The sequence below is a fragment of the Nematostella vectensis genome, chromosome 13, assembly GCF_932526225.1.
Source record: "Nematostella vectensis chromosome 13, jaNemVect1.1, whole genome shotgun sequence".
Classification (NCBI taxonomy): domain Eukaryota; kingdom Metazoa; phylum Cnidaria; class Anthozoa; order Actiniaria; family Edwardsiidae; genus Nematostella; species Nematostella vectensis.
The window spans coordinates 187,007-419,070 of record NC_064046.1 but is presented as its reverse complement, the minus strand read 5'-3'; the positions used below and the strand labels follow the sequence as shown (position 1 = coordinate 419,070).

The 232,064-nt window shown below is 40.5% G+C and overlaps 22 protein-coding genes and 2 long non-coding RNA genes across 35 annotated transcripts; 13 read left to right on the top strand and 11 right to left on the bottom strand.

Moving 5' to 3' along the window:
* Nucleotides 1-4,365: 4,365 nt before the first annotated feature.
* Nucleotides 4,366-13,506, bottom strand: LOC5501230 (endonuclease/exonuclease/phosphatase family domain-containing protein 1). Its single transcript, XM_048721115.1, has 9 exons — nucleotides 12,559-13,506; nucleotides 12,277-12,328; nucleotides 11,023-11,124; nucleotides 10,366-10,494; nucleotides 9,650-9,730; nucleotides 9,299-9,353; nucleotides 7,861-7,914; nucleotides 5,396-5,548; nucleotides 4,366-4,793 (listed from the first exon to the last, which is right to left on the bottom strand). Exons 1-9 carry the CDS (start codon nucleotides 13,461-13,463, stop codon nucleotides 4,615-4,617), a joined length of 1,710 nt encoding a protein of 569 aa, XP_048577072.1. The 5' UTR covers nucleotides 13,464-13,506; the 3' UTR covers nucleotides 4,366-4,614.
* Nucleotides 13,507-14,544: 1,038 nt separating this feature from the next.
* On the top strand, nucleotides 14,545-42,085 carry LOC5501234 (importin-4). 2 transcript variants are annotated; one of them, XM_032369568.2, is made up of 34 exons: nucleotides 14,545-14,699; nucleotides 14,880-14,966; nucleotides 15,339-15,593; nucleotides 15,915-15,962; nucleotides 16,350-16,438; nucleotides 16,777-16,885; nucleotides 17,508-17,609; nucleotides 19,438-19,521; nucleotides 19,803-19,955; nucleotides 28,833-28,886; nucleotides 30,046-30,155; nucleotides 30,504-30,538; nucleotides 30,785-30,858; nucleotides 31,007-31,145; nucleotides 31,773-31,840; nucleotides 32,072-32,117; nucleotides 32,263-32,321; nucleotides 32,443-32,500; nucleotides 32,973-33,052; nucleotides 33,349-33,392; nucleotides 33,522-33,633; nucleotides 33,749-33,849; nucleotides 35,157-35,234; nucleotides 35,388-35,445; nucleotides 35,692-35,797; nucleotides 36,247-36,437; nucleotides 37,074-37,250; nucleotides 37,413-37,466; nucleotides 37,613-37,767; nucleotides 38,454-38,589; nucleotides 38,834-38,938; nucleotides 39,580-39,649; nucleotides 40,754-40,918; nucleotides 41,854-42,085. In XM_032369568.2, exons 1-33 carry the CDS (start codon nucleotides 14,637-14,639, stop codon nucleotides 40,879-40,881), a joined length of 3,228 nt encoding a protein of 1,075 aa, XP_032225459.1. In that variant the 5' UTR covers nucleotides 14,545-14,636; the 3' UTR covers nucleotides 40,882-40,918; nucleotides 41,854-42,085. The 2 variants fall into 2 exon arrangements, with proteins under 2 accessions (XP_032225459.1, XP_032225458.1); XM_032369567.1 differs by lacking the exon at nucleotides 41,854-42,085 and having other exon boundaries at nucleotides 40,754-41,768.
* A 69-nt stretch (nucleotides 42,086-42,154) lies between these two features.
* LOC116601119 lies at nucleotides 42,155-46,436 on the top strand. Its single transcript, XM_001622494.3, has 4 exons — nucleotides 42,155-42,797; nucleotides 43,733-43,921; nucleotides 44,708-44,840; nucleotides 45,331-46,436. Exons 1-4 carry the CDS (start codon nucleotides 42,306-42,308, stop codon nucleotides 45,924-45,926), a joined length of 1,410 nt encoding a protein of 469 aa, XP_001622544.2. The 5' UTR covers nucleotides 42,155-42,305; the 3' UTR covers nucleotides 45,927-46,436.
* On the bottom strand, nucleotides 43,362-45,721 carry LOC116608318. Its single transcript, XR_004292613.2, has 2 exons — nucleotides 45,584-45,721; nucleotides 43,362-45,436 (listed from the first exon to the last, which is right to left on the bottom strand). It is a non-coding gene; the product is annotated as an uncharacterized LOC116608318 (long non-coding RNA).
* A 121-nt stretch (nucleotides 46,437-46,557) lies between the features above and the next one.
* On the bottom strand, nucleotides 46,558-48,438 carry LOC116608317. The gene is made up of 3 exons (XR_004292612.2): nucleotides 48,242-48,438; nucleotides 47,324-47,402; nucleotides 46,558-47,252 (listed from the first exon to the last, which is right to left on the bottom strand). It is a non-coding gene; the product is annotated as an uncharacterized LOC116608317 (long non-coding RNA).
* A 13,712-nt stretch (nucleotides 48,439-62,150) lies between these two features.
* Nucleotides 62,151-73,045, bottom strand: LOC5501231 (GDP-mannose 4,6 dehydratase). Its single transcript, XM_001622499.3, has 14 exons — nucleotides 72,887-73,045; nucleotides 71,813-71,857; nucleotides 70,639-70,726; nucleotides 69,548-69,609; nucleotides 69,280-69,327; nucleotides 69,105-69,215; nucleotides 67,711-67,792; nucleotides 67,291-67,395; nucleotides 65,218-65,285; nucleotides 64,993-65,052; nucleotides 63,953-64,071; nucleotides 63,733-63,829; nucleotides 62,795-62,863; nucleotides 62,151-62,661 (listed from the first exon to the last, which is right to left on the bottom strand). Exons 1-14 carry the CDS (start codon nucleotides 72,944-72,946, stop codon nucleotides 62,599-62,601), a joined length of 1,077 nt encoding a protein of 358 aa, XP_001622549.1. The 5' UTR covers nucleotides 72,947-73,045; the 3' UTR covers nucleotides 62,151-62,598.
* On the bottom strand, nucleotides 72,932-75,416 carry LOC125559114 (putative GPI-anchored protein pfl2). Its single transcript, XM_048721087.1, has one exon. It carries the CDS (start codon nucleotides 75,141-75,143, stop codon nucleotides 73,611-73,613), a length of 1,533 nt encoding a protein of 510 aa, XP_048577044.1. The 5' UTR covers nucleotides 75,144-75,416; the 3' UTR covers nucleotides 72,932-73,610.
* A 1,327-nt stretch (nucleotides 75,417-76,743) lies between these two features.
* Nucleotides 76,744-85,874, top strand: LOC5501235 (hatching enzyme 1.2). Its single transcript, XM_048720583.1, has 9 exons — nucleotides 76,744-76,979; nucleotides 78,822-78,860; nucleotides 79,107-79,247; nucleotides 80,510-80,627; nucleotides 81,336-81,511; nucleotides 81,934-82,191; nucleotides 84,641-84,766; nucleotides 85,359-85,515; nucleotides 85,707-85,874. Exons 1-8 carry the CDS (start codon nucleotides 76,811-76,813, stop codon nucleotides 85,481-85,483), a joined length of 1,152 nt encoding a protein of 383 aa, XP_048576540.1. The 5' UTR covers nucleotides 76,744-76,810; the 3' UTR covers nucleotides 85,484-85,515; nucleotides 85,707-85,874.
* A 382-nt stretch (nucleotides 85,875-86,256) lies between these two features.
* On the bottom strand, nucleotides 86,257-98,952 carry LOC5501232 (alanine aminotransferase 2). Of its 4 annotated transcripts, none has more exons than XM_032369576.2 (14): nucleotides 98,758-98,952; nucleotides 95,366-95,499; nucleotides 94,404-94,493; nucleotides 93,627-93,735; nucleotides 93,096-93,226; nucleotides 91,063-91,182; nucleotides 89,908-90,037; nucleotides 89,666-89,745; nucleotides 89,175-89,308; nucleotides 88,992-89,100; nucleotides 88,257-88,322; nucleotides 87,493-87,648; nucleotides 87,212-87,324; nucleotides 86,257-86,768 (listed from the first exon to the last, which is right to left on the bottom strand). In XM_032369576.2, exons 1-14 carry the CDS (start codon nucleotides 98,774-98,776, stop codon nucleotides 86,675-86,677), a joined length of 1,485 nt encoding a protein of 494 aa, XP_032225467.2. In that variant the 5' UTR covers nucleotides 98,777-98,952; the 3' UTR covers nucleotides 86,257-86,674. The 4 variants fall into 4 exon arrangements, with proteins under 4 accessions (XP_032225467.2, XP_001622550.2, XP_032225466.2 ...); XM_001622500.3 differs by lacking the exon at nucleotides 98,758-98,952 and adding an exon at nucleotides 95,649-95,794; XM_032369575.2 differs by lacking the exon at nucleotides 98,758-98,952 and having other exon boundaries at nucleotides 95,366-95,712.
* Nucleotides 98,953-99,345: 393 nt separating this feature from the next.
* On the top strand, nucleotides 99,346-114,020 carry LOC5501233 (HEAT repeat-containing protein 3). Of its 3 annotated transcripts, XM_032369572.2 has the most exons (15): nucleotides 99,347-99,572; nucleotides 102,399-102,571; nucleotides 103,139-103,226; nucleotides 103,426-103,532; nucleotides 103,831-103,940; nucleotides 107,809-108,095; nucleotides 108,501-108,576; nucleotides 109,076-109,176; nucleotides 109,318-109,383; nucleotides 109,738-109,820; nucleotides 109,893-110,029; nucleotides 110,539-110,636; nucleotides 111,067-111,210; nucleotides 112,544-112,720; nucleotides 113,118-114,020. In XM_032369572.2, the coding sequence occupies exons 1-15, from the start codon at nucleotides 99,435-99,437 to the stop codon at nucleotides 113,220-113,222; spliced, it is 1,890 nt and encodes a 629-aa protein (XP_032225463.2). In that variant the 5' UTR covers nucleotides 99,347-99,434; the 3' UTR covers nucleotides 113,223-114,020. The 3 variants fall into 3 exon arrangements, with proteins under 3 accessions (XP_032225464.2, XP_032225465.2, XP_032225463.2); XM_032369573.2 differs by lacking the exon at nucleotides 109,318-109,383 and having other exon boundaries at nucleotides 99,346-99,572; XM_032369574.2 differs by lacking the exons at nucleotides 112,544-112,720; nucleotides 113,118-114,020 and adding an exon at nucleotides 112,252-112,305 and having other exon boundaries at nucleotides 99,346-99,572.
* A 607-nt stretch (nucleotides 114,021-114,627) lies between these two features.
* LOC116608319 lies at nucleotides 114,628-120,239 on the top strand. 2 transcript variants are annotated; one of them, XM_048720921.1, is made up of 2 exons: nucleotides 114,628-116,483; nucleotides 116,544-120,239. In XM_048720921.1, the coding sequence occupies exons 1-2, from the start codon at nucleotides 114,656-114,658 to the stop codon at nucleotides 116,687-116,689; spliced, it is 1,974 nt and encodes a 657-aa protein (XP_048576878.1). In that variant the 5' UTR covers nucleotides 114,628-114,655; the 3' UTR covers nucleotides 116,690-120,239. The 2 variants fall into 2 exon arrangements, with proteins under 2 accessions (XP_048576878.1, XP_048576877.1); XM_048720920.1 differs by having other exon boundaries at nucleotides 114,628-116,496; nucleotides 116,557-120,239.
* Nucleotides 120,240-120,623: 384 nt separating this feature from the next.
* Nucleotides 120,624-130,935, top strand: LOC116615584 (dolichol-phosphate mannosyltransferase subunit 3). The gene is made up of 4 exons (XM_032377313.2): nucleotides 120,624-120,842; nucleotides 120,921-120,950; nucleotides 121,074-121,151; nucleotides 130,495-130,935. Exons 1-4 carry the CDS (start codon nucleotides 120,726-120,728, stop codon nucleotides 130,546-130,548), a joined length of 279 nt encoding a protein of 92 aa, XP_032233204.1. The 5' UTR covers nucleotides 120,624-120,725; the 3' UTR covers nucleotides 130,549-130,935.
* Nucleotides 123,567-126,755, bottom strand: LOC5508576 (5-hydroxytryptamine receptor 4). The gene has a single exon (XM_032377312.2). It carries the CDS (start codon nucleotides 126,033-126,035, stop codon nucleotides 124,962-124,964), a length of 1,074 nt encoding a protein of 357 aa, XP_032233203.1. The 5' UTR covers nucleotides 126,036-126,755; the 3' UTR covers nucleotides 123,567-124,961.
* Nucleotides 130,936-131,961: 1,026 nt separating the features above from the next.
* On the top strand, nucleotides 131,962-132,387 carry LOC5508556 (protein C19orf12 homolog). The gene has a single exon (XM_001629104.1). The coding sequence runs from the start codon at nucleotides 131,962-131,964 to the stop codon at nucleotides 132,385-132,387; it is 426 nt and encodes a 141-aa protein (XP_001629154.1).
* A 453-nt stretch (nucleotides 132,388-132,840) lies between these two features.
* Nucleotides 132,841-134,194, top strand: LOC5508555 (protein C19orf12 homolog). Its single transcript, XM_032377288.2, has one exon. The coding sequence runs from the start codon at nucleotides 133,031-133,033 to the stop codon at nucleotides 133,451-133,453; it is 423 nt and encodes a 140-aa protein (XP_032233179.1). The 5' UTR covers nucleotides 132,841-133,030; the 3' UTR covers nucleotides 133,454-134,194.
* Nucleotides 134,195-134,504: 310 nt separating this feature from the next.
* Nucleotides 134,505-140,610, bottom strand: LOC5508574 (N-acetylglucosamine-1-phosphodiester alpha-N-acetylglucosaminidase). The gene is made up of 8 exons (XM_001629070.3): nucleotides 139,693-140,610; nucleotides 139,105-139,233; nucleotides 138,417-138,613; nucleotides 137,947-137,994; nucleotides 136,084-136,212; nucleotides 135,683-135,826; nucleotides 135,367-135,457; nucleotides 134,505-134,975 (listed from the first exon to the last, which is right to left on the bottom strand). The coding sequence occupies exons 1-8, from the start codon at nucleotides 140,505-140,507 to the stop codon at nucleotides 134,801-134,803; spliced, it is 1,728 nt and encodes a 575-aa protein (XP_001629120.3). The 5' UTR covers nucleotides 140,508-140,610; the 3' UTR covers nucleotides 134,505-134,800.
* Nucleotides 140,611-143,318: 2,708 nt separating this feature from the next.
* LOC5508554 (N-acetylglucosamine-1-phosphodiester alpha-N-acetylglucosaminidase) lies at nucleotides 143,319-153,943 on the bottom strand. The gene is made up of 9 exons (XM_048720873.1): nucleotides 153,796-153,943; nucleotides 152,547-153,443; nucleotides 151,955-152,083; nucleotides 150,599-150,795; nucleotides 150,214-150,261; nucleotides 149,838-149,966; nucleotides 144,686-144,829; nucleotides 143,951-144,023; nucleotides 143,319-143,854 (listed from the first exon to the last, which is right to left on the bottom strand). The coding sequence occupies exons 2-9, from the start codon at nucleotides 153,377-153,379 to the stop codon at nucleotides 143,698-143,700; spliced, it is 1,710 nt and encodes a 569-aa protein (XP_048576830.1). The 5' UTR covers nucleotides 153,380-153,443; nucleotides 153,796-153,943; the 3' UTR covers nucleotides 143,319-143,697.
* Nucleotides 153,944-154,216: 273 nt separating this feature from the next.
* LOC5508573 (E3 ubiquitin-protein ligase TRAF7) lies at nucleotides 154,217-166,420 on the top strand. Of its 2 annotated transcripts, XM_048721107.1 has the most exons (12): nucleotides 154,217-154,760; nucleotides 155,027-155,127; nucleotides 155,558-155,679; nucleotides 158,025-158,276; nucleotides 158,789-158,930; nucleotides 159,344-159,448; nucleotides 159,959-160,036; nucleotides 160,942-161,028; nucleotides 161,568-161,703; nucleotides 162,377-162,519; nucleotides 164,100-164,219; nucleotides 164,860-166,420. In XM_048721107.1, the coding sequence occupies exons 1-12, from the start codon at nucleotides 154,307-154,309 to the stop codon at nucleotides 164,887-164,889; spliced, it is 1,770 nt and encodes a 589-aa protein (XP_048577064.1). In that variant the 5' UTR covers nucleotides 154,217-154,306; the 3' UTR covers nucleotides 164,890-166,420. The 2 variants fall into 2 exon arrangements, with proteins under 2 accessions (XP_048577064.1, XP_048577065.1); XM_048721108.1 differs by lacking the exons at nucleotides 164,100-164,219; nucleotides 164,860-166,420 and adding an exon at nucleotides 163,101-163,282 and having other exon boundaries at nucleotides 162,377-162,463.
* Nucleotides 166,421-170,526: 4,106 nt separating this feature from the next.
* Nucleotides 170,527-182,389, top strand: LOC5508572 (enoyl-CoA delta isomerase 1, peroxisomal). 2 transcript variants are annotated; one of them, XM_032377321.2, is made up of 4 exons: nucleotides 170,527-170,709; nucleotides 170,799-170,974; nucleotides 180,818-180,917; nucleotides 181,469-182,389. In XM_032377321.2, exons 1-4 carry the CDS (start codon nucleotides 170,573-170,575, stop codon nucleotides 181,731-181,733), a joined length of 678 nt encoding a protein of 225 aa, XP_032233212.1. In that variant the 5' UTR covers nucleotides 170,527-170,572; the 3' UTR covers nucleotides 181,734-182,389. The 2 variants fall into 2 exon arrangements, with proteins under 2 accessions (XP_032233212.1, XP_001629151.1); XM_001629101.3 differs by having other exon boundaries at nucleotides 180,818-180,953.
* A 2,080-nt stretch (nucleotides 182,390-184,469) lies between these two features.
* On the top strand, nucleotides 184,470-192,768 carry LOC5508553 (15-hydroxyprostaglandin dehydrogenase [NAD(+)]). Its single transcript, XM_001629100.3, has 7 exons — nucleotides 184,470-184,643; nucleotides 185,297-185,420; nucleotides 185,933-186,060; nucleotides 186,791-186,890; nucleotides 190,885-190,961; nucleotides 191,579-191,733; nucleotides 192,196-192,768. Exons 1-7 carry the CDS (start codon nucleotides 184,551-184,553, stop codon nucleotides 192,317-192,319), a joined length of 801 nt encoding a protein of 266 aa, XP_001629150.1. The 5' UTR covers nucleotides 184,470-184,550; the 3' UTR covers nucleotides 192,320-192,768.
* A 2,338-nt stretch (nucleotides 192,769-195,106) lies between these two features.
* Nucleotides 195,107-204,993, bottom strand: LOC116615574 (15-hydroxyprostaglandin dehydrogenase [NAD(+)]). Of its 3 annotated transcripts, none has more exons than XM_048720763.1 (7): nucleotides 204,804-204,993; nucleotides 201,835-201,958; nucleotides 201,302-201,348; nucleotides 200,652-200,730; nucleotides 200,040-200,119; nucleotides 198,878-199,005; nucleotides 195,107-195,645 (listed from the first exon to the last, which is right to left on the bottom strand). In XM_048720763.1, exons 1-7 carry the CDS (start codon nucleotides 204,897-204,899, stop codon nucleotides 195,522-195,524), a joined length of 678 nt encoding a protein of 225 aa, XP_048576720.1. In that variant the 5' UTR covers nucleotides 204,900-204,993; the 3' UTR covers nucleotides 195,107-195,521. The 3 variants fall into 3 exon arrangements, with proteins under 3 accessions (XP_048576720.1, XP_048576719.1, XP_048576721.1); XM_048720762.1 differs by having other exon boundaries at nucleotides 201,302-201,408; nucleotides 204,804-204,992; XM_048720764.1 differs by having other exon boundaries at nucleotides 201,302-201,408; nucleotides 204,692-204,942.
* A 415-nt stretch (nucleotides 204,994-205,408) lies between these two features.
* Nucleotides 205,409-222,120, top strand: LOC5508551 (serine/threonine-protein phosphatase 4 regulatory subunit 1). The gene is made up of 21 exons (XM_032377283.2): nucleotides 205,409-205,453; nucleotides 205,522-205,575; nucleotides 205,707-205,821; nucleotides 205,939-206,042; nucleotides 207,245-207,445; nucleotides 208,960-209,045; nucleotides 209,185-209,289; nucleotides 209,669-209,734; nucleotides 209,858-209,908; nucleotides 211,427-211,534; nucleotides 212,127-212,308; nucleotides 212,977-213,778; nucleotides 215,470-215,655; nucleotides 216,948-217,067; nucleotides 217,175-217,216; nucleotides 217,524-217,624; nucleotides 218,737-218,857; nucleotides 219,004-219,119; nucleotides 219,292-219,452; nucleotides 219,845-220,374; nucleotides 220,836-222,120. Exons 1-21 carry the CDS (start codon nucleotides 205,423-205,425, stop codon nucleotides 220,845-220,847), a joined length of 3,294 nt encoding a protein of 1,097 aa, XP_032233174.2. The 5' UTR covers nucleotides 205,409-205,422; the 3' UTR covers nucleotides 220,848-222,120.
* A 722-nt stretch (nucleotides 222,121-222,842) lies between these two features.
* Nucleotides 222,843-223,686, top strand: LOC5508571 (late histone H2B.L4). Its single transcript, XM_001629098.3, has one exon. It carries the CDS (start codon nucleotides 223,022-223,024, stop codon nucleotides 223,397-223,399), a length of 378 nt encoding a protein of 125 aa, XP_001629148.2. The 5' UTR covers nucleotides 222,843-223,021; the 3' UTR covers nucleotides 223,400-223,686.
* Nucleotides 223,687-224,787: 1,101 nt separating this feature from the next.
* On the bottom strand, nucleotides 224,788-227,482 carry LOC116615588. Its single transcript, XM_032377320.2, has 2 exons — nucleotides 227,181-227,482; nucleotides 224,788-225,244 (listed from the first exon to the last, which is right to left on the bottom strand). Exons 1-2 carry the CDS (start codon nucleotides 227,415-227,417, stop codon nucleotides 225,050-225,052), a joined length of 432 nt encoding a protein of 143 aa, XP_032233211.1. The 5' UTR covers nucleotides 227,418-227,482; the 3' UTR covers nucleotides 224,788-225,049.
* Between the last annotated feature and the right edge of the window lie 4,582 nt (nucleotides 227,483-232,064).

The following is a 232,064-nucleotide window of genomic DNA, read 5'->3' as shown; positions in this document are numbered from 1 at the left end:
GAGATTATTTATTATTACTTATGAAGAAAATCAGGGTTTTTTCGCTGTTGATGACATAGCTGTCAACCCAACTTGGACAGAAATCTTGTGAAATTTGATGAAATACAGTAAATATGTGATAAAATGCAAGAGAGCCATTGCGGGTGAATACAGAAGATGTATGAACATTCTCACAGAAATTAGGCTTGTGAACCTAATAATGAAGGTGAGTTGACAGCTATATGGATGGCTTAAGATGTGTGGAGTTCCCTTTTCGGTAAGATCTGTGCACTATATAATAACAACAACTATAGCATAATCATAATAGTTATTGTATTAAAATATTGAAATTGTCTAATAGATAATATCCAGACTGCAGAATTTTGACAAATAATGGGCTTATTTCTGAAATCTGTGAATGGCTGTTCTAAACAAAGAAAAAAAATAAAGCTCCAACTTTTAACTGATTGATCAAAGCTACAGTTTTCTCTTATGCTTTCCCTAATAAAGCTATGATATGTAACTCATCAATTGTCTTTAGTCAATACTTAAAAATTCCTACTACAATTTCAATTCTTACAGTTTCAAAGGAAAATAAAGGTTTTTTTTGCATAACTTGGAGTTAATGCAGACACCAACAGATGATGGTATATGTATATGATGATGATGATGATATGATGATGATGATGGTGTGCAGTGTGCTTGTGTACACCCCCCCCCACCCCACCCTAATTTTGACCACCAAAAAAATGTAATTTGTTTGTTGCGAGACTACACCCACCCACACACCACCTCTCCCCCATGCCTGAAATAGGCATTTTAAGATAGGTGTTTTTGGTACTATTTATTTATCCAGGCCAGCCCTCTCATCTTTTGTCACTTAAATCCAAGATGGCGGCCACAAGCTACGATTAAGGGTTTTTCTTGTCTATAAACATCATCTTAAGCCTACTGTTTATGTTTACGTTTGTTTATTTGGTATTACTGCTTATTTGTTATAAGGTATCTTTTTTATACCGCATGGAATAAAAACAGGTTATTTAAATTATTTTTATAATTATCAGGCCCTTACTCAGTGTTTGCGAGGGTGCGCCGTCATAGGTATCAAATGGAAAAATAATAGAAGATTCTTCAGTAAGAAATCACCAACTTTTTGGCCGCCAAGGGGGTTACATGCACAACACGGGTACCCCCATGTTATGTGCCTGATTATAGGTTAATATCTGTAGACAAATTCTTGGTATCCTTCATTTCCTGGACAAACCTGGTAAATGGTACTTGCACTTGATTTTGCAAAATTTCAAGTGTAAAAATATGGATCTAAGGCATATAACTGCACAAGATAACAAAACATGTTAATGTGTAAAAGAAATATTTGCAGAATATGCCTGCCAGCTTCCTGGCCTTTGGCAGGTCTCTTCTGAGACTTGTAACACCACAGAATGTAAAACCAACACACCCATGGGGGCGTGCAGGGGGTGCGAATTCCCCCCCCCCCCCCCCCCCCCCCAACAGCTGAAAGTTTACTTTCATTTCTCAATAGACCCGCTATTTGTAGACAAAACTATAAAGCATAAACTTGTATGTCATCAATCCATAAGTCAGACTTTCTTGTATCCAAATCCGACAATAAAGGTCCCAGAGATACTGCAAAGGCATAAAAAAATCCCTTTTTGTTCTTTCGGGGGTAGTCAGATTTTTCTCAGACTCCCCAGACTCACTATCAACTCACCCCCTCCCCCCCGAAAATTAGGTCTAATTTTCCCGAATTTCGCACCCCCCCCTGAAGAAAACTCCAGGGTATAGACCTGAGTGTAATAACAATAGAAAATGTTATACTAATGCATAACTATATACCAACACATTTTGTAATAACACAAAATGTAATACCAGTGCAAAATTTAACACAAAATGTAATAAATCAAGGTAATGCGAAAGGTAACCCTTTTTTCATCAATTGCCCTATGCAAAAAATCCCTTCATCTACACACGTGCTTGATATGATTGACAGCACTCCGGGCCATTTTTCCCTTGATACTCTTATAACTTTTCGATACAGCAGCCAATGAGAGGAAAGCGTTTTAGATTCGTTCACTGCGGGGGGCTGTAGCGAGGGCATTTTATCAAGTGCACAGTGCCCACCCTTTAGTCAACTCCCTTCTCCTAAAAAATACAAAAAGGTTTAGGATTGTTGAACGAATCACGCTATGTATATCAGATACTTTCTGTGATTTCACCAGCGCTTGCATCCTAGGCCTCATATCATGTCTTTCCTGAACAAAGAAAACCTGAACTTCTAACGAACGCACGTGCGTGTTGGCGTACGAGAAGCCACGCCCCTACTGAGCCCATAAACGTGATTGACACGACTCACAGCGCTCGTGCCTAGCTGTTAGCACTCGCTATAACATTTAGATACAGCCATGCCTTAGTTCTACTTAGTGCAAGCCTTATGGAGAACATTCGTTACTTTTCTGCTCGGCAACAATTTGTGATCAGAAGGCCTCAATCATCACCCCCCTCTTTTAGCAGTCATTCGAACCAGGATGCGACCATCGTGACGATTTGCAATAAAATGGTAGACAGGGTCGACGAAAAGAAAGACCGGCCCTTTCTGCTGACCCTCGTAAATATCCAATATCATGAAGGAATTCCACGTGCAAAACATTTAGGCATTGAACAGCCGTCTTAATGACAACGATATCATCTACAACAACAGCAACTACAGGGCGAAGAGCCAGTCACCAAAAACCGTTTATATTGTAAAAATGTCGTCTTATTCCTGATCGCACATCCTCCCTTAACGGAGATTCAATTTGGGGTTCCTCAAGGATCAGCTCTTGATCCATTTCTAGAAATGATCTCTCAGATGTTGTGACCTACACTAGCATTGCTATCTTTTTTTCTCTTTAATAAACAACCAATGATGTGCAAAAGCTAAAAAAAAAAGATCTTGGTCCGGCTCGAAGGATCAAAATATCACTATAGATTCAAGGCGCATAGATTCCAGATTCCAGGCGCATCCAAGATGTGCACATGGTGAGCGCACCCCTCCCCTCTGGTCGCCAAACAGTTGGTCATCTCTTACGGAAAACTAAGGTGCCTACCCAGGATTGGCTAAGGGGGGGGGGGGGGGGGGTTGGGGGTGCGCAGTCATAGGTATCTTATGGTAAATGCCTAGTTTTTGAAGATTCCTTCATAAGAAATGACCCACTTTTTTGCCGCCAAAGGGGGGGCCGCGCGCGCACCCCCCTGTGTACGCGCCTGCAGTTCGTCAATACTATCCTTTTTCCATATAACATATATCATTGGATTTATTTCCGCTCAAGAACGAACACATATTCTTGAAAAGGTTGCGTACAAGAACGAACACAAATACTTTTGGATTTAATTGCGCACAATAACGAACACATTCTTGGATTTAATAGCGTACAAGAACAAAGACGTATTCTTGGATTTAAATGCGTACGAGAACAAAGACATATTCTTTGATTTTATTGCGTACAAGAACGAAGACATATTCTTGTATTTTTTATTGCGTACAAGAAGGCGACACATACTTAACAATTATATCATTTCCATCGAGGTGCATATTTATCCAAGAATATGCGCGCGTTGTTACAACCAGATCCAAGAATATGCGCGCTTCTTACAACTAGATCCAAGAATATGCGCGCTTCTTACAAATAGATCCAAGAATATGCGCGCTTCTCACAACTAGATCCAAGAATATGCGCACGTTGTTACAACTAGATCCAAGAATATGCGCATTGTTACAACTAGATCCAAGAATATGCGCGCGTTCTTACAACTAGATCCAAGAATATGCGCGCGTTCTTACAACTAGATCCAATATATGCGCGTTGTTACAACTAGATCCAAGAATATGCGCACGTTGTTACAACTAGATCCAAGAATATGCGCATTGTTACAACTAGATCCAAGAATATGCGCGCGTTCTTACAACTAGATCCAAGAATATGCGCGCGTTCTTACAACTAGATCCAATATATGCGCGTTGTTACAACTAGATCCAAGAATATGCGCGCGTCCTAACAACTAGATCGAATAATATTACTGCTTTCTTAAAACTAGATCCAAGAATATGCGCGCGTCCGAACAACTAGACCGAATAATTTTCCTGCTTTCTTAAAACTAGATTCCTGAATATGCCTGCTTTTTACAACTAGATCCAAAAATATGCGCGCTTCTTACAACTCGATCCAATAATATGCGTGCTTTCTTACAACTAGTTAAAAAATGCACGCGTTCTTACAACTAGACCCAAGAATATGCGTGCTTTCTTGAGTGTAAATAAATAAACCATTTGCGCTTAAGATCTCACAAATATTCTTGGATTTATTGACGCCCAACAACTCGCACATATTCATGACAATCTTATTTATTTTATTCAGTGGGTGTGTCTATCAAGGTACACTGATAGATAGATGGATAGTTAATGTATTAATTCATTGTAATCATGACTATTTAAAAGAAACTTATTTACAATCTAAAATTAATTATCTACAATGAAAACCTATAAAAATGCCGTCGTCGTGCAAATTCGTCGTCGATATTGCCATAGGCCCCTAATGTTAAAATCCGTGGCATAGGGGCATTTTCACTCTGCTGCAACTACGCCTGACTATTTGAAGATTCTATAGCGATATCCTCAACTTTCTCTTCGCCGGTGCTTTTGTCCGTGTCTTGATCACAAAAAAATTCAGCCCAGACGGGGCAGTGGTCCGATACCACCCCTCCCCATTTCCATCCATCCGGGATCTTCTCATGCGTCATCCCGGATCGAAAAACACCTGTAAAACAAACGCTATCAGGGAGACGATGGAAATCACATATGAATGTGTTTCAAAGCTACGATGTTAACCCAAAACAAGGGATCGAAACACAAGGGCGTAGCCAAGGGGGCCTTTCCCCCTTTCTGGTGCAATAAGGTAATTAGGGACGGGGAGGGGGGGGGAAGGAAAAGGCAATTAGGGGGGGGGGGGGTAAGGAAAAAAAAATTCATACATGATAAAAAAAAAACATGAAAAAAAAAAATGCATGCAGCCAAAACAGACAGAAAAAAACCCATATAACAATAAAAAAATACATGCACGTCTTGGAGACAAGAAAAAAAAAAAAACATGCACGACTGAAACCTCCCCACCCCAATCCCCTTCACTATTCTAATGCCCCGTCCCTTACGTCTAAGTCTTTACGTTTCAGTTGGAAACGAATGTTCTTGACAAATCACTTTCCCCCCCCCCCCCCAAGGAAAAATCCTGGCTACGCCCCTGAAACGACAGACTTTCATTGTTTTCTTTTTAGTTGTCTGTTTGAATATGTCGTGAGTGATTGGTCGAAAAAAAAATTCACAAGCTGTAAAGGAAATTACATCGATTTGTAGATTATTTACCAGATCTGCTAGTGTATGCATGGTCTTTGCAATGTCTTGATATCCAGATATTATCATAGCACTTTGAACCATCTGGATTGGATGTGCTGATGTTTGTGTATGATGAGTGAGGAATAAGATTGGAGAGATGTGCCTCACGGAAGCAGTCAAAGTCTGGAAAGAAAAAAAATTCAATCTTTGCCAAAAGAAGTTCAAAAAAGAAAACGCTGAGAACAAGGAGTCAGGGGGGATGTAAGGGTGGGCAAGGGGTCAGGGTGGGCAAGGGGTCAGGGGGATGTAAGGGTGGGCAAGGGGTCAGGGGGATGTAAGGGTGGGCAAGGGGTCAGGGTGGGGATGTAAGGGTGGGCAAGGGGTCAGGGGGGATGTAAGGGTGGGCAAGGGGTCAGGGTGGGGATGTAAGGGTGGGCAAGGGGTCAGGGTGGGGATGTAAGGGTGGGCAAGGGGTCAGGGGGGATGTAATTGTGGGCAAGGGGTCAGGGTGGGGATGTAAGGGTGGGCAAGGGGTCAGGGTGGGGATGTAAGGGTGGGCAAAGGGTCAGGGTGGGGATGTAAGGGTGGGCAAGGGGTCAGGGGGGGATGTAAGGGTGGGCAAGGGGTCAGGGTGGGGATGTAAGGGTGGGCAAGGGGTCAGGGGGGGTGTAAGGGTGGGCAAGGGGTCAGGGGGGATGTAAGGGTGGGCAAGGGGTCAGGGGGATGTAAGGGTGGGCAAGGGGTCAGGGGGGGATGTAAGGGTGGGCAAGGGGTCAGGGGGGATGTAAGGGTGAGCAAGGGGTCAGGGTGGGGATGTAAGGGTTGGCAAGGGGTCAGGGGGGATGTAAGGGTGGGCAAGGGGTCAGGGTGGGGAAGTAAGGGTGGGCAAGGGGTCAGGGTGGGGATGTAAGGGTGGGCAAGGGGTCAGGGGGGATGTAAGGGTGGGCAAGGGGTCAGGGTGGGGATGTAAGGGTTGGCAACGGGTCAGGGTGGGGGATGTAAGGGTGGGCAAGGGGTCAGGGTGGGGGATGTAATTGTGGGCAAGGGGTCAGGGTGGGGATGTAAGGGTGGGCAAGGGGTCAGGGTGGGGGATGTAAGGGTGGGCAAGGGGTCAGGGGGGGATGTAAGAGTGGGCAAGGGGATGTAAGGGTGGGCAAGGGGTCAGGGGGGATGTAAGGGTGGGCAAGGGGTCAGGGGGGAAGTAAGGGTGGGCAAGGGGTCAGGGTGGGGATGTAAGGGTGGGCAAGGGGTCAGGGGGGGATGTAAGGGTGAGCAAGGGGTCAGGGTGGGGATGTAAAGGTGGGCAAGGGGTCAGGGGGGATGTAAGGGTGGGCAAGGGGTCAGGGTGGGGATGTAAGGGTGGGCAAGGGGTCAGGGTGGGGATGTAAGGGTGGGCAAGGGGTCAGGGGGATGTAAGGGTGGGCAAGGGGTCAGGGTGGGGATGTAAGGGTGGGCGAGGGGTCAGGGTGGGGATGTAAGGGTGGGCAAGGGGTCAGGGGGGATGTAAGGGTGGGCAAGGGGTCAGGGTGGGGATGTAAGGGTGGGCAAGGGGTCAGGGTGGGGGATGTAAGGGTGGGCAAGGGGTCAGGGGGGGATGTAAGAGTGGGCAAGGGGATGTAAGGGTGGGCAAGGGGTCAGGGGGGATGTAAGGGTGGGCAAGGGGTCAGGGGGGATATAAGGGTGGGCAAGGGGTCAGGGTGGGGATGTAAGGGTGGGCAAGGGGTCAGGGGGGGATGTAAGGGTGGGCAAGGGGTCAGGGTGGGGATGTAAGGGTGGGCAAGGGGTCAGGGGGGATGTAAGGGTGGGCGAGGGGTCAGGGTGGGGATGTAAGGGTGGGCAAGGGGTCAGGGGGGATGAAAGGGTGGGCAAGGGGTCAGGGTGGGGATGTAAGGGTGGGCAAGGGGTCAGGGGGGTGTAAGGGTGGGCAAGGGGTCAGGGTGGGGATGTAAGGGTGGGCAAGGGGTCAGGGGGGATGTAAGGGTGGGCAAGGGGTCAGGGGGGGATGTAAGGGTGGGCAAGTGGTCAGGGTGGGGATGTAAGGGTGGGCAAGGGGTCAGGGTGGGGATGTAAGGGTGGGAAAGGGGTCAGGGTGGGGATGTAAGGGTGGGCAAGGGGTCAGGGTGGGGATGTAAGGGTGGGAAAGGGGTCAGGGTGGGGGTGTAAGGGTGGGCAAGGGGTCAGGGTGGGGGTGTAAGGGTGGGCAAGGGGTCAGGGGGGATGTAAGGGTGGGCAAAGGGTCAGGGGGATGTAAGGGTGGGCAAGGGGTCAGGGGGATGTAAGGGTGGGCAAGGGGTCAGGGGGGGATGTAAGGGTGGGCAAGGGGTCAGGGTGGGGATGTCAGGGTGGGCAAGGGGTCAGGGTGGGGATGTCAGGGTGGGCGAGGGGTCAGGGTGGGGATGTAAGGGTGGGGAGAGAGTAAGAGATTCAGGGATTCAGGCTAGGAGCAAATTCCCTGCAAGCAAAAATAGATTGCTGAGCATCATTTTGTGGAGTACCTTCCTCATCTGGCTCAAGATTGAAATCACCTAATACAACCATATCCTTTTCATCTGAGAAAAAAAAGCACAAATGGTGAATATCAAAAATGTGATTGATGGAAAATAACTCATGAATTGCAGACGATGCAAATAGAGTGTATAATGTACAAGCCTCCACCAGCTATAAAGTTTGTGTGTTGTTAGTAAGCACTCCCACAAGTGTGTGTGTGTTGTTAGTAAGCACTCCAACAAGTTTGTGTGTTGTTAGTAAGCACTCCAACAAGTTTGTGTGTTGTTAGTAAGCACTCCAACAAGTTTGTGTGTTGTTAGTAAGCACTCCAACAAGTTTGTGTGTTGTTAGTAAGCACTCCAACAAGTTTGTGTGTTGTTAGTAAGCACTCCCACAAGTTTGTGTGTTGTTAGTAAGCACTCCCAGAAGTTTGTGTGTTGTTAGTAAGCACTCCCACAAGTTTGTGTGTTGTTAGTAAGCACTCCAACAAGTTTGTGTGTTGTTAGTAAGCACTCCCACAAGTTTGTGTGTTGTTAGTAAGCACTCCCACAAGTTTGTGTGTTGTTAGTAAGCACTCCCACAAGTTTGTGTGTTGTTAGTAAGCACTCCCACAAGTTTGTGTGTTGTTAGTAAGCACTCCAACAAGTTTGTGTGTTGTTAGTAAGCACTCCCACAAGTTTGTGTGTTGTTAGTAAGCACTCCCAGAAGTTTGTGTGTTGTTAGTAAGCACTCCCACAAGTTTGTGTGTTGTTAGTAAGCACTCCAACAAGTTTGTGTGTTGTTAGTAAGCACTCCCACAAGTTTGTGTGTTGTTAGTAAGCACTCCCAGAAGTTTGTGTGCTGTTAGTAAGCACTCCCACAAGTTTGTGTGTTGTTAGTAAGCACTCCCACAAGTTTGTGTGGTGTTAGTAAGCACTCCCACAAGTTTGTGTGTTGTTAGTAAGCACTCCCACAAGTTTGTGTGCTGTTAGTAAGCACTCCCACAAGTTTGTGTGTTGTTAGTAAGCACTCCAACAAGTTTGTGTGTTGTTAGTAAGCACTCCCACAAGTTTGTGTGTTGTTAGTAAGCACTCCCACAAGTTTGTGTGTTGTTAGTAAGCACTCCCACAAGTTCGTGTGTTGTTAGTAAGCACTCCCACTGCGAGAGGGTTATTGTGTCCCCAGTGATTCTTTTACATGCATTTTATTCAGGTTAGTGTAGTGCAGCTTGAAGAGAAGACTGGAAACACGGGAGAATAACACCAAATCCAGAGCCAGGATTTGTGCCTGGACCATAGTGGTGGATGGCCAAGGTGTCTACACACTACGCCAGCCTGCTTGGAATAGAGTACACTCTAGAACAGTCACATATTTTAAAAAGTTCTATGCTTGTGAAACCGTGGTCCTTTTTTTTACCACCACAGGGTTAAAAATGCAAGAACTAAGATATACTGTTTTAAACTATACCTGGGACACACTCATTCAGTGCAGTGATTATGTCTGGCATTCTTGCACGTTCTTCCTGAAACATAACATATATTGTTGCATAGATTTACACCTTGTTTTACATATAGCAAATACAGAATGGCTAAAACACTAAAAAAACAAAAGATTTTCAAAAGTATCTATACAGATATAAAAGGATCACTAAACAAGCAAAAACAACTTCAAAATTTCAAAAGTCCACAAAGATTTCATAGTCATGTGACCACTGCATGTTGCAGAATTATGTGGGTTATTGATAGAGCGCGGCCATGTGACTCCTGCATATTGCTGACTAATATGGGTTATTAATAGAGCGTGGCCATGTGATCTCACCTGAAGGCGGCCGATGTCTTCATTATCAAGCCCTGTAGCCTTGAGGTGCACACTTGTCACAAGAAAATCCAGTCCTTTAGTCTAAGACAAAACAAAATAGAAACAATGGTTGTTTACCATTTAATTGGAAATTCTGGAATGAGACATTCCCTGGGATGCTATAATGGTAAAAAAAGTTTCCTATATTCCAGAATTTCCGGGGTGACTTATGTACCATTTGCTTCTGTACCCAGAAATTCTTCTTTTAGGATCCTGGGGAATAGTGGCAGATGGGGGCTTTGGTCAAATATCCTATGGAAAACTGCAAATGGTACAGTACATGATTTTCCAGAATTTCTGGTTTCCCCTGTAAAAGTGGACTGCCCCACAAGCAATTCCACATTTTCCGGAAATTTTCCATTGGGAGGAATATGTACCATTCACAGAATAGCCTAAAATATTATATACAGTGGTAAGGGACCCTATGTACAGGTTCCTACACAGGGGGGTGCGAAGGATGCGCACAGCACCCTTGACTACCGAAGGGTGTGCCAAAATATACAATGAAAGATTACCAGGATAAGTAAACTATGGATATAGTGATTATTGATATGCACATTTACATATTCAAATGCAACATACAGTATTTATACAATTTTATATTAGTGGAGTGAATTGCGCTCTATTTTCCCCCTTATCCGAAACCATTATTCCCAATACAATTAGTGTTTCAATACCTTGAAGAATCCAAGAAATGGTCTTCTTGCAAACTGCTTCTTTCCATTTTTTGGTTTCTCTAAAAGTGATGAGCTCTTGAGTTGAATACCACAGCTAGCATCCCACAAGAAACCATTGTACTCTCTGGACTGAACATGCATTATAACAACATAGATAAGCATGGCTAGCATCCCACAAGAAACCATTGTACTCTCTGGACTGAACATGCATGATGACAACATAGATAAGCATGGCTAGCATCCCACAAGAAACCATTGTACTCTCTGGACTGAACATGCATTATAACAACATAGATAAGCATGGCTAGCATCCCACAAGAAACCATTGTACTCTCTGGACTGAACATGCATTATAACAACATAGGTAAGCATGGTTATCATCTGACGAGAAACCATTGTATTCTCTGGACTTAACATGCATTATAACAACATAGGTAAGTATGGTTAGCATCTAACAAGAAACCGTTCTATTCACTTGACTTAACATTCATCATCACAACACAGATAAGCATGGTTATCCATGGAGTAATCTCTATATTCTACCAATAAAACATATGTTCAGTGAAGAAAAAAAACTGGGAGAATTTTGTCAGCTGGTAGAGTTTGCCGTGTTGAGTTTGAATGTAAGTAGTAGCTAACTGTTTATGTTATACTCACCCTGTACATAGCCCCAGCCACATCTGATATCTGACACTCCCACTGTCCTTGGTGGCCATTTCCCGCACCTTTAAGTGTCTGATGATTCAGTTCATCTTTAATCTAAAGATTATAATTTCTTCAATATTGGTCACAAACAGGGATAAAACTTATATAGATTATTATAAGTTATAGAGTAGAACTAGGGGAATTAAGTGATTAAATGTCCCTGCAACCAAGGGATGATTAATTGAAGTCCCAACACTGTATAATACCATGATCACCAAGAAAATAAACTCAAAACTACAAGTAATATCACAGGTAGCCCAAGCTCTGTCAATGAGTAATTTTAACCAACTCATTGACAGTTTATAGACAAAACATATGGAGTTGTTACCTAATGCTAGTATTCTTCCATAAAAATGTAATAAATTCAATCCAACTTGATGTAGTACTTGTAGCGGTTTATTATTTCCACGTTTAAGAGATCAAGTACCATATCAAGTACAGTGCATGCAATAAGAAGTTGCTAATTGCTTCCATAAACAAAATACTTGACTAAAATAAGTGCTGAGAAGTAAATCAGTTCTCTTTATAAGAGGAAGAGCTTAGTTGCAAATAAGTAACTCCTCATCACCATACCTTCCATCACTGTACCCTCCATCACCATACCCTCCATCACCGTACCCTCCATCACCATACCTTCCATTACCCTACCCTCCATCACTACACCCTCCATCACTACACCCTCCATCACTACACCCTCCATCACCGTACCCTCCATCACCCCACCCTCCACCGTACCCTCCATCACCATACCTTCCATTACCCTACCCTCCATCACTACACCCTCCATCACCGTACCCTCCATCACCCCACCCTCCATCACTACACCCTCCATCACTGTTCCCTCCATCACCGTACCCTCCATCATCGTACCCTCCATCACTGTACCCTCCATCACCCTACTCTCCATCACTGTACCCTCCATCACCACACCCTCCATCACTGTACTCTCCATTACCACACCCTTCATCACCACACCCTCCATCACTCTACCCTCCATCACCCTACCTTCCATCACTGTACCCTCCATCACCGCACCATCCATCACCACACCCTCCATCACTACACCCTCCATCACAATACCCTCCATCACTGTTCCCTCCATCACCCTACCCTCCATCCCCAATTATGTTGCACTATTTTTAAAAACACTGAGTCCTGCATACCATTTACCGTCGGTCAAAGGTACCATCACAGTACACACTGTACCTTGGTGAGTGCATCTTCATCACCTATCTCTTGGATTACAACAATGTTTACCCTGTTTGAATGACAATCAATACATCATCAGTACATCATCCACAAGATTACATGTGGCATCATGTACAGCATTGTGTGTGACATGTCTGTTTGAGTTGTTTGGCATGTTTACAACTAGAAAATATGATAAGTTTAAGACCTGAAATATTGAGTTTTCAACCTTAATCCTTACATCCGAAGATTCCGCAGAACACCCTCAAGTCACCACGTTCACCACCACCCCTCACATACCCATTTTCTAAGATAGTCTTGCATATGACTTCACAGACGCCCTCATTGGATGCCTTGTCACTATTAAAGCATTGGAGATTCCAGGACATCAAACGCACCACATCCCGACCCTTGTACTTTAGTGTTCCTCCTGGTCCTATAGCATCGAGCTTGAATCTGCTTGCTTGAAAGGTTGTTTGTTTGTTTTCATCATCGCCCACTGTCAATTGCCCTTCAAGTTTACACAAAAGCTTCTGGCTAACTCCCCTTATGACAATTAGTTCTTCCACATTGCCAAATGGACCATGCTCTTCACGATGTTTAACTATGTTCTTGGACACTGCGGGACCAAACCCCTTGATCCTTTCCAGCTCCTCCTCTGTGGCAGTATTAACGTTGACCAAACACACTGGACTTTGTTGTGCACTGTCCTCCAGTTCGAACGACGGATCACTCTTGCTGCCCTTGTCAGGTGAACTGTCTTTGAGTGGTCTTCGCTTCTTGCTTGGTTCAAGACCAGATTCAGGATCTTCTTGTTCCTTTGGCTTTATCCGTCCAAAACTGAAACTGCGTTTAGTCTTCGCTTGTGCAACTATTCGCTCGATGACAACACTGTTATCGACTTTACGTACAACAAAAGCATTCAGACACTCTACTTTTAAAAGACACTCGCTACTTTCAAGTACACTAACCACTTCGCTGACAGTGTTAAGTTTACCACGAACTTGGGTTAAACGCGACGCCAATTCTTCCGTTACACCAATTGACACCAGCTCTGCAATAGAAGCTGTCATCAGATCCACGGAATTGGTGGTGTGCTTTTGGATCTTCTCTCGTTTCTCGTCCTCCTCATGTCGATTTGCACCTTCGTTTTCTTCTGGGGCTGTTGTTATTGACTTTGATTTTGAACTCGACTTGTTACCCATCGCTAGTAAAGTGCCAAAAAGTAGGTGAAAATACTTTCTGAGCCGTGTCAGCGGTTTGATTTATTCACTTTTTTTTGGGGGGGGGGGGGGGGGGGGGAAGGGGGAGGGAGGAGGAGGTAACCTGGGGCCGGTTCCTTAAAAGCCGATTTGCGCTAACCCAGGGTTAAATTAACCCTAACCCACGATTAAATTTTTACCCCCAGATTAGTTCCGTTCCCGAAACGCTGGTTAGCGCTAACCCTGGGTCAGTTTGGAGGTACAATCTAACCCTGCTCGCGAGGTGGGTTAACTCGCTAACCCACTGTTTAGTTGGCGTAACACAGGCCTCCCAAACTTTGTAGTAGAACTAAAGCTTCATAAAATAAAGTTGTCGACAAAAAAGACGTTACACAAAACAATGTAGGGATCAAATATCCTAACATTTCGCTTTATTATGTGACCTTCGTTTTGATGCTGACTCGAAAATTGTGCTGGGACAGACAGAAAGTTACATGAGATTTATACTCGAAATGAATCTGTCTCGCTAGTGTCACGCACCAACTCGAATCCTGCAAATGACATTTTTGGCAATGAAATGGAGGTAATTACAGGTAATGTAGAGGTGTTTTGGGGCTTCTCTGCGAATATAAAACCACCAAAGGTAAATTTAAGTTGCTTTCTTTTGATATACTGGGTACCCTGTGTGAATTTTACTTCTCAAACCAGTTTTTCACTCGTTTAATCCATGGTTAGTAATTCGGGGGATTACTTGGCTTTCGGGAACGGTGAGTTATCCGTCGGTTAGCTGACCTACGATTAGCGAATCTTAACCCGGGATTAGGCGCTGATCGAGGGTTAAGTTAATCGGCTTTTCAGGAACCGGCCCCTGATAGATAACCCAGAGTCGTCCCCCTGGCCTTCCGGGTAATTTTCAATATGGCGTTTAGAAAAGGGAAACAAACGAAAATCAGGTAACAGGTGTTTACGGGGATATCCCTCTCCACTGGGAAAAAGCGAGATTTTTTTTCATCAAATCGTATAACTATTTGCACATGGTATCTAAGCTACCCCCTCCCCCTTTTTTCTTGTGAATTCTCTTGATCCTATAACACCACAGGGTACCCATATAACAGAATCAAACCCACGTGGAGTAAAAAGGCCGAGGAAACCTGGTAACACGAGTTCGGACAAAAAATGGCGGAGCTTGAGTCAATCCTGCTAAAACTTCTGGTCCCTGACAACACCGTCATCCAACAGGTATTATGGACATCCAAGCTCTTTTATAAAACCCTCAAAGGAACTCACGCACGGGCACAAATGTTCTCGCCTTTGTGAAGAAAACATTGGTTTAGATGTCACTTCCATCTCCCTCAACAAGGCGACGACTTATTGATTTACCATTTAGCTTATTATTATTTTTTATGTGTGCTTTTCCAGGCTACGGTGGAGCTCAAAGAAGCATTCAAACACCCGGCCGTGATACCATCTTTGATGAGCATATTGAGTACATCACAAAACCCTCAGGTAGTGTGAGCCAAAGTGGAAATGAATTTCCCTGGGGAGAAGGTTATTTGAATATCGTGACGGAGGGGAGTGGGGGGGGGGGGGGGGGTGTTATACACTACATTACCAGCTTGTTAGTGGACAATCTACCAGCCACTGCAAACAGCAGGAAAAAGCCAAGCAGATTTAAAAAAAAAGCGAATAGTTATTTGAAACAGTTTGCATAACTTCTGATACCTATTATACAGTTTACAGAATGCAAGAATAAAGAGACTTTTCTTTCATTTAGATAGTTGCTCAATAGCTTTTAACTCAGCTTCCTTTGTAAATATCAACAAGTATTACAGCATACTGTAATAATTTTCTTGACCTTGCCTGCCGTTGTCACTTCAGGTGCGCCAATATGCGGCTGTCCTTCTCAGAAGAAGAGTAACAAAGCAATGGACAAAGCTTCCTCCAGAAAACCACCAGATGCTCAAGCAGGGCCTGTTACAAGTGCTGACCCAAGAATCTGTCCCCTTGGTCCGGCACTCAGTTGGACAGGTTGTCAGCATGATTGCAAAACACGAACTCCCTGCCGGCCAATGGCCAGAGTTACTGCTCTTCTTGCAGGAGTACGTACGTAGCCAGGAGGCTGCTAACAGGGAGGTAAGAAGAGGAAAGGAGGGTCATATATGGTTAGTCACTAGTCATGTGGATAGATGTCATACAATAATTAGAGAACACCTGTAAAAACAATTTGAGTTTTTTTTTTCCAAAACATATGTTGTATGTTGTAGTCAAGCGTGGTCAACCATTTTCCTTTCAGGAAATACATTATTATAGAACTTTATCATTATAGAGAGTAAATGTCCATGTTAATTTGTATAGAATTCATAAAATATGCCTACTTGGTCACGTACCTGCCTATCCGCCTACCTACTATGTACCTCTCTAGTTTAAACGTCATCACTTTATGTCCTATTTCAGATGGGGATGTTTGTGCTCAGCTCAGTGACAGAATCTGTTGGAGAACAAGTATGTAGTATTGTAGCCGTCAAAGCCAGATCATTGCTGTATTGTTACCGGTACCCATCGTACTTCTCTGCTGGACAAGAAATGATTAAAGTTGAAAGGCAATTCAAAGTTTTTGTTGAAATTTCTTACAAAGTTGTTGGCTCTTGTTCCATTTCGTTTTGTTAACTTGGTAAAATGTGAAGCACCCATGAGTTTTATTTTTGTGTTGGAGATGCCCTCACAATATCATCGGATCGCGAAGCATGGTCTTTCAGAGATATCTTCCCAGAATTTCTTTGTACTTCAATTGTACATTTATAATTTAAAAATATGGAACTTCAATGTTTGCTCACAGAGACACAAACATGTGTCAGCCTGAGAGTGATGGCACACATCTTTCTTTTACAGCTTCGTCCGCACTTCCCATCACTACTCTCACTTTTCTCTACCACACTCGAAGATCAAGGCAGTCAGGTCGTCCCATTCTATACCATAAAGTATGTAAACAACTGATTATTCCTTCTACACCATACACAGTACCATATAACTTATTTGTGCATTACATTTAATTTTCTGGAGACCAAGTATAACCTTAAAATACAAGATTAAGGCTATTTCCAAGGCTGTTTCCAATTCAAATGTTACTGATAATATTTCTTCTAGGTAGATAATATTGTTCCTAATACTTTCTGGTCAAAATGAGCAGTGTATAATACATATAAAATACATATAAAAACTCAGATGCTTTTCATAATTTTTCAGAAATATTATTTTTAAATTAGTGATTGTTTTTTTTATTAAAGCCTTGAGTATTTTGTTTGACCTTTTCTGTTAGAGCTTTGATGAATCTGATTGAGTATGTGGGGACTGATGAGATTGCTCTGACAAGACCTCTTATTCCTAAAGTGGTTAATGTGATCAATGCACTTTTATTTACAGACGAGGTAAGTGAGGGAGGAAGAGTGAGAGGGGAGAGAGGGAGAGTGGGAGGGGGGGACTTGGGGTGAGAGGGAACAAGAGTGGGAGGGGGGAAGTGAGAGTTGAAGGGAGGGAGTTGGAGTGGGAGGGAAAGGCAAGAGTAGGAGGGAGAGAACAAGAGTGGGAGGGAGGTAGGGGCAAGAGTGGAAGGGAGGGAGGGGCAAGAGTGGAAGTGAGGGAGGGACGGAGGGAGGGACGGAGGGGCAAGATTGGGAGGGAGGGAGGGAACAAGAGTTGAAGGGAGGGCGGGAGAGTGGGAGGGAAAAAGAGTGGAAGGGAGGTAGGGAGAGTGGTTGTTAGGGAGAGAGAGTGGCGAAAGGGAGAGTAAGAGGGAGGGATGGGGTGTAAAGTTGTTAAAAGTCTCTTTCTAGAGACCAAAGGGAGGGAGGGCTGAGTGTTCAAATTACTTTTGATGGGAGGTTGTAGATAAAGATGATAAAGAACTACTGTACACCTTTCCCATATAGGCAAAGTCATTCAAATGTATTTCTTTATTGTAGGCTAAGCGTTGGATATGTATATTGCAAATGTATTTGGGGGGGTTGGTTGAATATTACTGATAGGGTTATTTTTGAATGTTTCTTGCAGGACAGGGCCTGTGAAGCAATGGAAATATTTGATGAACTGATAGAGTCTGAAGTCAGCATAGTCACTCCACACCTTATTCCACTGGTGGAGTTCTCTCTTAAGGTACCTTATTGCACTGGTCAAGTTATCTCTTAAGGTACCTTATTCCACTGGTCAAGTTCTCTCTTAAGGTACCTTATTCCACTGGTGGAGTTCTCTCTTAAGGTACCTTATTCCACTGGTCAAGTTCTCTCTTAAGGTACCTTATTCCACTGGTCAAGTTCTCTCTTAAGATACCTTATTTCACTGGTCAAGTTCTCTCTTAAGGTACCTTATTCCACTGGTCAAGTTCTCTCTTAAGGTACCTTATTCCACTGGTGGAGTTCTCTCTTAAGGTACCTTATTCCACTGGTCAAGTTATCTCTTAAGGTACCTTATTCCACTGGTCAAGTTATCTCTTAAGGTACCTTATTCCACTGGTGGAGTTCTCTCTTAAGGTACCTTATTTCACTGGTCAAGTTCTCTCTTAAGATACCTTATTCCACTGGTCAAGTTCTCTCTTAAGGTACCTTATTCCACTGGTGGAGTTCTCTCTTAAGGTACCTTATTCCACTGGTCAAGTTCTCTCTTAAGATACCTTATTCCACTGGTCAAGTTCTCTCTTGAGGTACCTTATTCCACTGGTGGAGTTCTCTCTTAAGATACCTTATTCCACTGGTCAAGTTCTCTCTTAAGGTACCTTATTCCACTGGTCAAGTTCTCTCTTAAGGTACCTTATTCCACTGGTCAAGTTCTCTCTTAAGGTACCTTATTCCACTGGTCAAGTTCTCTCTTAAGGTACCTTATTCCACTGGTCAAGTTCTCTCTTAAGGTACCTCATTCCACTGGTCAAGTTCTCTCTTAAGGTACCTTATTCCACTGGTCAAGTTCTCTCTTGAGGTACCTTATTCCACTGGTCAAGTTCTCTCTTAAGGTACCTTATTCCACTGGTCAAGTTCTCTCTTAAGATACCTTATTCCACTGGTAAAGTTCTCTCTTAAGATACCTTATTCCACTGGTCAAGTTCTCTCTTAAGGTACCTTATTCCACTGGTCAAGTTCTCTCTTAAGGTACCTTATTCCACTGGTCAAGTTCTCTCTTAAGGTACCTTATTTCACTGGTAAAGTTCTCTCTTAAGGTAACTTATTCCACTGGTCAAGTTCTCTCTTAAGGTACCTTATTTCACTGGTCAAGTTCTCTCTTAAGGTACCTTATTTCACTGGTAAAGTTCTCTCTTAAGGTACCTTATTCCACTGGTCAAGTTCTCTCTTAAGGTACCTTATTCCACTGGTCAAGTTCTCTCTTAAGGTACCTTATTGAACTGGTCAAGTTCTCTCTTAAGGTACCTTATTCCACTGGTCAAGTTCTCTCTTAAGATACCTTATTCCACTGGTAAAGTTCTCTCTTAAGGTACCTTATTGAACTGGTCAAGTTCTCTCTTAAGGTACCTTATTTCACTGGTAAAGTTCTCTCTTAAGGTACCTTATTTCACTGGTAAAGTTCTCTCTTAAGGTACCTTATTTCACTGGTCAAGTTCTCTCTTAAGGTACCTTATTTCACTGGTAAAGTTCTCTCTTAAGGTACCTTATTGCACTGGTCAAGTTCTCTCTTAAGATACCTTATTCCACTGGTCAAGTTCTCTCTTAAGATACCTTATTCCACTGGTCAAGTTCTCTCTTAAGGTACCTTATTTTACTGGTAAAGTTCTCTCTTAAGGTACCTTATTCCACTGGTTGTATCCTCTCTAACTTACAAGAGAACCCAAAGATATCATTTTGACCTTTGAATAAAGTGGGCTTGTTTTTGCCTGTAACTGGTGTTTTGCAGGGAATATGTTGCACCCTATAAAGAATTATTTTTATGTGCCAGTTGTTGTTATTGAGGGATTAATTACTATTTGTTTTATTTCCAGCTTGCAATGAATAACACATACAGTGATAACACTAGAATAAAAGCTCTCCACTTTATTTGCTGGCTTGCACGCATCAAGCCTAAGGTAAAATACACTACAAAAGGAATTTTATATTTTTATTTGGTGGGGATTATCCTTAGAATCCTTAGAAGTCAAGCTGATCAACTCAATGGGTGAAAAAGAGATAGTGTTGATTATATTTATCTGCATTTCATGATGCTGTAAAAATGTCTGTCTTCCAAGGGAATGAAAGAAATGGGTCATTCACCAATTTAAAAAAATTAATACCTTTGTATGAAAAATGCAGAGTTCAACCACATGTTAATAATGTTTTGAAATGCAAACAAATATTTTCTCTCAAAAAGGCATTAATTAAGAACAACTTGTTGGTCCCCACACTTGCTGTGGTTTTTCCCATCATGGCCGCTCCACCATCTGAAGAGGCACTAGACGAAGAAGAGGATGACCAACTTGAGGATGGTGCAGAGGCCAGTAAACCATGTGCTGTCGCATCTCAGGTAGGCCAGTAAACCATGTGCCGTTGCATCTCAGGTAGGCCAGTAAACCATGTGCCGTTGCATCTCAGGTAGGCCAGTAAACCATGCGCCGTTGCATCTCAGGTAGGCCAGTAAACCATGTGCCGTTGCATCTCAGGTAGGCCAGTAAACCATGTGCCGTGGCATCCCCGGTAGGCCAGTAAACCATGTGCCGTCGCATCTCAGGTAGGCCAGTAAACCATGTGCCGTCGCATCTCAGGTAGGCCAGTAAACCATGTGCCGTCACATCTCAGGTAGGCCAGTAAACCATGTGCTGTTGCATCTCAAGTAGGCCAGTAAACCATGTGCCGTCGCATCCCAGGTAGGCCAGTAAACCATGTGCCGTCGCACCTCAGGTAGGCAAGTATACCATGTGCCGTCGCATCTCAGGTAGGCCAGTAAACCATGTGCCGTCGCATCTCAGGTAGGCCAGTAAACCATGCGCTGTTGCATCTCAGGTAGGCCAGTAAACCATGTGCCATTGCATCTCAGGTAGGCCAGTAAACAAAGTGTTGTATTTCAGGAATAAAGGCCAGTAAACAAAATGTTGTATGCCAACTAGGGGGTACATGTTGTATGTCAGCTAGGGCGTACATGTTGCATGTCAGCTAGGGCCTACATGTTGTATGTCAGCTAGGGCGTACATGTTGTATGTCAACTAGGGCGTACATGTTGTATGTCAGCTAGGACGTACATGTTGTATGTCAGCGAGGGCGTACATGTTGTATGGCAGCTAAGGCGTACATGTTGTATGTCAGCTTGGGCGTACATGTTGTATGTCAGCTAAGGCGTACATGTTGCATGTCAGCTAGGGCCTACATGTTGTATGTCAGCTAGGGCGTACATGTTGTATGTCATCTAAGGCGTACATGTTGTATGTCAACTAGAGCGTACATGTTGTATGTCATCTAAGGCGTACATGTTGTATGTCAGCTAGGGCCTACATGTTGTATGTCAGCTAGGGCCTACATGTTGTATGTCAACTAGAGGGTACATGTTGCATGTCAGGTAGGACGTACATGTTGTATGTCAGCTAGGGCGTACATGTTGTATGTCAGCGAGGGCCTACATGTTGTATGTCAACTAGGGCGTACATGTTGTATGTCAGCGAGGGCCTACATGTTGTATGTCAACTAGAGGGTACATGTTGTATGTCAGCGAGGGCCTACATGTTGTATGTCAACTAGAGGGTACATGTTGTATGTCAGCGAGGGCCTACATGTTGTATGTCAGCTAGGGCGTACATGTTGTATGTCAGCGAGGGCCTACATGTTGTATGTCAGCTAGGGCGTACATGTTGTATGTCAGCGAGGGCCTACATGTTGTATGTCAACTAGAGGGTACATGTTGCATGTCATCTAAGGCGTACATGTTGTATGTCAACTAGGGCGTACATGTTGTATGTCAGCGAGGGCCTACATGTTGTATGTCAGCTAGGGCGTACATGTTGTATGTCAGCTAGGGCGTACATGTTGTATGTCAGCGAGGGCCTACATGTTGTATGTCAACTAGAGGGTACATGTTGCATGTCAGGTAGGACGTACATGTTGTATGTCAACTAGGGCGTACATGTTGTATGTCAGCTAGGGCGTACATGTTGTATGTCAGCTAGGGCCTACATGTTGTATGTCAGCTAGGGCGTACATGTTGTATGTCAGCTAAGGCGTACATGTTGTATGTCAACTAGGGTGTACATGTTGTATGTCAGCTAGGGCGTACATGTTGTATGTCAGCTAGGGCCTACATGTTGTATGTCAGCTTGGGCGTACATGTTGTATGTCAACTAGAGGGTACATGTTGTATGTCAGCTTGGGCGTACATGTTGCATGTCAGCTTGGGCGTACATGTTGCATGTCAGCTAGGGCGTACATGTTGTATGTCAGCTAAGGCGTACATGTTGTATGTCAACTAGAGGGTACATGTTGCATGTCAGGTAGGACGTACATGTTGTATGTCAACTAGGGCGTACATGTTGCATGTCAGCTAGGGCCTACATGTTGTATGTCAGCTAGGGCGTACATGTTGTATGTCAACTAGGGCGTACATGTTGTATGTCAGCTAGGACGTACATGTTGTATGTCAGCGAGGGCGTACATGTTGTATGGCAGCTAGGGCGTACATGTTGTATGTCAGCTTGGGCGTACATGTTGTATGTCAGCTAAGGCGTACATGTTGCATGTCAGCTAGGGCGTACATGTTGTATGTCAGCTAGGGCGTACATGTTGTATGCCAGCTTGGGCGTACATGTTGTATGTCAGCTTGGGCGTACATGTTGTATGTCAGCTTGGGCGTACATGTTGTATGTCAGCTAGGGCGTACATGTTGTATGTCAACTAGAGGGTACATGTTGTATGTCAGCTAGGGCGTACATGTTGTATGTCAGCTAGGGCGTACATGTTGTATGTCAGCTAGGGCGTACATGTTGTATGTCAGCTAGGGCGTACATGTTGTATGTCAGCTAGGGCCTACATGTTGTATGTCAGCTAGGGCGTACATGTTGTATGTCAGCTAGGGCGTACATGTTGTATGTCAGCTAGGGCCTACATGTTGTATGCCAGCTAGGGCCTACATGTTGTATGTCAGCTTGGGCGTACATGTTGTATGTCAACTAGAGGGTACATGTTGCATGTCAGGTAGGACGTACATGTTGCATGTCAGCTTGGGCGTACATGTTGTATGTCAGCTAAGGCGTACATGTTGCATGTCAGGTAGGACGTACATGTTGTATGTCAACTAGGGCGTACATGTTGTATGTCAGCTAAGGCGTACATGTTGTATGTCAGCGAGGGCGTACATGTTGTATGTCAGCTAGGGCGTACATGTTGTATGTCAGCTAGGGCCTACATGTTGTATGCCAGCTAGGGCCTACATGTTGTATGTCAGCTTGGGCGTACATGTTGTATGTCAACTAGAGGGTACATGTTGCATGTCAGGTAGGACGTACATGTTGCATGTCAGCTTGGGCGTACATGTTGTATGTCAGCTAAGGCGTACATGTTGCATGTCAGGTAGGACGTACATGTTGTATGTCAACTAGGGGGTACATGTTGCATGTCAGCTAGGGCGTACATGTTGTATGTCAGCGAGGGCCTACATGTTGTATGTCAGCTAGAGGGTACATGTTGTATGTCAGCTAGGGCGTACATGTTGTATGTCAGGTAGGGCGTACATGTTGTATGTCAACTAGAGCGTACATGTTGTATGTCATCTAAGGCGTACATGTTGTATGTCAGCTAGGGCGTACATGTTGTATGTCAGCGAGGGCCTACATGTTGTATGTCAACTAGAGGGTACATGTTGCATGTCAGGTAGGACGTACATGTTGTATGTCAGCTAGGGCGTACATGTTGTATGTCAGCGAGGGCCTACATGTTGTATGTCAACTAGGGCGTACATGTTGTATGTCAGCGAGGGCCTACATGTTGTATGTCAACTAGAGGGTACATGTTGTATGTCAGCGAGGGCCTACATGTTGTATGTCAACTAGAGGGTACATGTTGTATGTCAGCGAGGGCCTACATGTTGTATGTCAGCTAGGGCGTACATGTTGTATGTCAACGAGGGCCTACATGTTGTATGTCAGCTAGGGCGTACATGTTGTATGTCAGCGAGGGCCTACATGTTGTATGTCAACTAGAGGGTACATGTTGCATGTCATCTAAGGCGTACATGTTGTATGTCAACTAGGGCGTACATGTTGTATGTCAGCGAGGGCCTACATGTTGTATGTCAACTAGAGGGTACATGTTGCATGTCATCTAAGGCGTACATGTTGTATGTCAGCTAGGGCGTACATGTTGTATCTCAGCGAGGGCCTACATGTTGTATGTCAGCTTGGGCGTACATGTTGTATGTCAGCTAGGGCGTACATGCTGTATGTCAGCGAGGGCCTACATGTTGTATGTCAGCGAGGGCCTACATGTTGTATGTCAACTAGAGGGTACATGTTGCATGTCATCTAAGGCGTACATGTTGTATGTCAGCTAGGGCGTACATGTTGTATGTCAGCGAGGGCCTACATGTTGTATGTCAGCTTGGGCGTACATGTTGTATGTCAGCGAGGGCCTACATGTTGCATGTCATCTAAGGCGTACATGTTGTATGTTAGCTAGGGCCTACATGTTGTATGCCAGCTAGGGCCTACATGTTGTATGTCAACTAGGGCGTACATGTTGTATGTCAACTAGGGCGTACATGCTGTATGTCAGCTAGGGCGTACATGTTGTATGTCAGCGAGGGCCTACATGTTGTATGTCAACTAGAGGGTACATGTTGCATGTCAGGTAGGACGTACATGTTGTATGTCAGCTAGGGCGTACATGTTGTATGTCAGCTAGGGCGTACATGTTGTATGTCAGCTAGGGCGTACATGTTGTATGTCAGCGAGGGCCTACATGTTGTATGTCAACTAGAGGGTACATGTTGCATGTCATCTAAGGCGTACATGTTGTATGTCAGCTAGGGCGTACATGCTGTATGTCAGCGAGGGCCTACATGTTGTATGTCAACTAGGGCGTACATGTTGTATGTCAACTAGGGCGTACATGCTGTATGTCAGCTAGGGCGTACATGTTGTATGTCAGCGAGGGCCTACATGTTGTGTGTCAACTAGAGGGTACATGTTGCATGTCAGGTAGGACGTACATGTTGTATGTCAGCTAGGGCGTACATGTTGTATGTCAGCGAGGGCCTACATGTTGTATGTCAACTAGGGCGTACATGTTGTATGTCAGCGAGGGCCTACATGTTGTATGTCAACTAGAGGGTACATGTTGTATGTCAGCGAGGTCCTACATGTTGTATGTCAACTAGAGGGTACATGTTGCATGTCATCTAAGGCGTACATGTTGTATGTCAGCTAGGGCGTACATGTTGTATGTCAGCGAGGGCCTACATGTTGTATGTCAGCTAGGGCGTACATGTTGTATGTCAGCGAGGGCCTACATGTTGTATGTCAACTAGAGGGTACATGTTGCATGTCATCTAAGGCGTACATGTTGTATGTCAGCTAGGGCGTACATGTTGTATGTCAGTGAGGGCCTACATGTTGTATGTCAGCTTGGGCGTACATGTTGTATGTCAGCTAGGGCGTACATGTTGTATGTCAGCTAGGGCGTACATGTTGTATGTCAGCGAGGGCCTACATGTTGTATGTCAACTAGAGGGTACATGTTGCATGTCAGCTAGGGCGTACATGTTGTATGTCAGCTAGGGCGTACATGTTGTATGTCAGCTAGGGCCTACATGTTGTATGTCAACTAGAGGGTACATGTTGCATGTCATCTAAGGCGTACATGTTGTATGTCAGCTAGGGCGTACATGTTGTATGTCAGCGAGGGCCTACATGTTGTATGTCAGCTTGGGCGTACATGTTGTATGTCAGCTAGGGCGTACATGTTGTATGTCAACTAGAGCGTACATGTTGTATGCCAGCTAGGGCCTACATGTTGTATGTCAGGTAGGACATACATGTTGCATGTCAGGTAATACGTACATGTTGTATGTCAGCTAGAGGGTACATGTTGCATGTCAGGTAGGACGTACATGTTGTATGTCATCTAAGGCGTACATGTTGTATGTCAGCGAGGGCCTACATGTTGTATGTCAACTAGGGCGTACATATTGTATGTCAGCTAGGGCGTACATGTTGTATGTCAACTAGAGGGTACATGTTGCATGTCATCTAAGGCGTACATGTTGTATGTCAGCTAGGGCGTACATGTTGTATGTCAGCGAGGGCCTACATGTTGTATGTCAACTAGGGCGTACATGTTGTATGTCAGCGAGGGCGTACATGTTGTATGTCAGCTAGGGCGTACATGTTGTATGTCAGCTTGGGCGTACATGTTGTATGTCAACTAGAGGGTACATGTTGCATGTCAGGTAAGACGTACATGTTGCATGTCAGCTTGGGCGTACATGTTGTATTTCAGCTAGGGCGTACATGTTGTATGTCAACTAGAGGGTACATGTTGTATGTCAGCTAGGGCGTACCTGTTGTATGTCAGCTAGGGCGTACATGTTGTATGTCAGCGAGGGCCTACATGTTGTATGTCAGCTAGGGCCTACATGTTGTATGTCAACTAGAGGGTACATGTTGCATGTCATCTAAGGCGTACATGTTGTATGTCAGCTAGGGCCTACATGTTGTATGTCAGCTAGGGCGTACATGTTGTATGTCAGCGAGGGCCTACATGTTGTATGTCAGCTAGGGCCTACATGTTGTATGTCAACTAGAGGGTACATGTTGCATGTCATCTAAGGCGTACATGTTGTATGTCAGGTAGGACGTACATGTTGCATGTCAGGTAATACGTACATGTTGTATGTCAGCTAGAGCGTACATGTTGTATGCCAGCTAGGGCCTACATGTTGTATGTCAACTAGAGGGTACATGTTGCATGTCATCTAAGGCGTACATGTTGTATGTCAGGTAGGGCCTACATGTTGTATGTCAGCTAGGGCCTACATGTTGTATGTCAGCGAGGGCCTACATGTTGTATGTCAGCTAGAGGGTACATGTTGTATGTCTTCTAAGGCGTACATGTTGTATGTCAGCTAGGGCGTACATGTTGTATGTCAACTAGAAGGGTACATGTTGCATGTCATCTAAGGCGTACATGTTGTATGTCAGCTAGGGCGTACATGTTGTATGCCAGCTAGGGCGTACATGTTGCATGTCAGGTAGGACGTACATGTTGTATGTCAGCTAGAGCGTACATGTTGTATGTCAGCGAGGGCGTACATGTTGTATGTCAGCGAGGGCCTACATGTTGTATGTCAACTAGAGGGTACATGTTGCATGTCATCTAAGGCGTACATGTTGTATGTCAGCTAGGGCGTACATGTTGTATGTCAGCGAGGGCCTACATGTTGTATGTCAGCTTGGGCGTACATGTTGTATGTCAGCTAGGGCGTACATGTTGTATGTCAACTAGAGCGTACATGTTGTATGCCAGCTAGGGCCTACATGTTGTATGTCAGGTAGGACATACATTTTGCATGTCAGGTAATACGTACATGTTGTATGTCAGCTAGAGCGTACATGTTGCATGTCAGGTAGAACGTACATGTTGTATGTCATCTAAGGCGTACATGTTGTATGTCAGCTAAGGCGTACATGTTGTATGTCAACTAGAGGGTACATGTTGCATGTCATCTAAGGCGTACATGTTCTATGTCAGCGAGGGCGTACATGTTGTATGTCAGCTAGAGGGTACATGTTGCATGTCAGGTAGGACGTACATGTTGTATGTCATCTAAGGCGTACATGTTGTATGTCAGCGAGGGCGTACATGTTGTATGTCAACTAGAGGGTACATGTTGCATGTCAGGTAGGACGTACATGTTGTATGTCATCTAAGGCGTACATGTTGTATGTCAGCGAGGGCGTACATGTTGTATGTCAACTAGAGGGTACATGTTGCATGTCATCTAAGGCGTACATGTTGTATGTCAGCTAGGGCGTACATGTTGTATGTCAGCGAGGGCGTACATGTTGTATGTCAACTAGAGGGTACATGTTGCATGTCATCTAAGGCGTACATGGTGCATGTCATCTAAGGCGTACATGTTGTATGTCAGCTAGGGCGTACATGTTGTATGTCAGCGAGGGCCTACATGTTGTATGTCAGCTAGGGCGTACATGTTGTATGTCAGCTAGGGCGTACATGTTGTATGTCAACTAGAGGGTACATGTTGCATGTCATCTAAGGCGTACATGTTGTATGTCAACTAGGGCGTACATGTTGTATGTCAGCTAGGGCGTACATGTTGTATGTCAGCTAGGGCATACATGTTGTATGTCAGCGAGGGCCTACATGTTGTATGTCAACTAGGGCGTACATGTTGTATGTCAGCGAGGGCCTACATGTTGTATGTCAACTAGGGCGTACATGTTGTATGTCAGCGAGGGCCTACATGTTGTATGTCAGCTAGGGCGTACATGTTGTATGTCAGCGAGGGCCTACATGTTGTATGTCAACTAGAGGGTACATGTTGCATGTCATCTAAGGCGTACATGTTGTATGTCAGCTAGGGCGTACATGTTGTATGTCAGCTAGGGCGTACATGTTGTATGTCAACTAGGGCCTACATGTTGTATGTCAACTAGAGGGTACATGTTGTATGTTAGCTAGGGCGTACATGTTGTATGCCAGCTAGGGCCTACATGTTGTATGTCAACTAGAGGGTACATGTTGCATGTCAGGTAGGACGTACATGCTGTATGCCAGCTAGGGCGTACATGTTGTATGTCAGCTTGGGCGTACATGTTGTATGTCAACTAGAGGGTACATGTTGCATGTCAGGTAGGACGTACATGTTGTATGTCAGCTAGGGCGTACATGTTGTATGCCAGCTAGGGCCTACATGTTGTATGTCAGCTTGGGCGTACATGTTGCATGTCAGCTAAGGCGTACATGTTGTATGTCAACTAGGGCGTACATGTTGTATGTCAGCTAGGGCCTACATGTTGTATGTCATCTAAGGCGTACATGTTGTATGTCAGCGAGGGCCTACATGTTGTATGTCAACTAGAGGGTACATGTTGTATGTCAGCTAGGGTGTACATGTTGTATGCCAGCTAGGGCCTACATGTTGTATGTCAGCTTGGGCGTACATGTTGTATGTCAGCTAGGGCGTACATGTTGTATGCCAGCTAGGGCCTACATGTTGTATGTCAGGTAGGGCGTACATGTTGTATGTCAGCTAGGGCGTACATGTTGTATGTCAGGGACCCAAGAAAAAGTAAAAATTGTGGAGCATGTGTAACACTGTGGTATTCCATAAAAAGAATGATGTTTTTAGGGCAAAGTAATATCTGTCTGTAGTGATACATTTGTTGTGGTTGTTTTGCAGGTCCTGGACATTCTCGCTCTACACCTCCCCCCAGAAACACTTATTCACCCCTTGGTGAGTCACACCTCCCCCTTAACCACTTATTTACCCCTTGGTGAGTCACACCTCCCCCTTAACCACTTATTCACCCCTTGGTGAGTCACACCTCCCCCTTAACCACTTATTCACCCCTTGGTGAGTCACACCTCCTCCTTAACCACTTATTCACCCCTTGGTGAGTCACACCTACCCGTAAGACACTTATTCACCCCTTGCTGAGTCACACCTCCCCCTTATCCACTTATTCACCCCTTGGTGAGTCACACCTTCCCGTAAGACACTTATTCACCCCTTTGTGAGTCACACCTTCCCCTTAACCAACCCTTGGTGAGTCACACCTTCCCGTAAGACACTTATTCACCCCTTGTTGAGTCACACCTCCCCCTTAACCACTTATTCACCCCTTGGTGAGTCACACCTTCCCGTAAGACACTTATTCACCCCTTGGTGAGTCACACCTTCCCCTTTACCACTTATCCAACCCTTGTGAGTCACACCTTCCCCTTAACCACTTATTCACCCCTTGTTGAGTCACACCTCCCCCTTAACCACTTATTCACCCCTTGGTGAGTCACACCTTCCCCTTAACCACTTATTCACCCCTTGTTGAGTCACACCTCCCCCTTAACCACTTATTCACCCCTTGGTGAGTCACACCTTCCCCTTAACCACTTATTCACCCCTTGTTGAGTCACACCTCCCCCTTAACCACTTATTCACCCCTTGGTGAGTCACACCTTCCCGTAAGACACTTATTCACCCCTTGGTGAGTCACACCTTCCCCTTAACCACTTATCCAACCCTTGGTGAGTCACACCTTCCCCTTAACCACTTATTCACCCCTTGGTGAGTCACACCTTCCCCTTAACCACTTATTCACCCCTTGGTGAGTCACACCTCCCCCTTAACCACTTATTCACCCCTTGGTGAGTCACACATCCCCCTTAACCACTTATTCACCCCTTGGTGAGTCACACATCCCCCTTAACCACTTATTCACCCCTTGGTGAGTCACACATCCCCCTTAACCACTTATTCACCCCTTGGTGAGTCACACCTCCCCCTTAACCACTTATTCACCCCTTGGTGAGTCACACCTCCCCCTTAACCACTTATCCAACCCTTGGTGAGTCACACATCCCCCTTCTATGTCTATTTTGTGTTTCCTTTTTAGATGCAGTTTATACAGCCAGCTCTGGCTAGTAGAAACCCATATGAAAGAAAGGCAGCATTGATCGCATTAGCCGTGATTGCAGAGGGTTGTGCAGATTTTCTAAGAAACAGGTAGATGGCCGTCAGATTTTCTAAGAAACAGGAAGATGGCTGTCACTTTACCCCAACCCCTTGTTTAAAGAAAAGACAGAAAACTAGTCATTGCTAGAAGTAACGTCTAAATTTCAAATGTATTGAATATTCGTGTCCAGCTGACAGCCCTGTAATTCAGCCTTTAGCTGCAAAAGGGTGTAATAAACCATTGATTGATTGAAAAGTCCAGTCAAACTGTGATTCCCCTAATTGTGTTTTTCCCAATTGATTACAGATAAATAAGATGAACATACTTAAGCTCCTGGTTCCCATTTAGTGTACACTAACTATGTCGCATTTTTTGTACTAACACTTTTTATCATCAAGGTACCTTGATGCAACACTCCAAACTATCTGTACAGGTAAAATGTATTAAATACTCTGTAGAATTAAATCAAAGGCTTGGCTTATCATCCCGTGGCTTGTTTTTGCAAAACACCCTATGTTCTGAAGTTGAGTGGTCTGGTGTCACAGAACCCTGATTGTAGCACACCGGACCTCATGGCAGCCAATCAAAGCATGCAATTTGATGGATACCAGGCCCTGAAAACAATTGCTTTTACTGTCCGAGAAGTGAGATTAAAATGAACATTTGTTCCACTCATCAGGTCTGCAAGACACCAACCATATAGTACAGAATGCAGCTCTGTTTGCTCTAGGACAGTACTCGGAGCACTTACAGGTAATATGAAAGTTTTTCATCCATTTAGACACCAAACATAGCTTATCATATGCAACAAATGTTTTTCTCTAAGTCAGTGTGCTATTCCTACTCTAAGACTGGCTATACTCGCCCTAGGTACGCTATAAGACTGTATTTGCCATTTCAGCCTGAAATCAGTACGTACAGCACACAGATCCTGCCTCTTCTGTTTAGCCACCTCGGCTACAGCACCAGCAATAACAAGGACCAGTCCTCTAGCACCACTAGAACCTACTACGCACTTGAAACCTTCTGTGAAAACCTTGGTGAGAAACCCAGTTCCGTATTCAGCTAATTAGTGAGATGGTAGCAAATTACTACTCACTTTAACATTCTGTAAAAACCTAGGCCAGAAACCCCGTTCCTTCAACTCATTAGTTAGATGTTAGCGAAATTACTGTGCACTTAAAACATTCTGATAAAAACCTCGTTGAGAAACCCTGTTCTTTATTCAACTCAGTAGTGAGTTGTTAGCAAAATTATAGGTTAAAAAATAGGTCTAAAGGTTGGTTTTCACTTGGACGTAAGTGCAGCAGCACACTTAATTTTCCAATTCTCACTGGAACGCAAGCACAAGAAAACACAACTGCTTGATTTTGTTGCGCTTGTGCTTGTGTTTGGCCAATTCTCACTGGTATGGCACTTTTGTTTGCACTAACGCTTGTGTCCTAGTGAGAACCAACCTTAAGGTATTTTTGGCTCCACATGTAGGAAATATATTAGAACAATCTGCTGTCATGATTGTCAGTTTGTCAGCGTCCATGGAGATGATAAAATAAAAATCCCATTTGAGGTTGTACCATTACTACTTCAAGCCTTTTTGCGACCACACACATTTATTACCTTGCCCTGCCTATTATATTTTGTCACTAAACACACCACTTCCTCCTCAGGTCAAGGGATTATTCCTTATTTACCAGCACTAATGGATAAACTCATGAGTGTTCTGTCGTCATCACAAGTAAGTCAAGAAATTATAGCTTACTAGGTGTTTTCCAGCAATTATAGATTTACTAATGAGAGTTCTCTTGTCATCACAAGTAGGTTAAGAAATTATAGCTTACTACGTGTTCACCAGCGCGTATGGATAAACTCATGTGTCATCATCACATGTATGATCCTATCCATATGTCCTTATCCAGCTGGTACAACTTGCATAGTTTTTCTTATAATTATTGATTCCTTTACACAGAATAATCATCTGAAAGAGTTGGCAATAAGCGCGTTGGGGGCAGCAGGTAAAAACTTCTTTAAAAAACATTTTTGTTGTGCCAAGATTGTTTGATTTTGAATTGTTGGATTTTAGAATGACTGCTTATAGCTGCAATGATTGAGTGAACTGTTTGCTTTTTTCTGGTTTCTAACTTTGTCTTGTCTTTTTAGCAAATGCTGCTAAAGAAAACATTATTCCATACTTTAGCAGTATTGTTGAGCTCATTAAGGTAATAGTTGCTAAGTTGCTGGTAAGTCTCTAGGTGTGAATTTTATCTTTAATTTATGCCATGCCTTTCAGACTTTGTTTGATCTTCAACATTGTTTTCTTCTTGTTTTTTGTCTCCTAAGACATATTTAACAAACCCTGGCACGACAGAAGGGAACCTTCTACAGGTTCAAGCTATAGGTAAATGTACATTTTACATCATTTAGACCCATTTACTTGCAGTCACAATTGTGCTGTCAACTAAAAAAATTTGTGTAAAGCTGTGTCACTAAAATGCCAAAGCATCTTTAACACTTTTTGGTAATACTATTGGTTTATGGCATCAAGGGCGGCCTTGTGTAAGCACATAGCATATGGGACCTCTCACCTCTGCTGAAACAGGTTCAATTTCAGGTCGAGACATGGATAGTAACTTGTTTCTTGTCCCTGAATTTGACTTGTTGAATGTATGTAGGCTTACAAAAAGCTTGTGTTTCTCAATGTAAGGATGGGACATTCTTAATACATAGGATAACTGTTAAGCCCTGAGAACATGGTTTATACAGTAAAAGTGCTATTTAAATGCTATTTTCTATTTTTTCTATTTATATCACTGTACCAGATTTGCACATTCTACCTTTAATAAACACTCCATTGTGTTTTGCTTCTGTAGATACTTTAGGTGTTTTAGCAAGGACAGTAGGTCCAGAGACTTTCCTTCCTCTGGCAGATGAGTGCATACATTTAGGCTTGGTGAGTTAAGTCATTTCCAAAAGAAAATGATTTTGAATAAGATTTATTTAATGTTAAAGATCAAATCCCAATTCAAATGATTTTTAAGATGATGTTACTGCATAAAAGTTATTTTCTCTTGTAGTTTGTGTAAATAATTGGTAAAATTTGAAAGCTGTAAAAGTTAAAAGAATGATTTTAATAGCAAAGTATGACAAGAATGAATAATAAACAATTTACTGAAACAGTTTAAAGGTTAAGTTTTGTAAAGATAAGATCCTGCAGGGAACAGCATTAGTTATTTTTGCTTTTTTCAGAAACTTTTGGAAGAAGACAGAGACCCTGACCTGAGGCGATGCACGTAAGTTACATGGTTTTGCAAATCAAGAGTAACATTCAAAGTACATACAATTGGGCCTGTGCATCATGGTTATGGACCTGTACATCAGAGCTAGGGCCCTGTGTTGATGTTTTGTTGTTTTGTTTACAGATTTGGACTCTTTGCATCTGTGTCTACGATTTTGAAAACTGGGATTTCTAAGTTTCTACCAGACATTATGAAGTATATGATAGACTCTCTTCAGTCAACTGAGGGTATAGTGGTGAGCACAAAACCAAAACCGTTTGTTTTGCATTTTCTTGTTGCATGGAATACAAATAGAGATAAGATAAGATAATCTTTGGAAGATTGACATGTGTGAATATTCTTTCCCACAGACTCATTATGCAACCGATGATGATCCATCATTTCTACTCGAAGATGAAGATTTAGATGATCACATAGATGATGATGATGATGATGATGATGACATAACAGGGTTTGTAGGGTTAATTGTAGGCTTTTTCAAGAACCAATCAAAATTATTGTGTTTTTATATAATGCTGTCAGATCATAGATCTGGTACTTATAATAATGATCTTTAGAATGTTAAGGTTCTTGCAATTCCAATCTAATGTACCTTTACCCACATAGATACCCCTTAAATAAGACACACAAAACTGTTCTTTTTAATGAGTTTACCCATGTTATAAGTTCCTTTTATAAACTACCAGAGAGGAACCTGAACATTTTCTGTTAGAAACCTGCGGTGAGTAAACCTTTGAATTTTGCATGTTATTTACAGGAAATTCAAAGGTTTTTCACAGGTTGGTTTTCACAGTTTTTTTTATAGGTTTTAAAGTTCTTAAAACCTTTCACTTATATCAATCTAGCCAAAACAAAGCATAGATAAACTTTCAAATTCTGAAAAGGGGAATTGAATTTGAATGAAATTTGAATTTTCTACAGATCTTTGAAAATTTTCCTGGCTGCGCAAAAGGAGATCGAATCGAGTGAATAATTCCAAGTTTTGGCGGGAAAATCTGAAACAACATATTTTCCTCAAATCTGATAAATGTCAGAGACGGCAATACCACAAAATATTGGTGAATTGTTTTCTGTTGCAATGCTACCCACAATGAGGCGAAGAATAATTTAAAGTCGAGAATTGTATGCGAAAAAAAAATATCGTTTTGTTTTGCTAAATTTTGCAGATTTGTTTTCTGAATTTAAATAATCATTTGACTATCGGGATGAGATATAAAGATGACAGTAAAAGTTGTAACCACACAACGTTCTTCAGCAATAACTAAAAATACATAAAGATGGGAATCTGTTTAGCACACACATATGTTTTCTCATGTAATTTGGTTGACATCTTGATCTACGTCACAAATGACTGAAGATTGACCAAAATACCTCAATATTACAGATTTGAGTTATTAGCGCCAACAAGTGTTTTTTAGGGTCCATATGAAACACATACCATTCGGAAGATGAAAATATAACGAATTGACAAAGTCTATCAACTCTGAAAGATTATATGGACTTTAAATATCAAAGGTTTCTCACTGGAAAATTGCAGGTTCATCTCCAGAAGTGCTTTCTGTCCTTCTGACCTTGACCCTGATCTTATAAAGGAGGTGCCCTTGTTAACCAGTTCATCAGTTTAATCAGTTTTGTTCTTGGTTCTGTCCACTCTTGGGAGATTTAAACCAGTTAAATTAAACCACCTTTTAACTGGTTTAAAAGTTTGTGTGAATGCATTATTAGTTAAACCTGGGCTTTGAATGTATACGTTTGCAGTTACAGCGTGGAAAACTCGTATCTCGAAGAAAAGGAAGACACTTGCAATGCACTTGGGGAGGTAGCGGAGAGTGCTGGGTACGTGGTGAAGGAAACCATTCTCATGAAATGACTTATTGGGTTTAATCAGTTATATCACCAATAGATCTAAAAGGGCAGTTGAAAATAGGTTCCATTGATAAACAATTAGGCATACTTCAGATTTCAATCATAAGTGTTGTATCTTTGCAGTGCTGAATTTTTACCTTACCTCGATGAAGCATCGAAAGAAGTGTTAAAGCTTGTTCAGGTGAGCTTTGTACTCTAAGAAATGGCTGTAGATGGAAAGTAGATCCGTATAATTCCTCAAATAATACAGAAAGCGATAACAAACATAAGATGGAAAGAATGTGAAAGTTTGAAATGTGACATACTGAGGCAGCCTCCTAAGCAGCCATCCTTGGTGTCAGTCTTGAATCACTCCCCATTTAGGAAGTGACTCTAGACTGACACTAAGGACGACTGGTCTGGAGACTGACTGCTTGCGTCTTTGTAGTTTCCTCACACAGGTGTGCGAAAGGGAGCTGTGACAGCAATGGGTCAGTTCTGTTGTGTGCTTCATAAGGCTTTGGAAGAGACAGGAGCAGAAGACAAAATGCCTTGTGAGTGAGTTCTCAAAGGGTGCAAGTGGTTATGTACCTGGTATCAGCAACATGGCATAAAAGTTTGAAATGAGCTCATTCCACATCAAATATGGCAGCAAATTATTTTAAGTAGCTAGTGAGCAATAATAACCAAGATGCTGCAAATTGTTTTTAATTTTAGTAGCTTTGACTCCAGCATTCATAAAAATTGCAAGGATAATCTTCATAATTCAGTAAAAAAAAGGCCAGAATCTTGAAAATGTGCATTTAGGCCCCTCTGCATCAAGTGTTTTAAATAGCGAAAATTCACCTGAAATAACAGCTTTCTTAGTATCTCTCTGCAGTGTGCATGTGTTAGATGTGATGTGTGATGTGTTTTTCCATTATATCTAGTTAAGGGTATGGATTACATTGTTGTTTTTGTTGTTGTTGTTCTTATTATTACTGTATTTTGTCTTTTTCACCAGTAAACCGTCTACTCACAGCCACCGTCGCTATTTACGTCACGGTCATCACCAAGGACAAGGACCGCTCTGTTGTCATGGCAACTCTACAGGCTTTAAATGAGATGCTTAAAGCGATTGGGGTCGTGGTTGTTTCTGGAGAAGGGCATCTTGAGGGGATAATTGCGGCAATCAGGGCCATTTTTATGCAACAGGTGAGTTTCACATTAAAATTGTAAACTCTAAGCCTAATAGCAAATACTTTTTAGTGATAAGAGATAACGTTAGTGATGGTCATGGCAATGCTCATGATGCCAGCGATAATGACAGCCCATATCAATCACCATACTGTTTTGTTATCATTGATGATCTTTACAATGTGAATTGTCCTCTGCCCTAGCTGATAATGCTGGTGATGCATATTTTTATTACAGTATCTCTGCACTCTTTATTGTACTATCCCCAACTTTCTTCTCTGATGACCACATAAGGAGAACACTGTCTTAAAGTGATGGAGGGGTAGCTCATTCTGTCACAATGGGTCTGCAAATGTAATGCCTTGTCAGAATAGGCATCTCTTGCAGCCAAAAGAACACTCATTTATTCCTTGCCCAGCGACTATGCAAGCTGCTGCTTGTTAAAAAAAAACAGCTTTAATGAATTTATTAGTAATTGACTTCCGTTGTTGTGGTTTAAGGATTTGGTTAAGTTATCAGTTATTTATTCATTTATTTTTTATAATTTTTTCAGAGCATCTTTTTCTTATTTCTGTGAATGTAACAAAATACATTGTATCAATGCCAATGAAATAAAAATGAAATTTAAAAGTTTGCTGTCTGTTTCTGTTGCAGACAGGCTGTCAAGAAAATGCAGATGATGAAGATGAAGATGATGATCAGCAAGCTGAGTTTGATGCCATGTTGATAGAATATGCAGGGGATGCATTACCAGCCCTTGCCACAGCCATCGGGGGGCAGAGGTTTGCACCATACTTTGCAGGCTTCCTGCCATTTCTTTTAAAGCGAACGGTAAGCTTATATACTACCAAAATAAGCTGTCTTATCTTAACCATGATAGCATATCACACATCACTTTAGAGTGAACAGTCTATTCCGTTATCTTGGCTATGATTGCACCTGATTCAACATACCTTATATAGCCATTTTAACTTGCTGTTTATTTGATTTCAGAAAAGGTCGGCCTCTACATCTGACAAATCCTTTGCTATTGGCACCATCTCAGAGGTAATGTCTCAATTGGCACCATCTCTGAGGTGTTGTTTTAGAAGTTAAGTTTGTTTGTGTTTTTGAAGCCAGGCTCTGTGCGTGCTAGTGAATCCAAAGTTTTTTTTGGGTGTAATGGCTTTCTTACAAGGTTTTTTTTTTCCTAGGTTGTGCTCGCTTTAGAGGGTGCCACAGTACCTTTTATTCAGCACCTCTACCCAGTCTTCTTTGGTGCTCTGAAAGACTCAGATGACGAGGTCCGCAGTAATGCAACATATGGACTGGGGCTACTTGCCATGAATGGTGGTGATATCATGCTTCCGTATCCACAATTAGAATGGCTAGAATATTGTGATTGAAATCCATTTTCTTTGTTATTGTTATTGTACTACTGTGGTCTCATACTTGGCCCCCTTCTTTGAGGATCTTGGGTAAACAACAAAACTATTGGCAGGAAAAAGCCTTGGTTGCAAAGCTTTTCTAGGGCAAGAGACATCCAAGAGGGGGCTAAGAGATCACTTGACCTTTTGGATGGCAAATTCAAGCTACATGTGCTGGTTTGCCAACCAAAAAGTCACATGATCTCTAAGCGCAAGTCCCCTATTTTCATGTAAGAGAATGTCTCAGCTCTTAAGCTTGTAATCACAAAGAAAACTGCTAACCATTTATGTACCTGAGACCTTTTTGGATGGCAAATTAAAACAAAATGATCAAAGAAACAAAAATCAGAAATGACTGCGCCCCTCTCACCAGAGAATGACGAAGAAATAAAATCTTTCAATGAAACTATAAACCCTTTCTAAAAAAAGAATTCTGGTTTCTTAAGTGTTGAAGTTGCTTTTTGTTGCTGTTATTTTCAGCTTAAAGCCTGAGCGCGCGCTAGTTTGCCACCCAAACAGTCACGTGATTTCTAGCGCAAGTCCGCTATTCTTTCATGACATATTGAGCCTGGTCGAACTACTGGTTAGAAGGCAGGGGATAAGTGTGTTTTACTTAACTATTGTGCAGGCATTACCCCGAGCTGCTAGATGCTCTCTTCTCTCTCATGATGGTTGGGAATCCCAATCCCAGACTTACAGATAACGTCTGTGGTGCTGTTTGCCGCATGATCATGGCCAATAGGTCAGCGATACCCTTAGATAAGGTAACACTGGAAGCAGAGTGCTCTTAGACCTCCAGATAAGTGTGATTAAAATTAACTGTAAGCAGCTTTTGTTAGTAGGGTCTCAAGTTATTTTGTGTGTTTTCTGCTTGAAATTTGAGCTAGACCTGGTAGATGTGATATCATAACCATGTGACATTTACTTTTATCACAAAAAATTATGTGATACAATACTTGCACCGTTATATTTTACTAAATACAGTGCTTGGTTTGTTTTCTTTTTCAGGTTTTTCCAATGCTTGTTCAATGTTTGCCCCTTAAGGAAGACTTTGAGGAAAACTCTACAGTTTACTCATGCGTAATAGAACTGTTTAGTGACCAACATCCACAGGTAACCCATGACATTCCCTGTGCAGTAGAGCAACACACGGGTAACCCATGACAGTCCTTATTAAGAAGCACACAGGTAAACCATGACATTCCCTAAAGTTACCCATGAAAATCCTTATTAAGAAGCACACAGGTAACCAATTACATTCCCTGTGTAGTAGAACAACACACAGGCAACCCATAACAGACTTTATAAAGAAGCACACAGGTAATCCATGACATTCATTATAAAGTTTTACACAGGTAACCCATGACACTCCTCATGAAGTAGCACACTGGTAACCCATGACACTCCTCATGAAGTAGAACACAGGTAACCCATGACACTCCTCATGAAGTAGAACACAGGTAACCCATGACACTCCTCATGAAGTAGAACACAGGTAATCCATGACACTCCTCATGAAGTAGCACACAGGTAACCCATGACACTCCTTATGAAGTAGCACACAGGTAACCCATGACACTCCTTATGAAGTAGCACAAAGGTAACCCATTCCACTCCTTATGAAGTAGCACACAGGTAACCCATTCCACTCCTTATGAAGTAGAACACAGGTAACCCAGGAACATAAACATCTTCAACCCATCATGCTTGTGGAACTTACAGGTCAGATGATTGACAAATTATTTGATTGACAGGTTATGTGTAACCTTGCCCAGTTGTTGGGAGTCTTTGCAAGAGTTCTTCCATCTCCTGACCTACAACAAGGTACTTCCAAACTATTCTTGTCAAATTAGTTTATTTACAGTAGCATGCTCCAGAGAATCAGTGGCTCTTTCTGGCCAGATTTATCCCGGCTGAAGAAAGAAACCTCTGAATCTTCAAGCATGTGAAAGTAGGTTGTTACAATATCTTTCTTAATATTCCGACTTTAACCCTATTAAGACTGGGCTATTTTGAGCCGTCTGTGACTGGGGGGCTAAAAGGGCCTCCTCCGTATATCATGAACTGCTTAGGCTATGACCATCAATGATCACAATGATCACCAGCATGCAAAGAATTGTCACACCATATTTTGGGTGTGGTCAATCAATTATGACATCACAATGATGTCATAAAATGATTTTAAGCTATTATTTCAAATATTGCCTAAATTGTCAGATGTCAGGTTGAAATCATCTTGCATCATTCAGATATGTCTGAATCAACCTCTTTACGGCTTAACAATGCAAAAAGGCCATAAAAATTCATTCATTCATTGTTCATTATCATTTTTTTTAAGAATTTCTGCCACCTTGGGTCCGCCATCTTGGATTCTTATGATTTTTGCAAAAATAAAATCTGGAATTATTACAGAAATAAGTATTTGCATGCATGTATTACTGCTCACAGCAATGATAAATACATAATCTTAGCTTTTAAAGTGTCATCTAGTAAATCTAGGGACATTTTTAACAACAGCTTTGAGACATCAAAATTTACCAACTCCTCCCCCCAAATATCCAAGGTAAAAAAATATAGCACTGTTGGGAAACTTGTCACCTAAACAAACTTATAAAGTCAAAAAAGGCATTTAAATCTGAGAAAAAGGACCAAAATCACTACTTTTTAGTTTTTGGGTTTAGGTGTGAAAAAACGGTTGCTTTGGTAACATAGAGCGTCTCCTCAACATATTTTAGGAAAAGCCTCCTAGCTGCTGTGGTTCAGAAGTTATGGAACTTAAAAAGCCCCCCCCCCTCCCCCAGTCTGAATACTGTTAACTAACCTGTGCTTTTAGAGGTCCATGGGGGACTGGTTAACATCATCAAGACAATATCTTTGTTAATGTTTCCGACTTTAATTAACCCAAAACTGTCATCCCTGTGCTTTTAGAGGTCCGTGTGGGACTGGTTACCATGATAAAGACTGTGAATCAGCAATTCCCAAAAGACTTTGAGGGTGTACTACAATCTCTTCCCATGGAGCATGCCCAAATTCTGCTAGCCGCATCACAGAGCTAGTATTGCAGAATCCTCCTTGCAACTATCGGTACTTCAAGTAAGGTCCCTACCCTAACCCTACATAAAGTACTGGCCCAGAGGTCTTACATGAAGTAGTGACCCTTGCAAAGGTTCAAAGGCAGATATAGACAGCATTGGTGTATTAATGCTGTAAAATTCCCAATGTCCATTTATATGGCATGAGACAGGCTATTCTGTGGGTTATTCAGAGAATTATAGAATTCTGTCGATGGGAGTCAAGTTTGCAGGCTCAGGGGTCTTTTATTGGCTACTATTTATTAGTGGTTGAACCACCAATTTTCCCGTCACAAATGTTCCCTGCACTGTGAAACTTTATTTTGTTAAAATCACATTAAAAAATATTATAATCTAGTTACATGCATTTTAGTGACCAATACTTTTGCGTTTTCCTTTAATGGAATTTTAATGCCCAGTTTTATAGGGTGATCCTTTTAAATGAACTACTTTCACACCACTATAAACCTCATCAATTTTTCATTAAAAAAAGGCTTGAAAAAATTATGAAAGTTTGATGTAATTTTGTTTGATAGTGCTGTTTCTTTTACCACTTTGATCACAAAAATGATAATGACCCAGAAGCATATCAAAGCTGGTTGGTCTTTTAATGCACTACAACATTGAATCAGGGACAAGGCAAAATAATAATAAATAAATAGCTAATGGTGAAGTGCAGACCTTATGTTTTTCGATCAAAAGTCTAGATTTGAAGTCTTGAAAATGGTCTTAACACCAGGAATCCTGAAAACTGACTCTGTCAAAGCCTAGCTTTTGGGCTCAAGTTCCATTATAGGTAGCTTATTGCAGTAAATATTATTGTACGAAAAACAAAAATGTGGAAAATAAAAAAAACTTTGTGAAAAGAAAAATGTAGTTTGGTATTGTGTTTATGTGTATATTTGCGCGTTCTCTGGTCGTATTGAAATGTCTTTTTTTTTTTTTTTTTTTTTTTAGAATCTTGATTTCAATCTTCACAAATTGGAGTCCAGCTATCTGTGGTTTTCTACGCATTGCCTTGAGTGAGCGTGAAGGGAGAGCCTGAGGACCTCTTGAAAAGGGTTTTAGTATAGTTTCCTGCGAATACATTAGCATTAGTCAACACTAACAAGACATTGCCAAATGTATTTGGAGTGTAGCTATCCTAGAGCCCGTGCTCTGGGTAATAATAAAAAAAATTCATGTGGGGGTGCTGTGGTGTAGCAGCCTTGCTCTAAGGCCAGGCTAACTACGCTTCCGGTTTTCCGTGTGCTTCCGCGCTAACAAACAAGTAAATTTTCATGTTTAGTCGCTCGTGAAAATATTCCTCGCCAACTATTTGCATAAAGTTTTCGAAGTAATTCGTGCTACAGCTCAGGTTGGATTTGTTGGAGTTTATAACCAGTATATGGTTGTGAAAAACAGCCGAAATGTTGTGTTTTCGTAGTTTTGCACTTGTGTTGATTGTTGCACAAACTTTGCCGTCTCCATCTTCGCAAGCACTTGACGAACCGAGACTTTTGGACAACATCGAGTTTCCACCGATTTTCGTTCCTTCCAAGGATCCTTTGGCTAGGGCAGGTCATCTCAGGCCATTTGGCTACCAAAAGCCACCAAACGGACCTGTGATTGAGTATGATTACGTACTAAGACCGCAAGAGTTCTGGGAGAAACACGTTCACGAAAACTTGCCGTTAGTATTCCGTCATGGAGTCGCCGAGTCGCCTGCCATCGCGAACTGGAAGGACGAATACCTCAAGGAAAAATACGGAGATTTAGATGTCCTTATCGAAGGGAAAAGGGAGAATAGAACGCATGGTAAAACCCAGAGAATGTTACTTGGCGATTTTATTGACAGATACCGGAAAGACGACTTGTACGTTGTTACTGTTATGCCAGACCCCATGCTAGCAGAAGTGCAGGTAGGGTGATATCGCATTTGTTTTATATATGGAATGTTTGTAGAACCAGCAATATATAGATATTGGCGCTGTATGCATCCTTTATTTCTCCTGTGACCTTCTATTATCCTTGTTGGTAGGGGGCTATACCACATAGACAAAAGACCCGGTGGGCGACTCCGATATAAACAGACGGGGGTGTTCGCCGCCAAATTTTTTTTTACCCTAAGGGAGGGCACTTGGGGCGTGGCCAACAGAAATTCTTACCCCTAAGAGATAGCAAATTGTGTGTGGTCGAAGAAATTTTAACCCTAAGAGATGGAAGAATCGAAAAACCAATTGGTCGAATTTTGTACCCTAAGAGATAACAAAATTGCAATAAAAACGTTAAACCTCCTTTTAGGAATAGCAGCTGGTCAAATGGTATACCCTCAAAGATGGCAAAATCGGAAAAATCCTTCAACACACCCTAAGTGATGGGAGTTGGTCGAAATTTAATACCCTAAGAGTGGTGACAATCACCCCTGTCTACTTTTCTGGAGAGTCCCTCCCCTGGACAAAAGATCAATGAATAAAAACTCTGTGTTATCAGTATGCCTTTTATACCAAGACTGTTGAGTTTATCAATTATTATCAAGCCAATTAAAATACCTTGATCCTCAGTCAGAGTGTAAAAAAATCTGTTGCATCATCTTTTATTTGGAATGCTGTTTATAAGAATGCATGTGCCTTTTGGTAAAAAACACAGGGTTTTATGCTGAACCTCATTATTTGTACAAGATATGTAATTAGCCATGGTGTGTTCATTTTTCCTTTGAAATAGCAAGGAAAAGAAAATTTTGTTAAATACTTATAAGTTATACTAATAAGGGAGCAAATCAATGGGTTGCATTATACACTACTTTGAGTTTTAATGACACTTTACTGGTAAAACTGACTTTTGTAAAATATTTCAGGTCCCCCCTGCTATCATGTGTGGCACGTTTGCTAAATTCCTACACGAGACTAATCTGTGGATTGGTTCTGGGGGGACACGCTCTGTTATTCACTACGATGCTGATCACAACATCCACTGCATGATGGCAGGGAGAAAAGACTTCATCATGATTCATCAGAAGTTCAAGCAGCAGCTAAAACTTGGGAAGGTGAGAATTTCAATGGAAGGGTGATTATTCAATGGCGGGGACGGCTGCTATTTTTTGAGCGTTGATTTAGGGGAGGGCCTCAAATTTTGATACAGGGTTTAGGGGAGGGCCTTTTTTTTTTTTAACAGGTATTCTGATCAATTTCCAAGCATCCTAAGAGTGTGGAATTTCAAAATTTTCGAAACTCTACACTCTACATTCTACACTCCTATTGTATTGAATTTGCTATGCCTGGTGCTCCTGTAAGAACGTGCTGTACACAGGGCATCTCAAAACAAGAGTATAATTTCAATAAAGAAACCAGTACCCTTTTTTTATTTTTTGTTTGTTTTGGTGGAGGGCCATATTATTTGGTGGCCTTTTTGGGGGAGGGTCACCATTTTTGTGGTTTAGATTGGGGGGAAGGTTGAAATTTTTTAACCAGAATAAAATTCAACTTAGCACTCCCCCCTTCCCCCACTTTTGGGACCACTTCGCCGCCCTCAAAATACAAATATGACTAGTTTATCAAATGTTTGCATTTTTGGGAGAATAAACAAGCAAGTGTCAACCTTGACAAAGGTTGGTAGCTATGTGGAATGTATGTAAAATTGGCCTGTTGGATGCCAGTCCTTTGTAAAATATGTTCTTTCTGATTGGGTAAGCTACTGTACCAAATACATACTGCTTAATGCCTAGAGGTAGTGTGAGACAAGATATTAAGGCATTGGGGATGATTTCCCACTCTCACTGCAGAGATCTCCAACACCAATGTTTTATAATTTGGTAACCAAGGGCTTTTTTCAGTTTCCACAATTTGGATCTGGTTTCTCTATGGTGAACCCTGATGAAATCAACCTGGATTTGTACCCAAACATAAGTGATGTGGAATGGACATATGCTACTATCAATGATGGCGATTGCATCTTTCTACCATCAGGTATGCTAATAGAAAGCACTCTAATTTATTGCCTTACCACAACTTCCTATATCACCCACTGTCTGTATGACTCGTCCACTTATCAGACACATAAACAGGCCCACTTGGCAGCCAAAAAGTGGGTCATTAATTATTCAAAGAGGGCAACTATGCCAACATTTTATGCTCCTGCTCATTGGCGAGTCACACAAAGCATCCATTTCCATCGGCTAATTCAAGAAAGTAACCAAGATATTTTCATTCAAATATACTTAATAATAACATATTAGACTTCATTATTAAACTGTTATTTTGAAGTTTCCTTGCGAATAAATCCGTTTTTTCAATGATAAACAAAGGAGTGGGTGATGGACATTCTTTAAAACATCGTTAAATACTATGCTTTTTTCATATGATACCTATGACTGCTCACCCCCTCCCACCAGGGGACACGCCTGTTCATCTCTATCTGGTCGATGCCTGCTAATTTCTTCTCCCCTTTTTTGTCCAGGCTACATCCATCAGGTTCGCTCGTACGGGCGCAGCATCTCCGCAACCATGCTCTTCACGGCTTCCGTTGACAACACCTTCGAGGCTGACGGGTGTGAGAACGAGACCTTTGAATACAAACCACTGAGTGAGATGCGAGTGCACTGGACATATAAGAAGGGAGACAAGGTCGTACCCATGGGATACCAGAACGTGGAAAACTTCCGCCATAACATAATAAGACAAATGGGCGAGGTGGGGGTCACTCAACTCACCGCTGATCTTTTTCAACGTTTCATCGATGAAACATTCGAGCTTGAGGAAGATGACGAGAGAAAGTTGAAGCGTGACCCGGTAAAGTTGTTCGCCAAATATCTAGATAAGGAGAAAAAGGGCTTTGTGACGGTTGAAGATATCAAGAACGTGCCATTTGACAATCTCAAAGCGATCGCTCTTCGATGCGAGCCTCCACATGGACCCATACACGGTGAGCTAAACGAACCAGACGTGCGGAGAGATGACGCAGAGGATGAAGATGAGGTCGAAGAACCATTGGATCTCAGGGAAGACCACGAGAGAAAAGGAAGAGACACTAGTGAATTTCACTATGAACTGTGAACTGATAGAAACAGGAATGAATTAATGTCTAAGGCCTAGCTTGAACACCGTTTTTTATGTAACGTCCTAAATCAGGGCCGTAGCAGCCTCCAAATATTGGAGGGGCACAATACAGAAACATTAAGAAAATATTGGGGGGGGGGCACATCCATGCCCATACTGGTCATTTTCTTTTATTTTTCCATAATATTAGGGGACACGTTCCCCCAGTGCCCCACCCCCTGCTACGACCATTTAAATGTAAATGCGTGAAAATTAAGATGAAACAAACGACTTCCTTTATTTTCATGCATTAACATTTGGAACGGTTCACGAAAACAATGGCGTCTAATATACGTGAGTTCCATTTTCTGGGCTAACAGGCTTTCAAAGGTTAAGTTCCTACTCTTTACCTAATACGTAATAGTTTCTAGTATTTTGCATTTTTAAGTTAACGTCACAATATAAATTTATAAATTGTCCTAAAAATATTTATCTTCCAAGAAAATGAATAAAAGATAAGAAACTAAATTCGAGTATATTATACAAACTTACAATCGCAAGCTTACGGCAATCGCTAGTATCGTAGTCATGCAACACTCCCGAATCAATTCTTATTGGACTTGATAAGTAATGCCTGATCTTGAGGGCTGCTTTTCATCAAAACAAATGCAATAATGATGCAATCGAGGTAGTTCTGACATCGATATTATAGATATTGCTCATTTATAGAACACAAAGTTGGTGCGAAATCCCCCCTCTCCCAGAGGGGGGATTTCGAGAAAAACAGACGGAGGTGCTCTAAAGCAAAATCCATTTTAAACCTAAGGGATTGCAATAAGCTATAGCGTGGTCAACAACAATCTAGCATGAATCGGAAAAATCCTCCTCCCCGGGCGTGGAAACCCCTTAAAGATAACAGAATCGGGAAAATCCTAAAGCACCCCCTAATAGATGTTGGTGGGATCTAGGCTTCGCAAACGCTTTGATGTGACAATAAGAGATGTCAAGACATTGCTTATTTATAGAAAAAAAGTATACATGACATGAATATTTCTAATCTTTATAAAAGGTGGCTGCCATAAAACTAAAAGACAATACAGTCCAACCCATGATTATAAATAGGGGTTATCTTCAACACACCTTCCACCTCTTTAGCTATGAACATGCTATGCTCGATGCCTAGATGTGTACTTCATGTCAGATTGACATAGCAAGACTGGAAGAATTGCATCTATAAGTACACCCATACCTGTTTCTACACTTAGCCCTCATTTACCTTCATTTGCCCTCTTTAGCTATGATATGCTATGCTCGATGCTCAGATATGTACTTCATGCCAGATTGCTATAGAATGATGGAAAGAATTGCATCTATAAGTACACCCATACTTGTGCCTACACGTAGCCCTCATTTACCTTCATTTGCCCTCTTTAGCTATGATATGCTATGCTCGATGCTTAGGTGTGTTCTTCATGCCAGATTGCTATAGAAGAACTGAAAGAATAGCATCTATAAGTACACCCGTACCTGTGCCTACACTTAGCCCTCATTCACCTTCATTTGCCCTCTTTAACTATAATATGCTATGCTATTCTAGATACTTAGATTTGTACTTAATTCCATATTGCTATAGAAGAACTGAAAGAATTACATGTAATATATGAAAAACGAGTGCGAGTGTTTCATTGGGGATTCCAAACACCGAGAGAGATGAAAGGACGAGGCCGTCTGCGGCCGAGTGCTTTTATCGTGTCGAGGGTGTTTGGAATCCCTGATGAAACACGAAGCACAAGTTTTTTATATGGCTTTTCAAAGTTTTTACCAAATAAAGTCACGATGTAATCGCAATTTTGCACAAATTGTAAAAGGCGGCATGAACGGAACGCAAAAGTGCTTTTCAAACTATTGACCAAACAATGGCGAGAAGTTTGTGTCCAATCACAACCTGCTTTTTCTCAAAGGAAATACAATAAGTACATTTTGTTATTTGTTATGCGACGCTAGATCATTCATTCGGCCAGAGAAGCTTGAGCTATGGCCGAAGGTTTAGCAGCCAACCGTTTTCGTTCTCCCAAGTGCGGAGAGGACGAAAAGACATTGGTTAAAGCCAGCATCTCAAAGTCTAAAATGTACAGGAGTACAGGTTAGCAAAGTTTCCAATCTTTTAAGGCCAGAAAGTAAAGTTTCTGAGAAGGAAGAAACGGTCAATATTTAGAGTTTAGAGTCGGAGTGTAATAAAGTAGACAAAGGCTTAAGTTCAATTTTACACTCTGCATCATTCATGTTCAAATTGTGATGTTACCATAATTGTGAACGAAAAAAGGTATGACTACCTGCTGTTTCCTAGGCTTGATTTGGTTTCCTTGATTTAACCAATTGACCAATTGTGTGATTAAAATTAAGATAAATAAAATTGTCATTGATGTTATTGTTCTATTTGGGTTACATGCATGGATCTTGATATCCAATGGGAACCCAGATGAACTTCACAAGTGGGTTGGATCACATATCCAAATCATTAGTGATGTTCATCCGGGTTTTCATTGGGTATCAAGACCCATGCATGTGACCCATATCCTCTCCACTCATTGGCTAATGCATGCATGAATAATTAATGAGTTTGAAAAGTGACGATTAGAGATTTCAAGGCATAGCCTGAAGGTCAGGGCCAATACACTGAGCGAGGAACAGGATGGAAACATTGCTTATTTATAGAAAATATTATACATGGCATGAGTTTATTTCTAATCTTTATCAAGTGTGGTTGCCTGTGCATAAAACTAAAAGACAATACAGTCCAACCCATGATTATAAATAGGGGTTATCTTCAACACACATTCCACCTCTTTAGCTATGACATGCTATGCTCGATGCCTAGTTGTGTACTTCATGTCAGATTGACAATGAAAGACTGGAAGAATTGCATCTATAAGTACACCCGTACTTGTGCCTACACGTAGCCTTCATTTACCTTTATCTGCCCTCTTTTGCTATGATATGCTATGCTCGATGCTTAGGTATGTACTTAATGCCAGATTGCTATAGAATGACTGAAAGAATTGCATCTATAAGTACACCCATACCTGTTCCTACACGTAGCCCTTCTTTACCTCCATTTGCCCTCTTTAGCTATGATATGCTATGCTCGATACTCAGATATGTACTTCATGCCAGATTGCTATAGAATGATTGAAAGAATTGCATCTATAAGTACACCCGTACTTGTGCCTACACGTAGCCTTCATTTACCTTTATCTGCCCTCTTTTGCTATGATATGCTATGCTCGATGCTTAGATATGTACTTCATGCCAGATTGCTATAGAATGATTGAAAGAATTGCATCTATAAGTACACCCGTACTTGTGCCCACACGTAGCCCTCATTTACCTTCATTTGCCCTTTTTCGCTATGACATGCTATGCTCGATGCCTAGTTGTGTACTTCATGTCAGATTGACATAGAAAGACTGGAAGAGTTGGGACCAAGAATTGCATCTATAAGTACACCCATACTTGTGCCTACACGTAGCCCTCATTTACCCTCATTTGCCCTCTTTAGCTATGATATGCTATGCTCGATGCTTAGGTGTGTTCTTCATGCCAGATTGCTATAGAAGAACTGAAAGAATAGCATCTATAAGTACACCCGTACCTGTGCCTACACTTAGCCCTCATTCACCTTCATTTGCCCTCTTTAACTATAATATGCTATGCTATTCTCGATACTTAGATTTGTACTTAATTCCATATTGCTATAGAAGAACTGAAAGAATTACATGTAATATATGAAAAACGAGTGCGAGTGTTTCATTGGGGATTCCAAACACCGAGAGAGATGAAAGGACGAGGCCGTCTGCGGCCGAGTGCTTTTATCGTGTCGAGGGTGTTTGGAATCCCTGATGAAACACGAAGCACAAGTTTTTTATATGGCTTTTCAAAGTTTTTACCAAATAAAGTCACGATGTAATCGCAATTTTGCACAAATTGTAAAAGGCGGCATGAACGGAACGCAAAAGTGCTTTTCAAACTATTGACCAAACAATGGCGAGAAGTTTGTGTCCAATCACAACCTGCTTTTTCTCAAAGGAAATACAATAAGTACATTTTGTTATTTGTTATGCGACGCAAGATCATTCATTCGGCCAGAGAAGCTTGAGCTATGGCCGAAGGTTTAGCAGCCAACCGTTTTCGTTCTCCCAAGTGCGGAGAGGACGAAAAGACATTGGTTAAAGCCAGCATCCCGAAGTCTAAAATGTACAGGAGTACAGGTTAGCAAAGTTTCCAATCTTTTAAGGCCAGAAAGTAAAGTTTCTGAGAAGGAAGAAACGGTCAATATTTAGAGTTTAGAGTCGGAGTGTAATAAAGTAGACAAAGGCTTAAGTTCAATTTTACACTCTGCATCATTCTTGTTCAAATTGTGATGTTACCATAATTGTGAACGAAAAAAGGTATGACTACCTGCTGTTTTCTAGGCTTGATTTGGTTTCCTTGATTTAACCAATTGACCAATTGTGTGTTTAAAATTAAGATAAATAAAATTGTCATTGATGTTATTGTTCTATTTGGGTTACATGTATGGATCTTGATATCCAATGGGAACCCAGATGAACTTCACAAGTGGGTTGGATCACATATCCAAATCATTAGTGATGTTCATCCGGGTTTTCATTGGGTATCAAGACCCATGCATGTGACCCATATCCTCTCCACTCATTGGCTAATGCATGCATGAATAATTAATGAGTTTGAAAAGTGACGATTAGAGATTTCAAGGCATAGCCTGAAGGTCAGGGCCAATACACTGAGCGAGGAACAGGATGGAAACATTGCTTATTTATAGAAAATATTATACATGGCATGAGTTTATTTCTAATCTTTATCAAGTGTGGCTGCCTGTGCATAAAACTAAAAGACAATACAGTCCAACCCATGATTATAAATAGGGGTTATCTTCAACACACATTCCACCTCTTTAGCTATGACATGCTATGCTCGATGCCTAGATGTGTACTTCATGTCAGATTGACATAGAAAGACTGGAAGAATTGCATCTATAAGTACACCCGTACCTGGTCCTACACTTAGCCCGCATCCACCTGCATTTGAACTCTTTAGCTATGATATGATATGCTCGATGCTTATATATGTACTTCATGCCAGATTGCTATAGAATGATTGAAAGAATTGCATCTATAAGTACACCTATACTTGGGCCTACACGTAGCCCTCATTTACCTTCATTTGCCCTTTTTAGCTATGATATGCTATGCTCTATGCTTAGATGTGTACTTTATGCCAGATTGCTATAGAATGATTGAAAGAATTGCATCTATAAGTACACCTATACTTGGGCCTACACGTAGCCCTCATTGACCTTCATTTGCCCTTTTTAGCTATGATATGCTATTCTCTATGCTTAGATGTGTACTTCATGCCAGATTGCTATAGAATGATTGAAAGAATTGCATCTATAAGTACACCCATACTTGTGCCTACACGTAGCCCTCATTTACCTTCATTTGCCCTCTTTAGCTATGATATGCTATGCTCGATGCTTAGGTGTGTACTTCATGCCAGATTGCTATAGAAGAACTGAAAGAATAGCATCTATAAGTACATCCGTACCTGTGCCTACACGTAGCCCTCATTCACCTTCATTTGCCCTCTTTAACTATAATATGCTATGCTATTCTCGATACTTAGATTTGTACTTAATTCCATATTGCTATAGAAGAACTGAAAGAATTACATGTAATATATGAAAAACTAGTGCGAGTGTTTCATTGGGGATTCCAAACACCGAGAGAGATGAAAGGACGAGGCCGTCTGCGGCCGAGTGCTTTTATCGTGTCGAGGGTGTTTGGAATCCCTGATGAAACACGAAGCACAAGTTTTTTATATGGCTTTTCAAAGTTTTTACCAAATAAAGTCACGATGTAATCGCAATTTTGCACAAATTGTAAAAGGCGGCATGAACGGAACGCAAAAGTGCTTTTCAAACTATTGACCAAACAATGGCGAGAAGTTTGTGTCCAATCACAACCTGCTTTTTCTCAAAGGAAATACAATAAGTACATTTTGTTATTTGTTATGCGACGCAAGATCATTCATTCGGCCAGAGAAGCTTGAGCTATGGCCGAAGGTTTAGCAGCCAACCGTTTTCGTTCTCCCAAGTGCGGAGAGGACGAAAAGACATTGGTTAAAGCCAGCATCTCAAAGTCTAAAATGTACAGGAGTACAGGTTAGCAAAGTTTCCAATCTTTTAAGGCCAGAAAGTAAAGTTTCTGAGAAGGAAGAAACGGTCAATATTTAGAGTTTAGAGTCGGCGTGTAATAAAGTAGACAAAGGCTTCAGTTCAATTTTACACTCTGCATCATTCTTGTTCAAATTGTGATGTTACCATAATTGTGAACGAAAAAAGGTATGACTACCTGCTGTTTTCTAGGCTTGATTTGGTTTCCTTGATTTAACCAATTGACCAATTGTGTGTTTAAAATTAAGATAAATAAAATTGTCATTGATGTTATTGTTCTATTTGGGTTACATGTATGGATCTTGATATCCAATGGGAACCCAGATGAACTTCACATGGATCACATATCCAAATCACTAGTGATGTTCATCCGGGTTTTCATTGGGTATCAAGACCCATGCATGTGACCCATATCCTCTCCACTCATTGGCTAATGCATTCATGAATAATTAATGAGTTTGAAAAGTGACGATTAGAGATTTCAAGGCATAGCCTGAAGGTCAGGGCCAATACACTGAGCGAGGAACAGGATGGAAACATTGCTTATTTATAGAAAATATTATACATGGCATGAGTTTATTTCTAATCTTTATCAAGTGTGGCTGCCTGTGCATAAAACTAAAAGACAATGCAGTCCAACCCATGATTATAAATAGGGGTTATCTTCAACACACATTCCACCTCTTTAGCTATGACATGCTATGCTCGATGCCTAGATGTGTACTTCATGTCAGATTGACATAGAAAGACTGGAAGAATTGCATCTATAAGTACAACCGTACTTGTGCCTACACGTAGCCTTCATTTACCTTTATCTGCCCTCTTTTGCTATGATATGCTATGCTCGATGCTTAGTTATGTACTTAATGCCAGATTGCTATAGAATGACTAAAAGAACTGCATCTATAAGTACACCCATACCTGTTCCTACACGTAGCCCTTCTTTACCTCCATTTGCCCTCTTTAGCTATGATATGCTATGCTCGATGCTTAGATATGTACTTCATGCCAGATTGCTATAGAATGATTGAAAGAATTGCATCTATAAGTACACCCATACTTGTGCCTACACGTAGCCCTCATTTACCTTCATTTGCCCTCTTTAGCTATGATATGCTATGCTCGATGCTTAGGTGTGTTCTTCATGCCAGATTGCTATAGAAGAACTGAAAGAATAGCATCTATAAGTACACCCGTACCTGTGCCTACACTTAGCCCTCATTCACCTTCATTTGCCCTCTTTAACTATAATATGCTATGCTATTCTCGGTACTTAGATTTGTACTTAATTCCATATTGCTATAGAAGAACTGAAAGAATTACATGTAATATATGAAAAACGAGTGCGAGTGTTTCATTGGGGATTCCAAACACCGAGAGAGATGAAAGGACGAGGCCGTCTGCGGCCGAGTGCTTTTATCGTGTCGAGGGTGTTTGGAATCCCTGATGAAACACGAAGCACAAGTTTTTTATATGGCTTTTCAAAGTTTTTACCAAATAAAGTCACGATGTAATCGCAATTTTGCACAAATTGTAAAAGGCGGCATGAACGGAACGCAAAAGTGCTTTTCAAACTATTGACCAAACAATGGCGAGAAGTTTGTGTCCAATCACAACCTGCTTTTTCTCAAAGGAAATACAATAAGTACATTTTGTTATTTGTTATGCGACGCAAGATCATTCATTCGGCCAGAGAAGCTTGAGCTATGGCCGAAGGTTTAGCAGCCAACCGTTTTCGTTCTCCCAAGTGCGGAGAGGACGAAAAGACATTGGTTAAAGCCAGCATCCCGAAGTCTAAAATGTACAGGAGTACAGGTTAGCAAAGTTTCCAATCTTTTAAGGCCAGAAAGTAAAGTTTCTGAGAAGGAAGAAACGGTCAATATTTAGATTTTAGAGTCGGAGTGTAATAAAGTAGACAAAGGCTTAAGTTCAATTTTACACTCTGCATCATTCATGTTCAAATTGTGATGTTACCATAATTGTGAACGAAAAAGGGTATGACTACCTGCTGTTTTCTAGGCTTGATTTGGTTTCCTTGATTTAACCAATTGACCAATTGTGTGTTTAAAATTAAGATAAATAAAATTGTCATTGGTGTTATTGTTCTATTTGGGTTACATGTATGGATCTTGATATCCAATGGGAACCCAGATGAACTTCACAAGTGGGTTGGATCACATATCCAAATCATTAGTGATGTTCATCCGGGTTTTCATTGGGTATCAAGACCCATGCATGCGACCCATATCCTCTCCACTCATTGGCTAATGCATGCATGAATAATTAATGAGTTTGAAAAGTGACGATTAGAGATTTCAAGGCATAGCCTGAAGGTCAGGGCCAATACACTGAGCGAGGAACAGAATGGAAACATTGCCTATTTATAGAAAATATTATACATGGCATGAGTTTATTTCTAATCTTTATCAAGTGTGGCTGCCTGTGCATAAAACTAAAAGACAATACAGTCCAACCCATGATTATAAATAGGGGTTATCTTCAACACACCTTCCACCTCTTTAGCTATGATATGCTATGCTCGATGCCTGGATGTGTACTTCATGTCAGATTGACATAGAAAGACTGGAAGAATTGCATCTATAAGTACACCCATACCTGTTCCTACCCGTTGCCCTTCTTTACCTCCATTTGCCCTCTTTAGCTATGATATGCTATGCTCTATGCTTAGATATGTACTTCATGCCAGATTGCTATAGAATGATTGAAAGAATTGCATCTATAAGTGCACCCATACTTGTGCCTACACGTAGCCCTCATTTACCTTCATTTGCCCTCTTTAGCTATGATATGCTATGCTCGATGCTTAGGTGTGTTCTTCATGCCAGGTTGCTATAGAAGAACTGAAAGAATAGCATCTATAAGTACACCCGTACCTGTGCCTACACTTAGCCCTCATTCACCTTCATTTGCCCTCTTTAACTATAATATGCTATGCTATTCTCGATACTTAGATTTGTACTTAATTCCATATTGCTATAGAAGAACTGAAAGAATTACATGTAATATATTAAAAACGAGTGCGAGTGTTTCATTGGGGATTCCAAACACCGAGAGAGATGAAAGGACAAGGCCGTCTGCGGCCGAGTGCTTTTATCGTGTCGAGGGTGTTTGGAATCCCTGATGAAACACGAAGCACAAGTTTTTTATATGGCTTTTCAAAGTTTTTACCAAATAAAGTCACGATGTAATCGCAATTTTGCACAAATTGTAAAAGGCGGCATGAACGGAACGCAAAAGTGCTTTTCAAACTATTGACCAAACAATGGCGAGAAGTTTGTGTCCAATCACAACCTGCTTTTTCTCAAAGGAAATACAATAAGTACATTTTGTTATTTGTTATGCGACGCAAGATCATTCATTCGGCCAGAGAAGCTTGAGCTATGGCCGAAGGTTTAGCAGCCAACCGTTTTCGTTCTCCCAAGTGCGGAGAGGACGAAAAGACATTGGTTAAAGCCAGCATCTCAAAGTCTAAAATGTACAGGAGTACAGGTTAGCAAAGTTTCCAATCTTTTAAGGCCAGAAAGTAAAGTTTCTGAGAAGGAAGAAACGGTCAATATTTAGATTTTAGAGTCGGAGTGTAATAAAGTAGACAAAGGCTTAAGTTCAATTTTACACTCTGCATCATTCATGTTCAAATTGTGATGTTACCATAATTGTGAACGAAAAAAGGTATGACGCCCTGCTGTTTTCTAGGCTTGATTTGGTTTCCTTGATTTAACCAATTGACCAATTGTGTGTTTAAAATTAAGATAAATAAAATTGTCATTGGTGTTATTGTTCTATTTGGGTTACATGTATGGATCTTGATATCCAATGGGAACCCAGATGAACTTCACAAGTGGGTTGGATCACATATCCAAATCATTAGTGATGTTCATCCGGGTTTTCATTGGTTATCAAGACCCATGCATGTGACCCATATCCTCTCCACTCATTGGCTAATGCATGCATGAATAATTAATGAGTTTGAAAAGTGACGATTAGAGATTTCAAGGCATAGCCTGAAGGTCAGGGCCAATACACTGAGCGAGGAACAGGATGGAAACATTGCTTATTTATAGAAAATATTATACATGGCATGAGTTTATTTCTAATCTTTATCGAGTGTGGCTGCCTGTGCATAAAACTAAAAGACAATACAGTCCAACCCATGATTATAAATAGGGGTTATCTTCAACACACATTCCACCTCTTTAGCTATGATATGCTATGCTCGATGCCTAGATGTGTACTTCATGTCAGATTGACATAGAAAGACTGGAAGAATTGCAACTATAAGTACACCTATACGTGCCTACACGTAGCCCGCATCCACCTTCATTTGAACTCTTTAGCTATGACATGCTATGCTCGATGCTTATATATGTACTTCATGCCAGATTGCTATAGAATGATTGAAAGAATTGCATCTATAAGTACACCTATACTTGGGCCTACACGTAGCCCTCATTTACCTTCATTTGCCCTTTTTAGCTATGATATGCTATGCTCTATGCTTAGATGTGTACTTCATGCCAGATTGCTATAGAAGGACTGAGAGAATTGCATCTATAACTACAACCAAACACGTGCCTACACGTAGCCCTCATTTACCTTCATTTGCCCTCTTTAGCTATGATATGCTATGCTCGATTTTTATTTCTTCGTTTTGTTGGGGTTTACTCACTGCATCATTCAAAGCAAAATGAGGATGATATCATTACACATCGCTTTTAATTGTACTTAAGAAACTTCATGGATTACAGCGGAATCTGAATAATGATGATGCCTGTTTGTGGAGTAAAGATGGCCGCAAACTATTGCAAGAAAATGAATTCCAGAGCATTCATTTAATCAGACACACACCTATCCACCATCAACACGAAATTCTTGGAAGCATGGGGGTCTGCATACGTCAGACAAGCAGACAAACGATTTCAAGACAATATTCAATGGGATAAACACAACCCACAATACAAAAAAGAGGAGAAAAAAAGTAAAACACTCGCAAGAGCAATAAAAGAAAGGAAATGCGCCTAAAAAAAATGTAGAGAGGGTGTAGGACATCTGTGTAAAAACCTTGCCTGGTTTTCTTTCGTTTCCACCGAGGATTCCAATTCCGAAACAAATAGTAGACACTGAGGGAATTTCACAGCTGATCGTTCAAAATGCGCCCAGTTTTGCTTATTTGTTACAAACTTTTGCGCTAGGCAATGGATCTGCCAGCAGGATTGTCAACAATCCAAGAGCGAGAGTGCAAGACAAAGTGTACCAGTTCCTGTACCCGCAGGAGTATACCACAAACGAAAGTGCAGGAAAAGATGGCGAGGATAGCGATAAGGATGGTGAGGATAGAAGCGATGAGGATAGCGATGAGATAGCGATGACAGAGACGTACGCAGCCTATAAGCCTGCCATCACTGGACTGCAAAAAAAATAGGCGATCTTATTTGCATAACGAGGGGGAAAAATCTAATGTTTACTAATTCATTTTTATGTACGTAGCTTTATATATATATGATGAGGATAAAAACTATTATTTTCTAAATTATGATAGTCTAGGGATGATTTCCAAACATATTGTTATGTCGTTCAGTGCCACGTGACGACTGAAGTCCTATTTCAGATCGAGGATGACAGAGGATCGTGTAATATTCTCAAAAGTTTGACGCATTGACGTCAGACCCATGACGAATTTCAAATCCAAAAGCGGGAGCTATGAAATCTTCACGGGGATGCGGGATGAGGGGACACGCCCTCATTCATCTTCTGAATGCTTTGACTGCAAAGCAGTCCTGCGTACGCCCCTGGATGATGAGGATATTGATGAGATAGCGAGAAGTGGAAGCAATAAGGATGGCGGTGAGGATGTCGATGAGGATGTCGATGAGGATGGCAAGGGGAGGCAGATGAGGATGGCGATGACAGCGATAGAGGGTTCATGAGGGCCACAGTGAAGAGTATTATGTTTGAATTGAGACAGTGCACATACACTGACGACTGTTTTAAACTTTGTTTTGTTCTATCTAAATATAACGAGCCATCAGAAAAGCTCACGCCAGATTTATTTCTCAAAAGCAAAGTCTGTCGAGTAAATAAATGTACTGTATTAGAAAAAAATTTGGTCCTAAAAATAGCTGTAATATTTCGTGTGACCCCCCTTTTTCTGTGTATTTTTTTGGATACCCCCTTTTCCCTGTATTTTTGGGGTGACCCCCCTTATTTCCACCTACCCCCCCCTCCCTGATAAAAAATGAACGGTCCCTTAGTTACTTAGTCCTGGGTGCCAATCACTTTGTGATGTTACCATGGCAAGAAAAAAAAAACTACATGATTGACACGCCAATGCTCGGCTCGTGTAACTTTTTTATTCCTTTAAAAATCGTGCAGAGGTTCCCGATAGGATAGGACGTCCTTATTAAAAGCACAAGGAGTATGGTCTTTTAAACAAATTCAATACAAAATTCCAGCAAATTAAATGTATTTATGCTATCTATAAGTACACCCATGCCTGTGCCTACACTAAGCCCTCATTAACTTCATTTTGACGAATATGAATTTTAATCAACTAGTCTCTGTGGTATCAAGGCCAATTAGTAAGACTTGTCTGGACCTTATCTTTACAAACTACCCTCAGCGAATCAGCTCGGTCGAAATGGGTGAACGCGTTGTTGAAAATTCCAAAGACATCTCAATGCATTTTTCTCAACTATCGCTGATAAACTGACAGTAAATTTGGCCAAGGTGCCCTGTCTCTCTAAACTTGTGAGCTTTGTTGAATCACTGAAAGACCCTTATGATTGTTTCTCGGTCCCTGCTATAACAAGTACACAAATAACCCGCATAGTAATGAAGATCAACCCAAACAAAGCATCTGGTATCGAAAAGATCAGTGCTCGTATATTGCGAATTCCTGCTATTTCACCGAGTATAGCCAAGCTGATTAATCTATCTCTGTCTAGTGAAACGTTCCTGCCCAAAAGATGGAAGTTAGCTAAGATTACCCCGTTGTTCAAGAAAGGAGATCGAACTGATCCAAGTTACTAAAGTCCTATCTATATTCTTTCTGTCATCAAGATTATTGAGCGGCATGTGCATGATTCTCTGCACACCTATCTCAATGACAACAGCTTTCTCTACTCGAGGCAGTCTGGTTTTCGGAAGCATCATAACACTGAAATAGCTCTAATAAAGATAGTGGATGAACTACTGTTCAACCTCGACAATGATAAGGTGTCGGGTATGGGGCTCGTGGACTACACTACTACACTAAGGCATCAGCCATGGTGGATCTTGAACTGCTACTACAAACGCTAAAGGCGTATGGGGTTGTTAACAAAGAATTACCATGGTGTCTTTCGTATTTGTCAAACAGGCGGCAAGTTGTTCACGTGCACGGTCAAGTTTCGTCTGAAATGCAAATCAATCATGGAGTCCCTCAGGATCCATATTGGGGCCGCTGTTCTTCCTTTTATTTATTAACGACTTGCCCTTGCAGGTCTCGATTGAATTAGACCTTTACGCCGATGACACCACTGTCTCTGCTCCAGCTGACGTCACCAAGCTACACCTTCTCAATGACTCTTTCAACACGTCACTGGGGGAGATTGAGTCTTTGGGCGAATGCAAACAAGCTCCTACTTAAAAATAATAAGAAGAAGGTCTTGACGATAACGGGAAAGCGTCTTGCTAAAACAACAAGCGAAGGACTGTCTGTCAAGGCGGGAAACGGTGCCACAGCTCTAGAAAATGTCCAAGTGCTATGCTACTAGGATTTGACATTGATAGCGAACTCTCGTTTAACGATCATTTAGAAAAGATTTGCCAAAAAGTGGCCTCCCGTTATAGCAATTTTAAGGAAAATAAGATCGTTTTTACCATTAGCTAAACGCAAGCAATTTTATGATTCGTTAATTCTACCAATATTCAATCATGCAAGCGCAGTATGGAGCGTGTGTAACAAAGAACTTTTATATAGAACTTTCAAGCTACAAAAGCGCGCAGCCAGAGTTATACTTTTTGCAGAACCGCGCGCACTATCTGTCGAACTTAGCTGGATTCCTGTTTACGAACATTTTAAAATTAGCAAGTGCGCTCTTGTACATAAGCGGATACACGGTAATGTACCTTCATTTTTAAGTGAGCACCTAACACTTAATAGTTTTTTACATAGTAAATCCACACGCTTTGCGGATTTTTATCTACGCTGCCCGAAATACGGTAGGAAGACAGAAGGGGGGGGGGGGGGGGAGGGGGGCGCACTTTTTCCGTTTCTGCCACCCGTCTTTGGAACAGTCTCCTTATTACGACAAGGAGAATCGATGATAGGCCTGTTCCCTTTAAATAATCTCTAAGAGATTGGGCGTCTTCGGAGCAGCGTCTTTTACATTATTGTACTATAAATTTTTTGTTATTTATTGTTAATTTTTAATATAGTTTATCTTAGTAATTTCAACATAGTTTTATTTGTACATATCTTATATTTAAGGGCCACAAGTTTATTAGCGTTGCTACTATGTGCTCCCCTCATTCTAAATAAAGTTTTTACTTACTTACTATTTGCCCTCTTTAGCTATGATATGCTATTTAGCTATGATATGCTATGTTCGATGCTTAGATAGGTACTTCATGCCAGATTGCTATAGAAGGACTGAAAGAATTGCATCTAGAAGTACACCCATACCTCCTACACGTTGCCCTTATTTACCTTCATTCGCCCTCTTTAGCTATATGCTATGCTCGACGCTTAGAAATGTACTTCATGCCAGATTGTTATAAAAGGACTGAAAGAATTGCATCTATAAGTACACCCATACCTGTGCCTACACGTAGCCCTCATTTACCTTCATTTGCCCTCTTAGCTATGATATGCTATGCTCGATGTTTATTTTTTCGTTTTGTTGGGGTTTACTCACTGCATCATTCAAAGCAAAATGAGGATGATATTGCTATACATCGCTTTTAGTTGTACTATAAAACGGCTAAGAAAGGAAGATAAATAACGTATGTCCCCCTCTATTTATTCCGCTCATACCCCAGGCTTTGCCTCTAAAATATTTTAAGGACGTTTAAATGACTTGCCATTTTGCGTCATTCAGTAATAATAACTTCGATAAAAACAGACAGGGGTGATCGTCGGCAAAATCGATTTTAACCCTAAGGGAGGGCACTTTGGGCGTGGTCAACAGAAATTCTTACCCCTAAGAGATAGGTGGGGCCGAAGGAATTTTTAACCCTAAGAGATGGAAGAATCGGAAAAAAGTCTACTTTGCTGGAGATTCCTCCCCTCCCCCCCTGGGGCATTGAGCCCTCCCGAAGGATGAAACGAATTGTAGATAGCACTGTATGTCGTATGACTTTACTTATGTTAAGACATGACTTGGTAGGTTATGTCTTATCAAGAGATAGAACTTTAAGAGCTTGACTCGAGCTTTTCCGAAAGTTGGCGAGTTGTTTTTATGCCGAGATGTGATGATTAACGGATCAGAAAACGCAGCATTTTTTTTTGCGCGCAACAAAGAATTTGGCTGTAAATCAATAGAGGGTAAAAGACATCCTATGGTAGCTACACATCCTAAAAAACTCGCCTACATACTGAATATCATGTAGTGGTGAAAAAAAAAATGAAGATGCTCCCGTAACATCTAGAAACACGGCATTTCCCAGTACACCATAGAAACGCGGCATTTCCAAGAAAATCTTACTGTAAAAACACGGCATTTCCTAGAACATCTAAGAAACAGGGCATTTCCCAGTACATCTTAGGAACACGGCATTTCCAAAAACATCTAAGAAACACTTCATTCCCAAGAACATCTAAGAAACACGGTATTTCCAAGGACATCTAAGAAACACGGCATTTCCCAGTACACCTTAGAACACGGCATTTCCAAGAACATCTAAGAAATACGGCATTTCCCAGTACACTTTAGAAACACGGCATTTCCACCAGTTGTAACGGGCCAAGGCATTAAATATACTATAGTAGAAACTTTCTTAAAACGCTTTATTCCACATCAGATAAATATTACAAACAGGTGTTTTATCACAATACTCTCAGAGCAGCGGGATATTTTAAATACCTTAAATAATGTGTGTGGATGTATGGCCCAAGAAATATATGACATGAGGACATTTCTGGGGACCCATAGCGAGGTCAAGCCGAACCTGGGATAAAAGGCAGCGCGGGCTTACTAGAGCTTTTACGGTAGTTCCTAGGCAACCAGTTATTGGTTCACGCTGCCTTTCTAAGCCAGTATTTGCATGCTAAAGATCGTCGATATCCCCATGTCCCAACAGTACGTCATATATGACCCCAAGGTTAGTACTTCATTTAGGATTAGGGAGATAGTGGGTTAATAGGGTCATATATGAAGTACTAAACAAACTTATGTATATGTGGACGATATTATTTTCTCATATTGTAGGGTGCTTTTTCTAAGCAGTTGGATTATTCTTCATCAATTGGAGATCAGATTCCACCATTTCTTTGACAAGAGCCTGTACAGAAATACTAGATGTTAATGAAGCATGTTAATGAAGGATGTGACATGGTATTAATGGAAAATAGGGTAGGGGGGGAGGAGGTTGGAAAAAATATGAAAATTTGCAGAACAAATCAAGGCCATCTAACCTCAAACTTGATCTTTGGCTTCCATCCAAGTTTTTCCTCGGCCTTTTTTGCACAACCTAACAGGAGCTCCTATAAATCGATAACAAATTATTGTAAAATTGATAAAAATAATGACCCTAGAAGCTTGGTGGAAGGATTGGAAGTTGCCTTAAAAGACCAATTAGAGCGTTTCCATGGCAGCGCAGGGCGGGGCATCTCCCCGATTTGGTTGAAACTCAGGCCCGTACCCAGGGGGGTGCAGGGGTTGCGAACGCACCCCCCCCTTCCACAACGGTCGAAAGTCCACGTTCGGTTCTCAATAGACATGCTTTTTGTAGACAAAACTATAAATCATAAGCTAGGTCACTATGTCACCATCCATAAGTCAGACTTTTTTGTAGCCAAATCCAGCAATAAACGAGATCCTGCAAAGGCATAAAAAGTCCCTTTTTGTTTTTTCAGGGGTGGTCAGATTGTTATCAGAGAACTCCCCCCCCCCCCCCCCCCGCGGGAAAAATTAGGTCCATTTTTTCGGATTTCGCCCCCCCTTCCTTTCCCAAGAAAAATCCTGGGTACGGGCCTGGAACTTGGCCAGTTTGAAGTGTTCACCCTCTAACCTGTGAAGCTAAAGCAGCCTTCTTAAATAGATTTTTTGGAGCAGGTTATTGTGAGTGAGTTTTGAGGTGGTTTGGTTTCGAAGACGCCCACTAACAAAACAAAAACAGTATATTTTCCGCCTGGACAGAGACGGTCAAACATCTAGAGAAGGCGGCTTGTTGAGCCGGCAGCCGGCCGGTTTGGAGAAGGCTGCAAAGTGATTTTGTATTCGATTCTTTCAGTGGGAGTGCTACACTACAAACTGGATTTTGAAACAAAGAGCTTAACATTTTACCTATAAAACTCCTAGGAAAATTTTGAGGTAACACATAGAGAATCGTATAAAGTAACTTTGCACGTACCACTTCTGCAGGCCTGTAGTATTTCGGATCCACACGAACCAACACCTTATTAGTAGCCTTGTCAACCCCAATCTCTTTTTCATCTTTGCCTTGCCATCTGAAACCCAATAAAAAAGTGCACTCTTAAACAACTTTATACTTTTACTACAAAGGCTTGCTATACATACTTTTACTAGGTAGGCAAAACCCATTATTACTACAAAGGTAAATTTCGACTTACACAATCTCTGTACCAACATGAGCAAAGGATTTCTCGACAAACTCGCGCACACTGTGAGTCTCGCCTGTGGCGATGACAAAATCCTCGGGCTTGTCTTGCTGAAGCATCATCCACATTGCCTATCGCCAAACAACAACAACAACAACTGCATAAGAACCCGACTAGAACCCCATAAATCAGCGAAATTAAAGAGCTTGCCTGAAATAACAGCCATAGTACAATACCAAAGTTGTTGAATCAAGAGATACAGTTGAACAAAAGGGCGGATCTAGGGGCGAACAGAGCGGGCCAATGAATCCGTCCCCCTTTTTAAAACCCTTGATTCAGACCCTGTCTTTTGAAACTCTTGGATTCACTCCTGCTCCACCTCCCCCCCCCCAAAAAAAAAAGACAAATTGATATACCACAAACTAAAAATGCAAGTTGTCTAGACATTAATTTTTTAGCCATTTGTCTATCTGAAAGCTGTCTCACCTAAGAATTTGAGTTTGAGTAATTTTTTATAGAAAAATTAACATTAGAAATATTAGAAACCATGGTGCTCTTGCAGCCCTTATCCCAAGAGGGGATTCAAGGGGTTGAGAAGGATCCTCCAACTCGACTGGAAGATCTGCCATAATGAAGGAGCCATGATTACCACTGACGGCTTGGACAAGCAAAAGAAAATGGTCCACTTAATGTGTAAAATCCCCCCCCTCCTGCTCAAATCCTGGCTACAGGCCTATCTTATGAGGTTCTAGCACAGTGCTTAAAGCCGCATTGTCTCCAGTTTACTTCCGGTCGATTACCTAAGAATCTCCGATGGTTTTTAACAGAAACCACGAAAAATATTTCAAAATACAGAAAGCAGTGTGTCTATTGGAAGTTTCTTTGAGGATGTGACTGCTAATTTAGAGCGGATGGCCTGTTAAATATTTCGGATTAGAATAGATTCTTTTGTCTTTTAACGGTTGAGGTTTCCGTCGGACCTCCGGAAGTAAACTGGTGACAATGCGGCTTTAACTGGAGTTCAGTTCGAATATGGAGGTTTATTAGTTCACCTCCACATAGTCTTTAGCATGTCCCCAGTCACGCTTTGAATCCAGGTTGCCAAGCCGCAACTGAAGAACAAAAAAATGTTTGTGACACAAGGCAGATTGTACACAAATGCATTATGACACCAAAACCACAAACAGGAAGAACAACCACAACAATTTTCACCATCATCAACAATAAATTAATAATAGAACAAGAGATAATAGACTCATGTACCAAGAGATACTCACTTCCTTCTGTAGCCCCAGATGAATTTTTGCGACAGCACGAGTGATCTTACGGGTTACAAAGGTTTCCCCTATGAATAAAAGTAGAATAAATATTTATATAAAAAAATGTGAACAAGGAAATAATCTTGCAAAAGAAACAGAACACTTGTTAATGCGCATTCATAACCCTACAAAAACCTTCAGTTGTTTGAAGAAACTTGGTAAGACATGTGGTCTTTTTTAAATTGCTCTCCAATTATCAATAAAATATAAAGCTTTCAATGCATAAATATTACTAAAACTGGATTTGATATAAATCTTACAGACTTTTGTTTAACTTATGGTGGTAAGTAATGAACACGCTCTACTGTATCGTATTCTACAACAGGCTCTACTCTTACTGTATCTGTATTGTCCAACAGGCTCTACTCATACTGTATCTGTATTGTACAACAGGCTCTACTCATACTGTATCTGTATTGTACAACAGGCTCTACTCATACTGTATCTGTATTGTACAACAGGCTCTACTCATACTGTATCTGTATTGTACAACAGGCTCTACTCATACTGTATCTGTATTGTACAACAGGCTCTACTCATACTGTATCTGTATTGTACAACAGGCTCTACTCATACTGTATCTGTATTGTACAACAGGCTCTACTCATACTGTATCTGTATTGTACAACAGGCTCTACTCATACTGTATCTGTATTGTACAACAGGCTCTACTCATACTGTATCTGTATTGTACAACAGGCTCTACTCATACTGTATCTGTATTGTCCAACAGGCTCTACTCATACTGTATCTGTATTGTACAACAGGCTCTACTCATACTGTATCTGTATTGTCCAACAGGCTCTACTCATACTGTATCTGTATTGTACAACAGGCTCTACTCATACTGTATCTGTATTGTCCAACAGGCTCTACTCATACTGTATTGTATTGTACAACAGGCTCTACTCATGCTGTATCTGTATTGTCCAACGGGCTCTACTCATACTGTATCTGTATTGTACAACAGGCTCTACTCATACTGTATCTGTATTGTACAACAGGCTCTACTCATACTGTATCTGTATTGTACAACAGGCTCTACTCATACTGTATCTGTATTGTCCAACAGGCTCTACTCATACTGTATCTGTATTGTACAACAGGCTCTACTCATACTGTATCTGTATTGTACAACAGGCTCTACTCATACTGTATCTGTATTGTACAACAGGCTCTACTCATACTGTATCTGTATTGTCCAACAGGCTCTACTCATACTGTATCTGTATTGTCCAACAGGCTCTACTCATACTGTATCTGTATTGTCCAACAGGCTCTACTCATACTGTATTGTATTGTACAACAGGCTCTACTCATACTGTATCTGTATTGTCCAACAGGCTCTACTCATACTGTATCTGTATTGTACAACAGGCTCTACTCATACTGTATCTGTATTGTCCAACAGGCTCTACTCATACTGTATCTGTATTGTACAACAGGCTCTACTCATACTGTATCGTATTGTACAACAGACTCTACTCATACTGTATCTGTATTGTACAACAGGCTCTACTCATACTGTATCGTATTGTACAACAGGCTCTACTCATACTGTATCTGTATTGTACAACAGGCTCTACTCATACTGTATCTGTATTGTACAACAGGCTCTACTCATACTGTATCTGTATTGTACAACAGGCTCTACTCATACTGTATCTGTATTGTATAACAGGCTCTACTCATACTGTATCTGTATTGTACAACAGGCTCTACTCATACTGTATCTGTATTGTACAACAGGCTCTACTCATACTGTATCTGTATTGTACAACAGGCTCTACTCATACTGTATCTGTATTGTCCAACAGGCTCTACTCATACTGTATTGTATTGTACAACAGGCTCTACTCATACTGTATCTGTATTGTGCAACAGGCTCTACTCATACTGTATCTGTATTGTCCAACAGGCTCTACTCATACTGTATCTGTATTGTCCAACAGGCTCTACTCATACTGTATTGTATTGTACAACAGGGTTCCAAACAGGAACCTATTCCTGGTCAAAAGGAAGCTTACAAACCTCGTCTTGGGCTTTCGTGGTTGAAGAGAATGCCATTGCATGCAAACATGTTGTATGCCTCCCTGTAGTTGACAACAATCCAGTACCCATAGAGTTTTGCTGCACCTAGTTTTGACAAGGAAACATTTATGAAAATGAAGAATTTAAGCCATAAGTGCTACGGGTGATATTCCTCAGGCGTTATAATTCAGAAATGGGGATATTCCTTACCATAAGAGAAACATGGATAGAAGGGTGTGGTCCAAGTCTTACCATAGGGGGAACGGGGATAGAAGGGTGTGGTCCAAGTCTTACCATAAGGGGAACATGGATAGAAGGGTGTGGTCCAAGTCTTACCATAAGGGAAATATGGATAGAAGGGTGTGGTCCAAGTCTTACCATAGGGGGAACGGGGATAGAAGGGTGTGGTCCAAGTCTTACCATAGGGGGAACGGGGATAGAAGGGTGTCTTCTCTGTCTGTGGTACTTCTTGTACAAGTCCGTACAACTCACTAGTTGAAGCCTGCAAAAAGAACCAAAACATTCACATAATGATGCATATTCTATAGAAGGGAGTAAGCTTCCCTCCATTAGGGTTAGCCCCCTCCCTTGGAGTTAGCCCACCTTACTTAGGGTTGGCAACCTCCCTTGGGGTGAGTCCCCTTCCCTTGGGGTTAGCCCCCCTCCCTTGGGGTTAGCCCCCCTCCCTTGGGGTCAGCCCCCCCTCCATTGGGGTCAGCCCCCCCTCCATTGGGGTTAGTCCCCCTCCCTTGGGGTTAGTCCCCCTCCCTTGGGGTTAGCCCCCCTTCCCTTGGGGTCAGCCCCCCCTCCATTGGGGTAAGTCCCCCTCCCTTGGGGTTAGTCCCCCTCCCTTGGGGTTAGCCCCTTCCCTTGGGGTTAGCCCCACTCCCTTGAGGTTAGCCCCCCTCCCTTGGGGTTAGCCCCCCTCCCTTGAGGTTAGCCCCCCTCCCTTGGGGTTAGCCCCCCTACCTTGGGGTTAGCCCCCCTCCCTTAGGGTTAGCCCCCTTCCCTTGGGGTTAGCCCCTTCCCTTGGGGTTAGCCCCCCTCCCTTGAGGTTAGCCCCCCTCCCTTGGGGTTAGCCCCCCCCCCTTGAGGTTAGCCCCCCTCCCTTGGGGTTAGCCCCCCTCCCTTGGGGTTAGCCCCCCTACCTTGGGGTTAGCCCCCCTCCCTTAGGGTTAGCCCCCTTCCCTTGGGGTTAGCCCCCTTCCCTTGGGGTTAGCCCCTTCCCTTGGGGTTAGCCCCCCTCCCTTGAGGTTAGCCCCCCCTCCCTTGGGGTTAGCCCCCCTTCCTTGAGGTAAGCCCCCCTCCCTTGGGGTTAGCCCCCCCCCCCTTGAGGTTAGCCCCCCTCCCTTGGGGTTAGCCCCCCTCCCTTGGGGTTAGCCCCCCTCCCTTGAGGTTAGCCCCCCTCCCTTGGGGTTAGCCCCCTCCCTTGGGGTTAGCCCCCCTTCCCTTAGGGTAAGCCCCCCTCCCACATTCTTTCAGATTTACAAGAAAGAGTCACAAGAGAAAAGACAAAAAATTTTTTTCTAAAAACAGCAAATCCCAATCAAAGACATACAGACATACTAATAAAATAATGCTTGAGGTTAATTGATTGGATTTTCATATTAGAAAGGGTGTGGCCTGTTGGTAGGAATTGCCTAGATCTACAAAATTAAGAGAAAGCATTTAAAGCTTTGATGTATAGACTTTTTAGTCAGAAAACTTGTTAAAGTTATAATGTACCCCTCTACAAATAAAGATTATTGTTGTTTATGCCATAAAATCATTTTTAGAAATGTTTGCAAGATCTGTTTAAAACACTGTTAAATTACCTGGTAAAATTTGACTTTGTTAGCAAGTCCACAAGTCTTTATAGCATCCAGAAGGCGTAATACGCCAACTGCATCTACATCAGCTGTGTATTCAGCAAGCTCAAAGGACACCTGGAAAAAAGGCCTGAATTAGTGAAAAATCCCTTCATTCATAGAGCAACTGTACAACTCCTACCTTAACATGGCTCATGGCACCGAGATTATAAATCTCTGTAGGCTGCACCTGTGGTGGAATGGATTTAAATAAGATACAAAATAGAATTTCCTTTTCTAAAACAATTTTTTTCAAGCAATGTAAATAATGTAGTCTTCACATTATCATATAGAGAGTGGACCAATGAGCAATCAGATGTAATTCATCTGGGGATTACCAAAATCTGATGTACAGTAATATAACCAAGGTGATCACAAAAAGGCCAGCTTATTATAACCGTGCTATTTACCTCTGATATAATTTTGACTAAATTGGTGCTGTCTGTAAGATCTCCATAGTGTGTCTTCATGGCTGCAGTGACAAAAAAAAACTACTTTAAAAAAAACATATAAAAACATATAACACATAGTGGGTCCACCCCTGGATAGTAGATACAAGAAATATTTAAAGACATATCCTTGGTCTAAGTTGTCATTCCTTCTAAACGTTAGGAATAGTGACCACGAAAACACAACTCCAGATAGTCCCTCACTTTAAAAAATTCCCCTGCCCCAACAAAGCGCTTCTATGTAGTCTAGTCGATCATAGAAATTTTATCATTGCCAAATATCTCTAAAATTCCACGGTTGATTGTTGAAATATTGCGGAAAATGTGTTTTTTTCAGTTTTGCGAAAAAAATGTTCTAAAATGGTAGTGTTATTTAAAATGTTACAACTTTCTTTCTATTAAACTCAGTCAAACCAAATTTGACATGAGTTATCGCTTAAATAAACACTTTTCGAACGGACTCAACTTTGCCGTCAATTTTTTGGGTCGAAATTCTAAATATATATCTAACTTTTTTTTAACAGACTATTTTTTCTAACTTTTACAGAGGCTGTATCACCACATACTGAACTGATTCTGGTAGTGTCGTCAAAAAGCTAACGCTCAATTTTGCGTCAGTCTCAAATAAGTGCAAAACATGTTAACTTTTTACTATTTTCAGGAGCGAGTTTACAAGGGACATTACCTATAAATTTCGCTCAAGGATCTTAGAATCACTAGGAGTTTTCGGGAGTGAGTATACAAGGGACATTATCTAGAAATTTCGCTTAAGGATCTTAGAATCACTAGGAGTTTTGGATGCCTCGGGATGAGTAACTAGATTTTTCGGATGGCTGTAATTTTGCCTAGCAAACAGATAGAAAATATCTAGGAAAGCTCTATATTGTATAAAAATGACTGCAAACGAATAAAGACGGTATCTCTGTCATTGGGTGCCCTTGATTCAATACGTGCTGTATTAACTATCAGATAATACTTCCTCCCATATATGTGTAACAGTTCCCATACAAATGCTTATGTAAATATGTGCTGTATTAACTATCAGATCATACCTCCTCCCATATGTGTGTAACAGTTCTCATACAAATGCTCAATCCTTCCTGTATTGAATGAGCTTGATCTTCTTGCAATGCCATGAACCTGTTTCAAGATTGACAAACAATAATTAGGAAATGCATTTAATTTTAATTATTAAAGAGCAAATTGGTTGGGTTCCTGAAAACTTGGAATTCCAATGAATCTTGAGTTGTTAAAGATTGAAAACAAAACTGATAAAAATGCCAAGAGGAACTCCCTACTAATCACCAGTTCTCTTGGTTCAAACTTCAACTTTTAAAAGACTTTACAGTTTGTAGCCGAGTACACCACTATTGTTCATGCAAACTGCAAACTTAGGTTACATTTTATACATAATCACAAGTTATTTAGTTGAGTAAGATATATAAAATAGTTGTGTAACGCAAAACTTTTTAGAAGGGTATGGCTCCAAACATCTCCACCATCCAATATTGGATAGATTGGGTTATTTATAAATTTTTAAATTCTAATTTATATATCATATTGCAAAACTAAGAATAAGCGAACACATTCTACAAATTGAAAGAGGCTGCTACTGTACAATAAAATCTATATAACACCAGAATCAAGGGTTTGACCGCGCTTTCAGACTATGGAAAACAAAGAACACTTCTTGTTAAAAGCCCAATTTACAAAGAACTTAGAAATACTCTTCACCAATAACTAAATTCCCAAACTTTACAGATTAGCCCCCAAAAAACACCATTATAGCTAAATACATTTATGACTGCTTTTTAATTAGACAATCTCATTTAGTAAGGGTTAGATAATGGACACGAGTGTTCTATGGGATTTAGGGCACAAATTGTTTTTGTTAATGAGTGTCCTAAATTCCATAGAACACGAGCGGACATTATCAAACTTTCTTAGAAAATTAATACTGCCACGAGACATTTCGAAATGCTTTCATACTAGATGTCACTGGCAAATCAACATCATTAAATGTAAAACAATTAAAATAATATCTTACTGTCGAAGGCCACTGTATGGTTGTCAACAAGTTTTCAACAGTGTTGGACAGTATTACATCATTAGGCAACATGACAGGTCAATTGTGTGCGAACTAGATTTCTCGCTCTGTTGAAATTCTAGGCACTCTAATAGAAATCTGTCTGTCTGTCTGTCTGTCTGTAGTTAAGTGGTCATTACCTGATATCCTTTGTTTAGAAGAAATTCAGCCAAATAAGAGCCATCCTAAAACATGAAAAACAGGATACAATGTTATGCATTGCCCAGATCTGTTACCACCAGGGGGGAGGGGTGAATAGGTTCGCAGATCGGAGGATTCGGCCCACAAATGCTCACGGATTACAGATTTTGATGATTATTTCAGCCGATTGGCGGATTTTGGAAATACATACGCAGCTGCCATACAACTCATATGTGACCACAGAACACAGAACCCCAGAAAAAAACCTTGAAGCCAAGCAAAAACCAACTCCGCTCATGTGTAACCACAAAACACAGAACCCCAGAAAAAAAAACCTTGGAGCCAAGCAAAAACCAACTCCGCCCATGTGTGAGCACAGAACGCAGAACACCAGAAAAAAAACCTTGGAGCCAAGCAAGAACCAACTCCGCTCATGTCGGGAATAGAGAATCAAACCCGGAACCCAGTGTGTACAGGCACTACAGAGCAACGCTCTGCCAAATGCGACACCCAAGCATATAGTGCCGTTTTAAGTAGGCATTGCTTTAGCTCCCAAGTCTACTCTCTGGAAGTTTGTAGTAAAGGCACCTGTGATTTGAAGGCCGTAGCTAGACAACTTTGTTCAGGGGGCCAAGCCTCAGATTTTTTTTTATTTGCTTCAGGGACAGACATGATTTTTTCTATACATCTTTGGTAAATTCATGCTCTTCTAAGGGGGTAGCTGAACCTTCCTTCCCCTCCCCCACCTAAAAAGCTAAATGCTAGTCTGCATTAGCATGGAGCTCGAATTATCAGGTTTCCACTGTTCCCAATATCATTATCTTCTTGGGCTTTGCAAAACCACAGGGGTGCACTCCTAGTACTTTAGCATGACTAGAAAGACGAGACCATGGAATATATACCAAACATAAAATAAATACTAATGACAACACTAATGTGGGAATGGATAAACCATTTTCAAGAAAATGAAGTATCAATTTAATAAGACTTCTATAAACCGTTAGGACGGGATAAGCATACCGTGTGGTCGATTTATGACTTTGAAAATTCGCAAATTTTACTACTTTACTGACCTGTCCTGTGATGCCGGTTATCAAAGCCACCTTTCTCTGATCTTCACTTGCTTCTGCCATAATAGTTTATTAATCTTTTGGGCTAAAAAGACTTTTTGAAAGCAAACCTAGAAAGTTCGAATGCAAATGCCTTGCCTCGGTGGCAGAAAAATCAACCAGGCGTCCCTTGTAATTCATTCGGAAGCGCGCCTTGCCTGCCGTAGTCATGGTAACACTATAGTGCAGCAGCTTTTCCAATGGATAAGAAGGAAGTTTGACAAGGATGAGTAATAGTGTTGTCACATAAAATGAGTTATAAGTGATTTGCAAATAGAGCGCAGAGAATAGACCATGAAATATCCCCCGCTAGTACAAGATCTACGGAGGGGGAGGGGGGCTGTTTGTGTCTGCTTCATTGTGTCTGTTCATAAATCGTTACGAAGGTAGTTTTGGGGTCACCCCCCTCCCCTTGGCAAAAAGCTAGATCCTCCCCTGACATGACGAGAGCTGCCCCGTACTATGACTTCGGGAGGAATCTGAGGAAAATGACAAATTGTTAATGGGCTTAACCTTCTCCGCAGGCGTCTTTAAACGTTAAAACTATCTATAAACATGAACGATAAAGAGTGAAGTCGAAATAGCTATGCGGGCTTTCTGTGGTTCTCATCCCCTTTCCGCTTGGGTTATCACCACAGGACCCCCGAGCGGTCCTCGGCAGCCTGTTTCTTTTCTCTATAGCCCTGAATTACACACTACGCGTTTCGTAGCCGAACGTCGTAGCGGAAACTATACGACTCGAGTTGTTGCGGGCAAGTGTTGAGACAGAGATGTTGCGGGCAAGTGTTGAGGAAGAGGTGTTGCGGGCAAGTGTTGAGGAAGAGATGTTGCGGGCAAGTGTTGAGGAAGAGATGTTGCGGGCAAGTGTTGGGGAAGAGATGTTGCGGGCAAGTGTTGAGGAAGAGATGTTGCGGGCAAGTGTTGAGGAAGAGATGTTGCGGGCAAGTGTTGAGGAAGAGGTGTTGCGGGCAAGTGTTGAGGAAGAGATGTTGCGGGCAAGTGTTGAGGAAGGAATGTTGCGGGCAAGTGTTGAGGAAGAGATGTTGCGGGCAAGTGTTGAGGAAGAGATGTTGCGGGCAAGTGTTGAGGAAGAGATGTTGCGGGCAAGTGTTGAGGAAGAGATGTTGCGGGCAAGTGTTGAGGAAGAGGTGTTGCGGGCAAGTGTTGAGGAAGAGGTGTTGCGGGCAAGTGTTGAGGAAGAGGTGTTGCGGGCAAGTGTTGAGACAGAGATGTTGCGGGCAAGTGTTGAGGAAGAGGTGTTGCGGGCAAGTGTTGAGGAAGAGATGTTGCGGGCAAGTGTTGAGGAAGAGATGTTGCGGGCAAGTGTTGGGGAAGAGATGTTGCGGGCAAGTGTTGAGGAAGAGATGTTGCGGGCAAGTGTTGAGGAAGAGATGTTGCGGGCAAGTGTTGAGGAAGAGGTGTTGCGGGCAAGTGTTGAGGAAGAGATGTTGCGGGCAAGTGTTGAGGAAGGAATGTTGCGGGCAAGTGTTGAGGAAGAGATGTTGCGGGCAAGTGTTGAGGAAGAGATGTTGCGGGCAAGTGTTGAGGAAGAGATGTTGCGGGCAAGTGTTGAGGAAGAGATGTTGCGGGCAAGTGTTGAGGAAGAGATGTTGCGGGCAAGTGTTGAGGAAGAGGTGTTGCGGGCAAGTGTTGAGGAAGAGGTGTTGCGGGCAAGTGTTGAGGAAGAGATGTTGCGGGCAAGTGTTGAGGAAGGAATGTTGCGGGCAAGTGTTGAGGAAGAGATGTTGCGGGCAAGTGTTGAGGAAGAGATGTTGCGGGCAAGTGTTGAGGAAGAGATGTTGCGGGCAAGTGTTGAGGAAGAGGTGTTGCGGGCAAGTGTTGAGGAAGAGTTGTTGCGGGCAAGTGTTGAGGAAGAGATGTTGCGGGCAAGTGTTGAGGAAGAGATGTTGCGGGCAAGTGTTGAGGAAGGGATGTTGCGGGCAAGTGTTGAGGAAGGAATGTTGCGGGCAAGTGTTGAGGAAGAGTTGTTGCGGGCAAGTGTTGAGGAAGAGATGTTGCGGGCAAGTGTTGAGGAAGAGATGTTGCGGGCAAGTGTTGAGGAAGAGATGTTGCGGGCAAGTGTTGAGGAAGAGGTGTTGCGGGCAAGTGTTGAGGAAGGAATGTTGCGGGCAAGTATTGAGGAAGAGATGTTGCGGGCAAGTGTTGAGGAAGAGATGTTGCGGGCAAGTGTTGAGGAAGAGGTGTTGCAGGCAAGTCGCATACGACTAAATCGAGCTGTCTAAATCGGCCTTTAGGGTGCAACGGAGCTTTGCCCGTGAAGATAACCTAGCCACTACTGCAGTTCGTTTGTAGAAACCTTGTTCTTTGAATACTACGTAATTTTATTGACTTTGGTATCTCATAATAGACAAAATTTAATTCGGCTCTTTACTTTGAATTGTTCATCGTTTTTTGAAATTCGCGCTCTGACGCACGCTGATAATTTGCATATAGTCGTCGAGTCGATTGACAAAAAGTTGTTGTCAACCGTCCTCGCAATTACGCGACAAGCCCGCATGTAAACATAGGTAAAAAAACACTAAAGCGCCTAACTGCATACACTTATTTAAAAAAACGATGTCAGTGGAAACGGCAAATGGCGAATGCATGACAAATGGCAGTTCTACGACAGAAAGGACCCATGGATCCTAAAATATTTGCTCCAAATTCAGAAAAATATAAATAAAACATACGACTATCCATTAAATATAATTGATTTATGGTTCTGACATCGCTTGAGTTTACTTACCACTTTCATTTTCACAAATAATTACTACCCATAAGCACCTTTCGGTCGTATTCGGTCGTACCCTATGTATGTCCACGGCTCATTATGTCCCACGTGTGATGCCCCTAGCTAGACATTGTTTTCATTGTCGTGATCCATTAGAGGATATCAGCTCCAACCTCAGCGCAATGCCAACGGTCGGTTTTAGATCTTATTTATTTACAATGCAATCAGTATGCAGTTTTAATACACAATAACAATCAGTTGTGGATACTTGAATAAGCATGAAACGGAACTAAGTGGTCTTACATGAATATAAATGGTAAAAATCCCAAATACTAAGGTTGCGTAAAATTAATACACGCTACTAACCTGTGTTAACCTGTGATTTGTTCCAAAATGCATGATCAAATTGTGTTAACTGAAAAAGAAACTTTAATATTATTGTTACTGATCATTTGTGTAATTTCCTTTCAAAACTCCATAAGAACGGGCTCCCAAAATAAGAACACGGCCCAGCCTCAACTGAAAATTAGACGATTTTTTTATGTTAAAAAGAGTGTATCCTGCCAACTTTTGACAAACACAAATATGCTATTTGCTTACGTGTCTCTCAAACTAAACGCTAAAGCTTTGGTTTTGCGGTCAATACAAAACAGTAAGAGAAGTAAACTAGACCCCAGAGACCTCTCAGCAAGTGGGATGAGAACGTTTAGAGAGTGCATCAGTATTTGAGCTCTCTCTTCCAAATGCTATGTAACCTAGCTCATGTTTTCCTGATAGTTATCTCTGTACATTCCTTTTCTTACACTGCGAATTATGTCTACCATGACGAGTAAATATAAGCAAAAGGAATGCGTTGCTTTTTAAAAAGAAGATTCTATTCTCACAGCATGTGCTAGAAATCAATAAGGGATTATCTCTACTCTAGCAGACAAAGCAACATGACATTTTCACTTTAAGCCATGCTGAAAAGCTTTTCATTTCAACGGCTGAAATCCCGCCAACGGAAATAGCTACCTCTATTTTAAACTAACCAATAGCGATCGTGTTTGACTCATAAGCCAGTCCCAGTAAAACACTATAAAAAAGGACAAATTTTCAGTTGGTCTTAGTTTCCGCGGGAGAGTCGAGAAGCGTAACTGTCAATCATTAAAACCATGGCAAGAGGAGCTGGAACTTTGGCATTTCTGTTGTTGGCTCAGCTAGTATTTGCAGCGCATAGTGATATCTTTGATGATCTTACGCTGGAAGAAACCGATTTGGACTTGCCACACTCAGATCTGCCTCCAGAAGGCTTTGCTGGAGACGCTAGAGAGATCAAGAATGGTAGGTGATGCGTATTTGATAATTAGATTTTCCTTAAAGTGATATTTTTGTATTGGGTTCTAGTGCAAATTATACCCATACTCATTCATCACTCGAACAGCGTTGGGATAAAAATATAAATAGAATAAAATAGAATTATCAGAATTAATCTAAAGGCAGCTTCGTATTGTTTTCGAGTTACAGCATTACATACAACCAAGAGATTTGAGGCCCTCGCGCGTCTGTCTTGGACTCAACACTCAAAGGGGGCGTTCTAATCGTTTGCCCGCGATTTCCAAACCTATACACGAAGTTTTACTAAAATCCGACTTTGTTATTGAGAGAATAACTATACATTTTTTTCGTTAAATGATTATTTGTTCTAACTGCGACGGCGACGTCTAACGGCGACGAGATGGGCCGTGTAAAAAAAAAACGGGCCTTATCACAGATGTCAACCAATCGGATCCGACCCCCCAAAATCAGCTTTGATTAAAGTCTAAAAGGTCGGAGGGAACAAGATAAAAAGCTTAGAATATGCTGGCTTGTAAAAAAAAAAACACAACAATAACAGAAATAAAACACTCTTAATTAGTCATTTGTTTATGAGATTAGGAACGTATACTTTCATACTTTCGAGTAGAAAACGGAAATGATAATAAGGTAATATGATGTTGTATTAATGATTTGATGATGAGACGGACTTCCGAGCCTATGCAAGGTCACGTTGTACGTTAGCGTAACAGGAAATGCAATTTGCGTATGCATCTGGTATGTTCTTCCTCTCGGGTGAAGGGAAAAACGGAGTAGGGGACTCCTCTTTAAAGCCAGTCACCATCAACAGGTAACCGTGTTGCATTTGTTACTGTTGAAAACGATATTTAAAAACGAAATATGAAAAGAAATCTCAAATCAACCACCATCCTTAAAAATAAAAATATCACCCCTTTTTACCTAATTCAATTGAATGCATCGCAGCACCTTCCCAAAATCAACCAATGGGAATGGATGCTTCTTCATTAGGATAACTTTGCTAGGATAACGAAATGCGGGAGCCGATGCATGACGGGAGTGGTGTATGACGGTAGTGGTGCATAACGGGAGTTGTAGATGATGGGAGTGGTTCATGACGGGAGTGGTGCATGATGGCAGTGGTGCATGACGGGAGTGATGCATGACGAGAGTGTTGCATGATAGAGTGGTGCATGACGGGAGTTGTGCATGACGAGAGTGGTGCATGACGAGAGTGGTGCATGACGGGAGTGGTGCATGACGGGAGTGGTGCATGACGGGAGTGGTGCATGACGAGAGTGGTGCATGACGGGAGTGGTGAATGACGGGAGTGGTGCATGACGGGAGTGGTGCATGACGGGAGTGGTGCATGACGGAAGTGGTGCATGACGGGAGTGGTACATGACGGGAGTGGTGCATGACGGGAGTGGTGCACGATGGGAGTGGTGCATGACGGGAGTGGTGCATGACGAGAGTGGTGCACGATGGGAGTGGTGCATGACATTACGCGTACTGTGGACTGGGTAGTGGGTACAATAGCGGACATGCGCTAGGAGATAACGTGACTGTTTGGGAGGCAAACTAGCGCGCGCTCATTCTTTAAGCGGCAAAATAACAGCAGCAAAAAGCAACTTATTCAGCGCTTACGAAAAGCCAGAATTCTTTTCTTCTGAAAAGAGTTTAGTTTCATTCAAATATTTTAGTTTTTTCGTCCTTCTCTAGCGTTACGGGCGCAGTCATTTCTAATTTTTTGGATGATTATTTTGTTTTGAATTTGCAACCCAGAAAGGTCACGTGATCTCTTAGCGCAAGTCCATATATGAAGCAAAATCTTCCTACAATCCCTTGCAGATAACGTCGACCAAGGGGAATATCCATCTGAGGAAAACAGTGAGTACCAAGCGATAGTGACATCCAGAGGGGAGGGAAGGGGGGCGCTCTACGAACAAGACCGTGGGGGAGAATTTCTAATTACGACAGTGAGAACCAGAAGAAAATAACCCCCAGGGGGTGAGGGAAGGGATGTTCTATAACATGACCGTCTGGGAGTCTGATAGGCAAAGAAAGTATAAAGACTTCACGTGATCATCGACGTCTTTTGAACTAAGGCAAATATCGTTTTTTTTTCCTTTCTAGTTAACAGAAAAGATGTTTTTGAGGGTGATATCTACCTTGATCGCAGCACTAAGGCTATTCTTGGAATGGGAAGAGATGCCATGAGCAGCCCCGCGAGACACTGGCTCAACGCGCGGGTACCCTATGTCTTCGGCTCAGTCAGTAAGTACCTAAGATGGGGGGGGGGGGACATTGATCAACAGGTTGAACCAGATTTCGAAGGGTTGATCAGAGGAAAAACGCCACTGCGTATAGACCATTGCATTTTGTGTAAAAGGGAGAGAGGGGAGGGTGAGTTCGAATGACGATGCTAGAAGGAGTGACTAGGAGGGGGGAGGGGGAGAAAAAAAGAAGAAAAAAGAAAAAAGAGACCACGTGCGTCTATTGAGAAATTACAAATAAAAGAGTTCAGTATTCACTAGCCTCCTCCGCAGGCATCTCAAAGAGCAGAAAGAGAAAAAAATAGGTTTCCTGTGGCAAAAAAACGGAAGTGACAAACCGGAAGCGCCCCATTTACTCTCTACTTCTTCTTAGTCTCCCTTCACAGCCATTTCGCCACAGGTAACCCGTTCTTTCCCTCCTTTTCTTTATGAGTTGCCTGCGGAGAAGGCTAGTATTCATACTTGTCAACCTCCGAAAAGCTCAAGGCTTGAGAATTTTTTTGGGGGAGGGGTGGGTTTAACCTTGCAGACGTTTGCCTTATACATCCTTATACATACTGTGCCGAAACGAGCGCTGAGCGTAACTAGCTCGAGCCAGAGGCGGACGAGCGCGCCGCGGCGCTTGTCTGGCGTTTAATACTCTCAGTACGCCCTGGGTCCCCGAGGGGGCGCTACGCAAGGGAATTATTGTTTCAAATATTTTAATAGAAAATAGGCAAAATGACGATTTTCTATAGAATAATTTTTCGGGAGCGATAAAAATCGCTAAAAGCGGGAGATTTTGTGCTCAACGCGGGAAAGCGGGAGAAGGGGTCTTGAGACTAATGCGGGAGAGTTGACAGGTATGAGTATTCTACTTGTTCGACTCTGGTGAGGAATTGCCATTTTTACTTGAATAAGCGGCTCCCCCGATGAATAAGCGCCCTCTTCCCCTCCCTAGGTTTTATGTAATCATACATGTAGTTCTAAGTCAAGCAGGAGCTTATAGACTCTAGACAAGAAAGAGACAAAAATTTAATAAAGTTTATTGAGAAAAGCTACTTCAAGTTGTAATAATGATATAGGGCAAATTTTTGTGCCAAATTTTCTCTTTTAAATAAGCGCCTTCCCTGAATAAGCGCCCCGTCTGAAAGTCGAAAAATTTAATAAGCCCCGGGGCGTTTATACGAGTGAATACGGCATTCGAGAGTCGAGAGCAAGGTTTTGTGATGGGATGTCAATGGGTTTGTCATAGTCTTGAACCTGCACATCTATCTTTTCCAGGTTCCGAAGTGAGAAGTGTATTTCTGGCCGCCATTAAAGAATACGAAGCCAAGACCTGTGTCCGCTTTGTTCCTCGTAGAGGCGAGCGAGACTATATCTACATCGTCAGCGAAGGCGGGTAAGTGGATGAGATTAGATATTTAACGTCTTGCCTCTTTCACCCGGAGATCAAGCAATACCAAGTGTCACTGTCAGCCATTTTGCCACCTAGTAAAGTACCAAGTGTGAGAAATCATCCATTTCCATCGGCTCATCTTTATCTTGTTTTTTAAAAGACATTGCGATATTTTCAATTTAATTTTGCAAATGGAGTAAAGGACTTTTATTAGGTTTTGAAATCCAGGCCCGTAGCCAGGATTTTGAGCGGGGAGGCTCGTTTACCCATTTAGCGGATTATTTTCCCTTAGGTAGCTCGCCCTAGCTTGCAGTGGTACTATATTTTCCTTCATTTGAGCGGACCTTCCAGTCGAGTGGGGTGGTTCTTCCGAACCCCTGGAACCCCCCCTGGCTACGGGCCTGACAACTCAATATATCATCTGTATTCCGATGATGAATGAAAACAACAACAAAGGTGTGGCTTACTACGGCTCTTTAAGACTTTAAAAGATGCACTGGAAAATCTCTATGTGATGAATGTCCTGGAATAAATATTCTGGTGCGGAGATTATCGATATGCAGCCTTGCCTTTTTTCTGGGTAGCGGTAGGGTAGGAATTGACACAAGGCTAGTGGCTTTCACCGGTCCACTGTTTTCTGCCTGGGTTTGGCGACTTGTACTACCATCATTAGCTGTGGTCAAAGATTGAAGTTTTTTGTTTGTTTTCTAGTTGTTTCTCATCTATCGGTCGTAGTGGCGGACTGCAGAAGCTCTCCCTCGGGACAGGATGCGAGCACCGCGGTACAGCTATACACGAAATGATGCACGCCATTGGCTTCTTTCACGAGCAGTCACGCCTAGACCGTGACAGTTACATCACAATCTACTGGGACAACATAAAGCCAGGTATGTCACACAACACACAGTCACGTAACACACAGTCACGCCAAGACCGTGACAGATACATCACAAACAACTGGGACAACATGAAGACAGGTATGTCACACAACACACAGTCACGCCTTGACCGTGACAGATAAATCACAATCTACTGGGGCAACATCAAGTCAGGTATGTCACACAACACACAGTCACGTAACACACAGTCACGCCAAGACCGTGACAGATACATCACAAACAACTGGGACAACATGAAGACATGTATGTCACACAACACACAGTCACGCAATAGTCATTCACGTGAATATTATACGTGCGTGAAGTGTGTGCGTGTATGGCGTTTTAATACGGACGTATTGATACGTGACGTCTCCTTGTCAATGAGCGTGAATGTGTATTCCGATGATGGAATCATGATTTTTTTTAAGGGATGGAGTACAACTTCCGTAAGTACAAACGAGGCGAGGCTGATACGCTTGGGTATGCTTACGACCTCAAGTCAATTATGCACTATCCCAAATACGCGTTCACCAAGAACCGCCAGCCCACCATCATCGCACGTAATGGCGCCAATATTGGTCAGAGAGACTCCTTCAGTGCCATCGACATTCAGCAGATCAATGCGCTGTACAAGTGTACACAGATACCTACACAGAGACCTACACAGAGACCCCCGGCGACGAAAGGTATTCAAGTGTGAATAGAGAGGGAAATAAATGTGTGACAGGGGGGGGGGGGGTAGTATCCACACAGAGACCCCCGGCGACGAAAGGTAATCTAGTGCGAATAGAGAGGAAAATAAATGTGTGACAGGGGGGGTAGTATCCACACGGAGACCCCCGGCGACGAAAGGTATTCAAGTGTGAATAGAGAGGGAAATAAATGTGTGACAGGGGGGGTAGTATCCACACGGAGACCCCCGGCGACGAAAGGTATTCTAGTGTGAATAGAGAGGGAAATAAATGTGTGACAGGGGGGGTAGTATCCACACGGAGACCCCCGGCGACGAAAGGTATTCTAATGTGAATAGAGAGGGAAATAAATGTGTGACAGGGGGGGGGGGGTTAGTATCCACACGGAGACCCCCGGCGACGAAAGGTATTCTAGTGTGAATAGAGAGGGAAATAAATGTGTGACAGGGGGGGGGGGGGTAGTATCCACACGGAGACTCCCGGCGACGAAAGGTATTCTAGTGTGAATAGAGAGGAAAATAAATGTGTGACAGGGGGGGGGTAGTATCCACACGGAGACCCCCGGCGACGAAAGGTATTCTAGTGTGAATAGAGAGGAAAATAAATGTGTGACAGGGGGGGGGGGTAGTATCCACACGGAGACCCCCGGCGACGAAAGGTATTCAAGTGTGAATAGAGAGGAAAATAAATGTGTGACAGGGGGGGGGGGGGGGGGGTAGTATCCACACGGAGACCCCCGGCGACGAAAGGTATTCAAGTGTGAATAGAGAGAGAAATAAATGTGTGACGGGGGGTAGTATCCACACGGAGACCCCCGGCGACGAAAGGTATTCAAGTGTGAATAGAGAGGGAGATAAATGTGTGACAGGGGGGGGGGGGGGTAGTATCCACACGGAGACCCCCGGCGACGAAAGGTATTCAAGTGTGAATAGAGAGAGAAATAAATGTGTGACGGGGGGTAGTATCCACACTGAGACCCCCGGCGACGAAAGGTATTCAAGTGTGAATAGAGAGGGAAATAAATGTGTGACAGGGGGGGGTAGTATCCACACAGAAACCCCCGGCGACGAAAGGTATTCTAGTGTGAATAGAGAGGAAAATAAATGTGTGACAGGGGGGTAGTATCCACACAGAGACCCCCGGCGACGAAAGGTATTCAAGTGTGAATAGAGAGGAAAATAAATGTGCGACAGGGGGGGTAGTATCCACACGGAGACCCCCGGCGACGAAAGGTATTCAAGTGTGAATAGAGAGGGAAATAAATGTGTGACAGGGGGGGTAGTATCCACACAGAGACCCCCGGCGACGAAAGGTATTCAAGTGTGAATAGAGAGGAAAATAAATGTGCGACAGGGGGGGTAGTATCCACACGGAGACCCCCGGCGACGAAAGGTATTCAAGTGTGAATAGAGAGGGAAATAAATGTGTGACAGGGGGGGTAGTATCCACACGGAGACCCCCGGCGACGAAAGGTATTCTAATGTGAATAGAGAGGGAAATAAATGTGTGACGGGGGGGGTAGTATCCACACGGAGACCCCCGGCGACGAAAGGTATTCTAGTGTGAATAGAGAGGGGAATAAATGTGTGACAGGGGGGGGGGGTTAGTATCCACACAGAGACCCCCGGCGACGAAAGGTATTCAAGTGTGAATAGACAGGAAAATAAATGTCTGACAGGAGGGGGGTAGTATCCACACGGAGACCCCCGGCGACGAAAGGTATTCTAGTGTGAATAGAGAGGGAAATAAATGTGTGGCAGGGGGGGTAGTATCCACACGGAGACCCCCGGCGACGAAAGGCATTCAAGTGTGAATAGAGAGGAAAATAAATGTGTGACAGGGGGGGGTAGTATCCACACGGAGACCCCCGGCGACGAAAGGTATTCAAGTGTGAATAGAGAGGAAAATAAATGTGTGACAGGGGGGTAGTATCCACACAGAGACCCCCGGCGACGAAAGGTATTCAAGTGTGAATAGAGAGGAAAATAAATGTGTGACAGGGGGGGGGGTATTATAAACACGGAGACCCCTCGGTGACTGAAGGTACTTGATATTTGTGAAAGGGGGGTGGTACAAAGCTAAGTCAGTCTGTTTGTGGAAATCTCCGCTTATTAAGACTCATATGGACAGAGAAGATTGTTGATATATGCGACAGGGTGGGTGGTAATGGAGTCAACCAATTGAATGTTATTATCTGACGTGTATTTTTCGACTCTTCCTTCGATCGTCTATCGATTACACAGGGCCGTAGCCAGGATGAGGCAAGTGAGGCCCTCGCCTCGGTAAAATTTTGATGTTTATTGTTTCACAATTGGGAAAAGTATGAGATAAAACACGTGCATTTGTTGGATTTATCATTCTGCGACTAGCTTTGTCTCGGTAAAATTACAGGCCTGTTACATGTCGATGGAATATTGATTAATCTTTGTCATTCCTGTGTCAGCCCCGACAATCGTCTGTGTCGATAAGAACAGGAACTGTGGTATGTGGAGACATCTTTGTACAAGCCATAGTTATAGAGATGTCATGAAGGCTTACTGCAAGAAGACGTGCGGTCTTTGCGGACCGGGTAAGTACCCGGTGATAATAATGATGGTGATAACAATGATGATGATGATTAGATAATGGTGATACATTGTGATGGTGATAATGATAATGACTATGATGATGATGACTATGATGGTGATGACTATGACGATGATGACTATGATGATGATGAATATGATGATGACTATGATTAAGATGACTATGACGACTATGATGGTGATGATGACTGATGATGACTATGATGGTGATGATGACTGATGATGACTATGATGGTGATGACTATGATGATGATGACTATGACGAAGATGACTATGATGGTGATGAATATGATGATGATGAATATGATGATGATGATGACTATGATGATGATGATGGTGATGACTATGATGATGATGACTATGATGATGATGACCATGATGATGACTATGATGATGTAGACGGTGATGGTGTGGAGGACTGATACTGGATGAGTGATGTTATTGGATTGTGATTGTAGTGGTATTTTTATGAAGACCATCAGTATTGATGATAACGATGATTAAGATTAGGAAAGTGATGAACTGGCGATGAACATTGTTAGAGTTCTAACGGCAAGTCGTTTTATCCCTGTACAGTCCCATCATGCAAAGACAGTCGCTCCTTATGTGCCCAATGGGCTCGGGCGGGCTACTGCCGGTATGGACAACGATATTACCCTTACATGAAGCGCTACTGTCCCAAGAGCTGTAGAATGTGCTGAAAGATAAAGCCTAACAAGACCGAAAAAGAGAGGTATGTTGAACGATTAAGCCTAACCAGGCCAAATTAGATAGGTATGCTGAAAGATAAGGCCTATTCATATCAATAAGAGAGTTTTGATGGAAATTTGATAAGGGGTGCGCATATCTCTCTACCTTTTCGCCTTGGCTGGGGTGAGTTCCCCTCCCTTATTCTAAGCTCTGACATCTCTTCTGCTATTTCAGATAACTCCAGTCAAGACCAATGTACAATAAACTTTTGATCGGGTCATCTACAGCACTCAAAACGTGGACAAGCTATACTACATCATGATAGTACATCCAGAAAATAATTTTCTATATCACATTTTTTGCGCTTTGTAAACCCAAATAAAAAACGCCAGATTCCATCCATCATTTTTGTTTTATTTTTCATAGAAAGTGTGACTTATTGTTTAGACAAGAATTGGTGTAACTTATTTCATCGAGACTCAATATTAGGTACGGGCCATTAGAAAAGTGAAGGGGGGAGAGGGTAAGGAACAAAACAAATTCCTACACGATAAAAAGCCTGAAAATAAATACATGCAGCCCAAACCAGACAGAAAAAATTCTTTCAACGATTAAAAAAAATTCATGCACGTCTTGGAGACAAGGAAAGAAAAACATGCACGACTGAAACCTCCCATCCCTCCCTATTCGCTTTTCTAACTGTCCGTCCATTATTAGTGACTTGCTTTCGATGATTGGTACAAATGATCAGAACGGATGGCGACAGTACCACAGGAAGCCCACATAAAAACATTCAAAACCTTTATTATACTCTCCTTTTTAAGGCTGATCTTTATGATAATTACACTCATACCCACTCTTCCCTACTTACAAAACAAACACAATAATAATATCAACAAACCTCGAAGAAACCATTCTGATTATACCTATGTATACTACACTCTACATTCCGTTGAGAAGTCTTGTGTCTAGTCCATTTTGTCGAAGAGAAGATCGGTCATCTTGAATTCGCAACATACGTTCAATTTCACGTATAAGGCTCACAGAAAGGTAAAGGATAAGAATTAGGTCGTTGGACATTTGCTTCCTTTTTGTTTGTTGACAGTTCAGTCATACTCGGGTTAACAAAGGAGAGTTTAATCTCTAAGGGCGTTCCATCTTTTTTTTAGTTTCCAGATCATCTAACAGTTCATTAAAATCATCTAGTCTTTGTACTTTGCCAGGAATTTGGAGTGGAAGTCCTTGAAGGATTCAAACAATGGCTTCAGCTTTTCGATTGGGGGGAGAATGGTAAGGCTGGAACAAAAGAGAAATGGACGAAAATAAACACAAAAACTTCTTGAAAAGAATGAAATCGTCCTGCTAATAAAGGGTTAGTCTACAGTAGTTTAAGGCAAGTTTTATGTTTGTTGTCCTCAGAATATAACCAGGCACATACTCAGTTCGGGGTGGGGAACAATATGATTGCACTCCTCTGCCCTAAATAAACCCTGGGTACGGCCTGAAAACAGTCTTGAATATGACAGATTGGTCTATCAGGATAGATGAATAGCTCTGGGCAACAATATTTTGGTGAAATGATAAATGAGTGAAAATTGGCTTATAATGGATAATTTCATTCCAAGGATGTACAAGACCAGAAGTGACTTCTTACCGGAAGTGACTTCTTACCGGAAGTGACTTCTTACCGGAAGTGACTTCTTACCGGAAGTGACTTCTTACCGGAAGTGACTTCTTACCGGAAGTGATATGTGCCATCTTTTTGTCCAAACCCGTTGCCAGGGACAACACAGAGCCCAGTTTGTTCCAAGAGTTCCATAGCATAGAAACTATCAGGATGCAAACCACGTGACTGGGGAGAGCCAATCAGAAGTTAGAAATATTCATCTAGGGAACACCACAGTGTGTGCAAAGAGTGGATACGTACTTGATTAGATGGAAATTGGTGATTTCTCACACTTGGCATTTCGCTATTATAAAAAAGGCAGCGGATAGAGAACTTTTAGAACAGACACATTACCTTGGCAGCAACGACAGCTTTATGGGGTAGCTCAAGCCTTGGGAATGAGTACATTGCTCCCATGGACTCATTGCATTGAATGCCCTCTACAGAGTTGAATGTTTTAGTGATGAGCTGAGCTCTCTCCTTGAATGATGCAAGCACTGCCTCCTTCTCCTAAAGACCAACAAGACAGATCACATTACAAGAGGAATGACCTTTTCAATAAATTTGTGGTTTTGAGCAGGGGGTGTACTCCCTAGCCTATGGGCCTGTAAAGTCTAGACTAAATTCCACATACCTTTTAATAAAACGAGCTGAAAAATTACTTTATAGGATGATGACGTTGATAATCAAAAGAAGGGAGAAGGATCGCCTATATCCTTTACCCTATTATGTTACAGTAATTTTGTCTGTTAGAAATAATAATCATCGGATAAGTCCCATGGGGAATTGTCTTACTTACACACCCATCAGTCAGGTTAAACTATCCCTGAGTATAAAAAGGATTGTAGGTATTGTCTTAAGCTATCAGCAGTAACTGTAGTCATGTTACCTTCATGTTACCTACAAACTATCCCCAGGTCAAGGAGCGTTATTGGGTATTGTTTCTTATCACTAGTAAGTCAGGTTTTCTTAACAAACTATCCCCAGGTCAAGGGGTGTTATTGGGTATCGTATCAACTCATCAACAGTAAGTCAGGTGACTGTACCTTAACAAACTATCACTAGTCAAGGGGTGTTATTGGGTATTGTATTAACTTATCACCAGTAAGTCATGTTACCTTAGTAAACTCATCATAGGATTCATCCCCAGGTCGAGGGGGGTTAACAAGGCAGTCCATCATTGCCTGCAATTAAACAAATGGAGTCTTAGATTTGTCATACGCAACTTGTACACTCAGCTGATATTTAGTCTTCTCAAACTCATTAATTATTCATGCATGTATTAGCCAATGAGTGGAGGGGATATGGGTCATATTCATGGGTCTTGATACCCAATGAAAACCCAGATGAACATCAATAGTTTGCTACAAAACTTTCGCCCATAGCTCAAGCTTCTCTCGCCAAATGAATAATCTTGCATCGCATAACAAATAACAAAATGTACTAATTAGATTTCCCTTGAGAAAAAGCAGGTTGTGATTCGACACAAACTTCTCGGCATTGTTTGGTCAATAGTTTGAAAAGCAGTTTTGTGTTCCGTTCATGCCGCCTTTTACAATTAGGGCAAAATTACGATTACATCGTGACATTCTTTGGTCAATACTTTGAGAAGCCCCATAAAAAAACTCGTGCTTCGGGTTTCATCAGGGATTCCAAACACATTGACACAATAAAATCACTCTGCTCTTATTTCTCTTGGTGTTTGGAATCCCTGATGAAACACTTGCACTTGTTTTTCATATATTATATCAAGGTGCACAGCCGTAGGCCACATGCTGCTTTATTCAGTATCTTGTAATATGGGATTGAATTCAGAAAATTAAGGGTTAAAAGCTTGTAGTTGACATCCATACCTGCCCTGTAATACATGAGCAGAGTTTCGCAGACAACATTTTGTTGAGGTGGAACTTGACCTCTGGATCAAGGCCAACAATCTCCATATACCCTCCCCTAAATCCACATCTGGAAAAGACAGTAAGACGATAAACAAAAAAAACAAACTATGAGTTTGGGAAGAATTTGGCATGTGTACATACTCTCCCAAAAACCCCTTTGATGTTGAGTGGAAGGAGGCCAGCTCCATGTCCTCGTACTCTGGCCCCATGTCACGCAGGACCTTCTTGAAAGAGTGAAACTTGGCGTCTTCAGCATACACATTGGCTTGGTAGACCTGATGGACAACATCATCAGAAGTATAAAATAGAAATGTCAGGATTTTATGCATTGTGGTTAAAGCCAAACCCCAAAACAACACTTTTTTTACTGGTAGGTTGTCTCACTCTAATACTCTAATTTCTGAGTGAAAGAGTACATATAATGTAACCTATAGGGGACTCAGGGATTCAACAAGCTCCCTCTTTCCTTAAATCATGAGGAAAGCAGCCTTTTGTATAAAAGAACTTTTCATCTGGTTAAAACTTTTACAATTGTAGTGACAATAAAAGAGATCATAATTTAAGCTATTGCCAATACCCCTAATATTACAATACTAATGAACAGAATTGGATTGCTTGCAGCATTGCATTACCTCGTCTGCCATAATGAAAAGCTTCTCCTCTTTGCAAAATCTGATAACTTGTTGGATGTTTTCATAGCTCAAAACTTGGCCTGGTAAAGAAAGGATTATAAATTAACCATTGTCATTCATGGCAAAAGGTGGTCTGGGAGGTAGTGGTTGATGCATTGACCATTGTCTTTCAACAACATAGAACCAACATGATTCCAACTTTTTTGACCTTGCAAAATAAGAAACAAAACATGCTAAATTACCTGTTGGGTTTCCAGGATTGATGACACACAAGGCCCTTGGTACACAGTGCTTCCGAGCTTCGTTAATAGCTCTACGCATCTCATCAATATCCAAGGACCAGCCATTAGCCTCGTCAAGATAGTAGTTGATCTGAAAAGACAAGGAGACAAATCTAGAACACCTCACACACTCAAAACATGACCTGACAATTTGAAAGCTAAGACATAGTCTTGTTATGAATTGGCAACTTCAACCATAAGAAAAGACAGCTTTTAGGCACTAGAGTAAAGCTCTACTGGTGTGGGGTTGTGTCATCTCTCTGCATTATCTCCTATCATGTACCTAAGATATAAAGCTTATCCAGAGTAGAGCTCTACTGGTGTGGGGTTGTGTCATCTCTGTGCATTATCTCCTATAATGTACCTAAGATATAAAGCTTATCCAGAGTAGAGCTCTACTGGTGTGGGGTTGTGTCATCTCTCTGCATTATCCCTATCATGTACCTAAGATATAAAGCTTATCCAGAGTAGAGCTCTACTGGTGTGGGGTTGTGTCATCTCTCTGCATTATCTCCTATAATGTACCTAAGATATAAAGCTTATCCAGAGTAGAGCTCTACTGGTGTGGGGTTGTGTCATCTCTCTGCATTATCTCCTATCATGCACCTAAGATATAAAGCTTATCCAGAGTAGAGCTCTACTGGTGTGGGGTTGTGTCATCTCTCTGCATTATCCCTATCATGCACCTAAGATATAAAGCTTATCCAGAGTAGAGCTCTACTGGTGTGGGGTTGTGTCATCTCTCTGCATTATCCCTATCATGTACCTAAGATATAAAGCTTATCCAGAGTAGAGCTCTACTGGTGTGGGGTTGTGTCATCTCTCTGCATTATCCCTATCATGCACCTAAGATATAAAGCTTATCCAGAGTAGAGCTCTACTGGTGTGGGGTTGTGTCATCTCTCTGCATTATCCCTATCATGTACCTAAGATATAAAGCTTATCCAGAGTAGAGCTCTACTGGTGTGGGGTTGTGTCATCTCTCTGCATTATCCCTATCATGTACCTAAGATATAAAGCTTATCCAGAGTAGAGCTCTACTCGTGTGGGGTTTGAGGTGTGCACATGTCCTGTGCCCCATCCCTTAGTTATGCGCCTGGTATATAAAACACACACCTGGTGAGAGTTAAGTTCTAGTAGCGTAGCAGAGTAGAGTGGGTACTGTGGAATAGGGATCATGACTCCGGCACGCTCGTTCCCTTCACTAACATGGGTTTGCAGAAGCTTCAATATTGACTGCAAATAGAAAATAACCTAGTAAGTTATAGACCAGGACATTAGAGATGGTCGGATAAAGTGATTAAAGGGAAGTTGGCAGGCTTAGCAGGATTGTATGGAATGCCGTTATTAGGGCAGAAAACAAGAATTTTGGTGCCACATCCATGGTGATTCATTCCAACCTGATTTAACCCAAATACAAATATTTGCAGTCTGCAATCGTATTGTCTTTGCTTTCTTCCTCCGTTGAAGCATTACTTAAGGTTATGAAACAGTTTCGTGTGGACAGAAATACCGAAAATACGATTTTTACATTAACTGAGTCTCTACATTAAATACTACTATGTTCTGGAATAATATTTACGGTAGCGATTTTATTTTAGAAAATATAATTGAAAAACGTTTTTAGGAGAATTATAAGCATGACACATTTCGCGTTATAATCTTTTAATCCTGTCATCATTACACTCGAATTTTCCCGTTACCGAGCAAAGCGCCACGAGTGTTGTGATTTGTTTCATCGGCGCTCACGCTCACACTTCGGTTACTCTGTTCTACAATTTTCGATCATTTTTAGTATTTTTAGTATATATATATATATAAAAAAACATGCCTTGCAAAAGAAGAATCCTTGGAAAGGTAGAAAAGCCAATGTATAAGCCAAGTGGCAGTTCTGGTAATATCTTATCATACACGTAGGTTTTCCTCGTTTTTGTCGGTTTTCCAAGCTCGCACGTAGATACTCTAAGAATTCCTCTCTGTTGAATCTACACAAAACACAAATAAGACGATAACGCACTATTCAAATGTGCTGATTTTGTCCTGTGAAGATCTACACTGACCCAATAGCAGCCATTTAATTTGAGAAGTTTCAGTTTTCGCTTCCTCCGGATTGAGATCCTTTGCATCTCCCTTCTTCCCGCGTGTTTGGCATTTTTCTTTGCCAATGTCTACGATTTCCTAGTTTGTTGCTTTTGTCAAAAGTGCATGTAACACTTGATAAGCGTTTGTTACCTTTAGAAACGCAACACAGCAGTGGTCAAACCCTATTGGCTAACGTGCGTGTCCCGATTAGGTGTAAAGTGTTATAATCCAGAAAAGGGATTAAGCATCAAGGAATCTTTAGAAGCGCATTACGGCAAAACAAAAACTCGACCAAAACACGCTAAACTTTCGAATTGATGTTCTATATAGATTACTCGGAATTGCATAAAATTTGGCAGATTGATAGAGCAATACCTCGCTAACAAAAGTGTGTGTACAGCCATTAAAATTCTAAATCCATCGAAAGTTATCGGAATTTGATTGCCGGATATGGCTGAAATTTGCATACTGTAACTTTGAAATATAATTACTTTTAAATGAAACTAGATATCAAAAATCGAAGACACACTATTGTTAACAAGCTCGTGCTGATTGAAATAAGACATTTGGCGTCAGTTTTCACTCACGGGGTATGGTACCTAAATTCTTCCAAAGACACCTATATCGTTTTAGGTTTTACTGCCATTTATTAAAAAAATTTTCTTTAAAGCAATAAATAACAAACATAGGTAGATTCTTTATTTTGTAATAATTAATTTGATACCTCGTTTGTATAGTTTGGATAAATTATGCGCACGTAATCATTTTTTTTCGGGACCATGTCGCGAAACTGTTCCGTAACCTTAAAGCCGCATTGTCACCAGTTTACTTCTGGTTGATTATGTAACAATCTCCAATGATTTTTAACAGAAAACGCGAAAAATATTTCAAAATATTGAAAGCAGTGTGTTTACTGGAAGTTTCTTTGAGGATGTGATTGATAGTTAAAGCGGATGGTATATTTAATATCTCGGATTTTAATAGATTCTTTAGTCTTTTAACAGTTGAGGTTTCCGTAGGACCTCCGGAAGTAAACTGGTGACAATGCAGCTTTAATTGAGCCTTACCCTAATGCCTTCACTAGCTCCATTTGTCAGGTAAATGTCCTCTATATTTGCAGGGTGGCCATCCCTTTCCTCAATGTATTTAGTGACATCTTCACGAATGGCCTCGAGTCCAACCGAATCACTGTAGGCACCTAGACGTTAAAGGTCAATTTTTAAAGGATGTAGAAAGTGGCCCATGTTAACAATATGTCAAAGAATCAAAGTCTACTTGAAGATTTCTCATATAAATCTCACTTATCAGACTAAATTGCTACATTACTTATTCAACCAATACTTGAAAAAAACTGCTATGGAAGTAAGACTATATTGCTTTTCTTATCTTCAACAGATTTATCTATAAGTGCCATAGTTTAAGTCAAAATTTGATTGGGCAAAAATGATTATCATAGCTTACTTTCTGTGCTCTAACAGGAAAACATAAACAAAATCTATTGTAAATTATGCATAAAAATGTAACAAAGATGTATTCTTTTTTTCTGTATTGTTCCTGAAAAGTAAAAATGATCCCCTTTGTCCGATAGATGAACTCACCCATGCTGAATCCGCGAGTGCTGTTCAGAATCCTTCTTGCCCGGTCCTTGGCGTCTGATGGAAAGCTTGGGTCGTCCAACAAAGCCGGGTTCACACATAATGCTAGCACCTAAATAACCAGAAAAAATTGAACAACAAAGCAGGTTATTAAATATGGCTAGCCACACAAATTACCAGGAAAATTAAACATCAAAGCTAGGTTCACACATAATGCAAGCAACTAAATGACAAAGAAAATTAAACAACAAAGCCTGGTTCACAGATAATGATAGCACATAAATTACCAGGAATTTAAACATCAAAGCCAGGTTCACTAGCACCTGAAGAACCAGAAAATTAAACAACAAATCTTGACCACACATACAATAATTCTAGCACACTAAAACAAACAACTCAATTTTGCATTCCAGTCAATAAAACCATGTGAAAATTAAAGTTCTCCAGGGTAAGGTTCCTAGAAAGCAGGTAAACGCTAACCCAGAGTTAAATAAGGTTGTTATCCAATCAAATGTCTCGATAACCATATTTATCTGTAGATAAGCGCTAACCTGCTTTCTAAAAACCAGGCCCAGGTGAACTTCAAAAACACTTTGCCAGTGGAATGTATTACTCTGGAACCCACAGAGGTGCGTGGACTAACTGAGTGGGCTCAGAATCCACGCACGGAATGTTAAAAAACTTTCAGTTTGCATTGTAAGTGTGGATTTCTTTCCACAAAGCTTTGCAGACTTTTTCTTATTGTATTTGTAATACTGTATAGGTAGTAAACTACAGTACCTGTCTTGGGAACTTCAGTGGTTTCATACCAAGGGCGTGAGCATCCCCAATATTGGCTTTAACGACCTCTTTAAACGGCTTTTCATGGCCCTGAAAAGAACACCAGGATAAATGTTACAAGAAGTCTTTCAAGATTCTAATAGTGATCTTTGTAACCATTTCAATAAATAGAAAGCTTTTTGTGTGAGTTTCTGTACTGTTATTGTTGTTCTTTTCAGGGAAAATTTTTATCCATCCAAAGGGAAAAAAAGGAAATCCTCAACTGGCAACAGACGACAGAATCTGTTAGAATCTGCACTATTTAACAGGCCATCTGCTCTAAATTATCCGTCAAATCATGAAAGAAACTTCCATTGGACCCACTGCTTTTACAATTCTGAAATATTTTTAAAAAATCATTGAAGATGATTACAGAAGTAAACTGGTGAAAATGCCAACATCTCCCCCCCCCCCCCCCCCCCTCTTATGGTGTTACAAATCCTTTCTATCAGTTTATGGCCCAGGTTAGTAGAGGAGGGGGAGGGGATAGTTAGTAGGTAATTGTCATCAAGGATAATGGTCTCATAACAACAGTGCCCCCAGGAGGATAAAGCTAGGGCTAGACCATTGACGCCATAGCTTCAGGTATTTACTTATGTACATTTGTGAAAACAATAAAAATGATCTCCTTTCATTTTGACGCCATCTTGGATATCTGCGTCAATTACTTATGGACACCTTTTAGCTTTTGCCAAAAAATCGAGTAGAGTTATTATCTAGTTCAAAATATATGTTGCCAGGAACGAAAAGAGCTGGATTGACCAAAAGATCCAAGATGGTGGCTAGTGAAAAGATAAGCGAAGCAGACATTCTAAGGTCAAGGAAAGACATTTGTTCTGCAGACGGCCATTTTTCGCAACCAACCTCGGCAAACAAAACCCATCTACCCCGAATAATCACCCGAATTAAACCCCAAAACATACCTGTTGGAGTTCCTTCTCTAGCTCGGAGGCTCGGATGACGATAGCTCCTCTTACAGCATATTCTATCTGCTTGACATAAGGGTTCATAGAACCTCCCGTAAGAACTTTGCCAGTGCTTCGGTAACCATTGCTCACTGAGAAAAATCGAACGAGTGATCGAGCCGTTAGATTTCCGCGGGAAATTCTGCTGAAACTCATGTCTTCGTCAAGTTGGCCTTCGTATCACGTGCTTGGGGAAGAATTTGTGATTATATATGCAGAGAGAACCGGTTATTTTATATACCTGTGCGCCGCTTTTTTGAGGCCATGGGATGATTTCGGCTCTGACTGGGAGATCGGCTTGGTCACACTTGCACTGTCACAAAACGAGCCTTTCCTGGGAGGGGTAGGGACACTGCGCCGCGCGCACAAGCGAAATCTCGATATAATTTGGATATATTTTCTTCTTTTTATTTGACTATTGATCCGTAACGAATTTTTCAATATTTAACTTAAAAGCCCTTTGACTTGTTGACACAGTGCCAAAGGTTCATTAAAAAAAGTTAACAAACAACTAAAGTCATTTTTGCTCTAACACTATTTTTGAATTTCGGGAAAACAATTAGCCTGCGTGCAGCCGGAAATAGTTCCATTATTACCGTAATAATAATGGAACTATTTCCGGCTGCACACAGGCTAGAAAACAATAAGTGACGAAGTTAAAAGATATGCAAGATTGAAGATCACATGATTATCTCTATCCCTATCTATTTTTCCCGAGAATTATAAGATCCTGAGGAAAGACAGAGACAACAATCGCGGCGGTGGAGTTTTCCAGGCAGTAAAGAATGACTTAATAATTACTCATCGCCCTGATTGGGATTCTGATTGCGAGATTATTTGGTCTCAATGTCAATTAACCGGAACAAGAAGTGCGAAATCCATTTATTTTGGGTCCTACTATCGACCAAATAAATCTGACATTGAAAGTCTCGACGAGCTAAATTCATCACTGTTGAAAATGGGAACTACTTTGCATAAGAACAATGTGATTCTGGCCGGAGATTTCAATGCCCCAGATATTGACTGGGTGAACCCAGAAAATCCAGATAAATTAACCTCAGCATCCAAGAGGCTCCTAGACATTACTGATGACCACGATCTTAACCAGTTTGTCAAAGAACCAACTAGAAGGAATGGAAACACACAAAACATCTTGGATCTAGTGTTATCAAATAATAAGGATATTATTAGAGGTGTCAAAGTCATCGATGGTATAAGCGAATTCTCACTGATGTACAGCATGGCTTTAGAGCTAAACGATCAACAGTAACCCAGCTAATTCTGACAATCCATGACATGGCCAAGGCCATTCAAGAAAATAAGTCTATCCATGCGGCAGTGCTAGATTTTAGCAAAGCATTTGATAAAGTTCCCCACGAGCGTCTTATCAAGAAATTACAATACTATGGCATTCATGGTCCCTTGCTGTATTGGTTTATGTCGTTCCTTAGGAACCGTACCCAGACTGTTGTCTGCGATGGTAAACGATCCTGCCCCTCACTAGTAACATCCGGGGTCCCTCAGGGGACAGTGTTAGGACCCTTGTTATTCTTATTGTATGTGAACGATCTGCCTGACAATTTGAAGTCTTCAATAAGACTCTTCGCTGACGACGCCCTGTTATACGGTGTGATTGTAAACGAAGAAGATGGTGACCAGCTTCAGGAAGATTTAAAGAGATTAGAAATGTGGCAAAGCAAATGGCAAATGGTATTTAATCCTTCCAAGTGTAAGACCATCTGCATATCCAATAAGAAGATCCCACCACAGAGGTCATATGTTTTCTGCGGGGTACACTTAGAGCAGGTCCAATCTATTACGTATCTAGGTGTCATCCTAAATGATGACTTAAAGTGGTCAAAACATGTTAAATCAACTTCAGGAAAAGCAAGTAAAGTCATGGGCATGATAAAAAGGAACTTCTGGAACTGCCCCCAAAGAGTAAAAGTTACCGCTTACACAGCAATAGTTCGTCCTATGTTAGAATATGCAAGCGCCGCCTGGGACCCTCATCTCCAGAAGGACATCGCCTCCCTCGAGAAAGTTCAGAGGAAAGCAGCACGATTCTGCCTTAGAAATTACATCCCTACTGCAAGTGTCACCAAAATGCTAGGTGATCTCCAGTGGTCTACCTTGGAGTTAAGAAGAACAATGGCACGACTTACCCTCCTTTACAAATTGAGTCGAGGCCAAATTGACATTGACACAAACATGTATCTCCGGCCACACCAAGATCTCAGAACTAGAAATAGTCATAATTTTAAATGTTATCAAGAAAAAGCTACAAAGAATAAGTATTTTTATTCTTTTTTCCCCCGAACGATAAGACATTGGAACACTTTACCTAATGAACTTGTCGAGCTAGGCTCAATCGAACATTTTAAGCGTGACCTCGAAATCTATCTTAATAATAATAAGAATTGAATTTCAATTTTATAATTTTATTTCTATATATTATTGAATTGTATTATTGAATTTTCTTTACATTATTTAATATTTTATATATTCTATATATACTTAGTACCTATCCATGTATATATGTATATATTTTTATTTACTTATCTCCTTATTTATTTATTTATATGTAAATACTTTTATTTAAGGTTGGTGTGATATCGCAAGATTTTTTACCGACTAAATAAATGTAGATGTAGATGTAGATGTCCAGAAAGGTTTATGGAGTAGTTTTTATAGAGGCTGCTTTATTATCATTTATTATGTTGTATTTTTATGATATATTTCTTTTACATCCTGTTTAGCCAATAGACTCGAGGATAAATAAATATGAATGTGTGAATGAATAGAAAATTTAGAAACATCTGTTGTTGAGCTATTTGTTGAACCACCAAATTATGAAAACATAAACATATGCGTTTTTTGCATTAATCATATAAGGCAAAGATTTCTTAACAGCAGTAAACACCCCCTCCCCCCCCAGCCTGCCAGGTTTCAATGCAAATTGCATGACATACTTACGTGACTACTGTGTTTGACGATTTGTCAAATCCTACTAGATAGTGAACCCGAAAACCGCATAAATAAACTATATTCTGCGCCTAGTAAAGGCGACAGTGAAACGGTGCACTTGAAATAAATTAAATATCAAGAAGGGAAAATATATTATTGGTGTACTAAAAGTACTTATTTTTCTAGCGCGACTGTAAGCTAGCTGTCGGCGAAGGGAGAGATGATTATAAATTGCGCTCGCATTCAAGACATTACTAATTTTACCCCACTAGGTAAAATGAAAGTTTGTACTCCAGTATACTAAATACTTGTTAGATACCCTGCAAAATAAAGCAATGTAACAATGTACGAAATGTAAAATATTACGGATGGCTGCCTCTTACCATTGTTTTTGTCGGTCATAGCAGTGGGAAAATATATCGAAGTTCCACGGGGAAATATGCTTTGTCCTTCCGAATACAAATCTCTTCTGTACTTTGGCTTTTAGTTGGTAGTACGTCTTGACAGTGAACGGCCTGTGATACAGTTTTCGTATCGACTGCTTCTGTGTCAACTGTAATACAGCCGTGTTCAAACGTTTGTTTGTAAACAATATACTTAGGGCTGTGGTCTAAGGTCAATGTGATGTTCACGTGAACGGTGCGCGATTGGTCAATTTTAGCGGCAAGCTGTCATTCTGTCATCGTTACCGCTTATATCTCGGCTAGATACTAAATGGGAATTTATGTGTGCATAACTTTTCAGGTAAATCGGGATTTTTTTTCGTAAGGGGATACAGTAGTTGAACCTAAATACAGCAAATGAAGAGATTGACGACATAGACAACTAGTCGCTAGCTAGAAAATTATTGTAGGCTATGGTTTGGGGAGCATACAGTTATTTTCATCGGATAGGCAGAATTTAAGTTCAGAATTCTATGCAATTTTGATAACTATGGGTACCCTGTGTTAATCTTCAGCGGTGTTACCTAATCGACCCACGTGCTCCTCTCTCAGTGCATCTTTCAACATGGCGGACGAAATTCTGTAATTCTAGTATTTTCTTTTTTTTTCTTTCCAAAATGGGGAAAACAAAGGGGAAAAAGCGCGGTAAACTGAGAGACAAGCCTACCGGTTTACCAAGCGTTAGAGATGCCCTCGAAGAACAAGATCAAAGCAATGGGAACTTGGGAGGAAAAACACTTCCTTTGCTGCAGAAGGTTTGTTAGGCTAAGTTCAAACCTCGTATTAGGTTTGTTAGGCTAAGTTCAAACCTCGTATTAGGTTTGTTAGACTAAGATCAAACCTCGTATTAGGTTTGTTAGGCTAAGTTCAAACCTCGTATTAGGTTTGTTAGGCTAAGTTCAAACCTCGTATTAGGTTTGTTAGGCTAAGTTCAAACCTCGTATTATCCATGAGCCGTATTCACTGCAAATGCAGGCAAATGAATCAAGTCGATTGTTTCATCTTCACTTGTGCTTATTGGCACAAATGTACTCACTGGGGTTTACTGGCTTTGAAAGAAAGGCTTATTTCAGATGATTCATTGTCTTAAATGTCAGGTAGTTGCCTATATTCAGCATCCTGTTTTGTACAGGGTCAAAGTCAAATCCCCACCCTTCCCAGGAACCATGGGGGTGGTAGGTTTCAAATGGCTAGTGCATAACCAAAACTCGACCTTTATGACCTGTTTGTCAGTTCTGCATTCTTCTTCATCCTTCTCCTCCTTCTCACCATCATCATCATCACCATCAACATCGTCATAAACATAATTTTCCTTTTCCTCCTTCTCACCATCATCATCATTACCATCAACATCTACATCGTCATTATTATCATCTTCTCCTACTTCTTATCATCATCATCAGCACCATCAACATCAACATCATCATAATCATCATCATCATAAATTTTCACACTGCACACATCACCGGCCTTATGGCACTTTTATCGAACTGAATCTGTGGTTGTGATTGGACTGTAGATTTCCGTCTATCACAATCCATCTTTATTTTGTAATTGCCTTAGGAAGTAGCCAATCTATTAGAAAGCTCCTGTTTACTGTGATTTTCCCTGGGATGTCTAGCTGAACCTTAAATGGGTGTTCTTGTGTTTTCCTTGCGCTTATTATTTTGATGATTGTTATAATTCTAGTGATTATATATTTCCTCAAGCTGTCAAGCTCTACCCTAGAGGAGTGTGTTTGTGCTCTTCTTGTGCTTATCATTTTAAAGTTTATATATTCCCTCCAGCTGTCAAGCTCTACCCTAGAGGAGTGTGTTTGTGCTCTTCTTGCGCTTATCATTTTAAAGTTTATATATTCCCTCCAGCTGTCAAGCTCTACCCTAGAGGAGTGTGTTTGTGCTCTTCTTGTGCTTATCATTTTAAAGTTTATATATTCCCTCCAGCTGTCAAGCTCTACCCTAGAGGAGTGTGTTTGTGCTCTTCTTGCGCTTATCATTTTAAAGTTTATATATTCCCTCCAGCTGTCAAGCTCTACCCTAGAGGAGTGTGTTTGTGCTCTTTTTGCGCTTATCATTTTAAAGTTTATATATTCCCTCCAGCTGTCAAGCTCTACCCTAGAGGAGTGTGTTTGTGCTCTTTTTGCGCTTATCATGTTAAAGTTTATATATTCCCTCCAGCTGTCAAGCTCTACCCTAGAGGAGTGTGTTTGTGCTCTTCTTGCGCTTATCATTTTCAAGTTTATATATTCCCTCCAGCTGTCAAGCTCTACCCTAGAGGAGTGTGTTTGTGCTCTTTTTGCGCTTATCATTTTAAAGTTTATATATTCCCTCCAGCTGTCAAGCTCTACCCTAGAGGAGTGTGTTTGTGCTCTTCTTGCGCTTATCATTTTAAAGTTTATATATTCCCTCCAGCTGTCAAGCTCTACCCTAGAGGAGTGTGTTTGTGCTCTTCTTGCGCTTATCATTTTAAAGTTTATATATTCCCTCCAGCTGTCAAGCTCTACCCTAGAGGAGTGTGTTTGTGCTCTTCTTGCGCTTATCATTTTAAAGTTTATATATTCCCTCCAGCTGTCAAGCTCTACCCTAGAGGAGTGTGTTTGTGCTCTTCTTGCGCTTATCATTTTAAAGTTTATATATTCCCTCCAGCTGTCAAGCTCTACCCTAGAGGAGTGTGTTTGTGCTCTTCTTGCGCTTATCATTTTAAAGTTTATATATTCCCTCCAGCTGTCAAGCTCTACCCTAGAGGAGTGTGTTTGTGCTCTTCTTGCGCTTATCATTTTAAAGTTTATATATTCCCTCCAGCTGTCAAGCTCTACCCTAGAGGAGTGTGTTTGTGCTCTTCTTGCACTTATCATTTTAAAGTTTATATATTCCCTCCAGCTGTCAAGCTCTACCCTAGAGGAGTGTGTTTGTGCTCTTTTTGCGCTTATCATTTTAAAGTTTATATATTCCCTCCAGCTGTCAAGCTCTACCCTAGAGGAGTGTGTTTGTGCTCTTCTTGCGCTTATCATTTTAAAGTTTATATATTCCCTCCAGCTGTCAAGCTCTACCCTAGAGGAGTGTGTTTGTGCTCTTTTTGCGCTTATCATTTTAAAGTTTATATATTCCCTCCAGCTGTCAAGCTCTACCCTAGAGGAGTGTGTTTGTGCTCTTCTTGCGCTTATCATTTTAAAGTTTATATATTCCCTCCAGCTGTCAAGCTCTACCCTAGAGGAGTGTGTTTGTGCTCTTCTTGCGCTTATCATTTTAAAGTTTATATATTCCCTCCAGCTGTCAAGCTCTACCCTAGAGGAGTGTGTTTGTGCTCTTTTTGCGCTTATCATTTTAAAGTTTATATATTCCCTCCAGCTGTCAAGCTCTACCCTAGAGGAGTGTGTTTGTGCTCTTCTTGCGCTTATCATTTTAAAGTTTATATATTCCCTCCAGCTGTCAAGCTCTACCCTAGAGGAGTGTGTTTGTGCTCTTCTTGCGCTTATCATTTTAAAGTTTATATATTCCCTCCAGCTGTCAAGCTCTACCCTAGAGGAGTGTGTTTGTGCTCTTCTTGCACTTATCATTTTAAAGTTTATATATTCCCTCCAGCTGTCAAGCTCTACTCTAGAGGAGAAGCAGTGTGCCTGCGCTGGTCTTGCTAACCTTGTGTTTGAGCCTGGTGCAGTCCCGGTCCTCCTCAACCAGGATGTGGTGAGAAGACTGGGTCCCTTGCTGATTGACAGCAACAGATCAGTCCAAGAAGCTGCTGCAGGTGCACTCAGGTTTGTAGGGGGGGAGGGGAGGGAAAGGGGGGTGATATCATGAATATATAATGACTCTTATTGCTTTGATTGGGGCTTCATTAGTATTCAAGACGGATTCCCACAAGCCATTAAGCATTCTATCTAAGTAAACTGTTATTAGTAAGTTCACAGCCTACAGCTATGTTTTTGCTGTATTTTTTTTTAAGTATATCAGTCGTTGTGTGTGGTGCTAGCTCTATTGGAAGCTGAAAAAGAAGTTTTGAATTCTCCAAAAGGCTAACTTTTTCTATCCATTGTCAATTGCTGTTTCTCTGCCATGGTCTATGCTGGCCAATGGCTAGACATTTGCTCCCAACTAAAATTCCAAAGTCAATAGAAGCCACATTTCCACTTTGATGCTACAGTAAGAATATTCTCAAATTGCACTCGTTTTCCCTGAGTCATCAAGGATGTTTTTGGAGTTATTCTCATCTAAAGGAGAAATAGGCTGTGTGAGTGGGTGTGCCGCAGCCACACCCCCTAGCCTGGGGGCCTGATGAATGGTCTTGACCCACTACTAAGAAGCTTTCTTTTGTCCCTGTAAAGGAATCTGAGCGTCAGTGGGGGGACTGATGTGTGTGTCAAGATGGTGGAACAAGACCTTATGACTCCTTTGACCTCATTCATCAAACAGGTGTTTAAATTTGGTTTTAAGCTCAATAGATTTACTTTTGAGGCCACATGGCACTAAGATTCAGTCAATTAATGGAGAATTAAAGGTTTTAGCATGCCTCCTTGTTGCTAAACAGACTCTTTTTGTAGCATACTGTATCCCCTAAAATGTTTTCCTGTGACATTGTATTGATTATATGAATGAAATATTTTTCTTGTAGTCCCTGGAGTCGTTGACGGCAGTCATGGAGCGACCAGAGAACTCTAAATTGCAGCAACAGACAGTTACTCTAGTTATACAAGCCATCAGCTTGCTATGGAATGTCTGGTATGTTATGAGGAAACATGCATGGTAAATAATTACCTAACATTCCTTTGAATCGAAGGGACCACTGGAGACCCAATAAAGTCTCCCCCTCAGTGACTTTACCAACAATACACACATGGGGGAACTTGATTTAGGCCTAGCTCTATTGTGCCATCCACACAAATAGTTATGTACCTGTCTTGCTAGTAAAAACAGTATGATTGTCTATTTGTTTGCCCCCTTTGAAGCAGTAATCTATCTGTTTCTCCCCCTTTATTAGTGAGAGCAGTATGTCTATCTGTTTCTCCCCCTTTATTAGTGAGAGTAGTGCGACAGCTGTAGAGATCTTCAATGCCCAAGGCCTGCTTCCGAACCTGGTGCTGTGTCTGAACACAGATATCTATCCAGTCTCCCTCGCCATACCAGCAGGTGGGTCTTATCAACAAATTTTGCTGAGTGGATTTTTATAAAAAAACATCGCCTTCCTAGAAAGCCTATGTTATTCAATTTCTTCATATTAAACACGAAGGCGCGGTATAAAAGGGCCTAAGCCCTGCCCCCATTTTTCAAATGATGAGAAAGTCCAACATGGCGGCCATTACTGTTACGAGCCCAGTCAATAAAGAATGCCCCCAAATCTAATAATTTGATATCCAATGAATAAATAATTTCCCAAATGAAAGAAAATATATCTTTGATTTGTACTTCAAGCCTTTCTTGGCAGCGAAAAATGCATATTTTTCTTAGAATTCATACATTTACGGCGTGATTTCAAATATCGGCCTTTCCCTTCGACGCCATTTTTGGTATGTATACCTTCCCTAGAGACTCTCCTAGCAAAGGATTTGGTGAGCTTGGGCCCGCAATGACCACAGTCATTGCTTAGCAGTCTATCCTAAGGGATTATGCGTGCAATGGGTTACAAACAGAGCTAAATTTTGCCATTCTTAGCGTGTTTAGAAAACATGTTTTGTGGAGCGATTCTGCCTCATTTCTTCACACTTTTCATGGCCAGTAGCATGATTTGTATTTCAATCAGACATTCGGGGAAATATGAAGAGCATTGTGCTATGGAAAGAAGCCCCTAAAATGGGAGGCAAGGAAGACAGGAAGAAAAAAGACATTGCAAAAAATAATATGTGTTTTAATAAGTTCTGTACTGAAAAATAGCATACAACAAAGCAGGACATTAGAACTAAACATAAGCAGCAAACATCAGGTATAAAGTCAAGATACATCATATATATATTTTATTATTCATAAGTCACTTTACAGCTGTAGTGTAAGAGGACACTTCAGTAAAACTTATTCTAGTCAAACCATTCAGGCCCGTAGCCATGATTTTGAGCGGGGGGGGGGGGGGGGGGGGGGGGTTCGTTTACCCATTTAGCGGACCATCTTATAGGTAGCTCACCCTAGCATGCAGTAGTACTCAATTTTCCTTCATTAGAGCGGACCTTCCAGTCCAGTGGGGTGGTTCTTCCGAGCCCCCCCTGGCTATGGGCCTGCCATTATTTCTACTTTCTTGTTGCTGCAACAGGTGTAAAACAAAAATGCAAAGTGTGCCTATCTGTTGTTGTACATCTGTTCAAGAATTAACCAAAAATCCATAAAGTGTTTTGACATTTACCTGAGCTGGAAGAAAATTTGGTGTGGTGGGCAGGTCAGGGGATGTTGAACCCCCAGTTGACTTCTCCCTTGACAGGAAGTCAATCTGTCTTTATTATCTTTCCACCAAATTTAATAGTTGATCAATACATGTTTACCATGATCAGGCTTAGGCAAATGACCCCAGTTTCATAAGAAAAAAAAATTCAGCGGTATCCAGGAAGTGTGCAAGTGAAACTCTGATATTACATTATCTAGGGTGGTCTTTACCTTGGGTCCTTTCTGTGCTATCCTGCTGTTAGTACCAGACTTCTTGATCCAGAACATAAGGAAAGGCTAAGGAAATTTGTTAACTTACCCTCACCATGTCTGTCATTTATAAGTATACTAAACAGAGTACTAGGTACACCTGTTTATATAGGGAGTATAGTGCAGTCAACTTGATTTGTTGTAGAGCACTTGGTCATTAGACCATTGTGCCCTCTTGCTAATTTATCAGATGTAGGGTTAAAAGTAGGGCTTAGTACCATGCCAATAAAATGCAACACTTACTATTTGTCTGTACAAAACAAGGGAGTAGTATACAATATAAAGAAAACATTTGTTTCAATTTTTTTTTCGATAGTGCATAACTGGCTCACAGAAACAGCAGATAACCCTTTGTACAATATATCAGCTTGTATACTTACACATATATGTACACCAAACCACTGAAAGGCTACTAAAGAAATGCCTGATATTTTGGCATTTTGGATCAGAATGCACCTATAGTATTTTGTTTTTATCATGCAATCTATGATGACTACAAATAATAACAAATTGAAATAATAGAAATAGAAATAATAACAATTGAATTAGCTTTTGTATCTATTTGTCCAAAACCGGTCTGGATCCTTGGTTTTATAAAGGGTTTACCCAAACATATGTTTTATACTTTATAAGTTACTTATACAAAATAGAGACATGACTTTTACTGTTTTCATTCAATGGATATCCTCCCTGTATCTACACTTGCTTTTACTGTAAGAATGAGAAGTCTTGAACTCAATGTATAAAAAAGAAAGCATTTTGGTATTCAAAAGTATAATCTATAATGCAGTTTATAAAATATGACTGGTTGCTTTATATACTTCACTAACATATCAATTAATCTTATAGCAACAAAACATGTTTCCTTTACAAAGGAATGTTTATGATTAAAAATATCATGGAAAATGTAATACTGTATATGTCTATGTATCTGCTTTTTCTTGAGGAATATATCTTGTTGGGGGGACGTTGGTGTTTGCAGTATTGCGGTATCGGCGTTATTTTTACGCGGTATTTTCAAACAGCGGTATTGCGTGATTTTTGTCGTTCTACGGTGCGCAGGATTGTTTATTTAGATTATTTAGAGATTCTTTATAGAAACTGCATAAAGATGTGTGTAATATGTAATAAAAACCACAGACATACGGCCGGACACGTTCGTCATTTCCGCCCATATTCTTTTAGAGCTTAGTAATCGGTACAGTTCGTACCATAACGCTTGTTTTACGAACGACTATTTTCTGTATGCGATATTCTTGATTTTTTGTGCGGTAATGCGGTATTTTCGGAAATTTTGTGTGGTATTGCGGTATTGAGCACCCCCCAACGTCCCCCCCCTTGTTGATTATTCAGATGTCACCATGACTTGCTTCTTGGGTATAGCTAGGATGAAATCATATAATTGATTATAAATTATATAATAGATTCAACATGCAAGTTTGGCCCCCAATTAATTCAGACAAAGATTTAATAAATTTTTTAGTTAACATTACTAGAATACAAATAATGGACTGATCCCAACGATAAAAAACACTTCCATTTATTACATATTTATACTTAAATTCCAACTTATAGTAGCTTGTAAATAGAATTAAAACTTCACACACCACAAAACAATCTTGTCCGAGCTCAAGGCGATGTAAAAATTTAAACAAACAAGAGAAAAGCAAGATTTGATCTACAAACAACATCTTTTTTTTCTATAGAAGGCCTGCATTACTTCTGTCGGCAGTAATGTGGACAAAGTCGAGATGCATTTTCTAGCAAAACAGAGTTTCCCAGCCACTTTAAGTACCTAGTAGCTTCTGATGACTAATTTAAATCCTGTTTTCTGAATTTTAAAGCTATGAAAAGTAAATTTTAGGCATAAAAAAACACCTTTTGTTGAGGTTTGAAATCGTTGTTTTCCGATCATGCGTTTGCTCCTTTTTTGCATAAATCATGTTGGTTTCGTAGCTTTACTTCTACTGAGTTTCCTGTTTTACACATTCTATCGGACTAGAAGGTAGAATTGGCATTTTTATACATCAGGAAGCGCTTTGAAACCTCTCCCCTCTGTGTTTTGTACTTGACTCGGGCTGCCATCTTGAATTTGATCCTCACTCCACGGCGGTTGATTGACAAATGCTTCCAATGGAAGCACCCTTTTATACTACGCCTTCGTGTTTAATGCACAACTATTGTAGACTCCTACATGTTACATGTCTGTAAAACAAAAAAAAGGGCCCAATGGCTGGGGATATGATTGTTCTGTTTGGCCAGGGCCCATCACTAGACCCAACACATGCTTTGCCAATGACATGCCCCAAACAGGTCACCACAAGCAAGCTAGTACAACCTGATACAGTGTCTCATGACTATGTTGTCTACTGTCATTTAGCCCAATGTCTGCACACCGTGACAGAAGACAATACCATGGCAGCCCAAGCCCTTTGCGGCAACAGTGAACTGATGAAGTGCATTGAGAAGTCCCTGATGGCCGAGGTGCCGTCAAGCAGCATGATGTTGGTAAAGGTGCTGAGTGCAGGCATCCTGTATAATGTGCGCCACTCCATTCCCGTCTGTGGATTCAGTGAGCTGGTGCAGGCCGTTGTGAAGGTGTTGTCGCAGGTGCTGGATGTCAACTGTTTTGACATCTTGGCAAAGATGCTCCCTGAGGTGAAAAAGGTGAATAATGCTGATGATTGTGAACAGTGTAGTAACTAATAATTGGAGCAATTGAGTAATGCTTGGCTTCAATTCTTCAATTGGTTGCTTGGTGTTTTTGAGAAATGCTTGGGATGTTTAAACCTGGCTCGGGCTTTGCTAAGCTGGTGGTCTTACCTCTAATTTCATTTCATTATCTTGTATTTGGGAAGGTAAAAGAACGGCTGGGAATGCTGGCCTATGGTGCCATATTCTGTGACTGTGCACTCGACAAAGTCTTGCGGGAATGACAACTTAAACAAGCTTAATGTGTTTGCAATTGCCCCCCTCCCCCCTCCCCCCTCCCCCTTCCCCCCTCCCCCCTCCCCCCTCCCCCCTCCCCCCTCAAGCTGATTTCACCCTCTTACTCATTGTTTTGCCCTTTAGGCGGATGATGTTCTGATGTTGCTGAATGCACAACAGTTATCTCTAGAAATACTTGCCAATGTTTGTTACTCTGATGGTAGGCTATCTTTACAAACCCTCACCAAAGCCAGGTAGTACAGTTGGAGGGAGAGGTTTTACTATACAATACAATGTCCTTTATTTTACAAGGCTAGCATTTTAACAATACATTTAGGAATAGATAAATAGGTAAATATTAATATCTTTTTCTAGCAGATAGCCCTCATTTCTAATACTTATGTTAAAAATAAAACTTGACTGCAGCGATGATGAGGCATGAGATGACTGAAACACAGACAGTAGGCCACAGACAATATCTATTTAGAATAGCAAATACTGTAGCAGAACTCCTCTTATCAGATAAGTCAGATTTCTAATGAGGACTAGCTTCAAGTTGAGGGAGGGGGGAACTCTGAGACCATACCTATAGGGGGTTTGGGTGTCCTTTACATAATATGGCATGTGTTAGAATTGTCTATATTTTACTGTATGTCTATTATTTATTGTCTTTATTGTCTATGGCATGTGTTGAATGCAAATACTGACATTTTTTTTAGACTCTAGTGAGGATGAATGGGAAGATGTCTCTGATGTGAAAAGCGATACATCTGACGAGGAATTTGATGAAGATGCCATGCAACAACAAGATGCCGACATGGTAACTATGTGAACATGTTATGTACCATGATAAATATACACTATTATTATGCTATTGAGGTAAAATGATCCCTGGTTATATGAGCTGAATGATGTTCTATATTATCTAAGACTGTTTCCTCATGTGTTTCTCTATTATTAGCAAAGTGCCCACACCCTAGCAGCAGAGATGGTAAATGCTTTGATAAATGTGGAAATTCCAAAAAAGGTACTCAAAATTGTGGCAAAAATTTGCAGGGCTCAGACTTTGAACAAATTTGCAGACTTTGAACATCTTTTTTTTTATTTATTTATTTTATTTGTAAAAATAATTTTGTTTTCTCCATTATGCCTTAAATGCACAATTTATGATATTTTTTGTAATTCACATGTTTTTATCTGGATGTTTGTTTTCAACCAAGATCATTTGGGCATAAATAATTTTGAAAATGAAATCACATTTTCAAGCATTTTGTCACCTACTATAAAGCACCAGACTTGTTTGCCTACAAGTGTTGTTTGACTTGGACTTGACTTGGCTAGATTCCTAGCAGTATGGTGAGTTTATGAATTTTGTTTTTAGGTTTTAGAAAAAGCACTGTTTGGTGATATCAAGATTTATGAATCGTTATCCAGCCTAGAATGTGGTAAAGAGATTCTCACAAGGTAAATGCAATAACAATTTTTCACCCTTTCCTTTTTTGCTTTCAATACTCAAAAGCCTGTTTTGTGTTGCAGTTTAAGCATGGTTCAGACAAGAGCTCTCATCTGTCTAAACAACATCACTGCTGCCATGGAAACAGAGCTCCTAGGAGGCATGGATGCTCTAGGTCAACTATGGACTTCGTTATTTGATCTGACCTACTCAAGTGACTGTAAGCTTTTCTCTGTTCTTTCAAACTACACCCTGAAAGTAGTTTTTGTGGACAAGACGCTTCCTGTGATATCTTCCAGAATGTCGATCAGCCACTTTTTGTTATTGCTTACAATTGAAAAAAGTGCAGTTTATTTGCAAGAAAACTTATCTTAACCATCCACGATTAAAGTCTGATTGTTTATTTAATTTTATTTAATTGAAAGTTTCTCAGTTACATCACCTGGTGGAAATGAATTTTTTGAGTCATGTGCGGAAGCATAAAACGGCGGCGTGATTGGCCTTTTTTAATGCTCACACTCCTCCCCTTAGCGATGTCGTTTAATTTGTGACCACAATTATCTGAGAGCTAGTTCCAATATTTGAAAAGGGCAAGGGTATTCTCCCGACGTTACTAATTAGTAGAATGATCTGTGAGGTGTCCGAGTTGCGCAATGCAGATATGATAATATCAAACAACACTGTGACATTTATCCAGTATTTCTGCAATTTGTGTCCCTGTGTTTTCAGGTAGGAGGTATGTTACTAGTGAGGAGGACTTTTTGGAAGCAGCAACAGGAGTCATGCGCTCACTCATGGACAAGTTTGCTTCAGCCAGGACACCTCAGGTATTGGCTTCCTCTCAAATCATTCCTGAAGGTATAATCACAGTAATCATCCCTGAAGGTATAATCACGGTAATCATCCCTGAAGGTATAATCACGGTAATCATCCCTGAAGGTATAATCATGGTAATCATCCCTGAAGGTATAATCACGGTAATCATCCCTGAAGGTATAATCACAGTAATCATCCCTGAAGTCAGATTTGTTTTTTTCTGAGAAGATATATGAGCAGCGCATGCCTTTGTACATATATAGCATGCACTGATTCTTTGCTAAAACTGTGACCACTCTCATGACCTCTGAAAGATTTTTTTAATTGCAACCATATGAGAGCTAAAAAAAGAGGAGCTCATTGACTCTCGGCCCAATTTAACCATTGCTTTAGGCAGTGCTTTGCTTGAGTTTATGATAATTGTACTCTCTTGTTGTGCAGTACGTCACAACAGACCAAGTCTCCATTCTGTGCCAGTGCACAACTAATGCAAGCTGTGAGGCAATTAGAGTTAAGCTGATCAGCACGCTTGGCTACATCGGGAAGCTAGCAGCAACAAGGGACGACACAGGGGATGTGCTCAAGGTACTCTCTTTTTATGGTGGCCTATAGTTTTTAAGGTCTACTCCATGAAACACAAGAAGTTCTTGTGGAATCCTTCTCAGAACTACAGAACTAGTGCTTGATCTTTTCTCTTGCCTTTAGTCCATTTCTTTCTCATAATCAAGTGTCACATTAAATCTCTAATTTCTTGTCCTTAAGGTACGGTAATACAAGCAGGAAAACCCTACAACTTTTGTGGCAGAATTGCTGCAAAAAAAAGTTTGTAAGTGACGTTGCGCGTTTTACTACCGGCGTTTGTGATTGGTTGAACGAGAGTCGCACATCAGTGTCACGCAGAAAAAAAGATGGCAGATCAACAGCAAGAACCAGTCTATCCTTTGCTGCGATAAAAGTTTGTTCGCTGGTAGTAAAATACGCAACATCGCTTTCGATTTTTTTTGCAAATGCTGCCACAAATGTTGTATGATTTTGCTGCCCATATTTCCATACCTTTAGTCTCTTGGGGTTGGGCTTGCCAGGACTGTTTGTGTCTCTGTGCATCTGTTTGCTCACCCTATTACAAAGTATTTTCTTGTTGTCGGTTCTACAGTTTGTTGTGGAATAATAATAATAATAATAATAATAATAATTGAATAACAGTAATTGAATACATGTTCTTGGTCCAGTGTTTCTTGGTGTAGTGTTGTGTGACAATTCTCTATTTCAGTCCCTAGTTGTAGTGTTGTGTGACACTTCTCTATTTCAGTCCCTAGTTGTAGTGTTGTGTGACACTTCTCTATTTCATTCCCTAGTTGTAGTGTTGCGTGACACTTCTCTATTTCAGTCCCTAGTTGTAGTGTTGTGTGACACTTCTCTATTTCAGTCCCTAGTTGTAGTGTTGTGTGACACTTCTCTATTTCGGTCCCTAGGTGTAGTGTTGCGTGACACTTATGTTTCAGTCCCTAGTTGTAGTGTTGCGTGACACTTCTATTTCAGTCCCTCGGTATATTGTTGCGTGACACTTCTATTCTCTAATTCAGTCCTAGTTGTAATGCTGCGTGACACTTCTATTCTCTAATTCAGTCCCTAGGTGTAGTGTTGCGTGACACTTCTATTATCTAATTCAGTCCCTCGGTATATTGTTGCGTGACACTTCTATTATCTAATTCAGTCCCTAGTTGTAGTGTTGTGTGACACTTCAATTCTCTAATTCAGTCCTAGTTGTAATGTTGCGTGACACTTCTATTCTCTAATTCAGTCCCTAGGCGTAGTGTTGCGTGACACTTCTCTATTTCATTCCCTAGTTGTAGTGTTGCGTGACACTTCTCTATTTCATTCCCTAGTTGTAGTGTTGCGTGACACTTCTCTATTTCAGTCCCTAGGTGTAGTGTTGCGTGACATCGCCGTCAGCCCCTCTAGCCTATGGGTGGTGGCTGAAGCACTTGATGCCATCTTTGACACGTTTGCCGACGGCCCCCTTGTCACGTCCATAGCGAGCTCCATCCATCTCCTAGTCACCCTACAGCAGCTAGTGCCAGTCCTCAAGTCCAGGGTACGTGATGGGGCGAGAGACCGTTTTCACGATGTTGCGCGCGCATCCAAAATGCCACAGACTGGCGGGCCACAGCTCGGTCTATTGCCACCGCAAAAAGCCACCGTGGTTTCTTATTGCAAATCGCTCATTACTGAAGATTGTCTATTTTTTGTAACCGCGTCCATAGTTGTTCATTTATCCGTTGATCTTACGGCCTATTTTCTCGAGCCAAACGTTTTGAAATTATGCGCAAAGGAGACACATTCAGAGAAGGGAGGAACTGGACGTTTTTTCCTTCTCAGTCACCGCTTACTTTATTTATGTTGGTGGGATTTTTTGCGGGTGCACAAGCTCTCATATCATAAGCAGTGAAAAGCAGTTTTTTTAAAATATAATTATCCTCTTGTTTCCACAGGTGAAGAGCGAACGTCGGCTACTTGGAGAGCACACCCATGTAGTGGACGCCGCGAAAACCAATCTGACGAGATTCATCAAGTACTACAAGAACAAGGGGTTCTGATGAGCTATGGAACACACAAAGAGCACTCGTTCTGCTTTAGGCTTACCTTGTCACTGAAACAAGAACATTGGATTCGTACAGCATTGGGTGACATTGCTTACCCAGGCTTAGGCATTCTTCACGAGGTGACGAGGGAATTTTGGTAGAATGCCCAAATCCACGATGTTGTAAACCTTAAAACGTTATTTTTACTGTACTCTGATACTCTTCAGATATCAGGATACCTTAAGACAAGCATAAAGTTAAAGGCGCGCGCGAGTTTACCACCCAAAAATTCACGTGATTTCTTAGAGCAAATCGCCTATTGGAGCAGGTAAACCAGTGAGGTTCCGAGGCTTGGTGGCGTAGCCTAGTGGCAGAACACCTAAACTTGGACACAGAAACATGTTCGAGAATCGAGGGCATCCCAAGAACGACAAAGAAACATGTCAGAGAATCGAGGGCATCCCAAGAACGACAAAGAAACATGTCAGAGAATCGAGGGCATCCCAAGAACGACAAAGAAAAGCAAATACATTCTAAAATAAAGGAAAAGCGGGTACACTCTAGGGAAAGTGGTTGTCTAGTAGGTGGGAGGTGGTGGGCTGATGGGTTCGGCCTTTGCCAATATATGGAGCATTGCACATCAAGCAAGCCTGTGTATTTTATGCTTTCTGGGCGATTTTAACTATTTGGACGGGCTTTCCCAGATCATGCTCGCTTATCCCCTAAAACTCTTCAAATGGGCTACAATATTGTAAGTATTATAATAACTGCCAATAAAAAAAACTCTCAGTTTTATTGAGAAATTTACCAGAATGCTGACCATTGTTCCGATTATTGGTAACGGAGTTAAAATGGATAAGTTTCAACAGCGTAAGCTCGCAAACTACTCACCCAGATAATATAGAATTTCATCCAGACTACATAGAAGAAACAACAATCAAGTACAAATATTGTTTAGATTTTATTTCAAAGTAGAATGAACGGTTCATTTGAATTATATTTACTACTAACTATAGTGTTCACACACTGTAATCTTGGGATACCTGTGTTTCTTAGGGCCCTCGCATGGGTCCAACCTCCCAATAATTTTCTCGGTGGATAAAATAAATAGGGGAGGGGAGGGAGGTCGGCGATAAAACAAAAAATTTGTGTTGATCCCCTCCCCCCAATATTCTCTTGCTTTTGCCGCCCATGAGGTCCGCTAAGCTTGTTTCTTGTTGTTTGTGGCGAAAAAAAAAAAATGATTAGCTAACGGAAATCATTTGTTGATTGAGAATATGATGAAATAGGTGCAACAAAATACTACTAAGGTAAATCTATATAAAACTAAAAAATCGACGATTTAGGGTTAAAAATTCTGAGGCTGTGCCGAGGCGTTGAAATATATGCCCCCCCCCCCCCCCCCCCCCCACATGCGGGAATTCACATTAGCCACGGTCCTGTGGCTAATGGCGGCCAACGGCCAACGGCTAATGGCGTCGGAAGCGGCTTCAGAACACTCTGAACTTACTAAGCTCCTAATTTACCTACCATCCAAGAAACAATTCAAATGGAATTCGAATGCAAAGTCACTTTTGGAATTTTGCATTAAAGAACTGCAGGATGGAGATCAAGACGCTTTGATAAGTCATTCTTCAAAAGAAAACTTCGAAGTTTACCGATTCGAAAATATAACGGTGAACTTTTATCCGTCTACGAAGACCGTACAACTGCAAGGTACTGGTAAAGATTATCTCATCAAGAAACTGATGTCTTTACTTGATTACTCTGGACAGACAAATCAGACAACTGATTGTGATACTATCGAACAGGAATCTATTGTAACTGAGCAAGAAACAACGGATCCAGTCGAACTCTCTGAACCGTGTAGTTCAAAGGTCGCCTTAAAGGACAGCTCAGATCAAAAAGGTCATGATGACCGATATCAAGAATTTCTCGATTTCAAAGAAATGATGAAAGGCTTCATTGAAAAGTTTGACAAGAAATTATCCGATCTTAGTATGGATATGAACGAGCAACTAATTCTAATCAAAGATCTGGAATGCCAACAGAAGAATAGCCGGAAAGAATTAATTATGGAAATGGATCGGAAGCTAGACGAAACAAAGCAAGATAAAGTCCTTGCTGATCTGAAAGGTTTGCAGAGCTCACATTCCAAACTTGGAAATAAAATTCGCGAGACTAAATTAGACCTCGAAAAATGTGAGCAGCGATTGACATTCATAGAAACCAAAATCGAAATGGACGCTGAAGAATCCAGCGACGATGACTCAGAGGACGAAGAGAGCGGCGAGCCATCGGATTCTGAACAAGTGGAACAGGTGGAACGACAAATTAATACACAAACAACACTGCGGACGACAGTGGCTAGCAGCTCTAGTATCGTAAACTCTCCAAACACGAACGATTTGCCGCAGCTTGCTTCTAGCGGTAATATTGAATCACCAATTAATGGAAATCAACAACAAATAGTCGACTCCTCTCGCACAACCAGAGGCGAAACTGAACCTAGACCAGCCCAGACAGCAACAGAGAATACGACAAGAGGAAATGCTACGCTCGCAGAAACCTCCGGAAATATCCTGATGCTCTCTGATTCTATCTTTGGAGGAATTATTCAAAGCCGGTTCGCGAGAGGTAGATATGTAAACAAACAATATGTACAAGGAGGCACGATTGAGATGCTGGACCACTTGAGCACAATGGGATGCGAGGCTGGCAATAAGTACGAATACGTCATATTGCATACAGGAACAAACGACATACGTGAACTTCCCACAGAACAAATCTGCTCTAATATCGAGAATATTGTGGAAGAGTGCATTAAATTATGGCCCCAAAGCAAAATAGTTGTATCTGGTTTAACGTTTCACTTGAGAGATCATGCTAAAAATGACATAATAGACGTTGTTAACAGTGCATCTGAGCGATTGTCTTCTAGGTGTGCAAAGGTGTATTTTGCAGACAATAGAGGTGTTTGCTTATCACGTAATGGAGATATCGACGAAAGTGTATACAGAGATAATGTACACTTAAATAACCAAACGGGAACGAAAAAACTAGTCGCAAGCTTAAAAAGTCAAATTCCAGGGCTCAGAAGACAAAGGGATCCCGCTGTAACTCGGAAATTCCCAGTCAACAACCGTTTCCAGCAAAGAAGACAAGGCGCTCCTAGCGGATCCACAGGTATCCCACAAGCAAGATATCAGGCCCCCACAGGCAACCCACAAGCGTACTGTCCACCAACAAACAACCCGATGTTTCGCCCATTCCCAGGTAACCCACAGGGGTATCAGCAACCACCAACAAACAACCCGATGTTTCGCCCATTTCCAGGTAACCCACAGGGGTATCAGCAACCCACAACTAATCAACTTCCCACAGGTAGACAGCAGTATCCAATGAACTCTCAGCAGCAACAATTAGAACAAGCCCTAAAAATTATTTCTGAATGTGTAAGGTTAGCCTATAGAAATGGATAAAAAACATCTCAAATCACTGAAAATGTCAACATGCCAGGTTCACTAACTTCTCGTAATTGGGATTTTGGGAGGTCTTTAAGAATTGGTACGTGGAATATCCACGGTCATAAAAGCAAAGAGCTCGGTAATAAAACAAAATTAGCAGAGGTAGTTGATATCATTCAACAACATGATATCTTCGGAATTGTGGAAACTCATGCTAGTCAAAATACAGATTTAGCTGTCGAAAAATTCAAGCATTTCATAAAAACAAGACCAAAATCTGGTAAAAAAATTTCTGGAGGGATCGCACTCTATATAAGCAACAAAGTAGCAGAAGGAGTCGAGTACTTACCTTCGGAAAACCGGAATATTATATGGTGCAAATTAAAACGAAATTACTTCGAAACGGAAAAGGATATCTTCCTAGGTACCGTCTATTTTAGTCCTCAAAATTATGAACAAACAAATGATGAGGATTATATGTCTGATCTGGAAGAGGATATTATAAAATATCTCGGCCAAGGGGACGTCATTCTGCAAGGGGACTTCAATGCTAGAACTAGTGAACTAACTGAACATATTAATTTTGATGAAGATAGATTTTTAAGCCTTCCTGACGATTATGAACTCGATGTACCATCGCCAAGGTACTCTGAGGACCACTATACTGATAGCAGAGGAAGATCACTGATTGAGCTTTGTAGTGAAAGTAATTTACGAATCGCAAATGGAAGGATAATTGGCGATTTAACAGGGAAAAAGACATGTTATCAATACAACGGTACCAGCTTAGTCGACTACGTGATAAGTAGCAATAGAGTACAGCAGAAATTTCAATTTCTTAAAATTCACCCATTGCTTCCACATATTTCTGATCATTGCCATATAACATATAATATAAAGATTGTAAACAAAATTACGGTAACACAATCAAAAAGCTTTGCTAAACACGCACGAATATTCTGCCACGGTACAAATGTAAAAGAAAATGTGGACTCTATTCTTCGCTCTGATATCTATCGGTCTAAACTGGATAACCTAGTCAGTCACTGCGATACCAATTGCCCAGACACAGCAAGTAATATCACATCAAGTTTTACAAAGCTGCTAGTTGAGATCAGTGAGAAAGCGGGTTTTAAATACGGAGACAAGCAGAAATGTCAAAAAACAAACGCACCATGGTTCGACGAGGAATGTCGATCAGAGAAGGCAAACCTTAAACGGTGTGGAAGGAAGATATGTAACTCACCCAATGACAGTGAGCTAAGGCGGGAGCTATTTTGGAAGAAGAAAAAATTCAAGAAATTATGTAAACGTAAGAAATATCAATACAGAGCAAGCGGTATCAAAAATTTGGATTTCAAAGATAGCAAAAAACTTTGGCGATCACTCAAGAATCTATTCAGCGTAGGGAAAGACAAAAAACAACAAGAATGTGATTTAGAAATAGAAAGCTTACACTCACACTTCATGGACTTAAACAAAACTACAACTACAAATTTATCCATCCCTAAATGTAGAGACCAGACGGGTCCTTTAGACTCAGAGATACGGCTAGAGGAGGTAAAATTAGCTATAGAAAACCTTAAAAACAACAAAGCTCCCGGTCACGATAATATACTAAACGAGCTACTAAAATATGGTAAAGATACTTTACTACCCTACCTAACTAGGTTATTCAACATCATTTTTAGGTCAGGAGTGTTTCCACAAGAATGGAATCTGGGTTTTATTATTCCAATTTTCAAAAAAGGCGATCGCTCTGACGTCAACAATTATAGAGGAATAACACTTTTATCATGCCTCAGTAAGTTATTTACATCTATACTTAATTCAAGACTCTATGACTACCTTGTGCAGAAAGGATATCTAAAGAAGGAACAAGGGGGGTTTAGGAAAAAACACTCAACAGTAGACAGTATATTTATTCTGAAAACCGTTATCGACAGAGTAGTAAAAAGCAAACCCAAGAAGAAAAACAATATGCTTTTCACTTGCTTCATAGACTTCCGAAAGGCCTTTGACAGCATTCCTAGAGATAAACTATTTGCGAAAATACAACAAGCTGGTATTTCTGGAAACTTTTACGAAGTTCTAAGATCAATGTACTCCAATGATATATCGTGTGGGAAGATAGGGGATTCAATTAGTGAAAGTTTTAGATGCATGGTTGGGGTAAAACAAGGATGCATGTTGAGTCCAACTCTTTTTAATCTGTTCCTTAGCGATTTACCTGATACCTTAGCGAAATCTTCAAGTGCCCACATCTTAGGCAACACAAAATTAAATTGTCTTCTGTATGCAGACGACTTAGTACTTTTCTCGGAAACAAGTAGTGGTCTGCAAGACCTTTTAAATAGACTTTCTATCTACTCAGAAGAAAATAGTCTAAAAGTCAATACTTCAAAAACTAAGGTGATGATTTTTAATAACATAGGCAAAGTAATGAATAACTATCAATTCCTTTTGAACAGGGAACAATTGGAAAATGTCAAATCTTATAAGTACCTAGGGCTAGTATTCAGCGCGGTAGGAAACTTTAACTTAGCAAAAGAGGAGCTTAAAAAAACCGCACTCAAAGCTTTATTTAAGTTAAGGAAAGATCTCGGTATTCACTTTAGATCAGACATTAATCTTACATTAAAACTGTTTGATGCACTGATCAAACCAATTTTATTGTATGGCAGCGAAGTATGGGGTGCCGATAATAAAAGCTGTGTTGATGATAGAGATCCGCTTGAATCAGTACATCTTAAATTCTGTAAAATGTTACTAGGAACTGGAAAAACGGCTGTGAACAATGCGTGCAGAGGGGAACTAGGCAGATATCCTCTTTGTATAAATGCAACATATAGGAACATAAAATACTGGACCAACCTTCGGTCAAAAGAAGAGGCCCTCTCAAAAGTAGTTTATACAGAATGTGTAAATAACCCTCACGTGTCCTACTGGACCCACAAAACAAAAGAAATAATTTTCAAAGCGGGTTTTGGGTTTATGTGGCTCTATCAAAATGAAACCGACCCTACATTGTTCCTTGATATTTTCTCTAAACGACTTAATGATATGTATTTTCAGAAATGGCATGGGGAAATTTTCAATGACCAAAGGAAAAACAGTAATGAAATGAACAAACTAAGAACTTATAGAACTTTTAAAGACAAATATGAATTAGAGAATTACCTTGTAGCCATCCCTAATGTGAAACATAGAGTTGCGCTAACAAAACTAAGAATAAGTAATCACCAATTGCAAATTGAGAAAGGCAGACATACGAGGCCTTACACAAAGGAAAAAGATCGGATTTGCCCAACATGCAAAAATGACGTGGAAAATGAATTTCACTTTCTAGTACAATGCCAAACATACAAAGAGCTACGAAATTCAGTTATCCAAAATTTGCAGCGCAATCAAATTACACAAAAACGCCTTTTCAATTTACTAATAAATCCGCCAACTTAATTAGCAGGGATAGCGGCAAGGTACATTTCCGAATGTTTCAAGCTAAGGGAAACGCTAATATGAAAAATTAAACCTAAAGCACAATAGAAATCTGAAGTAAGCAGAGCAAAAAAAAAAAAAAAAAAAAAAAAAAAAAAAAAAAAAAAAAAATACAAATACAAATAAAAATAAAAAAAAGGAAAGGGGAAAAAAGGGAAGAAAAAAAGAAAAAAGAAAATACAATGTAAAACTAAGTAGTAATTAAAAACAATCAGAAAAGATTTAGAAAAAGAAAAAAATGAAAGAAAGGAAATACAATGTAAACTAAAACTAAGAACAATCACATAATAGCTGTTGTACGTCTTATATACGTACTATTTTACCTTTTTTTAAAATTTTTTGGTCACTAACCGATGTAACTTTACTGTTTCAAGGGACCAATAAATAAATCTGTCTGTCTGTCTGTCTGTCTAAGTAAAAAACGAGACTGCAATTTTGGACTACCTGTGTGTTTTCATGAGAAGCCCGCTGACCATTGACCAGAAGTTTCCGTAAATGAATACTACAAGCTTTCGATAAGTTATTTCTAGATTTCTTCCAAATAGCTACCGATATGACAAAACTGCTACAGTGGTTATCGTTTGGGGGACTTGCCTTTACTCTCTGGATATCATTATTGCTTGGATTTCCCTTAAAACTCTCGCACCAAATGAGAGAAGTTGTTTTACCGGTGAGTGCCGATGGCGATCGGGAATGAAATTTGTTCTTTGAAATATCTTTTTAATTATGGTTTTTATCTTGAATCTAGCTACCAGTTTATGCTGTTATTGTATTTGGGGTAAGTCACGCCTTATATTTTTTTTCTCATTTGATAACTAATCTTGTAATCGTACCCGTGTAAGGATATTATAAGTTAAGTAACTTTTAATATGTTGTGAGAGATATCGCGTTTTTTTTTCAGTGCTATTCTCTGGCTGTGGTGGGTTATCGCGTTGCCACGTTTAATGATTGCGTCGAAGCCTCGGATTCACTGCAAAAGGTCAGTATACCATGACTTGTGATTGGATTCTTACAGACTACTTCCGGTTTCCATGGTGTACCCTGTTGGAAAACCAGTTACTTTGTTAGTCATGTGATTTTCAGTGTGACAAGACATCAATCATAGGGATTGGCGATTTTTTTGGGAATCAAAAGGAATATGCCACACTGATGGGGTATTAGCCACAACCGAGAAGCTATAGCAAACAATTTAATCAAACTACCTTATTTGTCTCTTTAATTTCGCGACATTTAAGCCCCCCGAAATCCTATACCTATATCCTATACTTTAATATTGCAAAATTCAATACCCTTTCCGTTTCCCTTTTTTTTAATGACGACCAAGACCAAGACGATTAAGAACTTATGATTCTTATCTATAGTCTCACAGCTTGTTGTGAGATGTTGGCAGATGTTTGTAAATTTATTTGAAAATAGCATCAAGCACAATATGATTTCTACAGTTTTGTTTTGTTGTAATGTTTAATGATAAACTTGGAGAATTGTGCTTTTGACATTTTTGCTTTGCACCCAAATCGCAACATCTCGCGAAATTAAGTGCCCTCAAAATATAGTAACAATATGGTAACCAATAGTAACTAAAACGGCGCAAAAAGAAAGAGAGTTCATTCTTCAGTGTTTTTCTGATTCACAATTTTCATCAGTATGCTATCTTAATGATTAGAAATATGATTTTGAGGTGAAAGATCGTGACTCAAAATTAACGAGTATAGGGAACGGCATTTGCCACAGTGGCGAACTTTGTTAGCAATAGAATTCGCCACATGGGTGTCAAGCGCTAGCACGCACAGAGATACAAAAGTACTGTATTTTCTACATTTTCACATTATGATGGTAAAATGCATTATTGTGTATCCAGCTATTATTTCTGTGTAGTTAGGTTAATATCATTTTGTTGCCCTATTATCTTTCCTCAAATCTTGGTATTTTACTCTTAAAAATCCATGGCTGATTAGCAGTGAAGAGGAAAGCTAATATGAAAGGTTTTAAACTTTGCTGTTTAAGCAACATGATTGAGACGGCTTTTATTTCTGTATGCAAATGATTTACATAAAAATTCCTATTTCATAATGTTTAGATGAAGATATATGTTTAATGAATATGGCTTTTTTTCCTAGTAAACCTTGTGAATAAACTGAACTCAAGAGACTTTATGTTGGTAGGGATCACGGTTAGGAATGAGGATAACTGCGAAATGAGAGCTTTTTAGTTTTATCCATAATTTGTTTGAGCTTACACAACTGCATTGCAGATAGAAAATCAAATCAGTAACTTGGCTGTGAAATCTACCCTTAACAAAGGCTGAGAGTTGAAACAATTTCTTTCAAGAAATGTTTGCTCCTCCCAAGTGTCTACAGTGTTGATATTTGGAATGGGTTTCATTTTTATAGAAAAAAATGTTTCTTTATCTAAAATAAGGGAGATTTTGCTGTTTTATTTTCAAAGGGACAAGCGGAAGTGCAGTTGTGAGCTATTGCCTGAATGCACAGTTTTTGGATATGTGTATGAATTGTGTTTTGTTTATATTGTCTTTAATATTTGCGCATTATCTTGCGGACATACCACAGGATTTGTCATCATCTCAATCTTTGCATATTTACTTGAAGCAAAAGGTACAAAAAGTCTTCTCGAAATCTGGTTCTCAACCTTTCCTAATAAAAAAATTTTCTACCCTCTACAAAAGCACACTGAGAATAACAAGGATTGTTGGGCTTTGAAGGTAAAGTTCTGAATTTTTGTTTATCAGCGCATGCTTCAAGCACCAGTTTTAAGTGCTCACGTTACACTAGAAAAATATGCTAGAAAAATATGCTAGAAAAATTTGCTAGAAAAATATGCAATTAAAATACGCAAGAAAAATATGCAAGAAAAATTAGCTAGAAAAATATGCCATTTTAGATAAGCGAATGCTGTATTTTATTCTTTAAAATGCTGTTTTCGTTGTTTGTGTTGTAGAGAACAAATCCCCAATAGTCCAAAGCAGGCACAGGGATGATGAAAATACATGGGGCACAGCCGTTACTTGTCATCTCCACGTGCATGTGCACATGTCCCTTTGGACTAGTTCAATAATGTAGGGGAACTCTGGGGGTGTTGGGCAAACGCTAAGGAATTGCCAGAGGGGGAGGGGGTAAAATGCCCTTTGTCCTTAACAGTTTCTGTATTATTTTTCTAGGGGGTTGGAAATTCCAGATGGGTGGGGGGATCGTACCTCCAGGGGGGGTATGGACATTTTCTGGAACTACATAATTCACTTCTATTTGTTTATGAGGTGTAGCGTAATTTTGGAGTGTTCACATGAAATGTTTTTTTAGAAATATGATCGCTTGAGTGTTTTAAAACATCCTTAAAAGCATCACATCTTTGTTCTGGATTCGATGAAAATAGGCGTTGCTAATTATACAACAGACTTTATTCCTGTACCTCAGTTCTCTCCTGCATTCTCACTTAACAACCACCTTCTTCACTAAGAGGTGCCTTTGTGGCTCTTTAAAATATCCCTTGCAAGGTGACAGAGCAAAAAAAAAGCATGAGATTCTCCAATTCTCAATATACAAGCTCAAGATTCCACATACAAGGGGTTCCTCTGACCATAAGCTTAATTCCAAATTTTAAAGAAATTTTGAAGATATGAAGATAGTAGCGAGCAAAGTTGGCTTCATTTCTGATCAGAGCCCGACTTCTCCCTTAAACGAGGAGAATTCATACTTTTAATTTGAAAATTGCAATTCAAGCCTCATATCTCGAAGAAGAATCCATTAGAAAAGAAACCCTTTTTGATATGCTGGTTTACATAACATAAGAAACCTTTATGCAAAAATTCAAGGTTACCGAAGTTAACCAGACCTTATTTTTGGAAAACTTACCATTTTTTTGCTCTGTCTTGCAAGGTCCTTTTGGCTTCAGATTTTTCATCATACATATATTTTTTAATTTCTAGCTATTCAAAAAAGCTAGAAGGCAGATTTTCTTAGGTTTTCATCTATGAGTCCAGCCGAGCTACTTAACTTTAGAGGGGTTTTATCATACAAACACTTCCTTACACTTCTCTCGATGAGAACTGCATCATAGCAAATAGTAGTCCGGATCCATGCTGAGTACTGCCTGGAGCTGTAATTCTGCTTAACGGCAGCCCAAGTGCCCCTTCCTTCCCTCCCTTTCCTCCCTTTCCTCCCTTTCCTCCCTTTTTCAGTTTTTATTTACCTTCCTTTTCCAGTTTTTATTTACCTTCCTTTTCCAGTTTTTATTTACCTTCCTTTTCCAGTTTTTATTTACCTTCCTTTTCCAGTTTTTATTTACCTTCATTTTCCAGTTTTTATTTACCTTCCTTTTCCGATGAAATGCCCGGAGAAAGGCATTTAGTTGATGATCAGAAGTTTCTTTTTGAGTGAGCGAGTTTAAGTTAATTGTTTCCGTGTCGTTATCCGTGTAGCTCTTTGCTCATGAGCCGCTCTTAGCTTTACTCACATAGCCCTAGGTCTAAGGACTTTTTTAACTTCAAACTAACAAAGTGATCTGATCTGATCTGATATTGGAGTTCGCTTTAAGGGAGGAAAAGGGAGGAAAAGCAAAAAGTGAGGGATTCAAAATAGCACGTGAAAATGCGCTCGCTTCTTTGCTATTTTTCACACGCAAAGGCAATGAAAAATTTCTCAGTTTAAGAGAGTTTTTTTCGCATATGACCTAAAATTTAAGTAAGATGAACTCATTGAGCTTGTAGCAAATGCATTATTAATTGAATAGCTTTATTTATCGGCCATCTAGTGCTTGTCTTTGTTGTCGTGCTTGCCTAGTCCCTATTTTGAACCCCAGATGTAGCTCGATTCATGGAGTGTTCTCGTTGTTGTTCCTCTACGTTAACTCTCCCGCAAGTCACATACTGTACCGCCTGACAGAACAGCTTTGCGAAGGCTCGTCTAAAGTCCTTCCTAAACAAGCCATAAGCAAGAGGGTTCGCTGCAGCGCTGAGAAAGGAGAATACCGTGGCAAAGGTGTCGGCCCCTGCTGGCACGGCCTCGTGGTTCCATAGAAAGATCTTTATAAGTCGTGTCACGCTAAAAGGGGCCCAGGAAAGGAGAAATAAAATAACGATGAGTACAATCGTGCGGTAGCCCTTGTACGCCGTGTTCACATTCCAGAGAGTTCGTCTTCTTGGCCTGTTATTTGATTGCTGGTGCTGGAGTTGTTGTTGGTGCTGCAGCTGCTGTTGTGTAGCTACGCGTTTATTCTGGTGCCGCACCGCTGCAAATATCCTGACATACGAATACAACAGCAAGAGAAAAGGCACAACGATGCATGTGATGATTGTAATGATGGAATATGTGATAACGGCGGTTTTCCATTTCTCGCCGGTGCCGTCGAATGTATAGGTGCAAAGCGACTCATATTGGCCGAATCTAAACCAGCCCATGAAGATGCAAGGGGTGGTAAAAACTATAGCCCATACCCACGATAGCATGATCACCGGAATGAGTCTTTTTGTAGTAACGGCACTACGGTATTGAAGCGGGCGACAGATGGCGTAGAAACGATCAAGCGAGATGAACGCCAGCGATTCCAGAGAAACAATAGCAAATGTATAGTACAAAAAAGCCGTTGTTTGGCACCAAAAGTGGCCGAAAACCCAGTCCTCCCGTTGAATGGCGGAGACGCAAAATGGAACCACAAGAGTTACCGTCAGAAGGTCAGTTAGTGCTAGGTTGAAGATTAAAGCGTTTGGTATCTGCTGGCGTAAATGGTGGTCTTTGCAGATGGCAACGCACACGGCTATGTTGCCGAAGAACCCGAAGATTAAAATCAAAATAAGCAATGTAGTGAACGCCGCCTCTTCACCAGCAGTAAGCAAGTCTACCCTCGACTGCATTTTCGAAGACGGTTCAAGCCGAGTAGTAGGTTCTCACATCTATTGAATAGCTTTCCAACACTCCGGCTCGATTTAAATTTTACCCTTTTTGCTCTTTATTTGTATTTTTGTCTTGGCGCCAGGTTTTATCCAACTTCCACCAGCGCTCACTTTTCGCTTTCCGCCGGGCGTCGAAAGGCGCAAATCAAAAAGCTCTCGTTTGTCTCTGAGAACTTCCCGCAAGAGGAAAGACTCAATGAATGATGTGTTCTCTTACCAACGTACCCAGAATTTCACCGTTCTCGCTCCGAATTGTCATTTATCTTGCCTCTGACTTGTTTATCGTTTTAGGGCGACCGTTTCCATCAGTGGACATTAGCGGTTTCTTCCGAGTCGTTAGTGAAATGCCCAAAACACACGCTCTTCCCACGCAAACAATAAGTGTACTCTACCTCCCCCGGGAGACACTTCACTGATCTAGCTTCGCCACACATATAACTTTTGACGCAGTTTCTCAGGTTAGATAATCAACCGAAATGGAAAGATCTAACAGGATTTGGAACGGCTGATCACAGCTGGATCAAGTGCGAGTTTGATGCGATAACCTCGCATATGCATACATTGTTTGAATGTCGTTGATCTGTCGGAAAAATAATACTCCCCGACGATAGCAAAGAAAATCCCCTTTCTTATTTAAATCATTGCTTCTCGCAGGGCTTAGTTAGATGAGCGCTTGTATGTTTTTTTTGCGCACGACAACTACGATCCTGCGGTTATGACATTTTACTAACAATTTCCTAATTTCCCTTTTATTGCAAAACATTTCACCAAGTGGAACGCCTAAAGGTTTTCCAGCCAACGGGACATTTATTAATTGCATTATTTAGTAATATTTGAATTGGTTGTGTAAATAATAGTTTGTAATACACTAGCCAGGTAAACTTAATATTTTTTCAAGAGCATTCGTGAAAAGAACCCCAAAAATGTGTATGCAAATAATATTTTAAACGCCGCGAAAAGCAACAAGAACACAACACGCCGTAGACGAAGGTTCCGGATAGGAAGCGAGAGCCCTGGCTCATTAAAAAGAACTTTATTATTGTCTGTTGAATGTTATAATGCTTGCAAAGATCTGCTTGTGAAGGCGGGACATGTTTACAGACCGACAGAAGGAATAATTGCTTGGGATTTTAATCGGCTTTTTACCGAAGAGGAAAACCGCACGAGTTTCGTTCATTTCGTTGTTTCCCATCTATGCCATTGGACCAGAGAAGGTTTATCAAATTAAAGGGACAATATTTTTTGATAACTGTAAAACAAAAGTGACACACTAGATTAGTATTTTCACACATTTGGAGAGGGTTTTTTTCTTCATTAGTATTATTTTTTCTCAATGCTTGGATATGAATTAACCGATAATTTCTTAAGCCATCTCTCCCTCACGTTTCGTGAACGCGCTCACTTGTAATTTAGAGTACCTTTAATGACTTTTTATCAAAAAAAATATTTGTAATTTTATTTTGCTGCCATTCCCTCGTAAGCATCCGGCGAAACCTCGATAGATATCGCTAAAAAAATACACTTCGTCAAGTACCCATATAATTTCTTTGCCTTCCTCTCAAAAAGAAGTATTTTATACCCAAAGTACTGTCGCGTCTATATCTTGCTAACCGTAATCCCGTAATGTATCGATGAAGAGCCAGAAGGCGACTTTTCATCGGCTTATTAGAAGGTGCAACTCTTTATTGCTTTATATTTGGGGAGAATTATATTGTACACGCTGCCTTCGATTGCTCATAGCACATTATTCATAACAAGCACAATAATAGTCGAAATAAAGTCGAATAATTATGCTTGCAAGAAATTTTTCAATATGTCTTTTTCCCTAATGACTCGCATGGAAAATAGAATTAATTGTACATGTTTTTTAGTTGACGTTATTCATTATTTACAAACGAAAATCCATTAATACGAGTGGAGTTGCTTGTCAGAAAACATTCATGACTTCGGTAAACATTGAACTGGGTTTTTACCGGGCGTTTTCAGTTCCAGAAATTGTGCTGATTAATGGATTATTCGGACGTCGCTGACAAGTGTAAGCTAGAACGAAAAAGCCTAAATATTTTGATTTTGGCAGTGATAGACGAGTTCCTTAAATGATAAAACAGCGCCAATGATCTTTCAGTTTGGGCTAGATTGCGTTTCGAAACTTGCCCTCGACACCTCTACAACTCTAGTCGCAGATTGTAAATCAGCCTATGACTCCGCTAAGATGTTCTACTACGAAAGTCGTAGTGTGTAATTCAAGGCTAAGACATGTCGTAGGCAGGTCGCATACCACTAAATCGTGCGGTCTAAAAAAGTAGACATAAAAACTTTATTTTTCGTTATGTCAGTTTTCCTTATGTCGTTATGTCGCGACGTTGTTTTATCGATATGTTGTTATGTCGATGTTTTGGTATATCGATATGTTGTTATATCGGTATGTTGGTATATCGATATGTTGTTATATCGTTATGTCGATATGTTGTTATGTCGATATGTTTTTATGTCGTCATGTTGTTATGTAGTTATGTTGTTATGTCGTTGTGCCGCCATTTGTACTACGCTTTAAGATGAGCGCCAACGTGTAGTCGTGTCAGGAAGATACTCATGGATTGACGGAACACGTCATTAGCGGGAGTATTTTCAAGTCGCTACTCTCAAAGCTCTGATAATATCAGAAGACGTTCGTAATTGATGAGAATATCAAGAGCTACTAAAGTCATCTTGCATTTATTACACTCCAGCGGACCATAGATTAGATTAAAAGACGTAAAAATTCATGAGTGTATAGTTAAGAGTCATGTAATCGCATTGCGATTGAAATAGTTGTCTATAGATAGGACTTCTCATCATACAGACGACGTTTTGAAATCATTAAAACAAATGTTAAGTTTCATTTTAGCGGCGTCTTTCACCTCGGGAATGAGTTTGTAACTTCTCTAATAATGACATTTATTCAGTACAAAATAAATTATACAAATCGTTTATTAACATTGTAAATAAAAAATGTCCTTAGACCTTGAAGCACGCGGATTTTGCAGTAGTTCTTTTCACCAGTTAATATTTTTTACCAGAAGCTCCGCCTCTCATTTAGATAGCGGCTTTCTTTTCTGTTGACTGGGTGATGGAGCTCTAAAATATTTCGGAAGGCTGCTGTTTATGTATGATACGCGTATACAATTTATTTCATTCTCTTTATTAATTTAAGTTATTAAAGTTATTATTATTTTAACGTGTTATGAAGGAATTGTCAATCCCCTCTTGAAACGTGCTCGCAATATTTTTCATCATTTCAGAAAAAAGAGAAAAAAACTTGGCCTAGAATCGTTCACTTTTATATTAAATGAGAATAGTTCAAAGCAATGATGTATATATTGTTTAGAATCTCTAGGGGTCCAAGGTGCTTTGTTAATCGAGAAATAGTTTGGAAAAAGGGGCGCATTTAGCTTTTCGCTAAAGGGGGGATTTGGCTCAGTGGCAAAGGGGGTATGGCGTAATTTTTTTTACATATGACTTTCTGGCAGCCCATTGGGGGGGTGGGGGGGGGGGGGTTAAACCCCCTAAACCCTCCCCCCTAGATCCGCTACTGGGAAAAATAACCTAAACAGGGGATTTGTTTCCTCTTTCCCATGCCTGTCGCGCTGTCGAGTCTCGATGTCCCTGCGCAAATTATATCGTGTTGTTGTCATTTTTCCAGCACCTGCTTAGTAGTGTTCGAAGTTGATTGAGTAATTTCCCCGAATGTGAATTGAAAACAATTCAAGAGTAATAGTTTGACGGGAAAGAGCTAATGAAGACGTTTAAAGTGCAATTCGTGGTTTTAAGAATAACATTAGCATTTATTGCTCATGCCAGTTGTTTTTTATGCAAGCTGTTTCTCATTGTTGTTTTGTTCGCTGAAAAAGCAAGGCAAGTTAGTTAACCATTTTCGTATTTTTTTCACTAAAGTGGTTGTTTCTGCCCTTGTGTGTTTCTCTTATTATTGTGATGTTAATGCATTTTTGGTGTTTTCCGTTCGTTGTCTGGTGTCTTTTTCGGTTGTGTCTGTTGTTTTTGTTACATCATTGTCACTGTATTGCTGTAAGTGTTGCTTTCGATGTCGTTGTTTGCCATTGTCGATGATGCTGTTTGTTGTTGGTAGTGATGATAAAAATAACACCCATTGTTTGTGTTAATTATGATAACGATGAGATGATGATTATGATGATACGATATTTTGGATTTTGATGATGAGGATTATTAAGAATAATGTCCATAATGATCAATATAATGATGATCATCATGGGTTTTTTACGTGTCAATTTTCCGCTGTTCGTAAGTACGTAAATACGTTTAACGTCCACAATTGTACCAGTAAAACTGTGTATAACTCACAATTTAATTTTTTGTGTGTTTTTATATTCTCATCTTATTTTCATCCCTTTATTTTCTATAGGAAATCTTAGAAGCAAGGGAGGACTTAGAAAGCAAAGGATTCAAATTCGACTAAGCGACAGAATGAAGAAATCATTAACTCTCTCGAACTTTTATACAGCCTGCAGGAAAATGTGTGTGATGTTGGAATGGAAAAAATATTATTCTTGGCCAGTACAAATGCCTAAAGGGAGAGACTGAAACACAATTAAACACGAGAAAGTCAAGAAGGACCACACAAGCACACGATGCCTGCCTGCCTACTACAGAATCTCATTTAAAAAAAAGTTAGCTTTGCAATTCTGGTTGCTCTTCTGCTTTTTATATATTATTATATATCCCTGTGTAGCTGGAATTATTTATGTTCAGACGTACGTGTAAGTAAATGATTATTTTTTCCCCATTCTATTGAAGGTGCGCTTTCTCAGAAATTAGTAGTAATAAAAAAAACGCTTTACAAAGACTACTAGTTTTTCATTTTTGTTTCAGTTCTAGGTCACAAAACTACTTAGATCAAGCTTGAAGGCCTACACGGGCGTTTACGCTCAAGATTGATTTTGATAACCATTTATCGCCCTTGCGAATGAAAAGACAATAATTTGTTTCAATGTTAGTGCTCTTACAAGGATATAAACATCCGAACATCATTCTATGGGTATAGATCAATACATATCCGGTCTGCAGGTATTGATCAATATATCATTGGCCTTTGGGTCTAGATCAATACATCCCCGGTCTATGGGTCTAAATCAATACATCCCCGGTCTATGGGTCTAAATCAATACATCCTCGGCCTATGGGTCTAAAGCAATACATCCTCGGTGTATGGGTCTAAATCAATGCATCCTCGGCCTATCGGTCTAAATCAATACATCCTCGGCCTATGTGTCTTAATCAATACATCCTCGGCCTATGGGTCTAAATCAATACAACCTCGGCCTATGGGTCTAAATCAATACAACCTCGGTGTGTGGGTCTAAATCAATACATCCTCGGCCTATGGGTCTAAATCAATACAACCTCGGTGTATGGGTCCAGATCAATACACTCCCGGCGGGTCTAGACAATGCATTCCCGGCCTGCGAATATAAATCAATACATCCCCAGCCTGGCGGGTCCCAGATCAATACATCTCCGGTCTGCGGACCTAGATCGTTTCCGTGACAGTAATAGCGCATGCGTGCTTATCAGTGCCCCCCCCCTACACACACACACACAACGTGAATTACAGAGGCATCGTGTTCACTGGTTTTAATTTGATTTCAAAGTAGCTTCGTATTATCTCCATAGAGAAGATTTGATACAATTTGCATGATGCAGCCGCCAACTATTTGCCCCCTCCTTTGTGACGTCACGAATAACCCAAAGGAAGAACATATTACTATGGCGACACTGTCATTTGTGCCTGCGTCTTTCATTGCGGGTAAGACAATACGTCATCCTCAGTTTTGTAAGTTCATTCATTTTGACTTGATACGCCACGGTAAAAATGACTTACGTATCTCCTGAAGATTTTATCACCCTTCTTGCCTTGTTGTGCAGTGAAACTCGGTACAAGATCGTTCAGAGAAAAGGTCGAGTAAAAGGAGGCGTGTTTGCAGGCTTAGGAGCGACGGTCGGTGGCGTCTGTAGTGGACCCGTGGGAGCTGTAATCGGAGGACTTGTCGGAGGGACTGTTGGAACGTGGACTGCGAAACAAACCGAGATCAGCCTGGAGCAGTTTCTGATTGATATGAATAAGGAACAGAGGGAGGACTTGTTCAGATACATGCGGTATCTTGCTGATGACAGTAAAGCAAAAAGTTTTGTGGGCTTGAACGCGGAAGTAGCGACAAACTGGATGTTGAAGAGGAGATATATGGACGTGTTTTTGTGCTACCTTAAGAACGAATTGAAACTTACTGTCGTAGAATAAGTGAGTATAAAGACTACGAAAAAGAAACGACGAAATCTGAAAGGCAGAATCTCGTGACCAAAAACTAATGGTATTAGTACAAGCAATATTTCTTTGAATTTTTTACCACAATTTAAGCAAAAGACAAAGATGTTATAAAGGATTGCTACATGTTTTTGTGAGTTTTTACATGTCCATACCACCATTCGCGATGATGCAAGAATTTAATTGCCTTTAAGGATATAAACATAAAGCACAGTGTTTGAATAATCGTTTATTTTTTCTTTAGAGCATATAGTCTACTATCAATTCTAGATGGATAAAGAGGAAGTGATTTTCTATTGTTACGTGTGTTTCCATAGCATCTAAAGCGAATCGCAAACCATGTCATTATTTTAAACATCTCAAAGCAACATCATAAGCTTTCTATTATAAATATATATTTTTTACTTTTATTATATATCTTACCAGCATGTTTTATTCAAAATTCGCATTTCTAACAATCTAAGGTCGATACACTATACGAAGATCACCATAGTCTGGGTTTCCTGTGGTGTTATCACGGTCAGCGGATGACATATTCAGAGGCTCGGGGGAATACCCCCAACGTTTCAAAGCTAAACAGTAATTGTCATTTCGTTTCGACTTCTCTCGCTTAAGGAACATGCCTATTTCGCCTCACGATTTACAGAGGGTTGTAGCAGTCCTTGCGGACGAACAGGAGCTAAAAGCTACAGTAAGAGGGGGTGTTTATGGGGGAGTCATCGCTGGTGTAACTACGTGTATAGGAGGTTTAATAGCCGGTCCCCCGGGTCTCGCGATAGGTGGAGCGGTTGGCGGTGCTCTAGCTTTCTCCACGTCCTCAAACTTCAAGCCTGTTTCCCAGATTATCAAGGATATGAGCGCACATGATCGTCAGCTATTGTACGACTACATGAAGGATATTCTAGACCGAATAACGGTTGATGATTACGTGGCATTACTGGCGTTTTTAAGCGGAGGTCCTGGCCTATTGTTAAGGCAGCAATTGATTGACAAAACTGTGGATTTCCTCAAAACACAAATGCAGGTACAATTGACTTCGTAACAGAAAGACAAAAAGATGTTTTATCAAAGGTTAATGGAAGACGAGAGCTTATATTGAAGCGATTTTAACAAGAAAAAGCTGTGGATAACACTGGAGAGGAAGGGAAGAAGCGTACCTAAGTGAAAGCGAAAGCACCAAATAATAAAATGACACATAAATATGACAATAGAAAAGATCCCAACAAGCATACATAAATCACAGACACAAGTTAATAATTTGTGATGGATGCAGGCTTTGGACTAAATGATGATTAGTAATCGTAAGCAAATATTGTCAGCATTTACATTATGATTTTTGTCTACGGTGCCCCATAGTATTCACTGATCACTCAAAATATCTAGATGATAATTAAGTCAAAGTTATTAAAAATAGTTCAATATTTTTGTTAAACCTAGAATTTTCCAGAATTGTAAAATTGCTGAATTGTAGCCTGCGTGCAGCCGGAAATAGTTCCAACTATTTTCGGCTGCACACAGGCTAGCTGAATTGCTTTTAATAAATCAGGATGCCTTTGGACGATCAGGCTGTCTAGGTCCCTAATTGGTTCTTATGTTTTCACTGAATGTGGAGGGGCTTAAGGTGCCCTGCCTTTTAGGCTTCCTGTGGTTGTCTTTGTTTTCATCGCATGGCGATTCCCAATCACTTCGGGGCTGCATGTGACATGCCTATTTCAGTAGAAAAATGCAATATGGCGATCACTTCAAAACATGATAACAAAATAAAAACTCTGAGTGCACCAAAGTGGTCCAGAATATCATTTAACATTCTTTTCATGACAATTTCACTAAAACCACACTCAATAAAGCTATACAGGTGCGCGATTGTATGAAAATGGGGGAGGAGCTATTCGTATTTAGTGTGACGTCTGAATCAACGTCAAACTAAATGTATTTGTGTCGATACAAATAGACAATTAGATTCGGCACGGCAGGAGTGTGACAAGTGAATCGGACCTAAGACCCATTAAAATCATCAGGTATGAGAAAGATCTCTGAGGTCATGTATTGTAGTATTTTAGTTCCAAATTAAAATAACTACACAGGACAAGTGATAAAGATAAATGTTTCTTTAATTCTCTTTATTGAAAATGATATTAAATAATGACTAACTACACACAGATGGATGGGTTTAAAGTCACTCAATTGGATAAGTACATCAGGAGATAATATATTAATTTCTGCAGATTTGAGGATATTCACCAGGATGATAGTTAAGATATAATTTAAATAACATTTCTACTGTAGTAAGTCCTTATGAATTCTGCATTTTGTTTGCTATAAGAATTATTCCAAAACAAGACTGTCACATTTGACATGTTTTTGACAATGTGAAATTTCATGAAAGACATCATAACTCTTCATCTAACATAAAAATAAATTCCTCCTCCTCTGCCTTTCTAGTTTTGTATCTTCTACGCTTATTTTTCGTAGACTTGTCGCACTGCATGTAGATTAGTATGCAGTTTGCAAGAATGCTAGCCCCACACAGGCTTATGACACCAACAAACCATGTAAACAAAGTCCTGAAAAAAAATCAAAATAGCTTAGGAAAGTCATCACAATTGAAAATGCAGCAAGAGGGCAGTTTCATCAACCACAACAGCCATACCAATTTTTATGACTACATAGAAAAATAGCAGTTTTTAAATATAACAATATCGTTCAGTTTTACAATGAGCCCAGCTCTAATCAAAGGTGTATGCATCAGCATGTCTGATATTCCAGTCAATTGATTCCTGGCCATTAAAAGAGAAATGACCAGTGTTGGGTTTCCAAGCTTACAGCAAGGGACCAACTGCAATTAGTGTTGTGTGTTCATGGATAACACATGTGGGAAGCAAACCCCCTCTAACAAATCACACTACACTGTCATGGTTCTGAATATGGGTCAAACATGCTACCTTTATCGCTTACCTGTATTCCGATTTGACCGCCTCCCGTGCCATAAAGTCGTAACCAGATGCCTTTGTTGTGTCTTCTCTAAATGCATCTAAGCAAGATTGCCCTATGGAGAAGGAAACATGTCATTAAACTTAAGATTCTAAAAGGGAGCCAATCTTGACAGGTATCCCGACCGCTTATTTTAACAAGCACTTCCACAAAGTGAAGTGAAGTAGTACATGCAGTGAAAGATTGTATGGGCTTATTGGCTGAGGTTGAGGATGATAATGACGATAAAAGCAAAACAACTATCAACACCAAAACAAGTGAAGCAATTCTTTCAACTTACATTGAGTTGTCTGGTTTAATAACAAATGGTCTGACCCAGGTGCATCCTGGGAAGGGCATAACCCAGTCACAGGGTCACAATAGCAGGTATTATTGCAGTCACATGACATCAGGCACGACGCCCCATGCCTTCCTGGCGGACAAGCTGATAAAACAATAACAATAAAGACTGAATGATATAATTTAGGGGAGAAAATGTTAACCTTTAAAAAAAGACACAAAGAAATGGGTTCTATACAATACTTGTATCAATGTTGAATATACCCTTGTGTTTCTTTGTTAATCTCCTCCTTATTACTCTCAACAAGAGAAAAACATGTAATAACCACACCTTTTAGAAGAAAGGCTTTCTTTATGTGTAAAAATGTAAAACAGAAGTAAGAGTGCATACAAGGCACTTACAGAGTTGGCAGAGTCTTCCCATCCAACCAGGGGGACAGGAGCAGGTGCCACTCACAACATCGCAGCTACCACCATTATAACACAAGCACTTCTGGGTACAGTTAACACCAAACGTCCCACCAGGGCAAGCTATAAACAATATAGGGTTCTTGATATAAGCTTTGAAATGGACTAAGGGAAAGCTCTTTTATTATCCCGAGGAGGGAGTGAGGATACTGCGCGGGGCGGGGGTGGGGTGGGGGGGGGGGCTAGAGAAATTGCGGAGGTCTAAAAGGGGGGTGGGTCGGAAGTATTTGGGTTTTATAAGGGGGGTCACTGATTTCTTTGGGTGTTGTCTCTACTATATAATTTGACGTGTCAAATCAGACTTCTAGGTTCAACTCGTTTCGGTTTGGTGGCAATTATTTGGCAATCACAGTCCAGGAGTCAAGGATACGTTTTAAGCCACATTTTATCTATGCAACGCAAACCTGTATACACCCTAAATACATCTTTTAATGGTTTCCGCTAGATAATGTTATAAAGTGCTTATAGTCAATATCTAAAATATAAACAAAACCGACTAGTGACAAACGGCTTACAAAGTAACTGACTACCAACAAAACATGAATATAACTAGTGACTAGCGACAAAAAAAATATTTGCTGACTACGGACATTTTATCATTTCTGGTATTTTTACTATTTACTTTCATCGTCAATCTACTTTCGGCCATTTCAGAATCTGCACTATGTATTTCCTGTTGCATCAACTCTTTAGTCAATTATTAATCCATAATTAATTTATTATCAATATGTTATTATTTATTAATCCATGAAATTTGGTACAAGACCGACTACCAACAAAGAGCGATAATTCTTACCGACTACCAACAAATTATGGAAATCCAGACCCTGTTTTAATGCTATAAGCGCTCATTCTCCGTCATCAAAATCCTCACTCATATCTGATTCGCTGTCTTCCTCGCTCTCTTTCTTTTATATTTTCTCATGCTGCGTTTTTTTTGGAAGGAGAAGATCGAAAAGCCTTTTTTGCTTCTTTTACGTCATCTATAGCATCAACCATAATCACGTTGCAACCTGGAGTTAGTCACATCATTGAGAAATTGAGTACATCACTTTTTCTTTTTCTGATGATGTTTTCATCCAATTCCTTCCCCTCCACTTTCTGTCAAAGCTTGCAGCTAATCTCTTGCTTGAGTCATAGCCGTTCCTTAGTCCTTTGCTCCTTCTTTCTTCAGTTTTCGGGAGGGAGGGGGGGCACCAAAAATATGGGGGAAGCGTAAGGGGGGGCATGTTTTTTGTTTACACTGAAGGGGGGTCAACTTATTTTATCCCTTACTTTTATCAAAAACCTCATGCCTCCCCTCCCCCCCTTTCGGGATAATAAATGAGCTTTCCCTAACACCAGGGCAAGCAAGAAACAAAATGGGGTTCTTAAGATAAGCTTTAAAATGGATTAACACCAGGGCAAGCTAGAAACAACATACTGTAGGAGAGATATTGGCTCCCCAATATCTTCCCTCCCCCCCCCCCCCCCCCTCAAGGTATTAAATAATGAACACTTACTTAAATTTAAACGGATCAGAAGATAAGAGCAAAGTTAAAATCACTGAATACAGTGCCAGCATTGCAAAATCTAAGAATCTAAGATACCTAGTTCAGCAGCCTGAATCCACTGAAAATAACATTCCAGAATCTTTACCCAAGATGCAAGAATAGAAATAAAATTGTCTTCTGTTACTGAGACATGTTATTTAAGGTTAAATGTCCTGAAGTCAGTGCCAGTGGATTTGGCACCTCTGTGTTTTAGAGTGAAGAAAAGGATAAGGGAGATTTAAACATGAAAGCAAACTGTGGGCACCTTTAGAACAATCTCTTCCCATCCAACCTGTGTTGCACAAACAACCATCTGTAGGGAAAAAAACAATTGCATTCCATTATTACACATTGCTTCCCTTTTACTTTAAATTGAGCAGAATACTTCAAGTATAATGGCTAATGTAGAAGCTTCTTATACCGCATTTACACCAGCACTTAAACCAGTTTTAAGGTGGTTTAATTCTGGTTTAAATCTCAATCTTCCAAGAGTGGACAGAACCAAGAATAAAACTGAATAGACTGTGCTGTACATGTTACACACTAGTAAGAATTGAACACAATGAGAAACTTGGCAAGATATCAGGCAAAGAAAAACCTTGTTTAACTAAACAATGGTTTTTGGTGTGAATACAGCATAAGGCGCGACAACAGTTTACCATTTTCTTCTTCATACATTGACCATGACATACTCTGATTATCTTTATAATAAATATTTTATAAACACTGACCTACCTTTAGTACAAACTCCATTCATGGAGCAATTTGTTAGTTTGCACTCAAGGGTGCCACACCCAGGGCCTGTCCAGGGATGGTCACAGACACACTCCCCCATCTGACATGTGCCACGCCCATTACAGTCCAGCGGATCACAGTCTGGGGTGTGGAAACAGGCAATGGTGGAAACCTCTCTCGCACAGATGAAGTCACCACTTAAAAAAATTTTAAAATGCAATCATGATTATAAAATAGCAATACATGATCAAAGCTCCAAGCCAAAACAATTCCAAAAGCATACTTCTTTGGATTACATTCATAATATAAGTAAAACAATTAATAATTAAAGCAAATACAAAAACATTTCTTGCAATATACAGTAAATAAAGGTAACACTTGAGATTATTATTTATTTATTTATTTAATTATTTTCCACCAGTTATACTGGACGTGCAGAAGGCACAACAGAGCTACAGGCTGTATATGAAGCTGTTGGCTTTATATCAAGAACCCCTTGAGTGTATTTTAAGCACTATCACTGGTCTCTGCCAGAGGGTTTATTGTTTCCCCAGTGGGAAATCTCATGCATTCATCACTAGGAAAATTCACATTTTGGGGGGGCAACAGTAATAATAAAAAAGGATATGGTCACAAAATTGGTGAAAAAATAACTATATACTTGGGATTTATTATGCTAGATGCTCACCATCCATCACTAGGGTAGTTCACCACGGTACCATTCACCACTATCGTTGTTGAGCCGCCTCCGTCAAGATTAATAGCATTCACCAGGCCATACTTTAACAGCAGTTTGGCAAATGTGTACAAATTCATCCTAAAACACCAGATAAGGATTTATGTCTCTATAATGATATGCTGGATAGGGGCAACTACAGAATATAGGGACTTCACACCTTGATTTCTATAGAACGAAGCAATAAATACAATTGAAAGGCAAAAAAGTTTTTATGTGACCCTGAATTCTGTAAACGAGATATGAATCAACTGGTATACTGAAATGGTATGTTAAAAGCCTCTGTGAAACAGAGTGGTTGCGCTGACGTTTCAAGTGTTAGCCCTTCATCACAAAAAAAGGGTAGTCTAGATTATATAACGATTGTGATTTCAGGTCCCACTGGCCTGTGAAAGTGTCACAGCTTTCTTTATAAGCATTACAGCCCCCATTGCCAGTTGGAGTCACGGGCCCAAGCCCCCATGCAATTGAGATTCCTTAACCAAAAACCTTACTAAAAATTTAACCACACATTTGTTGGGAACCCTCTGAGCCGCTTACCCTCTATGTGATGTCCGGCCATCTACATGGACAATGACCACCCTGCCTTGCGCGTCATGACCAATAGCAGTCCTTGCCGACAACACATTCACAAACTGATCCACAGTCCCTGTCTCCTCTAGGTCCTCACACTCCGCCTTCTTACTCACATCAACATAGGTCTGGCCATTCCGCACTAGCCACACAACACCAGTCACCAGCTGGACAAAAGGGTTTTCCTGGTCTAGTACCATTTCTTCTGATAAGTACCCAGTAACTATGCTACCGTCTTTCCGAATACCGAAATTCACATTTTGAATGCCATCCGCGTCAATGACTAAATTCCCATTACTGACGATATTCCCCAAGCAATTCCCATTCTTGGTTCTGAAATAACCCGCATTGGAGGCAACATAACACTTCCTTTGTCGACTGCTCTCGGCTACTGTCGCTCTTAGCGACTTGTTACAGCCTCCATTCTCGACGGGCTCCAAAATAGAGAAAGTCCTGAGAGGGTTTTCCGCCACGCTTACATGGCCATGAACTTCTTTTTTGCTAAAACCAACATCGTACTCGTAGAAGATATTCTTGATTTGGACGAATGGTCGACCAGACGGTAGAGTCGTAGAGGAGGCGTATTCCTCATGAGTCAAGTTTCCGAAATGAACTGGCTGGCAATCGCGAATATAGCGAAGAGAACGCCTTGTACGTTGTCTTGATTGGTGATACGGGGAAAGCAAGTCATCCGGGAATAATTCACTTTCGCCGTTAACACAAATCACCGTTGATAATAAAACAATTAGAATAAACGATAATACATAGAAAGGGGTGATCATTTTGCCCTCTCATCGTTTAGCTAGACATTAAAAGCACCTTTTGTTACGCATCTTGTGACATAGGCCAACTGTTCGTTTGATGTGTTTGTTTATATGCGTACAGCGGTACAATGGCCAGCGGATAGTTTATGAGGGTAGTGAGGTACTTCACATATGATACGCGAAGTGTACCGTAACGCTTTTTATTCATTAGCACGTGAATGTCCGACGTGCTTCGTAGCATTTTGTGGTTTCTAAGACATGTGGTTTCTAAGTGACATGTGGTTTCTAAGTGCTATCCCAAGATTAAAAATTATTTTGCCGACGAGGGGGGAGGCGGGCTTCTTGCGTTCATAATCTTCTTAATGCACGTTCATCTTGAGGTTAAACAAAGTCTTGTTTAGTTCTCCCTCAAAAAAGGTAGATCATTTTCACCATTTTTCAAACTACACCATGAAAACACGGATTGAAAATCATGCTATTTATCTATTGTTTAATATCAGAATTCTCATTACCTTGTCATGTTGCCCATTTCTAGTAACAGCTTTTTAACAGGAATTTAATAATTTTGCTGAATTAGACTCGCCTGCTTAAATATTGCATAGAAATTAATAAATAAACGAATGAATGATTCCAAATTGGGTGTGGCCCCTCTCTAGATGCTAATTTGTCAACCCCACAGCCACATGAATGAAATGCATAAAATCAAATGCCCTGCAGTGAGTGTTTTGCAGTCAGATTACTTTCCTGTTAGTAGGTAAAAAATAATTTAGAATAATTTTAATCAAAGCTATGGTCACACTGTACATAGAACTGTAAATGAAAAGAAAAAAAAAATCTATATATTTGCACTCAAACTACATCGCATGATATATTGAATAAAAGACTGCAAAACCAACATCTTTAACTGGGTCCATCTTTTAATTTAGAAGTATATATAGTCATTTGATTCATCTGGAAAGATGATTTGACAAATTCCCATTTTGGGCAAAAGTCTCAGATATCATATCAGTTGGTGCGTGTTTTTGAGGGGATCATGGGCCTGTACCCAACACTAGCTGTCTAGATGTATTATTCCAATAATGGCTGGATCTGTTTTAAAGCTGAATATTTTTAACACCAATACAACTGTACGCAGCATCCTTAGACTCTTTTCAGACAAATCTGTCAACCAAGAGTGAAGTAGACAACTCGTTGTTAAAGGCTGAGTAAGGTCCACCGATGTCTGACTTTTTTTTCGGCATCGTGGATGAAAAAAAGCCGTTCCCAAGATTTATTGCCTTTTCAGTAAAAAAAAAAAAACTAATAATAATAATAATAATAATAATAATAATAATAATAATAATAATAATAATAATAATAATAATAATAATAATAATAATAATAATAATGATTATAATAATGATTATAATAATAATAATAATAATAATAATAATAATAATAATAATAATAATAATAATAATAAAAATAATAATAATAATAATGATGATAATAATAATAATAATAATAGTAGTAATAATAATAATGATGATAATAATAATAATAATAATAGTAGTAATAATAATAATAATAATAATAATGATAATAATAATGATTATAATAATAATAATAATAATAATAATAATAATAATAATAATAATAATAATAATAATAATAATAAGTCAGATTGACCCTTGGCCATTTTAAACAGAATTCTCCAAAAAAAAAATAACACCCACAAACAGATCCCCCCTTATTTTGATTTTTTTTTAATGCCTTTCAAAGTGAAATACAGATAAACTTAGTCAGCGAAGTTAGTATCACAATTTTTTGCTAATCGATATTTAAGCCGGTCATTGGGTTAATAATGTTAAACCATAAGGAAAATGAGAATCGCTAAATCGCACTTAACTTATTTCTATTTATTTTGTGCATTTCAAATGATAAAAAAACAACTATTCCCAAAACAACGTCTTTTGTCTTCTTCGCTATTTTGATGTCCTGCCCAAATAGACCTGTTTCTTTTTTTATCCAATTTCTTAGCGAGCTGTGCGTGGCGTAACCGTATTACAGGCCTGGGATCCTGGTTAATGCCTCCCCATTAATGCACGGGTTGGCGGGATACCTTGCAAGAGTGTTGTACAGCATATTCGCCGGAAATATCGGTGCTTGGGGTCTTCGGGCTCTTTTACAGCCTTCCGTAAAAGCCTTGTGCTGCCATACCGATTGGGTAATCCGAATGTATGGTTTCCGTTTTGTCCTTAAGGCCGGGGTTCGATCCCAGGCCAATGACCTTTTTTTTCACCCCAAAGCTAAATAAAGCCAAATATTTTGGAATAGAAAATTATTTTCTTATCCAGGCAAAGCCAAACAAGAAAAATCACTATGAAACCACCTTTACTTGCAAATATCCATAAGCACAGGACTCAATTATGTCCCAATAGAATCAATAATGTCCTAATGCACTCTCCCAATATGCTCATAGCTGTATTGATGAAAAATACAAGCAAACATACTTGAGCTCGCCTTAGCACAGCAAAAAGGGATAAGGGATGGAATCGCAAAGCACTGTTGGAAAGCTTGGATACCGGTCTGTAAAAAGCTTAAAATAGGGGGGACGTATCTGTTAAAGAAGAAGACGCGCAAAATTAAGAGTAAATAGAAACTTAATAGTTTTTTTTGGCGTTCTTGCAAGAAAGGCATCGTATTTCATCGTAACGATTCGACTTTCTTTATAAGCTGCGGCTTCCTTGCTAGCAGAGCCCTCTTTTATAAATATTTGCCAGCCCAGCAGAGGCCTAAAAAGCAGGGGAAAGTGTGGGGAGCAAACATTTTTCTGATATAACAAATATCTCTTTTTGCACAAATTTTATTTTTGAGAATGATTAAGCCCATTAGATGGACGATTTCATAAAAAGATAATAACCAACACACACAAAATTCTGCTTTTTTCTACAATATTTCTACCTATCTAGCAGGCTAGGGATTAGGGTCCCAAAGAGGTCTTTGCATATTGAAGAATCGCCAAATATTATAGAACGTTTCCGTATGAAGCCACCCCCCCCCCCCCCCCCAGCAAAACCTGGCTACACCGCTGTCGCAAGGTGAATTGCTTTTTTATGAATCTAGACTGTACAAAGTCAGCTACAGGGGATACTGCCACGACCTCGTGTACGCTATTAAAAAAAAGTACAACGCCCATTTTCACAATGTCAGGGTGGTCAAGGTACGTTTATGTCAGTTCTTCTTCTCTACTGGTAAGAGTATATCTCTCGTGGCTTCCATTTCCTCGTTTTCTTGCTTTGCACACCAGATATACAAGGACAGAGATTGCGATAATACACAGCGCACATACGCACGCCATCACGATGAACCAGGGAAACAGGATCCTGCAATATAACAATACAAGGGTACGTGAGAAAATTTATAGTTTTGCTGGGGGTTTTAAACAGGCACGTAAATAGGATTTGCAGGACAACGCACACCTGTATTTCTCCTCCGCTTCTTCTTTAGCCTGATTATATGGGGCTTCTCTTGTCGATTCAAGGCATGCCATCCCTTGTAATAAAAAGAGGTAAAAAAAGGTATGAAGGAAAATTTGGATGAGACAGTCTCATATATAGTTCTTAAACCTGCCTTTAACCTGAAAAAAAAAAAAAACAGGGCCAGATCAAAGGGAGGGGCAATGGAGGTATGTATGCTCCACCAAATAATTTTGAAAGACACTATTGTCCTAGCTACTTGCTATTGTCCTGGCTACTTGCTATTGTCCTGGCAACTTGCTGTCGTCCTGGCTACTTGCTATTGTCCTGGCTACTTGCTATTGTCCTGGCTACTTGCTATTGTCCTGGCTACTTGCTATTGTCCTGGCTACTTGCTATTGTCCTGGCTACTTGCTATTGTCCTGGCTACTTGCTATTGTGATAGCTACTTGCTGTTGTCCTGGCTACTTGCTATTGTCCTGGCAACTTGCCACTGTCCTGGCAACTTGCTGTTGTCCTGGCAACTTGCTATTGTTCTGGCTACTTGCTATTGTCCTGGCTTCTTGCTATTGTCCTGGCTACTTGCTATTGTGATAGCTACTTGCTATTGTCCTGGCTACTTGCTATTGTCCTGGCAACTTGCTACTGTCCTGGCAACTTGCTGTTGTCCTGGCAACTTGCTATTGTTCTGGCTACTTGCTATTGTCCTGGCTTCTTGCTATTGTCCTGGCTACTTACATTGCTCTGTCTGGTTTGATGCAAAATGCCCCGATCCTGTTGCATGATGGGAAGGGCATAGCCCGCTGACGGAGTCACAGTAGCAAGTGTCCCTGCAGTTACACGACTTTGCACACAGTGCGCCATACCGTCCTGGTGGACAGGCTAAAAAACAAAACACAGAAACCAAGAAATAAATAAAATAATAAATAATAAGAAGAAACCCTTGTCAATGCATGACGAAGCTAGGACTAGCTGGTTAAGGGAGTTGAGATGTGGCAATTCTCGCGAGTTCATTTACAAAATCTTTTACTGTATCTGTAAGTTTATTGCATGGGATCTCTATCTCTCACTGGTCCTTTGCTGTAAGTACTGTATCAATGTATCAGACCATATACGGCATTAAGGTCAATGGACTGGGGAATTACTTAAATTGATTATCCCTGAAAATGAAAAAATGAGCTGAACTTTCATAGCGATTTTTAAGAGTTCCACAAACTCTTGTCAATGATTTCCAACTGCTAATGGAATAACACATGGTACTTTGTAAATGGCCAGTGCCTTGTGGAGAGGTGACATGAGAGGAAACCATCAGTGCCGACAAATGGAAACGTTTAAATGATTTTGAAAGACACAAGCAGAAGACCTCAAAGTATAGAACTCTTCTGGTTACTAATCTTGTGTCTGTCTTTTCTGTGATTGGAGTACAGTACAGTTTACTTTTAAAACAGGCAAATTAAATAGATGATAATTCAACACATTAAATCCATTAAATAGATGATAATTCAACACATTAAATCCATTAAATAGATGAGAATTCAACACATTAAATACATTAAATAGATGAGAATTCAACACATTAAATCCATTAAATAGATGAGAATTCAACACATTAAATACATTAAATAGATGAGAATTCAACACATTAAATACATTAAATAGATGAGAATTCAACACATTAAATACATTAAATAGATGAGAATTCAACACATTAAATACATTAAATAGATGAGAATTCAACACATTAAATACATTAAATAGATGAGAATTCAACACATTAAATACATTAAATAGATGAGAATTCAACACATTAAATACATTAAATAGATGAGAATTCAACACATTAAATACATTAAATAGATGAGAATTCAACACATTAAATACATTAAATAGATGAGAATTCAACACATTAAATACATTAAATAGATGAGAATTCAACACATTAAATACATTAAATAGATGAGAATTCAACACATTAAATACATTAATAATAGATGAGAATTCAACACATTAAATAGATGAGAACTCAACACATTAAATACATTAAATAGATGAGAATTCAACACATTAAATACATTAAATAGATGAGAATTCAACACATTAAATACATTAAATAGATGAAAATTCAACACATTAAATACATTAAATAGATGAGAATTCAACACATTAAATACATTAAATAGATGAGAATTCAACACATTAAATACATAATAGATGAGAATTCAACACATTAAATACATTAAATAGATGAGAATTCAACACATTAAATACATTAAATAGATGAGAATTCAACACATTAAATAGATGAGAATTCAACACATTAAATACATTAAATAGATGAGAATTCAACACATTAAATAGATGAGAATTCAACACATTAAATAGATGAGAATTCAACACATTAAATACATTAAATAGATGATAATTCAACACATTAAATACATTAAATAGATGAGAATTCAACACATTAAATACATTAAATAGATGATAATTCAACACATTAAATACATTAAATAGATGAGAATTCAACACATTAAATACATTAAATAGATGATAATTCAACACATTAAATACATTAAATAGATGATAATTCAACAATTAAATACATTAAATAGATGAGAATTCAACACATTAAATACATTAAATAGATGAGAATTCAACACATTAAATACATTAAATAGATGAGAATTCAACACATTAAATACATTAAATAGATGAGAATTCAACACATTAAATACATTAAATAGATGAGAATTCAACACATTAAATACATTAAATAGACATATAATACATTAAATAGATGATAATTCAACACATTAATACATTAAATACATTAAATAGATGAGAATTCAACACATTAAATACATTAAATAGATGAGAATTCAACACATTAAATAGATGAGAATTCAACACATTAAATACATTAAATAGATGAGAATTCAACACATTAAATACATTAAATAGATGAGAATTCAACACATTAAATACATTAAATAGATGAGAATTCAACACATTAAATAGATGAGAATTCAACACATTAAATACATTAAATAGATGAGAATTCAACACATTAAATACATTAAATAGATGAGAATTCAACACATTAAATACATTAAATAGATGAAAATTCAACACATTAAATACATTAAATAGATGAGAATTCAACACATTAAATAGATGAGAATTCAACACATTAAATACATTAAATAGATGAGAATTCAAGACATTAAATAGATGAGAATTCAACACATTAAATACATTAAATAGATGAGAATTCAACACATTAAATACATTAAATAGATGAGAATTCAACACATTATATCCATTAAATAGATGAGAATTCAACACATTAAATACATTAAATAGATGAGAATTCAACACATTAAATAGATGAGAATTCAACACATTAAATAGATGAGAATTCAACACATTAAATACATTAAATAGATGAGAATTCAACACATTAAATACATTAAATAGATGAGAATTCAACACATTAAATACATTAAATAGATGAGAATTCAACACATTAAATACATTAAATAGATGAGAATTCAACACATTAAATACATTAAATAGATGAGAATTCAACACATTAAATACATTAAATAGATGATAATTCAACACATTAAATACATTAAATAGATGATAATTCAACAATTAAATACATTAAATAGATGAGAATTCAACACATTAAATACATTAAATAGATGAGAATTCAACACATTAAATACATTAAATAGATGAGAATTCAACACATTAAATACATTAAATAGATGAGAATTCAACACATTAAATACATTAAATAGATGAGAATTCAACACATTAAATACATTAAATAGACATATAATACATTAAATAGATGATAATTCAACACATTAATACATTAAATACATTAAATAGATGAGAATTCAACACATTAAATACATTAAATAGATGAGAATTCAACACATTAAATAGATGAGAATTCAACACATTAAATACATTAAATAGATGAGAATTCAACACATTAAATACATTAAATAGATGAGAATTCAACACATTAAATAGATGAGAATTCAACACATTAAATACATTAAATAGATGAGAATTCAACACATTAAATACATTAAATAGATGAGAATTCAACACATTAAATACATTAAATAGATGAGAATTCAACACATTAAATACATTAAATAGATGAGAATTCAACACATTAAATACATTAAATAGATGAGAATTCAACACATTATATCCATTAAATAGATGAGAATTCAACACATTAAATACATTAAATAGATGAGAATTCAACACATTAAATACATTAAATAGATGAGAATTCAACACATTAAATACATTAAATAGATGAGAATTCAACACATTAAATAGATGAGAATTCAACACATTAAATACATTAAATAGATGAGAATTCAACACATTAAATAGATGAGAATTCAACACATTAAATACATTAAATAGATGAGAATTCAAGACATTAAATAGATGAGAATTCAACACATTAAATACATTAAATAGATGAGAATTCAACACATTAAATACATTAAATAGATGAGAATTCAACACATTATATCCATTAAATAGATGAGAATTCAACACATTAAATACATTAAATAGATGAGAATTCAAGACATTAAATAGATGAGAATTCAACACATTAAATACATTAAATAGATGAGAATTCAACACATTAAATACATTAAATAGATGAGAATTCAACACATTATATCCATTAAATAGATGAGAATTCAACACATTAAATACATTAAATAGATGAGAATTCAACACATTAAATACATTAAATAGATGAGAATTCAACACATTAAATACATTAAATAGATGAGAATTCAACACATTAAATACATTAAATAGATGAGAATTCAACACATTAAATAGATGAGAATTCAACACATTAAATACATTAAATAGATGAGAATTCAACACATTAAATACATTAAATAGATGAGAATTCAACACATTAAATACATTAAATAGATGAAAATTCAACACATTAAATACATTAAATAGATGAGAATTCAACACATTAAATAGATGAGAATTCAACACATTAAATACATTAAATAGATGAGAATTCAAGACATTAAATAGATGAGAATTCAACACATTAAATACATTAAATAGATGAGAATTCAACACATTAAATACATTAAATAGATGAGAATTCAACACATTAAATACATTAAATAGATGAGAATTCAACACATTAAATACATTAAATAGATGAGAATTCAACACATTAAATAGATGAGAATTCAACACATTAAATACATTAAATAGATGAGAATTCAAGACATTAAATAGATGAGAATTCAACACATTAAATACATTAAATAGATGAGAATTCAACACATTAAATACATTAAATAGATGAGAATTCAACACATTATATCCATTAAATAGATGAGAATTCAACACATTAAATACATTAAATAGATGAGAATTCAACACATTAAATACATTAAATAGATGAGAATTCAACACATTAAATACATTAAATAGATGAGAATTCAACACATTAAATACATTAAATAGATGAGAATTCAACACATTAAATAGATGAGAATTCAACACATTAAATACATTAAATAGATGAGAATTCAACACATTAAATACATTAAATAGATGAGAATTCAACACATTAAATACATTAAATAGATGAAAATTCAACACATTAAATACATTAAATAGATGAGAATTCAACACATTAAATAGATGAGAATTCAACACATTAAATACATTGAATAGATGAGAATTCAAGACATTAAATAGATGAGAATTCAACACATTAAATACATTAAATAGATGAGAATTCAACACATTAAATACATTAAATAGATGAGAATTCAACACTGTCATAATAAGTGCTACATACAGAGTTGGCAGAGTCTTCCCATCCAACCAGGGCGACAGGTGCAGGTGCCACTCACAACATCGCAGCTACCACCATTATAACACAAGCACTTCTGGGCGCAGTTAACACCAAATGTACCACTCGGGCAAGCTAAAAACAACATTATAGGATTCTTTAGAAAAGCTTTTGAATTTACCATCAGGGCAAGCTAGAAAAAGCATAGGGTTCTTCAGATAAGCTTTTGAATTCGCCACTTGGGCTAAAAGTTAGAACAACATAGGGTTCTTGAGATAAGCTTTCAAATTTATCACCGTGGCTAGAAGCTAGAAACAACACAGCTAGAAGCTAGAAATGACAACAACACAGATATTCTATAGTTAACAACATTTTAATTCACCTTGCAAACAGTGTTCACCAGTCCATCCCGCATTGCACTGGCATCCAACTAGTGTGAAAATAATAATAATATCACCGTTTCTCAGTGCACACCAACATTAGTCTGATAAATCATTACAGTTTATAGATTTATTATAAGTTTTGTTTTTTGAAAATAGGTCTATTAGTTTCAAACATACAAAGGGCATACATAGCATATAGATATGCACACAGAAATATTGCACTCTATTTCATGTGAAAACCTGAAGAAAAATATTAAAGATAAAATCAGATGAAGACAAAAGTTTATGGCATTTCTACGGATAAAATCCATAAGGTAAACTTAGGAATAGGTGGACAGTCTCCTTTACTTAATATTGGTTTAAAAAATCAAAAGCCAACTGTACCTTTGGTACAAACCCCATTCATGGAGCAATTTGTTAGTCTGCACTCATGGGTGTCACACCCAGGGCCTGTCCAGGGATGGTCACAGACACACTCCCCCATTTGACATGTGCCACGCCCATTGCAGTCCAGTGGATCACAGTCTGGGGCATGGAAACAGGCAATGGTGGAAACCTCTCTCGCACATATGAAGTCCCCGCTGAAAAATCAATTGATTGAATAAAATTTATGATGAATTATACTGAATCTTGGACATTTAACTCCTGGTAGTTTGCACTTACTGTAATGATTCTAATATACTTATTGGAGAGGGGTTGCTTATTGGAGAGCGGTTGCTTATTGGAGAGGGGTTGCTTATTGGAGAGGGGTTGCTTATTGGAGAGGGGTTGCTTATTGGAGAGGGGTTGCTTATCGGAGAGGGGTTGCTTATTAGAGAGGGGTTGCTTATTGGAGAGGGGTTGCTTATCGGAGAGCAGTTGCTTATTGGAGAGGGGTTGCTTATTGGAGAGGGGTTGCTTATTGGAGAGTGGGAGCTCATTGGAGAGGGGGCCCTTATTGGAGAGGGGTTGCTTATTGGAGAGGGGTTGCTTATTGGAGAGCGGTTGCTTATAGGAGAGGGGTTGCTTATTGGAGAGGGGTTGCTTATTGGAGAGGGGTTGCTTATTGGAGAGGGGTTGCTTATTGGAGAGGGGCGCTTATTGGAGAGGGGTTGCTTATTGGAGAGGGGTTGCTTATTTGAGAGGGGTTGCTTATTGGAGAGCGGTTGCTTATTGGAGAGGGGTTGCTTATTGGAGAGGGGTTGCTTATTGGAGAGGGGTTGCTTATTGGAGAGGGGTTGCTTATTGGAGAGGGGGCGATTATTGGAGAGCGGTTGCTTATTGGAGAGGGGTTGCTTATTGGAGAGGGGTTGCTTATTGGAGAGGGGTTGCTTATTGGAGAGGGGGCGATTATTGGAGAGCGGTTGCTTATTGGAGAGGGGTTGCTTATTGAAGAGGGGGCGCTTATTGGGGAGGGGGCACTTATTGGGGAAGGGGCATTGATTGGAGAGGGGGCGCTTATTGTGGAGGAGGCGCTTATTTGATTTTCGCGGAAAATACCAGCTTTTGAATCGACTGAAAACAAAAGTTTGTGCACATAGGTATTAAGAAGTTAAAGGGATAATAAGTAGACTGTGTTGTAATGTGAGGATGTCAATGGGAGGTAAATGAAATAAAAAAAGAAATCTAAGAATCTATTTTAAAACCATGAAGTGGTGCTTTTGTTGGGATCTTTTTTAGGGGGAGGGGAAGGGGTGTTTATTTGGGAGGGGGCACTTATTCCAAAATTTGATATCATTCCGGTTAGTAATTGAAACCCACCATTTATCACTTGGATAATTGACCACAGAGCCGTTTACTACCATGGTGGTTGAGCCTCCTCCATCGAGATTGATGGCATTCACCAGGCCATACTTGATGAGTAGTTCAGCAAATGAGTACAGATCCATCCTAGACAAACAGCAGGCATCAAATATTTGCACCGAAATACGAAGCTACGAGGGTAGGGGCGTTCTCAACATCACTGTTATTTTTTGTCATTGTGTCATATTATCATCAACACAATTAGTATTCTCATCAGCACTTTTATCATTGTTATTTGTTATTGACATCAAAACTATCAATATAACTGATATCATCACCATCATTGTTTTTCAACATCTGCATTATCATCATCTTAACTATAACCATCACCATGAAAATAATATAATTTTTTCATTATCATTATCACCTGCAGAATTAGTTTAACAATTATTAACACCATTATCCTCGCCTTAACCATAACCACAGCCATTGGGTCACCATGACAATATCATCATTATCATATCACCATCACCATGAGAACATCATCATCATCATGATCTAATATTCATAGCACTTTTATCACCTTCACAATCTAATACTAAGTACGCACCCTCTTTGTAGTGTCTTTCCGTCTACCTGGACAATCACCACCCTGCCCTGGGCATCATGACCAATTGCCGTCCTGGCAGCCAACACATTGACAAACAAATCAACACTTCCACTTTCCTGAAGATCCTCACATTCAGCCTTCTTGCTGGCATTGACGTAAACCTCACCATTACGGACCAGCCAGATTACACCAGTCACTAGCTGGACAAAAGGGTTTTCCTGGTCTAGTACCGTGTTCTCAGACAAATACCCAGTTACGATGGTACCATCTTTGCGAATGCCGAAATTCGCATTTTGGACTCCATCAGCGTCCATAACAAGCTTGCCATTGCTGACAATGTTCCCCAAGCAATTCCCATTCTTTGTTTTGAAAAACCCCGCATTGGAGGCGACATGACACTTTTTCTGTCGACTGCTGTTGGCGACTGACGATCTTACAGATTTGCCGCAGCCACCGACCTCGCCAGGCTCCAGGATAGAGAATGTGTTCAAAGGGTTTTCGACCACACTTACATGCCCTTGGACATCGGCCTTTCTCGAGCCATCTTCGAACTCGTAGAAGAAATTTTTGATTTGGACGAATGGTTTACCAGCGGGGAAGACCTTTGATGAAGGGAATTCTTCATGAGTGACATTACCAAACTGCACTGGTTGACAATCTCGGATGTAGCGAAGAGAACGCTTGCTACGTCTCTGTGAGTGGTGGTATGGTGTGAGAAAATCATTAAGGAAAACTTCACTTTCACCGTAGCACGGAGCGACGGATGCAAAGAGGGCATAAACAACTATCGTGAACTGGCACGCGAACAACAGTGATCTACGAGTGGTGGCCATTTCGCGTTTTTATCTTTTGCATCTCGGTATTTAGAGAATACGGCAGTCCGAGGTTTAAGTTCCTTTTTTGAACTTTACTCCTATAGGTAGCTTTCGCTAATACTAGGAGACCGATTCCTCGGTAAGTAAGCACTGTCACTGGGGGTGGTCACTGCCAGAGGGTTTATTGCGTCCCCAGTGGTTCTTTTACGTCCCTTCGGTTCAGGTTAATGTAGTGCAGCTTGAAGAGACGGGACCTCCGGTTTAGTGTCCTTATCCGAGAAGACTGGAAACACGGCAGAATAACTTCAACTCACTTGTGACAAATTCGATTCAAGGCAGGAACCCGGAAAAAATCCCCAGTTTGAGCCAGGATTCGAACCTGAGCCACAGCGGTGAGAGGCCGACGCGCTAACACACTAGGCCACCCGTGCTTCCAATAGATAACACGCTGTGATGCATAGTGACCCGAGAAATACGAGACGTCACGAAATAGCGACACAACACAATCAAGGAAGTCTAGCGAACTGTTGTTTTGACAGGACAGATGACGATCTTGGCGCTAAAAGAGTAAGTTGTTTACAAAAAATGTTGAGTTAGACCAGCGGACTTTCCATGGGTGGAGGGGGGGGTATAAAGAACTGCATAATCTTTTGAACAAAATGAATTTATATTTCCACACGAAAGCGGTCTTAGGTAAAATTCTTATAAGTTTAAAACTGTTTTGCGCTTATGTATCCAAATATCCTTATTTCGAAGTTTAAATGGAAGATAATCGTTTTATCCTTCTGTCCCCTCCCTTGTCAGTGTAAACTTAGACCCAGTCTTGTTAGAGCAACGCTGAGTGATAAAGGAACGCCTGCCTGTTTCTGCCTTGGGCTTGGTCGGAAAATAGGTTAAGGGTTTTCCCGCATAAAATGTAACTATTCCTCGTGAAAAACCTTCCAAATGCTACCCACAAAGTTTGTTATCCAGCCTTCAGAGTCTCTAAAGTGCTCACACTGCAGGGATCTTATAAACGACCCCGTCATCTCCACGCAATGCGGCCATACCTTCTGTAGACTCTGTAGTGCTGAGAACAACAAATGTCCGATTGACAAAACTGCGCTAACCAGTTCTGACTTCGTGTCAAACTTGGCGGTGAAAGCGCAAGTTGAGGATCTCTTGATTTTCTGCCGTCATGGCTTGACGCGGACTGATTCTGAGGAGTCATTTGAGATAGACGATGGAGGTTGTCCCGAGAGAATTACGATTGGGAGACGAAGCGAACACGAAGAATCGTGCCTCTACGCTGTGGTTCCTTGTCCAAATAGCTCAAATCAGTGTGGGACATTTCGGAGAAGAGACTTAGAAGAACATTTGAAAGTTTGCAATAGATATCGCTGTCATTTTAATGGAAAGGGTGGGTTTTTTTAAGGTTCGATAATAACATAGTCTCAACTCCATGGTGGTTATAAACTCACATTGATCACTCACTCTGACACTCAGTAGAAGAAAAGGGAATTAATATTTAAGATTCAATTTTGAATTGATAGATACATTACAATATAAGAAGAAAATAAAAAATGATGGTTATCTTACAATTGCACAAGTTATTGATTGACAGATTTGACAGATGATTGACATCTATTAATCTCAACATATTTGCTTTTTTCCCCAATTATACAGGATGTGATTTTGTTGGTACAAAAGATGACATAAAAAGGCATTATGAAATATGTGAATACCGAAATGGCGATGCAAAACAGAAGAGCATGAATCAAATTGAGGTATGCATCCAGTATTCAGTGTTCGTTATCAAAACTGAAAATTGAATTACAGAAGAGAACATACCCCTTACTCTAGTAAATTGTGAATGTGTGAAAGACCTTTTTTCATCCTCTTTTTCCTATTACCTGTAATCATTGAGACCTAGTAAATATCCATGGAGGTATTGCCCCTCCCCATACAATATGCCGTTTGAGGCTTTTATACATCCCAATCAAAAATTACCCAAAAGCATCTCTGGAAATTTTCACGCTGGACACCTCTAAAGAGAAAAAGCTTTTTGCAAGTAAATTTCATCTTAAAGTTTGCTTATGGATTCAATTCAATCTGAGCTTTATTGAATGCATGGTGTATTTTGCACTATAAGTTATAGAATTGTTATTACTGTCTAGGATATGCGAATTATTTTCTATTAAATTTCCGTTTTCTCAGTTTGATTCATTGGTTCACTCCAATGATGAATTGAGATCAACAGTCAAGGTGTTGTCTGAGAGAGTATCTTGGCTAGAGAAGAATCAGGATGCCATGGTGACACAAGTAGAGCAGTGTAACAGGTGAGATGTTACCATGGTGGCACAAGCTGAGGGGTGTAACAGTCGAGGAGTTGCCATGGTGACGCAGGTAGAGCAGTGTAACAGGTGAGATGTTACCATGGTGACACAAGCTGAGGGGTGTAACAGTCGAGGAGTTGCCATGGTGACGCAAGTAGAGCAGTGTAACACATGAGATGTTACCATGGTGACACAAGTTGAGCGTGTATCAGTCAAGGAGTTGCCATGGTGGCGCAAGTAAGGCAATAATACAGTGTTAATACTTCATTATATTGTCATTCTTCCTAGCCTTTAACCTGGTGGTTTTGTTGAGAATTGTAACTTGTTTTCTAGATAGTTATTTGATGTGCCGGGTCAGTTTAGAAGGAGGCTGGCGAGCCACTTCCAGGACCCAGGACCCAGGACCCTGCTTATGACAAACAACACATATATTAAATCTTACTGTTTTGTGTGCCATCCCCTTCCCCACCCCTATTTGATCTTCCTGCATTCCACTATGGTCTAACTCTTTATTTTAAGGTCTACCTCCTTATTTTATTTCATTTCATTTCATTCCATTCCATTTCATTTTATTTTATTAGCTTCGTCACAATAGGCAGGGTAGCTGCAACAGCATGGCCATTTACTGCAGACCCTTGTTAGGAGCAAGTATTAAGTCTATACACCCAAGTAAATTTCAAGTCCATACACCCACTATACCCCAGTATTAAGTCTATACACCCAAGTAAATTTCAAGTCTATTCACCCAATACCCCACACTCTACCCCCTCTCCCTACCCAACCCCACCTACACTCTATCCCTTCTCAATACCCAACCACACCCACTATCCCCTCTTACTACTCAACCACACCCACTATCCCCTCACACTACTCAACGCCACCCACTATCCCCTCTCACTACTCAACCCCAACTACACTCTATCCCCTCTCACTACTCAACCCCACCCACTATCCCCTCTCACTACTCAACCCCACCCACTATCCCCTCTCACTACTCAACCCCACCTACACTCTATCCCCTCTCACTACTCAACCCCACCCACTATCCCCTCTCACTACTCAACCCCACCTACACTCTATCCCCTCTCACTACTCAACCCCACCCACTATCCCCTCTCACTACTCAACCCCACCTACACTCTATCCCTTCTCACTACTCAACCCCACCCACTATCCCCTCTCACTACTCAACCCCACCTACACTCTATCCCCTCTCCCTACCCAACCCCACCTACACTCTATCCCTTCTCAATACCCAACCACACTCACTATCCCCTCTCACTACTCAACCCCACCCACTATCCCCTCTCACTACTCAACCCCACCCACTATCCCCTCTCACTACTCAACCCCACCTACACTCTATCCCCTCTCACTACTCAACCCCACCCACTATCCCCTCTCACTACTCAACCCCACCTACACTCTATCCCCTCTCCCTACCCAACCCCACCTACACTCTATCCCTTCTCAATACCCAACCCCACCCACTATCCCCTCTCACTACTCAACCCCACCTACACTCTATCCCCTCTCACTACTCAACCCCACCCACTATCCCCTCTCACTACTCAACCCCACCTACACTCTATCCCCTCTCACTACTCAACCCCACCTACACTCTATCCCTTCTCACTACTCAACCCCACCCACTATCCCCTCTCACTACTCAACCCCACCCACTATCCCCTCTCACTACTCAACCCCACCCACTATCCCCTCTCACTACTCAACCCCACCCACTATCCCTTCTCACTACTCAACCACACCCACTATCCCCTCTCACTACTCAACCCCACCCACTATCCCCTCTCACTACTCAACCCCACCCACTATCCCCTCTCACTACTCAACCCCACCTACTATCCCCTCTCACTACTCAACCCCACCCACTATCCCCTCTCACTACTCAACCCCACCCACTATCCCCTCCCACTACTCAACCACACCCACTATCCCCTCTCACTACTCAACCCCACCCACTATCCCCTCTCACTACTCAACCCCACCCACTATCCCCTCTCACTACTCAACCCCACCCACTATCCCCTCTCACTACCCAACCCCACCCACTATCCCCTCTCACTACTCAACCCCACCCACTATCCCCTCTCACTACTCAACCACACCCACTATCTATCCCCTCTGACTGCCACCCATTTTACTTTTAGGTGACATGGTACAAATACTTGCTCCTAACCAAAAATTTAAAAAAATACAGATTTTGCATAAAAAATAATATAGTATAAATCAGTCTTCACCCTTGACAACCATGTGAAATCAGATACTTTCTTGTTTGTGTGATCAATGTCATATTTTTCCAATACTTATCCACCTTCTTTTAACAGTGCGATCTCCAGACTAACAGACACAGTTGAAGAGTTATCCTACCAAGTAGACATGCTTGGGTCCATGCTAAAGAGATCTTCATTCTACTGTGAGCCGTCCGTCACATCCATACCAGACACAGTGAATAGCACCAGTGCAGATGAGTTAGCCCACTCTCCACACAGGGTGAACCCACGGGTGCGGCCAGTTATGCCGATACAGCAAGAGGCTTGGATAATTCCTTGTATTTTCAAGTGCATTGGGACACTGAGGTGAGAGGAGGTGTAATATCCTTTGTAATATTTGATTATTTTTTTTTATTCAAAATCCTTCTCTATGAGTTAACTAATGTACAGCATGATCTTTTGCTCTCTTGTATTCCTTTTTTTCCACTTTGCTGTAATTGTTTGCTATTTCTTTTCCCTATCAATCGTTTATTTTATTGTGCTGCTTATTCTTTAAAATAAAAAAAAGGAATAAATGGGGAAACTATTAACTCTCCTAACTTTAATTATTCTTTGCCTAAGAAAACATACAATAGATTGTCATGATGTCATAATAATAAGGTTATAGGTTCTGATCCAGGTTTTCCAGTGGGCAAAAACAAGGATTTTAAGAAAGGGAGCCAGATTCATTGTTCTTATACATTTTCTTAGAATTCTTCATATTTTTATGACAAATCCCTGATAATGGGGGGGGGGGGGGGGGGATCTGGAACCCACTTCTAGATCCGCCCATTAAGTACAAGTAACTGTTGTCAAATCAACTTTTTCCCTGGTTTAAGGGGTCATCGTGGAGCCATCTGGAGCCTTGTGTCCAAGGGCCATCGACTGTTTAGTGGAGGCAGTGATGGTATAAAAGTGTGGAATATGGAGAATGTGCGAATGGCGCGGTGCATCAGCAGTCTTGATGGACACTCAAGTGACGTAAGGGCAGCTTGGGAAAAGCCAAGAGGCAAACCCCAAATGGTTACCATGGGTCTTAAAAACACTTACACATTACATTTTCACTGTAAGGCCTTTGAAAAGGTCTTAAATGTGGGAAGAAGTTTGAAAATGACCTTCAAAAGTCTAATTTTCTCGGGAAAATTTATTAAATGGGTCTGTTGCCCCCTGTCCTTAATAATACCCCAAATTATTGTAGCAAGTTATGGAACTTGTGGTGATTTGGCATCCAGAGTTTTATTAAATTAATTAATTGGTTTTAAAGTCTGTTAAATGTTTCTTAGGGAGCTGCCTGTAAATGTGCATTTTCAACCTTAATTTGGCTCATAATTTGGGTGTTGTCTCTACTTAACATATCTATGTGTCATATAATCGTCAGTGTTTATTGTTCGCAGATTCACACAATGTGTGTTGGTGGGGGCAGGTTGTTCAGTGCTGGCTCGGACCAGACCATCATTGCATGGAGTCTGGATACACTGAAACAGCATGCTAAAGTTGAGGTAAAGAGTTTCTAGTGGGATAATGTGGGATAATGTGAGATGCTAGTGCTGAAATTAACAATGAGACATCCATTAGCCTGAAATATTCTCTGACTGAGAAGAATATTGTATTTAGAGGAGTGTCTTAGTTCTTGACATCCCTTTATCTTTTTGTGTTTTAATTTTCTACTTCATCTGGTGTGTTCTTCTTTCAGAATGGTGTGAATGAGTGTTATTGCTTCTGTCCTTATGTATACTGTTTTATGCTTGTGCTAAAAGCCTTGAGTTTTGCTATCTATCCCCATCCATTTATTTTATGGTTGAAGGTTCTTTTTTCAAGGGCCAGATCTTGGTAGTCACAGCTGCATCTATTAAAGTGTACAGATGGATCTAGGATTTTTGCAAATGCACATTTAGATTTAGAAAACCCCTTGGTGTTAAACACAAAAATTATCAATCAGATTTCAGTCATTAGATTGAAATAGTACCAAGAGAAAACATGAATAATCTTTTTTTATGTTATTGTGACAGAAAGCTCATGATAACATCATCTGTGCAATTGTCTACAACGGCAGATATGTGTTCACGTCCTCCCACTCCTGCATCACGGTTTGTATTCTCTTCTGTACAGGGTTCACTGGTGGCGAAAGAAGAGGTTGGTGTGATGAAACGGAGGTTAGGATGGCAACAAGGGGGGTGGGGTCAGGGCCGTAGCAGGGGGTGGGGCACTGGAGGCATGTGCCCCCCAATATTTTCAAAAATATTAGAAAGTGACCAGTAGGGACGTGGCTGTTCCCCCTCAATATTTTTATAATGTTTCTGTATTGTGCCCCTCCAATATTTTGAGGCCTGCCACGGCACTGGGGGTGGTAACAGAGGGAATTTGGGGTGGAAATAGAGGGGGATAGGGTGGTGACAGAGGGGGGTTAGGATGGCGACATAGGGGGGTTGGGTAGTAACAAAAGGGATTTGGAGTGGCAACAGAAGTTGATAGTGTTCTGGCAAAGGGGGCTTGGGTGGTGACAGAGGGGGGTGTGGTGGTCACAGGGCTGGGTGGGGTGGCAACAGAAGGGGATAGGGTTCTGGCAAAGGGGTAGGGTGGTGACAGAGGGGGGTAGGGTGGTGACAGAGGGGGGTAGGGTGGTGACAGAGGGGGGTGGGGTGGTGACAGAGGGGGGTAGGGTGGTGACAGAGGGGGGTGTGGTGGTGACAGAGGGGGGTAGGGTGGTGACAGAGGGGGGTAGGGTGGTGACAGAGGGGGGTAGGGTGGTGACAGAGGGGGGTGGGGTGGTGACAGAGGGGGGTAGGGTGGTGACAGAGGGGGGTGTGGTGGTGACAGAGGGGGGTAGGGTGGTGACAGAGGGGGGTGGGGTGGTGAAAAACAGGGTTGTGTGACAACATCAACAGATCACATCTTTATCAAATCGAGATTGCCACATATATTTAATTCTTGACAGTAATCATTACAAGTTACTGTTCTATCCAGTACCTTAATACCTATTTGTCTCCTCCAGGTGTGGGAACCATCAACGCTGGAACTTGTTCACACAATTAATGGCTTGCATCACTGGGTTCGTGCCTTGGCGCTTGATGAGAAAAGAGTATGTAAAAACCTTGAAATTTCAGTTGAGGGTTAAAAAAGTTCTTATAAATCAGAGTACCTTTTTACAGATCTGTTTAGGTTCTTAATTGGTTCTTATTTGTTTTATTTACACCATACAATAAAAGTCTCTAGTCAGGCTTTTGCAATATATATATATATAGTATAAATCCACTCACATTTTATCCTGAATATCGTAATTTGATTGGCTCCCGTTCTCACTATCTATAGAGCCATAGATAGTGAGTAGCAAAAAAGACGGAATTTTCACCAAAACAAAAAACAATGAATTATAAAAATCGTAGTATGTGAGTGGGTTTTTACTAAAACGATTAGACTACTTGTTCTCGTTTTCTATGAATCAATTACGCGCCTCGTTTACTATCTATTGACTCATAGAAAACTCGAACCCATATTCTAATTATTAAATATATATATATATATGCTCGCATAATGTCTATTATTGTGCTTTGCCCGTGCAATAAAATAGACCACGCCCATGGCTCCGCGTCCTTAGTTTTGAGATCCTTCTTTTTGTAGGAGAAATTGATAAGTGGCTCCCACAATGTCATCCACATTTGGGACACTTCTGGTAGCTTTGCCCTGCGCCGTAAGATAGACCACACCCATGGCTCGGTGTACTCAATCACTGTCACCAAGCAGTTTATTATTGTGGGTAAGGATTGTTGCGACTAGATTATATCATTGTTATTTTTTTCTGCTGGTTCAAGAGTCCTGAAAATAGACAGATTATTTACATCCTGGCTACAGTACCCTTGGTGCTAGAGAAACAAACAAACAAACAAACAAACCTTGTTCATCTGAGCCAATGAGTGATGATACAACTCACAGATAATAGTGCTACACACATATATATACACATACAAGCTACACATATACACCTATTTCAATAAAGGTTGTCAGTGCAAACGGCGAATGGCAGTTGTTAAATGGCAGTTCTACGACTGAAAGGTGTTTATGGGTAGTAATTATTTGTAAAAATAAAGGTGATAAATAAACCCAAGCGATGTCAGAACCATATATTAATTACATTAAATGGACAGTCGTATGTTTTATTTATATTTTTCTGAATTTGGAACAAATATTTTGGGATCCATGCATTCTTTCGGTGTAGAACTGCCATTTGCAATGACAACGTTTTTTGAAATAGGTGTATACACCTAAACATTAGACTAGCAACGTTACCACATTACCGCAGCCTCTTCTATGATCCACTCCAGTAGGGTAATTTGATGGATTTATTAGTTGATTATTTATGGTTGTAGCGATTTTTCGACTGCTATAAGATTTTTAAATTCATATTAATATCAAGTCCCCTTTGCTCACAGGGACATATAACCAGAATATCCATGTGTTTGATGTCAATGGACTCCAGCACGTTAAGGCACTCACCACACACTTCGGCACTGTCACTGGTCTCGTCGTGTCTGGACGGCTCCTTTTCTCCGCCTCCTATGACACCACAGTACAGGTATGTAACCACCTCACACCTCGGCACTGTCACTGGTCTTGTCGTGTCTGGACGGCTCCTTTTCTCCGCCTCCTATGACACGAGAGTACAGGTATGTAACCACCTCACACCTCGGCACTGTCACTGGTCTTGTCGTGTCTGGACGGCTCCTTTTCTCCGCCTCCTTTGACACCACCGTACAGGTATGTAACCACCTCACACCTCGGCACTGTCACTGGTCTTGTCGTGTCTGGACGGCTCCTTTTCTCCGCCTCCTATGACACGAGAGTACAGGTATGTAACCACCTCACACCTCGGCACTGTCACTGGTCTTGTCGTGTCTGGACGGCTCCTTTTCTCCGCCTCCTATGACACGAGAGTACAGGTATGTAACCACCTCACACCTCGGCACTGTCACTGGTCTTGTCGTGTCTGGACGGCTCCTTTTCTCCGCCTCCTATGACACCACAGTACAGGTATGTAACCACCTCACACCTCGGCACTGTCACTGGTCTCGTCGTGTCTGGACGGCTCCTTTTCTCCACCTCCTATGACACCACAGTACATGTATGTAACCACCTCACACTTCGGCACTGTCACTGGTCTCGTCGTGTCTGGACGGCTCCTTTTCTCCGCCTCCTATGACACCACCGTACATGTATGTAACCACTTCACACTTCGGCACTGTCACTGGTCTCGTCGTGTCTGGACGGCTCCTTTTCTCCGTCTCCTATGACACCACAGTATAGGTATGTAACCACCTCACACTTCGGCACTGTCACTGGGACTCGTCGTGTCTGGACGGCTCCTTTTCTCCGCCTCCTATGACACCACCGTACAGGTATGTAACCACCTCACACCTCGGCACTGTCACTGGTCTCGTCGTGTCTGGACGGCTCCTTTTCTCCGCCTCCTATGACACCACAGTACAGGTATGTAACCACCTCACACCTCGGCACTGTCACTGGTCTCGTCGTATCTGGACGGCTCCTTTTCTCCGTCTCCTATGACACCAGAGTACAGGTATGTAACCACATCACACTTAGGCACTGTCACTGGTCTTGTCGTGTCTGGACGGCTCCTTTTCTCCGTCTCCTATGACACGAGAGTACAGGTATGTAACCACCTCACACTTCGGCACTGTCACTGGTCTCGTCGTGTCTGGACGGCTCCTTTTCTCCGTCTCCTATGACACCACAATACAGGTATGTAACCACCTCACACCTCGGCACTGTCACTGGTCTCGTCGTGTCTGGACGGCTCCTTTTCTCCGCCTCCTATGACACCATATTACAGGTATGTAACCACCTCACACTTCGGCACTGTCACTGGACTCATGGCTTTTGCCATTTTGTCATTATGGCAAAATGGCAAATTTAACCAGTATGCGCAAGGCATACTGGTTAAATTATTACGATTTCCCCTTAGCGCAAGGCATACTGATTAAATTATTACGATTTCCCCTTAGCGCAAGGCATACTGGTTAAATTATTATGATTTCCCCTTTGCGCAAGGCATACTGGTTAAATCATTACGATTTCCCCTTTGCGCAATGCATGCTGGGTACTAGGGTGTTGACGCATGCGCTTTTCGGCCTTCAGGTGTGGAATCTCGACACGATGCTCCCCATGCAGACGCTGTCCCGTCACGAGGCGAGTGTCAACTGCGTAGTGGTCCACAAAGACCTTTTGCTCTCTGGTTCAGAGGACACGGAAATAAAGGTGAGTCCACCAAGGCAAAGGAACCAAGCGGCGAGAAAATAAAAACAAAGACATCGCCCCCTCTCCAATTCCTTCCTCCCTCCCCCTCCCTCCTTTTTGTTCTAATGCCCTGTGACCCCATAGCTGTAGCAAGCCATGAATTATTGGGGGGGGGGGGGGGGGGGGGGCACGATACAGAAACACTAAGAAAACAATGGTGGCACAGCCACGCCCCTTTCGGTCATTTTCTTATAATTTTTGAAAATATTGGGGGGGGGGCACGTGCCCCCAGTGCCCCACCCCCTGCTACGGCCCTGGACCCGAGGATGAACTTTGGGTTCGATTCCCACGAGTTCGAATCCGACGGTCAAAGAGTACCAATCACTCGACAGTCCATTTCAGAAATTAGCAATCGAACATTTTAAAGAGTTTCTGTCATCCCCATTTTATCATCCTAGCAAAATACCAAGTTTGAGAAGGTAAATGAAATTTTTTAAAAACTTAGGTTATTGGTCAACTTTGTTATTTCTATATTTTTATACAATTTGTTTTCTAATATAAAATATCGAATGAAAACAATGACAAAAAACGTATGGATGACTAGGCCTTTTTAACAAGATAAGCTAGATAGACTACTTACATTGTTTTATTCTTTTTGAAGGTTTTCAAGTACTTTAAGATGGACCAGTAGTTGTCATTCGTTTGTCAAGGAGTCAAGGAAACTAAGAACACGTGACCTACGTGTTGTCTCTAGCCAATCAAGACCTATCTTTACACGTGACCTACTTGTTGTCTCTAGCCAATCAAGACCTATCTTTACACGTGATCTACGTGTTGTCTCTAGCCAATCAAGACCTATCTTTACACGTGATCTACGTGTTGTCTCTAGCCAATCAAGACCTATCTTTACACGTGACCTACGTGTTGTCTCTAGCCAATCAAGACCTATCTTTACACGTGACCTACGTGTTGTCTCTTGTCAAGTCTGTCTTCACCTCTCTTGGTCGAATTGCTCGTCTATCGCTCTCTACAGCGACCGCTATGCAAGGGATATTGTGAATTACGCAGAGGCCTATGTGAACGAGATTGGATGACGTTTGTATGATGAAGGCACGGACGGACTACGGGATTGTGGAAAAATAGCTATTTACTCATGGCAGAAGGATTCCTTGTGCATTGATTATTACCAGAGCCTGCGCCTTCACTAGATTTGGCAGTTACGCCACGGAAATTAGAGGCACTGTCAGACAGGAACTTATTATGAATACTTCTTATAGGTTATTATTATAATACTACTTATAGGGTAGGATATTATCTAGGAATTCAAAAATGTGTCGAACAAACTTGGTGACAGTTCGCTCAATTCTCGGTTGAATCTTCAATTTAGGATGGAATAAAATATGAATCTACAATTTACAAAATTTTAATCTTAATGTGAACATATGAAAGGAAAATTCCCTCCCCATCTTTATGAGAAAAATAGTTGCCCTGTTGACCATGTGGACTTATCTGAGTTAAAGGTTATATAACCTTTTTTTATTATTTTTGATATTTTTCTATGTTTTTTTCTATTACTTCGAGATACGATATGATAAGATATGCCGCACAATTATACTTCCCATCCTCGAGTTACTTCCATTTTTTAGTCAAATTTACATTTTAGTTTTATAACTTTTCTTTCCTATTCTGGAAATGGGACACTCGCATACCGAGTATAATATTTCGATACATTAATACATGAATATTTAATTGCAGATTTATATATATATATATATATAGAGAGAGATAGATAAACAAAAAAAATAAAAGAAAGATAAATAACGGGTCATCGAGTTGTGGTTGATCTGGAATGACTTCTAGTCAGTATTACAAGTCATAAAAAGGATAACTTGGCTGTACAGTACCGCTCTCGAACATGTGGACATATGTTCGCGAAATTGTTCGCGAACAGCTGATGTTCGCGAACACAGGTTCGCGAACAGACCGGGACAAACCGATTGACAAACGGGAACTCGTACCGTGTAACCGAAGACTTACAGTACTGATACTCACTTAAAATACATACAGGAGTTCTGCAAGCGATTCAAATAAATTGTTCGTGTTAAAGTCAGCTGAGAGCTATGGTTATCGTTAAAATCAGAAACAACAAATTCAGTTATAGTCTGATATGCCTTCAGTTCAATTATTTGTAGACGATCAAGACAAGACACTTTCAAGTTTGAGAAATAAAGACGATAAAGATGGCGGATGAAAGCCAAAGCATGCGAAGGATTCGATCGTGGATTTACGAGGGCAGACACAGGCAAAAAAGTTAGTTTATTCTGAAAAGCTTGCCTCGAAGAGGGAAGGAATGTCGATTGCTTGATATTCTTCGAAGATTGTCGAATGTGACAACTGCTAGCTAATACTTTTGAACAGCGGGAAGCCATTTATTTAACAAATACTTGTATTACACACGGGATAATTAATTTGGGGAAGGAATGCCGATCGCTTGATATTCTTCGATGATTTTCGAATGTGTGAAAACTGCTAGCGAAGAATTTTGAAATTCTATTTGACAAATACTTGTAATAAACACGGGAGAAGGAATGCCGATCGCTTGATATCCTTCGAAGATTTTCGAATGTGTGAAAACTGCTAGCGAAGAATTTTGAAATTCTATCTGGCAAATACTTGTAATAAACACGGGAGAAGGAATGCCGATCGCTTGATATCCTTCGAAGATTTTCGAATGTGTGAAAACTGCTAGCGAAGAATTTTGAAATTCTATTAGACAAATACTTATAATAAACACGGGAGAAGGAATGCCGATCGCTTGATATCCTTCGAAGATTTTCGAATGTGTGAAAACTGCTAGCGAAGAATTTTGAAATTCCATAATTGACAAATACTTGTAATAAACACGGGAGAAGGAATGCCGATCGCTTGATATCCTTCGAAGATTTTCGAATGTGTGAAAACTGCTAGCGAAGAATTTTGAACATCGGAAAGCCATCTCTTTAACAAAGACTTGTATAAGACACGGGAGAATAAGTTTGAGGTGGGAATGCCGATCGCTTGATATTCTACAAAACCCGAAAAGAAGACATTTATAGTAGAGCATTTATTTCGCTGACTCATGTATTCGAACACAAACGACTACTACTAACAGTTTTCACACATTCGAAAATCTTCGAAGAATATCAAGCGATCGGCATTCCTTCCTCAAACTAATTCTCCCGTGTCTAATACAAGTTTTTGTCAAATAAATGGCTTCCCAGTGTTCAAAAGGATTGGCTAGCAGTTTTCACACAATCGAAAATCTTCGAATAATATCAAGCGATCGGCATTCCCTCCTCAAACTAATTCTCCCGTGTTTAGTACAAGTCTTTGCTTTGTCCAATAATGGCTTCCCGCTTTCAAAAGTCTTCGCTAGCAGTTTTCACACATTCGAAAATCTTTGAAGAATATCAAGCGATCGGCATTCCTTTCTCAAACTAATTCTCATGTGTTTATTACATGTCTTTGTCAAATAAATGGCTTCCCGCTTTTATTAAGTCTTCGCTAGCAGTTTTCACACATTTCGAAAATCTTCGAAGAATATCAAGCGATCGATCGGCGTTCCTTCCTCAAACTAATTCTCCTGTGTTTATTGCATGTCTTTGTCAAATAATGGCTTCCCGCTGTTATTAAGTCTACGCTAGCAGTTTTCACACATTTCGAAAATCTTCGAAGAAAATCAAGCGATCGGCATTCCCTCCTCAAACTAATTCTCCCGTGTTTAGTACAAGTCTTTGCTTTGTCAAATAAATGGCTTCCCGCTTTTCAAAGTATTCGCTAGCAGTTAACACACATCCGACAATCTTTGAAGAATATCAAGAGATCGGCATTCCCTCCTCAAACTAATTCTCATGTGTTTATTACATGTCTTTGTCAAATAAATGGCTTCCCGCTGTTATTAAGTCTTCGCTAGCAGTTTTCACACATTTCGAAAATATTCGAATAATATCAAGCGATCGATCGGCGTTCCTTCCTCAAACTAATTCTCCTGTGTTTATTGCATGTCTTTGTCAAATAATGGCTTCCCGCTGTTATTAAGTCTACGCTAGCAGTTTTCTGACACATTTCGAAAATCTTCGAAGAAAATCAAGCGATCGGCATCCCCTCCTCAAACTAATTCTCCCGTGTTTAGTACAAGTCTTTGCTTTGTCAAATAAATGGCTTCCCGCTTTTCAAAGTATTCGCTAGCAGTTAACACACATTCGACAATCTTCGAAGAAAATCAAGCGATCGGCATTCCCTCCTCAAACTAATTCTCCCGTGTTAAGTACAAGTCTTTGCTTTGTGAAATAAATGGCTCCCCGCTTTTCAAAGTATTCGCTAGCAGTTAACACACATTCGACAATCTTCGAAGAATATCAAGCGATCGGCATTCCCTCCTCAAACTAATTCTCCCGTGTTTAGTACAAGTCTTTGCTTTGTCTAATAAATGGCTTCCCGCTGTTTAAAAGTATTCGCTAGCAGTTAACACACATTGGAAAATCTTCAAGGAATATCAAGCGATCGGCATTCATTCCCCAAACTAATTCTCTGTCTAATACAAGTCTTTGTCAAATAAATGGCTTCTCGCTGTTCCAGCTGTTATTAAAGCCGCATTGTCACCAGTTTACTTCCGGTCGACCACGTAACAATATCCGATGATTTTTAACGGAAAACGCGAAAAATATTTCAAAATATTGAAAGCAGTGTGTTTATTGGAAGTTTCTTTGAAGATCTGAATGATAATTTAGAGCGGATAGCCTGTTTAACATCTTGGATTTTTATAGATTCTTTTGTCTTTTAACGGTTGAGGTTTCCGTCGGACCTCCGGAAGTGAACTGGTGATAATGCGGCTTTAAGCCCTGAGTCACACGTTACCGTTTGTCAAACCGTTTATTTTGCATCTGTTCGCGAACAGGCTATATGTTCGCGAATTTCGCGAACGTTGTTCGCGAAAGTTTCGCGAACAGTGTCCCTATGTTCGTGAGCGGTACTGTAGGTTGTTTTTAAAATCCCTTACCTTTGATCTTTTATTCAAAATAGGAAAGGCGACCTATCTGAAGCAATTTCAAAATAACAATAATCTTTTATTAGGAAGTTATACGTGTAACCACCTCGGCACTGTCACTGGTCTCGTCGTGTCTGGACGGCTCCTTTTCTCCGCCTCCTATGACACCATAGTACAGGTATGTAACCACATCACACTTCGGCACTGTCACTGGTCTCGTCATGTCTGGACGGCTCCTTTTCTCCGCCTCCTATGACACCACAGTACATGTATGTAACCACCTCACACTTAGGCACTGTCACTGGTCTTGTCGTGTCTGGACGGCTCCTTTTCTCCGCCTCCTATGACACCACAGTACATGTATGTAACCACCTCACACTTCGGCACTGTCACTGGTCTCGTCATGTCTGGACGGACCCTTTTCTCCGCCTCCTATGACACCACAGTACATGTATGTAACCACCTCACACCTCGGCACTGTCACTGGTCTTGTCGTGTCTGGACGGCTCCTTTTCTCCGTCTCCTATGACACCACAGTACATGTATGTAACCACCTCACACCTCGGCACTGTCACTGGTCTTGTCGTGTCTGGACGGCTCCTTTTCTCCGCCTCCTATGACACGAGAGTACATGTATGTAACCACCTCACACCTCGGCACTGTCACTGGTCTTGTCGTGTTGAGTGTTCTATGATGTCATCATCAAGTAAACGCGCGAAACCATCAATCTAGAAATAAATGCTTGGGAAATGGGTGAGGATGTGAGAACTATATAATGAGAAAAAAAGGAAAAAAGGAAGCGAACAAGCCAGTAAGGGAGTGTTCATTAAATACACCGAGGGGGGGGGTGGGGGGGGGGGTTAGATATTGAAGTGCGGCTCCGAAAATTTTTAACCACCAAAAGGGGGGGGGGGGGCTCCTAAAAAGTGGCGGAGCCTGCAAATCCAAAAAACCCAAATGTATACTCCTTCACATTGGGGGTGGGGTGGGGGGGGGGGGGGGTGGGTGAAGTGATTTTGAAAAAACGCAACCCTACGATTTTACATGCAAAAATAAAAAAAATGAAAATATAAGGGCCTAACAAAAGTTGAAATAATGATAAACTGGACTGTATCATCAACTTGGTCAAGGAAGGCAACTTCAATTTCCAGATATAAAGACTTTTTTGTTAATTGAGGGGGGGTTAAAAACTCCCCTTCCCCCTCCCCCCCCCCCCCCCCCCCCCCCCCCCCCCCCCTTGGTGTGAAAGAAAACTCCCTAATAAAACTGGAGAGAAGTATTTTGGGCAGCGGTCGACTTCTTGGGTCAACACAGGGAGCCAGTCAAATATGACACAAGTAATAGAAAGATGGAGGATGATATGAGATCTCGTATTTTTGCTGAATTTGTGGAAGACTATGCTATTTTACGAATGAATAATGGAGAGAATAGATTCACTATTGAGTCAGTTAACAGACTAAATGAAGTTCTAGACGAGATTATAAGGTGAGCGAAGAAGGGCTTTGATGTCTCGATCAACTTATTGCCCCTTCAGATGTTCATAGATTTTGATACAAAACTTATTTTTCTCTAAGCAATCAACGAGTCAAGTTTCTTATAACCGTGGGTTCTGGGAAGTATTTCTCGAATGGGTTCGTTATCGAGAGATTGTTGTCCGAATCTGTGGAGGACAACAAAGTTGTACCTGAACATCATCGCCTCCTGATGAAACTGCTGACATTTCCTTTACCTACTATAGCTGCTATCAACGGTAAGGACATACCAAGCACTTGGGGGAGGGGGAGTTGAGGAACACACACATAGTAGATATCATATTTCTTATTAACAGGAAAAGACCCCTTTTCCGGGGTGCAGGCTATGCATGGGAATACCCAAATTATCTGGAGGAATATCAATGTTGACTTTAAGCAATCACTTGAGACTTTGAGTGTCAAATTCAAGCCATACACAGAAGAGTCAGATGCCTGAGAGTTCTGAGTCAATCCTGGACTTGTATTTCTTGGTCCAGCCCAACCCTTTCTTCCCTGCCTATGTCAAATCCAAGTCTTATATCTTCTGGATCCACCCAATCCCCCCTTATCTGTGCTAGTCAATTCAAGTCTTATATCTTCCGGTCCACCCAATCCCCCCTTATCTGTGCTAGTCAATCCAAGTCTTATATCTTCCGGTCCACCCAATCCCCCCTTATCTGTGCTAGTCAATCCAAGTCTTATATCTTCTGGTTACCCAATCCCCCCTTATCCGTGCTAGTCAATCCAAGTCTTATATCTTCCGGTCCACTGATCCCCCCTTATCCGTGCTAGTCAATCCAAGTCTTATATCTTCCGGTCCACCCAATCCCCCCTTATCTGTGCTAGTCAATCCAAGTCTTATATCTTCTGGTTACCCAATCCCCCCTTATCTGTGCTAGTCAATCCAAGTCTTACATCTTCTGGTTACCCAATCCCCCCTTATCTGTGCTAGTCAATCCAAGTCTTATATCTTCTGGTTACCCAATCCCCCCTTATCTGTGCTAGTCAATCCAAGTCTTACATCTTCTGGTTACCCAATCCCCCCTTATCTGTGCTAGTCAATCCAAGACATATTTTCCGGTCCATCAAATCCCCCCTTATCTGTGCTAGTCAATCCAAGTCTTATGTCTTCTGGTTACCCAATCCCCCCTTATCTGTGCTAGTCAATCCAAGTCTTATATCTTCCGGTCCACCCAATCCCCCCTTATCTGTGCTAGTCAATCCAAGTCTTACATCTTCTGGTTACCCAATCCCCCCTTATCTGTGCTAGTCAATCCAAGTCTTATATCTTCCGGTCCACCCAATCCCCCCTTATCTGTGCTAGTCAATCCAAGTCTTATATCTTCTGGATCCACCCAATCCCCCCTTATCTGTGCTAGTCAATCCAAGTCTTATATCTTCCGGTCCACCCAATCCCCCCTTATCTGTGCTAGTCAATCCAAGTCTTACATCTTCTGGTTACCCAATCCCTCCTTATCTGTGCTAGTCAATCCAAGACATATATCTTCCGGTCCACCCAATCCCCCCTTATCTGTGCTAGTCAATCCAAGTCTTATATCTTCTGGTTACCCAATCCCCCCTTATCTGTGCTAGTCAATCCAAGTCTTATATCTTCCGGTCCACCCAATCCCCCCTTATCTGTGCTAGTCAATCCAAGTCTTATATCTTCCGGTCCACCCAATCCCCCCTTATCTGTGCTAGTCAATCCAAGTCTTATATCTTCTGGTTACCCAATCCCCCCTTATCTGTGCTAGTCAATCCAAGTCTTATATCTTCCGGTCCACCCAATCCCCCCTTATCTGTGCTAGTCAATCCAAGTCTTATATCTTCTGATCCACCCAATCCCCCCTTATCTGTGCTAGTCAATCCAAGTCTTATATCTTCCGGTCCACCCAATCCCTCCTTATCTGTGCTAGTCAATCCAAGTCTTATATCTTCTGGTTACCCAATCCCCCCTTATCTGTGCTAGTCAATCCAAGTCTTATATCTTCTGGTTACCCAATCCCCCCTTATCTGTGCTAGTCAATCCAAGTCTTATATCTTCCGGTCCACCCAATCCCTCCTTATCTGTGCTAGTCAATCCAAGTCTTATATCTTCCGGTCCACCCAATCCCCCCTTATCTGTGCTAGTCAATCCAAGTCTTATATCTTCCGGTCCACCCAATCCCCCCTTATCTGTGCTAGTCAATCCAAGTCTTATATCTTCTGGTCCATCAAATCCCCCCTTATCTGTGCTAGTCAATCCAAGTCTTATATCTTCTGGTCCATCAAATCCCCCCTTATCTGTGCTAGTCAATCCAAGTCTTATATCTTCTGGTCCACCCAATCCCCCCTTATCTGTGCTAGTCAATCCAAGTCTTATATCTTCTGGTCCATCAAATCCCCCCTTATCTGTGCTAGTCAATCCAAGTCTTATATCTTCTGGTTACCCAATCCCCCCTTATCTGTGCTAGTCAATCCAAGTCTTATATCTTCCGGTCCACCCAATCCCCCCTTATCTGTGCTAGTCAATCCAAGTCTTATATCTTCTGGTTACCCAATCCCCCCTTATCTGTGCTAGTCAATCCAAGTCTTATATCTTCTGGTTACCCAATCCCCCCTTATCTGTGCTAGTCAATCCAAGTCTTATATCTTCCGGTCCACCCAATCCCCCCTTATCCGTGCTAGTCAATCCAAGTCTTATATCTTCCGGTCCACCCAATCCCCCCTTATCTGTGCTAGTCAATCAAAGTCATATATCTTCCGGTCCACCCAATCCCCCCTTATCTGTGCTAGTCAATCCAAGTCTTATATCTTCTGGTTACCCAATCCCCCCTTATCTGTGCTAGTCAATCCAAGTCTTACATCTTCTGGTCCACCCAATCCCCCCTTATCTGTGCTAGTCAATCCAAGTCTTATATCTTCTGGTTACCCAATCCCCCCTTATCTGTGCTAGTCAATCCAAGTCTTATATCTTCTGGTCCACCCAATCCCCCCTTATCGGTGCTAGTCAATCCAAGTCTTATATCTTCCGGTCCACCCAATCCCCCCTTATCCGTGCTAGTCAATCCAAGTCTTATATCTTCCGGTCCACCCGATCCCCCCTTATCTGTGCTAGTCAATCCAAGTCTTATATCTTTCCCCCTTATCTGTGCTAGTCAATCCAAGTCTTATATCTTCTGGTTACCCAATCCCCCCTTATCTGTGCTAGTCAATCCAAGTCTTATATCTTCCGGTCCACCCAATCCCCCCTTATCCGTGCTAGTCAATCCAAGTCTTATATCTTCTGGTCCACTGATCCCCCCTTATCTGTGCTAGTCAATCCAAGTCTTATATCTTCCGGTCCACCCAATCCCCCCTTATCTGTGCTAGTCAATCCAAGTCTTATATCTTCTGGTTACCCAATCCCCCCTTATCTGTGCTAGTCAATCCAAGACATATTTTCCGGTCCATCAAATCCCCCTTATCTGTGCTAGTCAATCCAAGTCTTACATCTTCTGGTCCACTGATCCCCCTTATCTGTGCTAGTCAATCCAAGTCTTATATCTTCCGGTCCACCCAATCCCCCCTTATCTGTGCTAGTCAATCCAAGACATATATCTTCCGGTCCACCCAATCCCCCCTTATCTGTGCTAGTCAATCCAAGTCTTATATCTTTCCCCCTTATCTGTGCTAGTCAATCCAAGTCTTATATCTTCTGATCCACCCAATCCCCCCTTATCTGTGCTAGTCAATTCAAGTCTTATATCTTCCGGTCCACCCAATCCCCCCTTATCTGTGCTAGTCAATCCAAGTCTTATATCTTCTGGTCCATCAAATCCCCCCTTATCTGTGCTAGTCAATTCAAGTCTTATATCTTCTGGTTACCCAATCCCCCCTTATCTGTGCTAGTTAATCCAAGTCTTATATCTTCTGGTTACCCAATCCCCCCTTATCTGTGCTAGTCAATCCAAGTCTTATATCTTCTGGATCCACCCAATCCCCCCTTATCTGTGCTAGTCAATTCAAGTCTTATATCTTCTGGTTACCCAATCCCCCCTTATCTGTGCTAGTCAATCCAAGTCTTATATCTTCTGGTTACCCAATCCCCCCTTATCTGTGCTAGTCAATCCAAGTCTTATATCTTCCAGTCCACCCAATCCCTCCTTATCTGTGCTAGTCAATTCAAGTCTTATATCTTCTGGTTACCCAATCCCCCCTTATCTGTGCTAGTCAATCCAAGTCTTATATCTTCTGGTTACCCAATCCCCCCTTATCTGTGCTAGTCAATCCAAGTCTTATATCTTCTGGTCCACCCAATCCCCCCTTATCTGTGCTAGTCAATCCAAGTCTTATATCTTCTGGTTACCCAATCCCCCCTTATCTGTGCTAGTCAATCCAAGTCTTATATCTTCTGATCCACCCAATCCCCCCTTATCTGTGCTAGTCAATCCAAGTCTTATATCTTCTGGTTACCCAATCCCCCCTTATCTGTGCTAGTCAATCCAAGTCTTATATCTTCCAGTCCACCCAATCCCCCCTTATCTGTGCTAGTCAATCCAAGTCTTATATCTTCTGGTCCACCCAATCCCCCCTTATCTGTGCTAGTCAATCCAAGTCTTACATCTTCTGGTCCACTGATCCCCCCTTATCTGTGCTAGTCAATCCAAGTCTTATATCTTCTGGTTACCCAATCCCCCCTTATCTGTGCTAGTCAATCCAAGTCTTATATCTTCTGGTTACCCAATCCCCCCTTATCTGTGCTAGTCAATCCAAGTCTTATATCTTCTGGTTACCCAATCCCCCCTTATCTGTGCTAGTCAATCCAAGTCTTATATCTTCTGGTTACCCAATCCCCCCTTATCTGTGCTAGTCAATCCAAGTCTTATATCTTCTGGTCCACCCAATCCCTCCTTATCTGTGCTAGTCAATCCAAGTCTTATATCTTCTGGTCCACCCAATCCCCCCTTATCTGTGCTAGTCAATCCAAGTCTTATATCTTCTGGTTACCCAATCCCCCCTTATCTGTGCTAGTCAATCCAAGTCTTATATCTTCTGGTTACCCAATCCCCCCTTATCTGTGCTAGTCAATCCAAGTCTTATATCCCCCGGTCCACCCAATCCCCCCTTATCTGTGCTAGTCAATCCAAGTCTTATATCTTCCGGTCCACCCAATCCCCCCTTATCTGTGCTAGTCAATCCAAGTCTTATATCTTCTGGTTACCCAATCCCCCCTTATCTGTGCTAGTCAATCCAAGTCTTATATCTTCTGGTTACCCAATCCCCCCTTATCTGTGCTAGTCAATCCAAGTCTTATATCTTCTGGTCCACCTAATCCCCCCTTATCTGTGCTAGTCAATCCAAGTCTTATATCTTCCGGTCCACCCAATCCCCCCTTATCTGTGCTAGTCAATCCAAGACATATATCTTCTGGTCCACCTAATCCCCCCTTATCTGTGCTAGTCAATCCAAGTCTTATATCTTCCGGTCCACCCAATCCCCCCTTATCTGTGCTAGTCAATCCAAGTCTTATATCTTCCGGTCCACCCAATCCCCCCTTATCTGTGCTAGTCAATCCAAGTCTTATATCTTCCGGTCCACCCAATCCCCCCTTATCTGTGCTAGTCAATCCAAGTCTTATATCTTCTGGTCCACCCAATCCCCCCTTATCTGTGCTAGTCAATCCAAGTCTTATATCTTCCGGTCCACCCAATCCCCCCTTATCTGTGCTAGTCAATCCAAGTCTTATATCTTCTGGTCCACCCAATCCCCCCTTATCTGTGCTAGTCAATCCAAGTCTTATATCTTCTGGTTAGCCAATCCCCCCTTATCTGTGCTAGTCAATCCAAGTCTTATATCTTCCGGTCCACCCAATCCCCCCTTATCTGTGCTAGTCAATCCAAGTCTTATATCTTCCGGTCCACCCAATCCCCCCTTATCTGTGCTAGTCAATCCAAGTCTTATATCTTCCGGTCCACCCAATCCCCCCTTATCTGTGCTAGTCAATCCAAGACATATATCTTCTGGTCCACCTAATCCCCCCTTATCTGTGCTAGTCAATCCAAGTCTTATATCTTCCGGTCCACCCAATCCCCCCTTATCTGTGCTAGTCAATCCAAGTCTTATATCTTCCGGTCCACCCAATCCCCCCTTATCTGTGCTAGTCAATCCAAGTCTTATATCTTCCGGTCCACCCAATCCCCCCTTATCTGTGCTAGTCAATCCAAGTCTTATATCTTCTGGTCCACCCAATCCCCCCTTATCTGTGCTAGTCAATCCAAGTCTTATATCTTCTGGTTAGCCAATCCCCCCTTATCTGTGCTAGTCAATCCAAGTCTTATATCTTCCGGTCCACCCAATCCCCCCTTATCTGTGCTAGTCAATCCAAGTCTTATATCTTCTGGTTCACCCAATCCCCCCTTATCTGTGCTAGTCAATCCAAGTCTTATATCTTCTGGTCCACCCAATCACCCCTTATCTGTGCTAGTCAATCCAAGTCTTATATCTTCCGGTCCACCCAATCCCCCCTTATCTGTGCTAGTCAATCCAAGTCTTATATCTTCCGGTCCACCCAATCCCCCCTTATCTGTGCTAGTCAATCCAAGTCTTATATCTTCCGGTCCACCCAATCCCCCCTTATCTGTGCTAGTCAATCCAAGTCTTATATCTTCTGGTCCACCCAATCCCCCCTTATCTGTGCTAGTCAATCCAAGTCTTATATCTTCCGGTCCACCCAATCCCCCCTTATCTGTGCTAGTCAATCCAAGTCTTATATCTTCTGGTCCACCCAATCCCCCCTTATCTGTGCTAGTCAATCCAAGTCTTATATCTTCTGGTTAGCCAATCCCCCCTTATCTGTGCTAGTCAATCCAAGTCTTATATCTTCCGGTCCACCCAATCCCCCCTTATCTGTGCTAGTCAATCCAAGTCTTATATCTTCCGGTCCACCCAATCCCCCCTTATCTGTGCTAGTCAATCCAAGTCTTATATCTTCCGGTCCACCCAATCCCCCCTTATCTGTGCTAGTCAATCCAAGACATATATCTTCTGGTCCACCTAATCCCCCCTTATCTGTGCTAGTCAATCCAAGTCTTATATCTTCCGGTCCACCCAATCCCCCCTTATCTGTGCTAGTCAATCCAAGTCTTATATCTTCCGGTCCACCCAATCCCCCCTTATCTGTGCTAGTCAATCCAAGTCTTATATCTTCCGGTCCACCCAATCCCCCCTTATCTGTGCTAGTCAATCCAAGTCTTATATCTTCTGGTCCACCCAATCCCCCCTTATCTGTGCTAGTCAATCCAAGTCTTATATCTTCTGGTTAGCCAATCCCCCCTTATCTGTGCTAGTCAATCCAAGTCTTATATCTTCCGGTCCACCCAATCCCCCCTTATCTGTGCTAGTCAATCCAAGTCTTATATCTTCTGGTTCACCCAATCCCCCCTTATCTGTGCTAGTCAATCCAAGTCTTATATCTTCTGGTCCACCCAATCACCCCTTATCTGTGCTAGTCAATCCAAGTCTTATATCTTCCGGTCCACCCAATCCCCCCTTATCTGTGCTAGTCAATCCAAGTCTTATATCTTCTGGTCCACTGATCCCCCCTTATCTGTGCTAGTCAATCCAAGTCTTATATCTTGCGGTCCACCCAATCCCCCCTTATCTGTGCTAGTCAATCCAAGTCTTATATCTTCTGGATCCACCCAATCCCCCCTTATCTGTGCTAGTCAATCCAAGTCTTATATCTTCCGGTCCACCCAATCCCCCCTTATCTGTGCTAGTCAATCCAAGTCTTATATCTTCTGGTTACCCAATCCCCCCTTATCTGTGCTAGTCAATCCAAGTCTTATATCTTCCGGTCCACCCAATCCCCCCTTATCTGTGCTAGTCAATCCAAGTCTTATATCTTCCGGTCCACCCAATCCCCCCTTATCTGTGCTAGTCAATCCAAGTCTTATATCTTCTGGTCCACCCAATCCCCCCTTATCTGTGCTAGTCAATCCAAGTCTTATATCTTCTGGTTACCCAATCCCCCCTTATCTGTGCTAGTCAATCCAAGTCTTATATCTTCCGGTCCACCCAATCCCCCCTTATCTGTGCTAGTCAATCCAAGTCTTATATCTTCCGGTCCACCCAATCCCCCCTTATCTGTGCTAGTCAATGCAAGTCTTATATCTTCCGGTCCACCCAATCCCCCCTTATCTGTGCTAGTCAATCCAAGTCTTATATCTTCCGGTCCACCCAATCCCCCCTTATCTGTGCTAGTCAATCCAAGTCTTATATCTTCCGGTCCACCCAATCCCTCCTTATCTGTGCTAGTCAATGCAAGTCTTATATCTTCCGGTCCACCCAATCCCCCCTTATCCGTGCTAGTCAATCCAAGTCTTATATCTTCTGGTTACCCAATCCCCCCTTATCTGTGCTAGTCAATCCAAGTCTTATATCTTTCCCCCTTATCTGTGCTAGTCAATCCAAGTCTTATATCTTCCGGTCCACCCAATCCCCCCTTATCCGTGCTAGTCAATCCAAGTCTTATATCTTCTGGTTACCCAATCCCCCCTTATCTGTGCTAGTCAATCCAAGTCTTATATCTTTCCCCCTTATCTGTGCTAGTCAATCCAAGTCTTATATCTTCCGGTCCACCCAATCCCCCCTTATCTGTGCTAGTCAATCCAAGTCTTATATCTTCCGGTCCACCCAATCCCCCCTTATCTGTGCTAGTCAATCCAAGTCTTATATCTTCTGGTTACCCAATCCCCCCTTATCTGTGCTAGTCAATCCAAGACATATATCTTCCGGTCCACCCAATCCCCCCTTATCTGTGCTAGTCAATCCAAGACATATTTTCCGGTCCATCAAATCCCCCTTATCTGTGCTAGTCAATCCAAGTCTTACATCTTCTGGTCCACTGATCCCCCCTTATCTGTGCTAGTCAATCCAAGTCTTATATCTTCTGGTCCACCCAATCCCTACTTATCTGTGCTAGTCAATCCAAGTCTTATATCTTCCGGTCCACCCAATCCCCCCTTATCTGTGCTAGTCAATCCAAGTCTTATATCTTCCCCCCTTATCTGTGCTAGTCAATCCAAGTCTTATATCTTCTGGTTACCCAATCCCCCCTTATCTGTGCTAGTCAATCCAAGTCTTATATCTTCTGGTTACCCAATCCCCCCTTATCTGTGCTAGTCAATCCAAGTCTTATGTCTTCTGGTTACCCAATCCCCCTTTATCTGTGCTAGTCAATCCAAGTCTTATATCTTCCGGTCCACCCAATCCCCCCTTATCTGTGCTAGTCAATCCAAGTCTTACATCTTCCCCCCTTATCTGTGCTAGTCAATCCAAGTCTTATATCTTCCCCCCTTATCTGTGCTAGTCAATCCAAGTCTTATATCTTCCGGTCCACCCAATCCCCCCTTATCTGTGCTAGTCAATCCAAGTCTTATATCTTCCCCCCTTATCTGTGCTAGTCAATCCAAGTCTTATATCTTCTGGTCCACCCAATCCCCCCTTATCTGTGCTAGTCAATCCAAGTCTTATATCTTCTGGATCCACCCAATCCCCCCTTATCTGTGCTAGTCAATCCAAGTCTTATATCTTCTGGTTACCCAATCCCCCCTTATCTGTGCTAGTCAATCCAAGACATATATCTTCCGGTCCACCCAATCCCCCCTTATCTGTGCTAGTCAATCCAAGTCTTATATCTTCTGGTTACCCAATCCCCCCTTATCTGTGCTAGTCAATCCAAGTCTTATATCTTCCGGTCCACCCAATCCCCCCTTATCTGTGCTAGTCAATCCAAGTCTTATATCTTCCGGTCCACCCGATCCCCCCTTATCTGTGCTAGTCAATCCAAGTCTTATATCTTTCCCCCTTATCTGTGCTAGTCAATCCAAGTCTTATATCTTCCGGTCCACCCATCCCCCCTTATCTGTGCTAGTCAATCAAAGTCTTATATCTTCCCCCCTTATCTGTGCTAGTCAATCCAAGTCTTATATCTTCCCCCCTTATCTGTGCTAGTCAATCCAAGTCTTATATCTTCTGGTCCACCCGATCCCCCCTTATCTGTGCTTGTCAATCTAAGACTTAAATACCGTCCCCTTATCTGTTGCTTTTGTCTTTCACAGGTCATGCATATGCTGGTGGCGCCTTGCTAGCCCTTGCTCATGACTATCGAATCATGCAGACCTCAAGAGGATGGTTCTGTTTGCCAGAGATCAGATTAAGGTTGTTCTTTTTGGCTGGATACAGGGCATTTCTTAGGTAACATCCAACAACCTTAAACTAATCCTATTACTTATCCTCCTGGATCTCAATTTCTTGCCTAAAAATAAACTTCTTATTCTAAATTTTTTTTTACATTAATGGCATGTTAAACAAATCAGACTGTAGAATATTTTATTCAAAGCATCCTCTAGCCATTGTTTCTGTGATTTTGAGTGATCCGCATCCTTATCCTCATGAATTTCAAGCAACATAATAGCCAGCTTAACGACCGCTCTTAGTGACATGTGTGAGCAGACTATGGCTGAGCCTTGAATTGTTTTTATTGGCCTTCACTTTGATGGCATTCAACCAAGTCATTGTGGTCGCGATGTGGTGACCAATCAAAGGGTACAAAACATGTTTTGTTAAAATTCTAAACTAGATGAAATTGAGTGTGTTTTTTTCAGTTTGGGAATTGTTTGTGGGAATATGTTAGCTGCAGATGGATGATCAGACTTTTTTGTTCTTGCATTTGATGAATGTATTTTTTCATTTTTTTTTTCTTTCACCAGAGCAAAAATGCCAAGTCCCAGAGTAGCCCTAGATTCCATCATAATGGGGAAGAAGTTCACAGCTGAACAAGCATTTGAAGTAGGACTAGTGGAAGGAATGTGTACCCCTGATAAACTTCTTTCTACCGCTATACAATATGGGCGAAACATGGTGGAGGGAGAGAATTATGACAGAGACCATATGCAACAGATGAAAGCCAATCTTTATGAGCATGTTATCAAGGCAGTTAATGAGACAATAGGTAGTTTTACCGCAAAACTTTAGGACTTCTTTCTACTGCTATACAATATGGAAGAAACTAGTGGAAAGAGAATTAGGAGATTAATTAGGAGAGAATTATAAAGAAAGCATATGCAACAAATAAGAGTCTGTCATGTTTTCAAGGTTGTTAATAAGATGCTAAAGGTAGTTTTACAGCTAAATTTTAGAACTGAGTGATATTAGGGAGCGGTCATTAATTACTGTGGGGGCTGGGCCGGCAATTTTGCAAAACCCTGGCTCTAAATTTGTGCACCTCCCCCCCCCTCCCCCCTCAAATCCAACCCAAAAAATCGTGACCCCCCCTAGACCGGACGCCCAAAAATTTGCAACCCCCCCCCCCCCCCAACTACCACCACCACCACCTCCACATTTTTATATTCAGTAAAACCACAGAGACTTAATATACATACTGAGTTTAGCTGAATATAACCTTTACTTAAATATAGATCAGATATTTAATTTAGGTATGAACCTTCACTTTTGCTAGTTTAAGAGTGGCACAGAGATAAACAACAAATACTGGTGTTGCTAGACAATTTTAACAAAGACATTTGAGTCTAGGTTTTTAAAGACAAGATTGGTACCTGAACACTATGGAACTAGATATACAATAGTAGGAAACATTGTGAAGTAAATAAACTTTTCATTTCAACAATGAACTCTCTTGCTCAGTATTATATTAAAACCAGACTTAAATTCGATGCCCAAAATAGTGTGACCCCCCCTTTTATGACAGCCCCAAAAAATGTGACCCCCTTAATCCGTGCCCCCCAAAACGAAGCCCCCCTACATGTTTGCCCCCCCCCCCCCCCAGTTATTAATGACCGCTCCCTTAGTAACATTTTAGGCCAAGGCATCTTATTATATGATAAGAACCAGAATCAGAATGATTTATTGTCCTTCAGTGTACCAACTCTGGCGCATTTGAATACATTAACAATAAATGATGAAGTAATGAAAATGCAGGCAGAAAACAGGTGTTTCATGACTGAACAGCCGCTTTGCGCATTTCAAAACAAGTGAAGATGTATATTTGGCTATTTGAGCAGCATTAGACTTGGACGGATTGATAAGCGCCATGAAACTTAAATGGGGCTTATCTAGTTCTTGCAATAATTCGTTCTTTTCTTTTCCGTACAGTTTGCAATCGATTAAAAAGTGCTTTTCATTTTCTACCTTCCCGGGGCAAAATCTCTTTTCTGCTCGGAGAAAGGGCCGTTTGTATCGCCCTTTCTCTATCTCCAGTTGATGATGTTCACTTATTCGTAATTTAGTTAAAGCAACACGGTGTTTTATGATTTTACATTCCAGCAGATAATCCTCTAGCTTATAGTTTGATTTAAAAAGACGGAATGTTCTTAATTTATTCTTTGAATTGTTTCTTCTGTTGCTGTCATCATGAATCGTGCCATAGAAAGTTTGCGTTTCAATATCTTTGAGGCGCATTTCAAAGGCAGAAATAATATTTTGGGTTGCTTGCGCATCTATATTTTCTTGTGAATCCCAAAGCCATCCAAACCCGTTTGCGAATAAGGTTTCTTTGACGAGGCTAGGCCAAGATACAGATCTCAAGAGACCCTCTTTGTACGTGTTTTTGGTCTTTCTACTATCACTTTGGTGAATAAGTCTTAACCAATACTTTGTTGTGTTTTTTATGGTTTCAATTCGTAGGGGGAATCGTCCCAATTCTGCCCTACAGGCACTGTTGGCTGCCCTCTTGCCAACTCCCAGTAGCATTTTACAGAATTTTATTTGGACCTGTTCAATAGGATCACGCATCTCGTTATATTTCCCCTCTAGGGCCCAAAGCTCGCTTCCATATAGTAAAGCTGGTTTCACAAATGAATCAAACAGGCGGATAGTAAGTGACATATCTGAGCAGAAATTTTCGCCGATGTTTCTTTTCAGGGAAAAAAGTGCTTTCAAAGCAGAATTTTTTAATTCCTGTTTCGCTGTATTGTACCTTCCGTTTGCGTGATAAGAGAAGGGTCATTATTTAACCGGGGGGGGGGGGGGGGGGTGAGGGCTGCGATGTTTGTTTTTTTTTTTCAGTTGGGGAGAAGATAGTGATGCTGTTTTCTATTTAGGTTTTATCAATAATGAGTATTTCATATTTTTGAAAATATTATTTACACCCCTGAAAAATGAGATCAAAATCAACACTCCTGGCTTGGTGGTGATTAAGGCCATCCCCGCCACCCCTTCATAGACATGCCTAAGTCAGTACCTCCCCAAACACACAATAATTTGGCATGCAGTGGGAGGGGGTGTTGTCTGCTTCGCCACTTTCCACAATTTGAATTTGAAACAGTGACATTCAGGCCATATCCCGGTTAACAAAATATGAAGGATATATTTTTTGGCCTAATCGAAGTGCCCAATCCCCTACAGCACGACACCGTAAAGAGTGCTCGTTATTACATTTGCTATTCCTTACTCTTAGGGTTAGAAATTCCACCAGTGTAGAAGTCCGCTCGTAAGCCCTAACAGGATTGGCTAGATTGCCCTCGTTGTTCTATTGTTTTCTTGTTCTTCGTCTGTGTTACATCAATCCAAACCAATCCAATGTGGTGAAATCTTCCGATAGATTCTACATGGCCTAGAAATGCCTTCTAACACACCCAATTTGCCATCTCTTAGGGGTGAGAATTTCTGTTGACCACGCCGTCATCGACTCCACCCCCCCCCCCCCTCCCCCCGCTGGTGACACTGACCCAAGATTGACGGGTTTCCTGCTTTTTCTATACCGTAACCGCTGACTGAAGCGGATGATGTCTGCTAAGAGGTGATAAGGGATCTACAAATGAAAATGAAGACAGAATGAAGATCGAAGGAACTGTAGCGATCGTGACTGGTGGTGTGCAAGGAATTGGTCTTGCGATAAGCAAAGCTTTGCTTGATCGCGATGGGAAGGTTTGTGCGAGAAACATGCTCGTTGGGTCGAGTGTAAGAAGAGTGTAAGGCGTCAAACAAAGACAACATCGCAATTGTTCGCTTTTGTTTTATCGTTACATTATTTTAGACACCATTTTTTAGCCAACCCAAAGCTAAATGCAACTGGCTCCATTTGGCAGACAGCAGCAGATTGCCAGAACACACCCTACCCAGGAAATATCCCACTTTGGGGGGACTTGGACATCATACAGAGCGGAAGCGGTGGGGAGAGGCGGGGGGGGGGGGGGGGGGGAGGGGGGGAGGCATGCTTGTAGTAGAAGATGCTGGAGACCTTTGGCTATTCTGGCCTAGTTTCTGTCCATGAACCATTCTGCGCATCAAAGTTTTTAGCTATTATAGAGAAATGTTTTTACCTGTTGGCCTGTAGTCTTATATGCAGCCCCATTTAATGTCAGAAATGATAAAAAGGGTACCAGACTGATGACTTGAACAATGAATAAGCGAGAAACTGATTGGTTTGGAGGAAGTATAACTTGTTTATCTAAGGCAAGCTGTCAAGCCCTTATAGAATTTGCAACGTGAGCACCTAATACTGAGAACACTTCTAAATTAGAGGGGATCTATTCAAGGGCCCTTTTAGTAAGCTTTATAACTTTCTGTCTGTTATATAGGTTTGTATGCTTGACATCAATGAAAAGACAGGAAACGAAACCCTAAAGTTACTCTCAGAGAATTATAGCAAGCACCGTGTGTTGTTTATCAAGTGTGATGTCACTTCACAACCACAGATGGAAGGTAAGACATGCTTCTAGATGCAAAGAAATTAAGGCAAATATAGATGAATGGAAAATAAGGTGTGGTTAAAAAAGCATTGTATCCAAACTAATAATCCTATAATGGAGGGGGGAGGGGGAGCTGCAGTGATTGCTTGTCCTCTGGCTCACAGACGGTTTTGACTTTTATCTATTTTCCTTAGCTCTCTAAGGAACCAAGTTTTCATTATCTTATTGGGAAGTGACATATTTTTTTTCTTTCTTTTCACAACCATATTTAAACTTGCTCTGATGTTTTTTTGGGATTCTCTACTCACCCTTTAGGTGATGGCAAGTTCTTTACATTATTACTTTACAAATTAGTACTCTCACCCTGCCTACTTAAAACTCAGATCCACCCCAACATTGCCCCTTTCATTTTCTCTTTTAATTACTAGAAAATAGAAAAAAAAAGTTGTCTCAGGTCCCCCTTTCAGCTATTTTTAGGTGGTTAGGGACATCTGACTAAGATTGGTTAAATGTTATCTCAACCAGCTGCATTCCAAAGGACAAAAGATGTGTTTGGCAGGCTTGACATCCTGTGCAACAATGCCGGGATTGCAGTCAGGGAAAATGATCTTCTGAGATCTGGTGCTTGGAAAACAATTATTGACATTAATGTGGTAAGTGGTTAATACTGCTTTACTCCCATCCTCTCAAAAAAATGTACAGGCCTTGAATTATTGAAGATACAAACTTAAAGCCGCCACCAGTTGTCACCAGTTTACTTCCAGAGGTCCAACGGAAACCTCAACCGTTAAAAGACAAAAGAATCTATTAAAATCTGAGGTATTAAACAGGCCATCCGCTCTAAATTATCAATCACATCCTCAAAGAAACTTCCAATAAACACACATTCGTGCTTTCAAAATTTTGAAATATTTTTTCGCGTTTTCCGTTAAAAATCATTGGAGATTGTTTCGTAATCGACCGGAAGTAAACTGGTGACAATGCAGCTTTAATTAAAAGTAATAAACCTCAGAGAAACAAAGAGAAACACACCAAAGAGAAACAAGATCATTAAATTGATGCGGTTGATTCACTGTGACCATCTTTGAATGTAATAATGTATATATTTGTACAATACTGCCCATCACTTTTCCATGTTAACAAATGACCATTTATGCTTGCTATGCTTAGATGCTAACTACACTTGTTAGTAAGAAAAACATTTCTGAATGTCAATATCTAAAGATTATTATTTGGGAGGGGTGGGGCACCCAGTCAAAAAAGAAAAGTATTTGACGATCCTTCAGACACCCTTCCTGGACACCCTTCTTAGGTACACATCTGCTCCCTCATTGCAATTACCCTTTTCCACAACTAATACTATGTTAATATCCCTGCTTACAGAAGGGGGTCATCCTTGGGACACTTCTGGGCCTTGATCATATGGGGGTCTCAGGTGCGAAGGGTCATGGAGGGACCATTGTCAATGTAGCGTCACTAGCAGGTACAGCATATTCAGGCTCATTATGTAAGCCAAGCTTGTGTCCCATTTACATCTTGATGCCTTGCTAGCATCCGGTGGAAAAACGTGGAAGGCAACTACCATGGCAACCCAGGCAAAGTGTGGCAAAGACTGACTAAGGTGTTTTAGAACATGACAAAATTGTCCAAGTTATAAAAGTTGCGCTATTTCTGGGTGTGGATTGTGGACAATGTGTGCACAATTTTGATGTGCACTAGAGCATCTCTTTGCCATACTGCATACTGTTTGGCTAGTCAGGAGGGGGAGGGGGAGGTGAGGGGAGGGAGGGGGAGGGGAGGGAGGGGGAGGGGAGGGAGGGGGAGGGGGAGGGGTGTCTAGGCATGTGCCTATTAGTCAATTTCATGTAAATCAGATCGCACTATTCTCGTATTTGTAATTGCTTCACAAATTGTCAAGGAAGCTAAGGTAAAGGGTGTTGCACTGTTTTGTAACAAGAGTCAGAATGTCTTTATCGTACCAAGCAATACATGAATACTGGATACCTGCTAATACCTGATGTCACTTATATAGTGAACGTAATATGTTTCGTACCCTTTGTTGTTGGCTTTCTTCACAAAGCTGTTGGGTAACAATGACACCACATCTAGCTCTAATAATCTGCACACCTGGCACATGTGAGGATGCACAAGTAACTACTTTTTTTCGATTATTATGAATGCGTGGTTTTGTGCATACAGTTTTTTATGAGAACGTCTAATTTTCAGTTGAGGCTGGGCCGTTCTTATTTTCGGATAATTTTAAGGCTCTTAATGATGTTCTTTAATTTTAGTGTATATATGAATATAATACCCAATTAATTATTAGGAAGAGCATTACACTAATGATCAATAGCAATAACAAAGTGGTTATTATGAGCACAATTTGATTCTGCATTTTAGAACGCATCAGGACTTTTTTTCAGCCATCTGAGCCTCAGCCTGTTCTTAGCATGTTTTTAAAATTCGGTGAAATCTCAGGCTGGACAATCTTATAAAAAAGGTTCTTATAAAAAAAGACTGTGTTGGTAGGTTAGGCAAAAAGTAAACAAATAGTAGGAATTTATAGATCTATATGTTTTTAAGTTCTGCCAGATTTTTAGTAATACACCTTTTCGGTTCAAACTGCTCTACCTCTTCTGGCTTTCTTTGTGGTGAATTTGTACAAATGGGTGACAGGTTCTCTTCCACACACATAGCTTCCTACACAGAAATCTCGAGTTTGTTTTTACTTTTCAGTATTTTTTTATGAATGGGGTTTCCTGTGGTACTATTCATGGAAGAGAGGGGACTGGTGGTGAGTTGAATAGGAATCGGAAGCCGGAAGAGGAGAGGTGGGACTCTTTCTTGATCACGCCACAGGCAGCTCCAAATCGGAAAAAAGCCCCTTGCCCAATTAAAGGCCCAAAACACTCGAGATACCTAAGGAGGAGCCTGCCACGCACACAGAACGTTTGCCTAAGCGTAATGCGTTAACTCATTCATCGTTTGAAACGTCTCTCAATTGCAATAAAGTCGACTACGTATATTTGTCGAATTCTGTTACCCTTTTTTTTATAAGAGCCTTTTTTATAAGAACATCCAGCCTGAGATTTCACCATATTTTAAGAACATGTTAAGAACATGCCGAGGATCAGATTTTTTTTATCTTTTTTAGTTCTGATGCGTTCTAAAATGCAGAATAAAATTGTGTTCATAGTAACAACCTTAATATTGCCATATTGATCATATGTGTAATTCACTTCCTAATAATTCATTTGGTATTATATGCTTTTATTATATGGCAACAGCCACTCCCGGTGGAATGGCGCACGCTGATTGGCTGTTGAGCAGTCCGGATACTCCTGTAATGACCGCGGTCGTTACAAAATAATTTCCGAGAAAATCAACAACAAAAAGGTTGTTGTTTACAATTTGTTGCCACTTTTCTGCAAGAATGAGTTTCAATATTTATATTCAGACAGTAAGTTTTATTACATACTTAAGCTTACTTATTTATTTTTTTCCTCAATATAATTTCCAACTTTGTTTACCTTTCTTCTTAAACAGTTGCTTCTGAGGGTTTCGCTGATGTTCGTGAAGATTCTGTTCGCAATGACCATTCAGTGAAATCCAGTTCGTATTTCCACACAATGCTTTTAATCATTCACAAATGCAGAACTTCTAATTAAAGACTTCCTCTGAATTTTTACCAACAATTTTGTGAAATAATCTTGTCCCAATTGATCGTCGCTTTCCACTCGAACTGATCCTAGAGATGTTTTTTTTTTCACTTGAATTCTCAACAGGCAGTAAGAAATATTCACTAAAATACTTCTCTTGAATACATTATACAGGTATATTCCTTGAGTGATTTGCCTTTATTCCCCGAATAAAAAGACGATTTGCTACCTTTTTTATATGTTTCAAAAATAAGGACGGCCCAACCTCAGCTGAAAATTAGACGTTCTTAAAAAAACAGTGTATTAAAGAAAAGGTGTTTCGAGGAAATCAAGAACGTGGATCTTCACAAATCCCTTGCTGCGTAGTCCTGATATCACATATCGCTCTACTCGGCTCAAACGGCTGAACCTCGTTGGAAATATGTCGATGAAGTAGCTTATTTTTAGCTATAGTAATAGTGCGAATAAAAGCTTTACGAAATTCGCGATTCAAGAGTCCATACAACGCCCAATTCAAAGCTGGATTCAAAAACGCCAACCACTGGACAACATTCCTCGCGTAAAATCTGTTTTTCATACGCTCTTCGGTTATAGCGTCCAGAACATGAAACGTGAAAAACGGCAAACAGAAGAGCGAAAAGACTCCGAGAAGTAGCCCGATCGTGCGAACCCCTTTCCGCCTTCTAGCTATCTCCTCGAGTCTCTGCTTGCGAGTATGTGTCGAGTGTTGAGTTCGTAGAGTCTGCTTCTTACAAGCCTGTAGGATTTTAAGGTTGGTTATCACGCATATGGTGTAAGGCATTACTAGGTTAAAGAGCATGAGGGGCGCGGAGTAGATGAGCGGGATTGAGAGCACCTTGCATTCCGAGTCTGGCTGCTCCCAAACGAAATACATTAACACACCGCTGGTGATGGAATATACCCACAGAGTAGCTAAGCTGAGGAGGACTTTGCTCGAGATGTGTAGTGAGTAGTGTAGAGGACGGGAGATAGCGAGCAATTTGTCCAAACTCATAGCCGCGATGTTAAGTAGAAGAGATGTACCAAGAGTGATTAGCACAGAGTTCCATATGTCACACAGAGCGACGGGAAACGGCCAGTCAGGGAGAACGCTCAAATGAACAGCTTCTAGCGGCATAACAAACACAGCCATTAGGAAATCTGAAGATATCAGGCTCACGAAAAAGCAGTTCGGTCGAGTTTGTAGCGAATTTTTGGAAATAAAAGTCGCAAGCATGACTAAATCTCCTACGCTTGCTATTAGCATGAAGGTATAGATCAGTGTTTGACCAAATGCAAGAAATTCCCAATGCGCTGTGCTTTCTCTACCCGCTGGTCTTTGCGTGGCTGTCACGTTAGATAGAAGTGCTTGTGTTGTGCCCACAGAAAGATCCATGCTTTTCATCTTGATTTTCGGTTACTTTAAGTGGTAAGTACACCGACTTGAACCAGAGAGGTGACCTTTTAAAATAATGCAACTGCAAGTGAGCAGGTGACAAAACACCTGTTCGTATTATGCCCTCCTATATTGTTGTTTTTAGTCTGTGATAGGTCAGTGCATTACCCATTGCCTCTTCAATTACCTCAAGTATACATAAGAAAAGCCAAAGTTTAATATTAGATTTGTTAGCGATATTTTGCAACATACGAGGGAAGTAGTTTCTCCTTTCTGTTGTATCATAAAATAAAAGCGCGACTAAATTTTGATCGACAACTTGACGCTGTGATGTCGCGGATGGCGCCATGAGCAGATTATCTTAAGTAAAAATAAGCTGTTGAAAATGTGAAAAATGGGATTTGATTAGCTTAAATCTTCAGGTTTGGTGCCGGCCCCTGCAAGCCCCGTGTACACCGCCAGTAAGCATGCGGTGGTTGGGCTAACAAGAACCTTAACGGTGCGTATAGCGGTGTGGACGATAAAACAGCAGTAAAAATGGGGACAAAAAAATTAACATAGGAAAAATATTGGTGAATCCCCTTCAGGCATCGTTTGTTTCCACGAAAAACAATATCCTGCATGCCAGCACGCCGTGAAATAAAATACTGCTCAACGAAAAACTCCCCCACCCCCTTAAAAATGGAAGACCCCTAAATTTAAATTGTTTCACGGCTTTACGGGTTTACGTTAGGCTGTGAAGCGGTGACAACGAAGAATTATGTTTACCGTAAGACCGCCATGGAGGAGAAGGAGGGGAAGGGGGACTGGGTATCTAGGATGACAATGTAGGTAAGGGAAACTATGTACCCCTCGTGGCTAGGGAGGGGAAGGGGGGGGACTGTGTATCCCTTGCTGCCAGGGAGGGGAAGGGGGGCTGTGTATCCCTTGCTGCCAGGGAGGGGAGGGGGGCTGTGTATCCCTCGCTGCCAGGGAGGGGAAGGGTGGCTGTGTAAACCTCATTGCCAGAAGTGGTAAAAATTTAATCCTCTACGCCTGTGCAGACCCCTTAGTTATCCCACACTACTTGTCTGTTGTCTTTCTAGTCATAACATTTAGGTTTTTGTAATCTTTCAGTCATTGTGGGCTACCGAATGCGTGCGTGTTAACTGCATCTGTCCGTCCTTCACCGACACCGCGATGGTGCGCACAGCTATACATCAAGACACCAGTAATTTGACCTTTCTTCAGAAGAGTCGGATCGCTAAAATACAAGCTATGGGGTTACTAAGGTACAACCAGTCGCCCAGAAGCACGGGCTATAGGAATGCTACAGGCTATATCACAGATTTGACCTTATTTTCTTTCTATAACACTGCTAGTGCTTTGAAGAGAGATCCCATTTTTTGCCTTCTCATCAAATCTTTGTTGTACTCGCTTCCCTCCTCCTCAAAGGTCATAATTTGGTCATATGATTTTTTGAGACTCCGTACGTTGTTTATGTCCTAGTCCCTAGCTGATTCGCCCTCCTCAAAGGTCATAATTTGGTCATATTATTTTTTTGAGATTCCGTTCGTTGTTTGTGTACTAGTCCCTAGCTGATTCGCCCTCCTCAAAGGTCATAATTTGGTCATATTATTTTTTTGAGATTCCGTTCGTTGTTTGTGTACTAGTCCCTAGCTGATTCGCCCTCCTCAAAGGTCATAATTTGGTCATATTATTTTTTGAGATTCCGTTCGTTGTTTGTGTACTAGTCCCGAACTGATCGCAGAGGGCGTGGTCAGGCTGATCGAGGACGACACTAAAATCGGCGCTGTCATGAGAGCTACTCCACAGAGGGGACTGGACTACAAGAAGTATTTCACGCCTAAACTCTAGCAACAGATTGCATACGAGAGAGGGGTAGAGTTATTATTGGACTCCCAACTCCCATCCCTCCCGAACTCAAATCCACCCTACGGGCCTGAACTACACAGTGCTTTTCTATACAGGGACACTTACCAGCTAACAGAGTCAAAGTTGTTGAGAAGATAGCAGTAGACATTTAGATTAGGTAGGAAAACTTCTTTCTTAGCGAAAAACATAACGATAAAAGTCATTATTATATATTGTGCTCACTATGTCGATTCTGATTGGCTAAGAGCGCGCACTTTTTTGGAGAATCACGCAATTTGTGGTTCACTCATCAGTTAGCTGGGTAGGTTTGGGTAGGTAGCAGATAAATAATTATACGCGCGCAATGCACCTTGGGCCTAGGGCGCGAAGATTCAATGGTTGTGAGAAAGGCAGCGTTTGTGCAAATCGGAAATAAATTTTGTTTTCGAGAACGTGTGTTTTACTGATTCAATGCCTTCGGCCTCGCCTGATTCCACTTGTCTCACGTGTCTTGATTATTCCCTATATCACTAAAACCTCATCCAGTAATTGTTTAATACTTACAGACAAGAAGATTGTGGATCGTGATGATTTCTCATCATAGATATATAAAATCGAGTTGTATTCTCTGAAAAACCCTCATAAACGATAAATGATGATTTTTGACAGGTTAGAGACAAGGAAAGTGGAGATACCTCTGACAATTCTGTCAAAGGGAAAATAATGGAGCGCGTGTTGAACCTGCTGGGCAAACACTCATTTAATCCTTTTTTTGTTTAAACAATGATAAGACTAGTTTATGAGATAATATATGACCTCATTCATTTTTGTTATTTTGTTTTTGCTGCATTTATTGCATATTTTTTCTCACTTATAATCATCGTGATTTCTATATGAGATTCTATGCCAAATGAAAGGCTTCAAAAGTTTAATCAGCGTAAGTGCAATACAGACGTGGAGTTTGGCTTACACGATGTGAAAAGTTTGTCTTTAGTTTTTGTAATAAGGCGCAGGCAAGCTAATCGAAATTCCCGATTCAGTAGTCCGTACAATGCCCAGTTCAGCGAGGAATTAAGAAATAACAACCACTGAACAATGTTCAGAGCGTAAAACCTGTTCTCTAGCGCTTCCTCCGTGACAGCGTCCACCACATGAAACGTGAAAAACGGCAAACAGAACACGGAGAAAACCCCGATAAGCAGAGTAATAGTGCGTATTCCCTTTCGCCTTTTGGCTAGCGTAGCGCGCTGATTCTGGTCATGAGAACAGTACACACGTAGAGACTGTTTTCTTGAGACTTTCAAAATGACCAAATTTGTGACAACACACACAGTGTATGGCAACAGAACGTTGAGCAACAGAAAGGGTGCGGAATACTCAAACGGCAAAGACAGAACCCTGCATCCAACCTCGGACCGTGTCCACAGAAAGTATGTTGTGATCCCACTTGTTCCTGCATAGGACCAAACCAATGCCATGGCGATTAGGACTTTGCCTGAGATGTGGTAGGAGTAATGAAGAGGTCGATGCACGGCGTACAACTTGTCCAAACTCATAGCCATGATACTCAGCAAAAGCGACGTCGCCAAAACGACAACTGCCGAATTCCAGATGTTACAAAGAGCAATGGAAAAAGGCCAGGCTGGGAGGACGCTTAAATGAACCGCTTCAAGTGGCATAACAAACACTGCTAAGAGAAAATCCGCCAAGATCAAGCTAGCGAAGAGACAATTGGGACGAGTTTGAAGCGAAGAGTTGGATAGGAACGTCGCAAACATTAGCAAATCACCGCTTATCGAAGTCATCGCTAAAGTAGCTATAACCACTTTGCCAAGATGTAGGAACCACCTTTCCGCTGGGTTTAGAGTCTCGCTTAGGACCGCTTGAGACTCGTTAGAACTCAGAGAACTCAGTGCCATACTTGAGTCAAAATGTATCACTGCTTGTGTAAGTGATGAAGGTTTTTTTTTTACATGGAACCCCAGCTGCTGTTAGATTGCTTTCGGTGATAACACCTGTTACCAAGAGAACAAAAAAAAAAAGATCATAATTATAGTTCGGAATGGAAAAAAATTGCTGGAAAACCCACTGCATTTTAGTACCGAACTCCTTTTGTGTAACATACTAGAATTCCGAAAATTCTTTCTAGGAACATCCCGACTCTTTAGAAACAATCCCTATCCTGTCAGCCATCTTTGATTCTATTGTTATTCATGATATTCATGTTACAGATTCCGAAGATCAAAGTCGACACAATTAACCTGTGAGTACAGCTTGAAACCCCCATTTTAGACTCCTTTCGAACATCAAGGTTCCCTTTAAAAATCAAGGTTTCCTGTTCAATTACCGGAAATACAGTAAACTTCACCTAAGTCGACACTATTCATTTTACAGCTTAGAAATTTGACGGCCTTCGACACTTTTCATTTCCCTGACACTACGAGGGCTGCGCAGGAGATCCCTAATACTAAGGACGGCTGCGCAGGGGATCCCTGACACTACGAGGGCTGCGCAGGAGATCCTTGATATTAATCAAATAAAACAACAAAATAACCACAAAAAACTTAGTTTATCTTCATCGTACCAAATTCAATTGTTTCAAGCGCTAAAGGAATTCTAGAGAAGTCGATGCTTTTTTAAATATATCGGTGGAATTCTTGATAAAAGTCTTTATCTATTATGAGAAGGGCAAGTCTGGTTGTACCATTAATGCCAAAGTAAGGAATAACCTAAAAATAAAGACAAGTTAATCATTCTTTCTGTTTCGTAATATTAATTATCCACGCGTTATGCTACTCACAGTATTTTTATTAAAACTGTTTATTTTCACCCTGCGTACATTGTGTATGATATTAACATCAGAGGAATATTATATTGAAATATATGTTTTTTGACCAGGCCGTTGCGAGAGGGGGCAAGCCAAACATCTCCAATTAACAAGGGAACTTTTTTTCATTGGAAACGTTTCCGCTTCCGTATTGTGTATTTTGGAAAAAAGACATGGCATCGTCTGTTTCAGTGACGAACTAGAAATCTTTATGCATATAGGATTGGTTGAATGTTGCCAAATCACCAATACTAAAACATATTTTTCTTTACAGTAGTAGTACACAAATTGTATCAAAATAAAGACAAATTCCATCTGGAAAATGGCTATCTTCACTCGTGGCTTGGCTTGGAATTTTGCTAGGATGATACAATCCTCCTAAATTCCTTGGTACTTGAACTCCTCGTAACCCACGCCGTCTTTGGCCGTGACCTTCAGGACCCCTCCCACTTTCTCGTCGTCCTGGAGCAACTGAAGAAATCCCTCAGCAATTTGGTCAACTCTGCAAACACGAGATTGCAAGCAATAAATTTCAAACGAACGAGATTGCAAGAAAAAACATTTTACATTTTACACCTTTTGCTGTTCAATAACGGGAAAGGGACATTCATTTGTGCCAAACGTTGTATCGTTAACGTGCATTGTATGTTCATCAACATCGCACGAAACATCCTTAGCGTGACTCGACTTTCAATAACAATGATTAAATATGCGCGAACATTCAGTAGCATCAACGGACAAACAATAACGCAATTGGGCATTCATTCAGGATGGAATAAACATTCTTTTGCATTCAATCGAAAATTCAATTACACGTTTGGACAATCAGTAGCGTTTATTGACAATCAGTTATAAAAAAATAGAAAAGTCATTAGTGCTATTAACAAACAAAGACAATCAATGTGACATCCATCAATGTGGTTTGACAACCATTTATCCAATTTAAACTAAACAACAAGGAAAAATAAAATTTCATTAGAGTTACTATTTTTCTTTTTTCTTTAAACAGTGGGCTCCTAAAATTAAGAGAAATATAAAACTATAAATAATTTTCAACAAAAAACAAGACAAACAAACAAAACTTTTTGTGGAGGGTTTATAAAAGCAAAAAATATATACTCACTCGTTCGCTATAGAAAAACAGAAAACGTTTGTATGAAAATGCCGCCAAGTAACCACTCGAACACAGGGAAGAGCTAGAAGAGGGGTGAGAGAGCGTACCGCCAAGTATGTGGTCAAATTGGAAGAAATATCACAATCACTTTGGCTATTTCGCCCACTAACGGTCTTATCTTCCACTTTTCTATCATGGGGGGAATGAATGCACAAAGATTCAACGACTTCACAAACACGACTGAATCTTTACCCCAACGAAAACGTCATTTTTATTTACGATGGGTGCACCAGCGCACCATAACCCACTAGATACCGGCCCAAACACTGAGCTAAAAAGTTACCGCCCTACAGCCCATTTCTCAACATCGGAGGCTACAACATAGGAACAGTCACGGGAGCGAAATGTGCGCAATGGTTTCATTTTATGCAAACCTATATGCCTCGCTGTGTTAATAGAGATCAATTTCAGGTATAAATGTCACTTCAAAAATCGAAGATAAACTAATGATATTTTCTTTTCTTATAATGTTTGTTTGAATCGAACAAATGATTGTCAAACCACATTCATGAATGTCACCTTGATGAACATGATTGTCTGAAAAGGCTTGTTGATTATAGCACTAATGAATTTTCAATTTCGTATAACTGATTGTCATTAAACGCTACTGATTGTCCAAACGTGCAATTGAATTTTCATTGCGCGCAAAAAAAATGATCGTTCCAATCGAATTGAATGTCCAAGTGCGTTATTGTTTCTCCGTTGATGCTAATGAATTTTCACGAATATTCAATTATTGTTATTGAAAGTCGAGTCACGCTAAATGATGTTTCGTGCGATGTTGATGAACGTACAATACACGCTATCGATGTAACTTTTGGCACAAATGAATGTCCCTTTCCCAGTTATGAACAGCAAAAGGTGTACTAGCTAGTGATTTCTATAGAAATCCCTCAGCAATTTGGTCAACTCTGCAAACACAAGATTGCAAGCAATAAATTCAACACGAACGAGATTGCAAGCAAAAACATTTTACTAGCTAGTGATTTCTATAAAAATCCCTCAGCAATTTTGTCAGCTCTTAAAACTCGGGATTGCAAGCACTTTGTAATTCACTTGAGCGTTGCTAAGTAGCCCCAAAATTGTGTAACGTTTTATATGCCGCTGTTAAGTAATATTATCTTGTTGTTGCTTTTGTTTAGTTGCTGTGGTTAAAACCCTTGACTTGTTGGTGCAGCTCTTGTTGTTATTAGTGTTTTCGTCGATGTTAGTACTGTTGTTGATGTAGAAGAACATGATAAGACCGAGTATTGCTGTCTTGATTTTGTTGTTGCTATCGTTGTCCTTGTTGGTGGATTATAGTTTCTTGTCATACGTGCATACCACAATATGTGGCAACAGTATTATTATTAGTTAGAGTTGTTGTTGTATTTGGTGGCGTTTGGGATGGTGGTGGTAGATTGATAGTTGCTGTTGCATTTGGTTGTTGTGGTAGAAGGCAGTGTAGTAATAGTGGTTGATTGTAGGTCGTTGTTGTCATAAGTGCATACAACAATGTGACTAGTAGTAGTATTAGTGAGAGTAGTTGTTGTTTGTGGTGGGATTGTGGTGGTAGATTGATAGTTGCTGTTGCATTTGGTTTTTGTGTTAGAAAATGGTGTAGTAGTAATAGTGGTAGATTGTAGGTCGTTGTTGTCATAAGTGCACACAACAATGTGACAGTAGTAGTAGTGAGAGTAGTTGTTGTTTGTGGTGGGATTGTGGTGGTAGATTGATAGTTGCATTTGGTTGTTGTGGTAGAAGGTAGTGTAGTAATAGTGGTAGATTGTAGGTCGTTGTTGTCATAAGTGCACACAACAATGTGACAGTAGTAGTAGTGAGAGTAGTTGTTGTTTGTGGTGGGATTGTGGTGGTAGATTGATAGTTGCATTTGGTTGTTGTGGTAGAAGGTAGTGTAGTAATAGTGGTAGATTGTAGGTCGTTGTTGTCATAAGTGCATACAACAATGTGACAGTAGTAGTAGTGAGAGTAGTTGTTGTTTGTGGTGGGATTGTGGTGGTAGATTGATAGTTGCTGTTGCATTTGGTTGTTGTGGTAGAAGGTAGTGTAGTAATAGTAGTTGATTGTAGGTCGTTGTTGTCATAAGTGCATACAACAATGTGACAGTAGTAGTAGTGAGAGTAGTTGTTGTTTGTGGTGGGATTGTGGTGGTAGATTGATAGTTGCTGTTGGTTGTGGTAGAAGGTCGTGCAGTAATAGTGGTTGATTGTAGGTCGTTGTTGTCATAAGTGCATACAACAATATATGACAGAAGTAGTGGTAGTTGTAGTAGTACTAGTAGTAGTAGTGAGAGTAGTTGTTGGGTTTTGGTGGCGTTTGGGATGGTGGTGGTAGATTAAGAGGTGCTGTTGCATATGGATGTTGGTGGTTGATTGTAGTTCGTTGTTGTAATAAGTGCATACAACAATATTTAACAGTAGTAGTAATAGTAGTATTAGTGAGAGTTGTTGTCTTTGGTGGCGTTTGGGGTTATGGTGGTAGAGTGAAAGTTGCTATTGCATTTGGTTGTTTTAGTAGAACGTAGTGTAGTAATAGTGTTGAAGATGGCTGTCATACTCACGTGCAAACACCGATGTGTTCCAGTAGTGTAGACATCTGAGGCATTTCTTCTTTTATCTTATCTAATAAGGGCGTGTCTGTGAAAACTGGGCAGATGCAGGCGGCGCGGATACCCTTGCGATGGGCAACCTAACAACGATGACTACATGTCACTATAGAGTCATATAAGCGGCGCGGAAACCATTGCGATGGGCAACCTGACAAGGATGACTACATGTCACTATAGAGTCATATAAGCGGCGCGGAAACCATTGCGATGGACAACCTGACAAGGATGACTACATGTCACTATAGAGTCATATAAGCGGCGCGGATACCATTGCGATGGGCAACCTAACAAGCATGACTACATGTCAATATAGAGTCATATAAGCGGCGCGGAAACCATTGCGATGGGCAACCTAACAACGATGACTACGTGTCGCAATCGGGTCATATAAGTCTCAGAATCATTACCTTGCCAAAAACAGATTTTATATTCATTTGCGCTAACACCTGGGCAATATAATACTCAATGTAACCGCTGTAACCTTCAATAAATTGGGAAAACTAAACGCAAATTTAAAGAACGCTTTAATGACCACCGCAGAACTGTAGACTCCCAATCTCGACCCATACCAACCCACGCCGCTGAACACTCCCTAAAACCTAACCACTCCGCTTCTGACATCGAGCTCATACCTATTGAAAAAATAAGAAATGACCGCGACTCCATTCGCAAAGCAAGGGAAGCCACACTGATAACTCGCGCTGGCACTCTTGAACCCGGTGGCCTCAAACGGCGTGAAGAAACCGTTTAGCTGTTTAGTAATCCACACCACCCTGTTTACCATCTTCCATAAGTTACTCCTTACTCAATTACTATTTTTACCTTTTGTTGGTTAATCATCAATGAACTTTGTACATATACTAGCTGTAACATGCCATTGTAACTCATTTATAACCTAAAGAAGGCAGGTATTGGCCTGCCGAAATATCGTTCTAAAAAACATAAATCTGCGTTGTTGTCGACTTTTTCTTTTAAAGGTTTTACCAATATAATAATTTTACGAGGGTAGTAGCCATAAATATAGATATCTTACTTAAGGCCTTTACAGATAGGTGTGGATTTCTTCCATGGTGTCTAGATTTCCCTGCCCAACCCCAACCCGTACTTTACATACCGGCGCAATACTGCGTGTGAACCCAATCACGCCATGCTTAGCAGCACTGTACACTGGAGTGACGCTAATAGGGGCTAGACCTAGAAGAACAATGATACATAAATTAACACAGAATGACTTGAAAAATCTCTCAAGACCATCTAGAAGGCAAAATCTAGAAATTGATAGTAGGAGCTAGGAGGGAAAGGGCTGTATGTGGGATTAGTTTACTGTGAGGGGATGAACTAAGGGAATGATTTGTGTTCTAGCAGAGGGCCTAGGAAGAGGATCAGAGTACTGTGAGGGGAGGGGCTAGGAAGAGATCAGAGTACTGTGAGGGGAGGGGTTGGAAGAGGATCAGAGTACTGTGAGGGAAGGGGCTTGAAAGAGATCAGAGTACTATGAGGGGAGGGGAGGGGCTTTGAAGAGGATCAGAGTACTGTGAGGGGAGGGGCTTGAAAGAGATCAGAGTACTGTGAGGGGAGGGGCTAGGAAGAGGATCAGAGTATTATGAGGGGAGGGGCTAGGAAGAGATCACAGTACTCTGTGAGAGGAATTTGGTACTGCACAGATATGAGCTGGTTGAAAGGCTTGTGCACTTTACAGAAGTGGTGGTGGGGGACTTTGACTGACCCCCCATTGACGATACATTGACTATGACCCCAGAGCTCATTTCTTCCATTCCAATGTAAGTACCATGAATCACTGACATCTAGAGAATTGAAAAGAATCTACATTTGTAATCATATCATTATGTTGTCTTTTACCTAAATGGTCTATGGAAGACTGGGTTATAATGATGGTAATGATATGATGTTGAATGTGATGACATGATGTTGATGATAGTGATAATGATGCAGATGATCATACGCATAATGGATTGCCTAGCACACCTGTCAACTTTCGTGCATAAGGCGGGAGTCACAAGATTTTGTACCCCTTCTCCATCTCTCCCACATGGTGCACCAAATCTCCCACTTTTTAGAGATTTTTATCCTTCAGAAAATCCTTTTATAGAATATAGACATTTTGCTTACTTTCTGAGTAATGAAAATATACATGCAAAATCTATATTGTGTGCTTTCAGAATTTCAAACGTCTGCTGATTGGCTCAATGATAGCATTAAAGCCATTTAGCTGCTTTAGCTTGTGAGCCACTTAGTGGGGTATACCCCCTCCCTCCCAAAAAATATCCCACCTTCCCCTAAAAACATTTTCAAGCCTTGAAATTTTGTGGGGTTGACAGGTAGAGCTAATGGGCTGGCAAAAGCTGGAGTCCTTACCAAATTAAGCTCTACCGATTTGGGCCAGTTCTTTTCATCTATGATTCCTGCATTATTACAAAGAATGTCTAGCTTGCTGTGATCTTTAACTGTTTGGCGGATGGCTTCTAATGATGAGTGAAAAATAACCAAATAACCGAAAAGATATCAATTAGAAGTGCAGAATAACAGGACATTATTGCATTATTACAAAGAATGTCCAGCTTGCTATGATCTTTAACTGTTTGACGGATGGCTTCTAATGATGAGTGAAACTTAACCAAAGAACCGAAAAGATATCAATTAGAAGTGCAGAATAACAGGGTTAAGCAGGCCCTGCAAAATCATGTATTTTGCGACCCATTAATTAACTTGGTCTATACAGAATAGGATACTGTTGACAATTTAATTCATGTTTATGGCTATTCACTAATGAATTTTGATTTGTGTTCTGATTATTTGGAGATTTCATATTTTCACAGCCATTAGCAAAAATCGTTTTTAAAGGCCATGATCTTTGAAAACATAATTGATAATTGTATTTGTTGACATACCTGATAGCTTTTCCCTGTTACAGACATCACACTCTATAAATTCTGCTGTCCCAGGACCAAACTGAGCCTCGAGATTTTCCTGTGCTTTCAGTCCACTATTGATACAAATGTCAATTATTCGCACCTAAACAGACAAACGTTTAAACATTAATAATAATTAGAATAAATGAAAGAAAGCAATAGAGGTTACTGAATTTTAAGCAAGTTTTGGGAGAAGTAGATCTGCTACAAGGTTGTTAGCAGTAGCATAGTTTATTTGAGGAATAACAAAAAATAAAACAAAAATACATTAACCCATTGACTCCTGGCTTTTTTGGAGCTGAGTTTACAAAAAACAGACTGAAAACAGATACCTCCCCCCCTATTCTGAGTGTTATACAGCCCGTCAAAGTCAAACACAGCTGCACCTAGTCAGCGGTATCCAAGCTTTCCAACAGTGCTTTGCGGTCCCCACTTTTAATCCTTCGTCGTTGTGCTGAAGCCAGCACAAGTTGATGGTTGCTTGTATTTTTCATCAAAAATACAGCTATGAGCATATTAGGAGAGTGTCTCAGGACATCATGAAGTCTTTTGGGGCATAATTGAGTGCTTTGCTTATGGATATTTGCAAGCAAAGGTGGATTCATGATGATTTTTTTCTTGTTTGGCTTTGCCCGGATGAGAAAATAATTTTCTAATGAATCACCACAGCTCTCCTAAATGCTGTCTTTTCTGAAACCAAATTGATTCCAAAATTGTTTACACTGCTATTCTGGGTCTGTATGACCTGGAATTGATTTGTTTGGCTTCGGGGTGAAATGACTTATAAAAAAACCATCTGACTTTGGGGAGAGGAGTGTTGACTGGCCCTCCCCTCGTGAATTTCCCCCTGGATCTCCCAGAATGCTTTGCAATACGTAAACATATTTTCGTGGTTGTACAATCCTTCAAGGAATGGGCATTGTGTTTTGAGGCCAAGGAAATGTACCTGGAGGATCAGAATAAAGGTATCTATTTGTGTCTTGAGCTGTGTTTGCTGATCTTTCTCCCTTGTGTGGTATTTTGAGCGTTTTATTGAGAGGGGTGATTCTGCTTTTCTCTCTTTGTTCGATTTGAGATTTGTCAAAGAACCTGTGCTATTATTTGGCTTAAGAGTAGATGCCAACACCTTGGTTGGATGCATATCTGCAAGACCATTTATCCCTTAGACTGATGCCTGAGTATCTTCATCTTGTTGTGTTTATTTTGAATTTATGAATTTTTTGGGTTGTGGGTACTTCCCAAAGCCGGTACAGGCCGGTTGAGGGGTCAATGTGTTAAAATTGTTGTTATTTTTACCCCTCTTTGTGTAGAGGGGAGCTAAAGGGAAGTCAGAATGTATTGAGTATAACAGATTCTTCTGGAAGGCAGGGCAGCTCTCATTTATCACTCTCTCTCTCTCACCCTCGTTCTGTTCTTCATTCTGACCTACACTTGCCTATTTATTATATTTATTTATTTATTTATTTATTTATTTATTTATTTATTTATTTATTTATTTATTTATTTATTTATTTATATATATATATATATATATATTTATTTATTTATTTATTTATTTATTTATTTATTTATTTATTTATTTATTTATTTATTTATTTATTTACTCATTTACCCATTTATTCATTTACTCATTTATTCAATCATTTATTTATTTATTTATTTATTTTTAGGGGGGACAAATTGCAACCCCCCCCACCTTTTTCAAGGATGTGATGTATAATTCATAATTCATTCTGACCTACACTTGCCTATTTATTTATTTATTTATTTATTTATTTATTTATTTATTTATTTATTTATTTATTTATTTATTTATTTATTTATTTATTTATTTATTTACTCATTTACCCATTTATTCATTTACTCATTTATTCAATCATTTATTTATTTATTTATTTATTTATTTATTTATTTATTTATTTATTTATTTATTTATTTATTTATTTATTTATTTATTTATTTTTTGGGGGGGACAAATTGCAACCTCCCCCTACCTTTTTCAAGGATGTGATGTATAAGGGCAGGGGCTATTTCTTTTTTTTTTAAAGTGGCGCAGAATATTTTTCACAGTAGTCCATGGGAACTCAAATTGCAATATTGACATAAATGTCATTGAAACCCCTTATATGGATACTAGTCAATGGGTCAAGATCCTCAAATTGGCCGTTTTGGAATACAGTTTTGTTAGTGACTTGTCAATTAGGTGAAAACAATTATCGATCAAAGATAAAAAAAATCACTAATTACATTGTACTTTTGAAAAAGAATTCAATAACAATTCTTGATTTCTAGAGGCTTTTGCGAAAGCAGTGCGTCGGCCTTTAAAAAAGATTTTTATGGTGACGATTTTGGAGATTTACGCCTTGGATTTACGCGTTGTATGTAATAGACAATATTTATAGGAATGCCGATCTTGAAGAGTATATATTATGTGTATGGGTTTATCGAAAACGCAAAACTCAAAAAATATATTCAAAAGAAAGGGCTTGGATATTCCCAGCAAAGATTATTTGTTTTGGAATACATATTTAGTCGAATTCAACAGGGGACTGCCGGACCGTTAATTTTTAGGACCCCCTTGAGTTTTGCGAAAGCTTTTAGAAAACGCTTACACAAATCAACTTTTCAAAAAATTATATTTGTAAAAATAACATTTTTAAAGATGATATAAAAATATAACCCCGGTAGTACTTGACATGACGGAAGCAATACCTCCTACCCCAAATGTAAACAAATCTTTGAGAAACAACACAGAGTACCCAGTACGTCGTCCCTTCTCTACTTTGACATCTGTTAAAGGACCTAACTAATCTAGGATTAACGTTTAAGGACTCACCATAATATTGTAAAAGCTACCAGAAAAGAACTGCTATAGCGCCCCTTCTACGACCCGGCAAGCAGTAAAGCAATAGTAGAACCACAGCACAACAACAATTTTACATTCATACCGAAGCAGCTCCGTTCTTAAGCAGAGCTGTGCAAAACGCGAGTCCAATTCCTTTAGCTGCCCCGGTGACGAGAGCGATGGAGCCTTTGATCTGCATGCTGTTTTGAGGGGTTCTTAGAAGGTTTAAAGATGGATCTTGGCGTGTGTTGAGCTCAGTCCAGAAGAAGCAATCTGATTTGACCCCAGGGCCCTTCTACATTGTTTACCTACAAAAGTGGGGGGAGGGGAGGGAAGAAGAAACGAGACTTGATAGGCCTTTCTACTACTTAGTCCTAGGAAATTAATTGGCTTACCCCATCTTACTCGACCTCACACAAGGAAAAAACAACCATATGATTCAAGCGTAATTTACCGATAATTTAGAGTTTTGGATTACATTTAGTTATTGTGAGTTATGTTTTATTTGTTTAACAACTTTTCGAGTATTTACCCAAATGGGTCAGTTTGAACGGGACCAGGTCACATACGAGGTGCTGCTCCTAAAGATAAAATAATCATTAAGTACTTATTTTCTGTGATACTTTCGTATTTTGTACTTTTGAGGTTTTGGGCGCCCTGTGTCGAGCTAGGAATTTTGTGTGGGGGAGGGCCTGTGCGCACGACCCAAGGTCACGTGATAAATGCATGTCTATTGCAACTTCAAGATGGCGGGTAGGTTTTTCCGAGTTCGCCGTTGACTCTGCATTCTTTCACTTTACTTATCGCCTGTCTCTTTGCAGATATACGCTTTTTAGTAGAGGATATCGACGATGCAGATGATGATCAAGATGACGGTCAGTTCTCTCGTGATTTTGATTTCGCTGCGATATAGAAAAATCAAAGTTTTGTCGCGCAACCGGTACTACGCATAGCTATTGCCCTAGTTGCGTTGGTGGGTTGTGAAACTTTCTTCCTGTCCTTGTAGGATGTGATATGGAACAAGACGATCCATCAGTGCTCGACCAAATAGGCCCGGAAGAACTTCTGAGCCCCATAATAAGAATGGAGAAATACATGCACAGCGATGTGATATTCAATAGGTAAAACACTAGAATCGCCATGAGTTGAGCTAAACTTTCCACTTCGTCTCTTCCACGTGTGCCGCCAACGTTAGAGTTTTACTGCAATATCCTTAATTACCTCGTCTATCCCTACAGGCAAATGGCTGCCAGGTATACGAAGGAAGCCCTGAAAGCCTGTCGGACCAAGGACGACATTTACCATGTTTTGCGTTTGATCGTTCGCCTATCCGAGGACATCGGTAAGATGACTGTGTAGAAGAATTCTTTCCTCGCTCTTGGAAGTCTAATCTCAGATTATTCTATTCGTAATGTTTACTCTATTAGCTCAAATAACAGTGACTACTGCTGTTTGTCCTGTGATCTTATTGCCATTTTCTCCTTGAACAAGTTTATAAAACATCCTTGAGACTCCTCAACGAAGAGAGTCGGTTTATAAAAACATTATTTCCACGCTTCAGACGTCGCTTGAATGTTTTCTCTCTATTTCCGTCCCAAAATTCTATTTATAAACGTCGTACGACACACTAAAAAATATAGAACCATTTTTTTAAGATAATAAATCTTATTTGTGATATGTTTTTTGAGAGGCTGCTATCGTAGCGGGATTTCCGGGGTGTGGGAAAGGTTATATTTACACGACTTCCATCAGACGTTTTACAGGAACAAATGAAAGACATCTGTAAACATGCGTTCACCTGCTCCTCGTATCACAGCTAATTTGTTTTTCGTCTTAGCTCGAATCCCTTCTAAGGATTGTATTTTTTATTCAGAAACAATAAAATGTGTACAAGGCGAGCTCGCAAATTGATTAGATTCGGGTGTTAAAAAAGTTTTACTTAATAATTAATCCATTTTATCAAAGTGCATGATTGTTTCCATGTTCGGGTCAGTATTGCTTTGTATTCTACTATTGGGGGCTAAACAAATCGTGTTAAATATCAGATGTTTATCAAGTTCAAAGGTTTTGAGGCTAATTAAACAGCATGTCTCTAGTTTTAAAGTACAAACTGTAGAATGGATGGAGTTTTAGTGTAAATAAAGTAGATTTTACTCACTTATTTTAACAGCATTGAAATATTGTTACATATGTCAGACCCAAAAAGTTAACTCAGCATTATAATAATGATAATAGAAAGGTAACAGATTATCAAATGCTTGCGGGTATACCTCAACAAAAATGTTTTATGGATAAAATAGATATTATTCTCAGAATATAATACATGTAAAATTAAAGGTTTAAAATTTTAAGTAAAATAAAAATTTCAGAGAAATTTCAAAGTTTCCTAACCTCTTGAACTACATTATCTATATACTTTTTTTCCTTTTTCTACTTTTTTTCCTTCTCACAATCCTACCTTTAAATACATTTTAAAACCCTCTTTTCATTACTTAACTTGTTGTTCTATACTAAGTTTACACACCTTTTTTACCATCTCTTCAGAACCATGTGTTCGTGTGGAGCTGATGGACCAAATCCCTCACGTTGCCCTGTTCTGCTACGAGCACTACTCCATGATGGAGGCAGTACCCCAGTATATCCTTTACATTGTGCTGCGGTACTTGATGGACTCAAACAACCAGGTTCGCAAGGCCAGCCAGCAAGTTTTGCTTGAACTGCTAGAGCATGAACTAGTGGAAAGAGGTGAGAACCACAGTGAGCTAGTGTATTCCACAGTGAGCTAGTGTATTCCACAGTGAGCTAGTGTATTCCACAGTAAGCTAGTGTATTCCACAGTGAGCTAGTGTATTCCACAGTGAGCTAGTGTATTCCACAGTGAGCTAGTGTATTCCACAGTGAGCTAGTGTATTCCACAGTAAGCTAGTATATTCCACAGTGAGCTAGTGTATTCCACAGTGAGCTAGTGTGTTCCACATCAAGCTAGTGTATTCCACAGCAAGCTAGTGTATTCCACACCAAGCTAGTGTATTCCACAGTGAGCTAGTGTATTCCACAGTGAGCTAGTATATTCTACAGTAAGCTAGTGTATTCCACAGTGAGCTAGTGTATTCCACAGTGAGCTAGTGTATTCCACAGTGAGCTAGTGTATTCCACAGTGAGCTAGTGTATTCCACAGTGAGCTAGTGTATTCCACAGTGAGCTAGTGTATTCCACAGTAAGCTAGTATATTCCACAGTGAGCTAGTGTATTCCACAGTGAGCTAGTGTGTTCCACATCAAGCTAGTGTATTCCACAGCAAGCTAGTGTATTCCACACCAAGCTAGTGTATTCCACAGTGAGCTAGTGTATTCCACAGTGAGCTAGTATATTCTACAGTGAGCTAGTGTATTCCACAGTGAGCTAGTGTATTCCACAGTGAGCTAGTGTATTCCACAGTGAGCTAGTGTATTCCACAGTGAGCTAGTGTATTCCACAGTGAGCTAGTGTATTCCACAGTGAGCTAGTGTATTCCACAGTGAGCTAGTGTATTCCACAGTCAGCTAGTGTATTCCACAGTCAGCTAGTGTATTCCACAGTGAGCTAGTGTATTCCACAGTGAGCTAGTGTATTCCACAGTGAGCTAGTGTATTCCACAGTGAGCTAGTGTATTCCACAGTGAGCTAGTGTATTCCACAGTAAGCTAGTGTATTCCACAGTGAGCTAGTGTATTCCACAGTGAGCTAGTGTATTCCACAGTGAGCTAGTGTATTCCACAGTGAGCTAGTGTATTCCACAGTGAGCTAGTGTATTCCACAGTGAGCTAGTGTATTCCACAGTGAGCTAGTGTATTCCACAGTGAGCTATTGTATTCCACAGTGAGCTAGTGTATTCCACAGTGAGCTAGTGTATTCCACAGTGAGCTAGTGTATTCCACAGTGAGCTAGTGTGTTCCACAGTGAGCTAGTGTGTTCCACAGTGAGCTAGTGTATTCCACAGTGAGCTAGTGTATTCCACAGTAAGCTAGTGTATTCCACAGTGAGCTAGTGTATTCCCTTAGAAGAGGGGGAAGTCTAAGAAGGAAGGGAACTGATACAGTATCTTCTACCTCTTCAGTCAGCATTGCAGTGAAATTGTAAGAGTCAGTTTTCTGCTATGCTAGATTAAGCCTTAATTAAAGCAAGCATCAGCTTTTCCCACAAAACAGCAAACTCATTGGGTATAGGGATATAACTAGTTTTTTGTAGCATTTTACTAATTTTTAACCTTTGTATCCTTAGCCGATGTGGAAGATCAAGTGTGCCCCGTGCTGATGCAGTTGACGGCAGGTGACAGTAGTGACGACTACCGATCAGAGGCTGTCACGGTATGGGGAGTGGAGAGTGTTTTTGTGTGCCCTGTTAGAAATTAAATATCGTATTAGAAGTGCCTGCTCTATTTCAAAGTGTTGTGTACTTCCCTTTACATATTAGAGGAGATTATTTATTGGTTTTCCTGTCTTGCAGTTGATGAGCAAGATGTCTTCTCTTGTTGGAAAGGACATTACGGAGCGTTTCTTCATGCCACGATTCGAAGTTCTTTGCTCTGACCCACTGTTCCATGTTCGCAAGGTATACACTCTGTCTGCAGCCATGTGTTTGTCCAAATGAACCACATTGATCGTGAATAATAAACTCTGACAGCTCAACCATATCTACATACTGTAACTCAAACTCACTACTGGCTTGAACTATTGTACAGTAACTTGGAGTTCCCTAGATAAAAGACAAAAAAATAATTTTGGTTCATTTTTTATCATTTAATTCAAACCACTGATTTGGATTAATTTTATTCTTTCTTGTAGGTTTCAGTAAATAGGTTTCCAATAAAATCTCAATTATAAAAATACAGTATTTCATGTGCTTTGATGGTCAAGCATCTAGTTTAGTTGTTTAGTTTTTGTTTTTCCAGAGTATTATTTTTATATTAGCCTTGTTTGTCCATTTTTAGGTTTGTGCTTCAAGCTTTGGTGAGATCTGCAACGTTGTCGGTCCAGAGCTTACAACAGACAAACTGGTGAGATAAGCACTTCATTTTACAAAGCCTGAAAATCCACAAAAATTCAATTTTACCTATTTTAACCAGGTAGACTACATAGTATGGGTACTAGACAGGCTAATTTTGTTTTATGTCATTTAGCTTCCTGTGTTCTTCCGCCTGTGTCAGGACGGTGTATGGGGTGTAAGGAAGGTAAGGGCCCCCCAAAAACCTTGTCATTTTGGTAACACATTGTGTATTTGACATGTTATATATTGCGTACTGTGCATAGATATTTCAAACACATATTTTGTTGATAACATATTGTGTACACATTGTGTAAATGGTTTATGTTTTTAACATATGTTTTGTTGGTATGTACATAATACGTTGTGTGAGAGAGATTTGATGTTTCTAATACATATGTTTTGTTGTTTACACATTGTGTATTTGTGACCCAGCACGGGAAAACGTACACTAATGAAAAATGTTTTTGGCAAATCTGGAAGATCAACGAACGCTTTTTCTATAATGAGGGAACAACTGAACTTGTGAATCAAACAGACCTCTCTCAAAAGAGTCCTCAATATCTCAGCTTTCTTTTGCCATTAGGATTGTTGTGATTCGTAAAGTTTGACAATCGATTTGTTTGAGCCGTATGCAAATTAAGAAAGTGAGTATCGGCTGTTGATATTTTCTTGTCTTTTCAAAACAACCAAATGCCAATGACGACCACAACTTTACTATGACAGCTTTGCGCTTGCTAATGAACTCGTGCATCAATAAACTTTAATTTGCCATTACGATCATCGCGATAGGTAAAGTCTTTGCAAAACAAGATCTTGTCGCTTTAATGTCACATAGACTAAGTATTAACCTCAGTAATGAACAATTTTAATAACAGGGTGAATGATTGTGTCTTTGGAAAAACGATATTGCCTTCAAACAAACGAGCTTGACTTCGGAGAAATGATCTTGAAAATCAGGGATCGCATCTCGTAGAAACCTGATATTGTTCTGAATATTGTAAAAGCGTTTTTCATAATCCATCGAACAATATTTTTCGTTCATAGTCGGAATGCTTTTTCTCTAGTGTATGTTTTCCCTTGTAAATAGATATTTCTGAGTCATTTTGTTGGTATGTACAGTAGTACATTATGTAAGAGATAATCTATGTTTTTGATACATGTACTTTGTGAGTTACACATTGTGTATTTGTCATGTAACACATTATGTAAATAGATATTTCTGACACATTTTGTTGGTATGTACTGTAGTACATTATGTAAGACATATTCTATGTTTCTGATACATGTACTTTGTGAGTTACACATTGTGTATTTGTCTTGTAACACATTGTGTAGATAGATAATTCTAACATGTATTTTGTTGGTATGTCACTAGCCTGCAATTCAGGCGTTTACCCGGTGATTTTATAGCCGCCATTTTGGATTTTGAGCTAGATGTAAAATGGGGGGGGGGGGGGGTGGGAGAAGAAGAGAGAGAAGAAACACCTACACCTCCTCCGTTCTTCATTTTTTTGTTTTAAATCAAAGATGGCAGCTACAAATCGCTCGAGGCCTGCATTGCAGGCTACAACGTCACACATTGTGTAAGGGAGATTTTATGTTTCTAATGCATGTAAATATTTTGTTTGTTACACATTGTGTATTTGTCATGTACCACATTGTGTAAATAGATGCGTCTAACCCCCATGTATTATTTGAACAGTCATGTGCAGAGACGTTCATGAGTGTGTCTGCGGCGAGCCCGGAGGAAGTAAGAGGAAACGACCTGGCTGAGGTTTTTATCAGTCTTCTGTGCGACAAGTCTCGATGGGTACGTCTTCAAGAAATAATCCTGATGTTATCCCTTTTTTGTTTTGGAAAATGTTCCGCCCACTAGTTCATGGACACTAACTTCTTGTGTACCTTTATCTTGAGCCCAAAGAGAAGGTTAATACATGTCCCAAGTAGCCATTACAATTGACATTAAGACTTATTCCAACAGAATCTCAAGAAATTTCTCTACCTTACCACTGAAAAACTTTGCAGCGGAAAAGTGTAAAGTAAATTTCAACAAGTAGTGCATTTTATGGTGCCAATTATCATAGTAATGCCTAGTGCACACTAGCGACATATCGACATAACGACATGGGCGCGCGCACTCCTATTTTCGACATAACGACATAAGAGAAAAATAACATGTTTTTTCTTTTATGTCATTATGACCATGTCGTTATGTCGGGCTAAACATGTCTTTATGTTGTTATGTTGCTAGTGTGCACTAGGCGTTGTTGCAAGCTGTTTAAATTGATTTTTGAATCTCAAACTTTTATTTCTAGATCACCACGCTGTTTTAAACTCTGTAGGCTATATGATTTATATAATTTATTTTTAATTCTGCTGCTAAAAGTTCTTGTTGTTTCCAGGTACAAATGGCAGCATACCAAAACCTTGGCCCGTTTATCTCCACATTTGCTAACCCGGCCAAGAGTGGGTTCTATATTGATGATTATGGCATGCTGTGCCCTGTGCCGCGCAGCGAGGAGGCTCGCACAGCCGCTGAGTCGACGACTTATGAGAACACTGCCTCTGATGAAGGAGTTGATAGGTTAGAACCTAATTATTATGTCTTCCTAACAACAACAGCATGTGGAAACTACGTAATTCAAATTCTAAGGGGGTGCGAGCAAGGAACAGTGAAGCATGATCCCAACATGATAAAAAGAAATACTGTATATACGAAGGAAATCAGTAGCATAAACTCACAAAAATCTATAGGGGTTATTTGCCGTATCGTGAAATACTGTGACCGAGGTCTTGAAAGCCGAGGTCACGGTATTTCATGATACTGACCGACCTTAACCTGGTAAATGACTTTTTTTTAACACCAGCGAAAACATTCTTTGAGCGAGCAGCACTTGCAAAATATCAATTCTCAGACTTAGGGTAGATATAGGAATCTCCGGACCACTCTATTAACCAATCAGAATGCGACCGCTAAAGAAAAAGATTATTTATTTGAGTGCTAAATGGAGATGTATCTCGAATACAAAAAGCCCAAATAGTTGTGTTCGTGAACCAGAAGAAGGAATACAATACACCAAAAATTGGAATTCAACTCTGCCCAATTTTCGTCTTTAGTAAGACTTCTTTAGGGCAGACGAAAATTTGGCTTGTCATTCATCCAGTAATAAACCACTTTTGCAGAATCAATTTTAATAGCTTCCAATAAATTTGTTCATTTTTTGTCTCATTTTAATGTGTCACTTTCTACAGTTCTTCAAGTAAGGACCACGCCCACAGGGAAAGAGGCTCCTCCCCGGAGGCCACCACAACAGATTCTGGCTACATCTCCCCTCCTGATATGGCAACCGAACATGCCGATACCTGCCAATCAAACAAGGATGGGTCATGTGACTTAGAGGCAGCACATGGGAACTGCTCTTCAACCAATAGCTATGACAGCTGCCAGTCAGACAGTCAGAGTGATAACTGTCAATCAAGTGAAGGGAACTGTCAATCAATGGATAAGGGTAGCAACTGCCAATCAACAGATAAGGGTAGCAACTGCCAATCAACAGAAAAGAGTGACAGCTGTCAGTCAAGTGAAAAGAGCAGGTCCTCAAATGGGTGTACTGTGTCCGGGTTTTGTTCTGTCCCAACGACAGATCTAGATGCTGATTTGGATGAGAACTATTTCAATTCCTTTCTATATTGGAGAAGTCCTTTGCCGCAAGTTGAGGTAGAACTGGATAGCATTAATGATAAGGATAAGGAGGACGATGATGGTGATGAAGATGATGGTGATGGTAATGATAAAACTGAGGATTTGCAGATGAAGAGTTCTGTGCAAGGTTCTACAAACAAGAGTGAAGCTCTCAGACAGACTCCGCCCAAGAGCCCACACCTCTCGTTTGGTCACAACAGTGACAGCGACGAGGAGGAGCACATGCCGATCTTCTCCCTGACGGACGACCCTCACGACTTTGATTATGATGACTACCATGAGTTAAAGCTTAGGAGGTCATCATCATACGATGATGATCTTTTGCTTGACGGCATGGTCACCCCACACCAGGTATTGTATCTTCAATAGTTTTTTTTTTCTTCTGACCTTTCTATTGTTTTGTTTCATTTTGACAGGCTAAACTCAGATATTTTGTTTGGTGATCTTATACTTTTCCCTATTCTCTGGTACTAAAATTGCCAGAAATTTATATTATTCTCAGAGGATGAGCATTTTCAAGCTTTCAGAGCTACACATAACTTTCAATCTTATAATGTTTTGTGGTTTGAGTGCTGTCTGTAGGTTTGTGGTTTGAGTGTTGTCTGTATGTTTGTGGTTTAAGTGCTGTCTATGTTTTGTGGTTTGAGTGTTGTCTGTATGTTTGTGGTTTGAGTGTTGTCTGTACGTTTGTGGTTTGAGTGTTGTCTGTATGTTTGTGGTTTGAGTGTTGTCTGTGTGTTTGTGGCTTGAGTGCTGTCTGTGTGTTTTGTGGCTTGAGTGCTGTCTGTTGGTTTTGTGGTTCAAGTACTGTTTGTACCTAGTATCAATAATATGCACATACTTTAAATGTAGTTTAAAACACTCATCAATATTCAATAGGTATGTTGACCAATCAGATGTTGTTTTTTGGACACATGGGTAGGATTTATACCTAGCAATACACCCAACTCATTTTAAGCACGGGGAATTGAAATCGTCTTCAGGGAAATATTTTGGCACAATAGAAAAACAATGACAGACTAACGAACATGAAACATTATATAAAGCTATCATGACGTTATGAAGGATTATATAAAACCTCATGACGTAATGAAGCTTTATATAATCCAGCAGATTTGGCAAATAAACAACGGCATACATAAGATCACAAACAGTAAACTACTTTATTTCCAAGTAAATAGCATAGAACTACTTTATGGTATGTTTTAGATACACTCTCATAAACAGACTCCATTATTAAACAGTGTTCAAAAGTGACTTAGCTGTTTGGTAGTACAAGAGTCCCTTTTCCAGATGGCAGCTTCATTTTGCTCAGAAAATCGCATATTCTTTTTTCTAAACCATGGTCAAGCTGTCTTTGACCAGTTTCGACTCGCATAATTATGTTCAACCAGAGAATAAAGAAAGTCAGAATGATCTAAGACCTGAATGAAACAGTATAAACACAGACAACTTTATATGTACAGTACTAACCTTGGGTCATTTTGCTTAGCCAGCTGGAGTGCATTTCGTAATTGGATTGAATGAAGTCCAGTTATTAGTGTATGGAGGCTTCTCGGTGGATATCTTGTGCTGTCAGCCTTGTTTTTTAAAGATTTCAGTTTCCAAATATGCGACATTTTTGTCCTCGACTAGTGCTCCACTAGCAAGTCCGTTTATGTAAAACTGCGCACTGTTTGCCCGCGATCTAATGACGTTAGTTTTGTTTATTGCTCTACTTGCTTTCTTTAATCGAATTCCGGTAGTCTTTTTAATGACGATTCCAAAGCTATTGTTTTTTCCATTGCAATTGATCAACATGCCTATATTATATAATATTGATGAGTGTTTTAAGCCATTCAAAACACTCAAAGATCGTGTTTTCTCGGATCTAAAATCCCTCAGTATTTTATATCCACGAAAACACTCCTTCTCGTGTCTTTAATAGTACTACGATTAAAAATCATACAAGATTTTAAATGTGCATAGCAACTGTCTAGTAGTTGCTCTCATTTATCATTTTTGTTATCACAACTTTGATGTGAAACTGTTCTTGCTCACAGGATATGATCCCACAAAATCTACTTGACCATTACATCTCGATGACAGAGCCAACCAAGGCACAGACGATAGACACAGAGATTGCACGGCACTGTGCCTTCAGCTTTCCTGCTGTCACTCTCACCCTTGGACGGGAGAACTGGGCGTGTCTGCGAGACACCTACGAACTGCTGGCTTCAGATATGCAGGTAGGCATCATGGGATATGTAGTTAGGCATCATGGGATATGTAGTTAGGCATCATGGGATATGTAGTTAGGCATCATGGGATATACAATTAGGCATCATGGGATATACAATTAGGCATCATGGGATATACAATTAGGCATCATGGGATATACAATTAGGCATCATGGGATATGTAGTTAGGCATCATGGGATATGTAGTTAGGCATCATGGGATATGTAGTTAGGCATCATGGGATATGCAGTTAGGCATCATGGGATATACAACTAAGCATCATGGGATATGCAAGTTGGCATCATGGGATATGTAGTTAGGCATCATGGGATATACAATTAGGCATCATGGGATATACAATTAGGCATCATGGGATATGCAAGTTGGCATCATGGGATATGTAGTTAGGCATCATGGGATATGCAAGTTGGCATCATGGGATATGCAAGTTGGCATCAAGGGATATACAATTAGGCATCATGGGATATGTAGTTAGGCATCATGGGATATACAATTAGGCATCATGGGATATGCAAGTTGGCATCATGGGATATGTAAGTTTGCATCATGGGATATACAATTAGGCATCATGGGATATGCAATTAGGCATCATGGGATATACAATTAGACATCATGGGGTATGCAATTTGGCATCATGGGATATGCAATTAGGCATAATGGGATATGTAGTTAGGCATCATGGGATATGCAGTTAGGCATCATGGGATATACAACTAAGCATCATGGGATATTCAAGTTTGCATCATGGGATATGTAGTTAGGCATCATGGGATATACAACTAAGCATCATGGGATATTCAAGTTGGCATCATGGGATATGTAGTTAGGCATCATGGGATATACAATTAGGCATCATTGGATAAATATGCAGGCGGGCATCATGGGATATGCAGGTGGGCATCGTGGGATAAATATGCAGGTAGACATCAAGGGATATTTAGGTAGGCATCACAGGATATGTCATATTTGGTAGACAATGTACATATGATGCCAGATTTCTCCTGAACAACACTAAGTGAATGCAAAACACCAGTTTTCATCTGTTGCAGAAACTTATGGCAATCAATCAAATATTGTTCTTCAATTATCATAAATCTTGAAATGGTTCTTGAAATGGTTCTCATACTCTTATCATGGATGTTTAAGTTCTCTTGCACGTGGATTGTTATTCTCAAAGTAAACAATAACAATGTAGTGGCTAGTATTCTGTATTGCCAGAGTTGATTGCATGTTCTTCCTTCTTTTACCAAGTTTCTCTTTATCCCTTTTTCCCCCGCAGTGGAAGGTCCGTCGCACTCTAGCCTTTTCCATCCATGAACTTGCCCAAGTCCTTGGGGAAGACCTGACCAAGACAGAGCTTGTTCCAACCTTCAACAGTTTTCTCAAGGACCTGGATGAGGTAAGTATTCACTGCTGTTTAAAAGTTCTGGGAACGAGCTTCAAGACACTTGCATGGTAGTTCATTTTAGTCGCAAATACTAAAATGGCTGATACTTTTAATTTCAGGTCCGAATTGGAGTCCTTAAACATCTGGCTGATTTCATCAAGGTAGAAAACTTTATTGATCATATTCTTTGTTGTTAAAAAAAAACATGCATTCTATGTCCTCTGGTCAATCAAACTTGGACTTTTTGAAGTTGCATAGTCCAAAACTTATTTATTGGATAAGCCATAGCATAATGAACTCTATAAAACTCTACAGAATCCCTATACTTTCTTGATAACTTGTTATTGTGTAAGATTCTGCTGTTGATTTATGAATCAACCATAGCGTAGTATACTGTAATCTCTACACAATCCAGATTGTTTATGTTCTTGATCATGATGTGTTCTTGATAATGTGTTGTTGCTTTAGCTTCTGCCGCTGGACGTTCGTGTGGGTTATCTCCCTGTACTGGTTGAGTTCCTCTCAACTGATAACAACAGGAACTGGCGATTCAGACAAGAACTGGCTGAGTAAGTTGGATCAATTCTCAGACAATCTGTTAGACACACAGATAAGACAGGAAGACGAATCGACAGACAGACAAACAACCGAGGGTTGCGTTACAAACACACTGAGAATGATGACAATGACAATCAAATGACATACAAATGTAGAGATTGACATATGGAAAGTCAGACAAACGAACAGAATGATGACAATGACAAGCAAATGCCATACAAATGTAGAGATTGACATATAGAAAGTCAGACAAACGAACAGAATGATGACAATGATAATCAAATGACATACAAATGTAGAGATTGACATATAGAAAGTCAGACAAACGAACAGAATGATGACAATGACAATCAAATGACATACAAATGTAGAGATTGACATATGGAAAGTCAGACAAACGAACAGAATGATGACAATGACAAGCAAATGCCATACAAATGTAGAGATTGACATATAGAAAGTCAGACAAACGAACAGAATGATGACAATGACAATCAAATGCCATACAAATGTAGAGATTGACATATAGAAAGTCAGACAAACGAACAGAATGATGACAATGACAATCAAATGACATACAAATGTAGAGATTGACATATGGAAAGTCAGACAAACGAACAGAATGATGACAATGACAATCAAATGACATACAAATGTAGAGATTGACATATGGAAAGTCAGACAAACGAACAGAATGATGACAATGACAAGCAAATGCCATACAAATGTAGAGATTGACATATAGAAAGTCAGACAAACGAACAGAATGATGACAATGACAATCAAATGCCATACAAATGTAGAGATTGACATATAGAAAGTCAGACAAACGAACAGAATGATGACAATGACAATCAAATGACATACAAATGTAGAGATTGACATATGGAAAGTCAGACAAACGAACAGAATGATAAATAGACAGACAGAAAAAAGAGACATAGAAAGATTGTTAAACAGATAGGCAAGTATATGGACAGACAGATAGACATACAGACAGGACATACAGACACATAGGACAACTTAAAGAATAGCTAGAGGCAGCTGTTAGGCATTAATCTCTTACTGTTTGTTTGATGTGATGAATACCTACCTTTGTCCCTAACTACTGTGTGATTGGCAGGCAACTGATGTACCTATCAGACCTTTATACCCCTGCCGCAGTCCAACAGTTCATCTGTCCCATAGCCATCACCCTAGCCACTGACCGTGTTGCTGATGTCAGAACTATAGCATTCAGATTGGTAAGATGTCTATTTGCCTCCTGCCATCAGTGGTTTCACTGATATTTCGAACTTTGACGTTTGCCTCTGTCTGGGCACATATTTTCTGACTGGCTTTAAATGTATGGATGTGGAATGTGATTGGCAAGTGGTTGTTCTCGAATCAGATTGGTGTGTTGTTGCGGCGGTTGCATGGTTGCAAGGATGACAGCTCTGTTCGCAAGTTTGTGTCGGACATCATCATCAAGTTTGCACACAGCCAGCAGTGGACAAGACGACAAGCGTGAGTTTACTTGAGCTATGGTATCTATTCTTTCCCTCTCTCTCTTAACTTGTGAACCCTGTTTGTGTTTAGATGTTGCACAACAGAGTCTATTGTTTTTGTGTGTTTCTTCATTTGTTTTATGACAAACACAGTACTAATTGCAGTAGCCTAACTGTCATCTCTTGTTTAGTTATGCTCAGCTTTGTCAGAACATGCTGGAGGAAAATGCTGAGAGTGGACCGCACTTTTGTGAGGAATTCCTCCCAAACCTTCTCAGTCTTTTATCAGACAAAGTGCCCAATGTCCGGCTGGCCGTGGCCCGGACACTAACCCACAGCGTGCTGAACTGTGGTAAGCCTCTTTTCTTAGTCCCTGGGTATCTTAGTTAACGAGCCCCGTCAGCTGCCCATTCCAACAGCTTCAGAGCCAGTAGGAAAATTAATTTCCAGCAGTTTATCCCATTGGCATTTTTAACAATATTATTTATTACGATAAAGAAGACGCTACTGTATCTTTTTGGATTATTTATTGTAATTTTGTCAGCAAATTTTGAAAAGATAACCATTATTAGAGGAGAGGTTGGTAGAGATCCTTTCTGATCATGCCATCTCATGTCAAGGCGCTGCCCTTTCAAAGTACAAAATGTAATTATGTCAACAATGGCAGCGGGAATGTCATTAAGCCATTTTAAAATATTGCCAGAAGTGTTGTAAAATGTGTTATGTTCTTTGTATTGGTAACAGATTACCTTCAGAATCCGGAATGTAAAGAAAGGGACATCGTAACTGGCGCACTGCGCAAGCTCCAGTCTGACTCTGACAGGGATGTCCGCTACTTTGCTGGCAGCAAAGAGGACTGGGACGAGAATCGGGAATACTCTACACAGGGTGCCCACAACAGTAGTGTCGGAAGGGAGTGTCGGAAGGAAGGTTCTGGGGAGAGCGGTGATAATACAGAGCAAGTCGACATGGAGGAGGAGGGGATTGATACTCTACAGACAAGCCAACAAATAGCGCACCTTGAGAATCAGATAGCCGAGGAGCTTAGCAAGGAATTCCAGGACAATTCCAATATGGAGTTAGAGAAAGTAAGCTCAGGTCATATTAGTATAGTTGGTGACGAGGTATCTAGCTCAACTCAAGAGGTCTGTGAAGAGAAACCAAGGGAGGATGGGGAAGCAAAGAAAGAGAGTGTCGAGATGGTGGCCAAGAAAGGGGACATGGTGCCGGACACCGCCCAGGACACACTGGAAACTGGACTTGACAAAGCAGAGGTGGGTAGCTTTTGTTGAAAGTCTTTTGTTTTGTCCAGTACAACCCCTTACCTAGAGGTGCAACAAGCCATATGATATGGCCCACAACTAGGCGTAAGAAAACGCACAGTACAGTCAATGCCTAGAGGAATGCACTATAGGGACTTGCTCTAAGAGATCATGGGATATTTGGGGTAGCAAACTGTAGCGTGTGCCTAGGCTTTTAGTGGCAAGATAACAACAAAATCAACTCATTTAAGGCTTATGGATAAAGCCAGAAAAAATATTTTTGGAAAGGGTTTATTTTCTTTTAAAATTTTTTTTTTTTTTTAGCCCTTCGCTGGCATGATGTTCGCAATCATTTCAGTGCTTATTTGTGCTTGAATTTGTCACCTCAAAAGTCACGTGATCCCTTAGCGCAAGTCCACTATTGTCATAGTAACCCTGACTTATCAAGTTCTACTTTTTGTATTTCATTCCAGGCTTGCACTTGACGAGGGCTGATTTATTCTACTTTTACAAAATAGAGGTTAGGTCCCCGTCATTCCAAGAACCATTCATAGAATTCGGAGAATTATCCAGACCATGCTGTGAATAGCATGGTAGGCGTATACAAGAATTACAGACCTGTAAAGACACGACGAAATAGCTAAGCATTTTACATGGATGTGCGGGGCCATGGGAATTTGTGTACTCCCTTGTGCTTTGCCTTTATCTATTAGTTAGGCAAAGTTTGCTTATAAGATTCAGTCAGATAATTATTTTACTTTCCCGACTAATTTCCAAACAGGTGGTGGATTTAGAACCACCCCCACACCTAAAAAAAACATAGGCACTAAATTCCATGAATATAATTCCGTGACATTTGTTTTATAATCCCCCCTCCCCTCCCAATAAATTCTGGGTTCGCCACTGCAATTCCCCTCCCAATAAAATGGGATAGTAATCGGTCAGTCATGGAAAAAAAACAATAACAGGATTATGCCTGTCATGTTTGGGCCTGTGATCCTACATATTTTGTTTGATTCCTTGGTAGGCATTTTAGTTGGCATTTAAAGGAAAATCAGTGTACGATATTGGTTTAGAAACAGTTATATAAGCGAAGGAAATCCAACACAATTGTACATTGTCCCATGAAATTGCATATTTTGCCGGGCTTATTGATAGGGGGAAATTCCAGTTCATGCAAATAGTTTTGTTATATAAATACCTCAGTATTTATCTAAACAATAGAATTTTGAATACAGATGATAAATCTATACCTAATTTTGATTAAATTTGGATTATATTTATGAAGTAGTAGAATGGATGTTATGAGCCAAGTTTGGGGGTGTGGGGTATTCTACTCGTCTCATAAGATCTAGAATGACCCTCTGTAGGATCTGCATATTGGCCAGGTCATGCTGGCAGCAATTGGCACCAACAATTCCACTCATTTTTAAGCAGATCAGGTAATGATTCTCTCAACCGTGATACTCATGCTTCTATAGGTTAGAATTTAACAAGGGATCAAATCGTAATTGCAATGATATAATTTTGCACATTGTTATCACTTTGTGATCCTTGGACAATGAGTGAAATGGTTAACTTAGTTGTACGTGTTGTAAGCCTCAAGTAAGCCTAAAATTATTCGTCTGAGATCAATGCTCAGACATTTTTGTTGTCATTTTATATAGGATCTGTGGGTGGGTAATTTCCACTTCTGTGACTGTTCTATAGTAAATAATGTCGTATGACATAAATGTGTGAATAAATGATCTAATTTTATTGCTGTGTCGCGTTGTGTTTTTCCCCTCGTCGAGCTTCTCGACAGAATTGCTCGTTTCCCGGATTGCCTGTGGAACTTTCCCAGGTTTTTTGGTGTTTTTTTTTTTTTTTTAAATTTCAGAAGATTCCTTAGATCAAAAGCCAAGATTTTTCCAATTTTTTCATCCAGGCAAAACCTCTAGTGCAAAAAAGCATCCATTTGTATACGCTTATTTGGTAAAACTTATGCGGTTGTATTTTCAGTTGAATTTGGTACGTAAAGCATACTTTGTCGTTATTTTGATCACGTGGTCAATTGTGCCAACGATGAACCCTCTTCGGTAAGCAGAAATAAATACAATAAATATTGAGAAAGAATTTATGTGGAGAAGGGGAACATTCCTAATACTCACTTGAAAAAAGAAAAAAAAAAGGCGGGGTGTAGTTGCTGTGACAGCAAATTATGGACAGTTTTTTATATATTTGCATCCTTTTACGAAGTATGCTCAAAAGCCTTAACTACGTTTATAACTCGTAAAGAAACACAAGTTAAATTATCAACACCTAGCATAGTTCGATCGGGCTAATCGATAGACAAGGAAACCACTTCGTGATGAAATGCATCCGAGAAACGTATTCTCACGTGCCGCCATCCCAAATAGCTCTCTGCCGTCTTCATTTCGTTGTTCTTATGAAAACAGAATTGGCAGTGAAGATCATTGACTTCTTTATGTGTGGGTTTAATTTGCATAACAAGAACGAAGTTTGAATACCCCAATAAACTGCACTTTTACAAAGACTTTGTAATGATGGCCAGTGCAGATGACAAGCCAATGAGAAAGTAGAGGCGTGCTGTAAGAAGTTTTGAATTTATTTCTGGCGCATTACGAATTTGGAGTTCGCTTGCAAGGCGAAAGTAGAAATGGTGCTACCAAAAGAAGGCAAGAAAACCGAGAAAGGAAAGAAAGCTTTATCTGGAGTCGGTGTAGGGGCAGAGAAGAAACGGCGGTCGAAAAAACGCAAAGAGAGTTATCTCACTTACATCTACAAAGTCCTCAAACAAGTGCATCCCGATACTGGCATATCCACGAAAGCAATGGGCATCATGAACTCGTTCGTGAACGATATCTTTGAGCGCATCGCTGGCGAAGCTTCCCGCCTGGCGAACTACAACAAGAAATCCACCATCACGAGCAGGGAAATCCAGACGGCCGTTCGTCTGCTCCTTCCCGGTGAGCTGGCCAAGCACGCCGTGAGCGAGGGAACCAAGGCCGTCACCAAGTACACCAGCAGCAAGTAAGCCGTTGTTGTCGGTGCGATTTCACTGACTCGGCTTGGACATATGATAAAAGCATCACCACCATTTCCAGCTTGGAAAACCGTTTCATTTCTACTAAAAGGCTAAATATGTATAAATTGATTATTTGTGTGTGCTCTACGCTTAAATAAATGGGCGAATATTTATTTAACGATTATTCCCCCCATTATTCGCCGAACGTGAGGTGAATAGTGCGCGCGTGCTTGTGAAGTTCCCGCCATGTTTATACTAAAAATGGATATGGGTTATAAATAAAGAATTTTTTTTTATATTTTCGCGAGGAGTATCGCTATTTTGCGCGCTTCTCTCGATTGTGTAAAAGCGAAGTTTTAAATACAAGGGCATACAACGAGCCCCCCTTCCGAAACACGTCAAAATGGCATATTTCGTCGTTTGATGCCGAAAATATCCATTTTTAAAGTTGCTGGGGGAAAATCCAAGGAGGGACCATTCTTTTTTTCCCAGCCAGCATTGGTTAGGAATTTTTTCCCAGCCAACATTGGTTAGGAATTTTTTCCCAGCCAACATTGGTTAGAAATTTTTTTTCCAGCCAGCATTGGTTAGAAATTTTTTTCCCAGCCAACATTGGTTAGAAATTTTTTTCCCAGCCAGCATTGGTTAGAAATTTTTTCCCAGCCAACATTGGTTAGAAATTTTTTTCCCAACCAACATTGGTTAGAAATTTTTTTCCCAGCCAGCATTGGTTAAGAAATTTTTTTCCCAGCCAACATTGGTTAGAAATTTTTTTCCCAGCCAACATTGGTTAGAAATTTTTTTCCCAGCCAACATTGGTTAGAAATTTTTTTCCCAGCCAACATTGGTTAGAATTTTTTTTCCCAGCCAACATTGGTTAGAAATTTTTTTCCCAGCCAACATTGGTTAGAAATTTTTTTCCCAGCCAACATTGGTTAGAAATTTTTTTCCCAGCCAGCATTGGTTAAGAAATTTTTTTTCCCAGCCAACATTGGTTAGAAATTTTTTTCCCAGCCAACATTGGTTAGAATTTTTTTTCCCAGCCAGCATTGGTTAGAAATTTTTTCCCAGCCAACATTGGTTAGGCATTTTAGCACGTGAATAATTGCCCGTATAACCGGTCGGAACGATTTTTTCCCCAATCATCCGCTCAAGCGTCCCAAAAAATATTCCCAGCAACTAGTTCGACTCCACAAATTTTCCAGCAAAGAACCGTTCGGGACGATTTTCCCTATCAACCGGGGGGCTGACATCTTCCAAGCCGTCAAATAACGGCGGCTGCGGAACAGATATTTTGCGGAACAGATTCGTTTTATGCCCTTGTATTTAAACACGAAGCAAAAACAATATAATACGAAAATTTCAACGGCAAAAACGAGTACTTTTCTTTTTCACACTTTTTTTTTACCAGTACCGCTCTGATTACTTTATTTTATTCCATTTAAAAAATGCCTTTAACATCTCCGACTATGTCAGCCTTGTCTATAACCCAACCGAGTGGGCTCTTTCCATTCCATTCATCTTTAAATTATAGCTCAAGCTTAGGCATCTATTCTTCAAGCCGGTAACCTGTTTAATTCTTCGGCCAAAAGTTTTTCAAATTGTCCTAGCCAACTTCTTTCGTAAGTAGTCGCCCATGACCGCTTGCCTCTTTGTTACTCAGTGGAATTGTCCGTAATCTGAGGATCCAGCTTCTTCGCCATCTATCTGTGGATACCCCCCTTGGGACTCACTTTTCTGTTGTGGGAGACCCCCCTGGGGTACAGAGTCCTGTTGTGGGTACTCCCCCTGGGTTAGGCACTGCATCATTGCAGCTTTGCATTGTGCGAATCTTATCTTCCTCTGAAGATGAGTCTGGGAAAGAGAAAAGATCAGGTCAGTATTAGACCGGGGTCGCAGTTTCTCTCATTATATTCTTTAAGGTAAAACCCCTTCTGCGCATAGTGGCGCGCGCTGTTTGTTCGAATTTTCCGGTATTAAGTGCGTGCGCGCGCCACAGTTGTACAAGAAAACACAGCAAAAGGCGTGCGTTTTTTACTTAAAATCGCTTTGACAGAAAAACGAAGTCGGTTACCCCCATTTTTTATTTGCTCAAATAGTTAACTGGTTAAATTTATACGGAAAAATGATATATTGAGAGAAGAAAAAAAAGTCCGATTGTAGAAGTTTGTTTATTTTCCGTATAAATAGTGGCGAAAACAGTGTCTTTTAGTGCGATCTCTTTAAATGTGAGTTATTATTAACGTTACTACGGGTTATTGTTTAGGATATCGGATTTTGGCAGCCCGACAAACAGAACGTAATTTTCTAAAGACTATAGGAACTATTTTTGAAAACTTAGAGTTGTGATTTTTTCTCGCGCGATCAGTAAAAACGCGTCAAATCTACGCCCCTCTGTTGTGAAAACAAGGTCGGTTACCCCCATTTTTTGACATAACATTATAACATTTTTTGAAAGCCCTTAACTTCAATATTGTTTATGCCAAGTTTAAAAAAATTCTGGGTAGTTGAACTTTTTCACTCGTGTGCGGAAATTGTAACCCCGCCCGCGCACGCTCTTAGAACTTAGAACCCACCAGAATGCAAAGGTTGAAAAAGTGAAATGTTGCAAGCCTCTGTAGCGGAGGAGAACGCTCGAAGCGTCAGCACAAATAATGCCGTATACAGCATACTTTTTCAACCTTGTGCTAATTTAAAGCGGGGAGGAAGATAAGTGGTACAGGACTCTTACTCTAAAAAGCTATTATTTTTTTCTTCTCGTATTGCAGTAGGTAGATAACACTCATAAGAAACTTTGACTGTGCGGGGTCAGCTTGTTTTCCTTATATTTATTAGATCCTGGCCTTCGCGGTCAGCGCATCACCGAGAGGCTAGCGCACTTTACGTAACAAATATCAATACCCACACAGCACCCCGTAGGGTGCATAATGAGCCACCCACCCACCCCCTGATGGGACATTAAATTAACCTTTTTATTTTGTTTACAAGATTTTACCTTAAAGTGGCATTCATCATCCCAGCAAACATTTTAAAGAAAGCAAAAAAAATAAGAGTTATCATATATTCATCTCTAGATAAACGCGCAAACAAATTAAACTAGATTGTGCTATAGAAATTGCGTTTTGTAGCGTCGTTTTCATTTCGTCTCGCCACATGAGGTGCGGTATATTGTAGTAATCATTGTTCCTTGTAACATTACGTCCATTATACCTAAAGTGCTTAATTGTTTCACGACATAATTAAAAAGATATTAACTCTTTGTGGATTTAAGAAGTATCTGTTTTGTCAAAATAAACATAATTCAAAAGCTGTGAAGATTTCGAAATACCCACAAAGTTTGGAAGCGTTTGCGACCTTTTCTTCTCTAGACACGTCCAAGTCGTGTGTTTTTGCGTGTTATCAGAATGTAAACAGTTTCCACTTAAAATATAGCTTTTTTACATCTGCTGGGGATAAATCCAAGATTCGTATCTTTCTTTTCTTAACAACAAAGAAAGTGTCATGTTTAAAAACAAAATGAATTAGAAAAGCCTTTCTAATATTTAAATTCGGAGAAAAAGGACTTGTATTCTGCTTTGAATTTTTTTAAGGACATTCTCTACATTAAAGAAGAAAGGTTTTTTTTCTTCTTCAGGAAATGAAAAATCGATCTCATTTTTGCTTGGGGATACGCTTGGGAACTGTATTACTTTTATTTAAAAACGCCTAATCTAGAACCATTTTAAGTAAGTTGTAAGCGAAAGAGTAAAAACCTTCTGGCTCCAAACTTTAACCATAAAATCCATATTACCTTAAAGTCATTCGTTCTTTTACCAATTTTGGCTGCTTGTAAAGAAAACGAGGACGCAGTCGCTGCGAGGAGAATGATAAGAAGAAAGCAGATTGCCATTTTTTTAGCCCAGCTTTCTCTTATAGCCATTGTAGATAAAAGAAAATGAAGGGTTGATCCGTCTTGGCGCGAAGGGACTGTATGACTGAGATGAAATTCCTCTGCTTGCTTGATAAATTTACAGGGAGCACAAAGCATTTGTTGATTGGTGTAGGCGGGTTTAGGCTGTTTTATTACTAGCTGTGCTATGGCCTAAAAGCGAGGCGAAGCCCTAGATTTAATCACAGCAAATCATACTTCCTATCTTCTATGGATTGTTTAAACGCTTTTAACGCCGTTTGAGGCGGTCCGTTAAATAACAGCTGCAAGAGCAACAATAAAGCTATCAACGCACAAAACGCACGCCCTCTTGTCAAACGCCTTACGCTGAATGTTTGCGAAAAAAGAGAGAAAAGGAGACCACGATTTTCGTGATTGATTGCTGCGAAGTGTTCATTGAATCTAGGGTGGCAATGCCTTGGAAAGGTAATGAATTTTACAAACACATGAAGCAGCCTTTTGTCGGTTTGTTCTCTGCTCGTCGCTAAGGGACAGTCACAATCTAATGCCGGAAGTTCGAGACAATCGTTAACTACTTTAAGCCGCATGATAATACTGGCGAGTAGAAGTCGGGAAAAATCACTTGCAGCGCTATCATGGTCTAGTAGCCCTTGACTAAACACTTGGAAGAGTTTCCGTGGGATTTTGTCTCTCAGAGGTCTGCAGAACAACCATTTGTACCAATACGACAAAATTAAGGAATTCCTGTGACACCCCAGCAAGAAATTACTGACATATAACTTCCATCTTCGGTGATTTGTTTCGAGTAATGACAAGCAGGGAGGGGTGGTGGGTGGTGACAGTTACTAAAAGTACTGATCCACTAACACACACTGAGAATACTTTAACTCTGTAAACTGCTTCTGTCAGCCGCCATTTTGTTGAATACCAGCGTGACAAAGCATACACTGTCATCGGCTTATTAGGGGAGTGGTTGCGATATTTCGATGAATTTTGTAAATGAAATGTCACATATTTTCAGATGATTTTATCAAATAATTTTTCTAGTAATATTAGAAAAAAGCAATAAACAAAGGTGTCGCTGAAAATGTATCTTTAATTGACGTGAAATGCAGCATAGCAGCTGTGTAGCCCCCTTTTTATGTACCAAAAGGCATTTTACTAATGACTCAATAAGACACAGCAGATAATTTATAAAAAGAAAGCCTGTGGTACACCGTACTCTGCCTGATAGCGCGTGACTTTATAAAGAAAAAACATCTTCAGACAAATGTTACCGGAAATTTATTCTCATTTGTGTTGGGCTTGTGTTTGACCGATTCTCACTTGTGTTGTGCTTGTGTTTGACCGATTCTCACTTGTGTTGCGCTTTTGTTTGACCGATTCTCACTTGTGTTGCGCTTGTGTTTGACCGAATCTCACTTGTGTTGCGCTTGTGTTTGACCGATTCTTACTTGTTTTTGACCGATTCCTACTTGTGTTGCGTGCCACGCTAAGGTTTAAATCTACGATTCTTTCAAACCGTCATGCGACTGACCATATGAGCCATGAAAATTCACGTTTAGGCTGGTCATGTTTTCTGGCGTATTGAGTAACCCGTGGCCCACGGATAACTCATGAAACTAACCCTTTAACCCACCTCTGAGCCTCTGTGTCATTATCTTGGCAATATATATTCGTAACCTAAAAAAATCATAGAAAAAAATGGAAAACAGGAAAAGCTTTTATAGCGGAAAAACAAGAAGGAGAAAGAAGAAGTAAAAATCTTTTTGACTGATCGGGTCACATATTAAATCCCCCTCACTTGGAATACCGCTATTTTTACATTGTTCCTTTGAGGGATGCCTTTAGCACTGATGTTTTGTATTTGACGTTATTTTATCATCGAACATTTCAATAACCGAAATTTTTCGAGACCCTGAGGCTTTTTATTTACTTGAATATCCTAGATAAGAGAGTAGAGAGCCATGAAGATATAGTACTCCATGCGACGAGAACACGGCTAAAAACAGATATCAAGCCAGACACGATTCACCCAGACAAGACTGATAATAGAGGGGTTTGCGGCGAGGATAATAGTAAAGAACCAAACGATGATTGCCATAAGCCACTACGCCCAATCACATGATTATCTTCAATGTGGTTTATCGGACACAGCAAACAGGGATACCAATTCAGATGGAGACATTCTCCTGAGGGCTGTATTTTGATGTTCAAAGACAACTTTTCCCTATTAGCAGAGGCCTATTATTTGGCAGTGAAATAGTGAAAAAGTTTTTTGCCTACTTAGCCTCACTTTGATGTCAACCTATGACGTTTTAAGGTTCATTACTACGCACAGCGAACCCACAATTGGCTGGGATGGTGAAATGATTACGATACTGAGTTAAAGCCGCATTGTCACCAGTTTACTTCCGGTCGATTACGTAACAAATCTCCGATGATTTTTAACGGAAAACGCGAAAAATATTTCAAAAGTCTATTGGATGTTTCTTTGAGGTTGTGATTGATAATTAAAAGAACGGATGACCTGTTATAAATCTCGGATTGAAATATATTTTTTTGTCTTTTAACGGTTTCCGTCGGACCTCCGGAAGTAAACTGGTGACAATGCGGCTTTAAGGTCAGGAGTAGGGTTAAAAGCAGTAATAGTAAATGGGGGTTTTAGCTCGGGCGGATCAGGACGGATCAGCGGGTCCGCAGTGGAGTCTCCTAGGTGACGATATTGTCGATACAGGAAGTGACGTCACAGGCAAACAATAAACTCTCTGGGCTTGTCTAGACTTGCCCAGGCTGGACGTTATGGAAAACACCGAAACTTTTCGTTAACGAAGGGATTATCATTTGTTTCAATAACAAAAGACGCGTGGAACATTTTTTAGGTTATTACGCATATCAAATTTATCAAGGAAAGAAAATGTATTTCACATCCCCGCCAAATGTCTTCATAGAAAAAGAATTGTGAACTCATCTTTACTATTCTAACACGACTGTATAGGGTGTAGGTTATTTAAATAGATTCTAAGTAGGCCTAAACACCACAGTAAATAAATCGCTTGGATGATCACTTAATTATACTGAAAGATTTTAATTCTCTTTGTTAATACATGTGTTACGATAGTATATTCATCTTACAGCATGCTTACGTTTTGTGTAGTTTAAAAGAGGGATAGATTAAAAAAAAGCGGAGATACGCCATGTTTAGGATGATTATCCTTTTAATTTTATTTTTGGTTAGAATAGAGACTACAAATAGTTTCCCTCTGTGGTTTGTTTTGCCAAACACTGCCAGGCGAGCTATGATCCCATAATTATTCTAAAATCACCCTTAAGATTCGAAAACTATTCACCCACCCCCCCCCCCCCCCTTTACACAGGGGACAGATAGCGCGCTATGTTCAGTCTTCTCATCCATTCCTCCTCCACCTCCTCCTCCGACGGTGCACTCCCTTACCTTATAGGTACATACGGGGTACATACAGGATATACAGGGTACATACGGGGTACATACAGGGTATATACAGGGTACATACGGGGTACATCTAGCTATAAAGCCTTATAAGCAAGGTTAGCTATATAGCCTATCACTATATAGCCTAGGTAATAAAGCCTTATAAGCAAGGTTAGCTATATAGCCTATCCCTATATAGCCTAGCTATAAAGCCTTATAAGCAAGGTTAGCTATATAGCCTATCCCTATATAGCCTAGCTATAAAGCCTTATAAGCAAGGTTAGCTATATAGCCTATCACTATATAGCCTAGCTATAAAGCCTTATAAGCAAGGTTAGCTATATAGCCTATTCCTATATAGCCTAGCTATAAAGCCTTATAAGCAAGGTTAGCTATATAGCCTATCCCTATATAGCCTAGCTATAAAGCCTTATAAGCAAGGTTAGCTATATAGCCTATTCCTATATAGCCTAGCTATAAAGCCTTATAAGCAAGGTTAGCTATATAGCCTATCACTATATAGCCTAGGTATAAAGCCTTATAAGCAAGGTTAGCTATATAGCCTATCCCTATATAGCCTAGGTAATAAAGCCTTATAAGCAAGGTTAGCTATATAGCCTATCCCTATATAGCCTAGCTATAAAGCCTTATAAGCAAGGTTAGCTATATAGCCTATCCCTATATAGCCTAGCTATAAAGCCTTATAAGCAAGGTTAGCTATATAGCCTATCACTATATAGCCTAGCTATAAAGCCTTATAAGCAAGGTTAGCTATATAGCCTATTCCTATATAGCCTAGCTATAAAGCCTTATAAGCAAGGTTAGCTATATAGCCTATCCCTATATAGCCTAGCTATAAAGCCTTATAAGCAAGGTTAGCTATATAGCCTATTCCTATATAGCCTAGCTATAAAGCCTTATAAGCAAGGTTAGCTATATAGCCTATCACTATATAGCCTAGGTATAAAGCCTTATAAGCAAGGTTAGCTATATAGCCTATCACTATATAGCCTAGCTATAAAGCCTTATAAGCAAGGTTAGCTATATAGCCTATCCCTATATAGCTTAGCTATAAAGCCTTATAAGCAAGGTTAGCTATATAGCCTATCACTATATAGCCTAGGTATATAGCCTAGCTATATACCTTAAATACATACCCTAATAAGCAAGGTTAGCTATATCCTCTCCCTAGAGTATGTATCTAGGCTTTATAGCCTAGCTATATAGTAACGAATAAATTTCATGTTGGCGACAAGTCGAAGACGATTGGCCATACTCTAAATTTAGCCAGAGAAACGGACAAGAAACTTGGACTGGGTATTCTGAAGTGCGCA

Excerpts from the sequence above, each read along its gene's own strand:
- LOC5508556 (XM_001629104.1), top strand. The coding sequence starts at position 131,962 with ATGACTTACGTATCTCCTGAAGATTTTATCACCCTTCTTGCCTTGTTG.
- LOC5508571 (XM_001629098.3), top strand. The coding sequence starts at position 223,022 with ATGGTGCTACCAAAAGAAGGCAAGAAAACCGAGAAAGGAAAGAAAGCT.
- LOC5508553 (XM_001629100.3), top strand. The coding sequence starts at position 184,551 with ATGAAGATCGAAGGAACTGTAGCGATCGTGACTGGTGGTGTGCAAGGA. Across the intron at positions 186,891-190,884 it reads CAATGTAGCGTCACTAGCAG|GTTTGGTGCCGGCCCCTGCA; the intron begins GTACAGCATATT and ends TTAAATCTTCAG. Across the intron at positions 191,734-192,195 it reads CAAGCTATGGGGTTACTAAG|TCCCGAACTGATCGCAGAGG; the intron begins GTACAACCAGTC and ends TTTGTGTACTAG.
- LOC5501233 (XM_032369572.2), top strand. The coding sequence starts at position 99,435 with ATGGGGAAAACAAAGGGGAAAAAGCGCGGTAAACTGAGAGACAAGCCT. Across the intron at positions 99,573-102,398 it reads CACTTCCTTTGCTGCAGAAG|CTGTCAAGCTCTACTCTAGA; the intron begins GTTTGTTAGGCT and ends TATTCCCTCCAG. Across the intron at positions 102,572-103,138 it reads GCTGCTGCAGGTGCACTCAG|GAATCTGAGCGTCAGTGGGG; the intron begins GTTTGTAGGGGG and ends GTCCCTGTAAAG.
- LOC5508576 (XM_032377312.2), bottom strand. The coding sequence starts at position 126,035 with ATGCAGTCGAGGGTAGACTTGCTTACTGCTGGTGAAGAGGCGGCGTTC.
- LOC116615588 (XM_032377320.2), bottom strand. The coding sequence starts at position 227,417 with ATGCTTTGTGCTCCCTGTAAATTTATCAAGCAAGCAGAGGAATTTCAT. Across the intron at positions 225,245-227,180 it reads AAAGAACGAATGACTTTAAG|ACTCATCTTCAGAGGAAGAT; the intron begins GTAATATGGATT and ends TCTCTTTCCCAG.
- LOC5508551 (XM_032377283.2), top strand. The coding sequence starts at position 205,423 with ATGCATGTCTATTGCAACTTCAAGATGGCGG. Across the intron at positions 205,454-205,521 it reads TTGCAACTTCAAGATGGCGG|ATATACGCTTTTTAGTAGAG; the intron begins GTAGGTTTTTCC and ends GTCTCTTTGCAG. Across the intron at positions 215,656-216,947 it reads TGCTGGCTTCAGATATGCAG|TGGAAGGTCCGTCGCACTCT; the intron begins GTAGGCATCATG and ends TTTCCCCCGCAG.
- LOC5508554 (XM_048720873.1), bottom strand. The coding sequence starts at position 153,379 with ATGGCCACCACTCGTAGATCACTGTTGTTCGCGTGCCAGTTCACGATA. Across the intron at positions 152,084-152,546 it reads GGAAAGACACTACAAAGAGG|GATGGATCTGTACTCATTTG; the intron begins GTGCGTACTTAG and ends CTGTTTGTCTAG. Across the intron at positions 150,262-150,598 it reads GAATGGGGTTTGTACCAAAG|TTGGATGCCAGTGCAATGCG; the intron begins GTACAGTTGGCT and ends TTTTCACACTAG.
- LOC5501234 (XM_032369568.2), top strand. The coding sequence starts at position 14,637 with ATGGCGGAGCTTGAGTCAATCCTGCTAAAACTTCTGGTCCCTGACAAC. Across the intron at positions 15,594-15,914 it reads AGGAGGCTGCTAACAGGGAG|ATGGGGATGTTTGTGCTCAG; the intron begins GTAAGAAGAGGA and ends GTCCTATTTCAG. Across the intron at positions 31,146-31,772 it reads AACCTTCTGTGAAAACCTTG|GTCAAGGGATTATTCCTTAT; the intron begins GTGAGAAACCCA and ends CTTCCTCCTCAG.
- LOC5501231 (XM_001622499.3), bottom strand. The coding sequence starts at position 72,946 with ATGGCAGAAGCAAGTGAAGATCAGAGAAAGGTGGCTTTGATAACCGGC. Across the intron at positions 71,858-72,886 it reads TAACCGGCATCACAGGACAG|GATGGCTCTTATTTGGCTGA; the intron begins GTCAGTAAAGTA and ends TTCATGTTTTAG. Across the intron at positions 63,830-63,952 it reads CATGTTGGTACAGAGATTGT|ATGGCAAGGCAAAGATGAAA; the intron begins GTAAGTCGAAAT and ends ATTGGGTTTCAG.
- LOC5501235 (XM_048720583.1), top strand. The coding sequence starts at position 76,811 with ATGGCAAGAGGAGCTGGAACTTTGGCATTTCTGTTGTTGGCTCAGCTA. Across the intron at positions 80,628-81,335 it reads TACATCGTCAGCGAAGGCGG|TTGTTTCTCATCTATCGGTC; the intron begins GTAAGTGGATGA and ends TTTGTTTTCTAG. Across the intron at positions 84,767-85,358 it reads GTGCGGTCTTTGCGGACCGG|TCCCATCATGCAAAGACAGT; the intron begins GTAAGTACCCGG and ends ATCCCTGTACAG.
- LOC116608319 (XM_048720921.1), top strand. The coding sequence starts at position 114,656 with ATGGCGGCCAACGGCCAACGGCTAATGGCGTCGGAAGCGGCTTCAGAA. Across the intron at positions 116,484-116,543 it reads GATGTTTCGCCCATTCCCAG|GTAACCCACAGGGGTATCAG; the intron begins GTAACCCACAGG and ends GCCCATTTCCAG.
- LOC5508573 (XM_048721107.1), top strand. The coding sequence starts at position 154,307 with ATGCTACCCACAAAGTTTGTTATCCAGCCTTCAGAGTCTCTAAAGTGC. Across the intron at positions 155,680-158,024 it reads CAAGTAGAGCAGTGTAACAG|TGCGATCTCCAGACTAACAG; the intron begins GTGAGATGTTAC and ends TTCTTTTAACAG. Across the intron at positions 162,520-164,099 it reads CCTATGACACCACAGTACAG|GTGTGGAATCTCGACACGAT; the intron begins GTATGTAACCAC and ends TTCGGCCTTCAG.
- LOC5508574 (XM_001629070.3), bottom strand. The coding sequence starts at position 140,507 with ATGATCACCCCTTTCTATGTATTATCGTTTATTCTAATTGTTTTATTA. Across the intron at positions 139,234-139,692 it reads GGCCGGACATCACATAGAGG|GATGAATTTGTACACATTTG; the intron begins GTAAGCGGCTCA and ends CTGGTGTTTTAG. Across the intron at positions 136,213-137,946 it reads GGGAAGAGATTGTTCTAAAG|CTTGCCCTGGTGGGACGTTT; the intron begins GTGCCCACAGTT and ends TATTGTTTATAG.
- LOC5501230 (XM_048721115.1), bottom strand. The coding sequence starts at position 13,463 with ATGGGTAACAAGTCGAGTTCAAAATCAAAGTCAATAACAACAGCCCCA. Across the intron at positions 9,354-9,649 it reads AAGACATCGGCCGCCTTCAG|GAAGAACGTGCAAGAATGCC; the intron begins GTGAGATCACAT and ends GTTATGTTTCAG. Across the intron at positions 4,794-5,395 it reads TGCATACACTAGCAGATCTG|GTGTTTTTCGATCCGGGATG; the intron begins GTAAATAATCTA and ends TTTGTTTTACAG.
- LOC5508572 (XM_001629101.3), top strand. The coding sequence starts at position 170,573 with ATGGAGGATGATATGAGATCTCGTATTTTTGCTGAATTTGTGGAAGAC. Across the intron at positions 170,975-180,817 it reads TACTATAGCTGCTATCAACG|GTCATGCATATGCTGGTGGC; the intron begins GTAAGGACATAC and ends TGTCTTTCACAG. Across the intron at positions 180,954-181,468 it reads GGATACAGGGCATTTCTTAG|AGCAAAAATGCCAAGTCCCA; the intron begins GTAACATCCAAC and ends TTCTTTCACCAG.
- LOC116615574 (XM_048720762.1), bottom strand. The coding sequence starts at position 204,899 with ATGCAGATCAAAGGCTCCATCGCTCTCGTCACCGGGGCAGCTAAAGGA. Across the intron at positions 200,731-201,301 it reads AATCGGTAGAGCTTAATTTG|ATGTCAGTGATTCATGGTAC; the intron begins GTAAGGACTCCA and ends TCAATTCTCTAG. Across the intron at positions 200,120-200,651 it reads CAATGTATCGTCAATGGGGG|GTCTAGCCCCTATTAGCGTC; the intron begins GTCAGTCAAAGT and ends TTGTTCTTCTAG.
- LOC116615584 (XM_032377313.2), top strand. The coding sequence starts at position 120,726 with ATGACAAAACTGCTACAGTGGTTATCGTTTGGGGGACTTGCCTTTACT. Across the intron at positions 120,951-121,073 it reads ATGCTGTTATTGTATTTGGG|TGCTATTCTCTGGCTGTGGT; the intron begins GTAAGTCACGCC and ends TTTTTTTTTCAG. Across the intron at positions 121,152-130,494 it reads CCTCGGATTCACTGCAAAAG|GAAATCTTAGAAGCAAGGGA; the intron begins GTCAGTATACCA and ends TATTTTCTATAG.
- LOC125559114 (XM_048721087.1), bottom strand. The coding sequence starts at position 75,143 with ATGCGACTTGCCTGCAACACCTCTTCCTCAACACTTGCCCGCAACATC.
- LOC5501232 (XM_032369575.2), bottom strand. The coding sequence starts at position 95,563 with ATGAGTTTCAGCAGAATTTCCCGCGGAAATCTAACGGCTCGATCACTC. Across the intron at positions 94,494-95,365 it reads TAGAGAAGGAACTCCAACAG|GGCCATGAAAAGCCGTTTAA; the intron begins GTATGTTTTGGG and ends TGTTCTTTTCAG. Across the intron at positions 89,101-89,174 it reads TCAAAGGGGTTTTTGGGAGA|ATGTGGATTTAGGGGAGGGT; the intron begins GTATGTACACAT and ends TGTCTTTTCCAG.
- LOC116601119 (XM_001622494.3), top strand. The coding sequence starts at position 42,306 with ATGTTGTGTTTTCGTAGTTTTGCACTTGTGTTGATTGTTGCACAAACT. Across the intron at positions 42,798-43,732 it reads CCATGCTAGCAGAAGTGCAG|GTCCCCCCTGCTATCATGTG; the intron begins GTAGGGTGATAT and ends AAAATATTTCAG. Across the intron at positions 43,922-44,707 it reads AGCAGCTAAAACTTGGGAAG|TTTCCACAATTTGGATCTGG; the intron begins GTGAGAATTTCA and ends GGCTTTTTTCAG.
- LOC5508555 (XM_032377288.2), top strand. The coding sequence starts at position 133,031 with ATGCCTATTTCGCCTCACGATTTACAGAGGGTTGTAGCAGTCCTTGCG.